The sequence below is a fragment of the Protopterus annectens genome, chromosome 4.part1 (genome assembly GCF_019279795.1).
Source record: "Protopterus annectens isolate FY-2018-M chromosome 4.part1, PAN1.0, whole genome shotgun sequence".
Lineage (NCBI taxonomy): Eukaryota > Metazoa > Chordata > Ceratodontiformes > Protopteridae > Protopterus > Protopterus annectens.
Window position 1 is genome coordinate 292,278,850 of NC_056734.1, and position 288,358 is coordinate 292,567,207.

A 288,358-nucleotide genomic window follows, 5' to 3' on the forward strand; every position below is an offset into this window, starting at 1 on the left:
TACTCATCCTGTATGAAAACCATTATGTCACTGGATATCAGTACCCAATAGGCCTCACTCTCTCTCCAACTGTTAGCCCTTCCTCCTTTCACCAGTCTTACAGTACAGTGTCCAGCCCTGCACCTTGCTCTCGCTATCAACCTGCCAATCCCAGAAGCTTTAGTTCCAGATTAAAACATTATTATAAACTCATAAATAAACTCTTGAAGTGCATTACTAGGCTTAGAACTAATCTAGCACTTGGTTGTGACATCCACCCCAACCCTGGCCCATCCACTTCAGTCAAACCTATTCCCTCTAATTGTAATCCAAGTTATAAACCTACAATTGATAGGTCAGCTGACTCTTTACTGGCCTGTCACCTTAACACTAGAAGTATTAATAGCAAGGTACATGAACTCCATGCACTCCTAGCTGTCCACTCCCCTGATATTCTCTGTTTATCTGAAACCTAGCTAAAACCTAGCATTACAGACAATGAAGTGCTACTACCTGGATATAACATATACAGGCTTGACTGTGCTTCAAAGTAAGGGGGTGGGGTAGCAGTTCTATATAAATCTGCATTGAATGTCACCATTGAATCTACACAACCACCTCAAACTAACAACTCTGAAATTCTTGCCACCAAACTACAAATTAACAAAAATAAATGTATCTGTATCATCTGTATGTACATTCCCCCAGGTAATAATGTAGCCACACTCGAAGATACCCTTCACTGGCTAACATGTCACTACCCCCAAGAAACCATACTACTCGGAGACCTCAACATAGACTGGAATACTTGTTCCTCAGACTCCCCAACAACCCATATCAACCTGCATGCATTCTCACAAGTCATCACAACCCCTACCAGGATAGGTAAACCAAACCATAAAGAAAGCATACTTGATTCGATACTTATAAATAGTCATCCCCAAATGTACACATCTGGGACCCTCACTGATGACCTAAGTGATTGCCTACCCACCTATATTATTAAGCACAAAGCCATCAACCCCCAACAACCCTTGCTTAGATTGGTAAGAAACAGTAAAATCTTTAACCCCACCAAATTCCAACAAGAACTAAACCCATGTAATTGATCAGTTTTAAGACACCTCCCCTTAGATGAAGCAGCCGGGTACTTTAACAACAAATTCATAGAAATCCTTGATACTCATGCTCCCATACGTTCAATAAGAACTAAGGCAAAAACTGCACCTTGGCTATCCAAAAAGTCCAAACAAAAAAAATCACCCTCAGAAATAAGGTATGGGCATTATGGTGATCTACTAAAGACCCCCAAGACCACATCAAATATAGGCAACTTAGGAGCATTACTAAAAAATCCATTCTTCTAGATAAAAAAATTACTACCATAATCTACAGGAAATAAATCATAACAAGCCTCAGAAAATCTGGGCAGGTATAAATAGGCTATTACATTCTGGACAAACTTCCACACCAGTCCCCTTAGCCTCCATTGATAAACCTCCTGAGAAAGTCTCTGACAGTTTTAACCATTTCTTTACTGAGACCATTCAAGCCCTAGCAAGTCAACTACCTCCCATCCCCCACTGTCATGAAATCAACACCCCCAGTAACCAACCTGCACTCAGACTCCAACCAGTTGCCACCTCCCTCATCCGTACCCTAATTAAAAAACTGAAACCAACTACTCTCTCCACTGGCCAACTGCCTGCCGAGTATCTACAAAAAGCAGCTGATGCGATTGCTTACCCAATCTCAATACTAATAAATTGAACAATAGTAGAAGCTAGAATCCGTTCTATTTGGAAAATAGCCTATGTAATCCCATTTCACAAAGGAGGTAGCTCTACTGAACTATCCAACTATAGGCCAATAGCAATATTATCCCCACTTGCAAAAATCATGGAAAAATGTATCCATAGACAATTGATACATCACCTAACTCAGAATAACCTCATGGCAGACTCCCATTATGGCTTCCGACCACACCACAGTTCTACCACAGCCCTTCTAGCCTTCTCTAATAATATAAACCACAATCGCAATAACAATAACTTAACCTCAGCCCTCTTCTTGGACCTCTCCAAGGCATTTGATATGGTGGATCACCAACTACTAATCCATACCCTGAAAACGTTCTGCCTAGATAATACAGTCATCCAATGGTTCCAATCCTATCTGAAAATAGACAACAGACTGTTCTGTGGCAAAATAAGCTTTCTAATCTACTACCCAGCACACTAGATGTACCTCAGGGATCCATACTAGGGCCCCTACTTTTCTCCATCTTCATTAATGACTTGTATTCTGCTATCCCTACAGTCAGCTGTGCAATATGGTGACGACTCCACCCTGATTTGCTCGGTCACTTCTCCAAGCGAACTGTGCTCAGCCACACAAACCACCTTTAGCAATATTGAAAACCAGCTTTCTGGATGTTGTCTGATCCTGAATCCAAAAAAAAAAAAACAAACTACTCCTATTCTCACCAACCCACAGGTCTACTGCATTCACTTTTACCATTAAATCTAACAATGGCCCAATAATCTCTCCAGACTCCTCTACAAAACTGCAAGGTGTAATAATCGATAATAATCTCAAATTCGACCTACATGTTAATCAAACTATAAAGACCATCAATAAAAACTAGGCCCTCTGTACAGGATAAAAGCCTTTTTAACTCCTCTTGCTAGAGCTGCCATAGCTCGCTCTCAACTTCTTTCAACTCTACTGTATGCATCCCCGATACTCATCAGCCTAAACAAATCTGTCCTCAACAAACTCTCCATCTGCTATAACCATATTGCCAGATTCGCCACCATCCTGCCTTATAGGACTCACCATTGTATTGACCTAAACCAGCTTGGGTGGCTAGAACTACCCAGCATGATTCAGTATAACCTCATGATAACTGCCCATAAGATACTTTACAATCCAGATCATACTCCTGCTCTTAAAAATATCATTACCCCCTATCACAATCACTGGCCACTTTGGTCCTCTAATAAATTACTAGTCCAGTCTATCAAAACTAAAAACTCTGCCGGTGACTCTCTCTTCGCAAACTCTGTTAGCAAAACCTGGAACTCTCTACCAACAGAAATTACTTTGCTCAACTCCCTGAGTCAATTCAAGACTAGACTTAAACAACATTTGACGTTAAACTGGCTATGTCAATGTAGCAAGCCCGACTATGAGGCTAAAATAGTTAGTTGAGCTTATCTGTTGCACTATCCTGACCTTTACCTTGTCTAACACTAATGTGTTTTGGCATGTAACCACTGTAAATATTTTATCTGTATATAACTGTATGACTTAAAAACAATATGCTTCCTGACTTGAACCACTTAATGAAGACCTACACTTTGAATTACATTACCCCAGAACTACTTTTATCTGCCTAGATATGCAACCTCTGCATAAATTGTTAATCATAAACCTTTTGCTTGCTTATATATGTCAGTTACTGTACAGACTGCATTTTTTATCTAATTTGGTTACCTTGGAGCTTTTCTCCCTGGGCATCCGCTGAAAATGGACATGTATCCAGTCGGACTATCCCGGTCAACAAATGTAACATAAATAAATAAATAAAAATAAATAAAATAATGCCTGGAGTAACAAACAGTCCCAGGAGGATTCACTCTGCGGAGCCATGTTACAAGAGGTAACAGAGAAACCCTGAGTGACTGCATAAAATGACTCCTATAGTACAGTGTACTATTGGAACTGACATGAAAGAAATGAAGTGTTCAAAATAAACTTATTGCCAGGACAATAGTGTATGAAAGTAACATACCCCCCTTTACAAGTTAATCACTTCAGGGATTGCTATTCATTTTTGCACATCTGTATTGATAAGCATGAGTTATGATAACAACTGACAAGTATTCACTGAACTTTACCTTATATAATTGGTAAGCTAGATTCATTCGTCAAAAGAAAGTTACAATTTTATCACTTAGTTGACGACTCTAGCTAAAGGCGGATGTTGTAACATGCTGTAAAAATGCAAAAAAAATGACTTTCCTGCCAGTAATATTGTATACCAAACTCCAACTGCATCACCTCACAAACACTAGAAATGGTGACTTTATTGAACCTTTAGCCAGACAATTTTACTAACGTTTGAAAACATTAACCTTGATAAAATTAAATGGACACTGCCATCAGTCCCTAAATTAATTAATTAATTAATCAGTGCCCCTAAAAGGTAAGATGAAGAAGATAATGGAACAAGCAAAAATCTGTCACAAAAGGAAATACATCTAAAGGTTTTGTTTACCATTTCTATAATTAAGTAGCTAAAGTCTAGTAAAAAATGGAGAAACATTTTTGTTGTAAGGAATAAACCCTAAAAAAAAACTGAATGCACAAATGTATTTTGGAGATGATTTCTGATGTTTTGTAAAAAAACTCAGCTAGATCCCACATAACTAGATGTACATATTTGTAGACTCCAGGTAAAGACTGTGAGAAAAGCAATAGCTGGGATTCAGAAAAAATCACTTACATGGCAGCCTAAAGGCAAAATAGCTAAACTGAAATAGTTTAGAGCAGCTGACAGCTGATTAACAATGTAGCAGCATCGATGATGTACAATGTAGTTAGACTAATATGGGAATTTGCAGGACAATAGTTCCACATGGCTAGTAATGATCATTACTTTGTAATACAAGCCACATGACCTATGAGCTCAGTAGTGTGCACGAAGCATGCTTACAACAATGTGGGGAATGATCTGATAATATGAACACAACGGGGAGCTCTGATAAAGGTTTCATAGCAAATTCCTTCATATTTTGTTTCTATATATTAGAAAATCATATCAAAGTCCTTTATATTTTGTTTCTGTAAATTAGAAGGAATTGGATTTATTGGTCAGTCCAATAATGTGAAGACTAAGTAGAGGAAAAAAAAGGTCAAGGGAAGGGATGATGTGAATGGGATAGATAAACAATAGTATTTTTTGCGGGATGGAGGTCCATTGTCAAGTTTTTCAAGAAGCGCAGTGGGAGAAAATTGCAAGGGGATGGTGTGGGCAGAAAATATTCACTGTTGTTTTGCATTTTAATGTTTTTTATCTCACACTTCTAGGACTCTCAGTTACAAGTCTTGAAACACAATACTGGTTTTCAGTTTCACCTGATGTACCTTTAGTTTTGTATTACGGTCCCTGGTTATTTGCTGAAGCGACAGTTCCACATAATCTGCATACAGCAGCTTTGCTGTTCTGACCCATCCAGCCTATTCGCTGATGTAGTCAATCACCAGTATGGACAGGATTGGGCTAATAAATATCTGCTCTAGCTACAAACACCTATATGAGTCTCAAATGTGTTAATACTTATGTAACTGCATCTTTGTAAACAGCTTGTACTAATTCCAATAATGCTGTGGAGACTTTGTTTCATTACCAAACAGTTCAAATCCGCTTTCTTGGGGCCTTGTCATATGCTTTATCTGGATTCAATTTATTATCTAGAAATACCGAAATCTCGAATTACAGTATCTAGAAACTATAAAACTGAAAATGCAAAATACCCAAACCCCAAAAGAGCGAAATTCAAAATTGTGACTTTTAAATACAGCCTCCACCACACAAACACACACACATACACCTTCCTCCCTACACTACAACAAATAAACAAAACACACACAAACACTACAACACAAATACATGAACCTACCCTACATATAAGCAGGGGGCAAGCTCCCCTGCACCCCCACATGTGGGTGGCTGTGCCCCCACACTACTTATATATACTAACTCCAAGGTTGCACTAAAAAGACAAAGCACTCTACATTCCTCTCGCAAAAACACATATCACATACGTACAAACACCACCATTCTCAACACTTGCATACACACTCTTACCTACATACCTACATACCGTAACCTACACCAACAACTTCCCAACACACTGACATACACTAAAATCCCTACCCAAAACCCTTAACAAATAAACACTTACCTGAATCTCCAGCTATCCATTAACACAGCACACCATCACAACCACTGATTCAACATTTCCAGATTCGGTTATGTGGATTTTCGTGCAATTGGGCTTTCAATATTTTAGTCTTGAGATACTGAAATTCAAGATTTCAGTATTTTGAGAATGTGGAGTGGACCCACTTTATCCACATCTATGAATTCACAGTTAGACTCTTTCCTCACTTCCAGTTTCTTCTGCATTATCTGTCCCAGTGCACAGATCAAATCAGTTGCACTGCATCCTGTTCAGAATACAAACTGCTCATCTTCCTTCTTAGTTTGTGCTACTTGGCGTATTTGAATATTAATCACCTGTCCCCAATGGGTAACTATTTGAAATTAATGGCCAAAAGATCAGACTTGTATATACCAAGTGCAAGATACCATTTCTCAGAATATTCCTTTTTCTCCAAAGTATGGCAGTCCCAGAGTTGGTATACATAAGTTCGGGGATGCGGGGTGCTTGCTCACTCCACCTGCAAAAAGAAGTTTTAAGAACTATTTTTGAGATTTGCTCTTCTCCTGTGTTTGGGGTCTTTTTTTTTTTTTTTTTTGGCTTTCTAGCACTCAGCATTTCGAATAACGATGTTTCAATACATGCACAAACATTAATATCAATCACTGAGACGATTAACTTATGAAGCTGGAGGGGGGTAAATTTCTTTCATACACTATACGTTGTCCTGGCAATAAGCTGGTTTTGAACAGTTCATTTCATTGTGTTCTTGCACTGTGACAAGAGTTTGTTGCTCTGTATTAACTGACCACAGTTGCAAATATTCCTACTGTTCTTCTTCAATGGTATGAGAATTCTTACACTAGATTCAACTGTGATCCCTCTATCTCTCTCTCTATATATATCCCCCCCCCACATGCTTTGATGGATACCCACAGATGCCATCACTTCCCAATGCACCCAACATCTTGACTGTATCTGATGAGCATGCTGTGCTCCTGACATCAATAAAGTACAAAAACAGGGAGACCATATTCCAGTTCTTGGATGAGAACTAGTGCCATTGGTCTTCTAACTTATAAGGTGGGAGAATTTATTGGTAAGTTTTAGCTTATGTCATATGTTCTATGGCTATTATTCAATGAGAGCATAAAACAAAAAATGGCAATAAATGGCAAATTATGTTAGACAAAGGTTTTATTAAGCATCTTTCGTCTGAGCTACTACTCAAACTTCATCAGATATAATAAAACTCAAAGAAGCCTCATTTTAAATAGCTCACTCAATTGCCACATGACTACTGTCATATGACTGATCTCCAAAAAAAAATTCAACATTTAAAAATTCAGTAATACCATAAAAAATATAAAAAAATATTTAAAAATAGATTGTAAACATACACTACATTTACACACAGAGTAATAACAAGCTTACAAAATAACTAATTTCCCATAAAGTATAAAATAGTCTATCTCTCAAGACTTTTCAACTGTAGCAACCAAGTTATTGAACACATATCGTTTATACCAGGAAATCCATGAGCATTAAGGTGCAACTGCCAAAATAATTCAAGTTTTTCCAGTTTAAAGCTATGAGGTCCCCCTCTCAGATTACAAGTCACTTGGTCAAGCACCCTAAATTTAAACAAATGTCTTGGATTGTCAAAAATGTGTTTAGCCAATGCGTTATCTAACTTTTTTTCTCATAATGCTGTAGAAATGTTTATACACTCATCCCTAATCCTTTATAAAATGCAGTACAGCACTGGCACTTAGCTAAGTAAACCACCATTTTTGAATTACAATTACATTTCCGTGTGGTATTAAACTTAATATTATTAATACTGAATGTTTTTCCTATGTCCATGTGTGTACAATAATTGCAACCTTCACACTTGAACATTCCTGGGTTTCTGATCCATTGGTTCAAATGCAACCCTCTTCTAAACACAAATTTTGGATATTTATCTATTTTCTTTTTAATTGTGGGATCCTCCATAAGCAATCCCCAGTTTTTTGATATAATTTGCTTTAAATGGTTAGCATTCATTGAATACGATGTAATAAAGCTAACACTAAAACTGATGTTAGATGTATGTACCAGGCTGGACACCATGTAGTGTAATCCTTATTGTAGGTAGCTGGGTTAATGATCCTACTACCATTGATAATTTCATAATATAGTTTAAAATCTGTCAATCCAAGACCTTCTTGCTCCTTAGGAATGTAAGCTTAGTGTAACTAATCCTAACAGATTTAGGGGACCATATAAATTTCAAAATGAATGAGAGAATATTTTTAAAGAATTTGTTGTGCAGGGTAATATTTGTTGCATTGAAAATATATAAAAATCTAGGAAGTATGTTCATTTTTATGATTGCTGTTAGGAATTGCTAGGAATGGAAGTTTAAGTTTAAGTTTGGCCCATCTGTTTAAGTGGTTTTGTACGATATGGAAGTTTTTGCATTATATAGACAGGGATGTGATGGTAGGTTTTCTGTTTGATAAATAAGAATAAGGGTTCATGAAATAGTTGAATAATAACAGAGACAGAGGACATCCTTGCTTAGCACTGTTTGATGATATCTGGTTTATATTTGTAATAATAGTGTATGCATTAGAGTACAGAGTTTATGCATCAATAGTAAAGTGTATAGTTTTTTTTGGCCAGGGAGGAGCAAAAAAATAGCACATAATGTAAGGGTGTGGTCTATTGTATGTTGTGCATATATAAAAAACCAGATTGTTCAGGTGAAACAATACCGTGAAATGACTTTTAAGTATTGGCAAGAGAATTGGCCAAGAGATTCATATTCATGATATAAATAGAGAGAAGTCAATATATTCCAGGGGGTTTCAATCAAGCATATGTTGGGGGATATAGGGATTCAGAGATGCATTAAGGTGGATGTCTTAATTCCACTTGGGTAATATGATTTAAACAGCTGAAGCAGAACTTTGGAAATTTTAGGTGTGAAAGATTTATAGAATTTATAGGCATCTAGAGGAGAGAGGAAATGAGATGTCAAAGTTACTAAATATTGAAGAGATTAGGAAGAAGTCCAGCCTAGACCAACATTTATAACAGTTGGAGAAAACTAAATAAGAAATTTAATTGCTATGTTTGATTTGTTTCTTAGAAAGAGCTACCCTCATGTCCATTTCACAAATTCACCTATGAATATAGTAGTATTAGTGGCCCAATAGTACATTTAAATTCATTTTCCTCACAAACAAGTTTCTTCATTTTGGTATTTTTAAATTTAGAAATTAATTGATCTATACTTGTAAAGATCCTATTATAGTCAAAGTGGTATCTATGAAAGTCAGGATCTGTTTTAATGCATAGGTCCAGTTCATTTAGTTCAAAGGCCAAGTCATCTGCCATGATTTGATAATGATGAATCATGGTGTCCAATAGTTCAAAACCTTGTTAACTAACTAATGAGTGGTGAGGGATGTTAAATGTGGAAGCAGGACTAGGTGGATTGGTTATAGAAGACACAGGTGGTTCACTTGAAACCTCATTAGTGGAAGATACAAACAACAAAATAAATTATCCCAGCACGAATCATCAGAATGGAACCAGCCATCGCAAAAAGAACAAGAAATGAAGGTAACTACTGACATTCAAACTCCTTCTAGCTTAGAAGGCTTTTTTAACGTGGATGAGTACAGTTCCTTACTGGACTTCAAGGAAGTAGTTAATCGCAATGTTGGTGTAGTGTTTTCTAGTCCTGCTCCTAACTTGAATGTTAATTTTGTTGACTGTTTGAATACCAGTTTGTTCAGTATAGCTCGGAATTTAAATGTTGATATTAATTTAACTAATTTGCCTAACTTTGTTGTTAACTTGAACGTTAATGCTGCTGTCAATTTGAATAATAACTTGAATGTGGTTTAGTGCATTACAATTCAGAATTCAGAGGCTGACTTTAATGTTTTTGATTACTCTAATTTTGTTGTTGATACAGCTTTGGTTGTCTTGTCCAAGGGTCTGACTTTCGTTCGTTCACATAGGGCTGACATAGCAAGTACACTAGCTGATTTGAAATTGTTTGTGAGGAAAATGAATTTAAATGTACTATTGGGCCAATCAGTTATTACTACTAATCTGTATAGGCTAGCCAGCACTTACAATCCACCACTGCATCCTTTACTTAATATATTCGAAAGAATTTGTGAAATGGACATGAGGGTAGCTCTGTCTAAGAAACAGCAAATCAAATATAGCAATATAAATGAATTTCAGTTGGAATTGTTGAATAACTTGAGAAATTCAGCAGTGCGGATCATGAAGCTGGACAAGGGAGGGGGTCTGGTGTTGATGGATCCAGATGATTATGTTAATAGGATGAAAGCAATCTTGGTGCCCCCTAACTATGAATTAGCCTCCTTAAATGAAGTCAATAATGCATATCAAAGAATAAGGGGATAGTTCAATGATTTGTTCATAGAAGCGAGAATAAATACTGGCTTACTGAATTACTTAAGCAAGTCTGCACCTTTGGTACCCACCATTTTTGGAATACTAAAGGTGCATAAAAATTTGGATTACCAAACCCTTAGGGCTATAGTAGATGGCAGGAACTCGATCACATATGCCGCAGCAAAACTAGTGGGTGAAATCCTTAAGAAATATGTAGCAGTGGAAGAACATATATGTTAGGACTCGTGGAGTTTTTTTACATAGTATTGGCATATTACACTTTGAACAAGATTACATTTTTTTAACAATAGATGTGAAGAACCTTTACACATCTGTCAATCACAATATTGGTATTGAATGGGTGGCTGCCTTATTAAAAAGGAAGGGTGTTACAGAGGGAGACATATACTTGGTCACTGAACTATTGGAAATAATACTGACAGATAATTTTATACTCTATGAGGGTGAATATTTTTTACAGAAAAATGGGATAGCCATGGGCTTCCCCTGCGGCAGTAGTTTTTCAAACCTCGTAATGGCACAGTGGGAACATGAATTTATTTTTCATAATAAAATATTCTCAGATAGAATACATTTTTTTACGCGTTACATGGATGATGTATTCAACATTTTTAATGGAGTTGAAGGTCTAGTTGAAGAATTTATGACATATATAAATGGCACAAAATCTTTTTTGGTGTTTACTCCCGTCTTTGAAAATGTCAGAATGTTTTATTTAGACACTGATTTAAGAAAGGATAACATTTTGTAAAAATATTTAGCAAAGATACACAGAAAACATACATATTCAAATAGTCTATTGCATTTCTCTAGCTCACATCCATTACATCAAAAAGGCTTGGTTGTCAAAGGAAAACTTGTTAGCATGGCTAAAATGACTACTTTAGATTCGGATTTTATTGAAGAAATATGATTTATGAGAAATATGTTTTTAAGACGAGGGTACCACTCACATTTGTTAGAATGCTTAATTGACGAAGTTTGCCATAAAAGAATATAGGTGAATATAAACCTGTTTTGGCCTTGGACATGGATCAAAATGCAACTTTTGTGTGGAATACTGAAAATCATGAAAATGGGGGTCTGGTACATACATCTAACATCAGTTTTAGTGTTAGCTTTATTACATCGTATTCAATGAATGCTAACCATTTAAAGCAAATTATATAAAAAAACTGGGGATTGCTTATGGAGGATCCCACAATTAGAAATAAAGTAGATGAATATCCAAAATTTGTGTTTAGAAGAGGGTTGAATATGAAAAGCTTTTTTTGAAGGTAGGTTGAACCAATGGATCAGAAACCCAGGAATGTTTAAATGTGAAGGTTGCAATTATTGTAAACACATGGACATAGGAAAAACATTCAGTGTTAATAATATTAAGTTTAACACCACATGGAAATTTAATTGTAATTCAAAAATGGTGGCTTGCTTGGCTAAGTGCCAGTGCTGTACCTTATTTTATATAGGATTAGGGATGAGTGCATGAACACTTATACAGCATTATGAGAAAAAAGTTAGATAATGCATTGGCTAAACACATTTTTGACAATCCCACACATTTGTTTAAATTTAGGGTGATTGACCAAGTGACTTGTAATCCGAGAGGGGGACCTCACAGCTTAAAACTGGAAAAACTTGAATTATTTTGGCAGTTACGCCTTACTGCTCATGGATTTTCTGCTATAAACGATATGTGTTCAATAACTTGGTTGCTAAAGTTGAAAAGTCTTAAGAGATAGACTATTTTATACTTTTTGTGAAAATGAGTTATTGTGTAAGCTTGTTATTAATCCATGTGTAAATACAGTGTATGTTTACAATCTATTTTTAAATATTTTTTGTATATTTTTAAATGGTATTACTGAATTTTTAAATGTTTATTTTTTTTTTGGGAGATTAGTCATATGACAGTAGTCATGTGGTGTTTGAATGGGCTATTTAAAAAGAGGCTTCTTTGAGTTTTGTTATAGCTGATGAAGTTTGAGTAGTAGCTCAGACGAAAAGCGCTTAATAAAAACTTTGTCTAGCATAATTTGCCATTTATTGCCATTTTTTTGTTTTATACTAGTTGATTTTGTGTGGTTTTGTTCAAATTTAATGAGAGCATAAAAGGAGAGTGTTTACTAAATAAGGATACCTAAATATATTTTTCCTTATTAATCAAGAAAAATGACGTTAAAATTTAGTAAGTAAGTGAGAAGCTCTATAATTTGTTTTCATCTTAGTAAGTTGAATTATCTTGAGTTTATGAGTGTTAATTTGCAACATATCTGCACTAAGTCAGTTCCATAATAATGGGAAGTACACTTGAATGTATTTTCCAGTAAGGAGGCCTGCTTATATGAGATGCGCTAGTAGAATATCAGCTTCATAATTTAGTCATAGGTAGGTTAGGGGGCACTTTAATAGTAAACAATGAAAAGAAAAGGGTCTAAGAACAGAGCTTTGTGGCATTTTTATGAAACAGCCAAGAGTATGAACTATGTTGGCCCAAGGAGCCTATGAAACTTCCATTGCTAAGCTAGATTTGGGGCAATAAACGTAAGGTATCAGGGAAACCAAAGAATTCTTGCTTTTGTAGAACTAATTTCTAATTTATATTGTTAAGGGATTTTTCTGTGATCTAGAAATACAGCCCTAGTAAACAGATCTTGTTCCATGTTGCACCCTATTTGTTTATTGATCTGATTTTTTTATTTATGTATTTATTTATGTATTTATTTGTTTTTGCTGACAAGGATTGCCCCCCCCCCCCGGGGAAGAAAAACTTTCAATGAAGGCCTAGGGATAAATATTCCAAATAATGAGAATAAAAATGCAGACAATAATGTTCTGATACATAAAGTTCTAAAAAAACAGTGCAAAAAAAAAAAAAAAAAAAAAAAAAACAGAGACAACACACAATAATGGTATTGTATGTAAGGTTCTAATGAAAAAACACATTAAGAATAAAAACATCATTGAGAGATGGACAAATACATAGAATTCCAATGTAGCATGATATTAATATAAAGATATTTGACAGTGGTATTCAGTTTATACAGCTCTGGCATGTATATCTGAATAAAATAAATCTGAGCAGTACTAATGATTAAGTACAACTTCATCACTTACCAGAATGCTAACTACCTGCCATATGTAAAAGTATATACTTTCTCACATATTTATACATTCTTATTCTGATGATGATGATGATTTATGGAGATATTAAAACAAACCCAAGTATAAGATGGTGCCAAGACATACAAAGTTACCAGTAAAATGTATTTATGTACAACATCATTTGTGTTTAATATTTCAGAAGATATTAATAGTGATTTCTCTTATATTTAACACAGTTTAAAATGCACATATCTTATTATTCCATTGATTAGAATCATTTTACTTTGGGGTAAGAACATTTCCAGTCCTCTGGAAGGTAGCCATTTAGAACAGTGTGAAATTGTGCCTGTACTGTTTTATTCAGTATATTATGAATCATGGTTTAATTTGATATAAAGTATGTATCATGAGATATCACTACTTATGACCAGTGATACTCGTTATAATGCACTCATGTAGTTATGTAGAAAGAAATGTGCATGTTTTAAGAGACTTACTCATGAAATGATACAGGTAGTTGTCACACAGTGCCATTAATTACACAAAGATTCAGATTTTTAAGCTACTACTAGACCAAGCTTGTAAAACAGGCACATAATTATACTGCTGAGGTGTCATAGTAGAGGTACTATGGACAGGAATCATACAGATGCTATTAACAGACAGTCTGGTGAGAGTTGGATTTAGGGGAGCTGGTGACATGGGCACTGCCCCCTTTTGGCATGCCTCTGCTCAACCAAAGCCATTTTGTAATTATGTAAGCTCTATACGTTTTCCTTGCAACCCATAGCAAATATTTGTTTGTTTATTTATTGCATTTGATTACCTGGTTGATCTGGCTGGGTAGAAAAGTGACCCCTTTTTCTCAGAGCCCTGGGGAGAAAAGCTCTACAAAACACAATTACAAATAAGTGCACATGTACAGTTAAACAGTACATTTCAAATACATCATTACACAAGGAGAAAGACATCCTAAAGCACTTTAAATAAGTTCAAGGTGCAAGTAGAGGAAAAACATGTTGACTTATGTCAGGTAACACAACTTTTACTTAGAAATTTAAGGTACAGTTACAGAGAAATGTATCACTAATAACAAAAAGTATCAAATTACAACAGCTGGTAGGAAAGATATTGAGAGTGTACACATATTACAGATATGAAGAGGTAAGAAGGAAGTGATAAAGAGTTTGTAGTTTTTGATATGATGAGAGAGAGAGAGAGAGAGACATGGAGAGTGGAGTAAGGAAAAATAAAGATATGGAGTATGGTAAAGAGCATCAGACCCATGTAGAACAACCAGGAAAGGTAGATAGTTTGTATCAGGAAGACCCAGCTGTGAGAGTAAGTATAATTTAGCATTAGTTAGCTGAGGATGGAGCAGGGACATAGCCACTTGCTTTTAAGGTAGAGTTTAAGATAGTCTCTGAAGGATTTGCTTTTATTCAGTTGTTTGATTTCAAAAGGCAAAAATGTTCCAAAGTTTTGAGACATGAGAAGAGTAAAGGCGGTTGGCAGCATGATTATTGGACTTGGTCATTACTCAAAGAAGCTTGTCAGTGGAGTAAAGAGCTCTACTGGGAGAATATAGCTGCAGGGCATTATTTAGGCTAAGGCATTGTGTTGTTATTTAGGCTAGGGCAGTGTGTTATTTTTTAGGCTATAGCAGGGTGCTGTTATTTAGGCTAGGGCAGGGTGCTGTTATTTAGGCTAGGGCAGTGTGCTGTTATTTAGGCTAGGGCAGTGTATTGTTATTTAGGTTAGGGCAGTGTGTTGTTATTTAGACTAGGGCAGTGTGTTGTTATTTAGGTTAGGGCAGTGTGTTGTTATTAGGCTAGGGCAGGGTGCTGTTATTTAGGCTAGGGCAGGGTGCTGTTATTTAGGCTAGGGCAGTGTGTTGTTATTTAGGCTAGGGCAGGGTGCTGTTATTTAGGCTAGGGCAGTGCAGTGTGTTGTTATTTAGGCTAGGGCAGTGTGCTGTTATTTAGGCTAGGGAAGTGTATTGTTATTTAGGTTAGGGTAGTGTGTTGTTATTTAGGCTAGGGCAGTGTGCTTCTTATCAAGGCTAGGGCAGTGTGTTGCTATTTAGGCTAGGGTAGTGTGCTGTTATTTAGGCTAGGGCTGTGTGTTGTTATTTAGGGTAGAGTAGTATGTTGGGTTGTGATTAAGTCATGAGCTATGACAAGTCAGAATAAGGTTAAGTGGCGAGGAAACTCTAGCCATGAAAGTTACTTAAGTGTCAAGCAGTGATGGGTTTATAAGATTTGTTGGTGATGAATTTTGCCGTTGCAGAATTGTACTAATAAGCTGGTTTGGGCTGGTGAATCTAAGTTAGTCAGAATGGAAGTTGCATATAGAAAGGTACGGAGAAGGAACAAGTAGTAAGGGAATGTGCAGCTTTATATAGGGTTCCAAGTTTTTGGTAAGTTTTCTTAACTACATCATTAATACATATATTACATTTCAGGTTTTCATCAATGGTTACCCCTAATAGTTTAGTAAATGATACAAGTTCAGTGTTTGTATTGTTTGAGGAGGTGACAGAGAATTGGGTTTTGTCAGGAGTATTGTGCCTAGAGATGAAAAGCATTAGCTTGTTTTTTGTGAAGTTTACAAAGTGTTGAGAAATATTGACTGTCTAGACAAGAAAAAAGTAAAATCATCAGCTTAAGCATGGATCCATTATTTAGCTGTATAAGTTAAGCAATATCTCCTTGCAAGAGTACAGAAAACATATCCTTTCTACAAAAACAAGCATTGACTGTTTTCATGTAACTATAAAAGTGATTATGGCTGTTTAAATGAATACCACAATTCCATTAAGGTATCAGTTGCACCTATTTTATAACAACAAGCAGACCTACTAACATACTATGCTATGGAGAGCTTCTTGTTTGCACTGCCCTTGATATGACTTTGAGCTTGACATTGATTTTTGTGATTATTTTGAAAGCTGTTAGCAGATCTCATTCTTACTCCATAGTATCTGTGCTGTGAGTAATAAATCTTTTCCCTCCTGAAACTGATTGTTGCATATTTTAACAACTTGTACATCAGTTTTTGGGGGCTATATGCAAAGGAACTGTAATAATCATGCTAATTCTTGGACAATATTGTTTAAGACAGAGTATACGCAAGAGAAAAGTAGAGATATTAAGTTTCTACTGTGATCATGCTTGAAATTTTGCACCCAGTTTTGACAGAATATCTTCCAAAGCAGTTAGCATTAATTGTGACAATATGCAGCATATTCACAATGAGATCTAGTTGCTGACAGATAATAATATATTAAAAAACAAGGAATGAAAGAATTTATATTTCTAACCAAGAACACAAAAGAGAAAAGATTGTGTGGTTTGGCACCTGCTGCACATGGCATTTAGTTAATAGCATGACATCTGGCACAGGGGAGTTGTTATGACAAAAATGGGGGGGGGGGGGGCAGGATACTCCATGTGAAGTAAGTACAGATTTCAAATGATGGTTTCTTGGACTAGCATCAGCAGTTAGTCATGAAATGGAAACTCACATGTTTTAAAATGTCAAGAAATAAAGAAAGAATGCAAAGAATGTGATAGACAAAAGCGAATGCTGTTACCAAAGAGCCGCAGCAGGACAAATATGAGTTTGAAAGCCCCATGAGCATTCGTGTTGCATCTAATTTGGATGATGATATACTCATATGCTTTTAACACAATCCATTGATCCCAGATCCATCTGGTGCTTTCTATAAACTAAAAATGAAAAAAATATGACATTTGAAGGTTAGGCTTGCAATTTTTTGTATAGGTAACATAACAAGAGATACAGTAACTAGTTGATGTTTTCTGCTGTCATCATTAACACTGGTGACATTCAGTTCATAACCCTTTTTCATAAACAAAAGATTGAATCTTTAATACAAATTTGCTGACATCAAGGACATCTTCACTTTCAAATGTCTGCTATTGTTCATAATGTATCAGGATTAATACTTGCCTTTCTTGTTTATTAAGTCTGCAGTCTATGCTTTGTACATCTTAGATTTTTTTTCTTACTCTTGTCACCGAACATAAAAGCAGGACAGAGGACATACCAAACATTTAATGTACGATTTATTTTTTAATTTAGATTGCTTGAAGGGAATGGAAGAGACCTTGGTATTTAAGTCATTAACGTCAGCATAAGATGACAGCCATCTAATTCTTGATAAAATACCAGTTTGTGACTCTACCAGGATGTGCACAAAGTGAATATTAAAATTCAAATTATCCATACTTCTCAGTACAACTAGGCAGTCAGTGATTACAGTTCAGTATTGTAAACGTGTAATGGACAATAGTTTTCTTTTTATTATAAACTCAAAAAGTCTACAAATGCTTCCCATTCCAGTAATACATATATACAGGCAGTATATGTGCCTGAAAATGAAGCTGGGCTTAAAATGGCTAATACAGTTGCACATTAGATTAATGATATATGTAGCTAGTGTATCTTTTCATGAATGAGTATGCCCTGTTTTATTTTCACCTCAATAAATTAACAGCTGTTAACTTTCTTTTTCCTTTAATGAAAATATATACTTGTCTAAATGGCTGAATCTAAATCTATACTGTTAAAGGCCTGAACAGTCATTACTTTACTAGGTGTCGACTGGCAAGGACATATAGGAATCTAAAATTTAGAGTACCCCACTTGAGTCAAATGCTTCTTTTTCAGGAGAATATAAACATGTTGTTTGCAGCTGTGGAAGTGCTCAAGGAAGTGGTTTCCAGATTAATACTGTTTCTCTCACTCACTCTCTGTCTCTGTCTGTCGCTATTTCCCACATACATTCTCACTCTGTTTCTCCTTAGGAGAAAAGCTTTTTGTCTTTTCAACTGATATTGAAGACCAGGAAAAAAAAAATAGCTGTACCAGTGCATTTCACTTTGAGCTTTTTTATGAGAGACAGTATATCATTTTATCATGATTCCCACCTAGAAAACAGCAAATATGTACCAGTTCTCAAGAGGCTTTAAACTGAACCAAAATTTAATGCTGCTGTTATTTATTTAATTTGTTATTCTTTTTTTAAATTTGTTGCTATACTGAATTCATAACAGCTATTAATTTGTTGCAGACATATACATTCCTACGTGGCTCAGTTATTTTAGCCGAAAAGGTATGCTGTTTAATTTTTTTGTCTTTTTATTTAATTACACTATAGATACACATATATACTGAATGCTATCTGGATATAATACACACATTCGTCTATGTTCATAAAGAGATACACGCATTATATAATTAATGTACTTCAAAAAAGACATCACCAGTCTAATGCAGAATACTGTGGTTCAGAAACATGAGGTCACAAACTGGATGGCTGAGATGTCAATCATGTTCTTAACTACAGGATGCTTTAATCATTCAGGTAAGTGAGCCACAGTGTACCAAAGCCATGCAGAACAATGAGCAGAGGAACATAGCAGGGAGTACATTTATATACAATGCAGCATTAACAATAATGGCATTCCAAGGGTACATGAAGTGTTTCTAACCATGCACATACTGTGTTGACAAAACATTGAGACAATCAGCATGCTGTATGCAACAACATTGCAATTAGTAAGGATCACTTAGCTCAGTGATGACTTATGATATAAAAGCAAGTTATATGCAATGTATCTGTGGTAAGTTAAGCCAGTCTCATGCACAGTGATGCGGATGCATTGTATCATACTACAATGTACAGGTATTACAAGGAACAATGCGGCTACTGTTTACATATAGCACAGTAGACAAGTAATGTACTTTGTGAAAATGTGTGAGATACTGCAATAAATGAAACTGAAGCTGGTCACTGCATAACTGGATAATGCAGCTATGTTAGTCAGTGATCATATGTAGAAATGTATATATCAGAAAAGCAACATATATGGTCAAAGGTGTCCACACAGAGTATGCTAATGCTTACTATATATATATATATATACATAAATATATATATATGCTTACACATATACACACACACACACACACACACACACACACATATATATATATATATATATATATATATATATATATATATATATATATGCATACACATATCAACATATTGGTTCACTGAGAAAGAGACATGCTTGCCAGACTGATCAAACAAGCATTACTTCAAAAGTCATAATGTTGTGTGATAGAAACTTTGGCTAATAGTATTTTTCACAATACATGCACGGTTGTACCTTTGCTGTCTTGCAGTCCTTTGCAAACACTGAAAATGGGTCAGACGTCATGTGCAAGGAATTTTAAGATTCATGTTTCTAACTTTGGAATCACAGTATAGTAAGCCAATGTCGCAAGCAGGTAGAAACCTGTATAGCCCAGAAATATTTTACAAACAAAAAGTACAGAGCTTGTTAACAATAATGGCATTCCAAGGGTACATGAAGTGTTTCTAACCATGCACATACTGTGTTGACAAAACATTGAGACAATCAGCATGCTGTATGCAAGAACATTGTAATTAGTAAGGATCACTTAGCTCAGTGATGACTTATGATATAACAGCAAGTTATATGCAATGTATCTGTGGTAAGTTAAGCCAGTCTCATGCACAGTGATGCAGATACATTGTATCATACTACAATGTACAGGTATTACAAGGAACAATGCGGCTACTGTTTACATATAGCACAGTAGACAAGTAATGTACTTTGTGAAAATGTGTGAGATACTGCAATAAATGAAACTGAAGCAGGTCACTGCATAACTGGATAATGCAGCTATGTTAGTCAGTGATCATATGTAGAAATGTATATATCAGAAAAGCAACATATATGGTCAAAGGTGTCCACACAGAGTATGCTAATGCTTACTATATATATATATATATATATATATATATATATATATATATATATATATATATAAATATATATATATGCTTACACATACACACACACACACACACACACACACACACACACACACACACACATATATATATATATATATATATATATATATATATATATATGCATACACATATCAACATATTGGTTCACTGAGAAAGAGACATGCTTGCCAGACTGATCAAACAAGCATTACTTCAAAAGTCATAATGTTGTGTGATAGAAACTTTGGCTAATAGTATTTTTCACAATACATGCACGGTTGTACCTTTGCTGTCTTGCAGTCCTTTGCAAACACTGAAAATGGGTCAGACGTCATGTGCAAGGAATTTTAAGATTCATGTTTCTAACTTTGGAATCACAGTATAGTAAGCCAATGTCGCAAGCAGGTAGAAACCTGTATAGCCCAGAAATATTTTACAAACAAAAAGTACAGAGCTTGTAAACTTAAATACTTGATAAGTCATCACTGTATTACCACATGCCAGATTCGGTGAAAGCTGAATGTTATCAAGCAGCTACAAGGCAGCAGAGTCACAAGGTGCCCCTTGCCTAGTAGTGGATGATGCAATGGCTTCCTCATCATTTACTGCTGCTGTTTCATTACCAAGTTGAAAATGTGTGGTATGATACATTCATGTTGAGAAGGAAAGAAGTAAGCAAGGGCAAATCAACCTATGTGTCTCTTGACACATTAGATATTGCTCAATAGAAACAAAAAAGGGGGGCTGAATGGAGAGATGATAAAATCAGCAAAAGGAGAGAAGTATTGCTGGAACTGAATTCATCCTCAAATCGTGGTGAGTACCTTCATGAGGTAGATCCTGTTTTTTCAGAAAATCTCACCAAGACAACACTGATATATAGACTATGTTTTATATAGCATATATCGTGGACAGAAATAGGTTACAAAAATAAAGAAGACAGCTGGATGCGTGAGTCCCAGGATAAAAAAGTGCCCAATCCTGGTAGGCAGACTGGTATAAGGACTGGAAAAAATGGCAGTGTAGAATCCTCAACACATGGAAATATTCCTACAATGGGGCTAGGCCATGCCCAGGGGGAGGATGCCCCCCCCCCCTGTTGTACAAGGAAGTAGCAGTCCACAAAAATCACAAAAAAATGATAGGCCAAAAAAAGAGCCATAGAGATGATAGAGTGGACTATTGAGAAAAAAAGACATTATGTATTGTTACTATTATGCAAAATGCCCAGAATTTCTAGACAAAAGATATACAAGAAGATTGAGTGAAATTAGAGCAAAGAAAAATATTTCCACACGAAAAACTGTTAGAAGCTTCAAATACAAATTTGTGTTCATTTATACAACAGATACATAAAAACACTATATAGACCAAGACATCTTGTACCATTTGGAAAAAAGAAGTAACTGAGGAAGTGTGAAAGTTTAAAGAACAAAATGTAGAGACATTTGAAGGTTATAAAGAAGAAATATGGACATTGGAAAGAAAGAGAGATCTGATATTGTGCAATATTTATGCAAAGGAGAAAGCCAAATTAATCAACACAAAAAATGCAGCCCCAAAGATATTCAAAGAGAAATATAAGCAAAGGGATCTAGATATGGGAACTTTCACAATAAAACATATAAGATCACAAAGACGGAATGCAGAACAGAAGACTAGTCAAGTAGACGTTAAAAACATAGAAGCTGAAGTTATGGAATATTTGAGAAGTGAAGGATTCAGTGTAGAAAGTCCAACACAGGTCATATCACAACATAATGGAACAACTAGTCCCCACAGTAAGGAGAAACAAGAAGAGCAGGAGACATCTGAAGAAGAAATATGAACATCGGAAAGAGGTTTAATATTGTGCAATATATATGCAAAGGAGAAAGTAAAACTAATCAATAAAAAAAGAGCACCACCAAAGATATTTGAAGAGAAATGCAAGCAAAGACATCCGGATATAAACAATTTTACAATATAAAAAATAAGAAAACAAAGAGGAAATGTAGAAAAGAGGATTCATAATGGAGAAGTTAAAGAAACATAAACTGAGTTTATGGAGTACCTGCAAAGTAAAGGGTTTAGAGTAGTAAATTTAGCTCATTTAACAATACAGCAGGATAGAGCAACAGACACCTAAATTAATGAGAAACCAGTGCAGCAGGAAGCATTTAATCAGTTGCCATATGAAGATACTTTGGAACCTCCCATAGGAAACCAATACAAAGGTTCAGTTGGAGCTATACAGCAAGGGAAAGAGCTGGAAACTGTGGCAACTCTGACACAGTCAGTGTCGTGGAGTGATAGGCAAGTGAGTTCCCATATGACAGAGCCATATGACACAGATGACACAAGGTGAAACTGAAGAGATTGTGGCACAGGAAGAAGCTCTAGAGCTTTTTATAGAATGCCCACAGGAAATGTTGAACAAAGAATGTGCCCTCAGTTTAGAAGCAAATGATCTAAGAGAAGAGTTGCTTGATTTAATAGAGATGGATAGACATATTAAGATCAAGAAAAGAAATAGACCACAGAAGGTCAATAAAATCTAAAATGTTAGAAGTTGATAAAACAAATAAACACAGTAATTAGGACTGTCCATAGGGATTCAAGCGATATAACAGAAGTAAATAGGATACATTACTGTGCAACCAAATTACTAACAGATAAAATCTTACCACAAGAACACAAGGTAGTAAGGGAAAGAAGGGGAGAAACTGAATGCCATTATGGAAGTATTGAATAGAGAAAACTATAACGCAATTAAAACAAGATGTGTCACTGTTAGAAGAGTATAGAAGAGGGACCAGATCAACAAAAATACTCAGAAAAATAGATGTGATAAAAGCAGTGCACAGTATTAAAATGGATCAGGATTTGTCATGCATTATAGCAAATAATAAATGAAAACAATAAGCACAGGCAGAAAAACTTAAAAGATACATAGATAAATATAAAGGAAAAGTACAGAATAAGCAATCTATTTTGTTTTGTAGAGAATTGGGAAACAAGGTAAAATGAATTGAAAGACCACCAAAAAAGAAGAAATAGATAGATTTTGGAGAAATATTTATGAAGTTCCTGTGGAACATAACAAAGATGCTAAATGGATAGATGAAGTAAAATAAAGAATAAGAAGTTCAAATGTATAGGATATGGACTGAAATGAAGTAACGGCCAGACAGATTGAAACAAGGTTAAGAAAAGCATCTAAATGGAAGAACCCCAGGCCCAGACACAGTACCTAACTTCTGGCTAAAAGTATTAGCATCTTTGCACAAAGATTTAGCCATGAATAAGATCTATTTATATGTGCAAGCTATCTTATAACTATAGACCAATAATGTGCATACTGACAACATATAAACTATACACTGGAATCAACACAGACAGACTTTATAGTCATTCAGAAGAAAATTCAATTATGCCAACAGAGCAAAAGGGTAATAAAAGAAAGTCATATGGAATAAAGGATCATTTGTTGTTAAATAAAGCCATAGTGGAGAACTGTAAGAAAGGGAAGAATCTAAGAATGGCATGGATAGACTACAAAAAAAGCATTTGCCAGTATCCCAAATTCATTGATAAAAAGTGCTTAAAAATATATGACACACCCTACACTGATAAGCTACATCGCAGTGACTATCAAACAGTGTCAACCCCACCTTGCAATTAAGCCATGATAAAGCACAAATTATTATTCCAGGAATAAAAATCCAAAGGGAAATATTTCAGGGTGACTCTCTGCTACTGCTACTCTTTCACCTTGTCCATTAAGCTGTCTGCTTAACAGATGAGGTCATGGCTATAATTTGGCTCCCAGAAAGCAAAAAAAAGTGTAAAGACTTCTCGTCTTTTCTTTCTGGATGGTTTAAAACTGTCTAGCTCATCAGATGAGGAACTGAAAGCACAACTGCAAGTAGTCAAAAGTTTTTCAAATGATATAAGAATGTCATTTGGTATTGATAAATGTGCATAAGCAACCTTTAAAGCAGTAAAGCTGTGGCACCAAGAAAACATCAGTTTGCGACAAGAATGTGATATAAAAGAACTTGAGCAAGAGTGAGTGTATAAATATTTAGGAAGTGAAGAATGATCAACAATAAAACATGAAAAAATGTGAATAAAACTCAGTGAGGAATATTTTAGAAGACTTACATTAATCCTGAAACAGTGTTGACATCTAGAAATAAAGGTTCAAGCTATAAACCAGTTTGCTCTTCCTAGCCCAACTTACAGTTTTGGAGTGATTGACTGGTCCCAAAAGGTGTTGGATAGATTACACAGGAAAACAAGAACAATCTTTCATGCTCATCAAATGATTTATAAAAATCAGTGCATACCAAGATTATATATTCTCTGTTCTGAGGGAGCTATGGGCCTCCTTAAAAAATGATTAGATGTATAGATCTGCAATTGTGTAACTGCATACATATCTACTGACCTCACAAGACCCAAACATAGTGAAAGTTTTGAAACATGAGAAGAATAAATCTAAGATGACTTCCATTCTTAGTCTAACAGAAGCATATTGGCATCAAGCAGGAATGGAAATCAGACCAGAAGTAGATAAAATTCAGGCAACAACTGAATGTGCCAAAAAACAAAAGAAAGAATATAAGGTGAAGGATCAGATGGGAAGGTAAGAAATGCAGAAAATGTGTAAATATAGTTGCAAGTATAGAAAACTCCTGGAACAAACTCATGTTGATCAGCATCAAATTTAGGAATGGTTAAGGAGAGGTGATTTCAAACCAAAGGATGAAAGGCTAATATTGGTGGCCCAAGACAGTGGACTATGTACTCTTTGGTTTACAAAGTCCATTGAACATGTGGGAGAAACAGACAAATGTAAGTTTTGTAAAACAGAACTGGAAATAGTTGCACACCTTGCTGCTGGTTGTGACATACTAATCGCGGAAGGACTGTACATTACAATATTGAAATAGTTGAAAAAATTGGAAATGTGAGCCACAAAGCATCACAGAAAATGATGAAGTCTAAATCACATGGGATCACCCATTACTAACAGTTCAAAAGATAGATATGAGAAAACCAGATATAGTGGTCTATGAACAGAAGACAGAAGTAGCATTGATCAGTGAAATCGGGATACCCAGTGACTACAGTATCTTGTGTACAGAGAGACACAAAATCATAAAATGTCAGGATTTGCTGGTAGAACTGAGAGCAATGTGGAAGAAAAATAACCAGACAGTTCCAATAGTAGTAGGAGCAATGAGTCTTATAAAAAAAGAATCTACAATCATATTTAGATATTTAGATTGCTCTACATTGTGAAAAGGGCAAAATCCACGTTATGGCCAAATGACTTGTTTCCATGTGTGGAAATGGACATTCGTGATTTTAAGACTTTGATATTTAGAGATCAACCTTTAGGTATTCGACTACCTAAGGTTTCGATCTCCTGATATAGACCTGTCCTAGGAAGTTAAAGGTATTTATTTGTATTATGTAACTGCTAAACCACACTTGTGGAAATTGTTCTGCAAATATGTGCATTGTATCTCATACATGTAAACTACCACAATTATGTGAACAGACTATCTTCTTTGTATATATTATCAACATATTTATTATTATATATTGTTTGCATTATACTGTATCATCATGTTAAGTATTTCACCTGGGTTATTCCTGTAATTTGTAATCAGTGCACTGCCTCATTAAACAAATATATAATAAATGAAAACTGTTTAGCTTGACATATATAATGTAATTTTCAAGTCCCCTTATATTTTCTTGAATGCATCTTCTTAGTGTATGCTTAATACTTCACTGCTTTCTGCTTATAACTGGAGTTATGTCAATTTCCTTTTCTCATGAGCCTTTGCTACCTTCATCACCTTAACCACTCATTTGATAGCCTACTTATAATATGTCCTTTTTCCCCTCCCCACTCCTTCCTTTCCATAGCTTGAACAACTATCTTTTACTTTGTTTTAATCACTATCCTAAATATGTGTAGATATATTGGCATTATCTTCTTTTTCCTTTTTTATCTTTTTTGCCAGATTCTTGTTCACTAACTTGGGATCTTGGTTGGTAACCCAATAGTTTGTACACTTTGATGATTTTTTGCCATACTCCTCCCTTTCTTTTGAATCTGTCAGTCTTTTTCTGATATGAAAATAGCTCAGGACAAATGTGGTAAACTGCACCAGCTACAAGGTTTTAATTGGGTATGATTGGCTGATGCCCATGGGAAGATATTACAGTACTAACATTCAGAAATTAATGGTCATACCATTTGTGTGGTCATAGCTAAAGTGTTGACAAGCATTATGTGTAGTATTCTAACTGTAATAAGCTGCATGTTGCAGTTGCAAATGTTTTTTTTTTGTTCCTCAAATTAGAGTTGAGGGAGGTTACAGATCATGCAACAGCAGTGAGTACTGAATAGGGTAGCTATGGCTCTGCTTTGTTATTCTTAATTTATTGTCCCAGAAAAATACATTTCTGTTGTCTTTGATTTTGTTTCTTATCATTCCACCCCACTGTATACTATTTAATTATTTAGTAATTGTTGGCTAATGGGCCTTTACCCAACAAGCTCCCTCCAGCTTGTTTAGGAAACATACTATGTAAATTTGGTTGCCAGAAGTGCTTTTCCTACCATGTAATGGAAGTGTTTCTTTTTCCTGTGTTTGTTTTTGTTTTGGGGATAATATGTTATTTAGCACATATTTCAAATATTTATGTTACTTACCTAGAAAATTGCAAGAATAACAGACTTTGCATGAGCAACCATTTTCTGAAGGACACAAAGTCTGAAGCTCAAATGCATGATATTATTTAGTGGCTAGATTCTACAACAATTTGGTAGAAGGCCTCAACTTTTACTAGAAGCAAACCAAAATACTTCTGAACTTCTTTGCTAAAGAATTCTGGACAAAATCCAAAATAATAAGAAGATAAATTCCCCAAAAGGGACAACTTTTAAATAGTATTTGATTTTCTCTGTAAAGCTGATAAATCTGGTAGATATAGTATATACTTTCAGGAATGACTCAGGAACACTGTCAGAGTGACTTGGTCAAAGTCACACAGTAGGCAAAAAGAGGTGTAATTGTTTAAACTCCGCACATTTGACCACACAAAACAGTGCATTAACAGCTCAAAGCTTTGGATGCCAGACAACTCCAAATCACAGTTGCTGCATGGGTATGCACTTTCTGAACCATAAGAACTATGAAACTGTAATGACTGGCAATATTGACTGACTGTAATCTTCAGTGAATTATCAGGAAAAGAAATAATGAAGGCATTGCATTTGGTCCAGTGTATTAACACTCCAAGATCATTATGAGCTGCATTCTATAGTCAAGGGTAGTGGGTGTCATTTTCAATTTCCCTACTCTGTGACTGAGTGCCAGTTGCTTTACCAGACAGGCTCCTAGATTAATGAATATAGTTAAAAAAAGATAGGGCATAATCATGAGGCAGAAATGGATAGTGGTGTCCGTGATGCAATAGGTAGCATACTTGCCTTTGGTACAGAAGACTGTTGATTCTGTTCTCACACCATCCAGATAGATTGTTGACATTGCTGTGTAGAATAAGGGGAGTACTGCTCTCCTGAGTGGGTCATCCTTTGGATAACATGCTAAACTGATGTCCTTTATGCCTGAGTTGGTGATGGCTCAGGTGGATGTAAAAGATTCCATGGCACCTATTAAACAGAATATGGGGTCCTTTATTTATATGAAAAAGAGCAGTTATTTGCAAATTATTTACATACTTAAAAATATTTTCAGATATACAGATATATAGATATACAAATCAGTTCACACATATTCATAATTTCCTTTAGAATCATACTACATTTTCAAACCTATTATACTCCAACTCCTTTTTCCATAACCACCATCTGAATTTATTTAATACTGTTGTTAAAATCCATTTACCATTAAACATAAGTTATTTTTCTTTCATTCCATACAACCCATATAACATAAAATAACATTTTATTTATTCTTTTAACTTGTTCTTTACTTGCATTCTAATACCCATATTTAATCATATCCATGTTTATTTTATCCATTTCTTTTATATCTTCAAGAAAATCTTCTTTACATGGTTTTATCCATAACATTTTTACTGTTTTACATTTCAAAAACTCATGTTCTATAGCTTTTTCTTCTTGACAATGTACACATATTGCATAACTTTTCTTTTTATATGGCATATTTCCTTTTACTGGCAATTTATCTACTACCAGTCTCCATAAAAAATCTTGACATTCTACTTTCTGATTACAGCACTTGCTTCTTATTTTTATAGCTTGAATTTTTCATCTGATAGATTTTTCCATGAATTTAAATAGTAATGTTTTATCATTACATTGTTATACAATACTTTTCTATCATTTTCTATGTCATCCATTTTTTTTTTATTTTTCACAATTTTTTTTTCTTGGTAACATTTTATTTCTTCATTGATACACTCTTTTTCTCTTTTATTCTTTTGTACCATACCCCAACATTTATCATATTTATATTTATCCAATATTACTACCAACCCTCACCTTTTTCATTTATCTACTTTAACACCTTGTACAAATGTAATAAAGTAGCATATTAATTACTACCACTGGATTAATTACCCCTAAACCTCCTTCTCTATTTATATGCAAAACTCCTTTTGTACTTGGTATAGTCAAGAACTCCATATAAATGAAAAAATATCTGTAATTATTCATTTTCAAATACTGTAAGCAAAATAAATAAACTTGTTACGTATGCTATTTTACCCATCAGTACTGAGTTTATCAAATGAGTCTTTTTTCTGAATGATAATTTAAATGTTCTCCAGAAAAGTCAGATTTTCTTCTTCTATTGCTTTTTTTCCCATTAAATTCAACTTACATCTTTATTCCAAATTGTATACCCAACAGAGAAGCTTCATTCATTATAAAATATATACCCACTATCTTTACTACTTCATCTAAACCTTTATTTTTCTCTTTGTTTAAAACCATCCATATCACCTGTAGGCACACATTCATGCAAATTATTACTTCTTTTCCCAAATTTTGTTTTTGCAATTATTATAAGGTCATCTGCATATGTTAACAGAACTGGAATTCTTAACCCTTTAGGTGTTATGTACTCCACCTCCTTCATTTTGCAATTTTTCCACATTCATAACTAATGCAATAGGTATACAACTCATTGGACATCCCTGTCTTATACCACTCTTCATATGTACCTTTTGGCTTAACCATTTACAAGTGTTTTTACTTTATTATTACTATACGCTAACATAAATAATTTCCTAACTTTCTCGCTTATATTATAATCTTTCATTGTTACCATAAGATTTGGGCGGCCACTGTGGTGCAGCAGTTAGCATTGCTGCCTCACAGCAAAAGGTTCTCCGGTTCAATTCTTGACTGTGGTGCCTTCTGTGCGGAGTCTACATGTCCTTCCTGTGGTCACGTGGGTTTCCTCTGGGTGCTCTGGTTTCCTCCCAAAGACATGCTGTAGGTGGATTGGGCACTCTAAATTGGCCCTAGGCATGAGTGTGTGCATGTGTGTGCCTTCTGTGGAAGGTTGGGTGCCGGGCTGGCAACTCGACACTGTAAAACTCCACTGCCAGTCATGAGCAGACAGGTGATCTGCTGTGGCAACCCCTAACCAGGAAAAGAAGAAGAAGATTGTTACCATAAGATTTCATGTCCAGTTGTATCAAATGCCTTATTAAGGTCTCCTATCATGGTTTTCACATCTTCTTTTCAATTCATAGTATCATCCACAACTTCTCTATCATTAATAATTTTTGGCAACCCTTGCTTTTTATATTACATATACTATCTTCCATAATATCTTTCATTTTAGTTTCAGATCTCTTTTGTATTATTTTCATTAAAATCTTATAATTTTTATTCAATACTATTAGTCTCCAGTTTTAACTGTCTTCTATCTTCCTTCTTCCATATGAATTTAAGTATTTCACTACATAAATAAATTCTTTATACCTAAGACTTTCATTTAACCATTCATTCGAAATCTTTATTTATTTATTTATTGCCAGTCTGTTAGATTTTTATACATTGCATACCCTATTCTATCTGGTCATACAGCTGTATCTATATTCATTTGTCATAATACTATATCTAGCTCATTTAAGGACACCACCATTTCCAACTCTTTGCTCTCTTTTTCTATTAACTTTTTTTTACTTTTCATGTTTTTTTTACAACCTACTGTTTTTCTATATACATTTCTTGTACATATTGTACTACAATATTCATAATCTTTTCCTGAGTTCTGTTTCTCCTTTTATATTTTTTATTTCTCTCATTACACTACCATCTTCCTGTACTAATTTACTTAAGTGACTCGATACATTTTTCTTTTTCCCTTGTAAAAATGTCTTCACTTATATAACAATTCTTGTATTGTTTTTTTTTATTTCTTTCTTGTAATTCTTTTTCCTTTGTCAAGGTACTTGCTATCATTATGTTCTAAATCTTCCAATACATCATTATTTGTTCCTTTATATTTTCTTTCTCTACTTTATTCACATCATATTGCCACTGTAAAAAAACATACTTTATATTTTTCTTAAATATCTTCTATCATTCTGGCCAATTTTTATAAAATGTTCCCATAGTAATATGATCTTCCATAACTATATTATTAATCTCTTTCCTTCAACATCCATGCTTTCTTCTTCATCCTTTTTATTCTTTTGCCTATTTTTATATACTCATTGTTTTCCTTTATCTCTAGCCATATTACACGATGATCAGAAAATCCTGTTTTAAATACCTCTCCTTCCCCTATAACTAAACCTTCTGATACTGTAAAATAATCTATTTCAGTTCTATACATATTTATTTGTAAGTCCATTCATTTTTTTGCAGAGTTTTAACTTACCACATCTTAAAACTTCTAACATTTTCTTATATCCTTTCCTTTCCTTTTATGCTTGCCTCTTAAATCACAATCAACATCTCCACTTATTATACTATTCATATTTATCACTAAATAGTCTAAAATCTGATGGAATAACCTTTCCCTTTTTACAATTAGTATAAATATAATGTTATAATTCTATATATGTGTGTTTCTGTTTGAATCTAGAATGGTTAATCTTCCCATTTTTGCTAAAGTTGTATCTAATATCTTTACTGTATTTCTACAGAGTATTGCTATTCCAGAATATCTCTCGTTTCCCAAATTCCACATTATATTTCCTCCCCATAGTTTGTCTGTTTGTAATCTTTCATTTGTTAAAAATGTTGCATCTTCTAATATAATTACATCTACATCACATGTATTATACCACTCCAAAATTCCTATTAGTTTTGCCGTATTCTTAATGCTATTCACATTTACAGAAAACACTCTAAAATTTTCATTGTTCCCTTTCCTTAGATTCATGGTGTTATGTGCTCATAGCTAATTACTAGGCAGCTTTCTTAATAGGCCATTCTAAGTCTAGACAACTTCCCCCCAAAGGTGAAAATTAAACATTGTACCTTGAGTTTGTGAGTCAAATATCTTAATCATTATACTAACCCCAACCATTAGCTGTGTGTATTCTTTTTCATCCATTTCCTTTTTTTTCTTTAGTACTCATCTCTTTAAATTTTCTTTTTCTGTCTTTTACACTTTTTCCAATAGAATTTCTTTTTTTACTTTTACTATGTCCCAGTTTGTGCCTTCTTCATCACTTATTTCAGAATCCTCTTCTATGACTCATCTAATTTTTCTTCTCTTTGTTAATTTTCTTCTTTTTCTTTTTCCTTACTCTAATTTTCATTTTTGCAATGCATCCATTAATGTCCAATTTTGTTACATTTATAATATTGCAAGTCACATTTTTTTGTGTCATTTCCAATTTTCTACAAATAAAACAATTTATTTTGTCACCATTATTATCAAATGTCATTTTTTTCCCACAAAACAAAACAAAAAAGCATGTTTTGGGTTGTTCCCAGTATTTTATGGCACCCTATTCTCCTCCACATTTATCATGCTTGGTATATGTATAATTCTTTTCCCTTTCTATTTTTAATACAATATTACAATCCAAGACAACAGAACATAAAACCCTTTTGTCATAAACTTTTGCAATGTCCAGTACTTCTTTACATAAAGTTTTCAAATGTCCTTTCAAAGTTTCTCTTTCTACCTTTGTTCAAAATTGTACATGCATTTTCTTTTTTGTTTCCCTGTTGAAGTATTTTATCACATAAAGATTGCATGGGTCACAGTCTCTTTATTTCATGTTCTCCAAGAAAACCTTCCATTGAAAAACAGTCTCAAATATGATGTTAGAAAATGTCTGTCATAAGAATAAATGCCCTTACCCTGTGCTCTTTTATACCCAAAGGAGCTATTAAATTGTCCCATTGTCTTTTTTTACTTTGGATGTTTACCATGTACTTCTGTTTTTCATTGTCTTCTGCCTTCTTTTCTGCTATGCCACTTTTGCCTTCTTTTACTTTCACTTTCACTGCATGTTTTCTTTTCTTTTCAATCTCAATACTATTGTTCAGGATGGTCTCTCCACCTTTCTTTGATGGGCAGCTGTGGTGGTGGTGCAGCTGTTAGCATTGCTGCCTCATATCAAGACGCTCACCAGTTCGATCCCCTGCTGGGGGTGCCTTCTGTGCGGAGTCTGCATGTCCTTCCTGTGGTCACGTGGGTTTGCTCCGGTTTCCTCCCACATCCCAAAGATATGCTGTAGGTGGATTGGACACTCTAAATTGGCCCAAGATGTGTGTGTGCATGCATGTGGCTTCTGTGGCAGGTTGAGCACTAGGATAGCAACTCAACACCATAAAACTCCACTGCCAATCATGAGCAGACAGGTGATCCACTGTGGTGACCCCTAACCGGGAAAAGCTGAAAGAAGAAGAAGTCTCTCCACCTTTCTTTTGTATTTTTTGCCTAGTGTCCCCAGGAAACATATTCTTCATTTTCTGGATCACTCTACATCACCATTTCTTTAAATATATCATCACACAACCCTCCCAAATGGAGGTTTGTAATTATAAATCCATCATTTGCTGACAAATCTCCATCTAACAGATTTCTTAGAAACATCACCTCAGAATCCTGCACACATTCTCCAGTCTTGATATTTGCTTTGTCCTCCATTTCTCTCACTAATCCATCATCTCTTTCTTCCTCTGCCTTCCTGTTTCTTGGAGCTCCTGTGCACCTGGAGTAAAATCAGGTAGTGCTCCTGCAAAACGTGTCCCACTCATGATGCTGATAAGTAAGGGAAGTTCCTTGATGTCTTGGTCAAATTTCCTGTAGTAGTATAAATGCCACCTTGGATCTCCCATGAAAGGAGGCTACTAGTCTAGTGGAACAAACCAGATCAACAAAAAAGTAAAAATCAAATGTGCCAAAAAATGACAGAGCATAAGACAAAATTCAGGCAAATGTATTTTATGAATTAATAATAATTATGAAACTGTAATGAGTGGCATTATTGATGACTATAGTTCACAGTGGTTTTCCAGAGTTCAAATTTATATTGTAAGTTGGAGTGTCTGCGAAGGGAAGGTAACACACAAACAGACAAAACTGTGCAATCCATAGCATCATCAATTTCATCTTGCACACATCAGCTTACAATTGCTCCAGAACTTTACAAAAATATACCATCGAAAATACCAAGGATAAAATACTATGGAAACCTTAAACAGTTTCCAAAAATATCAAAAAGATAACTGCAAAAAGATTTGGACTTGTTCTACAAAGCACTGTTGTGAAAAAAGATACATAAAATACCATGTACCTTGAAACTCTGGGAGGTTTTCTCCTCATTGACTGTACATGTGAGAAAGTGAGGGATACTTCTTCTTTGCGTTTCAAAAATAGACCTGTTAAGGGCCAATCAGTAATGGGGGAGATGATGAGAGTGATTTTTTTGTTTTTATTTGTTTAGTAACATTTATGAGGACCTGTAGCCAGCACTGGGCATTAGACAGCTGCCTGGTCACCTTGAGATGGACAAGACCCCACATACACACACAGTCTTTCTCTCGCACCCACATATACATATGCACACATGCATGCATACAGCAGGAAGATACTCTATATTACAAAATGTTAATATCCGGCAATGAAAATACACTGATGAGAAGTGCAGCCACGATATATTAATGGTAGAAAAGATGGAAAAACATATGTGGTGTGCATCATATATACAAGACAAAACCACTGCATTGTGTAAAATCTATTTGTTGTACCCTCTTTTTCTCTACTGTCATCTCCTATCCCAACCATTGCCAGTCATATACCTTCTTGCAAAGTAATGGAATTAGAAAGTGGTAGAGAACCCTGTGTGTTTCTAACTATGGTAGTCAAAGTTCTGCCTGTAACAGTGGTTTTTCAGCCCCTTAGCCTGAAGTGGGGAATTAGCGAATGCTAATTAGGAGCAGCTATAGAATCCCTGACTGACACTAATGGCTAAGGGCTGACACAGATACATAACTTGTGCCAGAGCAATGCACTAAAACTAAATGACAATAAATGCATAATAGTATACTAAAGGAAGTCATCCAGCACTGCTAACTATCATAATGACAACACACCTGTAAGCATTACCCAGTAGTCTCAGACTTAGGGACCCACATAGACAGTTATCTCATTTTTGGGCATCATGTGTCTGCAGTAGTATGGGAATTGTTCTATGTTGTACATGTTATAAATAAAGATTATGGCATCTAGATCCAAGGAGGCCATTGTTCCACTGCATTTCACATTCAGCAGACCTATCAATGAGTACACTGCCCCCTTTATCATGCACCTAATCAGGCTCATCCAACAACTGGAATGTCCACAGAGGTTCCTCACTAAAAGAATACAGTACATAAGTAACATGTCCTATGCAGTCTGCTTTTAAGCCCTATCCCTGCTTTATGTCTCCTACAGGCTGTTGAAGAAAGATCTATGCCTAGTATACAAGGCACTGTCATATCCCACCCTGATGGATCTCCTTCATAGCCACAAAACAAACAGCATCAGAATTACCTATTCTAAAGACTTAAGCCTTGCCTGTGATATGCATAGGACCTGCTGGAGAGACAGATATGCATCCCAGAGACTACCCCTTCTCTGGAACTGGTCCCGCATTCATGTGAAGCAGAGTTACCCCAACCCAATTCAAGTGTAACTTGGACAATTTGATTGGGTACAGGAAATTCAGCCCTAGTTTGGGACCTATGGCTCTAATGGACACAGGCAGCTTATAACTGGTTCATCTTCCATCCCCCTACTTGTAAATGTTTCATCTTCCATGTCTCTGCTTACACTTTTCCAGGGTAACAGAACTTGACAAAGATTAGGGATGCAAGGCTAGGCTTAAAAAGAACCTAGTGGTTGTTGGTCAAATACACACCTATAAACCTATGACCCTGTTTATAGGCTTCCTCTGTTCATTAGACTCATAGGTGGTAGACCTGTGGTGATTTTCCAGTTTCCCATACACTGGTCTAGGTTTCTCTTGAATAGAGTTAGGGATAGCTCTGCTTCACATGGATAGAAAGCCTGTGCCAGAGATGAGGAATTCTCTGAGACACATACTTGCCCCTCCAACATGTCGTTTTTATGTCACAAGCAAAGATTAAATCCCTACATTAAGTAATTTTGATGCAGTTCATTTTGCTTTTATGTAAAAGGACCATCAGAGTGGGATTGAAGGATGTCATGTATGTCAGGCATAGATCACCTGTCAACAGGCTGCAGGAAACAGTATAGAGATAGGACATTGAAGTGATTTGCATAGAACATGGGGTTTACACCCTGAATTCTTTTTGTAAAGAACCTCTCTAGAAGTTCCAGTTGTTGCATGTGCCTTGTCAGGTTAATATCAAAGGGGGTGTTTTACCCAATAATGGGCCTAATCATGGTGAGCAGAGTGGACAGTGACTTCCTTGGACCTAGATGCTATGCTCTTTCTTATAAGCTGAGCAACCTTGAATGATTTCCTTATTACCGTAGACATATGTTGTACAAAAGCCACATTACTATCTACATACTTACCCACATTCATGACTGTTGGTTCCACTTTTAGGGGTGTGTTATAAATGAGGTAATTTTCTTGGGTGGATAACTTCCAAAAGGGTATACAATTATGCATTTCTTGGCATTGAATTTTAAGCCATAGGCTTTGGCACCAGTCATTTGTCTGTGATAGTCATTTCTGTAGGATGATAGTGTCTTGGGCAGATTCTATAACTGCTGCTAGATTGCAGTCATCTACAAGCTTGATCATCCAGAGGCCCTTGACATTGGCCTTGACTTCAAGAAGTGTATGCCAAAAAGATACAATTCCAGCACAGAGCCCTAAGGTACTCTCGGAGGGACCAATATATTTGTGGAGGTAGTCTCCACAATCCTAACTTCTGGGGTCCTATCTGAGTGCCAGCCGGCTATCTAGCACATAATAGAGGTGTTTATGCCTATATCCACAAATTTGTTTACAAGACCAAGGGGGAGTATTGAGTCAAATGCCTTAGCCAGATCAAAGTAGAGAGAGTGCACCATTTTGCCCTCATTCATTGCCTTTTCAACCTTGTTAATGAAGTCCTCCAGGATGAGTAGGTATGATCTGCCCTTGATGAAATCAAGCTGGGATTCATTGTTTAAAGAATTTCTTAATAATTTGCATGGTACTTCTTTCCATTGATTTACATATGAGACTAGTCATACTTTATGGGTCTGTAGTTTCTGGGGTCTGTTGATGACCTGCCATTGTGCAAAAGGATGACCATTGCAGTTCTCCATTTGTGTAGCACAAGCAGTCTGAAAACTATGTTTAAACAGTGACTCCAGTAGTCCCAATGGGTCATATAGCAGGCTGTTAAAGAAGTATTCTAGAATATTATTGGGGTTCATCAATGCAGCACTTCTGAACATATAGAGTGCATCTAAAATGTGTTGCCTAGTGATAGTTGCAGGTTTGTGTGATCGTATTTACTGTGGTGGGGGTGTTGGCGAAAGAAGGTAATAAAACTGAAGATGAATGTGTTGTTCATCAGATTTAGATGGCTTTATTTACAATAAATTCTGCACACTGCTGTGTGCAGCCTTTGAAGTTTCAGAAAGAGCTAAAAAAATAAATAAAAATAATTGGTTGCCCTTTGCTTGGGAGGCCACCTCAAATTTGATTGTAGTTGATTTAATTTTCCCTCTTAATGGTTTGCTTAGATTGCTGAGAGTGTTTGTACCATACTGGGCATAGCACTTCCTAATCTAGGCTATGACATTTTTCTTTGGTTGTACAACCCATTTATGTTTGGATTCCACTGGAGTGGTTTGTTTTTTGTGTTAGTTGTGGGATTATTATTTTTAGGCATAGATTTCTCTCTACATTGTTGTATAGTGTTTCTGTGAACAATTTTGCATATGCAGCTGTGTTCTAAGTGTTTGGTTGGAAGGAGCTTGAAATTTTAAGAGTGTATCACTTAGTAGTAGGAGGCTTGCCTTAGAATAGTTCTTAAATGTTTTAGGATTGCCAGGGTCACCAAATTAATTTTTATTTTGGAGACAGCTTTGTTGTATGACTTTGGGGAGACAGCATTCTCCCACGTTTGTGTGTATCAGGTCAAGTATTTCAGCAATCGTAGTGGGTATATGGACTATGTGGTCCTAACTGTTTGCGTTCCCCATGTCTAGGAATCTTTAGGATTGTAAGTTTGGGGTCATGTAAGTATCTCCGTTTATAGAGGGGTAGTTGAATTCACCCATGAATATGACTGAATGTTGAGGAACTCCAGTAAGTCCAAGAATGAGTTTTAGATTCCTTTGATCATAGAGGATGACTTATAGCTTGCAAGGATATGGTATGATATTGGACTTTGCCTATGGAAATCTGGACAAGGAAAAGCTCAAGCACATACTCCTGTTTCAATAGTTTTGAGCTGAGTTAGTTGTTGATATAGACTGAGTTACCTCCACTTTGGACCCTACTTATGCAGTAACCGAGCTGAATGTATGTGGAAGGCATTATAGCCTTACACTTCTGGGGTATTCTCCACTGCTTTAAACCATGTCTCAGTAACCTCATAAATATTCACATTTTCTAGGCTGAGGAGAGCCTGGGAAAAGTGGAGTTCCTTGTTTATGCTCCTGGCATTGAGTAATAACAACTTTAGATTACCTTGGGTTGGTTTTGCTATGTCAGAAAGTTTGTCAGTTTGGCAATGTCTGAAAAAGGCACTATGGGGAGGACATTGTTTAAGCCAATATTCAAAAGTCTAGAGAAGATAAGTGATGGCTATCCTTGGCAAAGCAATGTGGTCTGTTAATTGTATCCTGCCATTCTGACAAATAGTGTATCCTATTAAAATGACACCAGAAACTAAGCCAGTTATTGAAGTCAGTAATCTTTTGTTCATATTGTGGCATCATCCGTGGTGAAAGTAGAGTGATGGCTCAATGTTAGGCACATGCCAGCCTGGGACACACATGTATCTCTTCATATAGTCTAGGGAGCCATGTTTCAAGTCATTTACACCCATATGGACTATTACTGAATCAGAGTGGTACTTGTGGTCTAATGATTTGAGTGTATGGGTGATTTGGCAGAACCTGGATCCTGACAAACAACTGACCATGTTATTTGTTCCTTATTCAGCCTAGTCAAGGGGACATTTATGTTTCACAATGGAATCTCCTAAGATTAAAATATTTGTTAGTATGTTGGCTTGTCTTATGGGCTTTGTAGCTGAGGTTCCAAAGGTTGTGTATGTAAATGCTGTGTTGGGTTCATTTTTATAAAATGTTGGGTTGAGTGTTGTTTTGTTTGAGTGCTTCTGCGGCTGCTGAGTATTCTTTTTGTATGAAGACTATTTATTCAAAGCCCTAATGGTATTATGAACAAGATATATAACAAGTTATGGATTGCATTTATAATTGTTTTTAATTGTTTTAAGTACAAAATCATTGGTTTCTTTGAATGTATGTAGCTCAATCTCATTGGTTTTTGTTAATTGAATTGTATATATATATATATATATATATATATATATATATATATATATATATATATATATACTACCAACGATAGTATACACTGGCCATCTGATGAAGTCTTGATGGACGAGACGAAAACGCATTTGTATGAATGAAGGCATTCATGTTTTTATTGTTTTAAATGTTTGTATTGTGTGGATTCATTAAAAATTTGTGGACATACCTTGACTGAGTTTCCGCTCTGGTTTCGGCACTTATTTTTTGGATGTATGAAGACTATCTTGCTTGTCTGTGGGGTTTAGGAAAGTTGCTTTTAATTCTGTCAGCATATATTGGTCTATACACTGGGTCAGCAATATATGTGGTGGGTATAATGCTTAAATTACTGACCATCTGATTGTTATTCTGAATGCTTTTGTGAGAGAGCCTTGGCTCCAGTGACACTGTGTAATTGCATCTCTCAAAGTGCATATCCATCTCTCTAAAGATTAGTTGTCTCACAATGAACATGACACAATTCCTACCTTGTCTCAGGATTCCCATATCTACCATGTGACAGTGGGAACATTAGGAAAGTTGCCATCCATGATGTCAGCTCTTTTTTAGGTGAACTACAAAGGAATGGTACAGCAGGCTAACCTGTTTGCTGGGAGGATAGAAACTAAAACTAGGCTATGCATGACTGAATTTGTGCAGTAGTGCTCCTCAGTGCACACACAAGTTGCTCTTTGTGCAACTGACTACTGGGTACATTTTCAGGGGAATTGTTATAGGGAAAATTTGGTTTCTAAGTACCTGTGTATATACAAGGCATTGTTAAACACCATTGCTTGAAGAGCAGCAGAATTCATAGTCTCAAAGAAAAGTGACTAAACCAAACAAAAAGCCCTCTAGACAATGAAAATATCTCATTTTAAGCCTCCCATTGTGATTACCAACTCGGACTGACCAGACAACCATTCTGCTCCCACTAGAATTGCAGTCCCAGTCTTCATTATGTAAAAACACACTTAAGTTAGTCAAAAGTGAAAAGATACCAGAAACAAATCAATGGCTAGCTACAAGCAATTATTAGGTGATTCTAAGGCAGACAAGCCATCAGTGAGGAACACATACTTTAAGGAGATTTCCAAGAACATCAGCAGTAGCTAGACCAATGAAAAGAAAATCATTTACAGTGATGAAAACAGAAAACCACAGTAAAGTAATTTGAAAATGCAGGATCAAACTTCAAAAATAACTTACAAAAGTGCATCCTGTTTCTTTAAATTATTTATCAGAGTCTGGATGGTACCAGATGCAAGTAAAATACTCTGAGAACACAGGTAAATTGGACCTGCAAGCATAAGAGCAGCACAGAAAACTAGTTTTTATTTAGTGGAGAATATTAGTAATGTCATAAGTCAGTATGTCCAAAAGCTTTGCTAGAAACAGTAAATTTACAAAAAAAAAAAATGGTGCATGAAGAGCATTTTTACCTGCTTAGTATGCAAGGTATAGTAATGTTGTGGACTACAGCTCTGTTAAGATTTCATCTTATCAGAAGTAAAAACCTTAAAATGTCATCAAAAATGTATCTTCTTTTAGCATGTGACTAAAATTGTCATGCAGGAAGCTGCTAAAGTGGTGGGGGTCAAATTGCATTAAGTTGCATTGAAATCGCTAATGGTAAAATTGCAGTGATTGGTGCAGTTTCTAACAATATTGTTACCTCTTGAAAGTTTTATAATAACATTTTGAATGGAGGCTAAGAGCTGCCCTTTTTTATAAGGGGACTGAAAGCATATGTTAATATGTCTTTATTGTCACAGTCTGATGTCTGTTCATTATCCTCTGTTTCTTATTGAAATGTTATATCTAACTTCTATGTGTATGTTCAATATAGTATTTGTCCAACATACATCTTTACTGAGTTGTTACTACTACATCAGAGATAGAAAATGCCTTGGTTTGAAGCAACTAAAGTGGTGGTGTCAAATTAAGTACTGAACTGGACTAAAATCCCTGACAGTGGAATGGCAGTCTTTTAAACATTTTACAGCTAAGCTACCCTGGTGTTATTACCAGAATGTTTCATAAATAAATCTAAAAGGAACATTGAAGTATGGCCTTTTATGCATAGTGTGGCATACAGAATGCTAATCCTGAAGAACATGCAGCTCATTTTGGGGTTGTGACTGCCAATATGTAAAAAGAGTGTGCTTCCATGATACTTAGTAGGAAGCAGGTGCCTCTTGCACAAGTGTTTGCTTAATGCCCATTGAGCATACCTCTCAACCTGGAAACATTAAAAATCTGGACAAGGCCCATGAAAATAGATACAAATCTGTACGCTGATTAATATAAAATGCGCATACATAATTATGTATCCCCACCCACTCCAATGGAATTGTGGGATACCAACTTTCCAATGCAAACTGAAGAAGAAACAACCAAAATATGGCACCAGAGTTCCCCTGCAGCCATTCGTCCCATTACCTGGCTATTTCACCCAATTTACCATAAACACTAATGTGTGCGTACTGCTTTACTAATACAATGATTATTTGGATTTATCTTTACAATTTACAGCCCAATGCACAAACACCAACAGACATCTGCTAAACAAAGCAACACTGTCTCACAATGAAAATAGACTTGGCATTAAAACTTCTCTGCCCTTGAAACTCTCATTCATTGAAACAGCATTGAAGCCCACACCACATCCAAAGAAAATGCATCTGGCCAGTGGTGGATAAAGATTACCTTTGGGCTCCTATTTTCAAATCATTGGCCCCTTGCACACAAAACAAGAAACATACATGTTTTCTTTGATACACCTTCCTGACTTTATTAAATTATATTCCTTGTATAATACAGCACACTTGTTAGACAGAGCACATTTTACATTTATTGTTTGAACATTTTTCCAATAGGCTGTAGGCAATGAAACAAAATGCATGAACCAATAATGACAAAACTGCCTAATTCAGAACATTTCCATCATAAACATCTACTTCCAGTGTCTACACCCACACTATAAATAGAATGACAGTAGTGTAAGCCATAGGCAATCTTGCACAGCTTCTTGCATTTATTTTTAATTTAATTTTATTTTTTTTGGGGGGGGGGGGGTACAAAAGGCCAAAAACCAGGGATACATTTTAAACATTGCTTGTATAATTTTGGAAAGTTTGTTAGAATAAAATGCTGTGTTACCACCATGCATTTCACTTGCAAGTCTCAAACCCAAAACCCTGTACACTACAGTCAAAGCAACATATCACTATGCCAAATCAGCAGTTTCCTGCAGGATAGGAAGACTGAAACTTAAATGGCTATAATTTAGTGAATTCAGTTCTCACTTCTACCATAGCTGTCAACCTGGACAAAGCCAATAACTGGGTTAATACAAATTAAGATCTCACTTCTCACCATAGCTCTCAACTCTTAGCACAAAAAAAAAAAACTGGACAAAGCCAATAATGATACATAAAAAAAAGGATACATTTAAAATACTGATGTTATAAACTTAAAATTGCTAGAATAAAAGGTTTGTTTGTACATTTATTTATCTGAAGAATATGAAGTCTGAAATCAAATGCCTGTCATTATTTAATGAATTCAGTCTTGCAGTGAGTGACTTCTGAAGGAAGAGAGGGGTCACTACAAGCATGGGTACTACAAACACTTTGAATTTAATGTCTGTTAGTGGGGATTTTATTACAGTGCAGGAGCACTGAAAAAAAGTTATCAGCCCAAACTCTTCTTGCGCATTATCAGCTAAAAAAGAAGCTGTTTTACATTGTGACAAGGGGCTTGGGAACTGGAAAAGACTGTTGCCCAAACTCTTCTTGCGCATTATCAGCTAAAAAAGAAGCTGTTTTACATTGTGACAAGGGGCTTGGGAACTGGAAAAGACTATTGCTCCTGACTACCACTCTTGGTTCCTGGATGGTAAACTGATGAGTTAATTTTTCTTAAATATTAGAATAGCTACCAAATAAATACAAGGGGTCATATGCCCTTACTGTCACACTCAGACATTTTGTATTATCCATGGCTTCCATTGTTTGACTGGTATTTAATTGCTGTTTAGTATTCTAGCTCCACTGGCAATGAAGGAAAAAGATTTGACTGTCACAGAGAAGACCTGAGATTGATTAGCAGCTCAGGCATCTGTTGGCACTGGCATGGGTAGGATAGTCATGCCAGTCCTTAAAAGGAAGTAAACTAGAGCCATCTTATGCAGCAACAAATTGGACGAAGCATGGCACAGTGATCCCAGCAATATGGGTCACTTCTCTCCCCAACTTGAAGAAGAGTTAGGACATATCAAAAATAGCACGCCTTACCAGGATGGTAGTAAAGGCACATAACCCCTTCATGGCTCCCTGAAGGAAGGGTTTCCTGGAAAGCTATCACATCATTCTAGGAATATTCAGTTCAAGGAAATGCATAAGCAAAGTTCATTTGGGAAGAAAAGAAAAACTTCTGCTTGTTATGTCCAATACAGTAATGGACTGAGTTTTCACTGCATCAGAAGTAAAAGTAAAATATCATGAGACTCTAGAAAAATGCACATGTATAACATATATATAAATATCTATCTATCTATACAGATAAGATAATCTAATCTAATCTTCAGTATATTGACATAATGTTGAGCAAAAAATTGACCCAGCAAGATTAACACTGCAATGCGCATCAAACAAAACAAGTTTTTTTTTTTTTTTATGGGGACAAGCTCCATGCACTCCCTGTATGGAGAACTCTGCCCACACCTTCCCTAATTAAATACACTATTTCCAAGACTGCCATATGTCCTACATCTGATATTATGTTATTTTTCATGCAGTGTTGATCAGCATTCCAGCCAACTTATTGAAACCCTCAGGAAACCTGTTGACCAATGCAAAATTCGAGCAGTATACTAACTGGACCCATACAAACACACACACACGCATACACACACACACACATATATATATATATATATATATATATATATATATATATATATATATATATATATATATATATATATATATATATATATATATATATATATATATATATATATATCAGGGTCTACCTGATATTGCCCAAATCCCACTTTATTGAACTTTAGACAGATAATATGCCTTTACCAAACACTTAGTTTAACGAACACCAGGATCACTGCAGGTTTACTCTGAGAAACCTTACCATGGTTGAGATGTGGTGGTCTAAGTTAAAGTCACAGACAACCTGTGATTTTAGGACCCTTACCACTTCATGGGTACTTCGGGTGTTGTTGATTTGATAGTGTGAAGGGATACTGTGCCAAAGGGAATGATGATTAATTTCTTTGTAATCAGTTTGAGACCGTGACTAATACACCAGTCATTGGTCTGCGTGAGACCCTCCTGGAATATACTGACATCATTTGGGGATTCAATGATTGCACCTAGTTTGCAGTCATCTGCAAACTTGGTCACCCACAACTCTTTAGTTTTGACCTGAACTTCTGAGAAGTATATACCAAACAGTAGGAGGCCCAGCACTGACCCCTGTAGCACCCCACTGGTAACAGGTCTGTTGGCTGACATGAAGTCACCTCTTTGATAGTGTGAATCTGGTTTGTGAGCCAGTCGGCAACCCATCTTACAACAAATGGGTTTACATTCAGTTTGTTAAGTTTATCAGTAATGCCTGAATGTAGGATTGTATTGAAAGCCTTTGCCAAGTCGAGGTATGCTGTGTGCACAGATTTGCCCTCATCAATGGCCTTGGTCACACTTTCAAAGTAATCCACAACATTTAACAGGCAGGATCTGTCCCTAATGAAGCCAATTTTGGTAGCATTCAGGGTTTGGAGGCCACCTATGTCTTTATTTAGGAGGTCCATAATGATACATTCCAAGGCCTTACAGATGAGGCTGGTCAGGCTTATGGGTCTGTGATTCCCCATGTCTGTTGCTAGGCCACCTTTGTAGAGGGGAATAACTGTAGCTGTTCTCCATTCTGCAGGAACAAAGCCTGTGGTTAGGCTATGATTGAAAAGGTACTTAATGTTGATGCCTAGTTCATGTTTTAGCCTGTTTAGAAGGCAGCCTGGATTGTCATCTGGTCCCATACAGGCTGTACTTTTTGCCTTGGACAGGGCTTTGAGGACCTACTCATCAGATATGTAGGATGAAGGGGAAGTTTGGAGGAGGGTATCTTGTAAATTAGGAGGGGATAAGGTAGTGCAATTTTCAACAAAACCTTTCTGGTAACAGGTTCGATTTCTAGGTAGGGTCAGTGTGTGTGATATCATTGGCCACTAGTTCTGCACATGCTTGGGTCCTACCCTTTATGGTTATCCTTGGCAGCCCTTGCAAGATTTTTCTCAAAGGAATTGTGGGAACAATACATACAAGGGAGGAATGGGGTCTAAAAGGTGGCAGGACGTAAATGAGTTATGTAATGTTTGAGTGAGAAAGATTGAGTGATTATAAGTGATGTATAATGTTTTAACCTGGGAGTGTGTTAGTATGGTTTGTGATGTAAAATGCATGCAAGTAGGATTGTGTTGGTGTGGTTTGTTTTCATTTATATAAATGTATTGTTGCCTATGCAGTAAGTGATGGTTTAATAAAGATGTTTCTTGTTTAAAAAAAAAGGCATCATAGGTTCATAGGTTCATAGGTGTGTACTAGGCTAATGGCCCTGGAGCCTTTAGAAACCTAGCCCAAAGGACTACCCTGACATCGTACCCCCCGACATTAGTTCCCAGTGCCTCTGTCGAATAGAGCCACTGGAGTGATCCCCGGGGTGAATTTTCTATTTCCCATCCACTCATCAAGATTTCTCTTGAAGAGGGCCAGTGAGGTGCTCTGTTTGACATGTATGGGAAGTCTATTCCATAGCAAGGGCATTCTGTGAGTTATGAACCTGTCCCTCCAGCATGTTCTGTTGATTGTGGTAACGAGGTTGAGGTCACTGGAGTGTGTGTTGTGGAGGAATTGGGAGTTCTTTAGATATAGCATTTCTAACAGAGCTAGATCAGACATGGCTTTGTATGTCAAGCAGAGATTGCCTTTAAGTAGACGATATGAGACAGAGAATAGTTGGAGTTTTTTGAGTCTGTCCATATAGGTTTAAGGTCTAGGATCCTCTTTGTGAGGTACTTTTGTGGCCTCTCCAGTTGTTGCAGGTGTCTAGTGAGGTACATGCCAAATGGGGCATTGTACTCAATGTTTGGCCTAATGATGGAAGAGTAGAGGGAGACAATGACCTCTTTCTTCCTGGATGCAAAACCCTTAGCAATGAGATGTGCCACATAGAAGGACTTTCTTACTACAGTGGCAATGTGGTGGTCAAAATAGAGGCTGCTGTCAACTTGTGTTCCCATATCTCTTATAGCACCTTCTGTGTTCAGTGGACTACCATCGATGGGGTAATTCATGGGAACCGGGTTTTTCTCAAAGGGGATGATGACACATTTTTTGCCATTGAGCTTAAGGCCATGGTTCTGACACCAGTCGTTGGTCTCAGTGAGGCCTTTCTGTAGGATGTCAACATCACTTGGGGAGTTAATAATAGCTCCGAACTTGCAATCGTCTGCAAACTTTGTCAGCCAGAGACCCTTTGTGTTGGCCTGGACTTCAGAAAAGTAGATACCAAACAGGAGAGGACCCAGGACTGAACCCTGTAGGACTCCAGTCATGAGTAGTCGGCAGTCTGACTTGGAGTCCGCTAATTCAACACTAAGGGTTCTATCTGTGAACCAGTTGCAACCTGTCTAGTGATATAGGGGTTGATGCCTAGCTTTGTGAGTTTTTCTATGATTCCTGAATGGGTAATGGTATCAAACGCCTTGGCCAGATCAAGGTAGTCTGTATGAACTACCTTGCCTTCATCCACAGCTCTGGTGACTGACTCAGAGAAGTCAACCAAGTTGAGCAGGCATGATCTACCCTTCACAAAAAAAAAACTGTGTGGGATCCAGAGTTTGGAGATTCCCTATATTCTTGATTATTAGATCCATGATGGTGCATTCCATTGCTTTGCATATCAGACTCATCAGGCTAATGGGACAATAGTTCTCAGGGTCCTTTGTAGAGAGGGATGACTGTAGCAGTGTGCCATTTGGTAGGGACAAAGCCTGAGGTGAAGCTGTGATTAAACAGGGCACACAGGTGAGGTGCCAGTTCACTCTGTAGTTCATGTAGAACACAGCCAGGGATACTGTCAGGTCCCATGGAAACTGTATTCTTGGCCTTGGACAGTGCTGTTTTCACCTGTGCAGCAGTAATACTGGGTGCCTGGCAATCTACTGGTATTGTGATTGGTCCTTTGGGGTGCGGGGGGGTTGGCACTGAATCTGTCAGCCAGTATATTGGCAATGTCTGTTGGCTCGGTATAGGAGGTACCATTGTGCAGTAGCTCAGAGCAAATCTGGGTATTGCCATGGAGATTCTTTATATAACCATAGAAGGCCTTGTGGTTGTCTTTACTATCTGCTGCAATTCTGTTTTCATAGCTAGCTTTAGAGAATTTGATGAGGGATCTCAACTTTTTGTTAAGCTGATAAGGGAGTTTTTTCAGTCTTGGGACTTCACCTTATTCCACATCAGTTTCCTCCTTCTGTTGTAGAGTTTGTTTATGGCAGGGGACCACCAGATTGGCTTCCTTTTTTTGAAGGAGAGCATCTTGGTTCTATTGGGTATGGTGAGATCCATGCATTTGTGTACGTGTTTGTACAGTGCATTGGTGTATGACTCAGCAGTCATGCAACTATTCTCCATTTGCATGGGTGCTATGAAGTTAGCCACCTCTGTTTTTAGGAGCCCAAATATAGCTTTGGAGAAGTTTACCTTTGCGGGGGATGGGGGGCTAGGAGAGATGTGGATTTCCAGGGTGATTAGTTTGTGGTCGGATCTAACCAGCAAAGAGTTAACTATTGGTATAGAGCAATGGTTACCCATGTTAGTAATGACCAGGTCAAGGATGTTGCTACCTCTAGTGAGGGTAAGAATGAGCTGGTCCAGGGCATTTGAATTAATGAATTTCAGGAAATGTTGGGCAAGTGTATTGGTACATGAGTAGTTTACCTAGTTAATGGAGGGGTAGTTGAAGTCGCCCAGGATGAGAGTGTTAGGTTGGACCCTAATATTCTCTAATCTGCTTAGGAACGTGGAGTGTGAGTCTTGTGACATTGTTGGGGACCTATAGCAGGCTACGATCTGAATCGCTGTCTTACCCAATGTTAGCTGCACTTGAAGTATCTCTGATGCGTTATGTTGGGCTACCTGTCTGGAGGTGTGTGCATCCTTTATGAATATGGAAACAATTAAATAATTTACATAGTTCTGCTTAGGTTATATGATATATAGCAATATACGTGAAGTATAATGTTTGTCATGTTACTATAATTTGATTATTTTTATATGAATGCAAATTTGCCTATGTCACAAGTGATAATTCAATAAAGGTGTTTGAAAAAAAAAAGAAGCTGTTGGAGGCATTGACAAGCTGAGGAGAGTGCTTTTCCATTGTTGGAGCCTTGGCTTTTTTTCTTGGACAGCAACTTTTTGTGTTTATTGTAGAGACTGTTGATGCTGGAAGTCCATCATGGCAGCTTTTTTTAACTTGCAGCTCTGACTTTGATTCTTTCCAATACAGCCAAGTTTATACACTTATGCAAGTGATTGTACAGGGCTTTCGTGGAAGCTTTGTTGTAGTTACCACTTCCAGCTTGGGGTGAGGCTTGGAATGCATTTATGCCTTCACCTAGGATGGCATAGTTTGCATTGGTGAAGTTTTTTAGTCTGATTTCACCCTCATTGAGTTCTGCTGTTAGTGTCAGTTTGAAGGTGATGGATTTGTGGTCAGTATTAATTAATGAGGGTCTAACAGTTGCAGCAATGCACCTGTTTGACATGCTGGTGAGGACCAGATCTACAATGTCTGTTCCTCTTCTCAGGGTATGGACAATTTGTTCCAGGCTATTTGAATTCACAAAATCAAGGAACTTTTGTGCTAGTGAGTTTGGGCTAGCGTAGGTTTCCCAGTTGATGGTAGGATAATTGAAATCCCCCATAACCAGTTTGTTCAGTAAAATTTGGATTGGCTTCAGTTTGGTTAAGTAAGATTCATGGGAGTTGTGATTCATGGAGGGGAATCTATAATGGGCTAATACTTGAATGGGTTTTTACCAGCCATAAGCTGGACTTGGAGTAACTCCATGGAGTTGTCCAGTCTAACTAGAAGGGAGGTGAATTTATCTCTACTATAGATTGAAACACTACCTCCTTTGGTTTTCACACATTCATTCTGCTGTTTAAAGGTGTGGAAGGCATTGTAGCCTTGCAGGGCTGGGGTACTCTCAGAGGCCTTAAACCAGGATTCTGTGACTGCACGGACATCTACATCTTCTACTGATATAAGTGTTCACAGGGAGTGCAGTTTTTGGTTTAAGCAGTGCAGATCACAAATTTATTAAAATGGCATTACATCAGAGTATCCCTATGTATGCAGAGATAGATAGATAGATAAATAGAGAGATAGATAGATAGATAGATAGATAGATAGATAGATAGATAGATAGACAGACAGACAGAAATTTATATATTTACTAAATAAAAAGGCATAGCAACAAGGGCTATGTGAAGATTTTTATGGGATACCTTTAGAAAGGTATTATCTAGGTTCATCAGCTTTCTTTTTTTTCAATATAAAGAAAAAATTGTATTCATTATGTTGACATCCCCCCCACTTTCTGAGTGACGTCCAGCTGACCATCAGTTTCTTGGCTGCACCATTTTACCTTGAACATACCTGATACTCTTCTCCTAGGTTGGGACCACATCAGTGGTGGGTTGGAAAGAGAAAGTATAACAGAGGAACCAGCAGTAGGACATATGCTGTCCTACATACCAGGGTATGTTCTTTTCTATACCCAAACTGATCGGTGCTCCTAATGTCATGCTCATCATCACACATAACATCAGGTGGCTCTAGTCCCCCTTTCAATGCCAACATGCAAATGCCAATCTGCCACAGGATTAGGGCACCATCCCCATCAATCAGGATGACTAATATCACAGGTAGAATTTTTTTTTCTTAAGCAATTGTTGATGTAATTAAGAAATTTACAGATGACATGTAAGTTACTGTACATAGTCAAAATATTAAGTTCTTTCCCTTCAGGCTTGACACAATGAGATTATAAAAGGCATATCTGGAAAATCTTTCCAACATATTTCGAATCAACATTCCCCTACATTAGTAATTCTTAATATTATTTATTTTATTTATAGAAATTTGTTTAGTGTTAAAAAGCTTTGCAGTATCAAGACAAAATAATGGATGATTTTCAGAAAGTACAGTGCTTATGGAGAGGGTGAAGGTGAGAGACCCCACAGACAATCACTTATAATGTCCGTATCAAAACAAAGCATGCCGTGGAAAGATAAATGCATGTATGCTGGGTTTAGACTGGGAAGATAGAGTGTGCATGAGTCTTTGTAGGGCTAGAGTAAGATATATGGCTGGTGATATATTTTTGCCTGCATCCACTCACCCTGTTACCACAGTTATTGTACAAGCCTTCATTTGCACGGTAGCAATTTGACCAATCAGGGCCATCATTTTCCCTCCCACCCTATCAGAGTTCAGTGTAAGCAGCTCATTCACATTCATCTACCAAGCTCTTCCAGTATCAAATCAATATTCAAACTCAGTTTATCAGGTCCATAGTCTGGTCTTCATCTTTCCATGTTACACAGTATTTTAGGTAATATTGACTACACAGGCATAAGCACACATATCAGTCATTTCTATGAAATGACTTACTGGAGAAAGTAGAGCTGAAATACATCTGAGGGTGATAGCATGAGTAAAACTTTGATAATGCACTAAAGACAGAAGGATATAATTAATGGAATGAACATACACAGAAGGATAGTGAGCAGTGTGATCACTAATGGCACAATAGAATGAACACAGACAGAAGCAGCATGATCAGTAACGGCACAATGGAATGAGCACACACAGAAGGATAGTGAGCAGTGTGTTCACTAACGACACAATGTAATGAGCACACATAGAAGGATAGTGAGCAGTGTGATCACTAATGGCATAATGGAATGAACACACGCAGAAGGATAGTGAGCAGCGTGATCACTAATGGCACAATGAAATGAACACACACACACAGAAGGATAGTGAGCAGCATGATCACTAATGGCACAATGGAATGAACACACACACAGAAGGAGAGTGAACAGTGTGATCACTAATGGCACAAATCTTGTTTGTCTTTAAAATCAACATTCCAGGAAGAATTGTATATTTTTGCTGATGCCACAATGTAACACAAAATGATTAATACAGAAGATGATGCTGAAATTATGACAAAGTAATTACAAAATTGGTGGATTAGTCTAAAACATGGCAATTAAATTCAGTGCAAAAATGCAAAAGAATGCAGCTAGAAAACAAAGTTCTATTAAAGAAATTCAAGACTGAGTAAGAAAGAAAGAAAAAAATATCAGGGGAAAGGGATATGAAGTTAATCATATCAGATGATGTAATGGTAAGCAAGCAATATGAGACATTAGGAAATAAGGCCAATGGTATACTGGGATACATAGCAAAAAACATCAAAACAAGTCACTCAGAAACACACCACTTTTAAAAGTTTTGAGTGTATTTCTTTTGGCTTAACATTTCTAAAGACGTATGATAAACAAAGCTGAGTGCAGCCAATCAGAAATGATATAGTGTGTATTGAGACATTCAAGATGTTTACAAGCACATAACATGTAGTGTAGCAAGAAGGGAACACAAACATGTGCACAATACAGAGGATTATGATTGGGTTTCCATTCAGAAACAATTAAATGCCAGAGAAATGTTTAATTATTGAATCCATTCAACAAACAGTTACAATCAGAGACCTGATCATCATTCTGTGTTACATCTCCCATGTAATAAGATTCACAGAAGCCAAATGGTAACAATACAAAATGTGTCACAGCTCTGAAAGTGGTAATAATGCACATAGTACTGTCACACAGACAGTGGGCCAACACAAAATCTCAATAGTTAATGAATAGCTTTAAAATCTGTTAGACCATCCATGTCATCACATTTGTTTTTTTCTTTTTGAATGGCAGCATAAAGATTAAAGTGACTTTCAGATTTTCAAGCATCCAGAATGCTTCTAATAATGTGAACGTTTCTATGTGTGATGCAGCTTGAGACCTCATCATAATTACTGTCAAAGGTGCTTAGGAAAGTTCCTTATGTACCTTTCTGAGTTCATATGGAGCTGTGTTTATGCTCTAAATCAGTAAAAAAAGATTATCATGTTAAACACATGCCCAGTGCAAAACCTAATCTTACCAATGCTTTAACTTTTGTTCAGCACCCATAAATGCTCCTAAGACTGGGTCTCTTGCTAGAGAATAAAGGACATTGCCAGCTGGCAAACAACAGTATAGGTAAAAGGGACTGTCCCTTTAAAAACTGTTAGAACTTCACTGTGTCACACCTAGAAAATGTCACAGGATAAAGTGTTTAAATAAACTCTTTTAAAGCCATTAGTCACACATTAGGGTATTTCATTATTGTCTGACGTCTATTTGTTAGCGCTAAATGCTTTAGCAGCTTTCACATTTTTTGAAAGCTGGTAAAAACTTTGCACTCCTAAACTTTTTTTCTGTAATTAGTAATACATCTAGCAGATAAAGCTGCAATCAATACAGAGGGTCTCAGCAATCAAAAGCCTTTATTATGTGTTCTCGACAAGGATGGTAGGATTCATCTCTTGAGCTTTGGTCTTGAGAATGTATAGGAGAAGAAACCTTGCCTCTGTCTCTGTCAGCATCTTCTGACAAAATTTCCTTGGGATTTTCTTTAACGACATTGCCTTTGTTAGGGAATTGTAGGCATCATGATTATCAACTTGCAATAATTGTCTGGCCACGGTAAGTAACTTGTCTTTTCTAGTGGATATTATGGATGTGTTCAAATGAATGATATTGGACCTTCAGTTTTTAATTTGTATTTAATTTGTTGATATCTACAGTTGATTGCTCTCAGAGGCACTTTTAAATCCATCCATCCACAACCTTTTTTCCCATTTTTGCACATGAGGTTGGGGTGTCACTTCTACAGTGACAATCATCTAAAGCCATTGTTGATATCTGACCTTCTGTTTGTAATTTGTATGCAACTCCCATTAGAGGACTGATTCAGCAATTATAGTTTATCCCTATAAAGAGGTGTATTTCCCTGGATACTCAGAGATGCATATCTCAGACTGACTCCCTGACCAAGGTCAGTTTCTTGGCATCCATATCTCAGATGCATAAGTTGTTTATGACCACAGACCCAGTCATAATTGTCTGTGTCTTATTTTCTAATATTTGAGTCTAGTCTGGCTGTTGGTACAGAGGGTTAAGGCTATGAGCTGTTAATGAGTTGCTTTCTATGGTGTCTGTTTGATTCCCTTAGCCTCCATTTTCTAACCTTTTGGATCTGATAAAAATCATTTAATCAAACAGTGCTCCCAAGTTGAGTCTGAAAAAGGGGTCTATATTATAATCGCAAAAGTTTAATAGCTCGAATGCATAAACATCGAACTGTATGCATCGAACTAGTAAACGATCGAACACATATAAAAATATTTTTAGGACAAAAAAAAGCCGCTCTGCACCCCCCACACCCCAGCTACTTAAATATACCAAACTCTGAGATCATGCTACAGTGTAGGAAAGGGAAATCTTCCCTTTCCGCACCATACCCCATTAAAGTGCGATCTCGGAGTAGGAATATTTAAGTAGTGGGGGGTTTGGGGGTGCAGGGGAGCTTGCACCCTGCCTAAACACCCTCTACTTGTTTTTTTTTAATATAGACTCTCTTTAAAAGCTGTAACTCATCAATCACTGCCACACAAAAGGCTTCCAGGAGCAAAGTGAACCACTACACAACTCACAGCTGTACATTATTTTTAGGGATGCCCTGACTGTATTTATTTACTTATTTATTTAGCAGGAACTTTTTCAGCCAATAAGAAATAGTTGCCATTAATTTCTGAGTAATATTTAAAAAGTGTGAACCTTCACTTTAGATGATTGTCACTGTTGAAGTGACACCCCAACCTCATGTGCAAAAATGGGAAAAAAGGTTGTGGATGGAGGGATTTAAAAGTGCCTCTGAGAGCAATCAACTGTCCAAGATTATTTCTGGCTATCTCCATTTTTTTTTTGGTAGGGTGTGTGTGTGTGTGTGTGTGTGTGTGTGTGTGTGTGTGTGTGTGTGTGTGTGTGTGTGTGTGTGTGTGTGTGTGTGTGTGTGTGTGTGAACTGGTAATACTGTTGTGCAGCTAAAATTCCCCATCAATTATCATGAACTATGGTCAGGTCTCTGATTATAAACATTTGTTGTTTGCCCTCATTGCACTTAATGAGCTTTCCTCCCGAGGTGAATTTCTTCTATTTTTTGATCTCCGTTGAAACGTTCGATGTTTGAAAACTTCGCTCATATGATGTCGATCATATGAGATTTGAAGTTTTCAGACTTCGAACTTTTAATATAGACCCTTTAAAGCTGCTAACTCACTTCTAATGAAATTCTGTTATAATTACTGTCAGAGTGGTAACATAAACTTAACTTAGTTATATCAGTGAAGTTGATGTGTAAGAATCTTGCTATGACCAGCTTATTATAGCAAGGTTCTTATAAATATATATATATATATATATATATATATATATATATATATATATATGAACCTTGCTGTGACAAGATTCTTTTTTGTCTCAGTTTCAGATGGTTATTAGCTGACCTCAATTATCACAAACAGTTTAGATGCCTCATTAATATCCAAACAGTCAGATTGACTTCCATCATGAAGGCACTTTGTCCTGAATGTGCAAAGAAACAGTTTAAGGAACACACAAGGAAGTGTTTCTGACAGAAACCATTTTCACATCACAAACTCAGTGCACCAAGACTCAGCTTATTGAACCTTACTCCCCCTATTTGTCCAAGGTAAGTATGACTTCTAATCTAGTTTATAATTAAGGGGTGTGATGTGTATGAAGCCTTACTCACAATGGGGATGTCATAGGACAAAGCCACTCTCATCAAATATTGAATTTGACTGTTTTTCACAAGATGAATGTTGACTAGTTAAGCCTTGATGAGTTGATCTTGAACCCATTTCAGAGAAAGTGTGTCAGATGTGTGAAAAGGCTTTCTTAAAGGACTTGTACAAGTGAAAGCAGCTTTGCCATTTAGGAATGCACGGGCCATTGAAAAAGGCAATCTGTATGTGTCGGACAAGTAATGTCTTCAGCTTGTCTTGTATGAAGGCAAAAGCATGGGTAGACTTGGTTGACCAAATGGTCATTATTTGCTACTACAGTCTGTGATTCTGTATTAGTCCAGAATGATACTATATTTCAAGTGAAGGGGACACAATTCAAAACTGCAAGGTAGATGGGGAGATAAGAAGACAGATTATTTTCAATAAAGAGAGGCAGGAAACTGAAAGACATTTCCTGATGCTGTAGTATTTTCCAGCTGGTCTGAGCTGTTTTAAGCAAGTTACCAATGGCTAGAGGTAGTGTGGTAGGCAATAATTCACAACTACTTTGGTAATATAAACAAAATATTATTTACTTTTCTAGTCTTTACTTTACTATACTAGTCAATTACTATTGTATGTAAGATACATCTGGTTTATGAGCTGAACTCTCTGTAATCAGTATATATGTGTCAGCTACTAACAGCAGCTTACAAAAGTAGTAGAATGATACATGCTAAGAACAACACAGCAGGGATGTTGCATAGCATAATGGGTTTATAGTAAAACACTACCATGTTGCATGTGTAGTGACTTGCATTGTTACTGAATAACTGCACTTCCTTTGACCAAGGTAATTTGTTTGTGCCAAAAAAACAAACTTTGGGAGGGTGGCCTAATGGTTAAGGTGTTTGTCTTACAAAAACAAAGTGCAGGGTTTGAGTCTCACAAGGGATAATTGATTAGGCTTAAAATGGCTTGCAAGGGCAGTTAGCTTAGTAATAATCTATGAACCTAAGCATTTTGTATGCTTGGAGAAAAAAATGATAACAGCCCAGATAATCATTTTAAATAAGTAAGGTAACAGAGGCAATAAAGGTTAGAGTGTGTCTGGTTAAGGGAAGGCAACAAGAATGTAGTAGACATGTTCAGCTGGGAAAAGATAATATAGGCATTACCTGGGAAGAGAGAGTTTGAAAGTAGTGTGTCACAGAGTAGGGTAAAGGCAGAAAATGGTGGTCATAAAAAGAAGATAAGTAAAAGGAGAAGAAGCTAGAGACATGCAGCTTCTGGCAGCAGTGGCATATACTGAATAGGAGGGACATGCTGAAGTCAATTAAACCAACACCACAAGGTGATCAGAAAGTGCACACAGAGGGTTGCTCAGCCAGATGTAAGGGTCAGGGAATAAAAAGGAAGCATTATAGCACAGTGTAAGGTAAAAAGAGAAAATGGTCAAAGTAGGCATGAAGAAGAAGACAAGAAAGGGAGACAAATGTAGAAAGCAGTAACAAATGTCAAAGACAAGATAGAATAACAACTGGCTATACTGGGACCAAAAGCAGACACAGAAAGAAGGGAGGAAATGGACAGGGAGGGACACTCATTAACAGACAGTGACAACTTAAGAAAGGGATAGAAGAGTCTCATGGCCTTACAGAACTAATATAAGTGGAGTGGGAAAATGATTAGAAAGAACACAAGGAGGATGGAAACTGGCACAAAGAGTGAGAGGGTCAGAAGAAAGACATCTAGATAGAGATAGGTTGAAGATTGGAGGGTTGGGAAATAGGGCAAAAATGAAAAAAAGGATGGAAGAGTGTGAGATTAGAAAAGGAACATGTATGACATGGCACTTGGTCACTAAGGGGAATTAGAGTTTGGCCAAGGAGATATGGAAGAACTGATTAAAGTGCTAAAACCTGTTAAGACTTGGGAGTAGATGATCAAGGTAGAAATCATTGTTGTATGTCAGATGAGCTGGGGACACAGGTCTGGAAATGGATTCTCAGGAACAAAGGATTTTTCAGTTGTCTAGAGTGGTAAGCTGAGGAAATCTGTATAACCATGTGCTTGGAGTGGGATGCCTTGATGGGGACCAGGATCATTCATAGCTTGTAACAACTTCATGTCAATTGGACCATAAATGGCTGCATATGTGGACTTTTTAATCAAGGAGTACAAAAAAATCTTCATGGTCATCATTTTCTATTGTTGAGATGTAAGTTTGAACAGAATAGCATGTGAGTCTAAAAAAGCTATATTTGCCCAGACCTTTCTAAGATACAGGGAAGCTTCTCTGTTCATCAGTGAGAGTGGTGAGCTTTGGAACAGCCTATCTGTCACTGGAGGAGTAGTTTCAGCTCAGAAACTGCAGTTTTATTGGCCATTTTGGGCAACTTCTATCCCTTTCATCTTCCTGTTTAAAAGCCTATGTTTGTGCAGTTTTGTGCATCGAGCAGCTCCATTTAACTAGGGTTAAACTATTCTCGGCGCCATAAAATTTGCTCTTCAATTTTTCCCTTAGAACTAACCAGTTTTTTAGTTTTAGCACTTGAGTCTGCTTCTTCAAGCTCAGCAGTTACCCAGAGCTTGTTGTAAGCACTAAATAGCTACAAATTACGACAGCACTTAACCTTTCCCATTATCTAGAGGAAAACAGCTTTTGTACTTACTTTCCTCACTTGTGTAGAGGAAAACAGCTCTTGTACTTTCTTCATTTGTCTAGAGGAAAATATTTTTTTATTCAGGCATGTCTAAGGGTCAGTTCCTGGTGCTTTCTCCTGTCCACCTGATAAATCTGGGCATCTTGGGGCAATTACCTCATGTGCACAGACAACCCTCTCCTCCTACCACCCAACACTACAAACTGTGAGATGCTCTTATCTAGCCAAACTGGAGGCAAAGCTCTCTCCAACCAGGACTGAACTCATCAGTCAAGAGGAGAAGGTTAACACTTGCATCACACCACGCTCATCACATAGTCTCACTAAACCTACACCACCAAAACCCACACATAGAAACACAAAAACATTTGCGGAGGCTCTCAATAATAATCTGCCCAAGCAACAGAGACCTCCAAAGCAGAAATGCAGGCAACCTCCACCCCTCGGCACAACCCAAAAGACATAACCGACAAACTCAGTGTGTCACTCAACCACAGCCCATAAGGCAAAACAACATACCAAACACATTAGTCACAGGTGACTCTATAGTCAGGCACACTGATGTTCCACTCACCAGACTAAACAAGGAGAAGGTTACTGTTAGCTGCCTATCGGGTGCCAGGATCAAACACATAACCCATGCACTCAGGTCACTCCACAACAAGTATAAATATGACTGTTATTGTCCATGTTGGTGTGAATGACTTGAGATGTATCTCCCTGGACTACATGAAAAGAGACATGGAAAAGCTATCCGATCTTGTAATCAAGGCAGGTATGACCCTAGCCCTGAGTAGCATCCTACCTTCACCCAGAATGATACCGCAGTACAAGGACAAAATGATTGACTTCAACAATTGGCTAAGCTTCTGGTGTCATTCTAAGGGGATCCAGTATCTGTCTTCCTGGGACAACATGGTTGACAGGCCATGATGCTTTGCCAGACATGGCCTGCACCTGTCGCTCCTGGGATTCAGGATACCGGCTAAGGCTCTTGCAACCCCATAGTGCCTTTTTTAGGCAAGGTTCAAATGATAAACCCACCACAGTAGCAGGTACAGGCAAGCAAAAAACGAGGGTAATGCTACTAAGTGCTAGAATTCTAAACCTCAAAATGCACTCAGTTGAGGCACTCCTTAAAATGGAGAACATCAATATCTGTGCAGTGACTGAGACCTGGTTCAAGGCTCCAGAGACCACCCCTGCATTACCAGGCTATAACTCACACAGTACCTTTCAGCCATCTAACCTGGACCAGAACACCACAGGCAGAGGTGTGTCCATATTCATTAAGGATATCCACACCTCCAGGCTAATTGCCCAACATAATACATCTGAAATTATCCAAGTGTAACTAACTCTGGGCAAAACTGCAATGCAAATTGTAGCTTGCTATAGATCCCCCACTATGTCCCAGGATTCCCACTCCTCTTTCCTTGATATACTGGAAAATATTAGGGTTCAGCCAAACACCCTAATAATGGGAGATTTCAACTACCCCACCATTAACTGGGAAAACTACTCATGTACCAACTCCTTTGCTCAACGTTTTCTAGAATTAATAAATTCCATTACCCTGGATCAACTTATCCACACCCCCACCAGGGGCAACAATATCCTAGACCTAGTCATTACCAGCATGAATGACCGGTGTTCCACACCTGAAGTCAACTCCTCATTGGTCAGATCCAACCATAAACTAATCAGCATAGATATCCACATCCCGACCCCACCCCCCCATTAAGGAAACCACTGTAAAAAATTTCTCCAAAGCCAGCTTTATGCTTCTTAAGACAGAAGTGGAAAACTTCATGACAGCCATGCAGATGGACAATACAGTTATGACTGATGAATCCTACATAAATGCACTCTATAAGCACTTACACAAGTGGATGGATTGTGCTATCCCCAACAGAACCAAGACATTATCCTCCAAAAAAAAGGAAGCCAATCTGGTGGTCCCCTGCTATAAACAAACTCTACAACAGAAGGAAGAAACTGTTCCAAAAGAGAGTAAAAACCAATGAGTGGTGGAGCTCCCTGGTCAGCCTCAATAAGAAGCTGAGATTCCTCATCAAATCCTCCAAAGCTAGCTACAAAAACAAGATTGCCACTGATTCCAAGGACAACCACAAAGCATTCTATAACTATGTCAAGAATCTCAGTGGTAACAACCAGATCTGCTCTGAGTTACAGCACAATGGCACAAAAATCACAGAACCAACTGATATCGCTAACATCCTGGCTGATAGGTTCAGTGCTAACTTTACCCCCCTCTCAACCCCTAAAGGGCCCATATCTATACTGGAAGAATGCAGAGCCCCTGCAATCATAACTGTGCTGTTAAAAACTGCACTCTCCAGAGCCAAGAATGCAGCATCCATGGGACTGGAGAACATCCCAGACTGCGTTCTACATGAACTTCAGAATGAACTGGCCCCCCACCTAAGCACCATGTTCAATCATAGCCTCATGTCAAGCTTTGTACCCACTGAATGGCGCACAGCTGTGAGTGCTGCAAATGGTGATGTATGAATTAAGGGTGAGCATTACAGATGTCAAGGAAAGTTGAGTAACAAAAAGGATTGGGACACAGAAGAACTCAGGTAAGAAATGTTTAGGAATGAGAGAGAGGGTGTGACTGGAGTTGGCCTAGTGATCTGTTCAAAGGATGTCATTAAATTAAATATTAGAAAAAGGGAAAAACACCCCTACATGTAGTTAATAAGGAGTAGCAGTATTTGGAGACTAGTATAAGTAGTAAGGTAGGGGTCCCTATCAGTTCATTGAAAAATCAGTTAATTGAACTGCATTTTCAATACAATTACATCGAACATGACATTCATTGAACTGTTCATACTGAGACTGTGGTACAGTGAGGATCAAGAAATGTGCCCTTTCCCCATTGTAGTGTGATCTCAGAGTTGTCACTTATAATTAGCAGAGGGTTTGGGGAGCACAACCCCCCCTCATGAGTGGAATTCAATGACTGGCATTTGAGATGAAATACTGTTCACTGACAGTTCGATGAAGTGATATAGATGCATAAGGTAGTAATGGTGGAGTTGCTGTATCAATACAATCTAACAGATCTCAGGAATGTGCAGAAGACAAAGGAATGAAGGGGACAATAAAGGAGCAAGTGGGAAATGAGTTATAATCTTAGGGCATCTGGATCTGCTATGAACAGACAAACCTTTTATGCTTATTCACAGAGAAGATGTAGAGTTCACTGAAGTTCAGGACCATGAAGGCTCTAGAAAAGCAGTACAGTTATGCAGTAAAAAGGGTAGCATTTTTGTTGTAGTCTTAAAGAAATTCTAGTGTGTCAGAGATGTACAGGTGATGGCACATGTGGCCAACAATTGCATGCCACTGTGTTGTTAGGACTGGTGGGAGGCAGTGTAAGAACACAATAGAAAAAAAGACTGCGTGGGACTTCACTTACTGTACCTATTTCTTGATGGAGTAAGACCACCAGACAAAATTAACATTTTCAGAGAAAATTAAGGTGCAATCTATAGTTAAGTGGCATGCTCAGAGAAATACAATAGGAAAGTGAAGGTGTAAGGAATCAAACCCTGTACCATGAGCACAGGAAGCAGCTCATTAATAGCTTAGAGCTCTACTGATTTGCACTAAACACCAGAATAAGTGATTTAAGGTGAGGTGATAAAGATGAGCTGGGAAGGGGCCAAATATATATTTTTGCACAAAGAATAAACTAAGGGTCAATACATGGTACAGGAATGACACAATGAAGGAGTGGTATACAATTGTAAAGCCTAATGTGGCTTTACTGGAAAGAATGTTTGGCATTTAGAACAAAACAAAAGGATACAAGAGGTGGAAGGCAGAGCTGAGGAAGTAGAGGAGACACAGTTTAATGAGGCAAGTGATGGAATGAAACAACAGAGGTGAAACCAGTAAAGCAGCCTGAAAGGGAGTTGAAGAAGTTGTTATGATAGAGGTAAAAGAAAAGGGAAATAAATTATCTCAGGCTTAGAAAAGACTGGAGAGAGAGAGAGAGGACAGTAGACTAGGAAAATACAATGTTAGAGTAACACTTTCTGGCAGTCTTTTTTAATGAAAGAAAGAGGAGGGTACATTGCTGAGAGGGAGATATGTCAGAATTGGAAGAGCAGTGGACTGATAGAGAGGTAAAAGGCTGACAGGGAATTGTCTTCCATAAAGGAGGGTAAAGCACAAGGACCAGAAAGACTGTTTCCAGAGTATTTAGGAATATGGGCAGTGGTCTGGCTGATGTTCTGATGGAAATTTCCAACAGAAGTATAGAATCATATATAGGAGGGTAGAACCACTGCAGGAATGTTGTATCTTCTGTGCGGCAAACAAGAAGGCCTTGTTTCAGCCCTTCACAGGTGAATGTTAGCAATACTGATGAGCTGGATAGCAAACTACAGACAGAGGATTTGTAGTGCTGGAGGCCAACGGTTGGTGTGATGAAAATAAGAGTATGTTAGGAGAAAATGAAGTAACTATTGGAATGCCAGAGTGATTGTTATTGTGTTTGGTATCCTTGAAACTGCTCATGTCAGACATATTTCAGGACTAGAGCACTGAGTATCATCTTCTCTGATGACAAAAGTTAGATGCAGCTGTGCAGCACAGAGGATAAGTCCAGGGACTTATACATAAATGCTTTTCTTGCACTTACAGGTCAGCATGGAAAAAAGATGAAGGCGACTGTTGAAGGTTTCCCTTACAGACAAGTTTTATTATTTGAAAGCATTTAAACATGTGAGCTCTGAATTTGTAGGTGTCCTGGATCTCAAAAATGATCAGCTACAGAATCATGAAGCTGCTAAGGTGATAACAAGACTAAACCTGCATCTGCATAGTCCTAAGTATGTTTAGCATCTGACATGAAGAGTAACATAACAGAAAAAAATAAGCCTAGTCTGACTGCCTTTAACAATCCTAGTCATCAAAGATTTCAGTAAAAAAAACAATGCTTAAGGAAAGCATATCACAGAGCAATCCTAAGATAAGGATTTGCTGGAATTGAAAATAAACTGCATTTTAGCATTGGAAAATTGCCTCTAGTATACAGTTAATTTTCATTTTATGTTAGCAGTAGGGTCATACAGAAACATTTCTTTACATTAGATATTCCATTCAACAATACATTTTAGGTTTCATCTGAAAAAAGTATATATATATATATGTATATATACATATATATATATATATATATATATATATATATATATATATATATATATATATATATATGTATATATATATAGAGAGCTCAAAAATGATGAGCTATATGTGTGTGTGTGTGTGTGTGTGTGTGTGTGTGTGTGTGTGTGTGTGTGTGTGTGTGTGTGTGTGTGTGTGTCTGTATATAATACTGCATCAGTAAGTAGTGGCATAAATATAAAGTTTCCCATATGTTGAAAGATTAATTGAAGAGAAACATTTACTTACCATAGTTCCAATTAGCTCATTTTTATGAAGGATCAAATTAGCTCACTGTGAATAAATAAAAGCTTCGCTTCACCAGGGATGGCTACAAGGTATAAATCAAAGAAATTACTTTCAGAAATATAGGTTACTTTTCTGGTGCATGATCCAGTTCAGTTTATCATATTAGCAAAATGTCTGATTTATCTGTTATTACATTCTAATAAAGGTAAATGTGATATTATCTGTGCTGTTACAATAATTTTGGCTACCTTAAGATACATTTGTTCATGTATTATACAAGAGTGTAGCACTGGTAGGATATCCTTCTGGTATTGACCAAGGATTTCAGTCACATACAAAGGGCCAATATCAGTAAATCAGCAAACTTCAATTTTAAATCTGACATACAACATACTATAATTGTCATAATTCTGACATACAACATACTTTAAGGATCATAACTCTGACATACAACATACTATAAGGATCATGTCTAAGCTGTTTGCTTGTGGTGCACAAAATATCATTGCTGATGCACATCCTCTTCCATATACTCTTCTTTAAAATACTGGCAAGATTATATACAAATATCCTTGTACTTAGTAACAAATCATGCATACATAAAATCATCTTGCAAGATGATGGCAATGACAGTATATATGAAGTATTTGTAACTTTTTTGATTTCACCCAAAAAATTAAAAAAAAAATGATATAGTCATAAGGATGCATATGATTACCATGGCTGGCTCATAAATAGATAATGTGACAGGTAGGCAATGGACATTACTTACAAATATGACTGTACTTCTTTGGGCTGTATTCATGTGTCCTTTTGATTGCCTTATTCCACATATAAACTGTAGCCCTGCATTTGTTAATAAGTTAAACTTTAAGTAATTTTTTAACTCAGATATTTAATATTGTATTTTATTGTGAAATAGATCAGCTGCCAAAGGTTATACATGATTTTCATGTGTTCACTTATGTAGAGGCATGAGAAATACATGTAAAATGTTTGCTGTGGTTCAGTTCACAATTTGGTAGACAGGAATTTTATAGGAAACACCCATCAAATCTTTTGATCTCCATTTTAGACCTGGAGTGAGGAGTGTGTGTGTGTGTGTGTGTGTGTGTGTGTGTGTGTGTGTGTGTGTGTGTGTGTGTGTGTGTGTGTGTGTGTGTGTGTGTGTGTAAAGGGGTAGAGAAAGACAGAGATACTATGTTACATTTAACCTTTTCTGTGATTTGTCATGGATGTAACTTCTGTAAAGAAATTATTAATATTATGTTTATAAAGGTATTTCTGAAAATGAATCCACTCAATTGGAAAATTAATGCTGTACCTCTGGTTGGCTGACTTTCTAGTCACACGTGTACTTCTCTTGTTCTCTTATAACTCAGCAATGGTGCTCAGCATACAAGTATCATTGAGGTCTTGCTTTAATATATGCTACTTTCTCTTTGGTAATTTTTCCCACATGATGCACCAAATGTTGGTTCACCATGAAATTTAAATATGCTCCTGGATAACAATTTTAATTGACCTGCTTAGAGTTTTAATAATGTTTTACGAATAGTTAATAGTTCAGATTTCTAGGTCTGTATTTTCAGTGCTAATTTCATATTCTGACATTTGACCATCCATATAAATCAGTAATGACCATCTCTTGTGTGACCAATATAATTTTTATGGATATATTTGTCTTCATCTTTATTCTCAGGTTTCTGTAGGTATTTACTTGTTCTTCCATCCTAGATTATTGACTAAGTGCCATACTCATTTGGAAATGAGTGATCAGCACTCTTATGTGACCGGACTGCAATGTGTACCAAATGAGTTTTTTCCTGGAAGACTGATGTTGAGGTATCCCAGTGATTTTTCCTTTCACCAATATGCAGAAATCTTAGAATTAATTTATATGTAACAGAGTTGTGAGGATCCATAATGCTCAGTGTTTGAATCTGACTAGATGGTTTATGTTTTAAATACTTCACTTCAGTTGATTTTGAATTTGCCTGTGCAGTTAGAATGCTTTTGCTACTATTAGCATTCAAATCATTTCTGTGAAATAGTCGAATGGTCATGTTATAGAGTCAATTACAATAAAAAAGGTAAGCTACAAACAAAACTATCTTCAGTTTAAATTCCATTTACTATTTACTGTTTTGGCAGACAAGAATACAGATGCACTATTTAATGACAAATTAACTGGTATGATGACATTTTTAGCTTATGAAATGTATTTGCAATTTTAATTCATATTTAAATTTTTACTGAGACTTCTATCATAAAAACTATTTAGCTAAAGAAACACTGTTAGCTCTATATTTTATAGAACGCAGTTTCATCTATCAACCTTCAAATAATATCCTATAAAGTGGAAGACCTTTTATTTTATATTTTTAATATGTTTATTGTTTATATTTTAATATGTTTCCTTAGTTTATTTGTATTATTTTAATGTTTACTTCCTTTGTCATTTTCTTTCATAACAATATTTGCATGCTTCCTTATTATGAATGTAGGAATTGTTTAATGTTTCATAAATTAGGCAATGAGATTTTATTCTCTCAGATTTTAAATATTTTGTAGTTTTAGTTTTTTGTTAATATTTTACCAAAATATGATTCCTTCTTTCCTCAAAATGTTTTTTTCAAATACATTTAAATGAATTCCATAGTATTTATACATAACATCTTAAATAACTATGTACACTGTTTACATTAGCCTGACACTATAACAGATCTTAATGTATACAGTTACTTTATAAGTATGTCCAATCCATTATCAGAGTGTCTGATCAAGTGTTGTATAGTGTCAATCAACTATAAGACTTTTCCCCAAGGGTTGTGGATAAGTGACTTTGGATAAATTCTTAGTTCTTTAATTTTAATTTCCAATAGTGCTGTGGTCTTTAGTAGGCTGTAGAAGACTTCCAAAGTTGGTATTGTATTTGTATTCCATCTTCTTGTTATATACTTCTTTATAATTGCAAGTATAGTCCATACTCGATACATGTTTGACCTATTCAAATGCGGACCTTCATTTACATTTAATAAACAAGAGCTTTACTTAAATAAAATGATTCATTAAATAAAGCTTGTAGAAAGTTATTAATACCATTACAAAATGGCTTAATTTTAACACAATCAAAGAAAATGTGGTTCCAATTTGCATTGTGTACTCGCTCACATCTCCAACATATTCCTTTTATGGAAAAAATAATTTTACTGATTCTGCCTGGGGTTAAGAATGTTCTGTGCAAGCATTTCCAATTAAAAACTTTCCAGTATTATGTAAAGGATGTATATTTTATCGATAATAAGATACTTGTTTTAATATCGTCAGTTAACTGTATTGACTGTCCTTTTGTTATATATTTCCAATATGAGGTTATGTGTGTTGTTTTATAGTTTATCAATATTTTGTAAAATTTTGAAATACTGTTTCCCATGTCAAAGTCATTATACATGATTTCATATATGTATTTTGCAAATTTAGGTATTTTTTTAAATGAAGAATTGTTAATTATTCTGCTTAAATCTTGCAAATATGACAGAATACTCTGTAAAGTTAGCCAGTCCTGTTGTGGAATTTTGTATGTTGTTTTTATTACTTGCATATCTAAAACTTTTAGTTATTTGATACATTGGAGCCAACAAAGAAATCCTTTCTGTTCCCAGGAGTTAATAATTTCTCTATATATTTTATGTGGAAAGTTCTTTGTGACTATAAATGGAGTTAAAAGATCAAACCAGATTTTTAAATCTATATTTGCATTAATAATTTTCCTAAATGAGTCAATGAAATAATTAGTTTTAGTGGGTTCCTATCACGTAGTCGAACAATTACAATTTCGAATGACATATGGTCGAGACCATATGTTCAAATTTGTAAATGTTCGAGTGTGTGAATGGAAATCTCCATAAGTGGAGGTTTCCATTCACTTCAACGTGGTGCAATCTCGGAGTTGGTATATTTAAGTAGCGGGGGTGTGGGGTGTGCAGGGGAGGCTTGCATACAACATTTTTTTTTTTATTTGTCCGTTGTGATTTTATTTTTGTATAGTTAGTCAAAGTTCTGCAACTTCGGAAATATGTGTTCTTATATATGTCAGTCGAAGTTACGGCACTTCGACTACATGATATAGATCTAGTTTTAGTGGGCTTACTTATGTTATATTGCATACTAATACAAGATATGTGCCATGGCAAACTGTTTTTATCTGTTATTTGAAATATTTTTTTAAATCAAATTTATTTATTGATATTACAGTTAGTAATTCTTTCCCATTTGCAAAGTAATTTGGACTTATCCAAGCTGAGATTGTTTTAGATATTGATGCTTTTATATATGTTTCTATAGCAGGAATGTTTAATCCTCCCTGTTTCCATGGTCTGGTATGATGTATTAAAGCTATTCTGTTTCTTTTGGGAAACCATAAACATTTTATTAGGCATGAATTTATTTCTTTACGTATATTCCTTTCTGGTAACAGTTGTATTGCCAGGACTATATATAGGATCTTGGGCAGTAAAACTATTTTTATTAACCATAGTCTATCTTCAAATGTTAATATTATTTTGTTCCATTTTTCCACAGAGATTTTAATTGTATTGATTATATTATTGTAGTTTTTTGAGACTAATTCATTATTATCCTTGCATAACTCATTTCCTATATATTTTAAGGTAGATTCTTGTTTCCCTATGATGTGATCCCCCTTAGACTGAAGTTCTTTATTTTTATTTAAAAATAAAAATTTTGATTTTGATTTATTGAAATGGAGTCCTGAAGTCATGTGAAATTTGTCAATTAATATATCTAATTCTTCTAATGTCTTTCTTGTATTAGGCAATGTTAGTAATATGTCATCATCAAATAGCATTACTTTAGAATTGTATTGTTCATAAACATATATTCCTTTGATTTTTATATTGTTACAAATTGAATCTGCCAATATTTCAATAGCCAGAGCAAAGAGAATTGGTGACATGGGACATCCTTGTTAAGTGCCTTTTGTTATATGTATAGATTCAGAGGTAAAGGGACCTAACTTGACATACGCTAAATTATTTGTATATATATATATATATATATATATATATATATATATATATATATATATATATATATATATATATATATATATATATATTCTTTAGGAGATGAACAAAGGATGCAAGGATGCAGAAAATTCAAATAACATTAGGATTTTGAATAAATAGTTCCAATTTAGGGAATTAAAGGCTTTCTCTATATCTAAGCCAATTATGACTGTTTCTTTATTTTATTTATTAACATAATCTATAAGGGAAATTATCCTTTTAATATTGTCATGTGTGTGTCTATGATATATAAATCCAGTTTGATCATTATTTATTGTTTGAATAGTGGTGTTTTCATTCTGTTAGCTAGTATTGTTATAAATATCATATAGTCATTATTTAATAATGCTATAGGTCTATATGAGGTACAAAGGTTTGGGGATTTGTTTTCTTTTAGGATTGGAGTGATTAAGGAATATCTCCAAGGGGGTGGTATTAAAGCTTGTGACTGAATTTCTAATAGTGTTTTATGGAAGAGGAATAGTTTCTTTGAAGGAAAACATTTATATATTTCCATAATTATGCCATCTATACCTGGAGCTTTATTATTTTTGCCCTCTTTTATTGCATATGTAATTTCTTTGTAGGATATGGATGCTTGCAGATCTAATTTGAATTTTTTTTTTTTTATATTAGAACATTTTTCAACTAGATTTAATTGATCAATATGTATATTTTCTTTTTGGAAATGTTCCATATAGTGATTTCTATAGGCATCAAGAATGTCACCTAAATCCAAGATATTTTCCCCTTTCTTTTCATGGAAGATACTTTTAATGTCATTAGCTTTTGATTGTATTTTGATTCTTGTGGATAAATTATATTGATATTTGGGAGAAGTGGCCAAGGTATTAATTTTTAGTTTTTCAAAAGCTAAGCTAGTTTTATGTGCTAGAATTTCATTGTATTTATTGTTTAATATTTCTACTTTCTTATTCATGAACAAATTATTTAGTTTTTTTTCAGCTTTTACTGGCAAAAGTTTGGATTGCAGATCTAATAATTCAGAATCCCATTCTCTGATTTTTGTTATACCAAGTTAAGGTTTTACCATATATGTAAGCTTTTAATGAGTCCCATATAATTATTTTATTTATCTCTGTGGTGTAATTAATATCTAAGAAGAACAGTAATTGAGATAATAACCATGGTTTGAACTCTTTAATTTTAGTTATATATGCTGGAATTCAGGAGTTAAAGATTAATGGTTTGTACCCATTTTAAAGTTTTAGTATCAATGAATTGTGGTATGAGGGTCTACTTTATACCCTTGAAACCCAAAAAACCTGAATCCAAATTGTGCAACACATAAAGAGCGAACCACAGATATGTCAAACATACTAAAGTGCGAAAATGTAAACCTCAAACTCTCATAGTCGGCCAACCCACCACCTGTAACACACTACCTACCCAAACACAATAAAAAAAACATACATAGACTAACCAAATCCCTACTTCTAACCCTAAATTAAAGTACCAAAATCCTATTGCTAACCCTACACTAATCCCACATACACAACTGTCTATGCACTATCCTTAACCCTTTCCTAATCCTAAGGTCCATAATTACCGCACACTTACTCTACGGAGCTATACCCAAACAAACTAAATATTCCACACACATACACTTAACAAAACCCTACACTAAATCATACATACATTACCTACAAAAAACCTTACATACACTACCTACCTATGCACTTACTTTAACCCCTCCCTAACCCTATGGGCCGTTACTATCACACACTTACCTTATGGAGCTATACTGCAGATGGGCCAGCTATGCGATTTTGACATTTCCCCTTTCGTGGTTTCGTTCGTTCAACATATTTGCGGTTCGCTCTTTCCATGTCACGTGATACAGATTCGGGTTTTACTGCTTTCAAGAGCTTAAAGTAGACTGGTCTGAAAATGGGCAGGGAATGATTGAGAAATTAATGATTTTAGAGTGTAAGTCATGGGCAGCAAATATTTTATCTATTCTAGTTTGGGCACCAAATCTGTGATCTTGATGGGAAAACAACAAAGCTTTATCTTCTTTAAATTTGAAAGTATCTACAAGATGAAATGATTCTACCCACTTGTTTAAAGCTTTTGATACAGCAGATGTACACAGCTGTCTTTTATTTGTAGTTTCAGAAATGTCAGATATACAGTTAAAATCTCCTCCTAATATTAAGTTGCCTTTAAAATTATTGGAAATGAAATCCAAGTGTTTTTTAACAGTTCCTGTTCCAATGCCTGGGAACCAGTATAGATCGGCTAAGGTCCATATTCTGTTATTATATTTAACTATTACTAATGCCATAAGACCTTCTTTATCTTCATACTTATAAATGATTTCTGGGTTAATCCACACTGCCATGGAATGAAAATCATTCCTAATTGTCATATGTTTTGGTGTTCATACTAAAAATGTTTTTGTGAAATAACAAATTTAAATTAATAAATGTTAACAAAACTAAGATCCACACTAGCCATGGAATGAAAATCATTCCTAATCTGATGGATAAACCAATGACCATCAGATTATCACTCATACCTTGACAATCCAGAGCATCTGAGCTCCATAAATTAAATTACCATATGGAGTATATTTGTAATATGAATAAGAAATATTTATATTATTTTGAACAGATGTACTATTGTAGATTAGACAAAATTCTAATACAATATAAATGTTTACTTATTGTATAAGTAATTAATATTTGCATGAAAGTTAGATGACAAACAATTTAATCCTAGTAAAGTAGGATGTATCATATATAAGACCTTAGTAAAAGATTATAGTACACAGTTATTTAACATATTCACCCTTACTGATGAAGTCTTTCAAAACTTATTACTTAATATAAATAGATGGTAACAATATTTATGCCTAATGTTTATAATAAAATGTATTTTACTGGATATATCAGAAGTTATATTTCATTGTTTGCCAGCATTTAAGTAATCACTTTGTGTGTTGTTAACTTACTTAAAGTATCAAGTTTGTTTTATGTGAACATTGAAGAAAGTTAGTGCATTTTAATTATCAGTGCATCCCTCTTCCCCCCCATTTCATACACATAAGGATTTTCATATCTTCATTTCTTATTATAAAATGAGTGAAATTATAGGTCACAAACAACAAATTCACTTATTGTGATTAATGATTACAAGTTCCCTTTCCATATTCATAAATTGCCATTCTATGGCATATACTGAAAGTTTTTAGATTTAAATGGCAGCATTCTATTTCGTATAACCAGCAAATGTTAAATTGAGTGATTATTGTCAATTTAATACTATTTGTTCAGAATGTGATTGTTACATTCTGTGACATTCCTACTTCAGGCTTCTATTGTTTCCCTTGAACAACTTTGTCAGTTTGATGTCATGTATAAAGCATTAGTTACCTTGGTAACAGCTTAAGTATTATGTATGGTCAAGATGGGTTACAAAACCACAATTCAAGTTAAAGCAAATATATGACTTGTTATGCACATTTACTTATATGAGAAAATCATCATGTTTCCCCTTGATGTTCAATATAATGTATGCCATTTATGACAATTTAAAACAGTAGTGTTATTATACACAAGCCCATGTTATTAAACTGAGTGTATATTGTCAATTTAATACTATTTGTTCAGAATATTTGTTACATTCTATGACATTTCAAGTATAGGCTTCATTTGTTTCTCTTGAGCAACTTTGTCAGTTTGACGTCATGTATAAAACATTAGTTACCTTGGTAACCACTTAAGTATTATATATGGTCAAGATGGGTTACAAAAACTACAATTCAAGTTAAAGCAATTACATGACTTGTTATGCATATTTACTTATATAAGAAAATCATCATGCTTCCCCTTAATGTTCAGCGTAGTATATGTCATTTATGACAAGTTAAGACAGTAGTGTTATTATACACAAGCTCATGTTATTACATCCTGTCTTTAATATCTAAATTCAGCAGAATAATTCATCTTATATGATAATTATATATTTTATGTCTGGATTTACTAAAATCATACATTACATAGCTATTGTGTGTGTTTCTTGCTTAGTTATTTGAGAAACCATGAGGGAGTGTAATTCTTATTCTTATTATTAGCTCATTCCAAGCATGTTTATACAGTCCATAGAGTTTAAATTATGAGACCATTCTAGTTTCTTATTTGTTATAAGTATATTTCCATCCTTACATACACACATATCAGTACTTCAAGCATGGGCAACAATGCCCATCCAGTTTTGCCAGAATACAATTAAAAATGTTTAGTTTTAGAAGTTCTGGAAGAAAATATCAGGGGGGGGTGACATTAGAAATAGAACAGAAGAGACTGAGGAAAAATGGATTCTGCAACTAAATGCAGACAAACCCCCAGGGATTAAGGAAACTGTTTCTTTGAAACAATTTTTAGAGGCAAGAGCATTAAAGCACTGATTCCCTTCTACATGGTTCTATAGGCATTCACATTTGAACTTGCATACTGATTTTAACAGTTTTATGTCTATTTATGTTTTTTTCCCAACTATTTTTAGGTTAATTGTGTGATATAAATATTTATTTGTCTTAACTGATTGGTTACTTTGAAAGTATATATATCAAGGAAGGTATGGGATGTTTTACTAAGTCTGATGAAGCGACCTGGAAGGTCGTGAAAGCACTCAATTTGTCCTTGCAATAAAGAATTTTCAGTCTACTGTGGCAGCTCTACTTTTTATACATACTACTGGCTCTGAGGTGAAGACCGAGCTATTCATCTGATACCTGTGTTTTTGTCTTTCTCTTTGTACTTTTTGTGAACATCAGGACCAGAACATGGCAGAAGGGTATGAAATCAAACTGAATTAGAATCCAAATGGGAATACCAACACTCAAAATACAATGGACCATTTTAGTAGAATTCTATGCATGAAGGTAAACCCACTGGTTGAGAGACCAGTTTTCTCTGATGAATATTTTGTTGATGTGGATGATGGGGCACAAGTCCTCTTAAAAGACAAATTTAGAGCCCTTGAAAACAAGTTAATAAGTATAATAGGCTCCAATGGCAGAGATTCCATTTGGAAGCCTGTTTAATATATAAAATTGTTCCCAGACGTCTGAGAGTTCTAACTATGCTAACTTATGGTAATGCTCTCCCTGACCTCCTGAAGAAATGGCAGCAGCTTAATTTCCAGTTAAGCTATGACTGCATGAACTTACTAATAGACTATTTTTTACCTGAAAAAAGGGAACTTGCAAATGAACTGAAGGCTCTGAAGACTGATCTATGCACTAACTTTACAAATAGCATTATTGGTGACAAGCTAGATACTCTCTTTGAAAGCATATCCAGCTATGAGAAAAGATTACAGAATACAACGCTGAAAAAGCTTCAAAGGAATATAAATGATTTTCAGTCCAGTGCTGTTTTTTCATGGCTCAAACCTTTTACTACAGTAACAGACCAGCCTGTAAACCCAGCCCCTTTTGTGATAGACAACACACAACCATTAACGAGAAGACAAATAACTGAAGAGGGAGTGACTGCAGCTACTAACACTGAGGAAACACAGAGTTTACCAGTGACTTCTGCTGAGCAGCAGTCAGCAGTAAAACCAAAGGATATAAATACAAGAAGCAGCAAGAAGAATGATAACAGAAACCTGCAACAACTGGAAAGGCCACACATCTGCAACAACTGGAAAGACCGCAGAAATACCTCAAAAGAATCACAGGCCTAAAGCAGATGCCCTACGCTGACCACCTTAAAAAACTCCAGCTATACTCTGTTGCATATCGTCTACTCAGAGGCGATCTCTGCTTAACATACAAGGCCATGTCAAACCCAGTGCTGTTGGACATGCTACACTTAAAGAAATCCCAATCCCTCAGAGTCACATGCTCCAGGGATCTAAACCTTGTCATCACAATAAACAAAACATGCTGGAGGGATAGGTTCCTGACCCAGAGACTCCCCAGACTCTGGAATAGATTGCCCATACATGTCAAGCAGAGTGTCTCTTTGGCCCTCTTCAAAAGGAACCTTGATGATTGGATGGGAGAAAGGAACTTCACCCTGGGGATCACGTCAGTCAACCTGCTAGACAGGGGTCCAGGGAAGTAAATAGTGTGGGAAGAAATAGCCAGGGAATTGTTATGGCTAGGCTTGTATAGGCCCTAGGGCTGATAGCCTAGTACCAACTTATGAACCTATGAACCTATCTAATAAGAATCCCCCTTTTCCCATGCAACAGAAGGGAATAGCAGGAACTGAAATGATACCCTTCACACTAATAAATGCTCTACTGATAAAAAGCAGATCAAGGAGCAGAGGAAGGAAGGGCCGAGTTAGCCAGATATCAAACACAGAAGCAACATGGAACACAATGGTAACCCGCAGCAAGAACACAAAAGCCTGGTAATAAATCTTTCATCTTTAACACTAACTGATGACATATGTTACTTTTGAATAAAGGGCTGTCATTTATTCCAGCCCAGAGAACTGTGTTAGTTGATATTCTTAAAGAACTTAAGTTATTTGGTCGCAACTTAACTTTAAAAACTATGTTTAAATGACAGGTGACTGATAATGTGAATATTTAAAAAAAAACAGTACCTTTGTACCTAAATTACATCCTATGGTAGAAGCTGATGTGTCAGTATGTGAGAAGCAAATAAGGGAAGCATTTAATTCAGACAGAAGAGCTGTCTTTTATAACGAGTAAAGCAGAATCTGATGCTCTATATGACCTGTGGGAAATGCATTCAGTGGAAATTAGACCTGCAGATAAAGGAGGGGGGAATTGTAGTTATGCACAGGGAATTTTACATCTAGCAAATGATGAAACTACTGAATGACCATGAAACCTATACCTGTATCTCAGTAAATATAGTAAAATGTATTATAGACAGGATTGCTGTTGTGTTGTTTGACTTGCTGACTACAAATTTGATAACAGAGGATTTATTTAAGTATTTTAATGTAGAAACTCTCAGCATTCCAGTTATATATGACTTTCCCAAGTGCCCACCTATGAGACCCATAGTGTCTAGTAGAGGTTGGGCAACCGAAGCCATGTCAATATATGTAGAGAATAACCTTCATCCACTCCTTGAAAAGCGTGAATCAGTATTGAAAGACACAAAATCTTTTCTCCAAATATATAGAAAGACAATTTCGATAAATAAAGAGTATCTGCTTGTAATCTTAGATATTACATCACTTTTCACAGTGATTCCAAATCAGTGGGGAATAGAGAACATTAGGAGCTTGCTATGTTCTAAATGTGTTTTCTCTAATGATAAAGTGAATCTGTTATGCAGTCTGCTTGAAATAATTTTGGACAATAATGGTTTTGTCTTTAAAGAAGATTTTTACCTACAAAAGGCTGCCATAGCTATGGGGACGGCTTGTGCAAACAGCTATGCCAACCTAACTCTAGTCCAATGGGAAGAAATATTTCTACTACAGGGAAATTAATTTAGTAAATATATCCTGTGGTATGCACATATTGTGGATGACATGTTTTCTCTATGGGAAAACCCAATAGAGATGCTAGATAGATTCTTAGAGTACCTACACACAACAACACAATTTTTAAAATTTACCTGTAAGTATTCAAATGAGCAGATAGAATTACTTTATGCCCTAGTGAAAAAATAAGAAATGTGGCAGATGGCTACTAGCCTGTATAGAAAGCCAAGTAGAAATAATTCCATATTACATAAAAATAGCATGCATCCAAGTCATATTAGCAAAAATTTTATGAAAGGGCTGTTCCTGAGAGCCCCAAGATTACATAGTAAAAATGCTTAAAAACAGCATGCATCCAAGTCATGTTAGCAAAAACATTATGAAAGGGCTGTTCCTGAGGGGTCAATATCATGTCATAGAAAACTCATTTCATTGAAATTTAATTCATTGACACATATTCACTGAAAGCTCATTTCACTGAAAACCCAATTCACTGAAAACTCATTTCACTGAAAACCCATTTCACTGAAACTCATTTCGTTGAAAGGTATATAAGGCCTATTACCCACTGTTGTGTGATCCTGGAGTTGTATATAAAGTAAGGGGGGTGTAGGGAGCACAGCCCCCCACATTCGGTGGGTGTGGGGGCAAAGCCCCCCACATAAATTGGTTATATGTTGTCACCTGGAAGAAATTTTTTATTACACTTGTAAGTATCCATCTATATGCTTTAAAATATTTACAATATGTGGGGGGGATATGTCCCCCACACCCCGCAATGTGGGGGACTGTGCCCCCCACACCCCACCTTACTTTATATACTAACTCCAGGATCATACAACAGTGGGGAAAAGGCCATATATATCTTTCAATTAAATGATTTTCAGTGAAATGAGCTTTCAGTGAATTGGGTTTTCAGTGAAGTGAGCTTTCTGTGAATATGTGTCAGTGAATTAAGCTTCAGTGAAATGAGTTTTCAATTAAATGATATAGACGCGTTCCTGAGAGCCTCAAGATTACATAGTAAAAATGATGAGTTGGTGAGGTCTATGGAAGTGTTACAAGGGGAACTGCTTGACAGAGGATATAACCAGATAGAAATAGACACCACCATAGAAGGAGTACATCAAGAATGTCAACAGAACAAACTACAAGAGACAACTCTGAAACCGACTCCAGGGATGAGAAAATCAGGCTCCCCATTTCATATGCAAGCGATGTCAGTCAATTTTGTGATATATTTAGGAAGAACTGGAACATATTGTTAGCCATTAAAAAACTTGAAGGCATCATAGACTCTGGACCTTACTTCTCATTTACAAACAAAAAATTGCATAAATGGCAGCTATGTTATAAAACCCAAACACATAAGTCACTGAACATATCAGATAGGATAGGAACATATATGTGCAGGAACTGCAGAGCTTGTAAGTACATTTTCTCATGCAGCACTTTTGTACATCCACAGCAAAAGTTTAGAATTGAATTGAATTTATAGTCAGATTGCAGGACTAGAAATATAGTCTATCTTAGTTTTTGCGAATATAGTAACTTTTTATGTGGGCAAGACTAATAAAATGCTCAAAGAATGCATTTTAGAACATATGAGGGACATAGTAAACAAAAAGGAGAGTAGTGCCCTAGCTAAACATGTAGAAGCTGAAGGGATGCACCATGTTTTTAAATTTTTAGTTTTAGAAGTTCTGGATGAAAATATCATTGGGTTTGACAGAAATAGAACAGAAGAGGCTGAGCAAAAATGGATTCTTCACAAAAAGAATAAATCCATGAACTTGCAAGCTAGTAATGCAAACTTTTTATTCCATAAAGCGTTTTTCATCTGGCTGGATAGCTAGACTTCTTCAGATGCAATTAAATATTCAAAACACAGTATATAACATGAACATCAGTCAGCTGATTTGCCCTGCTAATTAGAACAGCTGATCAACGCCAACCAATGTGTATCCATACCCTCACAGCCTAAGCCAAAATGCCTTAAACACACATACCATGAATTATATCTACTTCTAAATAAATTAATTAAAACCTACTAACATATTTATTAATTTAAATCATAATTTATATGTCTATAAATATTCTAAAAATGTATAAAATACTTAATATACTATATGAAAAATATAGAAGTCAGAAACCATACCTATAAATGAGTTTCTGACTTTAATTATGTACATACTCCAAAAACCATGTAATTTAAACAAACTAAAACAGTTAAACTAATGAGGCAAAACTCATACACTGCTCCTACTGGGACAACTCTATTTAGTAAAATAATATAATATAATATGCATAACATGTAAAATTCATAAAATGTTTGCTATGTAGAATAATATACATTTCTGCCCTAAAAGGTTTTTAAAAAACTGCTTTAAAAATATATAGCTGTGATTATCTTAAAATACTTTTCAGTTTTAAAATACATTTGATAGAATACATCTCATTAAGACCTGGATAGAGACATGCAAACGTACGTAGTTGCCAAAACAATTCCATTTTTTCAAGTAACAAATGCACTGGGCCACCTCTAGCATCTGAGGTTACACATTCTATAGCTCTAAACATAAAACCATGATTAGGAAAAGAGTGAGTGTGTCTAGCTAAGGCATTGTCTAGTTTTTTATTTCTAATGCTATATAAATGTTCATATACTCTGTCCCTCAACCTTCTATCAGTCTTTCCGATTTAGAAGGCAGTGCAGCTGTGACACTTAGCAAGATAGACTACTCCTTTTGTATTACAATCAAATTTATGTTTAGCAGTATATCTAACCCATCTGATAGAGAGGTTTGCCCCTACCTCTATGTATCTACAATATGGGCACATATGACATTTATACATGCCCCCATGTTTTGTACTAAAATTAATAAGTTTATGAGTTTCTAATAGATTCTTCAAATTCCTACCTTTCTTAAAGACTACCTTAGGAAAATCATGTAGTTCTTTAACAGTAGGTAGGTCTGTTTTTATAAATTCCCAATTCTTTCGTATTATGTTTACAAAATCATAGCTATCCATATAAAATGTGAGAATAAGACTACATGGGTCCAGAGGTTTTCTAGGTAGCTCATCGAATAAAGTGCCCTCTTGGGCAATAACACTATCTAAACCTATGTTAGAAGGTTTAGGTGCTAAAATAGGTCTATAAGTACCTAAAATTCTCTTTTTTATTACTTCTTGGCTTATTTCATCCAGTAATACATCTGGATAGCCCCTCTTTTTAAACATTTCTACTAGTTTGTTACATTCCTCCAAAAAGTCCTGTTCATCTGAGACCATTTGGGCTACCCTTACTAATTGTCCTTTTACTACGGAACGTTTTTGAAATGATGGGTGGCAGCTTCTATAATGAAGGAATGTGTTGGAATAAGTTTCCTTTCTAAATATACTTGCTTTCCAACATTTGTTTATCCTGTCTTTTCTTAAATCTATATTGAGGTAAGATATTCTATCACTGTTAAAACACTGTGTACATTTTAAAAAAATCAGTAGTGTTATTCAACTGATTAATCAAGGACAAGGCTTCATTTTTGTTTCCTTTGAATCAAATAAATATATCATCCAGGAAGCGAGTATAAAAACTAATCTGTTCCATAATGTGGGTCACTCCAAAAATGTGTTTCTGTTCCCAAAATGCCATAACTAGGTTGGCAAAACTGCTACCACAGGGGGAGCCCATAGCAACTCCTAGCTTTTGTAAAAAGTATCTGTTATTGAAAGTAATAAAGTTGTTGGACAAAACAATGTCCAACAACTCATCTATTAGTTTTACTTCACTTTGGGGGGGGGGCCCATCCTGTGTAGTAGTAAGCCTACCCATTCTATACCTTCATTGTGTGGGATGGAAGAATATAAGTCCCTCACATCAATTGTAAGGAAACTAAAATCATCCCTGTATTCTGAGTTGTTCAAGTTGGCCAAAAAGGTCCAGGGAACCTTACAATTTTTACTTTGTTGCGTTACATATTTTTTAAGCATATGGCCAATAAATTTTGAGCAAGCATAAGTAATGCTGGCTCTAGCATCCAATAATGGTCTCATAGGGGGGGGTAAGTGATAGACTTGTGAATCTCTGGAACTCCAAAGATAGTAAGTATTCTTGGTGCTGGTGTGTCAAGAAAATTAGCAATTCCTACATCTATCCTTGCTTCAATAAACAACTCATCAAAAATAGAATGAATTCAAGCATTAGCTATGTTTAGCTCATTTTTAGATACTTCAGTGTATGTTTCACTTGCTAAAATATCTTCCATTTTCTTAATATATTCATTCAAGTCTATATAACTAACCCACCCCCTTTGTCTGGTTTCATTGTTCTCACTCTGGCTTGCTGAAGCACAGATAAAGCTTCCTTTTTTTCTCTAGTTATGTTGAATTTCAAAGTACAACCTTTTTTTATAGTTATTTTTGTTTGAAGTTACCTGGTTAAAAAATCTAATATACATACTTTTTCAAACAAAGCTATAGTAGGTTGTAATTGTGGGCAGAAAGTGCTAGATACATAAAATGGTGTTACTGTGTGTTGCCCCTCCCCAAACAAAACTTTAAAATTAGGTTTTCTTGTAAACAGTTTAAAATCTGTAATTAATTCTGCTATGTTAGTTTTTACTGTGGGGACAAAAGTAAGTCATTTTGCTAGCAAATCAGCCAGCACCAAATCCACTTTAAATTCAGAATAATTAAAAATATTAAAGTCACCTTGCATGTTACACACTACTGTGTGTTTTAATCCATTTAGTTCTGAAGTCTGACTTTCCAGTCCTTCACTCTCTATTGTTTCTGATGTGAACTGTAATACACTTTCGGGGCTCCCTGCCTCAGGTTGTAGCCTGAGACAGGATGCTGAAAATTTTCTCCATTGTTTGGACCATGCTGTTGGCCCACAAAGTTAGTCCTCCTCCTATAAGCTCCTCCGTTGTTCGTGTTATTATTGCTAGTGTTATTATTAGAAGCATTGCTTTTCTTTTTAGTGGATACATACATCCAACCTTCTTCACTCCGATCCGATCCCTGAACAGGTAGAGCCGTTTGGTTCATACCAACTGCTGCAGTAACTTCCTGAATGCCCAAATTTTTCTGTATACCAGATTGTGACATTGGTGGTGCAGGGTAGGCAAAACCTTTTGCATACGCTTCTCTGTCCTGGTTTAATTTTTTAAGCTTTGTGCTTTTTAGCTTCTCTATATGCTGGTCAATACTCGTGAATGACCTTTCATAGTCGTATTTGTATCTATGAAAGTCACCATCCTTCTTAATTTCTTCATCTATAACAGAAGCTTCATGTAGTGAACCATCCACCATGATTTGGTAATGATTACAAATTAAACCTAAAAGATCAATTCCATGGTTGTTAAACATTTTAATCAAGTCTTTGTGAATGTCTGAACTGCCTGTACTGCCAGTGGGGTATTGCCAAACACGAAGACCCTTAAGTACTATAACCTCACTGGCACATTCTTTAAAATAGGCAAGTTCTAACTGAAATTTTTTATATTTAAGCAATTTTTCATCCAACTGCTTTAGTTTGTCAGTGATATTCTCTGTTCGCATGTTTTCTGCGGCCGAATCACCCAAAGTTCCACTAGTAGAAGTTTGCTGTAATGACGGTAACCGTTCTAACCAGGAGTTCAAACTAGTGGGTGGGGATTCCATAAGTCGCAACGGTTCTTGTACTAAAATGTTATCACAGTGAATATCATTAAAATTCCCTGAAGGTGTAGCATGAATAGTCAAATTTAGAAGAGGGTCCACATTTACTGTAAGCAATTGGCTAAGTGAATTGGGCTGTGAGGCAGGTGTACTTCCAGGTAGTGGTAATGGTGGCTTCTCAGATAACGAGTCGACTCTAGCAGTTAAAACATCTATCTGCTTAGACAGCTTCAAGACTAGAGAAGTCAAAGTTGTAATTTCCTCCACTGCTGGTGCAGTAGGCAAAACATTTGCAGACTCATCCATTTCAAAGACAAACCAGGAAAAAACAGCAGCAACAGACCGACTAATGCTCCACAAAAAGAATAAATCCACGAACCTGCAAGCTAGTAATGCAAACTTTTTATTCCATAAAGCGCTTTTCGTCTGGCTGGATAGCTAGAATTTTAGGTACTTATAGACCTATTCTATCAGTGCATCCCTCTTCCGCCCATTTCCTACACATACGGATTTTCATATCTGTCATTTCTTATTATAAAATGAGTGAAATTATAGGTTAAAAACAACAAATTCACTTATTGTGATTAATGATTACAATTTCCCTTTCCATATTCATAAATTGTCATGTTATGGCATATACTGAAAGTTTTTAGATTTAAATGGCAACATTCTATTTTGTATAATCAGCAAAGGTTAAACTGAGTGCTTATTGTCAATTTAATACTATTTGTTCAAAATGTGATTGTTACATTCTGTGACATTCCTAGTTCGGACTTCTATTTTTTCCCTTGAAAAACTTTGTCAGTTTGATGTCATGTATAAAACATTAACTACCTTGGTAACAGCTTAAGTATTATGTATGGTCAAGATGGGTTACAAAACCACAATTCAAGTTAAAGCAAATATATGACTTGTTATGCACATTTACTTATATGAGAAAATCATCATGTTTCCCCTTGATGTTCAATATAGTGTTTGTCATTTATGACAAGTTAAAAAGTACAGTTGTGTACACATCATAAATGTAGATGTTTGAGTGTATTCACTGTTGCAGTCATCTGACTGCAACAGTGAAACACAAAGAACATCAGTAGTGTTATACACAAGCCCATGTTATTAAACTGAGTGTCTATTGTCAATTTAATACTATTTGTTCAGAATATGATTGTTACATTCAGTGACATTTCAAGTTTAGCCTTCTATTGTTTCTCTTGAACAACTTTGTCAGTTTGATGTCATGTATAAAACATTAGTTACCTTGGTAACTACTTAAGTATTATATATAGTCAAGATGGGTTACAAAAACTCCAGTTCAAGTTAAAGCAATTACATGACTTGCTATGCATATTTACTTATATAAGAAAATCATCATGCTTCCCCTTGATGTTCATTGTAGTCTATGTCATTTCATGACAAGTTAAGACAGTAGTGTTATTATACACAAGCCCATGTTATTACATCCTGTCTTTAATATCTAAATTCAGCAGACTGCTTCATCTTATATGATGATTATATATTCTATGCCTAATTTTACTAAAATCATACAGTGCATAACTATTGTGTATGTTTTTTGCTTAGTTATTTGACAGACCACAAGCTGTAATGCTTATTCTTATTATTAGCTCTTTCCAAGCATATTTATACAGCCCATAGACTTTAAATTATGCGACCCTTTTAGTTTCTTATTTGTTATATTTCCATCCTTACATACACACATATCAGTACTTCAAGCATGGGCAACAATGTCCATCCAGTTTTGCCAGAATACCATCCACTAGTTCATGTGGTATGTTTCCAGGATTTTCTTAATATGTTCAAACCAGTATTTATCCTGTTCTATTTTACCAGCCTGTTCCATGCAGTGGCCAGTCTGCCAGTGAACCACTCAACACACCTTCCATTCCAACTGATATTTCCATGAAGGAAATCTGATTACTCTCTCTAGCACTTCCTGGTAAGCCCAAACACCACTAGAATCAGCTATTCCCATATGCCCAACATGTCCGAGCAAGCTCACCTCCCAGACCACTGCAAAGGATACTGCATAAGATCAAGTGCTCTTAGTCTTTCACAATAACTCTGACTGTTATGTAAGTCCTTAATGTGTCTGGATCAAAATACATTTTAAATATAAAATTGTGCTTATTATTTATTTATTTATTTATTTATCAAGAATCAACTTAATGAGCTAAATGAAGTGTTGGGGGACCATCAATATGTGTACATGTGGTTTAAAACAGTCCTTTTATTATTTATATATATATATATATATATATATATATATATATAGATATATATATATTTATATATTTATTTAAACCAAAAAGTTCATTGCCAAGAATCATCACTTCACTGCAACTTCAAGCCTATATTCCCTCCCTTTCATTGAGGCAGAAGCCAGGAAAAGAACAGAGAGCAAACAGATTAAAAAAATATATATACCTCCCAACAAGCCACCACAAAAAGAGATAACACCAGCCTTCCCAACTCTCACTCAGTAGATGTATAAACAAACTATTCTGCCAAAATATCCCAAATCACAGTTTTATTCACCCCCTTCCCCTGGATCCAGGCTAAAACACCAAATATCTCTTCCTAATACACAAGCATCAGTAAACTTCAATCACAAGCTGCATCCCACAGCTTCCCAGAGATGAAAACGGCAACATACAACAGCTGCCAGACACAGCTGCATCCACACACACACCATGTCAGGATTGATCAAACAACACTCTTAGCTGTGATACCTGCCATAATTGATATTAACTATATTTAGACAGAATAATTATGACATTTGCACTAAGAGCTTGCTACTATTATTTAACCAGGATATACATACCATTTATAAATCATACCTTAACTGAAGAAGGCATTAGTCTCCATGACAGCATTTTTTGTCAAAACACTCTACTGTTACTGCTATTATATATGATGTGAATTTGTTACATTTGAGTCTGAACTCTGATGAATGGTACCTTGCTGAATTAGTTAATTAATTATAAGGAATATCAATGAAAATGAACAAGATAAGTTTTCATTGAGTTCAACTAGGGGGATAAAAACTTCTATGTTTGTATTATATGTTGCTTTATTTGGCTTATATATATAATGTAAATAGTAACCCATCTTGATCTACCTTTGTGAAGCATTATTGGACTCAATTGAACATTCTTAATAAATCATTACTGTGTCTCAGTTGTTTAAGAAACCCTTCTTTTTTGAATAAAAACAGATGACAAGTGATGTACCATAGTTGATATTTTGAGAGATGTAGTTGTAAGAGTTATCTTTTTTGGGACAGCTATCTTGGAATTAGTTTTTTGTTTCTTCTTTCTAGCATCAGTCCAAGGATTTGTTTCTTTTATTCTTTTAAGAGTAGGGGCCATCCATTCCATTTCTTCTGAGATAGACACTACGTTGTTGTTTTTGATGAATATAGTAGCTTCTTCTAAGTCATTAAAGGTTCTCATCTCATTGGCAAAAGGTATTTTTATCTTGGCTAGAAAGGCCAGCTATGCTTTAATGTTGTTTTGTTTCAACAGTTTTATTATTGGCCAGACTTTTTTCCTTTGTTCTAGTATTCTGGAAGAATAATCATTGTCAAACCTTATCAGGCTTTGATTGCATTTTAAGGGTGATTTTCTCCAAGCAGATTTTAATATTAGTTCCTTGTCCAGAAATAAAAGAACTTTTATAACTATGGATCTAGGTGGAGTATTTGTTGAGTTAGAAACAGGTTTCCTCAATGTTCTATGTGCCCTTTCACTTCCAAATAAAAGTCCCTCTTTCAAGTCTAAAAATTCAGGAATCCAGGTTGTTAAGAATGAAACAATGTCTTCTCCTTCAGTGTTTTCAGGCAGACCAAAGATCCTTATGTTGTTTCTCCTTTCCCTGTTTTCTAAGTCATTTATTTTGTTAAGCAGCCATGTATTCTGTTTAAGCAATAATTCTTTTTGGAATTCTTCCTCTTTGAGTCTTCCTTCAATGTCATTTAGAGAAGTCTCTATATTTGTTATTTTTGTATGGTGTTGCTGTAATAGTTCCTTAAGAGTGTCAGTCTGTTTTTGATAATTTAATTTGAGGTTTTCTAAGTCATTTTTAAAGCCATCCATCTTCAAAGATAGTTCCTGTAAGGTAGATGTCATCAATTGCAGTTCTTTTTTCAAAGCAGCATCTGGATGACAATTCCTTGAGTTGTTCATATTCAGTGACTCAATATATCTCCAAGTTACTTGACAGGAAAATTTTTGTATATTTCCACCAAAATTGATATTTATATAGTTTAGTAGTTTATCTATAAATTTCTGATGTTTTAAACTTGAAAATAATAAAATTTTCCTATATTATTATATTAGTATATAAAGCTCTCAAAATTCACTGCTCTCAGTTGGCCATCTAGGCTCCGCCCCATGTTCTTTTTCTTATGCAAAACGGATACCACAATGGAAGTTTGTATGCGCCTAATTTTCAAACATTCTACAGGATATTTGTTCTTTCATTCAACCTGATTCTTTAGGCTCATCCATAGATTACTAAATTTGGTTTCTGTATCACCTCTCCACATTTTCTTTAACAGATGTTAACTTTACACTTTTTCAGTTATTTCCCATTTGATAATGACTGAATGTCCAGGTCTAGATGTTCCTCTACCTTTCTTGAGGAAAAATAATACAAAAATTGGAGCTTGTATAGGCAATGCCTGGTACCTGTCAAGGAATTCTTTTTCTATTTATATGTGTTTAATGTATTTATATGGACTTTCTTCAGCTTAAAACAACCCTAGAATTTATAAATTCAAAGTCAAGATAACGTTTGCTGATGACTTAATTATGTATATCACATGCCCCAGAACATGTTTCATACATTTTAAATCTTGCAAATATGCTTGGTAATATAAATTATATATAAAAAATGTATTTTAATTTATATGAATAGACACTTCCCCATCTTAATCCCATAGTTTTTTTTTCTGATAAATTTGTTGATTCCTGTTAATATATATAGGGTCAACATTTCACAGAGTTTAAACACATTACGAAAATACTTTATTCCAATGCAAGATCATTTATAATTCATTCCATTTCTATATGAAAGGTATGTATGTATATTTGTTCTGGTGTCCATATTGCAATCTTGTATATGATTATTTCTTAGAATTAATTTTAAATGGTTTACTCACATGACAAATTGATATATCAAAAAAATTATGAAAACTAAATATATATTGCATATATATATATATATATATATATATATATATATATATATATATATACTACCTCACTATAATAGTTCTAAAATTACTCTGTATATTCACCTATTTGCAAAAATAAGAGAAGACGTATTTGGTCTGAAATAATTGCCTATTATCATGAAACATTCCTCTTACATCTATTTCCTTTGCTTCGGATAAAAAAGCTATCTAAGTGAAAGATATATGCTGCTTCAAAACATATTGCTTTGTTGTTAGAAAAGTTTACTTGTGTTCTTGATTTAAGGCTTGGTCCTTCACAGTCTCTGTGAATCATATCCACTTTGTTAAATAATGAAATTACTAACATGAACACTTTTCATCTTTTAAGATCTTTAATTGTTTCAAAGCAGATCCACATTCAATATTCTCTGGGCATTTTGGTACTTCTTTTTGTAATTACTTTATACAGAGGTTTTTTTTTTTAATCACAGCTCATACATTCCACCAAAAATTAGCTTTCTTTGCTACTTCTTTCCATATTTTTTTAGTTTGAACTCTATCTGAATCTAATATCTTCTATTTCTTATATTCTGTTGCTAATATTTTTAATGACAAGTATTTCAGTTGTTATTCATTCATAATAATTTTATTGCCCTTAGTAAATGTTAGCCAGCCTGGATAATACAAATAATCCAAAATCTCTAACATGTAGTTCTATTTTCATCTGTAATAGTCAAGTTTTATATTGCTACTATATGAATTAAGATTCCCTTTTAATCACATTTTAAGTACTTCAAAGAATTTTGGTTCTAGTATGAAATGTCAACTTCCTGAAAGGCAACAAGCTGAAAAGAGGGAAAAATGCACATACTACACAATTTTAGCTTTTTCTTTTTTTTTTTTGTTTTTTATTTTCAGAAGGAGACAAGCCCCACTGCACCTTCTATATTCAACAAGCCCCTACACCTCCAAACATATTTATACCAACTGCATGGTCACACCCATTCGAAGAAGGGAGATAGTTTACAAAACATGTGAACATTGGCAGTGCACATTTAGAAACTGCACATTTCCTGTGGGGGGAAAAGTGACGAGCATTTATTCATTTTAAATTACTTATGTTCTTACTATAAATCAACTTTGAACACCAGTCTGCTGGCTACATAGGTTCATAGGTTCATAGGTAGATACTAGGCTATCTGCCCGAAGGCATTTATACGTCTATACAGAATGCGTTGGCTTTCGCCGCCCCCTTAGATTAGTTCCCTGTACCTTTGTCCAGCAGAAGCACTGAAGTGATCCCCGGGGTAAACATTCTGTTTCCCATCCACTTGTCAAGGTTTCTCTTGAAGAGTGCTAGTGAGGAGCTCTGCCTAATGTTGATTGGAATCTTGTTCCAAAGCATGGGAAGTCTCTGGTACAGGAATCTATCCCTCCAGCACATCCTATTTATTGTTTGGTGAGGTTTAAATCCCTAGAGTGTGTGGCTTGAGGGGATAAGGTTTTCTTTAGGTGGAGCATGTCCATCAATTCTAGGTTGGACATTGCCTTGTATGTCAAGCAGAGATCACCTCTGAGCAGGCATTATGCAACCTAGTACAAATGGAGTTTCTTCAGTTGAGCTGCATAGGCCATCTGTTTGAGGCCAGTAATCCTCTTTGTGAGGTACTTATGTGGTCCTTCCAGCTGTTGAAGCTGTCTTGTAAGGTACATCCCAAATGGGGCATTGTACTCTATGATGGATCTGATGAATGATGAGGAAAGGGGCACAATGACCTATTTTGATCTGGATGCAAACCCTTTTCTGATTAGGTGGGCCACATAGAAGGATTTTCTAACCACTTTGGCAATGTGATTATCAAAGGAGAGATTACTATCTACTTGGGTCCCCAGATCCCTTATTATGTTTTCCGTATTTAGGGGACTACCACCTATGTGGAAGTTTGTGGATACTTTGTTATTTCCAAAGGTAATGCCTATGCACTTTTTGGCATTTAGCTTGAGGCCATGATTTTGACACCAGGTATCCGTCTCAGTGAGACCCTTTTGGAGGATGTCTGTGTCAGCTGGTGAGTCAATTATAGCCCCTAGTTTGCAGTCATCTGTGAACTTGGTCAGCCATAGTCCTCATGTGCTTGTCTGTACCTCTGAGGAGTATATGCCGAACAGGAGGGGACCTAGGACTGAGCCCTGGGGAACGCCACTTTTAACTGGTTTAGAGTCAGACATAGCTCCTGCAACTCTCACCATATGGGTTCTGTCCATGAGCCCATTGGCAACCCATCTTGTGATATAGGGGTTTATGTTCAGGCTGGTGAGCTTGTCTATAATACCAGAATGGGGAATGGTGTTGAAGGCCTTTGCGAGGTCTAGGTAGGCTGTGTGTACAACCTTTCCCTCATCTATAGCCTTGGTAACTGTCTCAAAGAAGTCTGCTAAGTTTAGGAGGCATGATCTGCCCTTAACAAAGCTGAACTGGGTAGGGTCCCGTGTTTGGAGGTTCCCAATGTCTCTGTTAATGAGTTCATCGGTTCGTAGGTTCATAGATTAGTACTAGGCTAACTGCCATTGTGGGCCATTTTATAAGCTTAGCCAATTGCACCCTGTGAGAATCAAACCCTGTACCTTGTCTGTTGTGGCTCCACCTTTGTGGAGCAGAATAACCATTGCTGTGCACCACTCTATGGGTACGTAACCTGTGAAGAGGTTGAGTTTGAACAGTGTCTTTAGGTGAGGGGTTAGTTCATCTTTGAGCTCCTGTTGGACGCAGCCTAGGACACTGTCCGGTCCCATTGATGCTGTGTTTTTGGCTTTAGAGAGGGCTATTTTAACCTGAGTGTCTGTGATTTCAGGGGCTCTACATTCTTCTGGTATGGTTATGGGCCCTTTTGGGGGTGAGAGGAGGGTGAATTCTGCACTGAACCTGTCTGCCAGGATGTTGGCAATATCAGTTGGTTCAGTGTATTTTGTGCCATTCTGCACTAACTCCGAGCAGATCTGAGTATTGCCACTTAGATTCTTGACATAGATAAATAATGCCCTGTGGTTATCTTTGGAGTCCTTGGCAAGTTTTCTTTCAAAGCTCGCCTTGGATGATTTTATGAGGGATCGTAGTTTCTTGCTGATACTGATCAGGGATGTCTTCTGTTCTTGGGATTTTACTTTTTTCTGTACTAGTTTCCTCCTTCTATTGTATAGCAGACTGGTTTCCTTTTCTTAGAGGAGTGAATCTTAGTTTTGCTTGGGATAGCAAAATCCATGCATTCTTGTAGGTACCCATAGAATGCATTAGTAAAGGATTTTGCAGCTTGGACAGCATTATCCTTTAGCATGGGGGCTTTGAAACTTTCCACCTCCATCTTAAGTAACTGGAAGTTTGCTTTTGAAAAGTTTTTCACTGTGGTTTCCATTTCCGGGGGGTGGGGTCAGAATGTGGATAACAAAAGTGATTTGTTTATGGTCAGATCTAACCAGCGAGGGGTTGACCTCCTGTGTGGAACACCGGTCACCCATGTTGGTGATGACCAGGTTTAACATGTTGTCACCTCTGGTGGGAGTGTTGACCAGTTGTTCCAGGGCATTTGAGTTTATAAATTCTAGGAAATGTTGGGCAAGGGAGTTAGTACTTGAGTAGTTCTCCCAGTTAATGTTTGGGTAGTTGAAATCATCCAATATTAGGGTGTTTGTTAGGACCTTTATATTACCCAGTGTTTCCAGAAATGCAGAATGTGGGTCCTGGGACATGGTGGGTGATCTGTAGCAAGCTACAATTTGAATTGCAGTTTTGCCCATTGTTAGTTGCACGTGGATAATCTCTGAAGCATCCTGCTGTTCCACTAACCTGGAGGTGTGGACATCCTTGATGAATATGGATACTCCCCCGCCTTTTGTATTTCAGTCCGGGTTCTGTGGCCAAAATGTATGGTATGAGTTGTAGCCTGGTAGTGCTGGGGTGCTCTCTGGAGCCTTAAACCAGGTTTCTGTTACTGCACATATATTGATTTTCTCCATACTGAAGAGTGCCTTGAGTGCGTGCATTTTGAGGTTTAGACTTCTGGCATTGAGTAGTATTACCCTCAGAATTTTTTTACTTGTGCTATTTACAGTGTTGGGTTTGTCTTTTGAGCCCTGCCTAAAAAAGGCACTATGAGGGTGGCAAGAGCCTTTGCCAGTATTCGAAAGCCTAAGGGTGACAGGTGCAAGCCGTCTCTAGTGAAGCAGCGTGGCTTGTTGAGCATGTCATCCCAGGCAAGAAGACACTGGATCCCCTTTGAATGACACCAGAAACTTAGCCAATTGTTGAAATTGATAATTTTTTCTTTATACCGTGGTATCATTCTTGGTGAGGGCAGGATGCTACTCAGAGTCAGGGTCATACCGGCCTGGGCTATGTTATCAGAGAGCTCTTCCATGTATTTTTTCATGTAGTCAAGGGAGATACGTCTCAGGTCATTCACACCAACATGGACAATGACAGAGTCGTATGTGTACTTTTCTGGAGTGACCTGAGTGCTTGTGTTATGTGGTGGATCCTAGCACCCGACAGGCAGCTAACAATAACCTTCTCCTTATTTAGCCTAGTGAGTGGGACGTCAGTGTGTCTGACTATAGAGTCACCTATTACTAGTGTGTTGGGTATGTTATTTTGCCTTGAGGGCTGTGATTGCATGGCACACTGGTTTTGTGAAGTATGTGTTTCATGGTTTGTGTTGGGGGGTGGAGGTTGCTTGGATGTCTGCTTTGGAGGCATTTGTTGCTTTTGCAGATTTTTATTTCGAGCCTCTGAGTATGTTTTCATGTATTTACATGTGTTTTTTGCCGGTGCTGGTTTAATAGGTCTATGTGAGACTGGTGGTGTAATGCCAGTATTTCCCTTCTCCTTTTGACTGTCTGATCCAGTGTTGGGTTAGAAAACTTAGCCTCCAGTTTGGCTGTATAACTGCATCTCTCACATGTATTAGTGTTTGGTGGTAGGAGGAGAGGGTTGTCTGTGTACATGAGGCAGTTGTAACATTGCCTCAAAATGCCCAGATTCACTAGTTGGACTGGAGAGTACACCTGAAACTGCCCTTTGGACATGCCTCGATAGGTTCAGTAAACTGTTTTACTGAATGGCTGATAAGGTCGAATAGAGGGCCTTGTCCTTCTGTAGTGCTAGGGTTTATAAGTGCTTGCTATGAGTTTTGAGCAAGTGCTGGGCTGAGAAATGAATGGCTTGAGTGCTTAAGTTGAAAGTTCATCTAGTTCCAAGGGAAAATTTGAAGCGGAGGCTTTGTGGAGTTGGGAATAGTTACACCCTAGCTAACCGGTGCTGCCCGGCACGCAAAACCGGGCAAATGCATTTTTTATAGCAGGGAAATGAAAGAGAAATTAGTCCAAAATGGCCAATGAACTACTACTTTCTGGGCTGAAACCACTCCTCCAGGGATAGATAGACTGCTCACAGCTCCCCTCTCTCACAGGTGAACAGAGAAACTTCCTTCTATCCAAGTAAAATATGGGCAAACACAGAGATTTGTAACACAACCCTGAATTCAGCACTAACCTGAAAACTGGACTATACTAGCTTAGAAAGGCTGGAAACAAGGATATATATACATTTTTTTTCAGAAAATAAAGCAGATACAATAAAAAAAACATTTTACATGCACATAAAAAGATGCTTATTGTTATATATCTCAGTTCAGAGTTGTAGTCAATGCCCCTAGTAATAAAGTAGGAAGAAACACAAATACAGTAAAAGCAGATGGATAAAGTGCAATTTTAATATATATATATATATATATATATATATATATATATATATATATATATATATATATATATAAACAATAGCAATAGAAAACAAACAATCTGATTTAAACAAATTACCCAATTAACCAGAAAAAAATCAAAACTGAGCCCTGTTCCAGCATTCTTCAATCAGACAAGTTATAACTGCACACTCCCGCTACTAGGGTGCAGGGGAACCTTCTCCAAAAAAGATGGCCTGGATCAGTGCTCAGGTTATACAAACAAAGCTAGATTCAGCAGGCCTGAATCTGGTCCTATGCTACAGCAACAAGGCGCACCAATTTCAGAAAGAAACAGTTCGAATAAGCAGGCACAATAAGCCTGTGACCAGAAATTCTCAGCTCAGAAGGGCAGAATCCAGCCTCTCCTCCCACAAGAGTTGATCACAAACCTTCTTAATGCAAAATAACTGGCCTGTATCCCAAGTGCTTAAACCAGAACTATTACACTTTTAGAATAGCAGACACTGAGCTTTCAATCAGCAATTCCCAGCTTAGAAGAATGTAAGCTACCTGTCATTCAGTGGACCGTAAGGTCAAATAACCTCTTCTTTGTGATGCTATCCAATCATTTGACCAAAGAAAACATCCAAATGCATTTCTATACTTAAATGGGACAGATATAGGGTGGGATTCAGTAATCCTCCTTGTAAGACTAACTGAGTCTTACTCGGAAATGGCAGCCTAAGAGTATGACGTCAGCACGCCATGCATATTCATGAGGGCGCGCTGACTCAACTCCAAGGCTAACACGGAGTGTGTAGGAGTGCAGGGTGCATGTCAGACTGCCAAGCAGTCCAAATATCCATGCCCCTGCAACTGTCTAAATCTGTAAATGTCAGCAGATATGAGCGAGTCCTCTCAAATGTGTATACCCCCAACACTACACTCCCCCACATTCAAAACCCCTGTACAAATGAAATAAAATGTAAAACAATTATTTTTTTTTTATCATTCCCGATATAGCTGCCCGTATTTGTGCATGTGTACGCGGGTGTGCCCATTGCTTAGCTACAGTTAGCAGTTTAGACATCGAAGAGGATAATAAACCACTTATATGCAAATTAAGCCAAATAGCAATAGCGTAGTTGTAGAGCCTTCGCACAAAGAGGAGGCATTCCCGGTTCGAGTCCCACTACTCTCCTTTCTATTTTCTGTAGGAAATCTGTGCATAAAAATAATTCCTGACATTTACCTTTTAAATTTTATTAAAATGCATTGAAATGGCCTATGTAGTAGTGAACAATATTTTAAATATATATAAGAAGGTGAAATGGTCATGTATACTAATGAATGCATAAGTAACCTATCTTAAGCAATGTGAAGCTCTGCTAAGCAATGTTTACCAGTATTAAGCACATTTAAGAATAATTGCCCATAGCTAAGCACTGCTTTAACTAGCGCAATGGCTTTGTGCGTAGCTGCGCATCATGCCAACTAGCGCAAACAAAACATGTTTGCGCGGAGCTGCGCACTGCACTAACTAGTGCAACATCGGGCAACGTCGGGCAATGTAGAGCAACGTAGAGCAACATTGGGCAAAGTTGAGCAAAGTCAGCTAAATACAGCCACACCTCCTAGCTGGTCAGGCCAGTAGTAAAATAAAAAGCAATGACAGGCCTCAAACCTGGGATACTGTGCACCATAATCACAGTACTGAACCACTAAGCCATGACAGCTTTTGCTTTTCAGGTACTGTCAACATACATATACATATTAATCAAAGTTTACTCAGTGCTAAGCAGGTGTGCACTCAGCTGAGATATTTCAAAACCAGCCAATCACAAATAAGTGCGGGAAATGAGGCATATTTAAGCTCCACAGGTGGGAATAATCACCATAACTGGTTGTAGCTCCCATTTGCAGTCAGAATGGCCGGTGCTGGAGAGGGCTCTTGTTTTCAAGAGCACCGGTGGGGCATTGAGGAGTCAAAACTGATGGTTTGGCTCCTCGTCCATCATCATGATGCAAGATGCCTGCAGGGCCAGTTAAAAAAGGCACTGAGTACAAAGCGGAAGCCTGGGACCGTTTAGCACATGATCTCACCAGTGCCACAGGTGTCCCTCGGAATGGTGAGCAGGTCAAACACCACCATGCAGACCTGAAGAGACGGAAGCAGGCCAACTGAACCAATGTATACAGGAGGCCCGTGGAAATGAAAATGCCCCACTACTGAGTAGGTAGCCATGGAATGGAGTATGTAAGAATTGCTATTGCAGTCTATATAATGGACAGGTATGCTCAATATCCCTTCATTTACTTCACAGCTGCAGGTGTCCATGCTGTGAATCAGCAAGCCTATGCAGACAGGCTGCTAAGGCTGTGCCACCAGGAAGGTTAGTAATTATTCTGCATGTATTGCTATATAAAATAAGTGAGAGAGCCTGAAAAAAAGTGTTGTAGCCCAATAATAAAGGCATAATAAGCCCTGAATAATTCCAATGCATGTACTGTTATATAAAATAAGTGAGAGAGCCTGAAAATGAGTGTTGTAACCCATTAATAAAGGTATAATACGTCTTGAATAAGTCCTCTGCATGCACTGTAATATCAAATAAATGGGAGAGCCTCTAGAAAAGTGTGTAATGTAATTAATAAAGGTATAATTCCTGGAGTGTGTCTGTGTCACTTACTTTGAAATGTTGTTGTACTCTTGCATTATATAAATAGTACTGTTGTATTAAGCGTTGTCAACTCACACTTGGCCAGGCCCATATAAAGTGGATGAAGGGAGTGCCAGTAGCTGTGAAGCATATATACAGTCCTCAACTGTTGGTTAATGGCTGGCATGCATAGGTAAATCTGGCACACGGGTAGCTTGTTAATGTGTTCCCCAGAAATGTCAGTGTGCTGCTAGAAATGTAGGGGGCTGTAGAAATATAACTGATAATGTCACCTGAACACATCCAGATATGTAGATATATAAATATAAATAAAATATATAAATACGTAACAGTAACATCTGCATCCTGCACAGTTTGTATGTCAGATACAGGTCAGGTATATAAGGAACTAGCCAAATCCATAACACCACTTAATGCACGTTGCTGAGTGTAATAATATATGTAGGGGATATACACCTGCAGTCAGTAGGAATGCAGTGTAAACTATAAGTACATATACGATGTTAATGGAAATATCATTTACACCCTACTGTATGTGCATAAACAATGCAATTCCACACTTCAATGGGTATGTCTAATCTCAAAACATTTGTTGGGGCATATGTCCTATTGTTTTATCAATATCTGCATTTACTTTGATGCATGTGCCCTGTTCAAACACTACAATCTTGGTGGCCTGTTGCCACCAATAAATCCTGCATGCTATTGGAATTCCACTGTTGTTCTATATATGCATGTGTTATGCTTGCTATTCAACAGTTGGAACTCTGGTGTGTTGGGTAAATGGGAATATTACTGCATGCTGTTACAACTAATTTGGAATGCTGTTGGCTGTTACCAACCCATATCATCATTAAATTCTACTAAACATAGAACGTATGGGAAGGCCGGTCCCAGCGGACCCACCTGTCCCACCTTAGCTGGCGATGGCACCTGACACCAGCAGGTCCGGTGCCCAGCCCGGGACCTCCTCCTCTGTTGGCTCTGTGCCACCTTTGGGTGGAAGCACTGCAGGGGATGGGGCTCATCCCCCCATGCAAGCATGGCCAGAGGAGGGCCACCTATCACCCTCTGAATGGTCCGGGCTGTGATGCATAGGGAAATCCAGCGTTCAGTCATTGATCCTCTACGCCAGCTCGAGGCGAGAGTGACACAACTCATGGGTGAGCCTGCCCCTCCTACGCAGCCCCCAGCACAGCCACCCTCTGGGCTGTGAAGGTGCAGTGGTGACTGCCCATGGGTGAGGATCTCAGTTGCATTGTTGCCATCTGTGGGCTCATGGGCTTTGCGATTTCCAAACATCCTTCCCCGTCAATGGTGTTCACCCACCTCATGTGTCATATTCCACCCCTGTATCCATCTTGGTTGTCTTGTCTGTGTACCTCCCCAACCTACCTCCCCAAATATACCTACTTCCCCTACACCACATTCCACTCTCACCTGAAAAAAAAATGGGCAGTCTGCTCCAACAAAAAAATTACTCCCCATACATAGCTGCCCATGTTGCACACATGTCTGAAATTTAATTGGCAGTACAACATACGTTGTTGTCCTCACCCCTCTCTCAGGGGTGGAAGAAATGGGCAGCTATGGACCTTCCCTACACCCATCCTGCACATCCCTATCTGTTTTCCCTACTGTCTTACCCTTTTTGTGCCCCTTTTTCACCACTTTCCTATCTCCCCATTTTCTTTTCTTTCAAAAAAAATTAGCGCGGGGTTTAGCGGGAGTAAGCACTTTTAAGCAGTAGTTAGCGGGTTTGCACGAGTGTGCGCATGTGTGTGCTTAGCTAAGTATTGCTAAGCATCATGCAAACCCACGCAAACCTGCTTACAACTGCTTAAAAGTGCCTTAGTCAACCTGCATGTGAGGGCCCTTGTTTTGCTCATCAGCAAAATAAAACACCACTGTCAGTCTCGAACCCCGGACCTTGGACACACTAAACTGCATGAAGTACCACTAAGCCACAGTAGATATATAACAGGTTGTTGCTGAAATATATATAGAATGCATCAGAATGAGTGAATGTAAAGGAAAGATAGGAATGCCATAACACAAAACCTGTTCTGTGGAACTTTACCAGCAGTTGTCGTGGAATCGCATTACATGACTGTGATAACAGAACCAGCCATTCTAGCAGTAAATAATGGTACAGCAGCACTTTACAACCCCCACACAGTATCATCGCAGGACAATCCCCACTCAAACATACAAAATGCCTGTGTGTCCAGAGTCCAGCAAGGATGTAGATAGGCATACTCAGTACTGGAATTGTTCAGTTTTCATGAGCATCCTGTGATAATGTCAACAAAATAAAAAGCACAAACTGCGCAGAAGTGAGTACATTAATTTCCACAGTATAGCAGTTCCCAAACAGTTCATGTGCCAAATAAAAACATCTCAATAACTACGTATGTATGGCAGCTAATTGTATAAGTAGAAAAGAAACTACATACTCCCATGTATCTTGTGTTAGCATTTGTAGAGGTGAGTACAATTCTACACTGTCAACTGTGTACTGGAAGTGGCAACATTCAGGTCTGAGTACAACATTCAAATCACTGGCTACACCCCTAGCAACAGTTAGAAGAAGTATACCAACCTTCTGACTTACGGTGTCCACAGCAATCAAGCATGGTTCCCACTTTGGAAATCTGAAAGGGCTTTGCCTACCTGACTTAGCAATTTATAGCACTGGGTTGCTATGACAGTGAGTACTGCAAGTACCACACAGCAGGCTGCATGCAATTGCCAAATGGTGGCCACCAATTGGTACAGAGGCCATCACATGCACATGTGCAGATACCTATAAAAGCAGGCTGTACTTGCTGTCCACACATGCAATCATTTCATTGCAGGTACAGAGGGAGAGTGAGAGACACGCACGCACGCAGAGGCAGACAACAGCTGCAGCAGAAAAAAGAAAAAGATCCAAAGAAAATATATTGAAAGAAAAAATCATATATTGAAAAAAAAAGATAACAAAAAGAATATATTGAAAACAAAATAATATGCTGAAAATAAAAAAAATTATATTGCAAAAAAAATATATTGAAAAAAAATATATTGAAAAAAATATACTGAAAAAGAAAAAATATATTGAAATAAAAATATATTGAAAAAAAATACATACTGAAATAAAAAATATATTGAAAAAAATATTTAAAATTAAATAATATTTTGAAAAGAAAACGTATATCGAAAAACAAATATACCTTGAAAATTAATTCAAGATATACAACAGCAAATACGAACACATACAAAGGAAAGGTATGTAACAGCTATGTTTTTACTGGCATGTAGTAGATGTTTATGAAGAGTACTCTAGATAGTTTGAATCATCCATATGTGGCAGCAGTACGTATCAATGCACAGATGCCCTGCATAACTACTGGCATGGAGAAATGAGTGTGTAGCTGTGTGCAGTGGGATGTGACTGTGACATATGTAGTTCAGCATTAAATGTCAAACATCTGCTCCATGTTATCTGTGTTCTGTATAGTAGTGTGTACAATGTCTGTTTGGGTGAGTAGCCCATACGGTTATGTAAACATGGATGTGACAGAGTAACAAATGCATGATAACCATATTAACGTGTAGCTTAGTATTGGCAACAGCTGTACCAGGCTAGCATGCTAACCTAGCATTTGCAGCTATATATACACCCTCTAATATTACTGTGTGCTCACATGTGACACCTGTTCATATTGCAGCAAGGCCCAACAGGTCAGCTGTGAGGTACATGAACTTACAACAGTGTGTACCTTGTGTGTGTATGGCACACACATACGGAGAGATCTGTCTGTGTCAGATACATTAGCATCTGTGCATGTGTATAGAGCAAGGGACATACTGCAACTGTTTTTGAAGGGTGGAAATATATATGTTGTTGAAGGTTGTTATGTGCATATTTCTATGTAGGTTGTAGTGTGTGGCAAACAAGACAACATACAGTGCTGGTATATGACATGTGGTGGTTAAACGTTGTGGGTATGATTCGTCAGATCTGCAGTGTTGCAGCCAGTGAGGCCTGCTAAAGCTACATGGGCTGAGAACACCTTCAATGCATTCCGCACAACACTGTGCAATATTATGACATAACTGTATACCTCACAACCTTTGCATAATTGATATCCCCACCATGAAAGGTGGACTGTATATATGCCTATATGTATCTCTATATGTACACCAATGGATGTTTATATGTATGTGTGTATATCCATATATATCTATATATATATATATATATATATATATATATATATACACACATATATATATATATATATATATATCTATATATATATATATATATATATATAGAGAGAGAGAGAGAGAGACTGGGTCATATTTACTGCAACAGATGCCTGTGACAATGCCATGGACTCATGCTCAATGTTGACACTGCATTGGCATCCCTTCCTTCTTGCCAAATCTCTACCCATTAACTACCACATAGGTGGTAGTCTACTTAGCACTGAAGGTGTGACAAGAGACCATGGGACACAGGTGGACAGTAGTCTCTCCTCTGATGATCACAGTGCCACACTAGTCATGCCATCTGTCTACGTGGCACACGTCATCACAAAAGGTGTGTCATCCAGGGGAAATATAGTTCAGTGTTCCCCTCTACTCATCACACATAAAGCCTGTTATAGAGTACAATGCCCCATGTGGTATGTACCTCACAAGACATCTACATCAACTGGAAATGACACAGACATACCTCACAAAGAGTAATACTGACCTCAGACAGATGCCCTATGCAGACCATCTCACAAACCCACAACTAGACTGTGTCGCATACCGCCTACCCAGAGGTGACCTCTGCCTAACATACTAAGCTATGTCAAACCCAGAGCTGTTGGACATGCACCACGTAAATAGATCACAATCTCTACGAGCTACACGCTCTAGAGACCCAAACCTTTTGACCACAATAAACAGCACATGCTGGAGAGATAGATTCCTATCTCAGAGACATCCCATACTCCGGAAGAAACCAACTATCCACAGCAAACAAAGCTCCTAATAAGCAGTCATCATAAATAATCCTGAAGATTGTATGGGAGGCAGTGAATACACCCAGGCAATCACGTCTGTGTCTCTGCTTGACAGGGCCATGTGAAATGTAATTACCTGTGTGTCAAAGGCCAGGGTAGTGTATGGCTAGACTTCGATAGGCCCTAGGGCCAATAGCCTCTTACCTACCTATGAAGTGATACACACCCACATGTACTTGTTGCAATAATTGCTATGTGAGGTTGACTGAGTGTGGTGGTGAATGTGTTGGTGAATGTGTCAGAGTTCGGTATATGTGTGATAGCTTAGTGGGAAACTGTTTCTGTCATGGTATTGTGTCCTAGCTATGATCCCAGCAAAAGATGTGTATGCAATTTTTAGGCAGAAAAAGCAGCATGCCATACGGTCTGACATAGTCCCTTGTTGTCGACTGGGGTGCCCATTGTAGGCTAAAGCAGTACATGTATGCTTATTGAGTCTTACTGCTGGTGAATCCAACTTCTGTATGAACTGTAGTACTACCTGAAGCTGTATGCCTAAACAGCACAGTATGGTGTACATCCACATTTATTGGAACCACTGTTTCGTGTGTTCCCTGCGGTCCTCACAGATTACATACCTCAGGCATAAGGTCTCGTAACTACTGACACACAGTACTGTAAAGTACACAGGTAAAGGTCACCTGGGTTGCCATACCTATGTGTCTGGTATGTATGTCAGATGTGTGTGTGGATATGCCTGTACCATGGCCTCAGTCATATATGTGTTACAGGATATAACGGCATAGCTAGCAACATGTATAGAATAGTACAGCAGTATGCCACCTATATTAACGAATGTGCACATATGTTAGGCAGGGGTCTGCCATAAACAACTAGTGTGGTATACTGGTAATACTGTCACTGGACTTTACAATCATTGCAATGGATTACATATTTCATGATGCGTTAGCATGATATATACCCCCTGTGGCTAGGTGGTGCATTGTGTCTCATACAGTGTGCCATGTACTGTTGTATAGTCTTACATACTGTTTTAACTTTGTTGCTGTGCAAAACATGGTTTAGGTTCATAGGTTTGTACTAGGCTATCTGCCCTAGGGCATTTGTAAGCCTAGCCAGAGTGTGTTTGGCTTTTGCCACCCATTTAAATTAATTTTACTATGCCCTTTTCCGAGGTTTAGTTTACTGTGCCTCTGTCTAACAGTGACACAGAAGTGATACCTGGGGTAAATCTATGATCTCCCATCCACTCATCCAGATTCCTCTTGAAGAGAGTCAGTGATGAACTCTGCCTAAACTGGACTGGGATTTTATTCCAGAGTGAAGGGAGCCTCTGGGTTATGAATCTGTCCCTCCAGCATGTCCTATTTATTTCTGTGCTGAGGTTCAAGTCCCTCGAGCGCGTAGCTTGATGGGATTTGGATTTTCTAAGGTGCAGCATGTCCATTAATTCCGGGTTGGACATGGCTTTATATGTCAGGCACAGATTGCCTCTAAGCAGGCGGTAAGCAACCAAGTAGAGCTGGAGTTTCTTCAACCGGGCAGCATATGGCATCTGTTTGAGCCCTTTGGTCCTCTTGGTGAGGTATTTTTGGGGTATTTCTAGTTGCTGCAGGTGTCTGGTAAGGTACATCCCAAAAGGGGCATTGTACTCAATTATGGGCCTGATGAGGGATGAGTTAAGAGGCACAATGACCTCCCCTGATCTAGATGTGAATCCCTTCATGATTAGGTGGGCTATATAGAATGTTTTTCTAACCACTTTGGCCATGTGGTTGTCAAATGATAGATTACTATCAACTTGGGTCCCCAGGTCCCTAATTATTTCTTCCGTACTTAATGGATTACCACCTATGTGGTAATTTGTGGGCACTTTGTTTTTGCCAAAGGGGATGACTATACACTTTTTGGCGTTTAGCTTGAGGCCATGGCACTGGCACCAATTGTCTGTTTCTATGAGACCCTTTTGGAGGATGCTTGTGTCAGCTGGAGAGTTGATTATGGTGCCCAGTTTGCAGTCATCTGCAAACTTAGTCAGCCACAGTCCTTCCATGTTGGCCTGTACCTCCGAGAAATATATACCGAACAAGAGAGGTCCCAGGACTGAGCCTTGTGTGATGCCACTCATAACTGGTTTGGAGTCTGACATGGCTCCAGCAATTCTAACCATGTGGGTTCTGTCCTTGAGCCAGTTTGCAACCCATCTAGTGACATAGGGGTTTATATTTAAGCTGGATAGCTTATCTATGATGCCCGAGTGGGGTATTGTATCGAAGGCTTTTGCGAGGTCCAGGTAGGCTGTGTGGATCACCTTCCCTTCGTCAATGGCCTTGGTGACTGTTTCAAAGAAATCAACCAGGTTTAAGAGGCAGGATCTGCCCTTAACAAAGCCAAACTGGGTAGGATCCAGTGTCTGTAGGTCCCCAATATCTTTATTTATGAGTTCCATGATGATCCTTTCCATAGCTTAGTAGACCAAGCTAGTCAGGCTTATGGGGCGATAGTTTCCAGGATCCATTGAGGCTCCACCTTTGTGGAGAGGGACCACTGTTGCTGTACACCACTCTTTGGGTACATATCCTGTAGTAAGGCTGAGATTGAACAGTAGCTTTAAGTTTGGGTTCAGTTCATCTTGGAGTTCATGTAGGACGCAGCCTGGGACACCGTCTGGTCCCATTGATGCTGTGTTTTTTGCTTTGGAGAGGGCGTTTTTTACCTGAGCATTTGAGATGTCAGGAGGGCAGCACTCTGCTGGAATAGATATTTGCTCTTTTGGTGGGGAGGGGGAGAGAAGTTTGTGCTGAACCTGCCGGCTAGGATGTTGGCAATGTCTGTGGGTTCAGTGTATTTTTTGTTATTTTGGACTAATTCTGAGCATATCTGGGAATTTCCACCCAGGTTCCTAATATAACTAAAGAAAGCTTTGTGATTATCTTTAGTGTCCTGTGCAATTTTTCTCTCGAAGTTGGCCTTCGATGATTTTATGAGTACCCATAGTTTTTTGCTAATACTGATCAGAGGTGCCTTCCCTTTTTGGGATTTTGCTCTATCATGTAGTAACTTCCTTCTTCTATTGTATAGTTTGTTTATGGCTGGGGTCCACCAGACAGGATACCTGTCTCTGGGGGATTGGGTCTTAGTTTTATTTGGGATCGCATGATCCATGCATTCCTGAAGGTGTTCATAGACTGCGTTTATAAAGGATTTTGCGGTCTGGGCCGTATTATCCACAGGCCCGGGAGCTTTGAAGGATTCCACCTCTGTTTTGAGTAGTGTGAAGTTTGCTTTAGAGAAGTTTTTCACTGTGGTTTTCTGGGCAGGGGGTGGGGACGGGATGTGGATATCCAGTGAGATTAATTTATGGTCTGATCTTACCAGTGAGGGATACACTTCTGGTCTGGAGCATAGAGTCCCCATGTTGGTGATGATCAGGTCCAGTATGTTTTCCCCTCTTGTAGGAGTGGTCACCAGTTGTTCCATAGCATTTGAGTTTATAAATTCTAGGAACCTTTGGGCTAGGGTGTTGGAGCTAGAGTAATGCTCCCAGTCTATGTTTGGGTAGTTGAAGTCGCCCAATATAATGGTGTTTGGAGAGACCTTCATATTTTCCAGTGTTCTCAGGAAGGCCAAGTGGGGTTCCTGGGTTTGGAAAGGTGGTCTGTAGCAGGCTATAAACTGGGAGGCAGTTTTACCCACTGTTAGTTGCACATGGATAGTCTCAGATGCTTCGTGCTGTGCCACCAACCTGGAGGTGTGTGAATCTTTGACAAATATTGATACTCCCCCTCCTTTTGTGGTTCAGTCTGAATTTTGGGGTCAAAAAGCATGGTATGAGGTATGGATTGATATATAGAGTGTGCCAGAGTGTGCCAGGCACTGTCAGGCAGTTGTGGGTTGAGAACTGATATGTGGTATTGAAAGTGTGTATCTTCTGACAGTCAATAGGTTGTTATATGTGGCAGTTAATTGATATCTGTACTTTAGAATGTGACTTGCTCACACATATTGTTTCATTGTCTTCCAGGGTCATGTCCCACCATCGTAATCCTGCATATACCACGGCGGAGGAAGAACATATCACAGCCAGCCTGGTGCAGCACTATGCTCTGCTGTTCTCCAGAACCAGCCAGGACCAGCATGAGTGGACTGCACTGTGGCAAGATGTTGACCGTAGGATAAATGAAATAGGCATGCATAACCGGACTTATGAGCAGGTACGACATCACTGCATGGATTTACTTAGACATGTCCGGCAGCATGCATCTGATATCCGCAGACAACAGCTTGCCACAGGTGGGGTGGTAGCCATCCATCCCCCCCTCACCAGAGTGGAGGAGCTGCTCCTGAGCCAGGTGGCTCCCGGCCAACAACAACCACAACAAGTAACATGTGTCATCATGGTGGCCGGAGCCACCCAGCAAGTTGACATGGAACATGCAGGTAACATGGCATAGCTGTAGACTACTGTTACCTCTATTGGTTGAGCAAGCTTATATGAGATGTGCCTAGTGTTGTGCAATACTAATAATTCGGAATATAATCTGTAGGCCTGTGACTGTCAACCGTTGTACTACTGTAAGACTGCAAACACACAGTAGAAAATGCCACAGTTGTTGCCACTGACAAAGTGTCTCATGTCCTTGTAGGTCCCTCTGGTGTGACAGCAAGGCAGCAGATCCATGCTAGTGAGTGTGTTCTACCTTTAATATTGCTAATTAAATGTGCATGACATAGGTGAGGTGTAGGCAATGTACACGTAGCTGCCTAAAACACATACAATACACAGTACATCCCACACAGTTGTGGCAACACTGTAGTGGACATTGGATAGGCAGAGTCAATACACATGCACACAACATACACAACTTTGTCATACGCAGTACACATTAACATGCTACACATGGCATATTCAAACACCCGTTGTAAGGTCACACTACAATATCCCAAACGTCATCCACACAGCACACATAATATACCTGAGGGGTAGATGCCTTACATGTGGCTGTGCGACACTCTTCAACACATAACACATTCATGTTAGGCAATGCCCCCTTTTGTGCACCTTACAAACCCATGTAACAACTGGCTGTGAAATGATGAATGTAGCCATGGTACTGAAGTTCCGGTACAGAATGGTATGTGTCAGTCTGGCAGACATTGGTAGCCTTGAGTGACCACATGATGCTGAATGATGATGGCTCATGGTAGTACACCACATCCTGTTACAGTGACCACAGTACTACACATAGCATTACCTGCTATGCACCTCAATGTTGTGTGTGTGCAAACATAAGCACCTATACACAATATGCATAGCAATCACCATTTGTACAAAGTGACACATATACGTCTTGTAATGCTATTGAATGCATAGGTCACATGACACACACTGTGTCTGTGTGATGTTTAATGTTGCAGTTGTGTTGTAGCATGCCATGTCATGTCTGGCACTGGCATGTCCACAATATGTCCTACAGTCACCATAACCACTGTACAGTGGCTATGTTGAGCAATGGTATTCCATCAGGTACACATGCACCACTCATCCTGTGTGTATACATAGCTTGCATGTGCTAAACCCGTGTCCACAATTATCTGTTAAAGACACAAATGCTCTAATCAGAAATGGATATCTATGTGACACACAGATACACATCCAGCCATGGTATGTATACCTATAAGAGATGGTGCACAGGACATTGCAGAGCTTTTAATACATGCACAGCAATGTCGTGTCCATGTACACAGTGCATTCCAGGGTGAGGCCAATCACTGAACAACAACACACATGCATCAAAGATATGTATAGTGTTATTGGCAAGGGCTGTCAACACCCGCACTGCATGCTGTTGGGAAACACACGTCCTGCATGCTGACACGTGTGATATAACTGTTTGCTTTGTGATACTGTACCCCACCATCATCCTCTATTGAGTATGTTCTGGATTGCTGGTGGTGGTGTGTGTGTGTGTGTGTGTGTGTGTGTGTGTGTGTGTGTGTGTGTGTGTGTCTGTTTTAGTGAGGAGTGCATTTGTGTGCATGTGGCATGTGTGCATGTGTTCATGCGTGCATGTGTGCCGACATCATGTACAGGTCGTAAAGTGTGTTTCCTGTCTTCCTCTCACAAGTGCTGACTTTGGGCTGGTTCACTGCAGCAGGGAAACTGATGTCACTGAGCAAAATAGTGATACTGATGATAGGTGTGATGAGGTACAGGCATGTTTGCCAGGGTCTGTCGTTGGGCCACCAATCGACAGTACACAAGTGTCCACCCCATCCATGCACACAGTCATACTGCCAATACATCCATTGCCAATGTCCTTAGCTGAGGGACAGTGTACAGTTGGCATTGGCCAGGACAGTGTGGTATCCATGGCACATGCATCCCGACACAGCAGCCATACCCAGATGTCTGGAAGGGTACCACATAGGCAGATGCCCAGGGGTTCTCATTAGAGCACTGCTGCTCATCATGCCACTGGCAGATGTGCCACAGGTCTTACAACCTCACGCATGTTCCAGGCTGTCATGGAGGCACAGGCACGTATGGAACGGTACACCGGACAGGGACTAAGGGCACAGAGGGCACATAACACTGCTGTCATTGACAGTATCCGTGACCTAGCAGGTGCCATCTGTAATTACACCGAGGTCACTGATAGACATTGGGGAAAGACATTAGATATCCTCCGCAATGTCATGTCCACGTGTCAGGACAGTGTGGGACAGTTGAGTCATCGACGTGGATGTATGCCAGCAACATTAGCAGCTGGCAGCCACCACAGATGTCCATCAAGTCACAGCCGCTCCCGTAGTGCCAGTACCAGCCCCAGCAATGTTGGGGGTCGGCTGTCCATAGAATGTCCTAGAAGACCACATGCACGTGGCTCTGGACAGTCCCAGCAGGGACCTGGGTCCAGTGTACATCCATCTACCTCTGGGGATAGTACACAGTCTGGCTTAGTACCTGATAGTGTCAGTAGCACCCCTGCCAGGCACAGGCACCGTATCCATGGCCAGAGATGGTGATCTGTAAAGTTTGGCAGGTACAGTCTGTGGCTGTCCCACAAATACCCGTATATGGTGGCCACATGGTGGAACTGTGTGCATGCAGATACACACACACATAAACCACACACCTAAGGCTAACACATACCCGCACACATTACATCAACATTGTCCCATAGCAGTGCTCTTGCCCCTCACACACACACACACATACATGTTGATTGGATGGCTCACTGTAGGCCTCTGGAAAACCAACAACACACCCTGTGCATATGATGAAACCTCTGCCACCTCCTGTCATCTGTAACATTGATGCAGGAACAGGCTACCATGGTGCTGATGCACAGGGTGACTTTATAGCAGTATAGCAATGTTAGCATGTCATCAGCAGTAGAGTGTAATGATGTGTTTGAAGGTGTAGCTGAGCAGACATGATGCATTAAAGCTATGATTGTCAATGTAGTATTGTTTACACCAGGGTTAGTTCCAATAGTGTATTGTCCACCCATGTGCCACTTGGCTGATGTGTGTAGTATTGGCAGCATGTGTTAGAGAGTGGACAGTATGTGTGGGATATGTGTAGCACAGATTTGCAGGTGTGCATTTGTGAACATGGTGGAGGTTCACTGTCTGCATGTACGTGCATAGTGGACACATGGGCAGGGTGACATGCCCTGTATTACACAGTGTTAACACTCCATAGTTTCTATTGGTGGCCGGTATGCATTGTACTACACACATTTCGGAACCTGATGACACATGTGTGTATGACATGGTCTGACACTGTGCTGTGGGTGATACTGTTACTATCTGTCATTGTTTTGCATTCTGGTAGTATAGATAACTTTAACAGCCTGACCATAACCAATTGTTAGATGCTGTCTTGACAACTGACACACAGATGTAGGACACACAGCAACATTTGGATCCTTCAGGTACTATACTATGCCAGTAACCAGTGGTATTCACCTACACCCATTACTGAGACCACTCCTGTTTGGCATATAGCTCTCTTAGGTACAAGCAATCACAGTAGGGATATGTCCGTCCATGTCTAGTAATGCATACTGTGGCCTATAATGCATTCTCCAGATGATACACACATCCTCCACAAGGGTATCATACAGACAGATGCCTGTTGTCAAACCCATGCTGTAAAGCTATAAGCCAAACTAAGCATAGTCATCCACCTTTAGAGAACATATTATCCCCACAGTACCACATAGGTAGTAGCCACCAAGATGATGAACAGGTACTGATGTGTACATGCAACCAAGTGTTGTGTCATCTCTCCTTTGATAATCACATTTCCAAAGGTATTTTGAAATCCCTCAGTGGATCACATAAGCAATAAGGGGTCTGCATGCATATCCACAAAGGGTGTTGTACACCTGTAATGAATAGTCATCATTGACAAACTTTGCTGCATTTGAACAGGTCTGACATATACCACGGCCATAAACCCTCACTCAGACATTTCAATGGAAACTGTAATGAGTGTGTGTGACATGGATGACCTAGGCCAGGGATCACTGCAGTGGCTGGCCTTGTCACAAGCATACAGATGTGACCTAAGGTCTGGGAAGCAGCAGCACAGTCTGGCAAAGATGACAGCTGTGTTCTTGGAGAAAGCAGGATTCCCACACATGCAATAAATGAGGTAACATGTACGTATATGTATTTGCCACACAGCTAGCTCACATGTGCAATGCATACTGATATGTCATACAGTAGTAAAAGCAAAACCCACAACACATTGACCAACAGTGTCACACACACATACAGCATGCACTCATCAAATGCAGGATTCAAACCCCTACCTAACTACTTCATGATACTAGAGAACACACATTAACACAACACACTATACACATTACTGGCAGTTATTTTTTCCACAGGTATATTTGTAGGATGGTGACATCATCAGACTTGACAAAGATTTGTTTACCACTTTTAAGGTGTTTTACTACTCTCCTAAAAGGTTGCTCCTTCCCAAGGAGACCACACACAGTTGTCAAGTGCAGGATTCAAACCACTACCTAACTATTTCATGACACTTGAGGAGTACATATTAACACAACGTGCTATACACATTAGCGGGAGTTCTTGTTTCCACAAGTATATTTGTAGGATGGTGACAACATCAGACTTGACAAAGATTAGTTTACCACTTTTAAGGTGTTTTACTACTCTCTTAAAAGGTTGCTCTTTCCCCAGGAGACCACACACACATTTGTTAAGTGCAGGATTCAAACTCCTGCTGATTTACTTTATGATATTACAGGAGTATGCATTAACACGAGGCGCTATACACATTACTGGGAGATCTTTTTCCCTCAGGTATATTTGTAGGATGGTGACATCATCAGACTTGACAAAGATTAGTTTACCACTTTTAAGGTGTTTTACTACTCTTCTAAAAGGTTGCTTCTTCCCAAGGAGACCACACAGTTGTCAGGCGCAGGATTCAAACCCCTACCTAACTACTTCATGATACTAGAAAAATATACATTAACACAACGTGCTATAGACATGACTGGGAGCTCTTTTTTCCACAAGTATATTTGTAGGATGGTGACATCATTAGACTTAACAAAGATTAGTTTACCACTTTTAAGGTGTTTTACTACTCTCCTAAAAGGTTGCTCCTTCCCCAGGAGACCAGACACAAACACACACACACACTTGTCAAGTGCAGGATTCAGCCCCCTACTGAATTACCTTATGATACTACAGGAGTATGCATTTACACGCCATGCTATACACATTACTGTGTGTAATCCTTTCCACAAGTATATTTGTAGGATGGAGACATCATCAGACTATACAAAGTGAGTTACATTAGGTGACATTAGGTGGGCTACATTGAAGGAATGTCTAAACACTTTGGCCATGTGATCATCAAAGGGGAGTTTGCTATCTACCTGTGTCCCCAAGGCCATAAAGACTTTCTCCGTACATACTGGATTACCACCTATGAGGTAATTTGTGTGCACTTTGTTTTACCCAAAGGGGATGACTATGCATTCTTTGCCATTCAGCTTGAGGGCATTGTTTTGACACCAGGTATCTGTCTCTGTAAGACAATTCTGGAGGATGTCTGTGTCAGCCGTACAGTCGATTATGGACCACAGTTACCATTCATCTGCAAACCTGTTCAGCCATACACCTCCCGTGCTTGCCTGTACCGCTGAGCAGTCTCTACTGAACAGATGGGGTCCCAGGACCAAGACCTGTGGGATGCCATTTGTGACTGGTTTAGAGGTGGACATGGCACCCACAACTCTGAACATGTGTGTTTGATCTGTGAGCCACTTGGCCAACCATCCTGTGACATAGCTGTTAATGTTTAAGCTGGTATGCTTGTCCATGATGACAGAGTGAGGAATGGTGTAGAAAGTCCTTTGTGAGGTCCAGGTGGGCTGTGTGGACTACTTTCACCTCCATCTATGTCCTTGGTAACTGTTTGAAATAAGTCAACTAGGTTTGGGTGCCAGGATCTACACAAGGCAAAGTTGTGTAGAGTCCAGTGTCTGGAGGTCTCCAATGTCTCAGTTTATGGGTTCCATGACAATTTGCTCAATAGCTCTGTAGACCAGGCTGAGTAGACATATTGGGTAATGGTTTCCAGGTTCTGTTGTGGCACCCCCTTTGTGGAGCTGGATGACTGTTAGTGTATGCCATTCCTTGGGTACATAGCCTGTGGTACGCTTGAGTCTGGACAGTGAATGTAGGTGAGGGTGTAGTTCCTTATGGGCCTAGTATAAGACGCAGCCTGGGACACCATCCAGTCACATTGATGCTGTGTTCTTAGCTTTGGTGAGGGCTGTCTTTATCTGCATGTCCATGACGTCTGGGGCTCTGCATCCTTCTGTGATGGACACAGGTCCTTTTGGGGGTGATGGGGGGGAGTTTACACTGAACTTGTCCCCCTGGATGTGGGCAATGAAAGTTGATTTGGTGTATTTCTTTCCTTTTTTCAGTAGCTGACAGCATATTTGGAAGTTGACACCTACATGTCTGGTATAGCTACCAAAGGCTTTGTGGTTGTTATTCTTACATTCCTTGGCTATTTGTCTTTAGAAAATGTCCTTGGATTATTTTATGAGCGATCATTGTTTCTTCCTGATAATGATCAGTGATGCCTTTCCTTTAGTGAAGCTGGATCTATCATGTCTTCGTTTCCTCCTTCTGTTGTCTAGCTTATTTATGGCGAACAACCACCTGATTGTTTTCCTATTTTTGGAGGAGTGCATCTTGGTTTTCTTTGTGATGTCTCATTCCATGCATCCCTGTAGATGCTCATAGGATGCACTTGTAAATGATTCTGCAGATTGTATACCATTATCCTATAGCAAGAGGTCTTCGGAACGTTCCACTTTGGTCTTGGGAAGTGTGCAGTTTGCTTTTGCAAATGTCTTCACAGTGGTTTCATTGACTGGGTGGGGGGCAGGATGTGGATGTCCAGTGTGATTACTTAATGATCTGATATTACTAGCGAGGGGTTTATCTCTCTTGTGGAACACTGGTACCCCATATTGGTGATGATCATGTCCAGTATATTGTTACCTCTAGTGGGCATGGTGACCAGCTGTTTCAGGGTGTTAGAGTTTTTAAACTCTAGGAAACATTGGGCAAAGGACGTTGTACATGAGAAATTCCACCACTCAGTGTTTGGGTAGTTGTAATCTCCTCATATAATGGTGTTTGATAGGACCTTTATATTTGCCACTGTTCTCCGGAATACTGAGTGAGGTTCCTGAGACAAGGTATGTGATCTGTAGCAGGCTACAATCTGATGGGCAGCTTTGCCCAATGTTAGTTGCACTTGCATGGTCTCCAAGGCCTCATGCTGTGCCACTAACCTGAGGGTGTGGGTATCCATAAGATAAATGGGTACACCCCTTCCTTTTATATTTCACTCATGGTTTTGGGTCCAAAGGTCAGAGGGATTGTGAGTGTTTTACGTGGAGCATATCCACCAGCTCTGTGTTTGACATAGCTTTGTATGTTAGGCAGTGAACACCTCTGAGTAGGCGATATGCAAGGGAGTACGGATGGAGCATTTTGCGATGGTCTGTGTATGGCATGTATTTCAGGCCACTAATTCTCTTTGTGATGTATTGCTGCTGGCTTTCCAGTTGTTGTAGTTGTCTTGTGAGGTACATAGTGACAGTGGCGTTGTACTCTATTATAGTTCTAGTGAGTGAGTAGAGGGGAACAATGTCCTCTTCTATTCTGCATGAGACACATTTTGTGATGAGGTGTGCCACATAGGAGGGTTTCCTGACTATTGTTGGAATGTGATTATCACAGTTGTATCCACTGTCCACCTGTGACCCAGGGTCTCTTGGCACACTTTCAGAGTGAAGTATACTACCACCTATGTTGTAGTTCTTGGCTACAGAGTTTTTAACAAAGAGGATGACAATGCACCTTTTGGCATTGAGCTAGAGCCCATGGCTTTGACAACAGCCATCTGTCTCAGTGAGGCCCTTTTGTAGGATGTCCACATCTTTAGTGTTTATAATTATGGCTCCTAGTTTGCAGTCCTCTGGAAACTTCAGTAGCCACAGACCTTCCATGTTAATGTTTACTTCAGGGAAGTAGATACTACACATCCTGGGAAGTTATCTAGTCCCATGGCTGCTGTGATACTGGCTTTGGAGAGTGTTTTTTACCTGTGCAGCCGTGATGACAGCAACTTTGCAGTCTTCCATTATAGAGATGTGCTCTTTCATGGGTGAGAGGGGGGTAAAGTTAACACTGATCATCTCTGCCAGGATGTTGGCAATATCAGTTGGCTCTGTACATTTAGTGCCATTGAGCTGTAACTCAGAACAGATCTGAGTGTAACCATGATATGGACCTATCTGTTGGGCAGAGATCTCCTGAGTAGACAGTATGCAACAGTGTACAGATTGGGTTACATTCAGTCTTGTTGCATGGGGCAACTATTTGAGGCCAGTAATCCTCTTGTTAAGGTACTTCATTGGTCTTTCTAGCTGCTGAACGTGCCTAGTCAGATTAATCACAAGTGTGTTGTGGTACTCTCTGACAGGTCTGATGACTGCTGAGTAGTGGGAACCTCCTTTGACCTACATGCACAGACCTTGGCAGTTTGTGTGAACACATAGCATGATTTTCCAACCACTTTGTGAATATGTTTCTGGAAGTAGAGATGACTATCCACATTTGTCCATAGCTCCCTTATTATCACATCCGTATTTAGCCTAAGTGTGTGAGCATGCCCAGTATGACCTTTCAGTATGTTGCTGCCTGACATTTGCTTCATTTCTTTAAGTGTGTGAGCATGCCCAGTATGATCTTTCAGTGTGATGCTGAATGAAATCTACTACATTTGTCGGAGTATGTGAGCACACCCGGTATAGAAATTTATACTATATGTGTATGGTAAATCAAGTTGTATTTTTACAGCAGGGCTCACCTTTGTGTCATAGATCAACAGGGATCATGCTGTGCCTGCAGGGCTTCCATGAGACACTTTGCATAGACTTATCAACATTTCTACATACAGGGGGGACAGCTATTCTTTGTACATTTCTACCCGGGGGCACACCTGATTGTTACTGTGGGTGTACATAGGATGTGGGTTTCACCTGACACTTATACACATTTGCTATGCCTGCAATGCTATGTACAGGACACCATTTCAGTCTGTACTGTTGTCTATCATACTGGCTTGAGGCATACTACTGTACTACAGATCTTAGCATCCAATGTCACGTATATTAGCTTGCAACTTCATAGCCTACACAACTCACATCACACCGCCTGGCCTGATGTTCTCTGTCTGCATAGGCGTGTGGGGGAAGTTACCCATTTGCCTCTTTAGGGGCATGATACAGCGTTTCTTTGTATTTGCTTTAGTGTACAATTGTCCTGCTGTGTCTGTGCCACTGAAATGCAATGCTATCATGGATTAGTGGTTCGGTACTGTGACTATAGTGCACAGCATCCTGTGTTCTAGCCCTGTCGCTGCTTTTTATTTTCATGCTGGGCAGACCAGACTGCTTAAGGAGCAGTAAAGCAGATATGAACATGTTTAACTGACTTTGCTCAACTTTGCCCGACCTTGCCCAACATTGCACAAACAATTTTGTTTATATATACTAGCTATTGGTAAAAGCTGCTTAGCACTGCTTTATATTGCTTAAAACATGGCAATCATGCCTCAGGTGGTGCTGCAGGGCTGCCTATGTTGGACGCACATACTGCACTCCCTATATATGTTTGGAAACAGTTAGTGTCAAGTTAGGCTTCCCTTTTATTTTATGTGCAGTCAGAGAGAGGTATCATTTCCAGCGTTCCTACTGAGCCAGTGTATGTGTTATGTGTTGCCTCTTTGCCAAGGCCAAGGCATACTGGGCACACCTCCTTCTGCCTACTGGGGCAGGCTCAGGTTGTTCCTCCTCCGAGTCACGCTGTGCCTGTGCAGGCCTTGGCAATGGTGGGGGGCTGTTTGGCCCTGCCCCATGCTGTTCCTGCTGCAGCTGTTTTCGCAGGATCATATTGTGTAGCATGGCACATACCATGATAATTTGGGTACATGTAGTTGGTGAGTACTGCAAGGCTCCAGCAGATGTGTCCAGGCACCAGAACCATGACTTGAGCATCCCAAACACACGCTCGATTACATTTCATGTTTGTGCGTGTGCCTCATTATGGAGTTCTTGTTAGGTGTGTGTGCATTTCTGATGGGTGTTATCAACCAAGACTCCAGTGTGTATCCAGCATCCCCCACTAGGTGACCATCAGGGATGCCCCCATTGGAAAATGTCTGGTAGAGCTGCGACAGATGCAAGATATGGGAATCGTGGTAGCTTCCAGGGCAGCCAGCACACACATTCAGTATTTTGCCCTGGGCATCACACATGACCTGGCAGTTGATGAAGTGGAAGCCCTTGTGGTTGATGTAGGCCCTACCCCGCTCACCAGCTGGTGCTTTGATGTGTATGCGCATGCAGTCAATTGTACTCACTACCTCAGGGTATTCCACTATTTGATGGAAGAGTAACATATTGCTGGCCAATACCTCATGGAAATTGGGGAAATATACATGATCACTGACATGTGCTGACACGGCATTCAGGAACCGGTGCAGTACCCTGGATTCTGATGCCTGTGAAATCCCCATCATATCACCAGTTGGTCTCTGGAAGGTACTTGCTGCTAGTATTCTTAGGCCAACACATACCTTGGTTTCCACTGGGATAGTTTCCCCTCTGTTGGTTCTGTGTGTGAGGCGTGGCCTGCACAGCTCAACAATTTGCTGCAGGAGCTCTCTGTCCATTCTATAGTGCTCCACTATCTCCAGTTCATGTAGCCCTGTACACTCTTCTCCATCTCCTCACTGTGGGTTGCTCAGCAGCATTCGCAATGGCACCACCCTCAGCATCTTGCGCATGTAGCCTTATAACAGCAATGGCAGCCCCTAACATTTTTTTGTCTCAGTTAAGCTTTTTAAGTTTTCACTTCTCTTTGTAGACTGCAGTGTTGCAGTTTTTCTGAGAAAAACATGGGGGAATGTTGTTTGCAGAGTTTTAAGTGCTGGGCCGGGCTGGGCTAGTGTACTGCCTGTGTAATTGGCTGATTCTGATTGATTTCACCAGGCAGCTCTGCTAGTTCTCCATGGTTAACTTCCTACTACTTTTTTTCCCTTTCTGTTTCCACAGGGGGCAGTGCTGCGCAAACAAGCGCAAACACGTGCACACGAGTGCACACGTGCGCACACAGGCTTAGATGGGTGCACATGCATGCACACAGTCTTACACAAGCTTACACAGGCTTACGTGGGTGCACATTCATGTATACAGGCTTAGACAGCCTTACACAGGCTTACACAGGTGCACACATGCGCACACAGGCTTAGACGGGTTTACACGCGTGCGCACCCATACACACATACACAGTGTAAGCAGCTTTGCAAGAAACTTTAGTGATAGCCACGGAGTACACCTTCAGTTTCTGGGTTTCAGTTTAGACAACTGTAGACACGCCTCTTCCAGTCCTGAGTAACTCACAGCAAACACATGCCACTCTGCTCCAATAAGCTTACAGTCTTTTTGATACATACCCCCTCATGATGTCACCGATCTTCTACTCTGTTACTCCCCTAATCCTACTTTTACACTCTAGGGACATGGTTTATATGGCAGGAAAAATTGGGATTCACTATCCTTATACTCATTTGCATAGGATTGCCTACTAATGCTTGGTTACATCTCTCAGACTGGGCTTCCCCCCTTAGCAACCACTACTCAGTAGCCATGTTGTCTTCAGCATGCCATTCACTTGCATGGCAGATTAATATTTTGAATAAAATCCCTATTTGTGGCTTTTATTTTTTTGTTTTTCTGGTTTTTAGTGCGCTGCACGTTTGCGCGGTGGTGCGCTACGCTTAAACATCGGAGATCGAGGAAAAAAAATATTTTTTATAATTTTGCAACAGATAAAAATGCCAATGGCCATATATTTGGCCATTGGCATGCTTCCTCAACTGGGTGCATCCTTCATTTGGAGCTGTCATAGCTCCGTTTTGCTATTTGCAGAATGGTACTCAGTTGCCAACCGAGTACATTTCTGCAAATAACACTACTCTTACTCGGACAGGTTAGTGTTTCCTGGATTGCAAATTTACCTCATTTGCATAGCTTTCAGCAGCAAATTAGGTAATTTGCATAAACTAACATTGTCCATGTAAGGGTCATTTTAGGAGCTCTCTTACACGCCCCTGCTGGCTGTTCCTGGATTGCTCGGCAGACATGTTGGCTGGCTGGAGTCTTACTCTACTCTTAGACTCTGTGCAAGCCTTCGTGAATCCGGCCCATAATTTTTATAGAATGTATTTTGATACAGCTATTTCATCAACTTTTCAGCCTTTTCGCAAAATGTTTTCTTAGATTCACCAAAGGTAAACAAATGTTTTTTTTTATCTGAGGTACACAGAAGAGTAGAAGTCACTGCTGTGCTTTGTGATTTCCATTATTGTTAGCACACACTTTTCAATTATTCCTTTCATTCCATGGAAACATCAGCACATGACATCAGAGACTTGCAACATTGTTACTGCATTTAGTAGACATATTAGCAGAAGTCACTGCTTAAATTTTAGCCTTGTAGTATAGTATTAGAAATGTAAGTTGTATTATTGTTTTATTTCACTAAAGTTAGTGTTGTGGTCATCTCATCCTTACACATACTAACTGTGTATCGCGACACTGCTTTACTGCACTGACAAAAGAGAGATGTACACAGACCCACATGTACATTCACACACACAGATACACAAGATTATGCATTTCCCATGAACTTGAATGCTGCTTTTAGTAAACTTTTCCAGTCTTACCAAATGAGATCAATGCATATGGCTTTTATTGTATGCACTAGCTTCCAATATGTTTAAATATGTGGTATAGTGATTCTTGATGGATTTCTAATGTGAAGTGACTGGTTATGTAAAAAAAAAACAGACATGCACTCACACCCATGTGTCCATGACTGAAATAGTGACCCAGCCAAAGTTGGCTAACCAGGAACAACAGATGGCCACACACCAACTTTGTCAGTGAATTTACGATGTGTAAACACCGAAATATTATCCCTCTCTGACCAGAATGATGAAGTTACTCTGTAAAATGCAGGTACTGTGGAATACACTACAACATCTTATGCAGGGTATCCATCCTAAAAGTCTACATCTGTAGGTTATTAAGGAGGGTACTTTACATACATGAAATGATGAAAGTAGTTTGTGCTTCATTCTGCAACAGTGACCTCATACCCAGCTATGACTTCTAGATATAGACGCAGACACACCTCACTGGATATATAAGAACTACTGCTGAGCAGGGATGAGCACAGATGACACTTGCTTACTACAAATGTTTGTGCAGTTATGCTTTGTTGCCCACATTTGTAGTATAATATTACCATTTGCTCTCCCTAAAGCTCAGCTGCACTTACCGTGCAGCCATGTTTTGGTGGTCTAATCCTAAACTTACTTGCTGGGGATGTGAGATACAGTCACAATTGCATTTAGTAAACTGCACTTACTGGGGAGTTATTCATTTATTTATTTATTTATTTTGCCAACAGGGTTGCATATAATCAGCAGGATTTGTCCCAGGTATATGCGCATATACCTGGTCATCATGCTTTAACAATAAGTAATGCTATCACATTCTGAAGACTGAAATATCTATATATTTTAAGAATGTAAATATTAATGATTTGTGGCTCAAGCTGTATGTGAGATGCGGCAGTGATAGATTGGCCAACCAGTGTAAAGTAATTAGGAAAGCATCACAGGTGAGAAGTCATGACAGCTACATGTAATCAGTTATCTCTATGAAAATAGCCATCAGGTTGTCCTTAAAGCTAAATATTTAGATCACGGAATATTGGATGTGTGCCTTTTAGAGACTTGCAGTACTGCAGCAGTTTATATGTACCCACCGTTATTTGTGTTTGATTTTTGGCATTGCAAGCAAATTACTATGAAATCCAGTTGGGGTTACAGAAACTATACCAACAATAAATAATAGCATACAGACTGATTGTTCTTGAAGAGAATAAAAATACTTCATGGAGTATATATGAAATGTTTATTGCATCTAAATGGCTGAAAGAGAAGAGAATGGCATTTTAATTTGACACTGTATTGTACCACTTGAGTAATTATGACATATTTACTTCCAGTTAATTAGCTGAATTAATATGGTGCCTGACCTAATTAATAGCCATAATAAAACATAATTTGAGAAAAGGTAAATGGTCACAGGAAAAGTAACTGTATTTTGAAGGAAGGCTAACTAGGATAGATAAAAGTCAATCCTGCATTTCAGTTTTGTCTGGCCATGTATTTCAATGATTACCTTTCATTCATTTCTTTGCCCTCTTTATTTGACAAACTATCCTTTAGTGAAGTCTGAAGACATTGCTATAATTAGACAAGTTAATCTTATTTGCTTATGATATTGTATTCCTCTCTGAAGAGGAAACTCGCATCTTCACTAGTAAGAAATGTTTTCAGTTGTCATATCAAATGTTTATATAGTCTGATATGCTGCTTGCTATGATTTCTGTTTCAACATTAACAAATTCAATTTGCATGGTAGCAGGAGATGGACTCTACCTTTTGTAAATATAGTACACTGATGCACACCTAGACAATTTACAAAAAAAAGGTGTGCACACATAAAGCAAATCATAAACGGATGCATTTTCAGATGCATGTTACTACTTGGTGGTAGATTTGCAGTTTAGGAATTGTGTACCAATTACATGAATCAGTGGTGGTATACCATAACAACACAAAGCACATACATGGCAGTATATGGGTGTATTATGCCATCCTAACACACTGTGTACAACACTACACACAAGAAGATGAACTTTTTTGGCTTGTCCTATATCTCATAGGAACAGGTTTCCTCTTTTATCCTCCTGTATTGCTGTGTGGTTATCAAGCCAAACAGTGTGGCTTCTTATGCTAATGACAGCTAACAGCTGTAGTGGTGAGTACATAGTGCCATCAGGCCATGTGCCTGAGTACATGTGGCCAGATACACTTCCTACTTGTGTGGCTTCTTATGCTAATGACCGCTAACAGCTGCAGTGGTGGGTACATAGTGTCATTAGGCCATGTACCTGAGGACATGTGGCCAGATACACTTCTTACTTGATGTGGAGATGTGAGCACAGGAGAGTGTGGACTGTCTACAGCACCAGCTGGTGTGGAAGCAGGCCAACAGGCGCACATTGTAGGTAGCCCCAAAATAATATCAGTGAAGGTGTTTTGGTTTCACTTGAGTTTAACCTGTCACCATCTTTGCTAATACACTACATGACAACAGGCATGTTCTGGACATAGCCTAAAATAAGGGCATAGAAAGATAAAGCACTGACTGACTTGGGTGACATGAGTTTGATTAACTGCATGAAAACATGATGGTGCAGGCAGGCAGGCATGATATATGTGTCCATCCTGGTGATGGTGAGGACATTCACTTAGACACACCTGTTTTATCCATGGTGAGGGACACAAACAAGTGGGGTATATTTCACTTATATGGACAAGGCTGTGGATGAGTCATTGCAGAGGTAGGCTGATATATCATTAAGTCCATTGCATGTCCTTCCTTGTAATAGTAAACGTGCCTACAGGAGGTGAAGGATTGCCCTTATTATCTGCCTAATGACATGAATGTTCACACATGTGCCTACCACAAGGACCTCCATCTAACAGAGACACCATAAAAGTAGGAAGCTCAGCACTCCATACATACTGACCAGTTACCTGGACACACACTAAAGCTGTGTACTAATATCCTCATTATAATACTTGCCAATAAGTATAGGAAAACAACTTTGAACTGTCATATGCGGTTGGCATCAGCAAGCTACTTGTGCACTGTGTATGCAGGACATATAATGTAGCACAGAAGGTGAAGTAGGTAGGTTATCAAAACCCATCACAGAAAATCAAGGATAGTTGTACAACATGGCACCAGAAAAGTGCCATTGTAGCCTATGACCACCATATTGCAAAAGGGCTGCAATGAAATGTGAAACTTGCCAAGACTATGGCTGCTGCTAGAGGAGATGTGCCCAGATGCACTTCCTACTAGATGTGACTTTACATACAAACATATATATTATTTGTAAATATGTATATAGGGTGAATATACACACACACACACACACATGCACACAGTAAACTTGCCATGCTGACGTGAAGCACACTTCTCACCCCAAGTGCATGACCTAATTCATATGATAGCCTGCTGCCTGTGTAGAACACTGGGCATCAAAATCATATGTACACATGTACACAGTAGAGAATAATTACTGCACTACTAATAGCATTTATTTATATTTATTTGCAATATATTGTCCTGGATATGCTCTGGGTTTCACATAATCTCTCCAACTCCCTCCTCTGTATGTCATTTCATTTGTGAGAACATTTTTTGTCATATGGGGATTTCCATAGCTGTCAAATGACACTTGATATTTGCTGTTGTATTTTGAACCGAATATGCCTCTGGGAGATTAATATTTCAACAGAAAATGGCATAAACAAAGAACATGGAACATAGGAGCACACCAGGCAGGCAATCACTTGGACCATACTATGTCCAGCCATATATGCCTTTAAGCAGCCAATTTAAAAGATCTTACCACACTTTCCAAACATTGAAGAGTGCCCAACTTCTAAATCAAACAGGGCCATGGATGTATTATGCCATCCTAACACACTGTGTACAACACTACATAAAAGAAGATGAACTTTTTTGGCTTGTCCTACATCTCATAGGAGCAGGTTTCCTAGCAGAACCTAATTCCCCAAGCAAGGTGTGTCTTATAGAATTTGTGGCACCTATCCTGTGCCAAGTAACACAACTAACATAAGTAAAGCCAGTGGGACATCCAACTGTATTGAAGAACCTTGCAGAACCTAAGTCCCCAAGCCAGCTGTGTCTTACAGAATTTGTGGCACCTATCCTGTGGCAAATAACACCACTAACATAAGTAAAGCCAGTGGGACATCCAACTGTATTAAAGAACCTTGCAGAACCTAAGTGAATGTCTCATAATACAAAAGGCATTAGTAGGTTGTATTTTTACTGAAACCTTAATGCACTGAATATAAATACATGAGCCAGCAGCAGGGATTTCTGCCCCCCCCCACCATGTAGAAACATTCTGATTTCTACCCTTCAAGTCTCTATAAACATTCTACTCAAACTGTAATTCTAGCCCTTCCAGTCTCTAAAGAAACATTTATCCATCTTTTTTGGTATGTGATATATCCTCACTACCCTTCTAGTCTGTCTCTGACTCAGCAATAGTTGACTCACTCTCTCTCAGCCCTCAGACAAAGTATTTCTTAGGGCATCCAACTGGTAAAAAAAGGACTTTCACGCCTTTAAGAAATAATAAAAGAAATGCATTGGTAAGAAAAGAAAGACTAACATTATAGATTTGACTTCTGAACCACTAATAGTTTATTCTTGAATTGCACATACCTTGATTGGCTTATCCCGCTCCATTTGTCCTATGGGCTCACTCCGCTCCTCTACCATTCCCCCAATTCCCACCCACCCCTACATACTCTAAATTTATAGGTAATCTCCTTTACTAAGACCCTCCCTTTATCCACCCATTATCCAATAATTACATCCATCAGCACTATCTACACAAGCCCTTCAACTTCCCATCACTCCAGCCCACCTACCAGTTCAATATCCACACCTTTATCTCCTACTCACACAACTCACACCCTTACCAAGTTTAAATACCTCCTCTAACTCCACAACCTCACTTCCACTATGTCTCATTAACCCCAGTCTCATCTCCACTATACCCTTCTGAGATTAACCTCCCTATTCACCTGCCTCTCTTTAGCCACCATCAGCACCTCTTATCTCTTCACAATCAGTCACTGTATCCACCCCAAATCCCCCACCGTAACCCACAACATTACTATCACCCCCACTCATGCAAGCATCTACCCAACCATATACACCCAACCCCCCATATACCATGCCCCTCTCATGTACCACTTCTATCCATCCAAAAAGCAACCAAGTCTACAATTTCACTACCTAGTCATCCAATACCTAAAAACTATCACTTAAAATAACTATCCAGCTACTACCAGGAGGAGATATTCGCCCCATGCCCAGGCCAGCAACATCTGCTAATAAGCCATGCACCCATCAATATCCAGCTAAGCACAAACCCACCGACTTACTGATACTAAATATGAATACCCGCAGTATCATGAATAAAATAGAAGACATTCATGCTGCCATCTCCTTACATAACCCTGATATTATTCTCATCACAGAGACATGGCTTAAACCACATATTAAAGATAATTCCATCACCCCCACCTGGGTATAACATTCTCATGGCAGACCAGCTACATAAAAGAGGCAATGCTTAGCTGTACTTCACAGAACCAACCTACAACTCCAACTCCTCCAAAAAGATTCCCCCAGCATCAACAATGCAGAGACTCTATTTGCAAAGCTCTCCCTTAACCAACATAAGCACCTAAACCTACTGGGTATCTATATACCCCTGGGTAACAACCTAACCACCCTAGAATCCATACTTCACTGGGCCTCATACTCCTTCCCTCAAGAAACTATCATGCTAGGTGATGTAAACATTGACTGGAACTCCATCCATTCTCCCATCCCCACCCACCCCATTAACCTATATAACTTCACCCAACTTATAGATACTCCCACACGCATTGATAAGGCCACAAAATGAGAATCTATACTTGATTGGATTCTCACAAATCAACCAAATACTGCCCATCAATATGGCACCCTACAAAATTCTCTAAGTGACCACAGTCCCACTTTTATCCTCAGGCACAGACTTAAAATAATTAACTCTCCCTCCCTTCTACAAACCCGCTGTAACAAAAATTTTCCTAGAGACCACTTCATAAGAGCCTTGCAACATTGCAACGTGTCTCCCATCAAAACCCTTTTATTAGACAAAACAGGTGATTACTTTAATTCCACATTCCTAAATATCCTCAACCAACTAACCCCCTTAAAAAACAGGATACATGGCAAACCCACCCCTTGGCTCTAGAAAACCACAAAAGCACTACTTAGAGCCAGGGATAAAGCCTGGAAAACCTAACACCACAAAAGATCACCCGCAGCTAGCAAACATTTCATGAACTCCGAAACAAAGTAAAAAAGCAGGTTAAGCTCGATAAACAAAATTACTGTATCAGTCAACAAAACAAATACAGTACCAAACCACAAAAAGTCTGGGTAAAAATAAATAACATCCTACAGCCCAGAAGAACCTCCACTCTCGCACCCAATATAACAGGTACAGACCTGGACATAGCCTCCAGCTTTAATAACTATTTCACCTCATCAGTACTCAAACTCTTAAACAACATCACATCTTCCAACACTCCACAACCACCTACAGTCCAAATCAATACCATACATTTCACACTTAATTCTGTTCCTACCTCTACTATCCAAAAACTCCTAGCCAAACTCAAACCAACCACCCTTGTAGCCAATAACCTTCCTGCTGAATACCTCCAAATTGCATCCACAGCTATAGCCTATCCCATTTCACTTCTAATAAATAGATCCATCACCGAACACACTGTTCCACTCCTGTGGAAAACCTCATATATCACATCACTCCACAAAGGTGGCCCCACCCTAGACCTTTCCAACTATCGACCAATTGCAATTCTCTCACCCCTCTCTAAGAACCTAGAAAGATGTCATCACCAGTTCCTCTCCTGTCTCCTCACCAACAACCTTCTCTCCTCAACCCAACATGGATTTTGCACATCCCACAGCACCACCACTGCCCTACTCAAATTCACCAATACTACAAACTCCCACAGCAATCTAGGTAAATTTGTCTCAGCTACCTTCCTAGATTTCTCCAAGGCATTCGACACAATCTCACATGATACATGACTGTCTCGTCTCTCTGACCTCAACCTTAACAACCCCACTCTCCTCTGGTTTAAAAGCTATTTAGATAACCACCAACAATCCATCAAATGGCATAACTCTCTATCCCCCCACTCCCAACCTCCTTAGGTGTGCCACAAGGATCAATCCTAGGACTCCTTTTTTTTAATTTCTTCATAAACCATCTCCACTCAGCTACCTCTAAAGCCAACATACTCCAATACGCTGAAGACACAACTCTCATATGCTCTGCATCCAACATCCAACTTCTCCAACAAAAAGCCCAAAAAACCTTCTCTGAATTAGAGAACTGACTTAACAACTTACAACTCATACTAAATCCCAAGAAAACACAACTAATGCTATTCCACTCTACTAAAATGAGCAGCCTTACCTTCTCTATACTCTCCACCAGCAAAACCCAAATCACCCCTGTCACTGAGGCTAAACTCCTAGGAGTTACCACTGACCACCAACTCAAATTCACAAGGAACATATCAACAGCCATCACTAAAGTCAACAAAAAGCTAGGTTTCCTCTATTGCTAAAAGTTATCTAACCACCGAATCTCGAATTGCAATAGCCAGGACCCACCTCCTATCTACTTTACGTTATGCATCCCCATTTCTAACTAATCATTACAAAACTGGCCTTAATAAACTTTCCATCTGTTACAACAAAATTGCTAGATTTGCTACCAGTGTCATATCACGATCCCACCACTGCCTTTCCCTTTAAGCCTTGCACTGGCTTGAATTTCTGAACCTATTAAGGTACCATCAACTCAGCCTAGCTCATCTAGTTCTATACTATCCTGAGAAAAACCCCGACCTGATTGGCATGCTGAACTTCTACAATTCAAATAGACAACTTTGGTCCTCCAACAAAGCTTTAATCGAAACCATCACATGCAAAAACAACTCCAGGGAATCACTATTTGCCCATGAAATTGCAAAAATATGGAACAACCTTCCCCCTGAGCTCAGACTACAAAACTCCACACTCTCCTTCAAAAGCCTACTTAAAACATACCTCTTCACAAACCATCTAGGCAACTGTAATTGACCCCTTGAATCCTCATCCACTTAGTATTTCTACACCCCATTTGTCCTGGACCAACACCATCTAATTATACCTATCCATGTGTGAGCAATAACCTATATATGAGTGTATGTACGTGTGTGTGTGTATGTGTGTGTGTGTGTGTGTGTGTGTGTGTATGTGTGTGTGTGTGTGTGTGTGTGTGTGTGTGTGTGTGTGTGTGTGTGTGTGTGTGTGTGTGTGTGTATATATATATATATATATATATATATATAGATATATATATATATATATATATATATATAATGTATATGTATGTGTATGTATATGTATGTATTCTCTTACAAGTATATTTGCTTGAATGTATATATGGAAAACTTAAAAAATGTATATACTCTTATTCAGTTGTGAAATATCTTGCAATGCTCTACCAGGTTCTTATCTACTCTCATATATTTTGTACACTTATATTTTCAACCAAAATGAGGAATATCCTGCTATTGTATACTAACAGCTGTAAAGTCTACAATCTGTATGTTACTACTCTGTAATGTCTCTTTTGTAAATTGTTTTTCTCTCTGTAAACTTATGGAGTTTTTCTCCCCAAGACTCCACTGAAAACTGACACTTGTTTTCCAGGGAGACTATCCTGGCAAACAAATATTAAATAAAGAAATTAATTAATTAAATAATTTACAAATCCTAACAGACAGTTAAATTATAGAGTTTCCATAAGTAAAGCAGGAAGCAATAAGGGAAACGAAAATTATCTTGAGTTAGCAGGAAATATGAGCAAGTAAATATGGGAAAGAGCATATGTCCAACTTGAAAACAACTTTCCAGGGTCACATTTAAAAAAATTCACAGGAGAAGCTTAAATCACTGCTGAATGAATGTACATATAAATGCCAAGTAAAAATGAATGTCTGAAGCCATCTTTACACATTGGAGACAAATGTTGGTTGTTACTAGCTGCTTAATGGTTTTCTTTCATGGAAACAATACAGTTGGAAGAAATAACATTTTGAATCTAACATTTCTTTCTTTTAGTCATCCATGCAGAGGCATTTTGGTGCACTCTGATCTCACCTCCTTAGAAAAATCAGACGTAGTAGTTAAACATTCACTTTTAATTAATTGGGTTCTTTTTTTCTGCAGCTTGGAGAGCATTGAAGGAATCTGGGACAATTAACAGTATCAAATAAACTGGTTTAGGAACATTGTCCTTTGGCTGTGGGGGACAATATGTGCACTAATCTGTTAACCACATTAGTAAACAATGCCATAGAAGGGCATCCATAAATGTTACAAATATCTTACACAGCTTTTTTTAGCCTTTCCTGGGCAATATCTTTTTTTTTTCAAAACAGGTTTATTGTTTTAACATATAAGAGAAATATCATAACAATTTTATACAAGTAATTAAAAATAGGTATTATTATAATATTCAACAAAACAACTAAAGTATTTACAAAGACATCCACTACAATCAGATCAATTAATTAAACTGAAATACCATGCTATTGAAATTAAAATTTTTTTAACAAATTTTGTAAATTATCCCATACAATAAAATAAGATGTTTTTCTATTTGTTCTAGTCCTAATTGTGTTTATTTCCATATGGCACACTATATTCATAACATTTTTAAATTCATTGAACGAAGGAGGTGTATCTGAAATCCAATTTCTAGTTATTATTTTCCTAGCCACTGCTAGAATAGACCATAACAAGGGAAGCTTAACCTTTTTAACACTTTGAGGTGCAGGTGTGTTGAATAATATAAGAGATTTAGAAATAATGAAATTATCTGTAAAAAGAGCCTGCAAAAATTCATTAATTGACTTCCAGTATTCTTTCAATTTTATACAGTCATAAAACATATGAGCCCAGTCAGCATTAATTTCTACATTACATCTCTTACATAGATTATCTTTATTATTTATTTTATTCATCATCAAAGGTGTATAAAAGATCTATGTAAAAATTTCCATGTATAAAGTCTCCAGACAATGGAAGACGTAGTTCTATAGGCAGATTCCAATATATATTGTTTATCTTGTTGATTTGGTGGGTCCCCATTAATAGAAGTGAAATAATTCCAGTATGAATCTACACTGTAAAAAGTTTCTTGTCTGATAACTTTATGTATGTATGAAAGTTTACCTTTATCAGAAACTTTATGTTGTAAATTTAATATCAAGTAATCAATCAGTGTTGGAATAGATTCTTTAACAGTTATAGACATTAAATCTATTTTATTAATGAGATGTTGTCTAAAGGTCTGAACCTCTAACCAGCAAGTTTCTCTTAGATCAAATTCTTGTTTTAAGAAATCTAGATTTTTAACTTTATTATCAGATATCAACTGATACCAGTACTTTAGATCATTATCTATAGCTAAATGAGTTCCTTCATAAGTAGATGACAAAAGCATACCCTGAGTATACATTATAGGAAATACAATAAAATTCCATTCCCTATACTTAGGGTGCATGAATATAAAGTTATGATAACTAATAATAATATTTAATGGGTAACAAACCATATGTTTAGGTGTAATAGGTGAAGTACAAAATTCCTTTAGTAACCATAACATGGAGTTATTTACAATCATATTTTTATGTGTTAAGGAGATTTTCATGAAGTGTATACTAATTAGCTCCCAATAATCTTTCCATTTTGTGACATATGACTGATCTATTAATAAAGTAATAACTTTTACAATAGAAGAGATAGTATATAAATTAAAGTCTGGAAAAGAAATACCCCTTGAGACCAGCTATTAGTATGTTTCTTTAATGCAATCCTAGGTCTATTAGGTGCCCATAAGAAATTTAACATTAGTGTGTTCAGTTTCTTGATAATTATTTTTGTAGGTGGAAGTATTATTGATTGTATTAAGTATAAAATATTGGGGAATATTATCATTTTAATAATTGTAAGTCTCTCCTCCATAGTAAAAACATATTATTCCAGGTATTAAAAGATTTTGTATATTAAGAAAACAGGTATTATAATTATTATATATAATAGATTTAATATCTTTAGATAGTATTATACCTAAATAAGTTATCTGACCTGAATTGGGTACATATTTAGTAAAATCACTAATGAGAATATTTTTTCGTGTATATATAGGTAGTATTTTAGTTTTTCTTCATTGAATATTAAACCAGAAATACTTTTAAAATTCATCATGTTATCAAATAGAGACTGTATAGAAGAATTAGATCCTGCTGATGTAATTAGAACATCATCTGCAAAAGTTGAATTTTGGATGTTGTATTTTCATCTATTTCAAAACCCTCTATGTCAGTACTGTTTCTGATCAAATTAGCCCAAGGCTCCATTACTAAAGTGAATAATAGTGGAGAAAGTGGACATCCTTGTTTTGTACCTTTAAGAATGGGTATTTTTGTGAAACATATGTTCCTACCTTAATATAAGCCAACGTTCCTTTGTATAAATGTTCAATTAGATTTACAAATGCATCCGAGAAGTTTGTGCACTTCATTAAGGTAAACAGATAGTCCCAACTTACTGAATCAAATGCTGAACTTATATCAAGACTAATAAGTGTTAAATCTTTCTTTTGCCTATTTGCAAAATCTATTAATGTTAAAGTTCTTCTTATATTATCAAAAGTATTTCTATTTACAATGAAGCCTGTCTGATCTATATCTATAATGCCGGGAATGATTGTCTTCAATCTATCAGCAAAGATATTCATAAACATTTTATAATCAACATTAAGTAATGAGATGGGCCGATATGAAGAACATCTAGTTGGATCTTTATTAGGTTTTAAAACTGGCGAAATAAATGTATATTGCCAAGATGGGGGGTTATTAACTCAGTTTGGGCCAAAATAAAAACCTTATGCATTAATGAATATGCATTTTTAGAAAGGATTTTATATATCTCTGGTATAATACCATCATTACCCGGTGCTTTGTTTGATTTAAGCTTATTTATTTGTGTAATAACTTCTGTATATGAAATACTCTTGTCCAATAGTTTAATCTGTTGTTTATTAAGCTTTTTATTCATATTTGTGGTTATAAACTCCTTTATTTTATCTTTAGGTTCCATGTTAATATTATTATGGTTAATTTTGTGAAAGTGATTTCTAAATTCATCTAGTATTTCTGGTATACTAGAAACATTCTTCTTTTCCTTAGAGAAAAGATTTCTTTGATATGGTTTTGTTTATTCAACCTTTTTGTTTTATTTTTAAGTCTATGTAAGTATTTGGGGCTTATTGAATAAGACAACAACTTGTATTTCTCTAAAGTTATTTTAACTTTATGAGTTAAAATTTCTTTGTATTTCTCATTTAGTTTGTTTATTTCTTCAATATCTTTCTTGTCCATAATATTTTCTTTATTATTATGTTTATAAGAGTCTAATTTACTTTGAATATCTAACAATTCCTTATCCCAAGATTTCCTTTTATTATTATACCATCTGATAATTTGTCCATATAGATATGATTTTAAGGCATCCCAAACATAAACAATGGAGAATTCAGGAGTGTTATTTATGTCTAAAAAATGTTTTACTTCTGAAAGTATATATTCTTTATAGTCTTATAAATCAGTTAAGTATGCTGGCATTCTCTTGATCTCAACATTTTGCGTATTTTTTATCATGAATTCAAAAACAATTGAATTATGATCAGATATAGGACATGAAATGATTTTGGAATTAATTAAATCTGTTACCATCGGTTAGAAATAAAGACCCTATCTATTTTTGAATAAGTTTTGTATCTGTTAGAAAAAAAGGTGTATGGTAATGATTTTGAATCTATCTGATTATTAATATCATTCAAATGATAAGAATTAGCAAAATCCTTTAAATGTTTTGCATTAGATGTAATTCTTCTCTTTCCTATAGTGGTAGTATCACTTTCATGTAGTATACAATTAAAGTCACCAGCTAAAATAATATATCCTATAGAGAATGATATGATCTTATCAAGATGATGCTTCACTGTATTAATACCAATTCCAGGTATCCAATATACATTAATTAAAGTGTAAGTCTTCCCATTAATTTGTATTGTAACCATACAAAACATTCCTTTGTCATCCTGATAAGACTTAATGGTTTTAGGAATGGGCATACTTTTATTCCATAAAATAGCCACTCCTCTTGTTTTCTGAGTGTGCTCTGAACTAACCAATACTGTATATTTGTTTGTAGCTAGTTTATCAATATCTTTTTTCAAGAGATGGGTTTCTTGTAGGAAGACTAAGTTGGCCTTATGTAAATTAATGTATCTTATTAGGCTTGCCCTTTTACATGGATTATTCAATCCATTAATGTTTAAAGAAATTCCTTTTAAAGATGTCATTTGGCATTTTTAAAACTTAAGAATCTTATGATCAAAATAACAAATAACAAGATAAGTAATGTTACATCTCCTCCTTTAGGTGTACCTTTAAATATAGCTGTATTTATTGAATCTCTTATGGGATTTCGTATAGGATTCAATTTTGTTTGTAGTGACAATGAATGTACAAAATATATTGTGGATGTCAAAACTATATACAAATAACAATGAACAAGTCAAAATAATGTAAGGATTAAACCTTGCATCCAGTCTGGAGTTATAAACTCCAACTTAGAGTAGTATTTACCACTCAAGTTAACCCCCTACCCTAAGCAGCAGTACGTCAGCTACCACCTTATCAATTTAATACTAGTTATATTTAACTGAAGTTAACAGTTTTCAATTCAATTATCTAGCAAGACAAGACTACACATTTGGTAAAACAGCATCATATAAACTAAAATAAACCTTTTTTTTTTTTTTAAAAAAACTGTTCATACTACTATATACATCCATGTAATATAAAACACTTGTATTCAAATAGCATTCAAATAATCTTGATGTTAGAAATCAAGAGGAGATAAAAATAAGTTCTAACATTCATTTAAATCAAAAACTTTGGCTAATATGATTCAGACATTACATATATTAGGATGCATCTATTTTCTGTCATGTAAATACAATTAACAGCTTCCAAAAAAAACCTTAAATTGCTTGTATATGAGCATTTACTCAAACTCATTATTGCCAATAGAATAAAATATTGTATTCATAGAAATTGTTAAAAATCATACTTCATAGTTAAGCAGATTCTCAGAAACATTTATATACATATCTACATACACACACATACACACACACACACACACACACACACATATGTATATATATATATATATATATATATATATATATATATATATATATATACATACATACATACACACATATACATATATATATATATATATATATTGATATATATATATATATATATATATATATATATATATACATTCACACACGCATACACACACACACATACACACACACACACACACACACACACATACACACATACACACACACAAACACACACACACACACACACACACACACACACACACACACACACACATACACACAAACACACACACACATACACACACACACATACACACACACACACACACACACACACATATATATATATATATATATATATATCTGATCTCACTGAGTTGTATCTTTACTGAGCACCATCTTACATTGCTGTCCCTTCAATAAATCTGTCTGCTTTATACAAAATAATGCACAGCAAACACATTTTAGTAACCAGATTTTACAAACATGCTATACTACTGCTTTAAAATATATCACATGACAATTTCTTCCAGTATAGAGTTATAAAATTATTTATGCTTGTCAATCAGATGAATTAAATGAGTTATAGTAATGTATATGTTTGGGACATAGGTTTTTAACACATATTATTAATCTGCTATTCCTGTATCTGTGATGTGTCAGTGTGATATCTAGGTCAAAGGTGAGACCAGCTGCTTTCAGCTTCTCTGTGAGAATTCTGAGAGTTGAAGCTTTTGAAGTAGCTCATGGACACTGTGCATGAGACAGCCCACATCCCAGATTGTCTCTCTTAACATTTTGGTGGGAAACTTATTAAAACTAGTGACAAACATTCATTTAGCAGTGTAAATGCATCTAAACATGACAAAACCTTCACAATGCATTCTACAGGTTATTACAGACTCTATGTAAATGAAATCAAGCCCAAAATTATTAATAAGTAACAAAACTCAACATTTTGTCCCAACTCAACTCCTATGCGAATCTTATTATTTACTGTGTCTATATGATCAAAAATATTTCTATATATTAATAAAGAAAAGAAAAAGAGAGTAGAAAGTAAAAGGGTGTAAGGCAGAAATAAAAAAAATGTAAGAGAAAGCTATAAGAAGTATATACAATAGAATATTACTTACTATTTATATTAATAGAGTTAAAAATAAAACATATTATTTACTATTATTTAGTTCTAATTATTATTAGTTAAAGCATGACAGATTATTTACAAACAAGCATAAGCAGTGTAATCAAGAAAGTATAATTAGGTAGTGTCATTCCTGTATCTGTGATGTGTCAGTGTGATATCTAGGTCAAAGGTGAGACTAGCTGCTTTCAGCTTCTTTGTGAGAATTCTGAGAGTTGAAGCTTTTGAAGTAGCTCATGGACACTGTGCATGAGACAGCCCACATCCCAGACTGTCTCTCTTAACATTTTGGCGGGAAACTTATTAAAAACTAGTGACAAACATTCATTTAGCAGTGTAAATGCATCTAAACATGACAAAACCTTCACAATGCATTCTACAGGTTATTACAGACTCTATGTAAGTGAAATCAAGCCCAAAATTATTAATAAGTAACAAAACTCAACATTTTTGTCCCAACTCAACTCCTATGCAAATCTTATTATTTACTGTGTCTATATGATCAAAAGCATTTCTATATATTAATAAAGAAAAGAAAAGAGAGTAGAAAGTAAAAGGGTGTAAGGCAGAAATAAAAAAAAAATATAAGAGAAAGCTATAAGAAGTATATACAATAGAATATTACTTACTGTTTATATTAATAGAGTTAAAAATAAAACATATTATTTACTATTATTTAGTTCTAATTATTATTAGTTAAAGCATGACAGATTATTTACAAACAAGCATAAGCAGTGTAATCAAGAAAGCATAATTAGGAATAGCATTTGAAGAACATATAAACTTTTTACAAGGAATAAATATGTTATTATTCTATTAATCATAATTTCATTACTCTTCTCTCCCTGCCCTCCCCCACCCTTTACCCACTACATAATCTAAATAGAATGTCATTGTTTAAGCAAAGAAAAGAAGAAAAAGATAAAGGAAACAAAATGTATCAAATTACTGACCTTATTTTTCCTCTTCAGAAAGAGAAACAAGTTAAATCACAGCTTGCCATTAAATCTCCAGATATTTTGACTAGTTATGAAACAAAACATTTCTTTGCACACAGAGAATAACTTTGATTAAATCTTTTTCAAAATATTTGTTGCTTCTTGGAAATGCAGGAACTATATTTAAAAAGATTAATAATAAAATAAAATGATGAGAGAGAAAAAAAAACATAGTACAAATCATTTGTTTTTTTAGTCTCTTCTTCTTCTCTGAAGTCTTCCACGAAGTTTCAGTTGCCAGTCTCTTTAACGAAGGACTAGCCCATTCCATTTCTTCTATTTTTTCCCAAATCTTATTTTTTTTGATAAACAGTAAAGCAGAGTCTAAGTCATTGAAAATTTTAGGACCATCAGGAAGGAAGATTTTAAGCTTGGCAGGAAACAGAAGGTATGTTTTAAACTGTGCTTTTTTAAGCTCCCTTATTAGTGGCAGAAAAACTTTTCTTTTAGCTAATACCATGGAAGAATAGTCATTGTCAAAACCCTGGGCAATATCTTGAGAGCCTCCAGATTATAGTGTTATCTCATCTGTGGTATCCTGCCAAGTCATTTATGCCATTACTAAAGGAATGAGCAGGACCTCTCATAAATGAGTATTGTATTACAAGGTATTGTAAACTTCTTCCAAGTAAGATATTCTCTACTCAGTTTCAGTGGAAATGCAATATTTTTAACATTGGTCACAACTGTTTGCAGTGATTGCATGTGTGAGAACACAGCACAAATTTCTTTCTTAATTATATCTGAGATGGTTTGAGAAAGCAAAGAAGGTGTTAAGGATTCTCCTTCAGTATCTTGGCTTAAGTTATCTAGGCTAGTACTGGGAGAAGAACATTTACACTCTGGGGGAAATTCAATAAAGCCTGCACTTTTTTTGTGTGTGTAGCCATCGCTGTGCAATGCCTGCACAGGCATGAGCATTTTTAGACAGTAAGCTCTGCTTAGGGGAGCACATGCTCCTGCTACCATAGAAACTTCCATGGCATGCAAATGGCCTCATAGGCATGTGTGTCGCATGCAAATGAGGCAGGTAGAGCCATCCAACATGCAGAAAGGCTTCTGTTCTGACTTTCTGTCAGTGTCTGTAGTATATGTGGAAAAATTCCACGTATAGAAGTCTAGACAGATAAAAGGGGGTGTAAAAGTGTAGAAATGTGGACATAAATCCCGTGAAAATGTAAGACCACATACACATATGAGCAAAATTGCTAGTCTGTGTGTGAGAAAGATTAAAGAGAATAAGTTAAATTAATAATTTTTCAATACTCTCAGCATGTTTGCACTGTGTGCCGCAGTGCGCAAACAAACTTTATAGGAAAAAAAATAGGAAAAAAAAAGAGAAGTTTATAGTATGTGACAGACACGTATTATAGGAGCTTGCATGGGCTCCTTACAGTGGTGCATTGCTGCTGTTGCTAAGGTGATAAGGCTATAAAGCATGTTGTTTCTAGGCTGTCAACATGGATAAGTATGCAAATAAGGTAGGTTACTGAATACCAGATAGGAGTAATCATGTCCGCATATCCCGTTCGTGTAGGGTCTTACACCATGTTGATGTTTACACAGGATGTGGCTGACATCAGGGGTGTGGGTCTCCTCACTTCTAAGCTTCTTTAAGCTTAGGTGCATGTGTTTGCACAGCTCACCACCTGGCCAAGCATGTTCTCAGAACTGGATACATTCAATTAAACATTCTGACCTTTGTATAAGCTATGCTGTGTGGCATGGTTTTGTGCAAAGCATCACACACTAAAAATAGGGCCATTAAATGATGTTTGTTTATATTGTAGGCAGGTGTTAGTTAACCAGTCCCACAGTCTGCACCTACAGCAGAGCTGTATAAAGTATGCATACACCCTACATTCTGATTTTGCCCAAATACTCTGGACCATTGGAGTACAGACTTGGGGAATTTTAACTGAGATAATGCTAGGGGCTGCTGAAGGTCTGCTACATCTGTATGTACTAGATGCTGAAGTCAATGCTGCAGGTGCTGCTGACAATAGGCCTAGGCAGAGAAGAAGAGTGTTCAGGCCCAGGGTAACCTTCCAGAAATTACATGAGCTGGAGATGGTAGAGCGCTACAGGGTGGACAGAGACATATTACAAGAAGTCGCTGAGCTCTGCCACACTCAATTCAGACCCAGAGCCAACAGAAGGGAACCCATCCCAGTGGAAACAAAGGTATTTGTAGCCCTTAGGATACTAGCTGCAGATACTTTCCAAAAAACAACTAGGGACATGATGGGGGTCTCACAGTCATTTGCATCTAGGATACTTCACCAGTTCCTGCATGCCATGCTACTGCATGTCAATGAGCATGTATTTTTCCTCTCACCACTGAGGTGAGGGCCAGCAACATGCAACACTTTGACCATGTAGCACCCTATGCTAAAGTACTGGGTGTTGTAGATTACACTTGTGCACATCAAGGTGCCACCTAGTAAAGAGGCTAGACTCTACGTCAGTCACAAGGGATACCGCTCCATCAACTTCCAGGTCATGTGCAATGCCCAGGGGTGACAAGATAATTTGCAAAGAGATGAAAAATTAATTCTTAATGAGTTAAAGAAAGATAAAAATACTAGGTTTATGAAACCAGACAAAGGTGGTGGTGTTGTGATCATGCCAAAAAAAACTGATTGTTTGTAAAATGTTTGAAATTTTAAATGACACCTCCACATATGAAAGAGTGTCCCAAAATGAGGTCATCAGGGTGTACTCCAAGATAGACTTGGGATTATATGACACCTTTACACAAGGGGCTATAGATAGTGAAGAGATGGATTTCTTAACAGTTGATACACCTACTATACCAGTGATTTTTGGAATACCGAAAATTCACAAAAAAACAGACTAACCCTCCGTTCAGACCAATAGTAGCTGCAAGGTCAAAAACTGAGCTCCTGACTGCTTATATAGATAGGCATTCTGAAACAGTACTGAATAGAGCCCCTCACATTTTAAAAATGACTTATGGTGTCATTTGGAAAGGTTAAGGAAAATAAACAACCTGGAAGAATATATCTTTGTTACAATTGAGGTTAATTTATTTTCCGTCATATCCCACGATATTGGCTTAGAATATTTCCATAGTAGTCTGACCAGCCTTTGTGATTTGAGCAATAGTAAAATTAGCTTGTTGGTTGAATGTATGTACCTAGTATTGAACAATAATTTCATTCATTTTGAGGAGGATTTTTTCCGTCAGGTTGCAGGAGTGGCAATAGGGGCCAAATGTGCCCAGATATTTGCCAATTTGGTACTGCTTGAGTGGGAGAAATGGTTTGTCTTTTTGTCCCCTTTTATGAACAGAATAAGGTTATATCTAAGGTTTTTGGATGACATACTCATTTTATGGTTATGTGAGTCTGAAGAAATAAAAGCATTTATGGACTACTTGAATAGTACCACCACATTTCTGTCTTTTACCTATAGGTATGATGAAAAACAGATTTTTTGGACATCTTTCTTAGAAAGAGTGGTGAGAATGGAGAGATTTTAGCTTCTACCTTTTATAGAAAAGAAACTTATTCCAACATGCGTTTGCATTACTATAGTTGCCATCCTCCTCACCAGAAAAGTGTCGTAAAAGGGCAAATGGTCAGACTAAGCAGAATGGTAATTAAGATGATGATTTTAAAGGAGAAATGTATAAACTAATAGGGATGTTTAAAAATAGGGGTTACCCGGTTAAAATGTTGTTGAAAATTAGATGTGAAGTGGTAGAGAAAAGGCCTACTATTTTTGCTCCAGTACTTAGGAGCGAGGTGAGCTTATTTCACGATACATCTGAGGGCCCTTTCGATAGTCATGTGATGGTTGTGCAATATAATAAGGATGCACCTCAACTAGTAGACATGATATTAAAAACTTGGGACTGGAGTTTTGACACCACATGGAAAGACAAACTGGCATTAAAACCTAAAATAGGTTACAGTAGGGGACAGAATTTAAAAGACGTATTTGAGTCCTATGAGAAAATAAGAAATATTATGGATCCAAAATGTTTCAATGTGGAGCTTGCAATTTTTGTAAATTAACGACAGCCCCTATGTCTCAATTGAGGGTTATGACCAAACCTGGTGATGTCCAGTGTGCTGTAATTGTAACACCACGAATGTGGTTTATGTGGCAACATGTACAACATGCACCAGATTTTATATGGGGAAAACTATTAGGAGACTGAGGGAGAGGATCGCTGAACATGTGAGGGACATTAAAAATAAAAAGACATGTAGTGCCTTATGTGTACATAGTACTTTATGTAAAAGCTTCAGAAGATTTTTATTTTATATTATTGATAAAGTTGACTATAATGAAAGGGATGGGAATGCTAATTTGGAAGTCGTAGCTAGAGAAAGAAAGTGGCAATTCAGACTTTATGCAAAGCATGAGCCTGGCTTAAACAATGGGATTTCAATAGCACCAATACTTAGGCAGAGAGCCATGGTGGTTTAATGATGTATATTTTAATTAAATTGTTTACATTTATTCATGTTTGCAGCTTAATTTTAATTCCACTCTTTTGATATATGTAATTTAAACAAACATTTTATGTTTTTAGCAGTTTCTATATCCTAACAGTTAATGTATTTATTGACACGGTGCTTGATTGTTGGTGTTTAAGATATAAAAGGAAGTGCTTTTATTACATTGTTGACTCTGAAGAAGCCCATGTAAGAACAGGGTGAAAGTGCTTAGTCAATCATTTTTGTATGGTTCATTAAAGTGCAACACTTGGTTTTACAACTGTTGGGATACTAGCTATGCCACGGAACCATAGATGATGACACCTATCAGAATTGCATATACACCAACAGAAGAACATCATAATGAGGCACACACACAAACTAGGAACATCATAGAGCATGTGTTTGGGCTTCTGAAGTCATGGTTCCGGTGCCTCAATATATGTGGTGGAGCCCTGCAGTACTCTCCAGCCACATGTGCACATAGGTTCACAGTATATGCTATGCTACACACTCTGATCCTGTGGAAACAGCTGCAGCAGGATCAGCAAAGGGGAGGGATACACAGCCCCTCACCAGTGCCTAGGTCACCACAGCCACAGTCACAGGAGGACTCTGAGGAAGAACCCCCTGCTGATGTCCCTGTAGGCAAATGCACTTATCAGTACACCCTGGCTTTGGCTAAGAGACAACACATAGCATTCAGTGACAACCTAGAGACCTAGGGACTGATACATTACTCCTACTCACATACATATATCAAACTTGATGGAAGGCAACTCACACAACCAGTACCTATCCATGTATTGGCTGAGTACTGCTTGCATCAGGCATTTTTTTGATATCTGGTGTGGTGGTTTGAGCAGTTTTTATTTCCATAATTTTTTGTTTGTGTGATTTGGCCCTACATTTGCCTGCCTACCTGGTGATTTTACTTTGTACTGCTTGCATCAGACGGATAGTTCTGTCAACTGTTGCATTTGCAAGGTAAGTAACCTACACAGTACTTGTAAGGATTAATATGATATGACATGGTATGGTATGTATGGATCTGCTACATTCATGCACGTAAGTATAGTGGGCTATTTGGACAAAAGTAACATTCACATTGGACTACAGATTCCCAGTCCACTATCATGTGTCCTTTAATAGTCACTAGGTCTCATGCATGGTATATTCACTACATCAGTCAAGGGAGATGTTAAAAAGAGGGATTACATGATAGTTGGACTACTATGTATCCCAGCAGAACATGCAGTGTTGCTCCCCCACCCCCAGCACATCCGAACATACAGTGTTGTTCCCCCACCCCCAAGACAGAAGTGTTCCCATATAATTGCTGTAACAGCAACTCATCAATGATTATCAGCAGTCCAGGCAATCTCAGGGCAATAGCATAAAAATTGATCTCTGGGACACAAATCCATCCAGCCAACATGTCTTGTTGATGTCACAGACCATGCTGAGGCTGCTCGTGTGGGTTACTCGAGTGGAGCTTGACTTGCAGATATGCAACATTCCCATCAAGTTGATCACGGACCCCAACTTGATGGAGCTGCTGCATATCCGCAAGTCAAGCTCCACTTGAGCAACCCACATGCGTGGCCTTAGTATGGTCTGTGACATCAACAAGACTTGTGGCAGGATAGATTTGTGACCCAGAGACTCCCCCATCTATGGAAGAGGCTCCCTCTCCACATCAAGCAGAGTACCTCTTTACCCCTTTTTAAGTGCAACCTGGAAACTGGATGGGAAACAGAAAATATACCCTTGGAATGCAACCCGTATCCCTGCTGGACAGGGGCATCAGGTGCTGATTTGTCTAAACATGGGCTAAACTCTTGGCTAGACTTATAAGGGGCTCAGGGCCAATAGCCTTGTAACCTTCTATGATCATGCATTGTTTCTCAGTGCAAGAATAACAATGTACATATTAATGCTGTTGATTGTGTGATGCATGACTACTCTTTGTCTGGCAGCTTGTGTGGCTCACTGGACAAGGGAAGTTAGCATGGGTGATGGCGGTTGATGGTTGTAATCTGAAGCATCCACATCTTTTGGATGTGAAGTAGTTTCATGTTGGTTTTTTGACAGACTGTCAGTCTGTGTGTGGTATAACATTAATAAGCTCTGTCACATATTAATTACATCAGACAGCTGAAGAATGCATGCAGAATTTCATTGAAGTGCAGCACTGTAGACAGAAGGACAGATGTCATTGTCTGTAGCACAAAATCCCATACTGGAGTAGAGGTGGGTGTGGCCTGGAGTCAGTTTAAAACTACTGACAATCTCACTGAGCATGTTCATACACTTATTTACACAGAGAGCATTTCTATCGCCCCTTGCCCAAAATGACCTGTTATGTATAGATATGTTTATACATACATATATGTATACATATCTGTCACCCTCTCTCTCTCTCTCTCTCCCAGAGATAGTCTTTCTATCTCTATGAATATACCTATATATAGCTATATAAAAAACATACATCTCAGGTCTCTCCCCATATATCTGAATAACACATAATATATATACATCGTACACACACACACACACACACACACACACACACACACACACACACACACACACACACACACAGACACACATACACACGCACACACACACTCGGCCACATTTACACTCCTGGTCAACAAATGTAAATAAATAAATAAAATAAATAAATAAATATATACATCCCTGTTATATACATAAATATGTGTGTGGATGCCTGTATTGTCCTACATACCCTGATAAGGGTGAGTAATGCTTCACTATCACACATCTATAATGTTGTTCAATTGATCCAAAGTAAGGGCTCAACAATACATAATGCACTTGTCTACAGACCCCTGTGCCTGCTGGATGTCACCAGACATACAGCAACAGGTGGGCAGATAGTGAAATGTATAATGTTGTCTACGCACACATAGACAGGGCACATTGTTCTTGCCCACAGGCATGTCCGTCCAAATACAAACAGCTACATATGGCCAAATTGATAACTATAGTCACATAACTAGAATAAATAACACTTATCTGACTGCTAAGCTACCAGGTGTAGATAACAGTATGAAGCAATTTCACTCTGCACGCAACAGATGCTGTTCAACACAAGCCAAGTTTGTGTAATTCACAAGCAGTTTGCCTGCAGTCACGTGTAAAAGCGTGTGATAAGTGCTGTGATCTGTAGTGTGTAAGAGTAGTTTGGTAGGGGCTCTAATCTCACTGTAGGCCACTTGGGTTTTGTGTGTGTGTGTGTGTGTGTGTGTGTGTGTGTGTGTGTGTGTGTGTGTGTGTGTGCGTGTATCCCTGTGCAAAACATCTGAGAATCCCTCAGTGACTATGAAACCGCAATACTTCTGAATTTTTGGCCCTGTAAGTTGCTACCAGTGTCCAAACCACCCTCTTCTACAAGGTCTGCTGATGTCATCACCCTTCAGACTACCAACTGCCATTGTGATGTCAGACTTAAGCCATGGTGCATGTGATAAGTACTGTGCTCTATAGTGTATAAGAGTAGCTAGGTAGATATTCTAATCTCACTCCAGGCCAGTCAATGTGTGTATCTCTGTATGACATAAATATGATCACCTCAGTATTCTAGAAAAGGGTAGGGTTTTGAAGTACTTTTGCTGTAGCAGGTGATGTGGGCTTCCAAATGCCTGATTACAGCTAGGCCTGCTGATGTCATCAAGCATGAGATAGTAATAGCATACTTGAGGTGTAGCACAGGCATCACATATTGTGATTTGTAGTGTGTACCACTAGATAATTACATGTTCTAATATACATGCAGCCAACTTGCAGTGTGTTTGTGTTGTGCTGTGTCCTGTAAACCATAAGTGGAAGTGGTTCTATCCTCAGTGTAGCCAAGTTTGTGTTTGTGGCTGATACAGCATTTTACATCAGCTTAAAGAATCATAGGATCTTTGAACTTTAGTAGCTTAATGGCCCTACAGCCCTAACAATCCTAGCCAAGTTTATACCCTTATTTTTATGATCACCATATATTGTCCCTGTCTACAAGGGACACAGTCAGAAACCCTGTGGTGAAATGATGGTCACCCAGCCAATCATACAGATGGCATCTGAAGAGGTCCACTGAGTTGCTCTGTTTGCCATTATGAAGGATTCTGTTCCAAAGGTTTGTTAAAGTCTGCTAGACAGATCTTTCCCACCAGCATGTATAACTAATGTCACATGCCAGATCAATGTCCTTACAATGAGTAATCTATGTACCATTCCACCTACAGATATGCAGCATATCCAATCAAGCAGGGTCAAACATTGCCCTGTATGCAAGGCTGAGATCACCTCTGAGTAGTCTATATGCCGCAGGCTACAATGACTATTGATGTCAGGTGAAGCCCATTGGACAGATACTGAAGATGTGAAGTTTCCTTGTGATGGACCATTGTGTTGTGTACAATTGCCAGTAGTGCTTGGAATGGTACATTACCAAATAGCCATTGCACTCACATATTGGCATGCTGAGGGAAGACTACATGGAGGTTATGAGTATTCATTTTCGGGTGACTGTACCCTCAGTTATGACATATGATTCCTATCTTACCACTGGGGAGACATGGTGATCGCAGGTACATTAGGTGTAGACCTGTGTGGCCAAACATGTGCTCCCTGAGTATGTATATCATATGTTGCGACTGATGTGCTACTTTACAGGTAAATAGGTGTTACTGATGGAAATTATACTACATATATATCTGCATGGAGTTTATGGCCAGTAGTATGTCAGAAGGCATTTGTTCATCAATACCCTCTTGTAGGATATTGACATAACTCACAGAGCCTATGACCACTCATTTTGTAGGCATCAGTCAACACTGTCAGCCACAGAGAGTCAGTATTCACTTGTAACATGGTGAAATGGATCCCAAGCAGTACAGGAACCAGGACTGAGCCCTGTTGAACACTGATGCTTACAGAGCAGCTATTGCAGGTGGGTTTTCCTGTTTTGAGTTTGTGTGCCATAAATGAGCCACTTAAGTGACCCCTATAATGATATGACCATGGATGCCTATGTGGGTGCTTTCGTCAATGATGCCCGAGTGGGAGATAGTCACACAGGGGGATGTATGGCCTGATGTCCCCTCAACCAGGTCCTTGGTGACTGCCTCGGACATGTCCACCATGTTTAACAGCCACAATCTCCTTGTCAGACATCTGGATTGTGTACAGTCAACTGTTTATAAATCATATATGTTTACTAATGAGCTCCATGATGATTTGCCCCATGGGTGTACAGATATGGCTACTCAGGTAAATACATCTATAGATCCTGTGGTTGGTGGAAGGACCAACTCTGTGCAGGGGGATAACAATTGCTGTTGTCCAGTCAGCTGGGATGCAGCCAGTGGTTACAGTATGACTGCAAGGAGTTCCCAATGGTGTTAGTAAACCTTGGCGGATCCCATGTAGGATGCCGCATAGGATGTTAGCATTTCCAATAGTTGCTGTATGTACCCATAGAGAGGACAGTTATGACCTGCTCTGTAGATATGGAAGGTATGGGGCAGGTTGTAGGAATGTCATGTGGCACATGTGGTGGGGAGAAGGAAGTGAAGCTGATGCAGAACCTGTGGGACAACAGGTTGGCTATGGGTACAGACCCAGTATATGTGGTATCATTATGTACAAGTTCACCAAAAATCTGAGCCTGTCCTCTGAGGTTACACATGCAACTACACTGTGAGTTGTGGTTTTGTTTTGTGGGGGAGACTGATTTTGTCACATACTGTTTCTGAACAATGTCACACAAACACTGTGTACTTGTTTTAGCTGAGGTGATTGTGCTTCCATTTTAGAAGGCACACTTATGCCAGCTGTCACACAGCAATGCCCATCTCTTATTGCACAGCCTCCTAATGGCAGTTGTCCACCATGCTGGTTTGCTTTGCCGTGAGGGGCTCATGTTCCTCCTGTCAGGTAGCATAGAGTCTATGCAGTTGTACTTTTGCTTACATAATGCATGGTGTAGAGCTCTGCATACTTGGCCATCCCATCTGAGGAAGGGTGCAGCATGCTATGTAAATCATCTCATAGGGGGTAAAACATTGCTTTGTTGAAGTATAATTTTGTATTTTCTGCAAGGGTAGTTAGGTTTGATAGTTTTAATGAGACTGATCTGTGTTAAGATCTTACCAGGAGGACCTTACAGTGGTGGGCTACAGTGGTCACCCATATCGAGAGATACAGGAAGCACAACACCGCCTCTCCTTGTGGAGATGTCACACCAATGGTCCAGAGCATTGTAGTTAAGGATGAGGATCAACCTATGGGCAAGTGGGCTTTAGCATGACTAACCAGCAAAGTTTGTGGTTCCTTAATGTCACCCCAAACCATGGTGTACTGATATATCTTGATACACCTACATACATGCAAATAAGTACAATGGATGTCTGTATTCATGGAGCTGATCCTGTAGCTCGCAATGGTGTGATTACATGGCCTTCCAGTGGTGAATAGTACCTTGCAGTGTCTCTGGGAAAGCATAGTGTTTCATTAAATCTGGATATGCATCTATCTTTAATATATATGTATACACCACCTGAATTACCTTGCACACTGTCAGTTTGAGGTCTGAACATGTGGAAGGATGTGTAGTCTGGTATGGCTGTGGTGCTGTCCACAGCCATGAACCAGGTGTCTTTGACTGCACAAATGTCTACATATTCCTGGGTGGGGACACCTTCCACCGAATGGTGTTTAGTGTTGCCATTCCCAGCATGTATCAGCATAACCATGATGTATGAAGATGGTGTTCTCATTGGAAAATATTCTGTCCAAATAGTGCCTATAAGATGCACTGGGGGGGGGGAGTCAGCAGCCTTGGCCAGTACTCAAAATCCTATGAGGTGAGAGATGAAGACCATCTCTGGCAAAGCATTGATGTCTGTTGAGCAAGTCATCCCAGGCAGACATGTAGTGGATCCCCTTACAATGACACCACACTAAGGCAATTATTGAACTCCCTCATGTTCTGTGTGTACTGAGCCATCATCCTAGGTGAGGGTCAAATGCAGCTGAATGCTATTGGCATACCCGCGAGAGACAGAGTGTGTAAGTTCAGTCATGTGTCTGCATACAGTCCGGTGATGTATATCCCTAGTCATACACTCCTGCAGAAAATATGATGTTATCATTGTTACCTGATATTCCTTGAGTTGCAGCAATGTGTGGTCTGGTGTTTTGTGTCAACCCACACAGAGCTAACTGTAATGTTTCCCATATGTAGCCTGGTGACGAGGACATCAGTGTGTCTCAAGATGTACTCACCTATGAATAATAGGTCTGCTTTTGTGTTGTGCCTCAGGTGTGTGACTGGTGAGACAGTGTTGAATGCACTATTATGTGTACTGTGGTCTCCAGAGGTAGGATTTTCTGAGGTGTCTGTTGTTTGGGAATGTGTCTAAAAAGGAGCTGCAGGCATGCAGGTGTGTGTGTTGTGGGTGTGAGTGGTGCATGATGTGAGAAATGGTGATTGCCATATGCACTGACTGCTATTTGAGACACCATGGAATCAAGGTTTGAAGTACAGTCACATCTGTCACATGTTGTGTTTGGGTCTATATTATATATTCGAAGTTTCAAAACTTCGAACCTCATATGTCTGACAACATATGAGCGAAATTTGAAACATTGAAAATATAATAAAAAAATAAAAAAAAAAATCTTACCTTACTCTGAGCAGGAGGCAAGCCCCCCTGCACCCCTCATATACCCCCTACTTAAATATACCAACTCCAAGATCGCACTTCAGTGCAGAAAAGGGAAATTCTCCCATTCTGCCCCACACGGAACCATTGCTTTTCACCTTCAAACTTTTTAAAGTTTGATCATATGGTGTTGACCATATGACATTCGAATTTTAAAATGCTTGAATAATTAATAAGGACCTGTTGTGTTTGTGTGGTATAAGAGTAGAGGAGTGGGTGCACTTTCTTCATGTCATCAGCAGTCATTGATTGTGCCATTAGCAATACAGTCATGTTTGTGTCTATGTCACAACACGCCATCATTAGGCAGTGTCATGACAGATGGTGAAATGTAACCTGTCACTTTTATGTAGGTCCCCTAAGGTAACACAGCACCTGACAGTGTATCATACAATGCTTTGCTAACCATGTGGATCATGGATTGACGATAATCCAGTCATTAGCATGGTACCAATACCATACCTAAAAATGTGACATTCTGCAAGTCCTGCAAGTTAGGGTCATGCTGCCACACCCTTGTGGTTGACAGCCTGAAACAGTGTTTGCAGGCACACCTTGCAGTGAAGATGTAGATGTCCATGCATGCACAGAGGACTTGTTCAACTTTGCTGACATTATGTTGGCCTTGCAAGCATTCATGCCTGTCAAGCAACCACCCAGCAAACTGGTTGTTGTGTGACATGATGTGAGAACACAGACATTTGTTCCAGGGACATAACTATACAATATGACATACCTAACACATGAGGCAGGTGGACACACTTTGGGTAAAGGTGGTCAGTCCTCTGCAGTAGGTCTCACAGACATGTCATGCTGATATCCACCATTGCTCTGTGGAAGGGCAGGATGCATGAAGTGCTGTGAAAGTGCCATCTAAAATGGTTCACAACTGCTGTGCTGCTGGTTTCAGCAAGACTGGACATCTATGTCACTGAGCGTTCCACATTATATTGTGAGACTACAGCTTTGCTCCTAATCACCATCTGGTCAGTTCCCTAGTGATGTACCTCCAACCCTGGTACAAAAGGCATGCTACATGCAAAAGCCAACTGATTGCTCAGGCTGCTTGTCAAGGTATCTACCTGTACGAGGGTATGTGAAGCCTAGAGAGCCTTTCATGATATGGGACAACCATGTGGATGAGGAAACTGGCTGTGACCTGCTACATATCATGAGCTTTGTATTAACATTTTGCGTGCAATGACAGAAAAAAGTATTGGAGCATGGTATCCCATGACAGAGTGGTTGTGGTGAAACCAGTAGTAGTAGTAGACAGGCACCAGCAATTCAGGGGACTCCCCTGCTTTCTGCATTCTTCACAAGGTAATATTTTCCTTGCAGTGTACACCACTTGAGTAGTGTCCAACTGCAGAATAACTGTGTAAACCCTCCCACCTCACCTTCACAGGGTATACATAGTATGCTTCCCTCCATTGTTTGTCTGTGCTCTGTACAGACACCTTGGATGACCCTTTTCTTGGAACATGATTCAAGCAACTGCAATACTTAGTTGCACAGATGATAACTAGCATGCAGTGCCAAGCAGTTTCCCCAGATCTTAGTCATCTTATATGTAAAGCCATGAAAGGAGTTAGCATAGATGTGATCAGTAAGAATGTTGTACACATACTGACACTGGACCAAACACAGTTTGTTTTGCTGAAGGGCAAATCATGCCTACCTATCCTAACTGGTTCTCATTGAGTTTTACAGTATGCAATGGATGACGGGAATATGACTCTCCACCTACCTTGGCCTGACAAGGTGTTTGACAATATTAGGCTAGAAGGCCTTGCTGGAAACTGTGTAAATTAATTACAGAGTAGTATGTCAGCTGGTGAATAGCCAAATGTGTCAGTCATAATCAGGGAAGATAGCATTGGGTAGACGACGTATGCTACAATGAAGTTAGTCAACAGTGGACTTCCCTAAGACATCATTAATAGAGTACCTCTTGTAGCCATTCCCTTCTCTGCAGTTACGGCAACTGTCAGTGACCTCTGACTGACTACATTAGCAGGGGATTGCATATTAAGAGCTGTCACTGAATCCCACACAAAACTGACAGTTATCCAGGGTGGCCTGAGACGCATTCAGTTGTTGTCAGAGCCACTGACAAATAGTAAATGCCAAGGACCACACAATGCTATCCATTTGGATGTCATCTACCCCTGGAAAATAGTCCACACACCGTACACAGATGAACCAATACCCATGGACATATGGACACAGAAAGTAATGGAACCTTTGACTTTCACTTGTCAATAAGATGTGAGGATCCATTCAATTTTGTACACTATATACAGAAAAGATATGGCATGTAAATCCCAGACTGTCATTGTCATACTGTAGTTGACACTCATCACACCTATCACTGATTGCAATGGCAACTTTGCTATGTCACAACACAAGCAAATCTTACAACAACTGTAGCAGCCACACAGGTTCCATGGTAAACCAATACACATTGCAGAAAACATATCTAATGCAGTCTGTGTCAAGAGTGTAAATGTGTAGTCTGTCTGGTGGGGATGCATATGACTGCCATACAGGGAGGTGTCAGATCCCAATGTGTACCTCGTGCTTATCCAAGGCAGAACTAGCACATGTATCACCTGTTATACACACCTACACCATCACTGTGATATAAATAGTACATGCTGAAGAGACAGGTATATAACACAGACACTAAACCCTATATGTAACAGGCTCCCCATGCAAATGAAGCATACATCTGCTGTAACACACATGTGCAAGTTGCACAATGGGATGCAGAACGAGACAATCCTAACTTGTGTAGGACAAATGTCAGTAATGGACATGGGAAATGTGTACATGGGTCATCTCCATCAGATGGAAATGTGTTAGGTCCAGAAATCCTAGTGACACTTATCAAGGGTATCAGACCATGTTAAAGATGAAGGCTGTATGAGTAGGCTGCATGATGCCGTTGTCCTTGATAGCCTGTTATACACACATGACCCTATGGAGCCATGCATGCACCTATACTGCTCTACCTTGCTGGACACATATGTCTTCTGTGCTGATGTTCCATCCTGTGCTATGACATCTATGGGTTTATTGCTGCAGTGTATCCATAGGTGTCCCCTACAGACTCCTGAAACTGAACCATAAACTGGGCCATGACACACCATTTATTGTTTAAGTATACAGCCATTACATCATACAGCATAAAGTACACAAAATTATGTGGCTTACTCATTAAAATGTCAGCATACATATCTGTCAGTGACCAGTACAAAGCAAATTTCCCTGCATATATTATAGTGATGTGCCACAGGTATCATCACTTGCATAGGATGTTGTGTGGGGGGGCAGGAGGCCTAGGCTTACCCAATAGGTTGAAAGCATGTGTGTGAGTCAGGAAGGGAAGCAGGCAAGATGGACCATGGAAATGTGCCATGTGCATCTGTAGGTGACCTAATTTTGACAGTGGTGTGTGTGTGTGTGTGTGTGTGTGTGTGTGTGTGTGTGTGTGTGTGTGTGTGTGTGTGTGTGTGTGTGTGCAGTCAAGCTCAGTGCTAGCCCTACATGTGTTTGTTAGACAGCTGAGAACTGTGCATGGTAGAGCTGACAGTTCACAATCTCAACCCTCGAGCATGGGAACTTGCTCTGCCAAGAGTTGCACTGACACCTCCGTGGCCAAGATCAGAAGCGGTGCTAGTACCTGATGGTGACTATTGTCTTCTGGGACAATGTACACCATGGGAATGCCCAGGATCATGAGCCCATGGCCTGCTACATCTTGGTGTGGACAGCACCCCCCCCCCAGAGTACTGTATGTACTGCCACTACAGGAGTCTGCTTGATCATGGCCACATGGACTCTCAGGAGATGTAGTTGCTGACCTACGTCCACGGGTCCGATGCTTGACTCCAACCAGATGTTCCATCACAGACAATGTGTGTTCCAAGACAGATATTCTACAATCTGTCTCAGACCACCTTCTTTCCACTGCATCAGTGATCCAATCCAGGGTATCACCAATGCAGTGGAGGCATTCACAGATGTTGGACTGTGCTGCATCCATAACCCTGAGCATTCATCTGGAGTTCCTTTCAGAATGTGCCTGTACCTCTCTTGACAGCCCGAAACATACGCTGAGTGACCTGTGATGAGACAACTGTGACAGGTGGTGGAAGGACAGCAGGCTCCCTATGAGCACCCCTATCAATCTTCCTGTGTGTAACCTCCCCAGAGTTCTGGCTATGCCAGTGTATGCACTCACTGAAGCCATAGTTGCAAACTTTCCTGTTCAATGTCCCCACCCTCTGACTGTCCAAAATCTGTAGCCTCTGGGGATTGGGTTTGTGCAGGCATGCTGATTGTGTTTGTTGATAATGAGTAATAGTAGAATCCACAAACAAATCCAAAAACACAAGGAAAATCCTCAGTAGTCGACACAGGAACACCAGGTAAATGGACAAGTAGTTAAACAAATTTATTGAAGCGCTTTTCGGCTCTCACTACGACAGCCTTCCTCAGAATAAAAACATTGTACAACACTTCTCTTTTTATACAAGAAAAGGCGCAAAAATTAAACAATAATTCAATTAATTAATATCAATAAACCTAAAACCTTCAACATCTTCTTAAAGACATATAAACCAAAAGGGTGTACCTATCAACTAAAAAATACAGAAACTACAAAAACTACAAAAACTGATGCACTATAACCTAAACCCAGTTGTATAGTAAAATCTATCAAAGAACTTCAACCTATATTTAAAACTCAATAATATCAATACAATATTATATATATGAATACAAATATAAAGGCTACTTTTTTATTATATGTATGTTATGAAACCTAAATGCTGTAAGTTATGAATATTAAACTTCAATGTAATAGCCAAATGTATAAACACCTGTCATATATAATTAATTGTTTACCAATCAAACTTCCATTAACATGTATATATACTTAACCAAATTCAAAAGTTGAATATTAATGCCCAATGAGAATCAATAAATGTTTTATATGTATGTAAATAAAATAAATTTCAATAAATTCCAAAAAATTCAAAAATCAGAAAGCTCTGAATTTTGATATTAGTTTATTCACCAGTTCATTTATAATTTACATAATATAAATTCAAAAATGTAGTCTTTGTAGTTTCTGTATTTTGTAGTTGATAGGTACACCCTTTTGGTTTATATGTCTTTAAGAAGATGTTGAAGGTTTTAGGTTTATTGATCTTAATTAATTGAATTATTGTTTAATTTTTGCGCCTTTTCTTGTATAAAAAGAGAAGTGTTGTACAATGTTTTTATTCTGAGGAAGGCTGTCGTAGTGAGAGCCGAAAAGCGCTTCAATAAATTTGTTTAACTACTTGTCCATTTACCTGGTGTTCCTGTGTCGACTACTGTGGATTTTCTTTGTTGATAATGAGGGCAGAAGAGGGATGTAAATCTCTGGGATAGATTCAGCCCGTGAAACCCCCACCTGTGCCTCACTTTGGCCACCATCATCAGAGTTTGAAGAGGCACTGACATCGGGTTATGTAGGGGACAGAGACCAACTCACCTGGTCACCTGTGTTAAGAAAGGGAAAAGCAGTACATTAATACCTACACTGTTAGGCTCTGCAGTATTATGTTGCAATATATGTAAAGCTGTATACACTGTTATCACTATTAAAGACCTGCTTAATCCCCAAAGTCATATAGTAGGACATGAGGGCATTACTTTTCCCACAAACATCTGTAGTTACTTGTAAATAAAAGCTCACTGCAATCTCATCAGCAATAATGATGTACACTATTGGCATTTATGAAAACTCTGCACAGTTGTTACATATGGCAATCTGCAATGTCCTGACAATACTGTCACATCTATCAATGTTGTCACAGGTATAACTCTAAAATGTGTACAGTCAGAAAATATCTGTACAGTTGGCAGTCATGCCAACAGTACAGCAATCCAGCCAGCAGGCCTGGGATGACATTTTAAGGAATGCAATGCAGTAAATCTGCATCTTTAACAAAACAGGGTTGTGCTTACCAGGACCAGGACCACAGCCTTGTCCGATTCCTGAGGGACCTGTGAAAAGTTGAGAAAGTGGTAATGTAAACACCACTGCATGTTGCACTATAAGAGGGTAATACATCCATATAGCTCACATTTACAGTAGTTACTTTGTTAGTTGATATGTTGGTCACAATCTGAAGAGTCAAACTAATTTAAACTCTCCTCCTCCAAAGAACAAACACCTGATACCCATGTAATTGTATCTACATCCTGACACACTGAATGCTATAGTATTCCAGTGCTGATCAAATGAAGCCTACCTGGATGTTCCTCTGCTGTGGAAACTGTGACACTCACATCCATGATATATGGGGTGATGGATGCCTGGGAGCTGTTATGTGTTCCTAGGTTTGCTAGGAGTTCCTCTGTGGCTGAGAGTGGTTGTTCTTCTGCAGGCCCTCCATCATTGACACCATAATCCCTGGCCACATCATCTGCTCTTCTGTGTGCAGCATTAATCATATCCATGGCACAGTGTTGAACCTGCTCATATGTCCTGTTCTGGTGACCTATGGCATTCACATCGTGGACAAGGTCATTATCACAATGCTGCCCATTGTTCCCTGTTGTGCCTACCCCAGGTCCGTAGGAGTTCATGGTGTTGACAGAGGCCTTCCAGGATGATATAATTCTCAGCATCCCTAAAAGGGGCACGTCATGTTTCCTGAAAGACAACAAAATGGGAACACATGTCAGGGTCACATATGTGGAAGTACATTTTGTAGAGATGCAGCAAGAACAGAATGGCTGGCATTATCCACTACTTGAACACACCTGTCATATTCCACAGTGTGTAAACATAGTAACCATGTGAATGCAACTCAGATACTAGCAATAGTCAGCTATTCCTGTGGGTGTAATGATAGATACTGCTGTAAGATCACACACCCAACACAGGAGTCCATTGTAATGTGTCCCCTGGGACAACCCTCCCCCCAGATAATATGTCAAAACAATAGTACTAAACAAATAGTGTGGTATTACAACCACTATATAGGGACATTCCCATGAGACCAGTGTGCCACATTGACAAAAAACATTTCACTCTTGATGTACTGTACATCCTCTGTAGGTGTAACAATTCTGGAAATCAAGGATATGTCCTCATTACAGTTATCAGAAAGGCTTAATACTGTAATCCCCATTCCCCCATGTATTTTCACACATATGCATCATTTTGTAAACAAAAAGGTTACATACCCGATAGAGTACAATACCTCTCCAATGATATGTGCAGATATATAAAGTCTTTGGCAACATGGTTACTTTCTGAAGAAAGTTACATACAGACTGGTTCCCCTAGCCAGCTGTTTGTCTTTTTAACATGGTTCCCATTGCCAGTTGATTGGCTCTTAACCAATCTGTGATTCTGAACTGCTAATTGCAGCCAACTCAGCTATTTTTGCAGTATAATCAGCCAATGACATGCACCCACTGAACAAGATATAAGGCTTTCATGTAGATTATAAGCCCTTTCTGATATGTTGTGCTGAACAATACTGGGGCCAAGAGACTACATCATTGGAGAGGGTATGTGTGTAGTAGCTACTTTTACATACAGACATGTGCGCTATAGGCTGCAGCTGATGCTGTAGGCAATAGGTATAGGCAGAGAGTGTGAATACTTTGGAGGAAAAGAAGCTGTAAGAGTAAGTGTGGGAGCTGAGTCACCCTTGTTGTAGAAGCAGGGCCAGAGTGAGGGTACCCATTCCACTGCAAATAAAGGCATGTGTTTAAGGTAAGTATGTTAGGCAATGGTATCACTAACAGAGTACTAGTCAACATCCTTGCTGTGTCTTTGAGCAACATAGGGGTAAATTTTGCATAAAGTCAACAATTTGGCAACTGCCAGGAACCATGTGTTACATTATGGTAGTCATTTGGAACGTGTGTGCTGGCAGTCCTTGTTACTAGCAGGACCTCCATAGGTGTATGTTAGTTGTACAGCTGTGCTAATCTGAAATATCATTATGAAATGATTGTGTGCTGCAGTCTGATATTAGTGGGCCTCATTTGCATTACCTGAATTAAAATCCTCTGTGAATGCATATTAATGCATGACCTGACACTTTATGCACTTATAGTGTTGCTGTGGGGATATGTCAAGTATTTTCCTATCTGCAGGGCTGTGACTTCCAAAAGTGAAAAGCAGACATGTCATTTGAAATGCATTGTGTGGATAAAGAGTGCATGACTCGGTCATTCATTGCTGGCTTCACAATAATGTAATATAAATGCTGCACACCACTCTATTTGAACCCAGGACTATATGTGGCAAAAGTTACTGTTTGCAAAGCATTTAACAGACTGAGCTACTGAGTCTCTGCTGCAACATGTGTATTTGTGAAAGTATAAGTGCACATAAACAGTCTGTGACATACCTCCATTATGTCCATTATTATGTGCCTGGCTTTATAGGGATGCATTTCTCCTTCAGAGTCCAAGTTAAACATGTATATTGTCATTAATGTTGTAGCAGGTGTACTTGTACATGCTGCTGTTAAATGTGCCCATTTACCCGTTATTATAGACATATGTTACATCCAGTAGTGTTTGCCTGGCTTTCTAGTGGTGTGCTCCTGTACCAGACTAGAAATTGCACTCCCAGTTTTTCCAATCCTATTTCAGCAAGTTTTCATGATGCAGCATGATGTGCAGCTCTGCTTACATACACTTAATTATGGTAACTAGCAATTACTATGTTTTGCTTAAACCATTTTAATTAACAGCTATGTGGCATGGCAGGTTAATGCAGTGGTCTGCAGGTGTGATGGTCTTCGGCTCAAAAATAGGGGTGCGTGTTTATTTTGTACATATTTATTATCAATTAAAACATATATTAATATAGCTCCATTTAGCAGAGCCCAGTGATGTTACTGGGGTGCAAGCAGGGGGAAAAACATAGTGAAAGGCAGGTAGGTATGTGCAGGAAGAGTGTAGGGAAGAACCATAGCTATCCATTTCTTGTACAGCAACAATTGTGCACCTTGACAGAATTTGTAGAAGAATTTAGACTGTAACCCTCAGACAGAGGTGTGAGGACAACATAACTGCATTGTCAAGCCAATTGGATCACATTACATGTATCCAGTGGACATGTGTGAAATGGAGAGCTATGTATGGGATGATATTTGTTTTTGAGACAAGTGCCCATTTTTTTTTAAGGTGAGAGTGAAATGTTGGGGAAGGGACATAGGCACATGTGAGGGAGGTAAGTTGGAAAGGTGAAAAAGCTTTTGCAAATAGACAAGACAGCAGACAGGGGTGGTGTGTGACATAAGAGGGGGGTGAACACCTTGGATGGGGAGGTTGTTGTGGAATCCCAGTTTCAAGTACCTCCACAAGGTAGCAGCATGACTTAAGTCCCTGCCCATGGGAATATCACTACTGATCCTTCCCTCCTTCTGGGGTGGCAGTGGTGGATGCTGGGCTCTGGGGCAAGCCTGTCCCACCAGGGTGTCCAGCATGCTCTCCATATGGTGCAGATGGCATCCAAAACCATGATACACAATTCTGTGCACCAAACCTAGCAGTTCATGACAGGTGACAACACCCCCTCCACCACTGTTCCCAGAGGGAGGATGAGCACCGTCTTGGAGGGGCAGAGCTACCTGACACCACAGGCAGTTCAGGAGTAGCAGAGGGGGCACCACCAGGCTGGGTCCAAGATGTGCTTGGCCCAGGTGCCATGGCCGGAGGAGCTAAGGTAGGTGGATCACCTGGGACCGGCCTAGGTTGCCATACTGTAGTAAATTAGATATAAAGATAATTTAGGGTTAGTAATAAGCAAACCAATGTTAGTATTAACATAATGCAATGTATTGATTAATCCAAATGCATATTAAGGTATATTGTGTGGAACACAACATTAAATAACATGACAGTAAGTATGTTAACAGCAAACCAGAATGACATAACCCATAATGCCAACAAACCGTTTAACAGAATATATTAATATTAAATCATAATAATTAAAAACATTAATAAATTAAAGAAGATAAAGGGTGGGGAGAGAGAGAAAAACTTACTATTAGTGAAGTTGCAGATGATATTAATACACAGATTGTAATACACAGATTGCTAAGACATACTTCTACAAGTGTGCAGAGTCAGTTGTGAGTACAGTGACTCAAATTCTTGTATAGAAGATGTAGCATGTAACATACCTCTCAAGCTGCTAGTGTGGGTCAAGCACTAACAAATGCAGATGCACATAATGTGCACATACATAACTACCAAGGTGTTCTGTAAATGGATTTGCGCATACAGTGAATTCCAGGTAATGATTTATCTGCTAATCATGGACCAGACAGATTGGGCAGTTGTCATTACATTACAAAAAAATCACAACACTTGAGAGGTATGTTTGTGAACATTAAGTAGACTAGACAGACATCATGTCTTAGCTGGCAGGCATGGGAGTAGAACCCAAAAGCTGTGACTGCAGGGGAAATGTGCACATTATGTAATAATTGACTGCTGCGACATTAGAACAGGCATGCAATGAATACAGCACTTATTTCAACATAATCTTATGAAACCACAGTCCTGCTTTACACTTTATTGTTATTCCTCCTTAGAATCTGTGAAGTACACACATGATATCTGCCCAGAATGTGAGCTAACTTACCCATATACATTGTTCCTGGACTGTGAGGAATAGATAACATTATGTGACTGAGAGTGGGCTGCAGGCAGCCCTGAACCATTCTGTGGGTTGTGTAATACATTTATCAGGCAACTACTTTTGCCTTCTTTACTTATTTCAGTTTTACAGTTGACTGCAGCAATGTTAGAACAGACATGCAGCAAATACAGTCCCAGTGCACTTATTACAGCACATTAGTTATTAAACTACTATCCTACTTTGCACCTTATTGCTTACTGTTATTGGTATTGTTTATTTATTATTGCACTACAGTTATTAGAAAATATCTGTAGTTACCACTCTCACAGCACATACTAGCCAGATGCCTGGCATGAGACTGGACATTGCGAGTCCATTCAGCTGCAACTGTTGGAAGAGAAGCACACCATTATGCACACCAGTTTTGCAAAGATTCAGCTTTTACTTTATTAAAGTAATAAGTAATATCTATACAGATCTGTAGGGCATGCCCAGCCCTAGCCTCTTGGACCCAGGTGTCCAAGGTTTCCCTCTTCCTAAGCTTCAGGTCATCATAGTGGTGATGACACTGCTCACCAGTGCGGGGGATACAAGTAGCACTGGTAAGATCCCTGGCCAACTGATACCAGGCTTTAGATTTACATTCTGAGCCCTAATAATCACCCTGCAACAGACAGGATTCATAGTTCTGGACCAGGAGTCCAACAAACACTCTGGACTCCTGCACACTCTGCCTCTGCAACCAAAAGCATTCTCCCACACCAACACCACCAGGCATATCGACAAGTTAATAAGACTCCAACGAATGCTGCAGAATTTCCACCTGGTGCCCTTAATATAGGCTGTTCTCCCCTTGCATGTCATACTGCAACATGTTGATTAGTATCACGCAAATCAGCTTAGCTGAGATGAGCATCACATAAACTCACACAACCGTGTTTTAGTGAAGCTTAGCAATGCGCAAACAGGAGTAGCTGTAACATTTGTTTAAACAGTGCTTAGCACCGCACAGCTTTTATAAATGTAACAAATATGTTTTTATATTAAAATGCCCTTTAGGTCAGCTGACACATTTCCACAGCAATAAATGTATAAAAAAGCTATGACTGCTGTGGACTCAAACCAGGACCTACAAACTTTCCAGTCCATGACTCTACTTATTCAGCTACTTGGATAGTATGAAAACCAGTACACCTTCACATATACTATTAAGCTACCTGTTAGCATTGCTAAGCACCATGCCACACCCTACAAATGGCCATTCATAAAATAAAAACATGATAAACAACAACACATAATTGAATACATCTGGTTTCTATTTTTAGATGTCTGGGAAATGTCACCTGTGCATGTATAAGTGCAGCTCGGCATTGCTACACTCCATGCCATGCAAATAAGCATTCAAATAAAACAAAATAAGTAATTAATTACATCCAGTTTCTAATTTTAGATGTCTGGCAGGTATCAGCTGTGTATGTGTAAGCACAGCTCAGCATGACTGTGCTCTGTGCCATGCTGCACAAGCAGACATTAAAGGAAAAAAATAACAAATAAATTCACTTCACACATATTTCTAGAACACCAAAAGACATGCTGTAGGTGTATTGGACACTCTAAATTGGCCCTAGGCATGAGTGTGTGCATGTGTGTGCCTTCCATGGAAGGTTGGGTGCCGGGCTGGCAACTCGACACCATAAAACTCTACTGCCAATCATGAGCAGACAGGTGATCCACTGTGGCGACCCCTAACCGGGAAAAGCTGAAAGAAGAAGAAGAAGAAGAAAATTACAGGTATGTACATTTATCCTGTGCATAACATCTGTCTGAGAATTCCCTGGACAATCCACAACCATGGGACATTACACTGCTGCCTACGCGGATTCAATATCCATGATACTGTGATCTCCCTTGGCAGAGTGCCATGATTACTATGCATGGCATGCTACCAATGGGGAACCGTGGCCGTGTACACTGGTACATTCCATGTAGGCTGTACATGGAGCCTACACAGATTTTATTGAATCCTGGAGTTATGTAATTTCAGAAATGAGAAAAGAGTTTCTCTTCAGTTAAACTATCCTACAAGGAATGACCTGTAGATGCATTTGAATCAGTAATTGCATCATCATCATTAATATTCTTATTCAGGTGTGAAAACTCATGTTGAAATAAGCAAACTAACATCTTTTCCCTTTGTTGTTTCAGCAGATGAAGTTACATGCTTTACTTTCACCATTTAAGAGCTAATATTACAAATGTCAGCTATTTTTATGGTGATCCAAACTTAAAATACAAGGTAGGATGTTAGCTTTATCAAAATAAATCCTTTTTTTAGAAACAATGTAGGGTATGCAAGGGCTATTGTGTGATATTTCAGCAGGGAACATTAACTCAACAGATTGCAGAGTCATGCTGAAAAGAATGTTAGACAAAAGAAACATTAAATAGATCTGCTTAGTAAACCACAAAAGTACGGGATGGGTAAGGCCAATCTATAACCAAATGGGATAAGTTATTTTGAGCACAAAACAGGAAATTGGCTAGGATTAAAATGGCACACAAGGGCAGCCAGTCTAGTACTTACATATGGACTTAGGAGATACACTCTGAAAAATTGGGAACTATGCCTTTTGTTAAGGTAATCTAACCTCACAGGATGGCAGCTAATTGGAGCTCAACAGGGAAAACACAATCAAATTCAAATTATCTTAGAACTTCTCACATCAAATGTTTCTGCAGGCTGTGCAGGTGGACTTAAAAATTATGTGCTTAAGTTGCTGAGTATCACTGAGTGAAACATTTGGGATGTTGTTCACTAGAACTGGAGTTTGGTCTGCTAGTGGGATAAAGGAAAAGCCTGAATTCTGAACAAGAGCTTTGCAAGATCATATGCTTCTCATTGAAGAGAGTGTGTGTGTGTGTGTGTGTGTGTGTGTGTGTGTGTGTGTGTGTGTGTGTGTGTGTCTATGTATGTGTGTGTGCGTGTGTGTAAAGGTGAGCCTGCTGATTTAATTTTGAAGATAACTTCTTGGAGTATTAAAATTACCTCAAATTATGGATTTTCGGCCTATGAATGAAATGTTAGGAGACCAAGGGTCTAATGCAATCAGGAGGAATGCTAACTGAAGACAGATTAGTAAATTCCTTTTGACTGGATTTAAACTGTGAGCTGCAACCCTTTATGCTTTTAGTTTAATAGTGAATCAAATTTAGAGGTGCCATGTCAGTTTAGAATGCTATCATCAGAAATATATTTTGTTCATGAAACTGGGCAATATTAAGCACAGGTCTACGAGCCTTAACTTTGTATGTGGGCAATCTATTTGTAGGCCTTGTTACAGTCACAATCAATATTAATAACATTTAAATCTATTTGTGTGTGATTTGATACTTTAATGGGCCTGTGTGAGTATATGTGTGTGTGTGTGTGTGTGTGTGTGTGTGTGTGTGTGTGTGTGTGTGTGTGTGTGTGTGTGTTTGTGTGTATTATATATATATATATATATATATTTATATATATGTGTGTGTGTGTGTGTGTGTGTGTGTGTGTGTGTGTGTGTGTGTATTATATATATATATATATATATATATATTTATATATATGTGTGTGTGTGTGTGTGTGTGTGTGTGTGTGTGTGTGTGTGTGTGTGTGTGTGTGTGTGTGTGTGTGTGAGTGATTTGGGAGAGCTTGTGTATGGTGTGATAGCATAGTACCATCTACAATGCCAAAGCAGTGTGTCACTACATATGCTTATAGGAAAACTCATAATGGCCCTGAATTGCCAGTGTACAAAGGCAAGAGTGTACTTGATGTCCGTGTGTAAGGTCTACCAGCATCTAATTCCTTAATGAGATGTCTTTGCAAGACAGAGCTGCTTTACAGGTAGCTAAGGTGAGTCTGCATAGGTTGTCAAATTATGGCCTTGATTTCTTTATTCTTCTGTCATCTCAGTGCACTGCTGCTCATGTAGTGACCTTTATTGGCTAGTTAGAGATTCACATAACTACAAAATATATAGGTATGTAGCTTAGATCTTGTATGTTTAAATTATTGGACAGCAAGTCATGCTGCTGAACTTAGCTGTTAACTTTGCAACAGGATGATAATTGCTGTTTAACTTGACACAATGCATGACAGTTTGTTTATTCATGTACTTCCACCTGGGAATTATCATTTGCAACCAACATTTTCAAGCAGCATTGCAGAACACGAAAACAGAAAACCTACTGACTTGTGGCTAGGTTAGGTTGTTCAACTGTCGATCACATTAATTGCTTCTGCAAAGCTGCATGTTGTTACTTTTGGCTCAAGAACTGTGTTTCACTTCATGATATTTAAGGAAAATAAGTAACTTAGGGTTATCCACATCCCTATTCTGGGTGATGGAACGAAGGGGCATACTAACTTCAAAATAACAAATGCCAGTAATGTCAAATCTGTTACTCCTTAAGTAGGTGCTTTGCCTTCAAGAATTACTTGCATACCTTTTATTGAGATCAGACATAAAGCATTTTCTGTTTTGATATTTACTCTGACAGTCAGCTTTTATCCTGTTTCTCTCTTAAGATTCCCTTTGATCATTTAACCAAATATTTTATGCTTTGTGTAGCAGCAGACAGGAACACGTACAATTAGATCTCCAGTTTAACAGAAATTATTTCATTCTAGACTAATAATCCAACACTTTTATTACTAATTTTTAAAGAAAAACTGAAGCAATGATAACATCTAACAAATGAAAGACTTGGTCACAAGACAATATAATGCATTTGCATTTAGGTAGCTTAGTTGCTGTATCTTCATCCTGGTAGAGATGGTGCATACTGACCATTTCTTAACATTTGAAAAAAAAGGTTCTTCATTGCTTTTCTCTGACCAGGTAGCTGTACTGTTGCCAATGTATGTAAAAGTAGAAAAGTCAAATTTGCTCTGTGCCTAGTATTACCTCCAGAACCAGATCCAACACTAGGCACCCTAGGCAGTTGTCTAGGCCCTGTGCTGACTTGGGGGTGGGGTGGGGTGGCTTGTCTTCCCTAAATAAAATCACCAGTAAATAAAAAAGTAAAATCTGACTTCCATCACCGCACAGCACCAGCATTAGGACTTTACAGGAGACACAGCATGCCAACTTCTGTCCCTGCACTGCACCAACATTAAGTCCTTGCAGAAGGCACAGCATGCTGACTTCTGTTACCACACTGCACTAGCAGTAGGACATTCAAGCTCCATTAGAAAACCATGAGAGATTGAAGACATTTACTTAGCAATAGGCTTGGAGCAAACAGAGCCAGATCAGCATAAGAAGTGTGTACAGAAAGTAACAAAGCCCGATAGGTAATGCATGTGTGTGTGTATGCGTGTGTCTGCATGTGTATTTCTGTGCAGTCAAGTAACTTCGCTCAGAGTCAAACCATGATTTTAATTATTGGGTAACAAGTGACTTAAACCTCCTCACCAACTGCCACGTCTCCTTTTAATTTTATTTATGTATTTATTTATTTTTGTTTTTGCTTCTGTTTAGTTTTTACATCACTGAAGATTGTAGTCTGTCAATTTCAGTCATAGATTTTCATAGCTCTGTTCAGTGTCAGTGGTGCAACAGGTAGCTTAATTGTATTTTCAGTTTCAAAGAATGTGAATTTCCAGGGCAGATATGTTTAGTGCTACTCTAGCTAAATGCGTTTTCATTGTGAGACTGTATTGTTTTGTTTAGCAAATTGCTATCAGTGTTTGTGTTATAAAGTTTGAATAAAATTTTTAAATTAAATCCAAATATCTGTAATCATTGTAGAACTAAAGAAGGGCAGTGGTGCAGTGGTTAGCATTGCCACCTCACAGCAAAAGGCTCTCTGGTTCGATCCTCGACTGGGGTTCCTTCTCTGCAGAGTCTGCATGTCTTCCCTGTGGTCGTGTGGGTTTCCACCAGGTGGTCTGGTTTCCTCCCACATCCCAAAGGCATGCTGTAGGTGGATTGGTCACTCTAAATTGACCCCAGGCATGAGTGTGTGTGTGTGTGTGTGTGTGTGTGTGTGTGTGTGTGTGTGTGTGTGTGTGTGTTTGTGTGTTTGTGCCTTCTGTGGAAAGTTGGGTACTGGGCTGGCAATTTGACACCATAAAAGCTCCACTGCCAGTCATGGGCAGACAGGTGAACCACTGTGGCAACCCCTAACAATGAAAAGCCGAAAGAAGAAGAAGAAGATAGTAAAACTAAAGAAGAAAATAGTATGTACACTGACAGGTCCGAGCAGAGTTTATGATAACTGGGGAGAGATGGACAAGTAATGGGACACTAAAATAGATCTGGGTGGGGGTGGGGATGGGGGGCTGATTCATTACCCTACCTAGGGCCCCATTTGACCATGACCTGGCTCTGATATTCACACCACCAGGCTAGTTGGCCAACACAATGTGTCTGAAATTCTCCAAGTGCAACTAACACTAGGTAAGACTGCAATCCAAATTGTAGCTTGCTACAGATCCCCCACCATACCCCAAGATTCTCACTACACCTTTCTAAACATACTGGAAAATATTAAGATAGAACCAAACACCCTAATACTGGGTGATTTTAACTACCCTGCCATTAACTGGGAAAACTACTCATGTCCCAACACCTTTGCGCAACGGTTCTTGGAATTCATAAATTCCAATGCCCTGGATCAACTAATCCATAGTCCCACCAGGGCTCCAATATCCTAGACCTGGTCATTACCAACATGGGAAATCAATGCTCCATACCTATGGTCACCCCCTCATTAGTCAGGTCTGACCATAAGCTAATCACCCTTAACTTCCACATCCCACCCCCACCCCCCAGTAAAGAAACCACCATAAAAAACTTCTCCAAAGCCAACTTCATGCTACTCAAGTCAGAAGTGACAAACTTCATAACACCCATGCAGACGGGAACTGAAAGTTCAACTACTGAATCCTACACTAAGGCACTGTACGAGCACATCCACTCATGCATGAATCGTGCCATCCCAAACAGAACCAAAATGCTCTCATCCAAAAAAAGGAAGCCAATCTGGTGGTCCCCTGCCATGAACAAACTTTACAACAAAAGGAAGAAACTTTTGCAGAAAAGAGGAAAATCCCAGGATGCAAAAAACTCCCTTACTAGCCTCAGTAAGAAACTGAGATGCCTCATAAAATCCTCCTAAGCTAGTTACAAAAATAAAATTGCCAAAGATTCCAAAGACAACCACAAAGCATTCTATAACTATGTCAAGAATCTAAATGGCAATGCTCAGATCTGCTCTGAGCTAAAACAGAATGGCATTAAATATACTGATCCAAAGGATATTGCCAATATCCTGGCAGATCGATTCAGTGCCAACTTCACCCCTCTCTCACCCCCTAAATGGCCCATCTCAATACCGGAATATTGCCAAATTCCAGTAATAACGGCCACACAGGTACAAAACGCACTCTCTAAAGCCAGGAATACAGCATCCATGGGACCAGATGACATCCCGGGCTGTGTACTACATGAACTACAATATGAACTGGCACCTCACCTAAGTGTCATGTTTAATCATAGCCTCACCTCAGGTTTCATGCCCAATGAGTGGCGCAGAGCTACAGTTATCCCAATCCACAAGGGGGGATCCACCTTGGATCCCGGAAACTACCGTCCCATCAGTCTGACAAGCCTTATCTGCAAGGCCATGGAGCGTATTATCATGGAACTTATAAACAAAGACATTGGCAACCTTCAAACACTGGACCCCACCCAGTTTGGGTTTGTGAAGGGCCGATCTTGTCTCCTGAACCTGATTGACTTCTTTGAATCAGTCTCCAGAGACATGGACAAGGGTAAGGTAGTCCACACAGCCTATCTAGACCTTGCCAAGGCCTTTGACACCATCCCCCACTCTGGAATCATAGATAAACTTACTAAGTTGGGCATTAATCCCTATGTCACCCAATGGATTGCTAAATGGCTTACTGATAGAACCCACACTGTAAAAGTAGCCGACTCCAAATCCAGCTCCAGACAAGTGACAAGTGGAGTACCTCAGGGTTCAGTCCTGGGGCCGCTCTTGTTTGGCATCTACTTCTCTGAAGTACAGGTCAACACTAAGGGACTCTGGCTAACAAAGTTTGCAGATGACTGCAAACTGGGAGCCATTATTGAATCCCCAAATGATGCGGATACTCTACAAAAGGGCCTTACAGAAACAGATGCTTGGTGCCAGAGCCATGGGCTCAAGCTCAATGCCAAGAAATGTATTGTTATCCCCTTTGGGAAAAAACATGTATCCATGAATTACCATATAGGTGGCAGTACACTAAACACAGAAAGTGTGATAAGAGACTTAGGGACACAGGTGGACAGTGGTCTCACCTTCGATAACCACATCGCCACAACAGTCAGGAAATCCTTCTATGTGGCACACCTCATCACTAAGGGCTTTTCATCCAGAAAAAAGGAGGGCATTGTCCCACTGTACTCATCCCTCATTAGACCCATTATAGAATACAACGCCCCATTTGGTTTGTACCTCTCAAGACATCTGCAACAACTGGAAAGGCCTCAGAAATGCCTCACTAAAAGAATCACAGGCCTAAAGCAGATGCCCTATGCTGACCGCCTTAAAAAACTCCAGCTATACTCTGTCGCATATCGTCTACTCAGAGGCGATCTCTGCTTAACATACAAGGCCATGTCAAACCCAGAGCTGTTGGACATGCTACACTTAAAGAAATCCCAATCCCTCAGAGCTACACGCTCCAGGGATCTAAACCTTGTCATCACAATAAACAAAACATGCTGGAGGGATAGGTTCCTGACCCAGAGACTCCCCAGACTCTGGAATAGATTGCCCATACATGTCAAGCAGAGTGCCTCTTTGGACCTCTTCAAGAGGAACCTTGACGATTGGATGGGAGAAAGGAAATTCACCACAGGGATCATGTCAGTCGCCCTGCTAGACAGGGGTCCAGGAAAGTAAATAATATGGGAAGAAATAGCCAGGGAATTGTTATGGCTAGGCTTGTATAGGCCCTAGGGCTGATAGCCTAGTACCAACCTATGAACCTATGAATACCTCTGCTCCACTATGTGAAGAAGTTGATCATTTAACATACATAAAAATACATTGGCTACACTCTATGCTCCCCAGCCAAAACTATCAAAGAATAGGTTAAAAGGTGCCCTGCTGCTTAGGTGCATACGTCCCTTTATACCTGACATCTTTACTGGGTTGATAGACCTATGAGAATTAGACTACAGCTTCTCACTTCTTTAGCTTAGTTCAGAGCAATAGAAAACAGTTCTGTCAATCTCTATATTTTCAGCTGTTTCACTTTATGCATTCCTAAGTCTTATCTGTAATCATCATTTTGACAGACTGTTCCAACTCATTCTGCCACATTGCACATTTGACAGGCATTGCATTCTGACATTTCCTAACAAGACCTGTGTTTGTGTCAACTAACTTAGAAAAGATGCAGCTGTAGTGAGGTTTTGTGTGTGTGTGTGTGTGTGTGTGTGTGTGTGTGTGTGTGTGTGTGTGTGTGTGTGTGTGTGTGTGTGTGTGTGTGTGTGTGCCTGTGTGCATGTGCGCGTGTATGTATGTTTGTGTGTGTGTCTGTGTGTGTGTCTGTATGTGTGTGGAGAGGACATTTCAAATGTCTTTTGAAAACAATTACTAGAATGCACAAAGCTTCTCAAATAAACTATATTGCTGCTACTATGTGTCTAGAATAGCATTTTTACTAGGGTCATATAGAGTCTGTTAACTGTATCAGATTGAATGGTTCATATCTTAAAATTATCCATAAGTAGATCTTGTTGATGAGGATCATTTTATTTTGGCTTATATTAGGCTTCTGTGCTCCCTTTTTTCTGAAGTCTAGAAACATTTTCCATCAGTCTGAAGTTAAAGACAGTTATTTCTTTGAACTGATCAGATACAAATTTATAGTTTAGATTGTAGTATTTTTTTTTTCTGAATTTATCAATTCACTTCTTGTAGATCAAGAATTAACTGAGCATGGAGTTGGGAAAAGAAAGTGGGTAAAATTAGAAATAAATTCATCAGCTAAGGTATAGGCAAGGGCTTATGTAAGATTCTACTATATTCAGTCAAATCAATCAAAATGTGAAAGAACTTCACTGATTTTTCTGTATCAAGAAATGTAAATAAAAATGTTTAGAAATACAAAAAAAAAATATTTTTTTGCAAGGGTGCAAGTCCTCCTGCACATGTCATATGAGTGCTTGCTGTTTTTACAAATCATGAGTAAAACAAATAGAAGAAAAGATAGAACTTAACAAACCTTCCCTCATCAGAGAGAAAGTATGGCCTTCTTTGTTAGAGTGAAAAAATCAGTGCGTATGAGCTACTGTATATATAATATTGTATGTTATTTCTAACCTTCCTAACATAAAGAAAGAAAGCCTTGAGATTGACTTGAAGTGGTACTAGCTACATTTAGTCCAAAGTTGGATTTGCAATTCTTTATAACTTATTCACTAGTTTTGCCAACCTGTTCAGATCCTCTTAATACTGAGAATGTGGAGACTTGTAGATTTCTGCAAGCATTTCTCTTTTCTTGTAGAGGTTGTTTATGTTAGTATTTCAACACATAAGTTTAGTTTTAAGCTTGACACTATTCTTATGGTAGATGAGAATGGATGGATCAATACAAATTTTTAAAAAGTGATACCAGAAACCGTATCAAGCTAGACTCATATTAATGTGGCTTTTGTCAAGAGGAGATTCTCCCTTCACAGTTTAGATAACTTATTCAAGAAGTTCACACAGGCTACAGACAACAGCTATTATCCCCACACAGCTTATTTAGATTTGGTCAAACTATTCAGTACTACACTCCATGCTTTCTTCATTAAAAAGCTAAAGACCTTAAAGGTCAATGCATACATGGTGAGATGGATAGCCAACTGGCTGAAAGAATGAATCCACATAGTTAACTTGGCAGATGACTCCTTAGAAAGTTGGATGGTAAGTAAATGGTGGTGTGCCCCAGGACTCTACTAAGGACCCATCATTTTCAGCATCAATGTCTCTGATCTCCTGACTAGGAGTCAGGAATTTTGATTAACTGAGTTTGCAGATTACTTCAAATTGGGTGTTATTGTTAAATCTTCCTCTAATATCCATTCTTTACAACAGGAACTAACACTTGTAAGTAGGTGATATAAAAAAAAAAAATGGCTAAAATTAAATGTGTAAAAATGTGCTGTTGTCACATTTGCTAAGTAACTCTCTTGGTTAGTGTACAGTGTCCCACTCCTACATAATGATGTAGTCAGAAATCTTTGAAACTAGGCTGATAATTCTGTATCTTTCAGTCTCTATTCTGCTACAGTACTCAGAGTATCCTTCTATGCAGCACAACTAATATAAGGATTTCTCATTACTCTGTCTGCCAACCTAATTAACTGGTTCTTGTGTACAATGCCCCCATTCAGGATGTTCCTTTCTAGATATACTAAATCAGTTTAACATTGCTGAGCTACCAGGAAAGGTTTGAAGTGTGATCCCCGTACTAAGCTTCTTATATGATCTTGTAAGGTACTCTATGCTTTCAATTCATTACCATTAGAACCTGATTATCCTTGATCTCCTATACCTTTGCGAGTCAACTAGCTCTGCCAGTATCTTAACTTGAGACTGAAATGTTCACCAGTACATATGTAAAGCCTGCTGGAGAGACAAATGTATTGCTCAGCACTTACTCCACCTCTACGTCAGACATCTTTTGTACAATAAATAATTGCATGTTAACAACATTCAGATCAAACCTGGATGTTTGGATGGGTACTCATAAATTTACTACAGTACTGACTTGCTTTGTCTTCTTGAGAGGGGTGTACAGCATGAGGATGTATATTAGTAGATTGCAAATGGTCATGTGATTCAATTGCATTGTATTTCCTTTCTCTGTGGTCCTATGAAAATGATGTGTAGTTCTGGTCTAAAATACCATGGTTGAGGTCAATAGGGAGGTCTACCATTTGCAATTGTCATAGAGGTCAGTTGCTAATATAGATTTGGTTCTGGAGCTAAAGGTGCACTCAGCTGAATTCTTTATAGCAGCTCATCTAGGTTTAATGGAGGAGGCACCAGCAAGATGGGCAGCTTTAACCAGGGAAGAAGTGACATCCTGGGTAGTGCCATTTGAGGAAATGTTTACAACAGCAGGATTTAATACACCGATACTCATAGCTATGAGTCTCACAATAGCGAGATCACACGAACAGAGAAGGTGGACTTGCATATATTAATTTAGAGATTACTGTTTCTCAGAGTATTCACTTTTCTTGGATATATGGCAATCTCTGCATTGTTTTATATGGTCAGATAGTGTAGGGGCTTGCTACCCACATTGGGCAGTGCAGAGGGGCCTTGCGCCCCTAAAACAACTTTAAAGAACAGTGATGTTTCATAGTCACTCTTTTCTTTAGCTTCATATTTTTTCATAATTCCATGTATTTTACTTAGACGTCTTTGAATTACAATAAGAAAAGATATCCTTAAATATATGGTTAGATTTACGTTTAGATTAAGGGGTAGGGTTAAATATTATGTTTTTATGCATTTTCAGATATTTTTTTTTATTCCAGTTTTCTTAACTGCTTGATTCAATTATGCTTTATTCATTTTGTTTGTTTTCAAACAAGTATCCTAGAAGAAACATTTAATGGGATAAAAAAATTAATTCATTATAATGTATGTAATATCACCTAAATGTTTTATTATTATTGCAACTTGTTGCAAAATGCTGTAAGATATGAACTTTAGTCACATTCTATTATTCTTTTACTGAATTTATGGTGCCCTTCTGTTGCTCATGAAATACATTCTAATGAATTAACATATTTGTTTAACAAATCAAGAATATATGCATAAATACATAAACAGTTTCTTCTTGCAAAGCCACTACATAACAAACATTGAGTAAACATCAGGTAAATCTTGGCATTGGGTTTAGAAAAGTTGGTAGATTCATGCCTGTTAGCCAAATTTGTCAGGGTCTCATGCCTGGTGCTTACAACTAATGTCAGTTATGAAAAGAGTTGCCAAGATTCAAATTACTGTTGCTTTTTCATTCTCAACTTCTGCAGTTTGTGCTGTATGTGAACAAACCTTTCATTCCCATGCTGCCCAGTTCTGTGACAACTGATTTCATATTTTTCTTAAAAAAAAATCAAATAAAAAGTAATCATTTTTAATGAATGCATTGAAGCATGCTGAAAACTGACTTTCAATTTCTCTGAGTGAAAATGCAATACGATACTCAATTTGGATTGTTTAATACTGGAAATTACTGCAGGTTATGGAATTTAACACTTTAATCCAATAGTGCCCTTAATTATAATTTTATTTCTTCTTCTTATATTTACTGCTTGTAACACTTGAATTTTCTAAATTAACTCTTTTGTACTAAGAATCTTTTATAAAATGTTGCATATATGCAAATGGTCTAGGAGTTATAATGGAAGAGATGAAGCTCTGTCTAGGGCCAAACTGACCTGTGTTCAACTGTTGGATTTGGAGCTGGAGGAGCCCCGTGTGGGTATGGTGGTAGTAATCAATGGCCTTGCTGAGTTGCCCAGACAAGGACAGAGGGTGGATTCTGCCTATGAAAGGACACACTCCCAGTAATAGGGATGGTACCATAACTGCATGGTAGATTACCTTTAGTATATTGGCATAGTGGAGTGGTAGAACTAACATTGTGTGGCGATCTATGCAACCACAGTAGCTGTGCTCAATTAGGGTATGCAAAAATCCCCTGGCTTAATGGGCAGTGTATGTGACCTTTTCAGCTGTTGCACTCCATTTTCCCTTTCTAACCTGCCAGGAGTGTGGTCCATGTCCTTGCAAACAGTCGCCAGAGCATTCAGTGTTAAAATGGTCTGTCTCAGCAGATCATGTTCAGCTAGATGCCACTCAAAAAAGGTGCAAAAATTATAATGGAATTAAAATAATGCAAGAAAAGTACATATAACAATGTGGGGTATAATACCTTGGTCCTCAGCCCATGCTCTGTACATAAATTAGATCTGCTGTGGAATACCACCCTAAATCCACTTGGGATTTGCAGATGACATTTTACTGAGAATAACTATCACAGTCAAAAAGGATTATTTTGCAAGTAACTATTCATATGCACTTTTACTTATATAGTTTCTCACATATGAAATGTTAAATCTAAATAATGAATAATCCATCTATCCAGCCATAAGAATTTTACCTTCTCTTTTATACAAAAATAGAGATCAGGTACAATATATTTTCAAGTCTATGCTATATCCTAAGATGCCTTGCTTTCTTTTTTCTGTACTATCAGATTCTGTCATCCCCTTTCTTCATAACATACATTTTCTTTTTATATCCCTATTTACTCCATCTACTGCTGCTTAAATTTCAGCTCATCTCCGGATCCCCCATAAACACCTTGTGGGTCCTTCTGCTGTTCTTTATCATATGGTCCCAGATATGACCCTTCACTGGTTGGGCCTCTAGCTTCTTGTAGTGAAGAACTTTATAAAACCTGAAGAGTGAGGAACCTTATGCAGTGCTGCATGTTGGGTGGAGACAGCAGTTACTCATGCAGTACTTACTCATAGATTTATAGTTAAGTACTAGGCTAGCTGCCCCGGTGGACCATTTTAAGTCTAACCAATTTCCCTTTTGGTGCTTGAATTAACCAATCCCATTTGGCGTGAGATTCTCCTTACCCATCTCATGGTCAGTAAATATATATCTCCCCTAGTAAGAATAACTGGTATCATACCATAAATAATTTGATGGGACCCATGCATGGAATAAAGCATATAGGTGTTGCCTTTGTCCACTACTAGTGCAGATGGCAGTCCTGGGGTACATTTTCTGATTCCCATTCATAGTTCCAAGTTGTGTTTGAATTTGAACAGAGATGTGCCTTGTTTTGTGTGGATAGGTAGTTTGTTCCAGAGCCGCATTATCCTTGATGAGATATATGTGCCCCTCCAAATAATTCTGTTGATGCTGCAGATGCTCAATTTCCCTGACCTAGGGAGTGATGTATATGATATCAAAAATTCGTGACACTCTTCCACCCACCTTAGGGATTTGGCTTTCTAGACTCTTGGTCTCAATGACAGATTACACTAACAAAGATTCTTCTTTACCCACACAGCATAGCAGTGTAGGTTGTATCCAATTCATCTTCTCTCCCCCTTGCTGATCACAATCTGAGACTGACCCTGAACTCTTGCAGTTGGTAGCATAGATAGATGCTCTTCCTCTGTGCAATCAGGTCAAACCATCTTCCTATCTTATTCATGAACAATATGGTTTCATGAATTCTCATCTTCTGTGCATTAATAATCAGTGTGCTAGTATGGTTTCTTCCCATACGGCCTTAAACTCCACCCTTCACTTATTAATTCTCTCCTCTGTGGCCCATGAGTAGCAAATATGTTTACTCATCTGTGAATATTCTTGAAATTTGACCAACATAATCAACTGTGTGTTTTATATAATCCGGAAGTAATCACAAGCAAAATATCCACAAGTATACACTTTTGTCCTTTTTTGTAGTCGTGTATTTTTATGAGATGTGGGTAACTAGCAATGTAAAAACAGATCAAAGCTCCATGCCAGTAACATTTTCTTACCCATAGTATGCCTATTTCTTGTTTAGCCATGGAGCACAGACCAGTAGCTCAATGACAGTAACATCCCATTAACCATAATAACAAATTTCTTAACTCCCCATAGTGCATGATGCTGCTATTTCCATCCCAATGGTTGTAAACCCAGTGGAAAGACAATGGGCTTTTATTGATGCAGACATGGAACACACAATAATAAGTGCACTGTTGTTCAGGTCTACATTCGTCTACAACACAGGTTGGTACTCATAATCCAGCAGTTCATATGTGTGCAAGGCCAAATGCTGAAGAGCACTGCTGCTTCTTCATGCAAATGTAGCTGGTGCTGACTACACGAAAGTGAAGGGCTAGACAGACATACCCATAAGCCTTTGGGCTGTCTGTAACTTTGTAAAATGTGTAAACAGTATTGTGGTTCTATGTGAATGTAACAGTTTGAGAGTAAAGTGATGATTACTTTTTTGGTATTTTCAGAACTGGGAGATGAGTGCAGGGACCATGTAGATTGTTTGCTCTCAGTTAAGAAAAGCAGTGCACATCGTAAGTATGTAGAAGTGAATTTAAAAAAGATGTAAGATGATCTTTAAGTGCCCTTATATGGATATCTTGACTTAGTCTTTCTAAGGTTGGAAAGGGCTAGAAAGGACAGCTCGAAACAGGGAAGGGAGAAGACAAGGTGAACACATAAGGAAGACATCATGATGGCTGTGCTGGAAGAGGTGGAGGCAGAGGAGGGGTACTATGTTTTGGCAGGGGATAGATCTCCCCATTAACCAATGTTTTATTAAAGATGGGAATTGGGGAAAGAGTAAAGGAAGAGGGTGTAGGATAGCAACTTAGGGAAGAGTTAAGGAATGGATGTAACATAAAAGACGGTGAAGACAGACAGCAACACTATAATGGGCTGAAATTGGTGGGGATGCAAACATACAGATGGCAGTGAAATACAGAAGGGAAAGGGTGAGCAGGTGACAGAATAGGTCTCATCCCAGTCCAGAAGACCTTAAATATTCCCATTATCTGATGCACCTACATTGGGGGTTAGTAGTCTCTGGTGGCTCAATAGATGGAGCTGACTGGTCCAGCAAGTCTGTAACCTACTTGAGGACATATTGCATGGGTTGAAGGTGTCTCTCCACTTCCTGCTCAATTGCCTCCTCTACCAGGACCTGAAGCTCACTTCACTTATAGTTTTCCAGGATACATTGCACCATGGTACCCACAGAATAAGAGCCAAAGCCTTAACCTTCAGAAGACATTCACAGGCAGTCAGAGTGACATGGAGATCAGTCCCTGACATGGGAGGCACACGGCTGGGTTAACCTCAGGATAAGAGGAGATAAATACATGTATAAATAAATTAATTAATAAATACATTAATTAATCAAATAATTAATTCATTTATTCATAGAGAGAGAAGACAAAATGCAGAAAAGACAGACTAATTAATATTGCAATATTTTATTGACATTGCATATTGAACATATGCTAATCAGGTTTACTGCATGAATTTCTGCTGTGAATTACATCGTTGTGTAATGTTTCCAAATGGCATTACTATTAACTTTAGTGAAATGGTTACTTATAGGAAGTTTGAAAGGTAAACACCTTAACCATTATGCCAACTTCCCTCTGTGGTTATTTAATTATAAATGCAGCTATTTTCTGTTTACAATTTATACTTTAAAACAGGCCAGTAAAATTCTAACACATTCCTTCCATTTTGACTAGGGAATGGAAAAGATAACACATAGCTTACTTTTTACACCTTTATAATGAAATGGTTCAAATGCCTTCTGCCAACATTTTAATCTTCCTGTGGGCCTGATCCTTATTGTGACTTAGCTATCGAAATAGGAAGAAACAGAATACATACTTGTTTACCTATACTATACATGTGTGCATAGCTGTAGAATACATATTTTTCTACCAGTTTTTTTCAAGTACATCTGATAAAATGGATGCTTAGACCATGCTTTAATAATGCAAATTGGTAACAGTAATGAATGCTCTGCTTATACCCTGACAATCTTTAATTTCATTTGCTAATTTCTTGCATACAACAAATCGTCACAAGATGTACTCTGTTTACAGTGAGAGAAACCAGTGTCTGAGCAGGGTGTATGTGTGTGCGTGTCAGAACTTGTCAGAGATTTGGGTTGCATGGCTAGGCTTATAAAGGCTCTTGTGATCATTAGCATAGTAAACATCTATGGACCTATAGGGAGGGGTATTGCTGAATTGCTCTTAATGACAAGGTTGCAGTTTCTTAAAGTATGGTAACTTTAACAAGAACCTATACTTGGCCACTATAACCTTGCATTATGATGTGCACTACTTACTTGTATTGTCCTGAGTTAATACTGTTTAAATTACATGGAAGGCATACAATTCCTAGTTAGGGGTAAAATGAACTGAGCGCTACAGCATGCATGAAGTTGTATGCAGGTCAAACACTTGCTGCTTTATCCCCAACCACCATTCTTCATATGTTGTGGTGGCTATTTCTGGTCAGCTATTTTGTACATACATTAACTATTCTGGAAATAAGTTGCATATTTTGAAAGGCATACATTTTGTATATCAATGAAACAGTAAGACCTTATTTCTTCCTAGAAATAACCACTGGAAATGAATTCAGCATTTACTCACTGTGAATGCATACTTTTAAAAGTTATGCATTTCCTGCAATTTCACACTATCTATATGCACATGAATTTCAGTGTAGTTAGTCATACATATATTGACCTATGTTGACTTTAATCAATTATACTTGCACACACACAAGATTTTCATACATATTCAAAAATATGGCCTGAGTTCTTACCGTGGGATAGCATCCACAGCCCTCCTTGACATGGGCAGTCATTAATAAATAGAAGTCTGGGTGTTGACTAGAGTATCTATGGTATTACATTGGGATGAAACAGCTAGGCTTGAAATGATCTCAGGGTCGATAGCCTAGTAACCTCCTATGATGTCAGGGTCGATAGCCTAGTAAACTTCTATGATCCTATGTTCCTATGATTTTGATTGCATTACCCTTTTCACATTACAGGAAAAAATAAAAAAGCTTACTATTAAACTCTGGCCTTCTTTCTTGCATCTGAGCTATCCACAAGGCCAAGTGGTCTCCCCCTTCTGCCTCTGCAGGTCATCACACCTGTGCCAACACTGCTGCTCAGAATGGGGATCCCTCTCAAGGATGACAGGTTCTCCCAAATTCCTGTTAGATATCAGTTTTCATTCACTCTCTGTAAACCACATCCTGGTGAAGCTTCTGTAGCTATAGCTCCTGTAGCAGGTAGAAAAGGATCTTGGTCTCTTTCTCAGACCTGCTTGCAGCCTGGGCTTAAGCTTTCTCAGATACCATCTTGGAAATTACCAGTGAAATAATGCAGTATGTATGTGCAGGTCAGGGGATAAAGGGAGTGAACCTCACCCTCTAAGGTGTGACATCAGCAGGCCCAACAACCTTCGCAGCCATAAAGGGGCAGTATCTATGGAACTTATATCTGTGTCATGGTCAGTTTACTAACTGGGCTGAACAAGTGAAATGGACTTCCACAGTTTTTAGTCAGTGCAACTGCATCTTAAGTTATGCAAACTGAAAAGTTTCAAGTTTAATATCTGCAGATGTATATGAAATGTGGAGATTTAATGCACGTGTATCTATTCCAAAGGCTGTTACTGATTTCTTTGAGTAAAGTAAGAAATTATGACAACACAGCCTTAAGTTTGATAATGTAATCTGTGTTTGAATGATCCAATCATTTCTGATATTTAAGCAGTTCATTTGTAAACTTTATTTTTTTAATGTGTGTCCACTTTCAAGTAAGTGATTTGTATTACACTGCTACTAATTGTTAAAATACCACATACATATTCATACATATTTAAAAATATGGAATACTTTACTGTGCTTGAGATCTAATAATGTGTGCCTGCCTGCTCTCAGCACCCTTAAGTGCAGCTTGTCAAAGGGAAGCCAATGTCACTTTACGTCTATTGAAAATGATACACACTTGTGCTATGTTGTAATGCCAATACCTATGCTCAGTTAAGCTTCTTTTGCATAGGATCTTCCTAAGTCAGCATTAATTTATGCCAATAGTCTGAATTCTGCCATATTAAACTGCACTGAGCCATGTGTTTTGCTGACAGTCTATGGAGAGCGCAAACAAATTAATAGGAATTAGTAAAAAAGAGTAATACATACAAACTATTAAAAAATCACCAAGACTGGTGCAATTCACGAAGATCAATTTATCAGAAGCTTATCTTTACCAGTAAGGTATGACAATATCACTTTTTTTTTACAATGTAAAAAAAACTGGTGTAGTAATCAAGTGAAAGGTGACATTTCTGACATCCATGTTCAATTTATTTTGGTATTTTCTGGCCTTTATAAGGGATACTGAGTAGTAGGTCAGCAGCATAAAATGAAATAACATGGATTTGGTAACTACAAATACAATTAATCATTGTAAATGGTAATTGAGGAAAATTAAAATAAAACTCAGCACTATATTACAATATGTACTACTAAACAGCCTCAGTATGGGTGTCATTTATGAGTCAGGTTTAACTGTAGCCCTCAGTTAATTCTTTTAGGTCACAATGTGCTGCAGCAGCAGGGATCAAGACAGTGGAGAAACAACTTCACACCTGAAGAGAACCACATCCTAACGGATGCTCTCAGGACATATGACAAATATATGATTGGGAAAGGGGGACCAAAGCAGGCGGCTAAAGCAAAGGCATGGAATCAAGTAGTGACCGACATGAAGGGAGTGGAACCAAGCATTAGCAGAGTGCAGAAAAGGAGCAAATGTCCTGCTGCAATGTACACGGACAAAAGCTAGGCACAATGCAATTTGCCACAGCAGCAGCGACAGAGGCCTTTCCACAATCAGGCCATTAATACCTGATGAGGAACACCCTCTTTCAGTAAGCAGTGATGGATATAATACAAATGATAATGCTGTATGAATCATCAGACGACATATGGACACCAGTATTTTCAGCTAATCCAGTAGGCACAGTGTAACAGACAGTAAGGATAATGGATTGTTATTGGAAATACTTGATGTCATATACTGCCCAAGATAGCTGCAAATATATATATAGATAGATAGATATATAGATATTTTATTTATTTATTTTATTTTACATTTGTTGACCGGGCTAGTCTGGCTGGATACATGTCCATTTTCAGCAGAGGCCCGAGGAGAAAAGCTCCACTATATACTAGTAAAAACATTCAAACAGGACAATAAAAGAAACAAAAGAAACAAAAATTATAAGAATGTAAAGAACAAATTCAATGTAGTGTAGTTACATTTACAGTAGCACGTTAAGATAGGTAAACAAAACAAAGGAGAAACACAGAAGGGATCCATGATCCCATATTCTTTCATAACGACTATAAGAATCAAAAATATTTACAATATTAAGAATTATGATAAACAATTAGTGCCTGGGCACTAGTTCTAGGAAACAGAAATTCATCATGAAAGAGTGTATTTTATATATATATATGTATATATATGTGTGTGTGTGTGTATATATACATATATATATATATATATATATATATATATATATATATATATAGATACATATAGATATTAAATATATATATATATATATATATATATATATATATATATATATATATATATATATATATATATATATATATATATATATATATATATATATATATATATATATATATATATATATATATATATATATATATATATATATATGGTTTATTACCCATTAAATTTTCCATCACCAGATGCCCCATATATGTCAGGCATACAAGAAATTTCATGCTGCTTGCATGCCATGTGTCAGCATCATCTGTTTATACAAAATAATAATTATTTTTTTTAACCAGTGGTGAAAACCATATTATCACGTATTCCTTGACAGATTTCTCACCAGAACCAAACACTCCCACTGTGCCATGACAACATACGCAATGTTAGAGCATGATGGCTGTTGACAATGATGCCATTAATCTCACATTCAAGACACAGCCTGAAGATAGTGGCACACAGTTGCACAGTGTAGTGACAGGGCCCCCCCACCCCCACCCCACAACAGGTACATAACTTCATAAACAGTTAAACAGGCTCACCCAATCAGCATTGCAACCTGAAGGGGGGAGAATATCACCAGTCTGTTATGAGCAAGATGAGCACATTCAGGAAGACACTTCCATTTTAGAGTTAACAGTTCCCACAGTAAGGCATGCAAAGGTAGGCATGGTGAAGACACGTATCACAGCTAGATCTGGAGACATTCAAAACCTTGACTACCCAGCAGCAGATGTGTCATAACATTGTTCAGGCTCAAGCCACTGCCACAGAGTGTCAGGTAGAGATAAAGTACTACAGGGTATACATGAAGAATTTCATCAGTACTGGGAATGGTGTAGGCTAGGGGACATTGCCATGATGATCTTTACACACAGTACAGTGGCACACACAAGATCTATGTTCACCTCCATGTGCACACTAGTAAAGACTTACCAGACTCACATAGGAAACAAAGCTGGACATGGATGACAGAGTGTCCATACACATAGGGACCCAGGAGGATGCATACCATGTGACTTTTAAGGTAGGGCTATAACAAATACAGGTGGCATAACACAAAAGAAGGTGGGTGAGAATCATCAGCCTTCCAAAACACGTGGCAGAGCCTCACAGTTGAGGCTCAGTGCCACAGCTCAGATCAGTGTGTAGGATTTCCCTTGAGTTCAGTGGATCACAGCATCAAGCTCTCATGCCATCGCCTGCACATGATCACTAAGACCATCACCTACACTATCATTAGAGACATTGTGTATGACACCTTAGGTGTATGAATGCATTACAAAATCCATGGATAAAAATCAGACACGGATATAAATACACAACTACTTATAACATGAGTAAAACTGAGTATACTATGTAGAAGGAAAAAAAAAACTGATGCATGTGGATTTTGATTTGGTTCCTCAAACTATTACTTCAAATGGTATTCTGCCTGCTCTACAGGTGAAAATGTACAAGTACGTCCATGTATTTTCTTCTGTGAAAAACCCTGCCAGGCAAACTAGCACAGTTGCTACTTCACCCTCAAGACCGCACAAATTATGACTATTTACTAGTTCTGATGACACAAAGGACTGGTGTAGATGAAAGGACTATCTATCTCACTGTTGTGCAGTATCACCATACAACAACGGACAATACTACAGATACCAATTTATCTGGTGCATGCAGCAATTGCACATTCCTTTATGTTATTACTTGTAATGCAGCCAGAAAAAGTAACAGAAAATGAACATTCTTGCTCCACCCTGCTGTCACACAGCATAGCAGACAGCTAAAACTGCAGGTATCAAGTTTCATCTATGTGATTATTATTGTAACAGTACAACTACCAAAATGTCATGGCCCATATTATGAATACCACCCACAGTTTTCAATCCTGGAACAGTGTTATACTTTAGAAAATGACAAATCACCCAACAAAAGCCAAAAGAAACATTTATGATCTAAAGTAATGAAATATTGCAATGGACAGCAGCATTTCTGCCTGAATAAGTATAACATTTGCAGAGATTAGTACAGTGGGTCCTTAAAAATCATGAACTATTTATTTATTTTGTATGTCTGAATATCTATCCATCTATCCATCTATCCATCTGGGTCCATATCAGATTATCAAAGTTTCAAAACTTCGAAAGCCATATGGTCGGGACCATATGATCAAAGCTTTGAACCTTCTAACGTTTTGAATGGAAATCACTGTACAGCATGGAATGGGAAATTTATCCTTTTTTGCAATGTAGTACAATCTTGGAGTTGGTATGTTTAATTAGCAGGGGGTTTCAGTGGTGCAGGGGGGCTTGCACCCCCTGCAAAAGCATTAAAAACAGAATTTCTATCTTTTTTTGAAGTTCTGAAACTTTGCTCATATGGTCTCGGCCATATGAATTTTGAAATTTTGGAATTTCGATAATCTGACATAGATCCATCTATTTATATATTGCCCTGTAGCCATTCAAGCAGTGCACCAAGCAAAAAAAATGGAATATTGAGAAAATAAAACCACATGTACTCAAACTAGACAGTGACCAGTGTCTGGAGCTAAAACGTAGATCCTGATGATATTAGTCAGAGATCCTACCACTGATCCACCAAGATTGCCACCTCCTTAAACTAGTATCCTTACTAAATTATGTAACCTTATCATATTATACATATTACTTACTATTTACAGAAAAATGCAATAAGGAAATTAATGTGTGTGTGTGTGTGTGTGTGTGTGGGGGGTTGTGTGTGTGTGTGTGTGTGTGTGTGTGTGTGTGTGTGTGTGTGTGTGTGTGTGTGTGTGTGTGTGTGTGTGTGTGTGTGAGTTCATTGAAATGTAAAGATAACTATCAAGAAGCTGAAGTGATTCTATAAATTATTTTTTTTATTACTTTGTAGATTTATTATTTGGCTGCAAGCCCTTTCAGTGAAATTGGCTTTCTGCCATTTTATACACTTTTAAGTTTGATAAAACATTTTGATTTTAACACAATTTATGAATTGCCTAAAGATTTAAGTCTTGTTATATTTAGTTTTGATTATTTCTACAAATCAATTTCTTTTTAATTTTGTATTTACTGTCATCATTGCATCCGACCTTATTTCTTATTAAATTAAATTCATCGGTGTATTGGGTCATTTGTACAGATGTGACAAAGCTCTATGCATATTTCTTGCTCACATCCTTTGCAAACACAATTTTTTTAAAGAACTATCTTTAAGCTAATTATCTCTAGGACACTTGTCCTTCACTTAGTTCAATTCTGTGTTATAAATATTATGGTTAGAGCACAATGCACATTCAAGGTCTTTCTTAAGAATGACTAACATAACACTGCAATGCTAACAGCATTAAGTACAGTGTCAATCAGATCATCATTTTGTTTGTTTTCTTATTTGATCCAGTATCATTCGGTGGTATTGTCTTCAGTAGATAATTTGTCATTCTGTTTGAAATATGAAACATCTTACAAAAGTGAAATAGATTCTCTGAGCATTTATAGGCCGCCCCAGATAACATCAGGCTTTGCATGCCAGCTTTAGTAGAAACAGCCAATCCACAGGGGATTTCATTTCTAGGGTAACGAAAGTGTTTGCCTAAAGCAATGTATAATAAAAAAATAATAATAATAACAACGTCACTTCAGCTTGAAACTGAAACACTGAGAATGCAAATAGGATTCCTGTCACTGATGGTAACTGGATTAGCATTATACTTTTGCACCACCTGTAACACAACTCCCTCATGGGAATGTCTTAGTGTCTAACATCCATTGCCTATTAATGGGGGTAACAAGAAAACACCTTTCCCTTGGAGTGTAATAGTCTTGGTTGACAACCCAAACAGATATACATTTAATACATGTAGACACTGAAATCAAAATAGGGCATAACTAGAGAACAGTATATTGTTTCATTGATTAAATCTGAGAGTTACAATTTAGGGATAGTAATATTAAGAGATACTTATTTAAATGTGTGCAATTCAAGGTGTCTAATATTCATTAGTCAAACTTAACACATACTACACACATGCAGACACACACACACACACACACACACACACACACACACACACACACACACACACACACACACACACACACACACACACACACACAAACAAATAAATATAGAAGCACTGAATATTTTTGACAATACAGCAGGTCAATATCTGTTTAGTTGACAAAATATGGTTAACTAAGCTGATGGTCATCGGGTGTGTGAGATCATACAATTCCCGGGGTTGAGGGATATGCCCTTTCCCCAAAACTGTCCAGTCTCTGTATTAGTATATATATTTAACAGTTAGTTTCTGTTTTTGCTTTTTATTTCTGAAGTTTTATTTTGCATGTACTGAGGATAATTGTCAGTGTATACTTTGTAGCTTGTTGACATTTGTGTCATCGATGTTTAGTGCTGAATGTTGTGATAACTAACATTTTGGTGTTTCTCCATATGCATCTATATACAATCTTCTGTTTTGTGTGTGTGTGTGTGTGTGTGTGTGTGTGTGTGTGTGTGTGTGTGTGCGTGTGTGTGCGTGTGTGTGTGTGTGTGTGTGTGTGTGTGTGTGTGTGTGTGTGTGTGTGTGTGTGTGTGTGTGTGTGTGTGTGTACAAATATATATTCATGTACAAGTCATTTGAGTGAATCAGAAATCATTGATAAAATACCTTTATACAACGACCCCCCATTAATATTCTAAAACTTGCACGCTGATTGGTCAGTGTGCACGTTGTAAATCAGAGTTATACTAATGGAAAAAGGTCCGGTCGCCCGGACGTTTTCCATTAGTATAACTCTTTTTTTAAAGCAACAGAGAACTCAAGATCTCCGTTGCTTTTAACACACTGCCTCGCTATGTTAAATGAGTTTAACATAGCAAGACAGCTTTAAAAAAAGTAACGGAGATCTTCCTATCTCTGTTGCTTTTTTTAAAGGTGTCTCGCTATGTTAAATGGGTTTAACATAGCGAGACAGCTTTTAAAAAAAGCAAAGGAGATTCTCTGTTGCTTTTTTTAAAGATGTCTCGCTATTTTAAACTCCTTTAACATAGCGAGACACTTTGTAAAAAGCAAAGGAGATCTTGCTTTGTCCGTTGCTTTTTTCAGAACTGTCTCACTATGTTAAATTTAACATAGCGAGACAGCTTTTAAAAAAGCAACCAAGATTCTCTGTTGCTTTTTTAAAGCTGTCTCGTTATGTTAAACTCCTTTAACATAGCGAGACAGTTTGTAAAAATCAACTGAGTTCTTGCTTTCTCCATTGCTTTTGACCACAGCTCTGATGTACTGCGTAAGCTTACGCATGCGCAGTGCATCAGAACTGCCGCAGAATACCAGACAGCTGTAGAATTGCAGCAAGGAGGCATTATACAATGCCATTATTTAAGAAAAGTAATTATTTTTTTCTTAAATAATGTCATTGTATAACAGCAATAACCCACTTCTGGGTGTGGGTAATGCTGAATTTACCCACGGTTGTCTTTGTTTGGCCACTCGGGCTTCGCCCTTATGATCAAACCACACAAACCGTGGGTAAATCCAGCATTATCCACACCCAGGCATGGGTTATTGCTATAGAAACACACATTTTACTGAAAACTCATTTGTTTGAATCACAATTCATAAAAGAGTGCAGAAGGATATAGAAAATAACTGTGGTTTACGAAATTGCAATCATTGGAATTAGAAGGTAAATTAGTGAAGAGCAATATTTGCATCTTGCCAGTATCTACTGTCATGTACTCCTTTACATTTAGATGTTTGTGTTTGTGCATTAGTAGTGATTCACTGTGTGAAGTGTTTTCTTTTTTCTCTGTAGTTGTGTGACTGTTGAGTTAGTATATTTAAATAAGAAGGGTGTGAAGGCAAAGCCCCAGCATAGGGGTGCCATGGGGGCATGCTACTTGAAAACAACATTTTTAGAGGTGTATATGCCATATATGACATTTTCTATTAAATGTAATTCAAGCATAGTTTTCAATGAAATGTGCTTTCAAGCAGTTTTGCTAGTGATATGCTGTTCCATGAAAGGGCTATTTTGATCAACTGATATATACTGAAATATACATGCCTATATTTCCATCCATCCATCTATCCATCCATACATCCATCCACAACCCTTTTATACTATTTTTGCACATGGGGTCAGCGTGTCACTTCAACAGTGACAGTCATGTAGAGCCAAGGTTTTTACCTCCTTGTGGCTAGCTTTGCAGTAGATAATATTTGCACTTAATTGATAAAAATCAATGTTTTTCACACAAAACATCGAGAAATAATGTCGACCATTCCTGAGATTGACAGCACAGATTATCAAATCCTAGTACATTGAAAATTGAAATAAATTTCCTTTTCTTTTAGTAATGCATGCCAGCATTAGCCCCCCATCCCTAACCCTGCTCATAACATTAACTGTGCACCTTACCTTAAAAAAAAAACCTTTACTGTAACTCTAACATTGCTAAGGTAGCTCAGACACTCAAAAGGCATAAACAAAATACAGCCATCTACATAACACTAAATCTGTCCACTTACAAACCCTTACCCTAAAACATAAACACTCACATGTACACTAGATCTGTACCTTTAACCCTAAACCACCCCCAGCATATGAACTGTAAATGTCTGCTTACCTAATCAGAACTCTAACTGTAAAACACAAAGACTTAAGCAGAAACTTCCAGTCCTGCCATAAAAAAAGTCAAGTATGTATATATATATATATATATATATATATATATATATATATATATATCAACTGCACTGATGATGCCATGAGGCGAAACCTTGATTTGTTGGGTGTGACAAAACATGTCTGCCATTAAAAGCACAGAATGGCACTATCCTGAGTGCTGTGTTTTTTTTTATTTTCAGTTATTTTAGCTTATGTGGGCTAAATCCCGGTGCTGGAGATTTGTGCAGTTTGTATTTATTATCCGAGCACCACAGTACATCGCGCATGAAGTCTGGATTGAGGAGAATATATCTATATCTATATATATATATATATATATATATATATATATATATATATATATATATATATATATATATATATATATATATATATATATAAACATGAGTCCCCTTCAGTAGATCGAACGTGTATAACTTTGAACCACATATGGCCGATTCCATATGTTTGAACTTGTAAAAGTCCAATCTGACTGACTGGAGATTTCCGGACAGATCGGAAAGGGAAGATTTCCCATTTCCGCAATGTAGTGTGATCTAGGAGTTGGTATATTCAAGTAAGGGAGGTGTGGGGGGTACAGGGGGCTTTGCCCCCCTACTATAGATGTTTAGTTTTGTGTTTTTTGGTTTTATGTGGTTTTACGTCAGTGTTTGAACTTTTACGAGTTCGAACATATGGTTTTGGCCATATGTGGTTTGAACTAGTAAAAGTTCGATCTACTGAAGTAGATCCATATAGATATCTATATATATATATAGATATATATATATGTATATATATATATAGATATATATACATATATATATATATATATATATATATATATATATATATATATATATATATATATATATATATATATATATATATATATATATATATATATATATATATATATATATATATATATATATATATATATATATATATATATATATATATATATATATATATATATATATATATATATATATATATATATCTATATCTATATATACATATATAAATATATAGGTCTACTACGTTAGACCGACGGTCCACAACACCGACACCCACAACACCGACACCACAAGAATGAAACCTCAAAAATATGAACGCTCACATGCCTGACAAACCAAAATACCGACAGTTAACAAAACAAAACCTTCACTGTTCCACACAACACACACACAACACAAGCACACCAACAACCTAAAAACCTGCACTATACCTTACAGACAACTATCTATGCAGTAACCTTAACCCAAACCCTAACCCTAAGGTCCGTCACTATCGCACACGTAACTTACCCGCACCCTAATCCTAACTCACTTAATCCGCCCCTAACCCTCAAGTCCCTCACTATCGCACACTTACATTACCCGTACCCTAACCATAACTCACTTAATCTGCCCCTAACCCTCAAGTCCCTCACTATCACACACTTACCTTACCCGCACCATAACCTGAAGTCTCTCACTATCGCACACTTACCTTACACGCACCCTAATGCTAAATCCCTCACTATCGCACACACACCTTACATGCACCCTAACCCTAAATCCCTCACTATCGCACACTTATCTAGTCGTGCTCACACGTTTCCCGTGTCAGTGTTTTCGCTGTCGGGATTCCGAGTTGTCGGTTACCTGCTCTGTTGGTCTTCTGGCATCGGTGATGTCAGTGTCGATCTTCCGAGCTTTCGTTCTAACGTAGAGAACCCAGATATATTTATGCATAGATATATAGATAGATACATAGATAGAATATATATATATATATAAATATAAAACAAGAAGCTTCCGACTCTCCACGTTAAAAAACTTTTACTTTTTATTTATAAAAACAGACAAAAGGTAAGCGCTTTCGCGTATGCTACCATACGCTTCATCAGACAATTTAATGTAAAAAATAGCTGCAGATTTATAGGGAATAACCGTAGCTGTGCGCAATTCTATGGGCACGTTGCCTGTGGAGAGGCTGAGTTTGAACAGCGTGTTTAGGTGGGGGGTTTGTTCGTTCTGTGGTTCATGCAAGACACAGCCTTGGATGCCATCTGGTCCAATTGATGCTGTATTTTTGGCTTTTGAAAGGACTGTTTTCACCTGTGCGTCTGTGATTTCTGGGACACTACACTTTTCCGGTATTGTTGTGGGCCCTTTTGAGGGTCAGAAGGGGGTGAAGTTTGCACTGAATCTATCTACCAGGATGTTGGCAATATCAGTAGGTTTAGTATATTTTGTGCTATTTTGCACTAGTTCAGTGCATATCTGCAAGTTGCCATTTAGATTCTTAACATAGCTAAAGAAGGCTTTGTGATTGTCTTTTGAATCCTTGACAATTTATCTTTTGAAGTTAGCCTTGGATGATTTTATATATATATATATATATATATATATATATATATATATATATATATATATATATATATATATAAAGACTCAGAACTTGTACACAAACAATTCAGATACTGCGTTATAAAATGCCAAGATATAGTTAAAGCATTAGAACATTGAGTTTGACTTTATTATAATTTTGCCAGAAACAAAATATTATATTTTCGGGGAGTTTGTTGGTATGATCCTTCTTGTTATTCTCAAAACAGGACAGTCATACTTTTTAACTGACTCACTCTTCTGTCAAAGTTCAGCCACTGATGTTATCTAGACCACAGAATTGTATGATGAAGAAGTTTCTCTTTACCCCTATGGTTAATCTTTGAGTTATTCTGATTAGCGAAGGGTTTGGGCATGGAGGAGGGCACTGTTTTAATAATAATAATAATAATAATAGTAGTAATAATAATAATAATAATACGTATTATTATTATCAAACATCAAAGTAAACTTTATTGTCATTTAGAAATACACACATTTAGTCTAAATGAAATTTCATGCATTATCTCAATTATTGAGATTACAAAGGAAAATGAAGCAACACATGCAAGTAGGGGAATAAACATACCTATCAAATACAGTACTACTCCCAATACATGGAAGAAAGAGCAGTGCCATTTACCAACACTCATATACAAAATGAATACCCTTCCCTGAGTTAAACTAACTACCTTATTTAAAGTAATACTAAACACATTACAGATTGAACAATGCCCAAGTTATTTTTCTAATATTGCACTTGAGTTGGTTAAATTATACTGACTATGGATATAATAAATAAATATTGCACTTACTTGGAATATATGTAAGTATATATTGCAGAAATAAAAAATTAACTTAATATGTGTCCAGGCCCCTGGGACTAGTTCCCAAGTTCAGAAGTCTAATCACTGTAGGGTAGAAACTGTTACTGAATGCTGTATTCCTGCAGTGGCTGGTGCGATATCTCCTGACTGATGCCAGATTATTAAACAGTCTGTGCGCGTGATACCTGTTATCCTGTATTATTTTGGTGGCCTTTTGGATGTTTCTTGCAGAATAAAGATGTTGTATCAATAGAAGACTGGAACCTGTTACTCTCACCACTCTTTGTAGCACTTTCCTTTCTGTAACTGTGCAGCCTGAAAACCACACTGTGAAGTTGCAGGTGAGGATGCTCTCTATTGCACCTCTATAGAAGGTGAAGAAAATATGAGGAGGAAGTTTAGCTTTTTTCAGCCTTCTTAAAAAGTGCAGGCATTGGTGTGCTTTCTTGAGCACTTGGCTGGTGTTTCCCGACCAAGGGATATCCTCTGATATGTGTACACCCAGGAATCTCATACTCTTAACCCTTAAGGTTATTATTGTTATCATTTTTATTATTGTTATTATTAATGTGTTTATTTGTTTTTAATATAAATCTTTAAAGTCAGCAATATACAGTACATTGTGTACTTTGCAGGTCTGATGATTCCCATTTAGACATTGATATTCCGTAGTGGGGTGTTCATCCTTAGAGCTGTACTAGTCTGAATATCAGATATTTGGTATTTTCTAGTCAATGGACTATTTGGTTGTCATTTGGTCTTTTTATGGATACCCTTTTTAAAACTCCCTTTTTCCTATGTGGTTCTATTCATCTATCAAACAAGTGGATTTGTTGAATGTTTTTCAAGTCAGGAAAAGTAAGATGAGGTTTAGAATGGCAGATGGATACAATTAGTCTAAACAGGTATTAGAGCAGAGCCCAATGCATATTCCATGTCATTGCAAAATATGAATTGTAAATAGGCAGTCGGGTGCACTTTGCAAGTGCAGAATTTAATACTGCAACATGTTCATAGGGTCATAGGTGCTTACTAGGCTATTGATTGTGAGGATCTTAAAAAGCCTAGCCATACATTCCCATGAAACTTTTAGCCCTTATGTTTTAAGTATGGATCACCAAAAGAAAAGTAACTTGTTGCCCCTATCCATGAGGGACAAGGTTGTTAAACTAAGGAAGAATTTGCTGTTACTCATCCATTCTTCCCAATTACATTTAAATAATATAAGAGAAGTACTTTGCTTTATGTTGAGAGAAAGACAACTCCAAAGAAGTGGTGTTCTCTGTAATTCATATCTATCCATCCAACACACTATATTTATGGTGCAAGAAAAAGTTAGATGTCTTGACTGGGTGTTTATGACCCACTGGACAATATACAGCAGGTCTGAGAGGATAGGGTGTGTTGAGGGTCGGCACCTAAGCAAAGATTGATTCTCAGTAACCTTTATGACAACAAGAAGATTGGCAAAACTTTGAGATGGTCTAAATACTTTTTATGATTTAGGGCCTTGATTTTCCTATTAAGAAAGCATTGCGAGTGTTGGAGTTGTATCAAATATTTAGACAGGTGAACACTAAAGGGGGATTATACTCAATGATTAACCAGATGAGTGCAGAATACAGTGGAATGATCACATCCCTGGGCCTGAATACCATGCCTTTAGTAATAAGTTGAGTTATGAAAAGCACTTTCTTACAGTAACAGATATGTGGTGATCAAAGAACAGTTCATTGTCTGCGTAGGTTCCCAGGTTCCTTACTACTACTGGATCAGTTTTCAGGAATGTTTTGTCTATGTGATAGTCAGAAGGGACTTGTTGGCTGAAGAATACGTTTACACATTTCTTGGCATTCAATTTTATTCCATTGTTTTGATGCCAGCTATTTGTTTAGACAAACTTAGTCAATCATAAACTCTTAACAGTATATTTGTCTTCTGAGAAGTAAATGCCAAAGAGGAGTGGCCCAGATACTGAATCCAGGGGCACAGCACCAGTGACAGGTCTTTTGGAGGAGGTAGAACAGCCCACCCTAATTTCTGGGCTCCTTTCATTAGCCAGTTTGCTCTCCAATGATTTACATAAGTATTGATATTTTGCTGAGATCGCTTATCTGACTCGTCCTGTTTCAGGATGCCCATTAATCAAACATGTATGTTATCCAGCCCTGTAGAAGAAGTGCTCTTATCCTTGGATAGAGCTGCAGATGTGGGTATGAGATCTATGAATGTAGGAGGGGATGGGGGGGGGTAAAGTAAGAATTAAACTTACAGGCTGAAATGTACTGGACCCCCTACAAATGACACAAGAATCTAGATCAAATATTGATGTCAATAACTTTTTGTTCCTATTATGACTTCATTCTTAGTGAAGGTAACATTTCTTTCTCATGTTGAGGTTCATTCCTGCTTCAGACACATATTCAGAGAGCTCCATCTTGTCTGTCTTCATGTAGTCCAGAGAGGTAAGTCTCAAGTTATCCATACCCACATGTACTATGACTGTGTTATATATGCACCTGTGGTACAAGGACTTCAATGCATGCATGATGTGGTGAATCCTGGCACCTAATAGGCAACTGACAGTCACGCTCTCTTTGCATAGCCTGGTGAGTGATGCATCAGTGTGTCTCACATTAGAGTCACCCATGACTACAGTGTAGGATTGTGTGGGAATTTGCCTTATGGACTTTTGAATTATGCTTCATGGTGGGTGCTTCTTATGCTGTGTGTTTGTGAAGTTGCTTATTGTGGTTGTTTCTTAGGTTATATTTAGCTGTCATTAATGTTTTAGTTAGGTTATTTTTAAGAGCATCATTATATTAGGTCAATGTACTTGGTTTGATCTGTGTGTGATGGCTTTAGTGCCATGTTATGTGATACTGACAACTTGCTTGAAATTTGTAATCTCTTCATGTGAGAGTTTTGTCTCCAGCAGCATTAAATACCTGCATCCCCCTCACACTGATAAAGGTGATAGGTGGCTGTCAGAAAACATTAGACCATTTTTGCATTGTCACAGGTAGCGCATTCCAGCAAAGCATTCTACGGAGATGGTTGGAAAGTGCATATCCATGGTGCCAGGTGCATACTAATGTAGGCTGAAGAGGGAGAGACTATTTGTCTGGTATTGGTGATAGTGCATGCAGCTAGGAATCAATGACACTTAGCTCCTTCTCTTACCAGATGCAGAAGAGTAGCACTAATCCCAAGCTGTTTTTTAAGATGCAGTATTAACCCAGATGTTGTTCTGTTCATAAATAAATAAATTAGCATAATGTCATGGCCCATAGTGGTGAACCAGATGTTGCCTCTTTGCTTGCACAGCCGTGTGCCATAAATGAGGCTGCCACATGGGATCTCTTGATACTGCTGTCAGCTGGCCACTATCATTGTCATCAGTGGTTGAAGGAAGAATAACAAGAGCTGCACTGCCAGCATGGGTCAGCTGAACACCAATCCCATGCATAAACATGTTGTGCAAAATGCAGCACATGGTAGACATACTGCATATAGTAACAGTGTGATATTGAAGTGGTACTCCAGACTCATTCAGGTAATTGTAATGAGCACTCAGCAGGCCAAATGCTGACTCGATGAAAGTCTATCCTGGGACAGGGCTGTGTAAATGTGTTCCTCAGCAGCTCCCTTATGGTTACACACTAGTGTCATCAGCCAGGGTTAAAGTGGGTAACAACAGCTAAGCTGTACAAAGGCCCTGAAGAGGTTCTCACAAAAAAATGCAACCAGATAACTCAGTGAAGTCCCATATATCCTGAACAGCAAGAATCAATGCAACTCCACTCCTTTTATCAACAGAGATAAAGAAGTAGCATTAATCCTAAGATGGCTCCTAAGAAGCAATGCTTAGACATTCTTGTGATTAGCAGTCTCAAAGAAGTCTAGACAATTATGTCCTTCTGCTCATTCTCTCTCTCTCTCGCTGTCTCTCCAGGAACAAAACAGAAGCACTATTCCCAGGCTGATTCTTGAGGATCTATCCATAGGCTCTCTGGTGGTTGTTAGTCTAGTCCTAGATGTTACAGATTTTAAAAGTAACATGTAAAAGTGATTAATATTCTTAATATTGCAGTGTACATTAAGTGGGTTGGCTGATATGAAATACAGACTGACCCAAACTTTAAAAATCTAAAGGGAAGACCTTCCCAGTTAGACCTGTCAGTGGCCAGTAGAATGAGCAGATGGGATAAGATAAAACAAGAAGGAGCTTCCAAAGTCAAATTTATAGTAAGGATGGGCAGCTGAAAAGTGATCAAGTTTAAAATCACAAGAGAGTCTAAGTAGATAGTAAAAATCTAATGCAGTCACCCATCCACAGTAGTCTCATAACACTTCCAGCTAAATAAGAATGCAGCTAAATAAGGATTCCTATTTCTCATCTCCTCCACCCTCCTCCCCAACTTTGCTAGAGTTAATTCCTCTTCATGCAGTGAATGGTATCTGACCCTAGCAAAAAAAACTTTATAACTGAAAAAAGGAACATTTAAGTAAAACAAACTATAATGTAATGAGCAGGAAAAAAAAAAAAAACAGAAGTATCCAAACCTTAAATAAAGAAATCCAGTTTAGAATCCGTTGCAGTCACATTCCAGCATTTGTCTGACAATAATTTCAGCTAAATAAGAAGGTTAGTAGAATAACACAACAATGTTAGTTAATGAAATAGCATAAAACATCTTCAAAGGAGAACACATGAAGCGGGAAACAGAGAAGAAAATGAATAGAAATTCCTTATTGTGTCCATTTTATGAATTATCTTTATGAAAGTTACTAAAATAATTTAGTGATTTAGGAGGCAGTTTTGTTTCAGTATCTGATGCTATGTTCCTCCTTAGTCTCTTTTATTAGGACACCAAATATATATTTGTCCATGCTCCAATAGGTACTGGCAGTAAATTAGACAAATGTTATCCTTTTGTCTGGTTATGAACTTTTATTTTATAAGTAAAGTTAGCTTTTTGCTAGTACCCATCAAGATCCTGGTTGAAATTTCTGAAATAGTATAATTAAGTTAAGGCACATCATTTTGTGCTTAACTCTAGCCTTCCAGTCAGATTCTTTAGGGAATACCAAGCAGTGAAGGGTGCAAACCTGAACTGGTAAAACAAAACATTCTTGTTTTAGCCATATAAAAAAAAGCATCTCTCTCTTTTCTCCCTGCTGAGTGGCTAACATTTCAGCTTAGGTGAATGAAACCAAACTGAAATTTTGTTAAATAACAGAGCTATTCTTTTTAATTAATCTGATTATGTCAAGTTTAGAACAAGACAGAATGTGTATACCTAAGATGTGTAATGAGGTTTTAAAAAAATATTTTGTTCAGTAGCAGGTTAAGTTTTTAAGTATGGTGTCTGTTTATGGAACCAAAAATGATTCCTCATTATCTGCCATTATGACTGACTATGTTAATTTAGTAATTTGAAGATAGGCATATCTAAGTCATCTTTCCACATAGATTAATAGATGTGGAAGCATTTAATATTATAAGTGAAGTGGTATATTAAAATAAAGCAGTAATTCATGATACATCAAAATTTCTGTTTAACCCAATTCACTGGGAAGATCTTTCTCTTGAAGTGTACAATTGCAGACATGCTTTAGTCAGGGTCTTCAGCAGGGGGTATGCTGCTGAGCATCATGTATTTTACTGAATGCAGTTTGAAAAATGTTTGTTGGTCAAGGGCCATTGTGCTGACATCGAGTTGCGTCAAAGCATAGTGAATTTTTCACTGGGTTATAAGGTATTGGGACTTTAATCACCTGAAGGGAATATGAGGAAGGTTGTCTGGACAGAAAATTATCTTGTTGTCACGATGACTGCTTTCTTTCCTAGGAAATGTACTGATATTGATTTTAACTGCATGGCTAAGGCAAAGTCATGTTTAGGGAGGTGACTTTAATGTTTCTTAATATAACACTGTACTGTTGCCATTAAATGTTTCACTGTATTTAAAAGCTTAATAGAAGTATATTCTGACTACACAAACATGGCAACTGTGGTTTCTCTCAGCCAGAAGACATAATTTGTTATTAATTTATTTAATTTATCCATTTGGCTTCTTCATGAATTGAAACTGTGTATATGTGCCATCATTGACTTTTGGATAAAACAATCTAGCATGGACCAGGGGATTTTTTAACTGGTTAGAAAATTATTCTGCAGAGCCATATCACACAAAAATATGTAGAGTTATTACATTGTATGCCAAAGATGCAAGCAAATAAAAAAGAAATGTGTTGACAAATGGCAGAGCACTTTAACAATTAAAAGTAAATAAAAAGGTAAACACTTTCGTAGAAATTATTCTACTTCATCAGACCATATATCAAACTGACAAAACAAGCAATATATACGTCAAGAAACCAATCACATTTAAAAATAAGATCACATGATACAATAAATAATTACAGTCACATGACAGAGCAAAATAATCACAATCCTGGCTTCCTACACTTTAATCTAGGCCTTAATGAGACCTTATCATTACCCCCCCCCCATTCTCAGCTTGCAAATTCAGTATCCAGAATAATTCTTTATCTTCTTGATATTTCTAATGTCACCTAAATGACCATTCTCTTTAACAAATTATATCACTCTGAATTTAAAATGATGGTCTCCTGAAGTATCCATTACATGTTTGGCTAAAGAGCTAATAGAAATAGCTTGGCTGATGTCCCTAACATGTTCTCTAATCTTTTCCATCAACGTTCTATTGGTCTTTCCCACATAAAATTTATTACACATTGGACACTGGAGCTAAATATACTAACTACTTAGACCTACAGGTGGCTCTCACATTAAACTTACAGAGCCTGTGTGTAATGGGATGTATGAAAACATTACTGCTGTCAATCAAAGAGCAAAAATTACAACTACTACAGGGCATCATACATGCTAAAGATATCCCATCTACTTCACAGTTTTTTGACTCCTTTAACTTTTTGTATGCAATTTTTGGATTCTATATTCTGTCAACCAGTGAGTTAGTAAAATAATATACTGAAGCTCCATATTCAATCTGAGGTCTTACCAAAACTTTAAATAAAGGGATAAGTGCTTTAAAATCTCAACTAGCTACTATACATAAAATATTTTTAACTTCAGTGTAACCTCTTCTTATAACCTCTCCTTGGTATTGCTCAAAAGATAACATCCCATCAATTTTCACACCTACATCATTAATAAATCTTTATTATCTCCAACTTTTTGTATATTTGAATTTTGTATGGCATATAGATATCCTATATTGCAAGATTCAAAAATGAATAACCTTAGCTTTCTTAATATTTCATACTGCTTGACTGTGACTATCTCATTACCTATCCAAATATAACTGCAATATCTCCTAATTATCTAATGATGTTATAATAGCTCTTATTTTTGAATCATATTGATTCACTCAAATTTTATCAGACTGAGAAAAAAATGACATAAAATTAATAAATAATATAGGACCCAACAGTGACCCCTGAGGGACCCGGATAGTAATCTCAAATTAGAGAAATCATCTTCAGTCTTTACCCTACATTATCTACCATGAAGCCAATTACCACTCATCTAATCGAATAATCATTCAACATTTTATTTATTATTGATTTAATGATATGCATATGCTGAACCATATAGAAAGCTTTAGCCATATCAAAGTATGTCACATCTCCAAATAATCTACCATCCAAGGCATTGCAAACAGTTATAAAAACCCAATAGGTTTGTAACACATGATCTGTCTTGCTTGGTAAATTGTGTACTTTATATACTTTTATGCTGAGAGTGATATTACATTCCCACCATCCAGTCCATACATGTTTTAGTCTTTCTCATTTTTAATACATCCCACTCTTTCAACCACACCCTGTATAAAATGCCATTAAATCATTTTCTTCCATTGCATCTGATCAAAACTGCAAAAAATACTACTGCTTAAAATTTAGGCTGCAAGCACAAAATTACTCGAAGGATAGACATTTTGTTTTATTGTACGTTCTGATATGAAATCCTGCTTCGTGAAAATGACTCCAAAATTTTATTGCACCAACACTTTATTCACAAGAATTGATAAAGACCCTACCATACTAAGGCATAATTACATTGGTCTTAATTGATTTTTCCCCACAGCCCTCAGTGTTATTCTTCTTTCCTGCAGACACAGCTGCATCTAGGTAAGTATTAGGCTAGCTGCCCTTGTGGACCATTTTGGGCCTACCTAATTTCCCTTACTGGGGATCAAACCCCATACCTCTTGACTGCGAGGTAAATATTTAACCATTACGCCAACTCCCAACCAACATATTCCTACAGTCATTTCCTGGTTGCCCTTTGCATATCTTCACTGTTTCTTCACCCAGTTCACTTTCATCAGCCCTTACTTCAACAATGAGAACAATTTGTAAATCAACATTAACTGCATCACCCATATAATTTCCTTGTGCCTTTGAATCTAAAATAGACTTGAAACTCCAGGCTCATATTGATTATTTAACTACAATGTTGATAATACCACAAAACATCATAAATATAACTAATAAATCATACAGTAAAGTGAGTACAAGAGCACACAGCATAAGACATCGCACAGAATAAAAAAAAATAGTCTTTCACCCCCATCTTCACACTGAAGAATAGGTATCTGCCCCCACTCCTCAGATCATTAAATATACCGCAGTGGAGAGTGCATACATTTGGACAAATTGAAATGTTAAAAAAAAAAAATCACCTCTTCTCTTTTCTCAAAATTACACAGCTTCTGAAAGGCATTATAGTACACGCAATAACACAATTCAAAGCACTAAGATACTAGCAGCAAATGGTCATTATCACACATAATGGAGTCCATCTATTAACCCATAGACCACACTGTGAGTGACCCATTCATTGAAGAAAACCCTTTGAAAGGCCAAGAAAATCTAATGGCACTGAGATCAAGCCACAGCTTGTTTCCTCTGTGAACACACAAAAGTACATGTCAGCAGGACAGTCTTATGTTACACAGACCTTACCAAATACCTAGCTTTCTGAGTTTACAAATGTCACACATGCTATTTAAAAGTAAAACAATACAAGTTATGAAAGAGCAGTCTGACAGATGAAGATGCTAAGCTCCTGATCTAATGAAAGTCACTATCACCAAAAGAAAATATTTTAATATCAATTCATGTTTGATTAATAGAGTTGAAACATTCTTGGCAGTCTTGCAAACTTAAACATTTTTATACATTTTTACCCAAGCTTGGAAAAGATAGCACTAATTTGAGAAGACATCACATTTCTCGTAACCCTTGCCACACTATAACTGAAATATTTTCTTATAACTTAAAAAGGCATCAAAAATAAAATGATGGCTGCCTCAACTGGGTTTACTAATATCCAAGCATTGGTCATATGTACAACTCACACAGAACCAAATGTAGGCGCTGTACATAAAATTATGAAAAAAGCCAATCAAGGACAAAGTCCATTGAAAGTTTTTTTTTTTTTTTTTGTTGTTACATGTTGTAGAAAAGCATTCCATGCCAGCCTCTATGCATACCAAGTACAATTTATGTGGAAGGGGCTTCACCAAGTTCCAGCACTACACATTTGAAATTAAACAAATAATCATGTAAAAGTTCTCCTTAGAAGAAAACAAAGCAATCAACAAAAATATGGTATTTAACCTCAGAAAAGCAACTTGTGGCAAAAATTCATTTCAGTGGGCTGTGAAAATGCTGTGAAAGAATTTTCCCTCTATAGCAAGCAAACGTGCCTTTCTCAGAAGATGAAAACATCTACAAATACCCATTCCTCCAAAATGGCAAGTAAATACAATAATACACTTAAACTTGAACCAAGCAAAATCATCTGTTATAAAATCTGAAAAACACAATATTTACCAACAAATTTTAATTAAGAAAAAGACACGCACACACACACACACACACACACACACACACACACACACACACACACACACACACACACACACACACACACACACACACACACACACACAATGCTAGCCGTACAACTGGCACAGGGTTAGAGCGCCTATGACTCTGATATCCCGGCATCATATAGCAATTTATGAAGCTAAGAGGTTAGCCATAGGTAAATTTACATGGCTGATGGACAACTCAATTGGATTGGCTGTCCTGCTGTAAGGAGAAAAGCAGTTGGTTTAGGCAGGATTGAAAAAGTAGAAGAATCACTGGCACATGCTGATAGTCATTATGTCCAAAGGGGGAAAGTCTAAAAAAATCAGCATTCAATTAATAGTATTTATTCTGTATTTCAAAATGAAGATATTAAAGTAACTTAATACAGTTGGATGAACTTTCTCTCTCTCTCTCTCTTACTCTCTCTCTCTGTTTCTCTGACTTCATTTCATCTTGCAGGTATGCTTGCCAACTGGAAAGAACTATTCCCCTATTGTAAATATGTACTGGGTAAGTTAAGCTGCCTCTCTGCTGTGGAAAAAAAAACTCAACAATTTTTTTTTTTGAAAAAGGTTTAATTTCAAAAATCACAGATGTTCTTCTAGACCTTGTCCTGTTCGATTCTCAGCTAGAGCATCTTCTGCGTGGAGACATGCGTGAATGGGTGTACCTTTGTTGAAGGTTGTGCGTCAGAGCTGGCAACTTGGCACGTAAAAATCTACTGCCAATCATTAGCGGACCGGAGTTCCGCTGTGGTGACCCCTAACCAAGAAAAGCCAAAAGATACAACAACAGATGTTCTTCTTTAAACAAAGAGAAGAACTATAGCCACCCTATCGTCCTTTACAGATAGCAATTCTTTGATAACATTCCAAGCTTGGGCCTGATTGAACACAGGCATCATAGAGTCTGTAATAAGGGAAATGGGCTAAGCACAAGCTTTGTTTAAAGTATCTGTAAATCATTAGGCTAAGCAGACTTTTTTTTTTTTTTTTAATATTTTTATTCATTTCCAAAAACAAGAAAACATGAATGCAGGTTATTTATGACAATGAAGTATTTACAAATTATTTAAAAAGGTAGGCTAAAACCTCTAAACAGATATCAAACATTAAAACCAAAATAAAGTATTTACAAGGGTGTCTATTGTTGACATATAATTGACTTTCTATACAATTGTTTCCTGATTATAATCTGCTGCAGTCATTATTCTCCAGTATTTCAGTTACTTTTTGCCATGCTACATATAATGATGTAGTTCTTTCAGTTCTTCCTTTAATAGTGTTCATTTCCAATTGCGATACTGCTGACACCATATTCATGAATTGCTTAAAAGTTGGAGAAGCTTTGGATTTCCAGTTTGATGTAATGTTCTTCCTTGCAATAGCTAGGAGAGTCCATAAGATTACATATTTTGTTCTTGGCACACAGTCGGGTACAGGTGCATTAAACAAAATAATAGATTTGGAAATCTGGAATTTATCATTGAATACCATTTGCAGAAAATAATTTATTTTATCCCAATATGGTTTAATGAAATGGCGTTCGTAGAACATATGTTGCCAGTCTGCTTTTATTGATAAATCACATCTCCAGCAGCCAATATTTTTCTGAAACATAAATTCCATTTTATGAGGGGTTACATAAGATCTGTGTATGAATTGCCATGTAAAAAGTCTCCAATGTAATGAAAGTGATGTCTGCTTTGGAGAGAGAAGAATTAGTTTTTTATCTCTGTCATTTGGCACATGTCCATTAACTGATCTATAATAATTCCATATTTTGTCATTATTATGCATTTTTATTTTTTTGTTTGGTTTATAAATAGATGATAAGTATCCCTTTCCAGTAATGGGTTGATTCGTTAGTAATATTATATGTTCTATAAGGTTAGGAACATTTTGTCTTATTGATGGTTGCATTATTTCTTGTTTGCTTAATATATACTGTCTTAATTCTTGTACATGTAACCACGAACTATCCTCCATATTTAATTTCTGTTTAATCTGGTCTATTGTCAGAGGTTTTCCAGAGTTTAGCAATTGATGCCAATATATTAATCCCTTTTTTTTAAGCATGTTGACTACTTCCATATTAAATGTTATTATATTACCTTGTGTGTACACTACTGGATATAAAAGAAATGACCATGCTTTAATATCAGGATTGCTATTAATAAGATTTTGGAAAATTTTTAATGTATAAGTAATGTATTTGGAACTTATATTTTTATTCTTATGTATCATTATATATTCCTTCATCAGCCATAGAAAATTGTTTGGTATGAAATCTGTATACTTATTTGCTACTACAAATCCTGATTTTAACCAGATTCTCTCATGAACTAGCTTCCATTTTGATGTATATTTTGTATTTAGCCATAATGATATTGTTTTAATAATGGATGAATGCAAATATATTTCTATGTCTGGTAAACCTATGCCACCTATATCCCAATCATCTAGATGATACTTCATAGCTATCCTTGGTTTTTTTGGATACCATAGGAATCTTACCATTAAATCATTTAATTGTTTTAGGTGCGATTTAGCTGGTGGCAAAGAACAAGCTTGTATGACATAAAGAATTTTTGGAAATATGATAATTTTAATTATATAAAGCCTTTCTTCCATTGAAAAGAAGAATTTATTCCATCTTTGTATTAGATTTTTAATATTATTTAAGGTCAAGCAGACTTTTTTGAGGTCAACAGCTCAGAGTACAGCAACTACATGAGTATTACAATCTCATTTGTTCTTTAGAGATCTCTGAATAGACCATCTGAAATCTACATCATTTTTCAAAATTGTTGAGACGTTATCACTTGCAGTACATAATGTGCTAAGTGCACTGTGACAATACCAGAATCTACACTGTGAGTCAAATAGGAGGCCATAGATTTTAATGTGGTCTTTTAGATTATTGTATTTTAGTTTGTGAAGACTTCTTGTGATAAGTCAAGCATTACATATTGATAAAGAATCCCACAGGATAGTGAGTTTACTTCTGTACATGGCATGAAGAAGTATAAACATTAGACAGGACTATATACATGATAAAGGAGAGACTAAATAAACAAATAATGGCTTGTGGACTATTTGAGCAGCTATGCACAGAAATAAAGGGTGAATATTGCATTTGTTCGTATTTACTGTTTTAGTTCAACTTTTCAGAGTTTGATTGTCAAGGTGTGAATGGTCATGACTCAGTGACCTTAGAATGTCTGTGAATCTTTGAACAAGACTTTGATGAATTTTGGGAGGAACGTGATTAGTAAAACTGATTGTTAGCAAGCTAAAATGTTGTTGTTGCTTGTTAAGAGACGGAGGCTGATTGTTGGCATGTTTGGGTCATTAAGTTGGGTTGACAAAGTAGAACTAATAATAGTTATATTTTTATTGTGACCTGGGGTTACAATGCATGCAATTCATATAATGATTCCCCCGAGAGCTCTTCAGTCTGTCTTATGAAATTTTACTACTAGCCAAGTTCCCTGTGTTGTATTGGCAATTTTTGATTTCCCTTTTTTTAATACAGATAGCATTGTTAACATTTTCCAAAATTGCCACACTAATACTTTATCATTTTTCTATTTATCAACTTACTTGTCTCTAAGAACAACAGCTTTCTTGCCAATACATCAGCATAAATTGTTGCAGCTGTGCTTTTCCAACATTCTTCCAAGATACAACTTTCAATGAATTTTTGCCTTATTTTTCCACTTCATTTTATTGTTACCTTAAAGGATTTTTCAAATCTGATAAACATTAGTTCCAAATTACCACAGTTGAAACAACTCATTTTATCATCCTGATCCTATCTAGTATGCTCCAGCTAAAGGGAATCTTCTTTACTTAACTTAGCCCACTGAACCAAGTCAAAAACAATTTTGTATGTTGGGGCATGTTGCATCGACTGCCAAACCTGTTGTATAACATAATTAGCTTGTTGTGTGTTCTTGTTCCATTAGGAGTTTCTAATTTGGTTCTGTATTTTAACATGTTCATCTTGACCATTTGGAGTGAGAAACTGCTTATTAAAAATGAATAACTTGTGAAATGATATCATTACCTGCTTGAGTATTTATTTTAAACTTTTGTCTTGTAATTATGTCCATGTTTTTTTCCTCAGTTTTCTGAATGTTTTTGTTACTTGTACCTTGATGATGCATTATTATTATTAAACCTGTATGTAACTGGATAAAATGTATCTTCTTTTAGTCTTGCATTTTATTAGATTTACCCAAATATCCTCCCTCCCATACTTTATCTGTGAGGGCTTCTTTGAGCTTTGTTTCCTTTCTACACATTACTTTTGGATTGGACAGTTTTAACTGCATTTGACCATACTACCACTTTCAAAGAAAGCAAAGATGAGAAATTTAATTAATTTGATTCTGTATATGTTATTGTAAAGTGCATTTACTGCTTAGTTAATATTTTTATATTGTCAGAGATTTGTTTATTTATGACACATTTTTATAGCAGGATCTTTTACTTTGGTTCTGGGTGTTCTGATTGTTCCAGGCTTAATTCAGGGCTATCATTCTGAATGACAGTGGCTTTTAACTGTAGCTTTTTAATTGCGCTACACTAAATGACCTACTATTCTACTTGGTTAGGCTACTTTGCAGTGAATTTCATTACTTCTATATAGATTTGGCATTGCAATACACACCAAAGAAATAGCAGAAGGGTTGCTTTTAAATTTAATCTAAATGCATCTGCGTGTTCTTTAAGTGCATTTACAGTTAATGTGTTAATACTGTTTATTGTGCTAGAGTTTTGTTCATTTTGGACATGTCTTTTTTTCCCTAGTGATAGAATGAAACTTAATTTAAATTGATTCTTAGTATTCTGTTTTGTCCTGTCTTAAGATGCAGGTTTGTTTTTGTTTGTTTCCTTGCTAAATATAAGGAAGGCAAAAAAATTTAATGTTTTTAGCACAATATGTTGATAATAAACTTAAATGGTTTAATGAACATTTAATGTCCCATGACTAGGGCGTGATTATAAATTACAGACAATTGTGTAGACTTAGGTTTGGTTCTGAAGATGTCAATTCAATATGATAAAAACACTTAACCAAATGTGCATTTTAATTTAAAAAATAAAAATATTTTTTAAGTTTGGTCCTTTAGTACATTTTGATGTTTTTCTGTTGATCTAGATATTTGGAAAGGATAACTGGATATGAGAAATGGTTTAGTAGCTGGTGTTATTCTAAGGACCTCCTTGTCTGTCAGCTTGGGATGAGATGGGTGACAGCCCGACTTGCTTCATCAAATCTAGACTATGAATTTCATTCCACAGATTCCACAAACTGGACAAAACACTTACTGCCCCGTAGTTCCCATTTTAATCAATATCCACCTTTTGGACATTTTAATATTAAAACAAACAAAAAAAAAACTTGCAATAAGTTCCAATCTAGACCACATCAAGGATGTTCTCCTATGTGACAGAAGTCATAGCAATACATTAACTGCTCTTGAAGCTATCCTGCAATGTGGAAACAACCATACCTGTGTTACTGTGTTATACAATAGACTTGCTTTCAAGGTCAATATGCAGGAAACTAATATAGATCACCTTCATTGTCTTTTGAGGACCAAGAAGGATTTAATAAACTATCCATCAACAAAAACATATTTATGATGGGTGACCTAACTATCCTTTCATTAACAGAATCACTGATATCACAAAGATTGGGAATGCGCAAAGTTTCCTAGCCTTAGTAATTGATAATTCCTTGTACAGATATTTAACCAGCTCAGCAGGGAGCAAAGCCTTCCTGACCTTATACTCACCCATGTCTTACCTACTTTCATTAGTCATAGAGCATTCATCTTACTTTTCATATCTAATCACAAACCACTAAACCTGATATTACTCTAAATAGACTTACTAACAATGACATGCTAGCTGTTATAATTTGCTCAGCTGCTGATAAGCCAAACAAATCTATTCAAAATTGTCTTAAATTAAATACAAACAAGTGCATCTCTGTCATATTTGGTAAACAAATCTCAGCAACAACTTATAATATAGATAGCACCCCAGTACAGACTGATATCCATGTCAGTTTAGAGATCTAAGCACCACCATAGTCAAATTTATATCCTTTGACTAACATATATTATTCAGGAAATCCTTATATCTAACCAAATTAATAAATGCATGTATCTCATCCAGTTCAAATTAAGTAATAATTAATCTACCTAGATCATACCAGTTACAGACTATAATGTTTGATTTAGTACATATGTTCTATATGAAACATTTGTTGGCTAGTACAGAGGATTAAGGCCTTAGGTGTTAATGAGGTGCTTCTTATAGTCAAGGGTTCATGGTTTGATTCCTTCCACCTCCATTTGACTAATACATAACTTTGAGAAAGTTACTTTACAAGACAGTGCTTCTGGTACAGTTGTGTCTAGAGCACTTATTTGTTTAAATATACAAATAACAAATGTACACATCCTATAGTTCAATATAGCTAGTAAAGACCCAAAAGTTCCTCTCTAAAAAGATTACCAGATTGAAACAAATCTCAGCTACCAACATGGATCTGATCCTTTATCCCTGTTCTCTGCCTATTATAGACTCTTGTAAGTTGAATAATGTCTCATATTACATGGTGAGGACTCCGCTTTCCTAGATTGCTCTCTATCACCTCAGCAACACAAATAGCTCAAGTAACACTCTAAAGACTCAAACCACCTTCAGCAAATCAATAAGACACAATGAAAGGATGATTTTTTTTTTACTCAAGGCTTCTCTCATCTTTGCAATAATCTTTGATTCAAATAAAAAACAGCGATGCCACTACGGATAAACTTCAGCTACACAAAAACAAAAATAAATTACAAAAAATGTAGCTCAGAAAAAAGGCAGCATAAAGCAGTAAAATATAATTTAATGGGTTAGCGCTTTCACATCAAAAAAGATGCTTAATCAGACCATATTCACATCTTATATCACTTCCTATATATAGGAAATAAATTAATCAATCAATCAATTATGAAAACAATAAATCAATTAAAGACTATATAAAAGTAAAACACATATATTACACAGTTAATATAAATATACAATTATTAGATACATGACATATGCATAAAACAAGCCTTTAAATGCAAAGCATGAATATAGATAGTAACCCTACACTATTTAGTAGTGAGGAATATAAAGCATTGTATGAATTAATGAATGATGCCTCCATAACTATTCGACCAGCTGACAAGGGTGGTGGGATAGCTATCTTTGATACCAAAAAGTATGTTGATGCTATGCTTAATATGTTAAATGATACAGATGTTTATAGGAAAATAACACTAACAGATATTGATTTATTCTGTAGCTATGTATATAAGTCATTGAATGATTGCTATTTAAGTCATTTGATTTCTAAGCAACTGTTAGAATATCTTGTGGTTGCCCATCCAGTTATACCTATAATTAACCTAAATTGCATAAGAATGAACATCATCCACTGTTAAGACCGATAGTAGCAGGGCAAGGATGGTTAACCCAACCATTATCGATCTATGTGGAAAAGAATTTGAAGCCTATAAGAGATAAATCAAAAAACATCATACTCGATACTAAACAATTTGCTAGTGATCTTTATAATTGTGTTACAGGTCATGCTCAAGAACTTACCCACAGTTAACTTGTTACATTAGACGTGAATTCTCTATTTACGGTAATACTCCATTCTTTTGGTATTGATGCAGTTAAAAGCTATTTACTAGATAGCCAAGTTTATGATGTGAATAAGATAGATTTTTTATGCATGTTATTAGAATTAATCTTAGAAAACAATGTTTTTTTTTTGTTTCAAGATTATTATTTACAATTATTTGGCGTAGCTATGGGCACTCCGTGTGCCAATAGCTACGCCAGTATGGTATTAGCTTATTGGGAAGAAAAGTTTATTCTGAGCAATAATGAGTTCACTAGTGATATTTTTCTATACAAACGTTTTTGTAGATGACTTGATAGTCATCTGGACAGGGTCTTTCGAATGGTTACAACAACTTTTGCTGTTTATGAATAGTACAACTAACCTTTTGAAGTTCATGTATTCTATTTCACGCAGTCAAGTAGATTTTCAAGATGTTACAGTAAAAAAAGGGTGGTGGTGCTGCGGTAGCATTGTCGCCTTACAGCAAGACGTTGTCTCGTTCGATTCTCAGCTAGAGCGTCTACTGTGGAGATATGCATGAATGGGCGTACCTTTGTTGAAGGTTGTGCATTAGGGCCGGCAACTCAGCACGTAAAAATCAACTGCCAATCATTAGCAGACCGAAGTTCCGCTGTGGCGACCCCTAACTGGGAAAAGCCGAAAGACACAACAACAACAACAACAGTAAAAAAAGATAATTATGGATATTGTAGCACAGAGTTATATAAAAAACCATGCCGTAGAAACAACATTCTATATAGGGATAGTATGCATCCTTCCCATATATATAAAAACATAATCAAAGGTCAAGGCATGAGCATTTTGAGGTTAGACAAAGAAGATGAAAAGTTTCATGAAGACATTAAAGTTTTTAAAAATTAATTATTTGAACGAAAATATACTAGAAAGGAAGTCAACACAGGCATTGATTAAGTAAGAATTTTAAGACAGACTAGAGCTAGACCGTTTGTCTAGTCAAGTTTCAACTCAACAAAATAAGCCAGATAAGAGGTATAATGGGGGGTATAGTATTTAGATTGCAGTATTCCAGTAATATTGAACAGGTATGTCAAATTATTTCTATGAATTGGTTTATATTGCAGTCAGACCAGGATATAAGGAGTGTAATAAGAGAGAAACCTCAATTTGGCCACAAAAATAAAATAAATCTTAAAAGGCTGCTATGCCATACTAATAACAGATCTACTATTACAACATTCAATAATAAGCTTACACAATGTGGTAACTGCAGTGTTTGTAAGGTCATATCTTCTAAAAATACATTTATACACACTAGGACTAACAAAACGTATATTTTTAAAGCTGAAGCTGGTTGTATCACTAGAAATTTGATTTACCTTGCTGTATGTAATGTAACTTCTATAGAATTTAAGGAGTTGAATTGGCAGTTAAGATTGAACGCATCTAAGCCCCCGGGTTTAAATGAAGCCATTAGTATTACCAGTCTCCTCAAATTAAGAAGGGCAAAGTTATAATTAAAATTATGTATTAAGAATTTCAGTATATAACTTTTGCACACCAACTTGGCAATGATCTAAACATCAAAAACAACTGATACAATTTAACAGGTTTAACAAGAACCTGTAAGTATTTTGTTAGGTTGGTTTTCATTGTGACAACATTTTGTCATTTCTCAAATGGTATGTTTAAATGATAGTGAAGCAGTGAATTTTCAGCTTTGGTCTTTCATTGCTAACTGGTTAAGTCACTTTGTTGCATAAGATTATTTTAAACGGTACCCATTTGGAAGTTGGTTATTGTTCACTCACACCATTTAAAGTATAAAGTACTTTTTTATTTACAACTTAGAAAGTATTTTTAATTGTTAAATATATATTTTTAATTATTTAATGTCCATATATTTCAGCATTTTGCGAGTATTTTATATTCAATTTTACGTGCAATGTATTTACTTGTTTAATAAGTTAATAATTTACAATATTTACTCATTAATTATTTTTATATAATATGTACATCAAGTACAACAAGAATTAATTCATATATATTTAATTATATTTTGGTTATGTACTATCATGAACCTTTATGCAGTCCTGTAAGTGTATTGAATTACTATTTTTATGAAGTGAAATTAACGGAAATGCATAAAATATTTTGCAATTTGTATGATTTGGTAATGCAATATAATACGTACTTAACATTGCCCTTTTATGCACCTCGACACTTTAATATTCATATATTTTCATTCAATTCAATTGTATACATAAATTATTTATTCATTTAATAAGTTTAACATTTTATAATATTTATTTATTAATTATTAAGCTATATTTACATTAAGTACATTAATAATTAATTTTATAGGTACATATTTTCATTATATTTTGGTCATATACCACTTTGTAGACCTGTAAATGCATCGGAATACACTTTTTGTTTAATGAAGTGAAAACAACGGAAACGTGCAAGATACCTTGTAACCTGAAGGATTTGGTGATGCATTGTAATACGTACTCAGCATAGTTTTTTCAAGCACCCTGGCACTTTATTATTCATACATTTTTATTATTTTTTGTTTTTAAACGTTGTATAAATTATCAGTAGTTATTTTTATAAAGTAAATGTGGAACAATCATGGAAACCGTGATGCACACAACATTTAAATAATTTATTTATACATTTAACTTAACATAGGGAATTTTTAAATGCAGATTTCACTGGTTTGTTTTTAGATTTTAGAGCATAAATTTATTAACTGAACAACAAAAAACGCAACACATTTTAACACATGGTTTGTTGTTTTTTCTTTCAAAGAAAGTTTATTGCACGGATTATATCCGAGCATTGAAAATCATCTGTAACTGGATGTTGCTTTAAATGAGATTAGCAAAATGTGGTATATTGCATTTGAATGGGTACAATCCAATTTCTTAAATTACTTTAATTGTATAATTGATATTGATGCCTGCTTATAAGCATACAGCCTTTCATTGGTGGTTCATCTTGAAAAAGCCCGTCACAGCTACGGGTGAAAGCGCTTGATTTACTTTGGTTTCTACTGGTTTTTATTGTGTTTCCAACTTGTATGTCTGTTCGTGCAACTTTTACTGCTGTGGTAACGTAATAAAGGAATTTGTTCTACAACTGAGACAAATTTGTTCCAGTCAAGAAGAGTTTATTGGACTTCAATGCTTCTGCATATTTTTCTTTGCTGGTTGGGACTCAGTTCATGTTTATTTGTGTTTGGTGCTTGCTATGGCAGAAAGCACTGAGGTTTCCGACTTTCCAGGGACACCGCTCATACTTAGCGATGCAGCAGATGATCTCCCAGTTACCAGGTCTGAATTTCGGCAGGTTATACAGCTGCTCACACAGCTTTCTAACTCAATCAAAGACAGTAATGTTAATTCCGGCGGCAGAATTGCTGCAAACCAGGAACAGGAATTTGGCGCGAACAGAACTGATATGCCCTGTCTACGTGAACCACCATTCTCCGGTGTTTCGGAGCAGCAGCCCAGTATTTCACACAGAAACGATTTCTTATCTCAGCAACAAATGGGTTTACCTATAACGGAGAACACGCAGAAATCCTTCAATTTCGATGTTTGGTCCAACAAACAGTTTGCTTTTTCAGCAGGTACTGTTCATAATAATGTCCCAATTGGTAATAAGATTGACTCAGATTTTTCGGTGTTTAGTGATAAATTGTACTCCTTTAAAGCAGCGAAACTTGAAATTGATTATTTGCAGGAGTGCATTAGAGTAAAGAGGGTACCTAGAGGCCTTCGGATAAACAGATTTCCGTACAATGCAGTTGCAGGCTCAGAACTTCACAAAGACATTTCTGAGTTATTTGACAATACGGGACTTGACATGCTACACTTGATGGTTAAAGATTATGAAAAGAAAGCGGACATTCTGTTAGAAGAACTAAACATGCTTAATGGCTCCATTAACACTGATATTTCCTTTTCCAGAATTAAAAAGGACTATAATAATGTTTTTTATGAAGTTGATCAGTACTGTCTTAAAATTATGGAAAGAAAAGTTAAAAAATTGGAGAGGGATTTGAATGATTACAAGAATGGGATAGCTCAATGTTATACAACTAGACCAAATTGGTCTACTAGGTACATGACTAAAAATGGGGGGTCAACATCTTTTCAAAATCAAAATGAAGGCATCCCATCGGTTGAAACCTTAAGATGTAGTGAACAGCTTGTTCAAAAGCACACCATTAATAATAACATTAATAACAACACCCCTAAAAATGATGACAATCAGGTTTTTCAATTTCCCCAATGCAGGCAAGGGGACAGAACACAGTTCCAGAACCAGCAAGCGTGGGGGAAACAGCGCAGATGATGGTGTATTCAAATGATAATATTTTAGTTCAAACACATTGTTCTCCATGTTCAGTTGAAACCAAAAACAACTTCACCATCTACAACTTTACAGAGAATTTAGTTCAAGATACACACTTTGACTTGTTCACAAAGGGTTTTCATTTTGTTCCCTCCAAATGTATTGATACTACAAAAACCATTCTAGAACTCAAACTGTTTACAAGACAGTTAAATTTGGATATTTTTTTCAAGGGCAAAAACTTTTCAAGAGACTTAGTTAGTAGGTCAAGTACTTTTAATCCACCCCCACACCCCGTTATAAAAATTTTTGAAGATCTGGTGGAAGCTGAAATAAGAAATCTGCCCAAAAAGAGTATCAAATCACAGAACCTATCCCAGAATTGCCATGTTCTTATCAAGCAACTTAGGGATGAGCAGATACGTGTAATGAAACCGGATAAAGGGGGTGGTGTGGTTTTAATGTACAAGAATGAATATGAAGAAGTTATTCACAACATACTTCAGGACACGGAACAATACAGTACTCTTTCATTAAATGAGTTGAATATTGCATATGCTAGGATTAAACATCTTTTATATGATATGTTGTTACAAGGTGTTATTAATGAAAAACTCTACAATTTTTTAATAGTAAATAAACCCCTCACACCAGTAATCTTTGGGATTCCCAAGGTCCACAAAGGGTTAGAGCCATTAAAATTTAGACCCATTGTAGCGGGTGCAGGCAGCATCACAGAACCCTTGGGCAAGTTTGTTGATTCAACACTCAAAAAGACCATAGCATCAATGGAACATATTTGTAAAGACTCTTGGGAATTCCTGAAAAATATTAAGAAAGAATACTTTTTCAAAACAGATTTTTTAGTCACAATTGATGTAATAGAGCTATTTCCTAGCATTCCACATGATATTGGCATACAGTGGTTTAATGAAATTTTAACTAAATTTTCGAATTTTAGTAACAACACCATTAACTTATTATCAGATTTCATGGACATTATTTTAAGTAACAATTTTATTTATTTCAATGGGGAGTTTTTTTAAACAAAACAAAGGGGTTGCCATGGGTTCACCATGTGCTTCAGCATACGCAAACACTGTCCTTTTTCACTGGGAAAACGAGTTTGTATTTATATCACAATGGAAGAACAACATCCTACACTACCAGAGGTACCTGGACGACATTTGCATTTTATGGGAAGGTAGCAGGCTAGATCTTGAAGCATTTTTGAGTTACATTAATGAGACTACGAATTTTTTGAAATTCACATCCAATGTTAGTGAGAATTTGATGAATTACTTAGATGTGGTATTATTTAAAAATACTGAATTACAAATATTTGAGTCCTCGATTTTTAGAAAACCCACCTTCTCTAACACATATCTACATTTTAGTAGTGCTCACCCCTTCTCTCAAAAGAAGGGTATTTTGAAAGGTCAATTCATTAGAGCTTCTAGAATGTGTAACACTGACAAGATGTTTTTTGACGAAGCTCAAATTTTGACAAAGTTATTTTTGGAGAGGGGTTATCCTTCAACATTAATAGAAGAAATGTACTATGAAGTACTACAGAAAAGAATTGACCTGTACAGTCCCTTGTTAGGTACAGGAATAGAAGCAGTTTCCAAATCAAACTTGTTACCTGACGTTAAAAAGAATAGCCCCACTTCCCAAACTGTTTTTAGTTGCACTTTTAACAACGACACTAACAAAATAAAGAACTCAGTCAACAAATACTGGTCTATCTTAACCACAAATGAAGATACAAAGAAGTGGATACCTGAAAGACCTATATTTGTAAATGCAAGAAACACTAACTTGAAAAATATGTTTGAGAGACATTTACCACCACAATCTGTGAACAAACGTGGCACAACTGGTACTTACAAGTGTAATTGTTGTAAACAATGTCCACACATTATGGACACTAATGTTTATTACATTAAGTCTAGGAAATTCACTTTAAAATCAACAGGATATTGTAACTGTGGCTCCAAGGGTATTATTTATTTAGGGGGTTGCCAAGAATGTGAGAGTTTTTATGTAGGTAAATCAGAGAGAACGTTGCGTAAAAGGATTTACGAACATCTTTATGATATCCGAAAAAAGAAAGAGACAAACGCATTCTTTAAACATCTCACTAGTTGCCCCAAGATGACATTAAAATTTTTGGTCATTGAACAAGTTTCTCCAAACCCTAGAGGAGGAGACTGGGAAACTTCTATAGAATTTAGGGAGTTGAATTGGCAGTTAAGATTGAATGCATCTAAGCCCCCGGGTTTAAATGAAGCCATTAGTATTACCAGTCTCCTCAAATTAAGAAGGGCAAAGTTATAATTAAGATTATGTATTAAGAATTTCAACATATAACTTTTGCACACCAACTTGGCAATGATCTAAACATCAAAAACAACTGATACAATTTAACAGGTTTAATAAGAACCTGTAAGTATTTTGTTAGGTTGGTTTTCATTGTGACAACATTTTGTCATTTTTTAAGTGATATGGTCAAATGATAGTGAAGTGGTGAATTTCCAGCCTTGGTCTTTCATTATTAACTGGTTAAGTAACTTTGTTGCATAAGATTATTTCAAACTTAACCCACTTGGAAGTTGGTCATTGTTCACTCACACCATTTAAAGTATAAAGTACTTTTTATTTATAACTGAGAAAGTATTTTTAACTGTCAAATATATATTTTTAATTATTTAATGTCCACACATTTCAGTATTTTGCAAGTATTTTATATTCAATTCTACTTATAATTTATTTACTTGTTTAATAAGTTAATAATTTACAATATTTATTCATAATTTATTTTTATATATTATTTACATCAATCTATAACAAGAATTAATTCATATATATTTAATCATATTTTGGTTATGCATTATCATGAACCTTTATGCAGTCCTGTAAGTGTATTGAATTACTATTTTTATGAAGTGAAATTAACGGAAATGCATAAAATATTTTGCAATTTGTATGATTTGGTAATGCAATATAATACGTACTTAACATTGCCCTTTTATGCACCTCGGCACTTTAATATTCATATATTTTTACTCAATTCAATTGTACACATAAATTATTTATTTATTTAATAAGTTTAACATTTTATAATATTTATTCATCAATTATTATTATGCAACATTGACATTAAGTACATTAATAATTAATTTTATATGTACATATTTTCACTATATTTTGGTTATATATCATTTTGTAGACCTGTAAATGTATTGGAATACACTTTTTTCAATGAAGTGAAAACAACGGAAACGTACAAGACACTTTGTAACCTGAGGGATTTGTTGATGCATTGTAATACGTACTCAGCATAACTCTTTCAAGCACCCTGGCACTTTAATATTCATACATTTTTATTATTTTTTGTTTTATTCAAACGTTGTATCAATTGTCAGTAGTTATTTCTACAAAGCAAATGTTGAATAATCATGGAAACCGCGATGCACGCAAACATTTAAATAATTTATTCATACATTTAACTTAATATTAAGAATTTTTAAATGCAGATTTCACTGGTTTGTTTTAGACTTTAGAGCATAATTTCATCAACTGAACAACAAAAAACGCAACACATTTTAATACATGGTTTGTTGTTTTTTCTTTCAAAGAAAGTCTACTGCACGGATTAATTCCATGCACTGAAAATCATTTGTAACTGGATGTTGCTTTAAATGAGATTTGCAAAATGTAGTATATTCCATTTGAATTGTTACAATCCAATTTCTTAAATTACTTTAATTGTATAATTGATATTGATGCTTGCTTATAAGCACATAGCCGTTCACTGGTGGTTCATCTTGAAAAAGCCTGTCACAGCTACGGGTGAAAGCGCTTGATTTACTTTGGTTTCTACTTGGATTTTTATTGTGTTTCCAACTTGTATGTCTGTTCGTGCAACTTTTACTGCTGTGGTAACGTAATAAAGGAATTTGTTCTATAACTGAGACGAATTTGTTCCAGTCAAGAAGAGTTTATTGGACTTCAGTGCTTCTGCATATTTTTCTTTGCTGGTTGGGACTCAGTTCGTGTTTATTAACATTCAATAATAAGTTGACACAATGTGGTAACTGCAGTGTTTGTAAGGTCATATCTTCTAAAAATACATTTATACACACTAGGACTAACAAAATGTATATTTTTAAAGCTGAAGCTGGTTGTATCACTAGAAATTTGATTTACCTTGCTGTATGTAATGTCTGTAACTCTTTGTATATTGGTATGACTAATCAATCTCTAAGAGAATGAATAAGGGAACAAATGAATAAGGGAACATTTAATAGCAATGCATAATAGTGACACAGAGAGAAGTGCACTAGCAAAACATACAAGGTTGTTTAATGATATTCATGATTTTAGTTTTAAAGTAATAGGAATTTGTATACAGTTAAGTCCTAGGTTAGGTGATGTGAAGAATTTGACTGAACAAGAGTTGAAGTGGATTTTAGAATTGCAAGCAGACCGCCCACCTGGACTTAATGATAGGGCTTCTGTTAAGCCTTATCTGAAAGCTAGGGCTTTAAAATAGTGTAGTATTACAATCTATATTCATGATTTGCATTTAAAGGCTTGTATTATGTATATTTTATGTATCTAATAATTATATATTTATATTAACTATGTAATATATGTGTTTTACTTTTATATATTTTTAATTGATTTATTGGTTTCATAAATGATTGATTGTTTGATTTATTTCCTATATATAGGAAGTGATGTAAGATGTGAATATGGTCTGATGAAGCATCTTTTTTGATGTGAAAGCGCTAACCCATTAATTTATATTTTACTGCTTTATGCTGCCTTGTTTCTGAGCTACATTTTTTAAAATTTAAAATAATCTTTGGTTACACAAAATACACCATGATACCTATGATTCCTTCTAAGAAAACCTTGATCACTGGATTGAGAAGAGAATCCATCCCAGTCATGTTCCTTTCAAGGGTAGGAGTTGCCCTATGAGGGTGGATATTGGCAACATGCTTATGATCCATTGACTAGTCCTGTTTTGTAACTCTAAGCATCTGTGAATATACACTACAATCTATTGTATTTCTATTGCTATAATTTAATTCCAAACATTCTCCAAAATGCTGTAATACAATAACACTTTTGTTAGGACTTCATCACTATTTTCCTACATCGGTATACAATTCACAAACAAATAATCTAACCATAGACATAAAAACAAAATCTAAGATGTACTTCTTCCTTCTTAAAAAGCTATCTCTAGTTCTTCCCTGATCTTTAAAACAAACACTTTAATGATTTATATACATGAGCAAGTGACAGTGGCAAATTTATCTACTAATCCTACTGTTGTTTACATTGTCTGTCATTATTTATTAATAAATTTGCTCATTAGTTTATGTATATAACTTTTAAACAAATCAAGAACTTGACAGCAAAGATTCTAATTTTAAGAACTGCAAACCTGAATTCTCAGTGATTGTGTGAATAATGACTGTTTCATCTATTTTTATTTTCCAGTTTAATTAAATAACAAAAAAAATGACCAGCAACCTGTACTTATTAGGTATGTATACATCTTGATTGTCCTTTTTAAACCAGTTTATGGGAGATCATATCTTAGTATTAGCCAGTACTTTTGCAAAAAATTGAATGCCTGTATTTAACAATGAATTTAGCTTATAGTTTGCTGACTCTTGAACATTTTGCACACTTTTTTATATTATGTTTAAAGACTGTAGAATTATTATTATTAAAATGTTTTGTAATACTTTGGAGCTTTTCACCCCAGGCCTCCTCTGAAAATGGGTTCTTACGCAATCTGACTTTCCCGATAATCAAATATTAGTAGATAAATAAAAATAAATGAGAAGTATTATTCTAGTCATTTCAGTTGAATTCAAAATTCAGCTAATACATCACCACTTATAGCATATGAGGTGGGAGAAGATTTTTTATTAAATGCAAATATGCTGCACTTATTTTCATTTAGCCTGGCTGGGAGGGTGGCCTAAAGGTTAATGTGTTTGCCTTACAAACACAAAGTGCAGGATTTGAGTCTCACAAGGGATAATTGGCTAGGCTTAAAATGGCTCGCAAGGGCAGTTAGCTTAGTACTAATCTATGAACCATTTTCAGTTCCTCCTGACATGTTCATATTCCAGCTCATGCTTAAAATGTTTAGAACTGGGGAATGAGTAGATAACAGTTTCGGTTTACAGTCGTTAGCAAACTTGGTCAACTCACTTCTGGGATATTAGACAGGAGACTTTCTTCCTGAGTTTCCAGAGAAAAATGGCTTTTCCTGACCAGTTAGACTATTCCAGTCAACAAAGTAAATAAATACATGCATATGTACATACATACATGGAAGAATATAATGCTAAATAGGAGAAGACCAAACACTGATCTCTGTGGTATTCCACCAGTTAAAATTTTATATTCGTAGATGGCACCACCAACTTTTAAAATTTGGTGTATGTTGGAAAACTAATTTGCAATCCAACAAACAGTCTAGGTGTTAACATTAAGTTTGTCTTGGTTTTCAATAATGCTGGCATGAAGGATACTGTCAAAAGCCTTGCCAGATCAATGTAAGCAGTGCACACAGAGTGATAACTGTCAACAGTCTCTCTAACCTCTTCATAGAAGTTTAATAAATTCAGGAGCTAGGACCTGGCTTTCACTGACCATTTTGAAAGTGTTTAAATCAGTTAAATTGCTTAAATATGCATTAGTTAGTTCTGCCATGATATGTTCCATGGCTTTACATATAAGGCTGAATTACTAGGGTCTGTGGAGAGGCCACATTTGTGTAAGGAATTCACAGTGGCTTTTCTCAGACATGAGCTCTGTGGATAGTGTGAGGATAAACTAAGGAGTAGCTCAGATACTTCATACTTGACAGTGATAAGAATAAAGCCTGTTATGTTATCTGACCACAAAGACATATTATTTATAGTCTTTGACAGGAACTGGAAAATTTGTTCCAATTTGTTTCTGGGGAAACCAAATTTTTCAGCTATATTGATGGCAAAATTGTGGTTATATGGGTTAAGGTTATCACTAAATTCGCATGCAAATATATTGGCTGTATTCTTTGGATCAGAATGCATGATATTATTATAGGTGAGGTCATTGCATTTTTGGACACTATTCCTTAAATTTCTGACATAATGGATATTTCATTTATTTATTAAATTATTACACATAAAACCAACTAAATGTATATATGAATTAACAGATTCATAGCATATTATTTTTGTTTGAACTCATTAAGACACACCAAAACACAATTACTCCACAAATTTCATATGAAAGAGATTTTTTTGGTATCCCTTATCTAAGTATGCTAGCTTTGAGAAAGCAGTCACATGAGGAAGAAGTCAGCTTCATGAGCTGCATTCTTGCTGAACTGAGTCAAAAATAAGCTATGGTATTACACATAAAAAAACACAGCACACACACACACACACACACACACACACACACACACACACACACACACACATACACACGCGCGTGCACACACACACACACACACACACACACACACACACACACACACACACACACACACACATACACATAAACACACACACACACACACACACACACACACACACACACACACACACACACACACACACACACACACACACACACACACACACAGACACACACACACACACACACACACACACACACACAAGCCCCCCTGCACCCCCAACTCCCCGCTAAGATCCACTATGTTGAAGTAAAGGGAAGAATTCCCTATGGGGATCTCTGTTCACACTTGCGAGGTTTTAAATATTTGACCATTTGGTGTCGCCCATATGGTGTTCGAATATTTAAAACTTTGTTCTTATAATATAGACCCACTCAAGCACGCATGCACACACACACACACACACACACACACACACACACACACACACACACACACACACACACACACACACACACACACACACGCACACACACACACACAAGCCCCCCTGCACCCCCAACTCCCCGCTAAGATCCACTATGTTGAAGTAAAGGGAAGAATTCCCTACGGGGATCTCTGTTCACACTTGCGAGGTTTTAAATATTTGACCATTTGGTGTCGCCCATATGGTGTTCGAATATTTAAAACTTTGTTCTTATAATATAGACCCACTCAAGCACGCATGCACACACACACACACACACACACACACACACACACACACACACACACACACACACACACACACACACACACACACATTCACACTCACACATGCACACATGCACACATACACACATAAACACACACACAGACACACACACACACACACACACACACACACACACACACACACACACATACACACACACACACACACACGAATACTTGGTGTAGCCAGTCAAGCATGATTGATAATACTACACAATTATTTGTATATTAGACAACATACAATGTTTTTAAAATTGAAATGTAACAATTTACAATCCATGAAAACACTGGCACATGCATGAGATCAGTATTCTGAGGCAGGGAAACAAAGGACCGAGAGTTTCACACCATTTTATATAATGTGTTTTATAAAAACAAAAATAAAAACAATGGCCTGAGACTGCAGACCTGAATTTCACAAATAAAAGGGAAAATTAATAGAACAATCAGAGTGACAGTACATGCACCATGGATTACTAATTCTAGCGATTGATGGATTATTATGTGTTATTATTTACATTATTTACCCAGTTGTATTATTTAGATACTAGCAATTAAAAAAAAGCTTAAAGAGATGGAAACATTTACAAAGGTGCATGCAGACTACACAAAGCTGATGAAGGCAGAAGAAAGTACATTGACGCTTAAAAAGTAAAACAAAAGAGGAATGCTGATCTTTGTATCCAGAATAAAGATTCTCCATAAACCAACTACTTGCAAACAAATCTCCTAAAAATGATGACATGGATCACAGAAAAGGCAGGATCATCACAATGAGATTCATTTACGCAAGCTGCTGATGCTGTATTTGTCAAGACTGTGTATCCTCATGGATGAAGTTATGGAGCAAGCCACCGATTGTATTGCATGGAAGTGCTAATCTTTTGATTAAATTAATTATATATCACTTGAGCGTTTTATATTCTCTGCCTGCACTGCAGCATTTTTATTGTTTTGGTTCCTTAGCTTTTTGTTTTTGGTTCATGGTCATCTGATTGTAGTAATATAACCAATCACCAGTCCTCAGTAATAAGGGCATGTGGTGTATGGTTATCGAATGAACATAAAGAGGAGGCAGTTAATCATTGCTGTGGACTAAGCCATTACACATAAAGTGGAGGCATTCTGTAAAAGTGAAGAGAAACGAGTGCTCTTTTTGTGGTTCCTCTATTCTGTAAAAGTGAGCCTGAGCCTGACCATGAATGGTGACGGAATGTGCACATGCCGATTAATTTAGTGAGTTAAGCCATATTCTTGGAAGATATTTACACATATATATATATATATATATATATATATATATATATATATATATGTGTGTGTGTGTGTGTGTGTGTGTGTGTGTGTGTGTGTGTGTGTCTGTGTCACTAAGTATACTAGAAGTAAATGAAAACAAGATGGCAATAAGGCTTGCATCTTTAAGGGAAGCTGTAGAACAATATACAGAGAATTGTTTGTGAAGAACTGAATTAGTCAAACTATCCATGTATCGAAAGTGTACAGATAACAAAAGATATTTTTTTTGTTATGGTGAAGAACCTTTTAAAGAAATGTCATAATTTATGATTGTAGGTCAGTCGACCTATGGGGAGCATGTAAGGATTCATTGGGTTGGATTTTGCTGAGACTCAGATGTGCAAGCACTGTTCAATGAAATCTGTCTTATCAGAACTTAAGAGTCATACTTTAACATGGGTTTCAAAAGGAAGAAAAAACACTGTCCTTGTTTCTAGCATCATCAAGATCGGTTTTGAAGTATTGGTCTCAGTGACTGTGGACTCAATGAAACCTGGCTAAACAATACACACTTTGTCTCATGTGATTTGCTGTGAAATCAACTTTGTATTTTAAAACCTACAAATGTAACATACTGTTAGACTGTAAAACATTAAAAGTAGAATTTAAGTCCAAGACCTTGAAAATGCAGAAATATTTTACTTCCATCACTGCAACCAGAAAGATAAAGACACCCTGGCCTAGTTACTGTTGAGCTAAAGTACTGTGCAGCGAACTGTGAGTTTGATGCAGAGTATGATGAGACAGTAAGTGGCATTAGTGACAAACTAATGAACATTTCCAGAAAAAAAGTACTTTCTGAACTGAATTTAACATTTCTGAGGCAATTCACATTTGGATTAAGAACAGATATTGCATTTAGAAATAGACAATAGTTGAAAAGCATGGGATTACAGAATGCTGCAGTGCCCAATGTAGAAATGCAGGAAAATCCAACAAAAAGTAAATATGCTTGTGTTTTTTTTTACTTTTGCCTCCCTCACAGCTATCAGATGATTTCAGTACCTCTCTTTCATCACCAAGTATGCTTATCCCTACCACTTCTCTCAGAGTTTATCTGACTATGTTCAGGACCAGTGATAAAATGGAGGCATCTATTGACAGTATGTTAATGCTTAAGGATTTTTCTCTATTTTCTTCCTCTGCAGCACTAGACCACAAATACCCTCCTACTGGAGTGTGATGTGAGTATTAGTTTTGAACTGCTCCACAGTTCTGCAAGGCCTGATGTCAACAGGATACGTTGCTGTGTCTCTCATGCAGCACTTTGGGGTTGTTTCCTCATTCTGAACCTTCATTCATTCTCCCTAGGATGGTTACACCCAGCCTTCCTGTCTGTGCTGTTATGCTCCTTTGTCATTGCTTGAACTTGGGTCTTTTGTCAATTGTCTGGCCTTATTCCCTGTATGCCTCTGGCACAGGCTTAAAATGTTTTATTATCAATGCAAAAGTTAAAATAATCTCCCACAATTTTGTAAGTATAAGGAATGGAAGAGCCACAGTGTAGAAAAGTGGGGCACATAGAGCTTATTCACAATAAAGGATAATTTGAAGACAGGAGTGGTAATGGAAGGTATTATGGTAAAAATGCTAAAGATAGGTAAAAAACAGAGAAAGTATGTGAAGATACTACTAAAAAGACAACCTTTTCAGTAAGTAATTAGGCAGGAAGTTAGTTGTTAATGCCTGTCTTTGTCTTAAATGAAAAAAGTAAACAGATAGATGCAGTAATTATTATAACAATGTTCTATAACTGTACCTTAAAACATGCAGATACTTTCTGTTTTAGCTGAAATAATGTCTGCAATATGTTATGAAAAGCAAAAAGCATATTTGCTTTTAGTTATTGTATTAGATAATGGATCACAGCTGAAACAATCAGAGGAGCTTAATGCAGCAAACTGCTATCAACTGGCAGCAAATTAAGTTTTTGAAACAGTGTGTTGTATGAAAGCCAGATCAGAGGAAGAAGTGTCTGCAATACATTCTGATGTGTTTTGTGATTAAATAAACAACCTGCATGATTTAAAGTTGACAATTAATTGAATCTGAATATATTACTTAACATTTGCAAAAGTAGACCTTTCTCATTTGCCAATAAAGAGTAGATAAAGAGAAATTTTTGAATGAGAAGTCATTATTAGTCCACTAAAGATTAATAAATGGACAGCTTTTTTTATTCCTGTTATAAAAATAATGTTGTATGTATCTTTGTAGATATAAAACAAGTTTGAATAAGGCTGCAAGTATTGTACAAAGCTTCTACTTACAGAGAAAATGTGCAGAGCATTTTTGGGTGATTAATGTCTGTCTTCTAAGATAGTCTAAGCAACTGTTTAGGATCAAGAATTACTTAAGTCTAAAAATATATGATGTTTGTTGTACATGGAAATTTGTGCATAATAGACTGCCAATTGGAATGTGTTTTAGTACTGTATAGTGTTCAAAGGAAAAAAGTGATAAATAGAAAAGCTGATCAGATGGGTCTATATTATATGAATGAAAGTTCATATAATCGAATGCTGCAAACAGCAAAAATGCCGGGCTTTGAACCTTTTATTGTGGGTGACTGCCCCCCCCTACACCCCCAGCTAATTATATTTACCAACTCCGAGATCGCACTACAGTGAGGAAAGAGCAAATTGCCCGATCTTCACTGTACCACAATCTCACAAAAAACACATTAACGGCATTTTTGTGTATACAGCCCTTCGATATTTTGGAAGTTTGTTCTTCTAATAGGAACCCGATCAGTCACAGAGTCCTTTTGCAGGGGTTGCACAGGAGAAATGTGTGATTGATTGATTAACACCGTTTGCAAACAGTGTGAATCTATATAAGGACTTTTTTGTGATCTAGGTCTAACAGCACATCATCCTATACTTCTGCACCAAACTGCAAACTAAATATAATGCATAAATAAGTAAAATTATTTAAGGAATTAATAAATGTTTAATGCAAAAATTGCAATAATATAAAATAAATAATGAAAAATATGGTACTGTCTATAATTTAGGTGTATATTTGGATGATTTCCTCATTAGTTGAAGGATGTCTTGAGTATGTCATTAACTTATATAAGGTGCTGCAAAGGTTGCAAGTCTATATGATGTGAGTTAAAATGTCAGAACATGAATGTGGCTTGTTGCATAATGAATGCCATATCCTGGAATGGGAAAAGGTGCACACTACCACAGAGAAGATGAAAACCTTTAATGAGATATCCCTCCTAATTCTTTTGTAAAACAGTTGCAGACATTTCTTGGTGTTATTAATTATATAAATGTTATGCTTCCTCAAAGTACAATGTTAATATCATTGTATACAACCTGAAAAGGTAACCTGACAATAGAAATGACTTGAGCAAAATGCTTTCAAAAAAATGTAAGTAAATACCAACTTGTGATGAAGGACTGGTACGTTATAATCAAGAGTTACAGTGTCACTTGTTGGTAATGTCTCTGATCTATGATCCAGCATGTCATGATTTCAGGGATAAAAGACAAACTAAACATATAAAATTATACAATGGAGGATGATAGCTTTGAAAAATATGTTCACTGATTGGACAGATCTGTCATTGGGCCCGTGATAAATAGATCATTCTCAGAGGAATAATGCAGAAATAACTCCAGCCCCAAGACAAACTGCTCCAACACAAAATGCATTAACTTTAGCTACAGAAAGAGTGACCACTACCATATTCTGCAGCTATAGATGCTAAGCAGCTGATATTACAAAAAAAAAAAAAAACACTCCCACATACGACAGTACTTTTCCAGTGTGCAAAATAAGATATAACATTTTAAAAATGTATCTAAAAGAAGGACTGTCAGGGTATTAGCAGTAAGAAAGTATAATGGCATAAATAAACGGATGTGTACACACTCCTTGCTCTCTTCAGTGCATTAAATGGAAATAATGTGTCTAAAAGAAGGACTGTCAGGATATTAGCAGTAAGAAAGTATAATGACATAAATAAACGGATGTGTACACACTCCTTGCTCCCTTCACTGCATTAAATGGAAATAGTGTGCAGGCATTGGCATGTACAGTACATCACTCATTCATCAACTAGATGAGTGAAGAGATGCAATAGAAAGCAAGTACTTTCATACAATAACAATATAAAGAACTTACGTAATAGTAATAACTGATGGCTATGTGTGAATAATGTAGATTTACACACAGTTGGGTATGCTTGATCACTGGGGCTTTGCCCTCATGATGAAACACTATCTGTGGGTAAACCCGCCACACCATAAATCCACAGGTGAGATTTTGCTAATTGGATTATTTCTACTGTTTAGGTAAAGTTTTTGTAAATCAAGAAAAAAACATTTATTTGCATTTTTTTCAGAGTAGAAATAAATCTCACCTGTACTTCAGGGAAGCATAATTCAAACTGACTGCCAGCATAAGGCATTATTAAAATTATACAGTGAGAATAACAGTTTACTTCCAGTGGGCCAGATTCCAAAAGACTTGCTCTCTGTGTAAGTGACTTACTTCTGTGTAAAGCATATCTTTAAACAGGCTTACACTTGGGGCCAGATTCTAAAAGGCATGCTGTTAGTATAAGTTGTCACTTCCACTGACAGCAAGTCTTTTGGAATCAGGCAGAATGAGTACTAGATGGATAAATATTCATCTCATCTGTTTGAACTCAATGCGTTTGTACTTTCTTCTGAATGTTCTCCTTAGAAAATTATTGCCAGCTCCATTTCTATTTGTACTGCAGCAGAGATATCACTGTGTGTGGTCCCTTCTCTTTTCCCTGTGCTTGTATGACTATGATATCAGTGTATACATATAATCATGTGAATGCATGTCCCCAGGTGTGTCTCCAGCTGCAGAGTTATAGAAGTGACTGATCACCTCAAAATGGAGATTTAAAAATGTTTACTCACATGAAGAGTTCAACATATTTTCATCAGTTTGAGCCTTCACTGAGTTGTAATCCACTGACATGTAAGAGAACCAAATAGATGTTCACTGAATTCTGTTACCTGAATTTCTTGGTAAAGTTACAGAAGACCAATGCCAAGGTTCACTGTGGAGAACCAAATAAGGGTCCAGACCAAGACGTAATAGTTCCAACAATTTAATAAAGCGAAAAACGCTTTATTAAATTGTTGGAACTATTACGTCTTGGTCTGGACCCTTATTTGGTTCTCCACAGCGAACCTTGGCTTTGGTTTTAGTTTTTGGTTGTTCGCTCTCATCTCCTTGTGTGGTTAAAGTTACAGAAGAAATTGGAGATTACATATATTAATGCTCAGAATGTGAAACATTTTTCAGGAAATTCCTGCTAAAGTTTGAATGATAGCACAGGAAACTAGAACTAGCCAGAAACTACCAGAACTACTTGTTATTGAAGGATGGCTTAGAGATATTCTATAAAAGTCAACCTGGCTATACCATGTCTTATTGATCCATAGTGCCTTGAAAATCACTTGCTCACTCTAACTAGACTGCAAACAAGGATTATTCAAGACTGTGATGCACTCTTTTGAGGAGTTTCTCTTTTCCCTAATGTTATCTATTTAGTTGCACATATAATTTCTAGGAATGTTTTTTTTTTATCTGTATCATTGTAACAAATGTCACCGATGCATTTTAATCACTTACGATCACTAGAGTAATTTCTGAGCAATCAGATTTCATTATCTCATACCAGCAGTAGATATCCTGGTATTATACAGCTGACATTTCTAGGAAAAGGGTTTATCTGGTGGCAGTACCTTGATAAGGATATTAGAATTATATGAAAAGAATAGGTTGTGCCAAAAAAACAGAAAATGTTAAGACAAATCCTGTGATTCAATAAACTCCATGTAGACTTCATGTGAAGCCTTTATGGAGTTTACATGTGTGCATAGACATGCGTGGTGAGCAACAATGCTCATTGCATATTAATGCTGCACACTGCATTTAAATGTAAATAAGTGAGGTTTCATGGCTGACAACAGCATTGGCGGGCAGGAAACTGTGTAAGCAAATATGGATAGCAATCCTGTTTAAAGCAGAGCACAGAAGGTCAGCTGCTTTACATGGAATGCCACGATGATCACCAGAGCTTAACAGATAGCTCTCAATCTCTTAGTGAAAGACATCTGATTCTGCACAAACACACTTGTACAACTTTTATGACATGAGCACACTTTATGAGGGCAATTATATATAATGTTCTGGTACCGTAACATCTGCTGAAAGTGTTAGGAGGGACACTGCTATATCGGTATGCGACATTTTGATCACAACAGACTAGCTGACTGGTGCGCATGGCATATATCTATATCTATATGTATATATATATATATATATATATATATATATATATATATATATATATATATATATATATAAATATATGTGGCAAAATCCACACTGTCACAAATGTTACCCATGCCATTAATGTTATCAAACATCTATGTATGTACGGTGTGCAGCACCAGAACAGGTAGCACACATGCATCTGGTATAAGAACTTGATGGAGGTTCCGCACCATCAGACAGTAATGTTCATGCCACAAAAAGAATACCTAGGTAAGATGTGTGACAGCTCACTGTGACAAAAGTGGTGCACTTCAGTTACACATCACTGGAAGATGTATAAGGAGGTACATGAAGAAGGGTGCATTGTACTCAGTTATTGGTGTTATGAAAACTGTGAACTATGGAGGTATTATGGCCTTTGATGTGGCTGTCCTTCCATACTCAGTAATTGTGTTGCTTACAAGGGAGTAGCCAGTACTGCGACCATATGCTGATGTGCATTCCACTTACCATCTACTCCAGGACATAGGTCACATACCTATTGGTCTGATTACAGGGTTTGATGTTCATATTATACTTGGGTTGTGTGTGCTTGTTTTCCTGATGTAAAAAGCCCCCCCCCAATGTTTTCTTGTTGTTGCAGGTGTTGTCATGGCTGTGGCTGCAGTCTTTGGTGTGTTTTGATACTGTCTGCATTATACTAATATCACAGTTGGAATCAATGATTTTCCACAATCTTTAGTCCTTCTGGCAGCTGTTTGGACACAGGATGTGTATGTCATGTGTGACGTCCGTCACTTAAATAATGGACAAGAAAAGGCCTAGCAGACAGCCCTGATGTATGGACTTGATCACTGGATCTGAGATATAGATCACTTCACACATGTCAACATATTTAAATGCCATGCATGTGATACACTGGTCTATCTACTTGGTGATATAAATGTATAGGGCCACAACTGACAGTGCTGAGTGAATACCTCAGTGTGGATTTCTGTCTCACACACACACACACACACACACACACACACACACACACACACACACACACACACACACACACACACACACCAGTTGACTGCAGCGAGAATAGAAACTCACCTAAGTACACAGACTACAGAACTTGGTATTTTATGCAAGACCATGACAGACGTCTGACTTTTACAAGACTGCAGGTCATCTTTGAGTGGATGAAATCAGCAGGAATTGCTGGAGAGAAGATGTTGGCAGGCTTGCATGAAATGGATGCCTAGGCCATGAAATTGATGTGTAGGCATGTGCAAGGATCAGTATGTTGTCAATCCATGGGATTGCAGCTGTAACTGTAGGATACACACTTCTGTTCATCTGACTAGACACACACACAGTTGAATGCAGTGAGAACAGAACCCCTACCCAAGTACACAGACTACAGAACTCCGTACTTTACGCAAGCACCATGGTACAAGTCTGACTTTTGCAAGACTGCAGGTCAACTTATAGTGGATGCTATCAGCAGGCATGTTGGAGAGAAGATGTTGATAGGCCTGCATGAAATGGATGTGTAGGCAACTGCAAGTATCAAAATACTGTCAATCCATGGGATTGCAGTGGTAACTGTAGGATGCATACTGCTGCTCTTCTGGCTAGCCCCCCCCCCCACACACACACACATACATACACACACTTGACTGCAATGAGAACAGAAACCCTACCTATTTAAGTACACAGACTACAGAACTCAGTACTTTGCAAAAGAGCCATGGCACAAATTTGACTTTTACAAGACTGCAGGTCAACTTATAGTGGATAACATCAGCAGGGCATGTTAGAGAGAAGATGTTGTGAGGCCTGCATAGGTTCATAGGGGGATATTAGCCTAATGGCCCTAGGGCATTTACAAGCCTAGCCATGTAACAACACAAGTACCCTTATTGAGCATATTCAGATGGTCGTTGTTAGTAGAGCAATTTTGTGATCAGCACCAAATGGCCCTGTCCGTGAGGGACATAAGTGCAACCCCAGGGGTGAATTTACAATCACCCGTACAGTTGTCAAGGTTGCCCTTGCATAGGGTCATTGATGAACATTGCTTCGCATGGCTATTACAGAGAAGTGGCAATTGCTGGTAGATAGATCTGTCTCCCCAGCATGTTCTTTTTATGTAATAGGCTAGGTTGAGATCCCTGGACAAGTTATTCTTGACCCATTTGATTTGCAGATGTCCAGCATTTCCAGAACAGCAGATTCTGAGACTGCTCTGTAGGCCGGGCATAGGTCATCTCTCAGCAGCCTGCATGATACTGAGTCAGTGACAAATCTGTCATTCTTCCATTTATGTCATGTTTTGGAGGCCCTGGATTCTCCTGGTCACAAACTTCTGTGTGTTCTCCAGTTGCTCCATGTATCTGATGAGGTACAGGCAAAAGAGAGCATTGTACTCAGTTAGTGGTCTGATAAGGATAGAGTACAACAGAGCTATGACCTCCCTGGTCTTGGATGTATTGACCTTATTTATGAGACGTGCAATGTAGAATGTGTGTCTCATCACTATGGACACAGTGATTGAAGTGTAGATTGCCATCTACAATGTTTCCAAGTCTCAAAACAGTGTGTGAGCTTAAAGGGGTGATATGTATATCATAATTAGCAGGGGTACTTAATTGCCAAAGGGGGCAATAAGGCATTTTTGCTGTAAGGTTCAGTCCATGTGCTTGGCACCAGTCATTTATCTGTATCAGCCCCTTCTGTGTATGTTAACATTGTTGGGGAACTTTATATGACGATATCCAGTTGACAGTCACCTGCAAACTTGGTAAGCCACAGGCCATCTACCTTTGCCTGGACTTCAGAGAAATAGTTTTCAAACAGTTGAAGGGCCAGCACAGATCCTTTTAGTATTCCACTGGTAAGTGGTCTAGTTGTGGAGGGTCCAGTCTCCAACTTTGACAGTGTGTGTTCTGTTGGTGAGGCAGTTGGCTATCCATCTAGTAATGTATGCGTTAATCTGCATATGGGAGATTTTCTCTATGATACCTGAATGGGGGATAGTGTCAAAGGCCTTGGTTAACTCAACATAGGTAATATGTCCTATTATCCCTCATCCAGGTCTTTGGGGTCAGTATGAAAGAAGTCCACTAGATTTCATAAGCAAGATCTACCCTTGACAAAACCAAAATGGTTCAGGTCAAGTGTGTTGAGGGTCACCTATGTCCATGTGGATAAGGTCCGTGCTGATTCATTCCATAACCTTGTAGATATGGATTTTTAGGCTTATGGGTCAATAGTTCTATTTCTGCATGTTAACAGATCCATGTGCATTGCATATCACATATTTGATGTTAATTTCTGTAGTGTAGGTGGCATATGTGTGAAAATGTACTGAGACACTGGGGTTGTAGTGCTTGGGAAAGGCAGCACATGGCTGTAGTCTGTGACATTTTGTTCGATAGAGCCTTCAGTTTGTTATGTTTCCACATGTAATTTCATATCATTGACAGGAATTGGACAGTTAATAGCCATAATACATAATGATATTTATTTTTCCATAGTGCAGCATGCTGTGGATTTGTGCCATGGTTGGCAAAGTGTTTGTGCATGCGAGATATATATTTCCATTACTTTCACTGTTTGTGTGTAGTTAAGCAGTGCACAAACCTGAGCTGCATTGCTAAAGTCCGAGAGTTACTACTGAGGCTGTGAAACACACCTGCTGCTTAACTTACTCTGTGGTGGCAGGTGTGAATGCACTGACACATTTCTTTTTGAGCTGAGATGATACTGCATTCAAATCCAGGTGTATCTAATGATTTTAAATACTTTTAACTAAACTGTGGTAATGCACTGGCATTTAATTATTTATAGTACATGTGTTCCTGTGTGCTAGCATAGTGGAACAGGTTAAGTAGCATTGATGTAACCACGGCATTGTACCACTGCTCACATTTACTTGGCATCAGTGTGAGATGTGAAACTCTGTGCAAACACCGAGGCCAAAAAATGAAGGGATCCATTGCTTTTTCCTGCTACTTATGTGTATTGTGTGTAATTCTATTTTTTGATCAGATTTTGGATGTTAAAATGGGGTAGAGAGGAAAGTGGTGAAATGGGGAGTAAGCAGGGGGAAGAACAAAGGGAAAGCAATACAGGAATGTGCAGGAGGGAGGTAGAAAGGAACCATAGTTATCTATTTCTTCAGCAGTAAAAACTGATTATATGTGCAGAATATTAGCTGAATTTGAACTGTCACCTCCAGACAAAGGGGTAACAACAATGTAATAATTTTATGTAGCCAATTGGAACAAATCAAATGTGTCAAAAAGATGTGTGTTAAGTGGAGAGCTATGTATGGGACATGTTTTTTTTTGTGGGACAGGTGACCATTTTCTTTAATTCAGTAAGACTGGACTGCTGGGTAAGGGATGTAGGTATGTCTAATCCAGGTAGGTTGGGTAGATGAGGAAGCAAACACAAACAAGACAAGATCCAGGGATGGTAAGGGACAGAAAAGGTTGGAGATCATCATGACTGGGGGGGACTAGCAAGGCTTATGCCCATCAAGCTTGGAGATAGTGAGAATTGAGTCATCACCCACTAGACTGTCATCACTGCAGCTGGAGTGCTTTATGCCTTCTCCTCCTACAGACCATGAGGGAGACTAGCCTCTCTATCTGGCATAGGTGTACACCAATGATGCAGTGCATGATCCTACACACAACACTGGCATCTCCTCATGGGTGATGAAATCAACTCCAACACTCCTTTCAGAGGGTACCACTGCACCAGCTTCTGAGGCAGTACTAACTGAGGGCAGAGATAGTGCAGGGGCAGCAGAGGCAGTGCTGCCAGGTTGGCTTCTATACTTAATGGGCATCAGTGCTGGAACCAGTGGAGCAGGGGCAAGTTGATCCACTGTGCCTAGCTTACCTCGCTGTGTTGTGTAGCATTTATTGATATGGTACACATGAATGACATGGAGGCATTTTGCCAACACATAATAGAAAATAAGAAAAGAGAGATAAGGGTTGGGGTAAGAGGAAAAAAGAGATAAAGTTAGTACCATCATATGTGACATACAATACATTAATACAACTATAGAACTCTTTTGTCTGAAGCATTATATTTAAGTATACATCCTAACAAATGCACACTACACGACAGACTGCTGAAAGTAATCATTGAAATGTGCAAATAGTGCACATATGCATGTTGCAATTATACAGATTACAGTTTACAGCAGGAAATCTGTGCCATTGGTATGGAATTTTTAATTTAATGTAAATATTATTGAAGAAATAACAGTAATTTATAGTTGTAAATCAAGGTATTTGAACCCACAACCTCTGACTACAGTTTAATATTGGACTCCTACACTACAACTGGTTTGTGCTATAGACTAATTCAAGCATATTTTCTTTTACAGTTGGGATAGGCATGTTGCATTTGATACAACTCTATAAAAGACCAAAAAAGCTATCTTTAACTTTCAAAGCTACAATAACACTTCTCTTCTGCTGCATATATACCACTTGCCTCCCTCAGGCTCTCCAGTCAATAAACATGATTGAACTCACATTTGGTGGCAGCTGGGGAAAGAACAGAAAAGTACAAAAGAGCATTACACATACCAGTCTTGCCTATATTTAGCTTTCTAAGTCTTACAAGTACTCTCTTATTGTCATACTTACACAAATGTGGGATGCCCACAGTCTCAAACTCAAGCAACCAACAGTTTAGAGCATACATTTTTATGCCTGCATAGGTCATTGAAATGAAGCCTACATTGCTGTCCAATGAGTGGGATACCAGTGGCACTCGATCCAGCCTGGCACAAACTATTCCATACCTCAGACTTATACTGGGAGCCAGAATAGTACCCCATGCAGAAGCCTTTGGCTGTGGTGTTTTACCAGGAGTCCAGTAAATATCCTGGAATCCTGGACACTCCATCCCAGTGCCCTAAACTTGCCACCTTCCTCTCTAACACCAGCCATGTCTACTAGCTGGACTAGAGCAATAGAAGCTGATGCTTTCCTGGCAATTCCAGTTATCATGTTTACTGGTAGTGTGCAAACACAAGCAATAATGCCAACTAAATGTGTGGGATGTTAAGTGAACAGTAGCAGTGCCAAGCAGGGAGGAATTAAATAATTGAAAGTGGAATGTTACTCTGGCAATTGGCCTTAGTATGAGGGGTTTCTACTGATGTACAGTAGCCTGGACATATATATTGGAAATTTGAAGGTAACTATCAGGTGAGTTAATTTTGCAGACATGCACTGGAGGCATAAATGTAATGACTTGAAACATTTGTTTTTGCCTTTATACAATGAAGAAAATTGGATTTTCACACTGTGGGATTCAAACCTAGGCAGAAGGAACAAAACATTTTATTCCACAGCACTTGATTTTCCATACTTGCCATAGAAGAAATGCTGCTCAGACATAGTCTGGAATCATGCATAAATACGGGTGATAGGCTGAGCTGTTACACATATATGTGTGTGACCTGACAAGGTTATTGGATATAGATCCAGTTGTGTATGTGTCTTATGTAATTGTGAAGCCCATGCATGTCCAGATAATAGAATTATATTTACAGAAATATAATAGACAGTATACCCTCAGACATACATCTGAAAACACAATACTGATGTCTCATCCCACATACATATAACTCATATCAGCTCCACTATCTAAAGTGTTATAAGTGAGCGTGAATATAATGGGAAGTGGAGCAACAGTAATAGTGTATGGAACATCCTGTATTAGAACTCAGGACCACTTGCATGGCAGTTCTACACTTACACCTGCTGCCACAAGAATGTTAAAATAGCACTTGTCTATTTTTCAGTTCATGGCTACTGTCTCAACAGTAAAAATATGTTGCACACCCTGTTCTAGAACCCAGGACCATCTGTACTCCAACCCTACACTTACACCTGCTTCCACAGGACTATTCAGATAACATTTTCTAATTTCCTAATCATTCTTAAGGTCTCTGCTTTAACTGCTACTCAATGCCACTTAGTGGCTTTGCATGGTGCTCAAGCCCAACAGAATTAATTGAATGCACCCAGTTACAAGTACTGGGTGTCTGAATCTTGTCCACAAGTGTTAAATGGCTGCAGCTGCTGGGGAACCTTGCTAACAACCTAACAATGCCGCTAAGTGCAGGTGTGAGATTTAACACAGAAATTGCATGCAATGGATTGTTTTTAACTTTTGCTCTTTTACCGACTATCTGTTTGCAGATGTTCTGTTTGGTTCCTGGGTGGGCCACTAGTCCTGTTTGCACACTGCCATGCTTTGTGCAAACAAGAAAAATACAGCCAGACCTTATTCATTTTCTCCATGTCCCATGTTTGCACTAAGCGGTGCATCACTCAAACAGCACCTGTCCAAGAAAGAGAAAAGTAGCTGAAAAGAGGAAAAGCAATCTATGAAAAACACACTACAAAATTTTAGTACACATAAAATATTTCTACATAGGTCTGGATTTGAACTCTCACTCCAATGAACCTTCAGAATACAGCAAGGGTGCCTTATCCCTTTTTGCCACACAAACACCTTTGCTGCTGAGTTTTCATTCTCCCTACCAGTAATCATTCACAGTTGCAATCCATTAGAAACAAACACTGGGAGATTGCCTGCACTATGTTTACATCTGCTGCACAGAGTCAAGTATTTGGGATTAAGCAATTCTAATGAGTTCACACTTCATTTGCATCTTCACCTTGCTGCCAGCCATGAATCTACACCATAAAAGGCAACCATGTAGCTGCAGAAATTGAAGGTGAGGAAACCTGTTTATGTGGAGAACACAGAAATTAGGCTATTACTTTGGGATATATATGCACAGTGGATTACTGAAATTGAGAAGGCATGCTTGCATTCTGTCAGCTGCATACTACATATGTTGAAATATAATTAAGAAAAATCAGTTTAATAGAGTTATATATTTTTTTGATTACATTGGTTATTACACTTGTATCTGTATGCATTAGTTAGAAGTATACTGATGACATAGGCATGTTTGTAGTTTGTCATATTTCACGGGTATACATGACTGGCAATAGTTTAACATGGAGTGTTCTGTGTTAAATCTGTAGGCATGTTTCAGACACAGTTCATTTGATGGCACTTTTAGCATTTCAAAGATGGTTTGTTTTGCAAAATGTTTCAATTTCCTGTTCTTTTGGGGGTATGGGAGCAATGCTACATTTCTACTATGACACACACAAGGATATATTGCTTTTGTTACTCTACATTATCTTGCATCCAGCCTGTTGTTCATATTTCAAATTTCTAGACTGCTTTATGTTTCTCCAGTGGGTAATATTGAAATGCTACCCTTTCTGTTTTTCTGGGAACAGTTATTTTGTAGTTATGTGACACTTATGTATACTATCCTTCTGCTGTCTTTTAGTGCATCTAGGACTATGACATGCAGGCATCTCAATCCTTGAAAACCACCTTTCAATGACCCTGAGAATCGGGTCATTGTTGGAGCTATTAGACAACATGGTGCCTTCCTGCTTGAGAGGGGATGTGGGATATGTTAGGCAGAATGCAAATTTGGCAGCAGATCTTTGCAGACGTTAATGCATTGGGTGGCCACAGCAGGAAATATGACCTTTTGCACCATAGGGCCATTAACATGATCTCATCTATCTCATCTGCATGGAGGAGATCAGCTGCAGTGGCCCATGATTGGATGGGTACCGGGAGGTCTGCGACATAGCCACTACTAACAGCAAATGAAGAGTTCCTGTCCACTGTCAGGGATCCAAAAAGTTCACAAGAAAGTGCAGAACAGCATGTCCTTGACATTGGTGCTACTGTTTTAGGGACTTTAATCATGCCTCAGAGGAGCTTCCAGGTAGGCATTTGTATCCCAATTGTTAAATGCCATTGTATAATAAAAATGTTAAAATCAATACTTTAGTTCTGTTTCACAATAATTTTTTTGGGGGGGGGAATTGAAGACTGCTGCAGTTAACAACACATTCTGATTGATCACACATGAGCTTAGGCTGGGCTTCTCATCCAAGTTCTTGTTGAAAGTATAGTTAATGGAGATAAAAAAGGGAAAAAAGCATTACCTCTGTGTTACTGTTAATTGTGATGATGTCCTTACCCTTTGCTTAACTTCTTCAAGAACCATCTGGCATACTGAACATACCATCATCTGCATATGGAATGCCAAATATTTTTATGTCAGTACTGATAAACAATTCAAAGAAATATTTTTGTACGTGATGTTGGTATCAGGACTGTTGTGTGCATTGCTGTACTGTGTAACAGTGGCACCACTGTTATTTTGTTAACATATATTGGCTATAGTAGTGTGGATATTAATTGTTTCTGTGTTTGTTGCTTGTTATCATAGGTAATCCTGACAGTGGAAGTGTGGGAATTCTATTGCTGGATGTCAGAGTATCTGCAGACTTTGATGATAATGGTGGCCAAACAGAGGCACAATCGAGGGGTGCAGAGGTTGAATCTGACACTGATATTGACATACAGCCATCCCCTGAAATTCCATTCAGACAAAGCCAGTAGGCCTATGCCTGTGCATTCCAGTGAGCCCTCAGATATTGGACAGGTGGAGGGCAAGATAATCAATCAGGGAAGTGTGGTTACTGCAGCTTCAGTGCCTGTTGACTCTGGCCATAGCCAAAGTGTGGCTGAGTTGCCATGCAGGAGGGTTGTTAGGGGTGTTAGGAGGAGGCCTGCCATCCATCCTCCACCTGATACAGATATCTCTTCCCTTACCGCTCATATGTTTAGCGCCATCATGCAGGCACAGGCACATACTCATAGATGCTCCAGAGAAATGCTTAGGGTTGTAGATGTGACACAGGCTGACATGCATGACTACCTCCACCATGTTGCTGATTCAATGGATAGGATGAATGCCATATTGGAACAAGCAGTGTTTGTGATGGAACATCTGCTGGGAGGCGTCAGCATGCTCATGGACAAAGGTCAGCCACATCATCTGCTGTTAGCCAACATGGCAATGCCCAATCACGCTCTCATAGTGACAGAAATTCCACTGCTTCATTAGTGGGTGAGCCGTCCACACCCAGACATGGCAGGCCATGGGGTCATGGTGCTGGGGGCACTCATGAGGGGAGCTCATCCAGCAGACATCAGTCACATTCAGATAGCAGTAGTGCATCTGACCATGGGCAAAGATGTGCCAGTGCAACACCTGCCTGAGACAGTTCTCGTGGTCAGTGATGACAGCAATGAACTGCCACCTCTGCCATGCATGTCTCACTCCTGTCCAACAAACCAAGATGTAGAGCTAGCAAAGAGCTTGGCTGTGTTCATGCAGACACTCACGCACCGATTTCACGTGGAAGACCCAAAGAGATGCACACACAATAGTTGCATGGTTCAGCCCTGTAGCTTAAAACTAATTTTGTCTCATTCGCCATTTGTTCCTTTATCAAATGTCTGCCTGCTTCTCTTTCTTAATCACACACACTCACTAACCTTTTGTTTCAGCCTAAGCTTCCTGCCCCCCCCACAAGACCCTGTGCAAGGGATGATAACTGTGCCATATCCCTGTTTTGTATCTTTTGAATTCAGGGATACATAAGCTTTGCATCTAATGCTCAGGGTGCATAGCTAATGTAGTGCTTAGTATATTTACATTTGTGATGTTGAACTGGTAATTGTACCCTTCACTTGTATTGGTCTTAGAAAAATTACACAGTTGATGGCATCAAAATGTTTCCATCTTTATTATTAATGATCTTGTGAGGGTTGTGAAGTCTGAAACTGCAGTGTGTATCAATACTTTCTAACATCTCTCTTTATAGATTTTACAGTATAAACGTACAATGCTAAACTGAGGCCATGCAGAGACCAGAGGTATGACTGTGTGAATCGTTGATGCCTGAGGCCTACTACTTAGTAATGGACACATATAAGTCAAATAAGTCCCTGCTGTCACACGTTAAGGTAATTTCTGTACAAATCTCTCACCTATTACTTCTTACACTACCAAGTAAAAACATGCAAGAATATGTCAGCCATTCATATTACACAATACACTCCAGGCTCAACACTTACCATGTAAATCCAGCAGTTGCAACAGTTTTAGTTCAGGGCTGACTTTGTCTGACACAGGCAGTACACAGCCAGTGCATGTGGAGGTTAATGTTGTGAGAGTTGCCTGACATTAATGTTATTATATGTATATGCATTGGAAAACGGTTTTAGGCCCTTAGGTGGTGAGTGAGTGTGCTATGCATTGTCTCTTAGCAAATGCAAAAACATAATGAGCGCATCTACGTCTGCCTACACCCTCAGCGACTGCTGGTTCCCCCTCTGACTCCTCACCAGTGTGTAGCTGTGATGACCTTGGCATTGGTGGTGGGATGTGTGCTTCTTCCCCTTGTTGATCCTGCTGAAGCAGTTTTCTTAGGATGATGCTGTATAGCATGGCACATACTGTGAATATTTCAGTACATGCCTGTGGATTGTACTGCAGGGCTCCACTGGATGTATCTAGACACTGGAACTGTGACTTTAGTAGCCTAAATACATGGTCTATGATATTTCTGGTTTGATCGTGTGCCTTATTATGGTGTTCTTCAGCAGGTGTGTGTGCATTTTTGAAGGGTGTCATCAGCCACAGTTCCAGTGCATAACCTGCATCCCCAGTAAATGACCCTGTGGAATATTCTCCCCTAGTGAACATCTGATACAGTTGGGAGGTGTGCAAGATATGTGAGTTGGGGTAATTGCTTGGGTTGCCAGCATACACATTCAAGATGATTCCCTTAGCATTACATATGACTTGGCAGTTAATAGAGTGGAAGCTCCCTCTCTATTAATGTAGAGCCTTCCCTGTTTTTCTGGTGATGCCTTAATTTCTACATATGTGCAATCTATGGCACCCAGTACTTCAGAGTAGAGTGCTACAAGGTAGTATTCCTCCATATTTCTGGCCCTGTCCTCAGGAGTATGGGGAAAGTATATGTGGTCACTAGCATGTTAGAGCATAGTATTCCTGAACTGATGTAGGATCCTGGATGCTTATGCCTGTGACACCCCGAGCATGTCCCCTGTTGGTCTCTGAAAGGCACCTGTAGCTAGGATTTTAAGTGCTACACATCCCTTTCTCTCCACTGGGATGTGTTCCCCTCAGTTTGCCCTGGTTTGATTAGAGGACAACAGAGGTTGCAGAGTTCCTGCAGTGTGTCTCTATCTACCCTGTAGCGCTCTACAATTTCCACATCATGTAGACTGTGATAAGTCACCTGGGGTCTGAAAACACTTCTCCTTCTTGGGCTCGGTCCATTAGCAACAGCAGCAGCAGCACAGACTTCAGCCTGTTGCACATACACATGATTTAAAGCAACAGCAGCCCCTAACATTGTTTCTGTGTAGACTCCTTTCCGTTGCTGTATTCCAATAGGTTTTGGATTCAGGGCCAAAACCTTCACTGAGTGTATGCAATTGCTTTAAAGTTTGTTGAATAGCTTCTCCATCTTGTATTGGTTGATTAGCATACAATTCAGCTGCTTATGCTGTAATTTGCATGCTAGGGTGTTTACCTTGTTTGTGCGGCTCTGCATGTCTGTATGTACCATGTAGAGCTGTTTACTGAATGTGATGAGCAAACGGACCATGCAGGCTTTATTGAATCAAGCTGAAACACAATTACACATATAAAAATTCCTGAATGAATATAAATAAAGATGATTTTATAACATATTTTAGGAATACAGTTTTGCATTGGATTTATATTCCATCTGGAAAAAAGTATTTTCCATTAGAGAAATCAAGTATCAAGCAGTTATTAGTCAGTTAAGAAAACTAAATGCTGCTTGACTGTACTCAATTTTTAAAAGAATTTTGTCAGTTTTGCTAAAGTTTTGCAACAGTCCATTCTCCTACTATACAGGGCATTTAGCAAGCAATGGATTATCTGAAAGATTTATACTGACCATTAGATCTGATATGAAAAAGTTTAATACTTCATTAGAAAATGAAAATAAAGGATTACTTTTCTGTTAGTATGTAGAATAAAGCACATTTGCATTATTAGAAAATCTTCTGCAAAACTGTTCCTGAATAGACATATCAGAAAAAGACTTACCCCGGGATTCACTAATCCTCTGTGTAAGACTAAATAAGTCTTACACGGAAACTGCAGCCTAAGAGGAAGACATCAGCGCGCCATGTATATTTATGAGGGTGCGCTGACTCAACTCTAAAGCTAACACGGAGCATGCACGAGTGCAGGGGGTGTGTCAGACTGCCGAGCAGTCCAAACATCCATGCCCCTGCAAGTCCCTCAATCGTCAAATGTCAACTGACATGAGCGAGTCCGCTCAAATGTGTACATACCCAACACTACACTCCCCCACATTCTAAATCCCTGTACAATTATAAAATGTAAAACTCTTATTTTTTTTATTATTCCCAAAATAGCTGCCCGTATTTGCGCATGTTTGCGTGGGTTTGCCCATTGCTTAGCTACAGTTAGCAGTTTAGACATCGAAGAGGATAATAAGAAACTTATATGCAAATTAAGCCAAATAACAATAGCATAGTGGTAGAGCCTTCGCACAAAGAGGAGGCATTCTCGGTTCGAGTCCCTCCACTCCCCTTTCTATTTTCTGTAGAAAATCTGTATAGAAAAATAATTCCTGACATTTATCTTTTAAATTTTAGTAAAAAGCATTGAAATGGCCTATGTAGTAGTGAACGATATTTTATATATATATATATATATAAGAAGGTGAATTGATTATGTATACTGATGAATGCATAAGTAATGTATCTTAAGCAATGTGAAGCACTGCTAAGCAAAGTTTACCAGTATGAAGCACATTTAAGTATAATTGCTCATAGCTTAGCACTGCTTTAACTAGCGCAATGGCTTTGCGCGTAGCTGCGCATCGTGCTAATTAGCACAAACAAAACATGTTTGCGCGTAGCTGCACACTGCCCTAACTAGAGCAATGTCGGGCAACATTGAGCAACGTTGAGCAACGTCGAGCAACGTAGAGCAACGTTGGGCAAAGTTGAGCAAAGTTGGCTAAACACAGCCACACCTCCTAGCCAGTCTGGCCAGTAGTAAAATAAAAAGCAATGACAGGCCTCGAACCCGGGATACTGTGCACCATAATCACAGTACTGAACCACTAAGCCATGACAGCTTTTGATATTCATGCATTGTCAACACACACACATACATATTAATGAAAGTTTACCCAGTGCTAAGCAGGTATGCTTTCAGCTGAGATTATGAAAACCGGCCAACCACAAATAAGTGCTGGAAATGAGACATATTTAAGCTCCATAGGCGGGAATACTTGCCATAACTGGTTGTAGCTCCCATCTGCAGGCAGCATGGCTGGTGTTGGTGAGGGTTCTCGCTTTCGAGCGCAACAGTGGGGCATTGAGGAGTCAAAAGTGATGGTTTGCCTCCTCATCCATAATCATGATGCCAGACTCCTGCAGGGCCAGTTCCAGGCCACTGAATACAAAGCGGAAGCCTGGAACTGTCTCGCACATGATCTCACCAGTGCCACAGGCATCCCTCGGACTGGTGAGCAGGTCAGACACCACTACTCAGACCTGAAGAGATGCAAGGAGGACTGACTGAACCAGTGGATACAGGAGGCTCATGGGATGCAAAATGCCCCACTACTGAGTAGGTAGCCATGGAATGAAGTATGTAAGAATTGCTATTGTAGTTGATATTATGGATAGGTATATGTCTCAATATCACTTCATTTACTTCACAGCTGCAGGTGTCCATGCTGCGAATCAGCAAGCCTATGCAGATAGGCTAAGGCTGCGCCACCAGGCAGGTTAGTAATTATTCTGCATGTATTGTTATATAAAATAAGTGAGAGAACCTGAAAAAAAGTGTTGTAGCCCAATAATAATAAAGGTATAATAAGTCTTGAATAACTTCTCTGCATGTACTGTCATGTAAAATAATTGAGAGAGCCTAAAAAAGAGTGTTGTAACCCATTAATAAAGGTATAATAAGTCCTGAATAATTTCTCTGCATGTACTGTTATATAAAATAAGTGAGAGAGCCTGAAAAAGAGTGTTGTAACCCATTAATAAAGGTATAATACGTCTTAAATAAGTCTTCTGCATGCACTGTAATATCAAATAAATGAGAGAGCCTCTAGAAAAGTGTGTAATGTAATTAATAAAGGTATAATTCCTGGAGTGTGTCCATGTCACTTTCTTCGAAATGTTGTTGTACTCTTGCATTATAGAAATAGTACTGCTGTATTAAGCGCTGTCAACCCACACTTGGGTAGGCCCATATAAAGTGGATGAAGGGAGTGCCATTAGATGTTAAGCATATATACAGTCCTCAACTGTTGGTTCATGGCTGGCATGTACAGGGAAATCTGGCACATGAGTAGCTTGTTATTGTGTTCCCCAGAAATGTCAGTGTGCTGCTAGAAATGTAGGGGGCTGTTAAAATATAACTGATAATGTCACCTGAACACATCCAGATATGTAGATATATAAATATAAATAAAATATATAAATACATAGCAGTAACATCTGCATCCTGGACAGTTTGTATGTCAGATACAGGTCAGGTATATAAGGAACTAGCAAAACCCATTTCAAAATTTAACGGACATTACCTAGTATAATAATACATGTAGGGGATGTATACCTGCAGTCAATAGGAATGTAGTGTAAACTATAAGTACATATAAGTTGTTAATGGAGGTATCTTTTTACACCCTACTGTATGTGCATAAACAATGCAATTCCACACCTCAATGGGTATGTCTAATCTCAAAACATTTGTTGGGACATATGTGCTATTGGTTTATAAATATCTGCATTTACTTTGATGCATGTGCCCTGTTCAAATACCACAATCTTGGTGGCCTGTTTCCACCAATCAATCCTGCATGCTGTTGGAATGTCCACTGTTGTTCTATATATGCATGTGTTATGCTTGCTGTTCAACTGTTGGAACTCTGGTGTGTTGGGTTAATGGGAATACTACTGCATGCTGTTACAACTAATTTGGAATGCTGTTAGCTGTTACCAGCCCATATTGTCATTAAATCCTCCTAAACATAGAACGTATGGGAAGGCCTGTCCCAGCAGACCCACCTGTCCCACCTCAGCTGGCGATGGCACCTGGCACCAGCAGGTCAGGTGCCTAGCCCGGGACCTCCTCCTCTGTTGGCCCTGTGCCACCTTCAGGTGGAAGCACTGCAGGGGATGGGGCTCGTCCCCCCTGTGCAAGCGTGGCCGGAGGAGGGCCACCTATCACCCTCCGAAAGGTCTGGGCTGTGATGCGTAGGGAGATCGAGTGTTCAGTCGCTGATCCTCTATGCCAGCTTGAGGCACATGTGGCGCGACTCACGGGTGAGCCTGCCCCTCCTACGCAGCCCCCAGCACAGCCACCCTCTGGGCTGTGAAGGTGCAGTGGTGACTGCCCATGGGTGGGGATCTCAGTTCCACTGTTGCCATCTGTGGGCTCATGGGCTTGCAATTTCCAAACATCCTTCCCCGTCAATGGTGTTCACCCACCACGTGTCATATTCTGCCCCTGTATGTGTCTTGTTTGTCTTGTCTGTTTACCTCCCTAACCTACCTCCCCAAATATACCTACTTCCCCTACCCCACTTTCCACTCTCACCTGAAAAAAAAAAAGGGCAATCTGCTCCCAAAAAAAAAGTACGCCCCATACATAGCTGCCCATTTTGCACACATGTCCGCTGGACACATAAACTGATATTTAATTGGCAGCACAACATACTTTGTTGTCTTCACCCCTCTCTCAGGGGTGGAAGGTTTCAAATTTCCCTCCAAATTTCTAGCATATGCACAGCTGTTGCTGTTAAAGAAATGGGCAGCTATGGACCTTCCCTACACCCGTCCTGCATATCCTGAGCTGTTTTCTCTACTGTCTTTCCGTCTTTGTGCCCCTTTTTCACCACTTTCCTATCTCCCCATTTTTTTTTTCTTTCAAAGAAATGAACATGGGGGTTAGCGGGAGTAAGCACTTTTAAGCAGTAGTTAGCGGGTTTGCCCGAGTGTGCGCTTGTGTGCGCTTAGCTAAGTATTGCTAAGCATCACTCAAACACGCGCAAACCTGCTTACAACTGCTTAAAATTGCCTTAGTCATCCTGCATGTGAGGGCCCTTGTTCTGCTCAGCAGCAAAATAAAACACCTTTGTCAGTCTCGAAACCCCAGACCTTGGACACACTAGACTGCATGAAGTTCCACTAAGCCACAGTAGATACACAGCAGGTTGTTGCTGAAATGGATATATCATGCATCAGAATGAGTGAATGTAAAGGAACGATAGGAATACCATAACACAAAACCTGTTCTGTGGAACTTTACCAGCAGTCGTTGTGGAATTGAATTACATGACTGTGATAACAGAACCAGCCATTCTAGCAGTAAATAATGTTACAGCAGCACTTTACAACCCCCACACAGTATCATAGCAGGACAATCCCTACCCAAACATACAAAATACCTGTATGTTCAGGGTCCAGCAAGGATGTAGGTAGGCATACTCAGTACTAGAATTGTCCAGATTTCTTGAGCATCCTCTGCTAATGTCAACAATAAAAAAGCACAAACTGTGCAGAAGTGAGTACATTAATATTCACAGTATAGCAGTTCACAAACAGTTCATGTGCCAAATGAATACATCTCAATAACTACATATGTATGGCAGCTAATTGTATAAGTAGAAAAGAAACTACATACTACCATGTATCTTGTGTTAGCATTTGTAGGGGTGAGTACAATTCTACACTGACAACTGTGTACTGGAAGTGACAACATTCAGGTCTGAGTACAACATTCAAATCACTGGCTACACCCCTAGCTTCAGATATAAGAAGTATACCAACCTTCTGACTTACACAACAGTGTCCACAGCAAACAAGCATGGGCCCCACTTTGGAAAGCTGAAAGGGCTACGCCTACCTGACTTAGCAATTTATAGCATTGGGTTGCTATGACAGTGAGTACTGCAATTACCACACAGCAGGCTGCATGCAATTACCAAATGGTGGCCACCAATTGGTGCAGAGGCCATCACATGCACATGTGCAGATACCTATAAAAGCAGGCTGTACCTGCTGTCCACACATGCAATCATTTCATTGCAGCTATGGAGAGAGAGAGTGAGAGAGAGAGACATACAGACAGACAGACAGACACTGACATCTACATCAACAGCAACAGAAAAAAAAAAGATATTAAAAAAAAAAACACACGGAACTGAAAAATACAAACACATACAAAGGAAAGATATGTAACAGATATGTATTTACTGGCATGTAGTAGATGTTTTTGAAGAGTACTCTACATACTTTGAATCATCCATATGTTGCAGCAGTACGTATCTATGCACAGATGCCCTGCATAACTACTGCCATGGACAAATCAGTGTGCAGCTGTGTGCAGTGGGATATAACTGTGACATATGTATCTCAGCATTAAATGTCAAACATCTGATCCATGTTATCTGTGTTCTGTACAGTAGTGTGTACAATTGCTGTTTGGGGGAGTAGCGCATACAGCTATATAAACATGGATGTGACAGAGTAACAAATGCATGATAGTCATATTAACATGTAGCTTAGCATTGGCAACTGCTGTACCAGGCTACTATGCTAATCTATTATTTGCAGCTATATATACACCCTCTAATATTACTGTGTTGCTCACATGTGACACCTGTTCATGTTGCAGCAAGGCCCAACAGGTCAGCCGTGAGGTCCACGGACTTACAACAGTGTGGACCTTGTGTGTGTATGGCACACACATACAGAGAGATCTGTCTGTGTCAGATATATTAGCATCTGTACATGTGCATAGGGCAAGGGACATACTGCAACTGTTTGTGAAGGGTGGACATATATATGTTGGTGAAGGTTGTTATGTGCATATTTCTATGTAGGTTGTAGTGTGTGGCAAACAAGACAGCATACAGTGCTGGTATATGACATGTGGTGGTTAAACGCTGTGTGTATGATTTGTCAGGTTTGCAGTGTTGCAGCCAGTGAGGCCTGCTAAAGCTAGATGGGCTGAGAACACCTTCAATGCATTCCGCACAACACTGTGCAATATTATTACATAACTGTATACCTCACAACCTTCGCATAATTGATATTCCTACCATGAAAGGTGGACTGTATATGTATATATATATATATATATATATATATATATATATATATATATATATATATATATATATATATATATATACATAGAGAGAGAGACAGGGTCATATTTACTGCGACAGATGACTGGTGGCAAAGCCATGGACTCAAGCTCAATGTTGAAACTGCATTGGCATCCCTTCTGGCAAAAACTCTGTACCCATGAACTACCACATAGGTGGTAGTCTACATAACACCGAAAGTGTGATAAGAGACCATAGGACACAGGTGGACAGTAGTCTCCCCTTTGATAATCACAGTGCCACACTAGTCATGTAATCTGTCTACGTGGCACACCTCATCACAAAAGGTGTGTCATCCAGGGAAATATAGGTCAGTGTTCCCCTCTACTCATCACACACAAAACCCATTATAGAGTACAATGCCCCATGTGGTATGTACCTCACAAGGCATCTACAGCAACTGGAAAGGCCACAGACATACCTCACAAAGAGTAATACCAGCCTCAAACAGATGCCGTATGCAGACCGTCTCACAAAACCACAGCTAGACTGTGTCACATACTGCCTACCCAGAGGTAACCTCTGCCTAACATACAAAGCTATGTCAAACCCAGAGCTGTTGGACATGCTCCACATAAACAGATCACAATCCCTATGAGCTACACACTCTAGGGACCTAAACCTTGTCACCTCAATAAACAGAACATGCTGGAGGGATAGATTCCTATCTCAGAGACATCCCATACTCTGGAACAAACCACCTATCAATAGCAAACAAAGCTCCTCAATAGCAGTCATCATAAATAACCCTGATGATTGGATGGGAGATAGGAAATACACCCCGGGAATCACCTCTGTGGCTCTGCTTGATAGGGGCACGTGAAATTAAATTACATGTGTGTCAAAGGCCAGGGTAGCATATGGCTAGGCTTCTATAGGCCCTAGGGCCAATAGCCTATTACCTACCTATGAACCGATACACACCCACATGTACTTGTTGCAATAATTGCTATGTGAGGTTGACTGAGTGTGATGGTGAATGTGTTGGTGAATGTGTCAAAGTTCTGTATATGTGTGATTGCTTAGTGGGAAACTGTTTCTGTCATGATATTTTGTGTCCTAGCTGTGATCCCAGCAAAAGATGTGTATGCTATTGCTAGGCAGAAAAAGCAGTATTACATACAGTCTGAAGACTGGGTGTCCCATTGTAGGCTAAAGCAGTACATGTATGCTTATTGAGTGGTACTGCTGGTGAATCCAACTCCTGTATGAGCTGTAGTACTAGCTGAAGCTGTAGGCCTAAACAGCACAGTATGGTGTATGTCCACATTGCTTGGAACCACTGTTTTGTGTGTTCCCTGTAGTCCTCACAGATTACATACCTCAGGCATAAGGTTTTGTAAGTACTGACACACAGTACTGTATGGTACACAGGAAAAGCTCATCTGGGTTGCGATACCTTTGTGTCTTGTATGTATGTCTGATGTGTATGTGGGTATGCCTGTACCATGCCCTCGGTCATATGTGTGTTACAGGATATAAGTGTGTATCTAGCAACATGTATAATCTAGTACAGCAGTATGCCACCTATATTAACGAATGTGCACATATGTTAGGCAGGGGTTTGCCATCAACGACTAGTGTGGTATACTGGTAATACTGTAATTGGACTTTACAATCATTGCAATGGATGACATATTTTTTATGCATTAGCTTGATATATACCTCCTGTGGCTAGGTGGTGCATTGTGTCGCACACAGTGTGCCATGTACTGTTGTATAGTCTTACATACTGGTTTCTCTTTGTTGCTATGCAGAACATGGTTTGCTATATAGAGCGTGCCAGGCACTGTCAGGCAGTTGTTGTTTGAGCACTGATATGTGGTATTGAAAGTGAGTATCCTCTGATAGCCAATAGGTTGCTATATATATGGCAGTTAATTGATATCTGTACTTTAGAATGTTAAGTGTGCCACATGACTTGCTCACACATATTGTTTCATTGTCTTCCAGGGTCATGGCCCACTATCGTAACCCTACCTATAGCCTAGCAGAGGAAGAACAAATAACAACCAGCCTGGTTCAGCACTACACCCTGCTGTTCTCAAGAACCAGCCAGGACCAGCATGAGCGGACTGCACTTTGACAAGATGTTGTCCGTAGGGTAAATGACATAGACATGCATGACCGGACATATGAGCAGGTACGCCATCACTGCAGTGATTTACTTAGACATGCCCGGCAGCATGCGTCTGATGTCCGTAGACAACAGCTTACCACAGGTGGTGGGGTAGCCATCCATCCCCCCTCATCAAAGTGGAGGAACTGCTCCTGAGCCTGGTGGCTCCTGGCCAACAGCAACAAACATGTATCATCATAGAAGCCAGAGCCACCCAGCAAGTTGACACAGGTAGCATGGCATACCTGTAGACTACTGTTATCTCTATTGGTAGATCATGCATATGTGAGATGTGTACTGTGTAGTTAGAAAATGTGGTGCCTAGTGTTGTGCAATACTGATAATTTGGAATATAATCTGTAAGCCTGTGACTGTCAACCATTGTACTACTGTAAGATTGCAAACCCACAGTAGCAATGCCACAGTTGTTGCCACTGACAAACTGTCTCATATCCTTGTAGGTCCCTCTGGTGTGACAGCAAGGCAGCAGACCCATGCTGGTGAGTGGGTTCTACATTTAATATTGCAAATTAAATGTGCATGTCATAGGTGAGGTGTAGGCCATGTACATGTAACACACCTACGCATATTGCATGCTGTGCATGTCTGCTGTGAGACTATGCACAGCTCAGTAATGTGAGTAGCTGCCTCAAACCCTTGCAATACACAGAGCATCCCACACAATTGTGGCAACACTGTAGTGGACATTGGATAGGCAGAGTTGATACACATGCACACAACATACACAACTTTGTCATACGCAGTACACGTTAACATGCTACACATAGCATATTCAGACTCCCGCTGTAAGGTCACACTCCAGTATCCCAAATGTCATCCACACAGCACACATAATATACCTGAGGGGTAGAGGCCTATCATGGGGCTGTGCGACACTCTTCAACAAATAACACATTCATGTTAGGCAATGCTTCCTATTGGGCACCTTATAAACCCATGTAACAACTGGCTGTGAAATAGTGAATGTAGCCATGGTACTGCAGTTCAGGTACAGCATGCTAGGTGCTGGTCTGGCACACATTAGTAGCCTTGAGTGACCACATGATGCTGCATGATGATGGCTCATGGTACTACACCCCATCCAGTTACAGTAAGCACAGCACTACACATAGCATTCATTGGTATGCACTTCAGTGTTGTGTGTGTGCAAACATATGCAACTATACACAATATGCACAGCAATCACCATTTGAACAAAGTGGCACATATATGTCTTGTAATGCTATTGAGTGTATAGGTCACATGACACACATTGGGTATGTGTGATGTTTAATGTTGCAGTTGTGTTGTAGCATGCCATGTCATGGCTGGCACTGGCCTGTCCACAATATGTCCTACACTCACCATAAACCACTGTACAACGGCTATGTTGAGCAGTGTTATTCCATCAGGTATACATGCACCACTCATCCTGTGTGTATATATAGAATGCATGTGCTAAACCTGTGTCCACAATTATCAGCTAAAAACAAAAAATGCTCTAATCAGAAATGGATATCTGTGTGACACACAGATACACATCCAGCCATGGTATGTATACCTGTGAGTGATGGTGCACAGGACATTGCAGAGCTTTTAATACTTGCACAGCAATGTTGTGTCCATGTACACATTGTGTTCCAGGGTGAGGCCAATCACTGAACAACAACACACATGCATCAAAGCCATGTATACTGTTATTAGCAAGGGCAGTCTACACTCGCACTGCATGCTGTTGAGCAACACACGTCCTGCATGCTGACACGTGTGATATGACTGTTTGGCTTGTGATACTGTACCCCACCATCAGCCGCTATTGAGTATGTTCTGGATTGCTGGTGGTGTGTGTGTGTGTGTGTGTGTGTGTGTGTGTGTGTGTGTGTGTGTGTGTGTGTGTGTGTGTGTGTGTGTCTGCTTTAATGAGGAGTGTATTTGTGTGCATGTGTGCATGTGTGCATGTGTTCATGTGTGCATGTGTGCATGTGTTCAGACATCATGTACAGGTCGTACAGTGTGTTTCCTGTCTTCTTCTCACAGGTGCTGAGTTTGGGCTGGTTCACTGCAGCAGGGAACCTGATGTCACTGAGCCAAATAGTGATAATGAGGATAGGTGTGTTGAGGCACAGGCATGTTTGCCAGGGTCTGTCGTTGGGCCACCAGTCAACAGTACACAAGTGTCCACCCCATCCATGCACACAGTCATACTGCCAATACATCCATCACCAATGCCCTTAGCTGAGGGACAGAGTACAGTCGGCATTGGCCAGGACAGTGTGGTATCTATGGCACATGCATTCCGACACAGCAGCCATACCCAGATGTCTGGAAGGGTACCACATAGGCAGATGTCCAGGAGTTCTCATCGGAGCACTGCTGCTCATCATGCCCCTGGCAGACATGCCACAGGTCTTACAATCTCACGCATGTTCCAGGCTGTCATGGAGGCACAGAAACATATGCAATGGTACACCAGACAGGGACTAAGGGCACAGAGGGCACATAACACTGCTGTAATTGACAGTATCAGTGACCTAGCAGGTGCCATCTGTAATTACACTGAGGTCACTGATAGACGTTAGGGTGAGACATTAGATGTCCTCCGCAGTGTCATGTCCATGTGTCAGGACAGTGCAGGATGGTTGGGACGTTGATGTGGAAGTATGCCAGCAACATCAGCAGCTGGCAGTCACCGCAGATGTCTTTCAAGTCACAGCTACTCCCATAGAGCCAGTACCAGCCCCAGCAATGTTGGGAGTGGGATGTCCATAGACCGTCCAAGAAGACCATGTGCACGTGACTCTGGACAGTCCCAGCAGGGACCTGAGTCCAGTGTACATCCGTCAACCTCTGAGGATAGTACCCAGTCTGGCTTAGTACCTGATACTATCAGTAGCACCCCTGCCAGGCACAGGTACCGTATCCATGGCCAGAGATGGTGATCTGTAAAGCCTGGCAGGTACAGTCTGTGGCTGTCCCACAAATACCCGTATATGGCAGCCACATGGTGGAACTGTGTGCATGCAGACACACACACACATAAACCAGACACCTAGGCCTAACACCCGCACACATTACATCTACATTGGCCCATAGCAGTACTCTTGGCCCTCACACGCACACACACATACATGTCGATTGTATGGCTCAATGTAGGCCTCTGGCAAACCAACAACACACCCTGTGCATATCATGAAACCTGTGCCACCTCCTGTCATCTGTAACATTGATGCAGGAACAGGCTACCATGGTGCTGATGCACAGGGTGACTTTATAGCACTATAGCAATGTTAGCATGTTGTCAGCAGTAGAGTGTAAAGATATCCTTGAAGGTGTAGCTGAGCAGGTATGATGCATTAAAGCTCCGACTGTCAATGTAGTATTGTTTACACCAGTGTTGGTTCCAATAGTGTATTGTCCGCCCACGTGCCACTTAGCTGATGTGTGTAGTATTGGCAGCAAGTGTTAGAGAGTGGACAGTACGTGTGGGATGTGTGTAGCACAGATTTGCAGGTGTACATTTGTGAAAATGGTGGAGGTGCACTGTCTGCATGTACATGCATAGTGGACACATGGGCAGGGTGACATGTCCTGTATTACACAGTAACACTCCATAGTTTCTATTGGTGGCCAGTATGCATTGTACTACACACATTTTGGAACTTGAGTACACATGTGTGTATGACATGGTTTGACACTGTGCTGTGGGTGATACAGTTACTATCTGTCATTGTTTTGCATTTTGGTAGTATACATAACCTCAACAGCCTGACCATAACCAATCATTAGATTATGTCTTGACAACTGACACACAGATGTAAGACACACAGTAACATTTGGATCCTTCAGGTACTATACTATGCCATGTCATTGAAAGATACAAAATTGATTATATCATATAAAAAAGGTAAAAGTATTCAGGATTTCCTAGTACATAGTATCTACAAAAAACCTTATACTAGTAGTATAAATAATGTGAAAGTTGTAGGCACTTTCCCTTGTGGAAAATGCTCTATCTGCAAACATATAGTGACAGAGGTAGTTAAAATAAATGAAAAAAATTTTACTACAAGAGCTAAATATTCATGCATGAGTAAGGGTGTTATTTATGCTATATTTTGTGACTGTAAAAAATACTACATTGGGGAAACTAAGAAAATGCTAGCAGAAAGAATTAAAGTACATGTTAGGGATGTAAAAATAACAAAGTTAATAGTCCCATTGCTGAGCATTTTAATGCTATACATAATGGCAATATAAATGATATAAAAGTTTCAATATTGGAACATGTTCCCCTTTTTTACAATAATTTAAATGGGCAAAAAAACATATTAAGACAAAAGGAATCTATCCTGATTATGAAGTATGGGACCTTGCAACCATATGGTATGAATAAAGAATGTAACTGGCAAAGTCTAATTTAAAACTGTGGCTTTAAATATATTTTTTATTATAAATGTGACTTGATTATATAATTGTATAATTGATTGATTGTTTTATTTTGTATATATATTGTCAAGTGTTTTATGAATTATATTGTCTTACTCTGCAAAGGCTGTTGGCCGAGGCGCTAGAGAAAGGATTTGTTACAGCTGAATAAATTTTATCTTTTTGGAAGGTAGAGCTGGGACTCACTGTTGGTTTGTGTTGTTGCTTATACATGCTGATTTTTCCTGTTGTTGCATTATGACAAGTGAGTCCATGTGCTCCTTTCCGCGAATTTTTAGAGAGACTGGTATGGAAATGTTCAACGAATGGAGAGAATACTGGCCGTTCTAATATTCCATCTAGTGATACTGATACACCGACTGTTAAGAATATAATACCAGAATTCCCAAAAAAGAACTACCGTTAACCCGTTTGCTATGGTAGGCAAAAAGAACATTATTTCTGATAATCCGGATGCTCAAGACCTGTGCTCTAAACTTGAAAGACTGATTTTTAAAGAAACATCAACTTTCTGCAATATTGGTAGCCTAGAAAGGTATATCGAACTTGATATTACACCTAGGGTCTGAGGTCTATTAACAACCCTACACCTTTTGATCTCACTAATGAAACAGAGCTTAAATTTCACAAACGATGGATTGCAGCTGCACATCGGTGCAGCATAGAGTGGGTATCAATTCTGATTGAAAGGGACAATATGAAAAAGACAAACTTGTTGTGGAGACAAAACAAGTTTGTGAACAGTTGGTTAATATTACCTCGAATTCGACTCTAGAAAATTTCCTTTTAGGCATCAATATGAAACTAATGAATTATGAAAAAGATCTAGTGGAAAGAAAGAAATCAAAGCTAACAAGAGACATACGGGATTACGAACACAAGGAGGCGTTCGTGTTCCTAACCATCAAAGAAGCGAAAAAGAGTGTCTCCTTTCAAAAGGGAACCCTTCAGAACAGTTCACAAATAAGAATTTCCTGTCTGGCGAGCGGGCATCATCATGGGAAGATGATGAAAGGGATAATTTTCCCGAACTACCAGGGCAGCCAATTCGGAAGCATTTGAAAGACTTACACGGAACCTAACGGACATTATGTCAACACCAGGAAAAGGGGTTGGAACAGCTCAGAGCCATAGAGACTCGGGCGACGGACAGTATAAGAAAGGTAGATGGACATAACATACATAGTAGCTATGTGATTAATTTGTCGAGTTACAAACTAGACAATATTGAATTATCAATTTTAGAAAAGGGTCTTAAATTTGTACCCACTTGTGTACCCAAGAAACATGAACTTAAAATTGAATTATTCCAGTTATGTCGGAAAATGCATTTAAGGGAATACTTTTTTAGGTTAAATAATACCACTGTCGTTGATGGTGATTATAAGGCTACTTCCATACTTGATAGTGATCTGGAAAGTGATGAAAGCTTTATTCGTGTATATCGGACGAAGAGGGGAAAGTAATGCTTATGATTTATTAGATACACAAATGCTTAAAGGTACAAGTTACTTTCTCCGCCATGCAAAAATTCCAATATATTAAAATTTGAATCATTATTAAATATAATGTTAGATAAAGAATTGGAAGGATTTGTTAACAAAAAGCATGTCTATAATTTGACCAAAACGGAATGGGAAAGATTACAGCGGCTAAGCAAGAATAATAGCATAGTTTTCAAGCCGGCAGATAAAGGGGGAAAACTTGTTATATTAAATTCCTGCGATTACTATAGCATGTGCATGCAACATCTTGACAACAAAATGTGTACTGTGAAACAAATATAAATCTTTTAAGAAAGGCAGAAAAAAACTTTGATGCTTTGTTACAAAAAGGTGTTAGGCTACATTATTTGACTAAAACAGATGTAGATCGAAAAATAAGCACTAAAAATAATAAAGTTGCAAGGTTTTTTTGTCTACCTAAGATTCATAAAACTTGAACCGACCACGAATTGACCTATTGTTTCAGCCTTTGGCTACTTTACCTATAATCTTTGTACTTTGTTGCATGAAATATTGATGAAACAAGTCTTGCTGTTACCTTCATATATACAAGACTCATATGATTTCCTTCAAAAGATTAAGGATATATATTGGTGTGAGGGCATGTACTTCATTACTGTAGATGTAGTGAGTCTCTACACTAATATTTCACATATTTTGGGTTTAGAAGCTATAAAATTCTTCCTTGGTGATAGTCCCAAAACTTATTACATTTTGGAATTAGTTGAATTCTGTCTAATGAATAACTTTTTTGAATTTAATGGCATTCTTTACAAACAGTTAACAGGTACTGCTATGGGGGCTGCCTTCGCGCCAGCCTATGCAAACCTGTTCATGGGAATGTTTGAAAATGAATTTCTTTATAGATTACCATTTTTTAAGAATAATGTTTTGAAGTATTTCAGATTTATTGATGACCTTATTTTTATTTGTAAAGGTAATTTTGATGCATCTGTAGGCTTTATTGAAGCATTGAATAATAATAAATTTGGTATTAGTTTTAGTGATGTACAACGAGGATGTCAAGTACATTTTCTAGATATCTATCTTAAGGGTATCAATGGCTCTTCAATACATACTGGCATCTACAGAAAGTTCGATGTGATCAGCTGGAAAATGTGGGGTAGTAGTTGTCATCCTCCCCATACTCTGGCATCTATTCCTTATGGAGAATTCTTAAGAATAAAGAGATTAAATTCTGATATTGAATTGGCCTATAATGAGGCGCTTAAAGCAGCTGAGATATTTAATGCTAGAGGATACAACCCAGTAAATATAGAGAATAGTTTTTGTAGAGTATTTAGAAACAATAAATCTGATAGTAGACTTAATAACATCTATAAATATAATAGTCACAAAACTGATAAATCTACTCAGGAAAAGATGTTTTTTGTTACTAAATATACTAATTTTTCCTTAATTATTAATAAATTAATTATGAATTATTGGAATTTTATTAAAAGAGATATTTTTTCATTGAAAGATACAAAATTGATTATATCATATAAAAAAGGTAAAAGTATTCAGGATTTCCTAGTACATAGTATCTACAAAAAACCTTATACTAGTAGTATAAATAATGTGAAAGTTGTAGGCACTTTCCCTTGTGGAAAATGCTCTATCTGCAAACATATAGTGACAGAGGTAGTTAAAATAAATGAAAAAAATTTTACTACAAGAGCTAAATATTCATGAATGAGTAAGGGTGTTATTTATGCTATATTTTGTGATTGTAAAAAATACTACATTGGGGAAACTAAGAGAATGCTAGCAGAAAGAATTAAAGAACATGTTAGGGATGTTAAAAATAACAAAGTTAATAGTCCCATTGCTGAGCATTTTAATGCTATACATAATGGCAATATAAATGATATAAAAGTTTCAATATTGGAACATGTTCCCCTTTTTTACAATAATTTAGATGGGCAAAAAAACATATTAAGACAAAAGGAATCTATCCTGATTATGAAGTATGGGACCTTGCAACCATATGGTATGAATAAAGAATGTAACTGGCAAAGTCTAATTTAAAACTGTGGCTTTAAATATATTTTTTATTATAAATGTGATTTGATTATATAATTGTATAATTGATTGATTGTTTTATTTTGTATATATATTGTCAAGTGTTTTATGAATTACATTGTCTTACTCTGCAAAGGCTGTTGGCCGAGGCGCTAGAGAAAGGATTTGTTACAGCTGAATAAATTTTATCTTTTTGGAAGGTAGAGCTGGGACTCACTGTTGGTTTGTGTTGTTGCTTATATATGCTGATTTTTCCTGTTGTTGCATTATGACAAGTGAGTCCATGTGCTCCTTTCCATAATTTTTAGAGAGACTGGTATGGAAATGTTCAACCGGAATGGAGAGAATACTGGCCGTTCTAATATTCCATCTAGTGATACTGATACACCGACTGTTAAGAATATAATACCAGAATTCCCGAAAAAGAACTACCGTTAACCCGTTTGCTATGGTAGGCAAAAAGAACATTATTTCTGATAATCCGGATGCTCAAGACCTGTGCTCTAAACTTGAAAGACTGATTTTTAAAGAAACATCAACTTTCTGCAATATTGGTAGCCTAGAAAGGTATATCGAACTTGATATTACACCTAGGGGTCTGAGGTCTATTAACAACCCGTCTACACCTTTTGATCTCACTAATGAAACAGAGCTTAAATTTCACGAACGATGGATTGCAGCTGCACATCGGTGCAGCATAGAGTGGGTATCAATTCTGATTGAAAGGGACAATATGAAAAAGACAAACTTGTTGTGGAGACAAAACAAGTTTGTGAACAGTTGGTTAATATTACCTCGAATTCGACTCTAGAAAATTTCCTTTTAGGCATCAATATGAAACTAATGAATTATGAAAAAGATCTAGTGGAAAGAAAGAAATCAAAGCTAACAAGAGACATACGGGATTACGAACACAAGAGGGCGTTCGTGTTCCCTAACCATCAAAGAAGCCGAAAAAAGAGTGTCTCCTTTCAAAAGGGAAATCCGGCTTCAGAACAGTTCACAAATAAGAATTTCCTGTCTGGCGAGAGCGGGGCATCATCATGGGAAGATGATGAAAGGGATAATTTTCCCGAACTACCAGGGGCAGCCAATTCGGAAGCATTTCGAAAGACTTACACGGAACCTAACGGACATTATGTCAACACCAGGAAAAGGGGTTGGAACAGCTCAGAACGCCATAGAGACTCGGGCGACGGACAGTATAAGAAAGGTAGATGGACATAACATACATAGTAGCTATGTGATTAATTTGTCGAGTTACAAACTAGACAATATTGAATTATCAATTTTAGAAAAGGGTCTTAAATTTGTACCCACTTGTGTACCCAAGAAACATGAACTTAAAATTGAATTATTCCAGTTATGTCGGAAAATGCATTTAAGGGAATACTTTTTTAGGTTAAATAATACCACTGTCGTTGATGGTGATTATAAGGCTACTTCCATACTTGATAGTGATCTGGAAAGTGATGAAAGCTTTTATTCATGTATATCGGACGAAGAGGGGGAAAGTAATGCTTATGATTTATTAGATACACAAATGCTTAAAGGTACAAGTTACTTTCTCCCGCCATGCAAAAATTCCAATATATTAAAATTTGAATCATTATTAAATATAATGTTAGATAAAGAATTGGAAGGATTTGTTAACAAAAAGCATGTCTATAATTTGACCAAAACGGAATGGGAAAGATTACAGCGGCTAAGCAAGAATAATAGCATAGTTTTCAAGCCGGCAGATAAAGGGGGAAAACTTGTTATATTAAATTCCTGCGATTACTATAGCATGTGCATGCAACATCTTGACAACAAAAATGTGTACTGTGAAACAAATATAAATCTTTTAAGAAAGGCAGAAAAAAACTTTGATGCTTTGTTACAAAAAGGTGTTAGGCTACATTATTTGACTAAAACAGATGTAGATCGAAAAATAAGCACTAAAAATAATAAAGTTGCAAGGTTTTTTTGTCTACCTAAGATTCATAAAAACTTGAACCGACCACCGGGTCGGCCTATTGTTTCAGCCTTTGGCTACTTTACCTATAATCTTTGTACTTTGTTGCATGAAATATTGATGAAACAAGTCTTGCTGTTACCTTCATATATACAAGACTCATATGATTTCCTTCAAAAGATTAAGGATATATATTGGTGTGAGGGCATGTACTTCATTACTGTAGATGTAGTGAGTCTCTACACTAATATTTCACATATTTTGGGTTTAGAAGCTATAAAATTCTTCCTTGGTGATAGTCCCAAAACTTATTACATTTTGGAATTAGTTGAATTCTGTCTAATGAATAACTTTTTTGAATTTAATGGCATTCTTTACAAACAGTTAACAGGTACTGCTATGGGGGCTGCCTTGGCCAGCCTATGCAAACCTGTTCATGGGAATGTTTGAAAATGAATTTCTTTATAGATTACCATTTTTTAAGAATAATGTTTTGAAGTATTTCAGATTTATTGATGACCTTATTTTTATTTGTAAAGGTAATTTTGATGCATCTGTAGGCTTTATTGAAGCATTGAATAATAATAAATTTGGTATTAGTTTTAGTGATGTACAACGAGGATGTCAAGTACATTTTCTAGATATCTATCTTAAGGGTATCAATGGCTCTTCAATACATACTGGCATCTACAGAAAGTTCGATGTGATCAGCTGGAAAATGTGGGGTAGTAGTTGTCATCCTCCCCATACTCTGGCATCTATTCCTTATGGAGAATTCTTAAGAATAAAGAGATTAAATTCTGATATTGAATTGGCCTATAATGAGGCGCTTAAAGCAGCTGAGATATTTAATGCTAGAGGATACAACCCAGTAAATATAGAGAATAGTTTTGTAGAGTATTTAGAAACAATAAATGTGATAGTAGACTTAATAACATCTATAAATATAATAGTCACAAAACTGATAAATCTACTCAGGAAAAGATGTTTTTTGTAACTAAATATACTAATTTCTCCTTAATTATTAATAAATTAATTATGAATTATTGGAATTTTATTAAAAGAGATATTTTTTCATTGAAAGATACAAAATTGATTATATCATATAAAAAAGGTAAAAGTATTCAGGATTTCCTAGTACATAGTATCTACAAAAAACCTTATACTAGTAGTATAAATAATGTGAAAGTTGTAGGCACTTTCCCTTGTGGAAAATGCTCTATCTGCAAACATATAGTGACAGAGGTAGTTAAAATAAATGAAAAAAATTTTACTACAAGAGCTAAATATTCATGAATGAGTAAGGGTGTTATTTATGCTATATTTTGTGACTGTAAAAAATACTACATTGGGGAAACTAAGAGAATGCTAGCAGAAAGAATTAAAGAACATGTTAGGGATGTAAAAAATAACAAAGTTAATAGTCCCATTGCTGAGCATTTTAATGCTATACATAATGGCAATATAAATGATATAAAAGTTTCAATATTGGAACATGTTCCCCTTTATTACAATAATTTAGATGGGCAAAAAAATACACTAAGACAAAAGGAATCTATCTTGATTATGAAGTATGGGACCTTGCAACCATATGGTATGAATAAAGAATGTAACTGGCAAAGTCTAATTTAAAACTGTGGCTTTAAATATATTTTTTATTATAAATGTGACTTGATTATATAATTGTATAATTGATTGATTGTTTTATTTTGTATATATATTGTCAAGTGTTTTATGAATTATATTGTCTTACTCTGCAAAGGCTGTTGGCCGAGGCGCTAGAGAAAGGATTTGTTACAGCTGAATAAATTTTATCTTTTTGGAAGGTAGAGCTGGGACTCACTGTTGGTTTGTGTTGTTGCTTATACATGCTGATTTTTCCTGTTGTTGCATTATGACAAGTGAGTCCATGTGCTCCTTTCCGCGAATTTTTAGAGAGACTGGTATGGAAATGTTCAACCGGAATGGAGAGAATACTGGCCGTTCTAATATTCCATCTAGTGATACTGATACACCGACTGTTAAGAATATAATACCAGAATTCCCGAAAAAGAACTACCGTTAACCCGTTTGCTATGGTAGGCAAAAAGAACATTATTTCTGATAATCCGGATGCTCAAGACCTGTGCTCTAAACTTGAAAGACTGATTTTTAAAGAAACATCAACTTTCTGCAATATTGGTAGCCTAGAAAGGTATATCGAACTTGATATTACACCTAGGGGTCTGAGGTCTATTAACAACCCGTCTACACCTTTTGATCTCACTAATGAAACAGAGCTTAAATTTCACGAACGATGGATTGCAGCTGCACATCGGTGCAGCATAGAGTGGGTATCAATTCTGATTGAAAGGGACAATATGAAAAAAGACAAACTTGTTGTGGAGACAAAACAAGTTTGTGAACAGTTGGTTAATATTACCTCGAATTCGACTCTAGAAAATTTCCTTTTAGGCATCAATATGAAACTAATGAATTATGAAAAAGATCTAGTGGAAAGAAAGAAATCAAAGCTAACAAGAGACATACGGGATTACGAACACAAGAGGGCGTTCGTGTTCCCTAACCATCAAAGAAGCCGAAAAAAGAGTGTCTCCTTTCAAAAGGGAAATCCGGCTTCAGAACAGTTCACAAATAAGAATTTCCTGTCTGGCGAGAGCGGGGCATCATCATGGGAAGATGATGAAAGGGATAATTTTCCCGAACTACCAGGGGCAGCCAATTCGGAAGCATTTCGAAAGACTTACACGGAACCTAACGGACATTATGTCAACACCAGGAAAAGGGGTTGGAACAGCTCAGAACGCCATAGAGACTCGGGCGACGGACAGTATAAGAAAGGTAGATGGACATAACATACATAGTAGCTATGTGATTAATTTGTCGAGTTACAAACTAGACAATATTGAATTATCAATTTTAGAAAAGGGTCTTAAATTTGTACCCACTTGTGTACCCAAGAAACATGAACTTAAAATTGAATTATTCCAGTTATGTCGGAAAATGCATTTAAGGGAATACTTTTTTAGGTTAAATAATACCACTGTCGTTGATGGTGATTATAAGGCTACTTCCATACTTGATAGTGATCTGGAAAGTGATGAAAGCTTTTATTCGTGTATATCGGACGAAGAGGGGGAAAGTAATGCTTATGATTTATTAGATACACAAATGCTTAAAGGTACAAGTTACTTTCTCCCGCCATGCAAAAATTCCAATATATTAAAATTTGAATCATTATTAAATATAATGTTAGATAAAGAATTGGAAGGATTTGTTAACAAAAAGCATGTCTATAATTTGACCAAAACGGAATGGGAAAGATTACAGCGGCTAAGCAAGAATAATAGCATAGTTTTCAAGCCGGCAGATAAAGGGGGAAAACTTGTTATATTAAATTCCTGCGATTACTATAGCATGTGCATGCAACATCTTGACAACAAAAATGTGTACTGTGAAACAAATATAAATCTTTTAAGAAAGGCAGAAAAAAACTTTGATGCTTTGTTACAAAAAGGTGTTAGGCTACATTATTTGACTAAAACAGATGTAGATCGAAAAATAAGCACTAAAAATAATAAAGTTGCAAGGTTTTTTTGTCTACCTAAGATTCATAAAAACTTGAACCGACCACCGGGTCGGCCTATTGTTTCAGCCTTTGGCTACTTTACCTATAATCTTTGTACTTTGTTGCATGAAATATTGATGAAACAAGTCTTGCTGTTACCTTCATATATACAAGACTCATTAGATTTCCTTCAAAAGATTAAGGATATATATTGGTGTGAGGGCATGTACTTCATTACTGTAGATGTAGTGAGTCTCTACACTAATATTTCACATATTTTGGTTTAGAAGCTATAAAATTCTTCCTTGGTGATAGTCCCAAAACTTATTACATTTTGGAATTAGTTGAATTCTGTCTAATGAATAACTTTTTTGAATTTAATGGCATTCTTTACAAACAGTTAACAGGTACTGCTATGGGGGCTGCCTTCGCGCCAGCCTATGCAAACCTGTTCATGGGAATGTTTGAAAATGAATTTCTTTATAGATTACCATTTTTTAAGAATAATGTTTTGAAGTATTTCAGATTTATTGATGACCTTATTTTTATTTGTAAAGGTAATTTTGATGCATCTGTAGGCTTTATTGAAGCATTGAATAATAATAAATTTGGTATTAGTTTTAGTGATGTACAACGAGGATGTCAAGTACATTTTCTAGATATCTATCTTAAGGGTATCAATGGCTCTTCAATACATACTGGCATCTACAGAAAGTTCGATGTGATCAGCTGGAAAATGTGGGGTAGTAGTTGTCATCCTCCCCATACTCTGGCATCTATTCCTTATGGAGAATTCTTAAGAATAAAGAGATTAAATTCTGATATTGAATTGGCCTATAATGAGGTGCTTAAAGCAGCTGAGATATTTAATGCTAGAGGATACAACCCAGTAAATATAGAGAATAGTTTTTGTAGAGTATTTAGAAACAATAAATCTGATAGTAGACTTAATAACATCTATAAATATAATAGTCACAAAACTGATAAATCTACTCAGGAAAAGATGTTTTTTGTTACTAAATATACTAATTTTTCCTTAATTATTAATAAATTAATTATGAATTATTGGAATTTTATTAAAAGAGATATTTTTTCATTGAAAGATACAAAATTGATTATATCATATAAAAAAGGTAAAAGTATTCAGGATTTCCTAGTACATAGTATCTACAAAAAACCTTATACTAGTAGTATAAATAATGTGAAAGTTGTAGGCACTTTCCCTTGTGGAAAATGCTCTATCTGCAAACATATAGTGACAGAGGTAGTTAAAATAAATGAAAAAAATTTTACTACAAGAGCTAAATATTCATGCATGAGTAAGGGTGTTATTTATGCTATATTTTGTGACTGTAAAAAATACTACATTGGGGAAACTAAGAGAATGCTAGCAGAAAGAATTAAAGAACATGTTAGGGATGTAAAAAATAACAAAGTTAATAGTCCCATTGCTGAGCATTTTAATGCTATACATAATGGCAATATAAATGATATAAAAGTTTCAATATTGGAACATGTTCCCCTTTATTACAATAATTTAGATGGGCAAAAAATACACTAAGACAAAAGGAATCTATCTTGATTATGAAGTATGGGACCTTGCAACCATATGGTATGAATAAAGAATGTAACTGGCAAAGTCTAATTTAAAACTGTGGCTTTAAATATATTTTTTATTATAAATGTGACTTGATTATATAATTGTATAATTGATTGATTGTTTTATTTTGTATATATATTGTCAAGTGTTTTATGAATTATATTGTCTTACTCTGCAAAGGCTGTTGGCCGAGGCGCTAGAGAAAGGATTTGTTACAGCTGAATAAATTTTATCTTTTTGGAAGGTAGAGCTGGGACTCACTGTTGGTTTGTGTTGTTGCTTATACATGCTGATTTTTCCTGTTGTTGCATTATGTCAATGTAGTATTGTTTACACCAGTGTTGGTTCCAATAGTGTATTGTCCGCCCACGTGCCACTTAGCTGATGTGCGTAGTATTGGCAGCATGTGTTAGAGAGTGGACAGTACGTGTGGGATGTGTGTAGCACAGATTTGCAGGTGTACATTTGTGAAAATGGTGGAGGTGCACTGTCTGCATGTACATGCATAGTGGACACATGGGCAGGGTGACATGTCCTGTATTACACAGTAACACTCCATAATTTCTATTGGTGGCCAGTATGCATTGTACTACACACATTTTGGAACTTGAGTACACATGTGTGTATGACATGGTTTGACACTGTGCTGTGGGTGATACAGTTACTATCTGTCATTGTTTTGCATTCTGGTAGTATACATAACCTCAACAGCCTGACCATAACCAATCATTAGATTATGTCTTGACAACTGACACACAGATGTAAGACACACAGTAACATTTGGATCCTTCAGGTACTATACTATGCCAGTAACCAGTGGCATTCACCTGCACCCATTCCTGAGACCACTTCTGCTTGGCATATAGCTCTCTTAGGTACAAGCAATCATAGTATATGTCCGTCCACATCTGGTAATGCATACTGTGGCCTATAATGCATTCTCCAGATGACACACACATTCTCAACAAGGGTATCATACAGACAGATACCTGTTGTCAAACCCATGCTGTAAAGCTATAAGCCAACCAAAGCATAGTCATCCACCTTTACAAAACATAGTATCCCCACAGTACCACATAGGTAGTAGCCACCAACATGTTGAATAGGTACCAATGTGTACATGCAGCCAAGTGTTACGTCATCTCTCCTGGTAATCACATTTCCAAAGGTATTTTGAATTCCCTTGGTGGATCACATAAGCAATAAGGGGTCTGCATGCATATCCACAAAGGTTGTTGTACACCTATAATGAATAGCCATCATTGACAGACTTTGCTGCATTTGAACAGGTCTGAAATATACCTCAGCCATAAACCCTCACTCACACAATTCAATAGAAACCGTAATGAGTGTGTGTGACACAGATGACCTAGGCCAGGGATCACTGCAGTGGCTGGCCTTGTCACAAGCATACAGATGTGACCTAAGGTCTGGAAAGCACCAGCACACTCTGGCAAAGATGACAGATGTGTTCATGAGAAAGCAGAGTTCCCACCCATGAAATAATTGAGGTCACATGTACGTATATGTATTTGCCACACAGCTACCTGACATGTGCAATGCACATACTGTTGTCATACTGATATGTCATACAGTAGTAAAAGCAAAACCCACAACACATTGACCAACAGTGTCACACACATATAGCACACACACACACACTCACTAAGTGCAGGATTCAAGCTCCTACCTAACTACTTTATGATAATAGAGCAGTACACATTAACACGACGTGCAATACACATTACTGGACGTGTTCCTTTCCACAGGTATACTTGTAGGATGGTGACATCATCAGACTTGACAAAGATAAGTATACCACTTTTAAGGTGTTTTAGTACTCTCCAAAAAGGCTGCTCCTCTCCAAAGAGATCACACACAAACACACTGTTGTCAAGTGCAGGATTCAAACCCCTCCCTAACTACTTCTTGACACTAGAGGAGTATGCATTAACACAACGCGCTATACACATTACTGGGAGGTCTCTTTTCCACAGGTATATTTGTAGGATGGTGACATCATCAGACTTGACAAAGATAAGTATACCACTTTTAAGGTGTTTTACTACTCTCCAAAAAGGCTGCTCCTCTCCAAAGAGATCACACACAAACACACTGTTGTCAAGTGCAGGATTCAAACCTCTCCCTAACTACTTCTTGACACTAGAGGAGTATGCATTAACACAACGCGCTATACACATTACTGGGAGGTCTCTTTTCCACAGGTATATTTGTAGGATGGTGACATCATCAGACTTGACAAAGATAAGTATAACACTTTTAAGGTGTTTTACTACTCTCCAAAAAGGTTGCTCCTCTCCAAGGAGATCACACATAAACACGCACACTTGTCCAATGCAGGATTCAAACCCCTACCTAACTACTTTATGATATTACAGGATTACACATTTACACAATGCGCTATACGCATTACAATGCGCTCTCCTTTCCACAGGTATATTTGTAGGATGGTGACATCATCAGACTAGACAAAGTGGGTTACATTAGGTGACATTAGGTGGGCTACATAGAAGGAATGTCTAAACACTTTGGCCATGTGATCATCAAAGGAGAGTTTACTATCTACCTGTGTCCCCAGGGCCATAATGACTTTCTCCGTACATACTAGATTATCACCTATGTGGTAATTTGTGTGCACTTTGTTTTATCCAATGGGGATGAGTATGCATTCTTCGGCATTCTGCTTGAGGGCATTGTTTTGACACCAGGTATCTGTCTCTGTAAGACCCTTTTGGAGGACATCTGTGTCAGCCATAGAGTCGATTATGGACCACAGTTAGCAGTCATCTGCAAACCTGTTTAGCCATACTCCTCCCATGCTTGCCTGTACCTCTGAGCAGTATCTACTGAACAGGTGGGGTCCCAGGATCAAGACCTGTGGGATGCCATTTGTGACTGGTTTAGAGTCGGACATGGCACCTGCAACTCTGAACATGTGTGTTTGATCTGTGAGTCACTTGGCCACCCATCCTGTGACATAGCTGTTAATGTTCAAGCTGGTAAGCTTGTCCATGATGACAGAGTGGGGAATGGTGTAAAAAGTCCTTAGTGAGGTCCAGGTGGGCTGTGTGGACTACTTTCACCTCCATCTATGTCCTTGGTAACTGTTTCAAATAAGTCAACTAGGTTTAGGAGGCAGGATCGGCCTTTAACAAGGCCAAGTTGGGTAGAGTCCAGTGTCTGGAGGTCCTCAATGTCTCTGTTTATGGGTTCCATGGCAATTTGCTCCATAGCTTTGCAGACCAGGCTGAGTAGACATATAGGGCAATGGTTTCCAGGTTCTGTTGTGGCATCCCCTTTGTGGAGCTGGATGAATGTTGGTGTATGCCATTCTTTGGGTACATAGCCTGTGGTACAACTGAGTCTGGACAGTGAATGTAGGTGAGGGTGTAGTTCCATTGATGCTGTGTTCTTAGCTTTGGAGAGGGCTGTCTTTACCTGCATGTCCATGAAGTCTGGGGCTCTGCATTCTTCTGGGATGGACACAGGCCCTTTTGGGGGTGATGGGAGGAGTTTGCACTGAACTTGTCCCCCAGGATGTGGGCAATGTAAGTTGGTTCAGTGTATTTCTTGCCATTTTTCAGTAGCTGACAGCATATTTGGAAGTTGCAACCTACATGTTTGGTACAGCTAACGAATAGTTTGTTCTATCATGTGTTCGTTTCCTCCTTCTGTTGTCTAGCTTATTTATGGGCGACGACCACCAGATTGGTTTGTTATTTTTGGAGCAGTGCATCTTGGTTTTATTTGGGATGTCTCGATCCATGCATCCCTGTAGATGCTCATAGGATGCCCTTGTAAATGATTCGGCAGATTGTATACCATTATCCTATAGCAAGGGGCCTTTGGAACTTTCCACTTTGGTCTTGGGAAGTGTGGAGTTTGCTTTTGAAAATGTCTTCACAGTAGTTTCACTGACTGGGGGGGGGGGGGTGGATGTCCAGTGTGATCACTTTATGATCTGATATTACCAGCGAGGGGTTTATCTCTGTTGTGGAACACTGGTACCCCATGTTGGTGATGATCAGGTCCAGTATGTTGTCACCTCTAGTGGGCATGGTGACCAGCTGTTCCAGGGTGTTAGAGTTTTTAAACTCTAGGAAACATTGGGCAAAAGACGTTGTATACGAGTAATTCTCCCACTCAATGTTTGTGTAGTTGTAATCTCCTCATATAATGGTGTTTGATAGGACCTTTATATTTTCCACTGTTCTCAGGAATACTGAGTGAGGTTCCTGAGACAAGGTAGGTGATCTGTAGCAGGCTACAATCTGATAAGCAGCTTTACCTAATGTTAGTTGCACTTGCATGGTCTCCAAGGCCTCATGCTGTGCCACTAACCTGAAGGTATGGGTATCCATAAGGTAAATGGATACACCCCTTCCTTTTGTATTTCACTCGTGGTTTTGGGTTCAAAGATCAGAGTGAGTGTTTTACATGGAGCATGTCCAACAGCTCTGTGTTTGACATAGCTTTGTATGTTAGGCAGAGATCACCTCTGAGTAGGCGATATGCAAGGGAGTATGGCTGGAGCATTTTGAGATGGTCTGTGTATGGCATGTATTTCAGGCTGCTAATGCTCTTTGTGAGGTATTGCTGCAGGCTTTCCAGTTGTTGTAGTTGTTTTGTGAGGTACATAGCAAAAGGGGCGTTGTACTATATTATGGTTCTAGTGAGTGATGAGTAGAGGGGAACAATGTCCTCTTCTATTCTGCATGAGACAACTTTTGTGATGAGGTGTGCCACATAGGAGGATTTCCTGATGACAGTGGGGATGTGATTATCACAGTTGTGTCCACTGTCCACCTATGACCCAAGGTCTCTTGTCACACTTTCAGTGTCAAGTATACTACCGCCTATGTTGTAGTTCATGGCTACAGAGTTTTTAACAAAGGGGATGACAATGCACTTTTTGGCATTGAGCTTGAGCCCATGGCTTTGACAACAGCCATTTGTCTCAGTGAGGCCCTTTTGTAGACTGTCCACATCTTTAGTGTTTACATTTATGGCTCCTAGTTTGCAGTCATCTGGAAGCTTCAGTAGCCACAGACCTTCCAAGTTAAAGTTTACTTCAGGGAAGTAGATACTAAACAGGACAAGACCCAGGACTGGACCCTGTGGTACTGCATTCATCACTGGTCCAAAGTCATACTTGGAGTCTGCTACTTTCAAAGTGTGTGTTCTGTCAGTAAGCCAGTTGACAACCCATCTTGCGACATAGCAATTTATACCTAGTTTAGTGTGTTTATCTATATTTTCAGAGTGTGGGGTGGTGTTGTAAGCCGTGGCAGGCTCTACATAGGCTGTGCGAACCACCTTACCCTTGTCTACAGTTCTGGTGACTGCTTCAATGTCATCTATCAGGTTTAGGAGACATGATCTGCATTTTTTAAACCCAACATGGTTGTGGTCCAGGGTTTGGGGATTACCAATGTATTTTTTTATAAGTTGCATGATGATACATTACATGGCCTTGAAGAGCAGGCTCATCAGGCTCATGGGGTGCTAGTTCCTGGGGTCTGTGGTGTCTCCACCCTTGTGTAGTGGGATAACCATTGCTGTGCACCATTCAGCAGGCAGAAAGCCTGAGGTGAGGCTATGAAGGAACATGGCACGTCAGTGTGGTGCCTGTTCGCTCTGTGGTTTGTGTAGAACACCGCCTGGGAAGTTATCTGGTCCCATGGCTGCTGTGATACTGGCTTTGGAGAGTGTTTTTTACCTGTGCAGCCGTGATGATAGCAACTTTGCAGTCTTCCATTATAGAGATGTGCTCTTTCATGGGTGAGAGGGGGGTAAAGTTAACACTGATCCTATCTGCCAGGATGTTGGCAATATCAGTTGGGTCTGTATAGTTAGTGCCATTGAGCTGTAACTCAGAACAGATCTGAGTGTTGCCATGACATGGACCTGTCTGTTGGGCAGAGATCTCCTGAGTAGACAGTATGCAACAGAGTACAGATTGGGTTACATTCAGTTTTGTTGCATGGGCAACTGTTTGAGGCAAGTAATCCTCTTGTTGAGGTACTTCAGTGGTCTTTCTAGCTGCTGAAGGTGCCTAGTCAGATTCATCGCAATTGTGTTGTGGTACTCTCTGATGGGTCTGATGACTGATGAGTAGAGGGAACCTCCTTTGACCTACATGCACAGACCTTGGCAGTTTGTGGGAACACATAACATGATTTTCTGACCACTTTGTGAATGTGTTTCTGGAAGTAGAGATGACTATCCACATTTGTCCATAGATCCCTTATTATCACCTTTGTATTTAGCCTGTGTGTGAGCATGCCCAGTATGACATTTCAGTGTTATGCTGAATGAAATCCACTACATTTGTTGAAGTGTGTGAGCATGCCCGGTATAGACATTTATACTATATGTGTGTAGAAAATCAAGTTGTATTTTTACAGCAGGGCTCACCTTTGTGTCATAAATCAACAGGGATCATGCTGTGCTTGCAGGGCTTCCATGAGACACTTTGCATAGATTTATCAACATTTCTACATACAGAGGGGGCAGCTATTCTTTGTACATTTCTACCTGGGGGAACACCTGATTGTTACTGTGGGTGTACATAGGATGAGGGTTTCACCTGACACTTATACACATTTGCTAGGCCTGCACTGCTATGTAAGGTACACCATTTCAGTCTGTACTGTTGCCTATCATACTGGCTTGAGGCATACTACTGTACTACAGATCTTAGCATCCAATGTCACGTATATTAGATTGCGACTTCATAGCCTACCAAACCCACATCACACCACATGGCCTGCTGTTCTCTGTCTGCATAGGCCTGTGGGGGAGGTTACCCATATGCCTCTTTAGGGGCATGATACAGCATTTCTTTGTGTTTGCATTAGTGTACAATTGTCCTGCTGTGTCTGTGCCAGTGAAATGCTGTCATGGCTTAGTGGTTCAGTACTGTGACTATAGTGCACAGTATCCTGGGTTTTAGTCCTGTCACTACTTTTCATTTTCATGATGGGCAGACCAGACTGCTTAAGGAACAGTAAAGCAAATATGAGCATGTTTACCTGACTTTGCTCAACTTTGCCCGACCTTGCCCGACCTTGCCCAACATTGCTCAACGTTGCCAGACGTAGTTAGCATGGGCAATTTTGTTTACATATACTAATTAGTGGTAAAAGCTGCTTAGCTCTGCTTTATATTGCTTAAAACATGGCAATCATGCCTCAGGTGGTGCCGCAGGGCTGCCTATGTCGGATGCACATAGTACACTCCCTATACACGTTTGAAAACAGGTAGTGTCAAGTTAGGCATCCCTTTTATTTTATGTGCGAGTCAGAGAGAAGTATCTTTCCAGGGTTCCTACTGAGCCAGTGTATGTGCTATGCGTTGCCTCTTTGCCAAGGCCAAGGCATACTGGGCACGCCTCCTTCTGCCTACTGTGGCAGGCTCAGGTTGTTCCTCCACCGAGTCACGCTGTGTCTGTGCAGGCCTTGGCAATGATGGGGGGCTGTTTGGCCCTGCCCCATGCTGTTCCTGCTGCAGCTGTTTTTGCAGGATCATATTGTGTAGCATGGCACATACCATGACAATTTGGGTACATGTAGTTGGTGAGTACTGCAAGGCTCCACCAGATGTGTCCAGGCACCGGAACCATGACTTGAGCATCCCAAACACATGCTCGATTACATTTCATGTTTGTGCGTGTGTCTCATTATGGAGTTCTTGTTCAGGTGTGTGTGCATTTCTGATGGGTGTCATCAGCCACAGCTCCAGTGCGTATCCAGCATCCCTCACTAGGTGACCGTCATGAATGTCCCCATTGGCAAATGTCTGGTACAGCTGCATCAGATGCCAGATATGGGAATCATGGTAGCTTCCAGGGCAGCCAGCACGCACATTCAGTATTATGCCCTGGGCATCATATATGACCTGGCAGTTGATGGAGTGGAAGCCCTTGCGGTTGATGTAGGCCTACCCCGCTCACCGGCTGGTGCTTTGATGTTTATGTGCGTGCAGGCAATTGCACCCAATACCTCAGGGTATTCCACTATTTGCTGGAAGGGAATCATATTGCTGGCCAATGCCTCATGGGATTTGGGGAAATATACATGATCACCGACATGTGCTGACATGGCATTCAGGAACTGGTGCAGTACCCTGGATGCTGATGCCTGTGAAATCCCCATCATATCACCAGTTGGTCTCTGGAAGGTACCTGTTGCTAGTATTCTTAGGCCAACACATACCTTGGTTTCCAGTGGGATGGGTTCCCCTCTGTTGGTTCTGTGTTTGAGGCGTGGCCTGCACAGCTCAAGAATTTGCTGCAGGAGGTCTCTGTCCACTCTATAGTGCTCCACTATCTCCAGCTCATGTAGCCCCTGGTAGGTTACCCTGGGTCTGTACACTCTTCTCCCGTCTCCTCACTGTGGGTTGCTCAGCAGCATTCACATTGGCACCACCCTCAGCATCTTGCATATGTTGCCTTATAATAGCAATGCCGGCCCCTAACATTTTTTGTCTGAGTTAAGCTTTTTAAGTTTTCACTCTCTTTGTATACTGCAGTGTTTCTGAGAAAAACATGGGGGAATGTTGTTTGCAGAGTTTTAAGTGCTGTGCTGGGCTGGGCTAGTGTACTGCCTGTGTAATTGGCAGATTCTGATTGATTTCACCTGGCAGCTCTGCTAGTTCTCCTTGGTTAACTTCCTACTACTTCTTTTCCTTCCTTTTCCCTTTCTGTTTCCACAGGGGGCAGCGACGTGCAAACAAGCGCAAACACGCGCACACGAGTGCACACGTGTGCACACAGGCTTAGGCAGGTGCACATCCGCGCACACAGGCTTAGACAGCCTTATACAGGCTTACACGGGTGCACACACGTGCACACAGGCTTAGACGGGTTTACAGGCGTGCACACGCTTGCACACAGTGTAAGCACCTTTGCAAGAAATTTTTGTGATATCCATGGCGTACACCTTCGGTTTCTGGGTTTCAGTTAAGACAACTGCAGACACACCTCTTCCAATCCTTAGTAACTCACAGCAAACACATGCCACTCTGCTCCAATAAGCTTACAGTCTTTCATACATACCCCCTCATGATGTCACCTATCTTCTACTCTACTACTCCCCTACTCCTACACTTACATTCTAGGGACATGGCTAACATGCCAGGGAAAATTGGGATTCACTATCCTTATCCTCATTTGCATAGGATTGCCTACTAATGCTTGGTTACATCTCTCAAACTGAGCTTCCCCCCTTAGCAACCACTACTCAGTAGCCATGTTGTCTTCAGCCTGCCATTCACCTGCATGGCAGAAGAATATTTTTAATAAGAATGCCTATTTTTGGCTTTTTTTATTTTCTGTTTTTTACAGCGCCACATGTTTGCATGGCGCTGCGCTATTTTTGAATATCGGAGATCGGGGAAAAAATTGATTTTTATTAATTTGCAACAGATAAAAATGCCAATGGCCTTATATTTGGCCATTGGCATGCTTCCTCAACTGGATGCATCCTTTATTTGGAGCTGTCATAGCTCCGTTTTGCTATTTGCAGAATGGTACTCCGTTACCAACGAAGTACATTTCTGCAAATAACTCTTCTCTTACTCGGACAGGTTAGTGTTTCCTGGATCGCAAATTTACCACATTTGCATAGCTTTCAGCAGCAAATGAGGTAATTTGCATAACATAACACTGTCCATGCAAGAGTAGTTTTAGGAGCTCTCATGCACGCCCCTGCCGGCTGTTGCTGGATCGCTCGGCAGACATATTGGCTGTCTGCCGGCTTACTCTACTCTTAGACTCCATGCAAGCCTTCGTGAATCCAGACCTTAATCTAATAAACCTGTAATCTGAACTGTTTAAATTAAATAGTGTTTGCAAAAGCTCCTGCAAGACAAACAATTCTTTAGGCTGGTCAGTTACTGAAACAGATTCAGTATATCACCAAGATATCACTATGGGTGGATTCCTGCTATTATTAAGGAAAAAATGGATTCAGGTTCAAGAATAAGTAACAAATTCAGGAATATCATCGCAGAGATATTGTGAACAATAAAGGCAAATTTCTTTGGTTGAGGGTGGAAAAAATCTTCTGAAAATGAAATACTTTATTGAGCAGTATTAATATCAATATGGTAGCTGTAGACGATGAGTCTGCTTCTAGTTCTTACTGCACCTGAGAGACTCTCAAACAAATGACCACGTCAGAAATTCTTAAGAGGGATAGCAAACCACCTCAACATGTTACCTTAAACAAGTTATTTACAAATGAAATGTGGTGTGTACCATCTCTGAGCTTTCTACTTTAACACCCAAAAACAATGAAATACAACATTATTATAGTAATGTGACTATGTCTGTAATTAATCTAAAAGGATAGGGGAGGATAATGTGATATGTCAAACCACTGCATCAAAAGAGCAGAACAACCATAAAAGCAAGGCTGCTCATGAATATAAAAGATGACTCCACACATGATTAGGTATTGCCATTACCTCAAGTTAATGACTTTACAAAGAACAATGATTCACACTAAGCTGTCTTAGAATTAACCTAATTACCCACCTTAATATCCAATCTAGTCATGTCTTAAATGTACAATCACCTTATCCTTTATGTTGTAATCTAATAACTGTGCTACAATTTTCACCTACTCTCTCAATTCCATATTGCAACTGAGGCATATCTATATAGTTTATGATAATCTATGCAATTGTAGGTGTTGTGTAATACATGTATTGCATTGTATATTGTATACTGTTGCATATTGCATATTGTATTGCATATTGAATATTGTATACTGTATAGCTGGTTGTGGAGCTTTTCTCCCCAGGCCTCCACTGAAAATGGGCTTACTGTGGCCCAGTGGACCATCCTAGTAAACAAATACAAATAAATAAATAAATAGAGCTCTAAGCTTAGTATTAAACTGCATTCAAGCTGTATACTTGCCCTTAAGGAGTGTGTGTTTCTTCTGAGCATATTTCAATAATTATGACTTAAAGGAAGAAGAAGCATATAGCAAATTTCCTATCTGATAAATTTAGCTTCAAGTTTTTACTCTTATCACCCCCCCCCAAGAAATACCATCTACCATTTCTCCCTGAATTATTAATAAAGAACAGGTCTTCGCCACATTCTCCAAAGCTAAATACGCTGTATTGATGGGTACTGTTAATAGTCCAGGATACCTCCTACATAGCTCAAAACATGACCTGTCAGGCCCATTAGAGCCTCAACCACAGCCTCCAGACAGGTTTTGTCCCTCGCTAATGGAGAACTGTAACTGTCATCCATCTACCCATAGGTGGATTATTAGACCCGGGGAACTACAAACTCGTAAGTTTGACTAGTCGTATATATGAGGCCATGGAAAGAATTATCATGGACCTGATAAACAAAGACATAGGAAATTCTCAAACTCCATCCCAGTTCAGCTTTATCAAGTGCTATTCATGCCTCCTAAACCTGGAAGACTTCTTCAAGTGGGTCATTAAGCCATGACTGACGGCAAACTGGTCCATACTGCTTATCTTGACCTGACAAAGGCATTTGGCACAATAACTCATTCTGGTATTATAGACAAACTCACAAATGTATGCATGATTCTCTGTGTCACCCATTGGATAGGCATATAACTCACAGATAGGACACATGAAGTTAGGTTGGGGGACTCCACCTCCACCAAGAGGTGAGTTACTAGTGGTGCACCACAGGGCTTGGTACTGGGACTGCTCCTGTCTGGAATACACTTCTTTGAAGTAAAGGCAAATGCAGAGGGCCATTGACTGACCAAATTTTCTGAAAGCTGGGTGCAATCACTGAATCCTTCAAAGATATAGTTATCCTCCAGGAGGGTCACACAGACAAATAACTGGTACCAGAACCATGTGCTAAATTTCTGTGCAAAAAATGCATAATTATATCATTTGGGAAGAAGACCACCCCTGCAAATTACAACATTGATAACATTCCTGTAAAAGATGACCCAGTGGTAAGGGATTTTGGAACTCAGGTTGACAATAGACTTTGGTCACCATTTGTCTAGGGTGGTGAGAAAATCCTTCTATGTCGCAGAACTTATAAGTAAAGGCATGGAAATCTAAGGAGATCATAATCCAGCTATAGTCAGTCTTCATTACATCAATAATTGATTACAATGCACCTTTCAGCATGTATCTGACCAGGCATTTGCAAAAGATGGATTGACCACAAAGGAGCCTTACTAAAAGAATACAAGTTATAAATAACTTCCCCTGCAGACCACCTCTGAGCCCTGTCTCTGTACTTGGTTTCCTGCAGTCTACTGAGGGACGATCTATGGCTAACCTACAAGGGTTCTCTGATCCAGCCATTCTCGATCTGCTACACATTTGTAAAACAAGCAGCACTAGAATTACCCAAGCTAAGGATCTAAATGGTGTCTGTGACATAAACAAAACAGGTTGTAGGGACAGATATGCATCTCAAAGATTACCCCTTCTCTGGACTAACACCCTTTCATGTGAAGCAGAGCTCTTCCCCAAGTCTATTCAAATGCAAATTGGGGAAATGAATGGGATACTTAAAGTCACCACTGGCTTGTTTACTATCCCTTTTAGACAGGGGCAGCTTGCAGATGAAATTCATCATCCCTGGTTTGGCACCTATGTCTCTAATGGACACAGGTAACCTGTAAATGGTCAATCTCCCAACCCCCTTCTTACACTTATCAAGGGTATCAGAACTTGTCAGAGATTTGGGATGCATGGCTAGGCTTAAAAAGGCCCTTGTTGTCATTAGCCAAGTAAACACCTATGAACCTATAAGACACAGGCATATACCAAAGCCCCTTGCCCTTGGGCATTGATAACTGGGCAAACTGGACACAAATGGTTAGGCATAAAAAGGGTTTATAGCCATTACCCTAATATCTACTATGATCCTATGATCCTATATTAACTTCAAAAAGATTTTGCAAGGGCAAAAGTGACAAGTATTCTGTCCAACAACAGTAGGTTTGGGAAAATTGTAATTCTTAGGAGTAGAGCTAAATTAATTTGCAATCCAATATAAATTTGTTTATTTTGTATGTGTTTATCTATGCCTCTATGTATGCATTTATTTATGTTTGCATTTAGGCACTGGAACAGACTTTAGGTGGTTGTTTGACTGTGTAGCAACTGCTGACATTGGAACCCTGTCTATCCCATTTTCTCCTAGCAGCCACCAGGGCAAATCTCAGATGTGTACCTTCACTGGGTTGTTCCCGTTTCTATAGAGAAGCATGAACTTTTCAGCCTCTGCAAGCTTAGAATGACCTGTGACCAATGAGAGGAGCAGACAAGCAAAGGGCAGTCATTCTGTACAAGACTGTGAAGATGTACGGCTACAGCTATGTTTTCTCACTGCATGCTAAGCGAGTCATATAGTGGGGGCATAACATAGCAATACTTCTAGTCAGTGTGTTCCACCTCTCTAGTAACATACAGTTAGATGTCTAACTCCAGTTTTTGGAATTGCTGCCACCCATGTGAGTAACTCAGAGTCTCCAACAGGAATTTGATGTATTGGCCACACTACAACATGTTTCCATACCATCTCCCAAGAAGGAAGTGAGTAGACATATGCCAAAATAACTCAACATTTATCACTCTCCTGGCACCGGACCCTCCAGTGCGCAGTTTGCTAAACAAGCCCAGGTCACCTAGATCACAATCAGGACTTCATCCTTCTGCACAACACAACCAACATAGTCAACCCGCCAAGGAAAAGATTAAAAAGACAGAATCATCTGCTTGACCAGGTAAAAGCAACAAGGCACAATATAATAGAACGTCATGTTCTCTGTTTTACTTATAGGGTAATAAGGTCAGACATTTGCATTTAGTCTGGATAAGTAATACATTAGGAAGTGATATTAGCAAGTAACATTGGATGAGTCTCTTTACTTGTAATGGATTACTATTTTATAGAGAACTACAGTGAAATTTAAATTGTGACTGGGTCAACAGCTGCCTGCTGCAGTTTAACACTGATTTTTTTTTCTTTAACGCATATTAAGCGAGAGTTTAAGGCATGAAAAGACTCAGAACTCTAACAATGTTTGCCCTTTTATAGTTAGTAGCGTGGCTGCCTAGCTATTTGTGTAGTGAGCAGGGGAATAATAGACAAGAACAGTTAGCATGGTTAGCATTAATATCCAAGTCACACATTTTCACCATAAGATGATTTAGATATAGCTGGTGTGAAATGGGATTCATGACAAATTGTCTGATAGACTGAACAAAGAACACACAAGTTAATTATGCATCAGGTAATGACTTAACCATAAGTCTGATTTGTGCTTGCAGATCAATATTTAAACGATACTGACGCTATTCAGCAGTGGAATATTTCTATGGCAGCATTGTCCAGAACAGGGTATATGTCAAGTGACTGACAGACATTTTCATTACATCCAGTTTCATCAGCTGCAAAACATTAAATAGGAATCTCATGAACTGTGCAGAATGCTCTAAAACAAAGCACTTTTGTGGGGGACAAAGCCCTCTTGCACCTCCCACAGTTCTACAACTTTGTTTATTAACTCTGAGATCACACAAAAAAAAAATGAGGCAGTAGATGCCAAGCTAGGGAAAGTTACTGGGAAATTATTTAGTAATGAGGCATTCAAGCAATTTCAAGGAGGATCATAGGGCTTTACAGAGAGGATTGGTATTACCTAGAGTACATAGGCCACTAGTGTTGTTCTGGATATGCTGACTACAAAAATGTGAGTCCTTGGTGCCAGATAGTTTCAGTAAAACAGACATGTTGGAGTTTGATGGTACGGTTAGCTAGTAGGGTAGAATTTCTGACCTAAAAGGTATAGGGGAGTAGGCAAAATGGGGGTCATAGGTTAAGCAAAGTATTACTTATGTGCATGCTAACACAAAGTCCATCAATGTGTCTACCACAAGGATGCAGTACTGCCTGGTGCACAATGGCACACCAAAAGTAAGAGTCAGACACCAAAGAACAAATTGTAGACACCGTTTGAAAAGCTGTACTGCTGCTGTGTGTTGCCCTGGTTCTATACCAGGCAAAGCAGCAGGCTGAAGGCCTGCGAGCTAGTATTGGCAATGTGAGCTTCAAGGTGTAATCAGATCATGCACTATGTTTAGCAAGCTGGTCCAGAAGTATTGAACAGTATCTAGGCCATTCAGTAAATAGTGAAAGTGGGCTTATTGCAGGGAAACAAAGATAAATGTTAATGCTCAGGATGGATTCATTCCACAAACATTTAATGTTGGGCAACAGAAGGAGGAAATAATTACAAAGTGGAGAATGCATCATGTAGCTACTGCAAATGCAAATTTTAGCTGAGAATGCAGTAAATGAATAGGTTAGCATATTGTGGTATTACCTGCAACTATGAATGTCTTAGTTGGCGATGTTATCTGCAGAACATGTTGTAATTCTAAAATATAAACCAACTCCTTGTTGATTCAGTATATATACAGTATAATGACTTCTTAACAGATATGGTTATTACTCCTGCATGGGACTCATAAAGTAATGCTGTTTCTGAAATATATAATAAAGGTCTACACCATAGCCTCCCCACAGGAAATTTTGTTCCTACATTTACACATAGCATAAAGCATATTAAGTGTCCTAGTAAGGGAAATTATCCATTCTTAAATGGTACTTCATATCAAACAAATATTTTGATTGCTTATTTTCCTAGATTGTTCACATATAGCTAGGCTTAAGTATGCCCATAAGCTCTGTTTTAATGCTCAACTGCTTACAGCCATTTTGTACAAGTGTGTCAGTATGCTCTGTTAGTTAGGACTCTTGCTATACCACGTGCCTGTTCAGATTACAGCTTCTGATGTTAATATGACAAAGATAAATTGTTCTCTTATTTAAATCTGCATTGTTTATAAGAAAGGATATAATATAAAAATTAAATCAGAAAAAGGTGCCATATAGATTTAATCTTAAGGAAGACCAAATAGCATGCTGAATTTTAAAATATACTTTGGTTCAAATGGCGCTGAAACTCTGATGCAATTTACTGCTGAATATCAGAGTAATCTAGCTGTAGCAGATAAAAGGGAATCACATACATTCAGCTGATAGCTTGTTTCCCTGGACAGTCTTCGCTGAAAATAAGCTCCGCTTTTGCATCATCACTTCTGTCCTAGTACAACGCTGCTTTCAATAGATTTTCAGCAGGCAGTATCTTGTTAGTATGGATTTGTTTCTGAATGAATGCATATTAGACATCTGGTGGCTGTGTAAAGTTCAGCTATGAAAATACCATCAGCAGGACTTGAATATTGACATACAATTAGCATGCCTAGGCACTGACTCTGTCTCTTGGATACAACTTTGCACTATTTAATCACAAAACAATAGCATTTCTTAAAGCAAACATACCTTTATGATCTTTCACTAGTTTAAACACACATGCACAAATGCCCCCCCCCCACACACTTTTAAAAGTTAGTTTTCCTATTGCAATAAGCTGAGTAATTGATAAAGATAAACGAAAGTTGTTAACTTGTTTGTTCACAGAGTGTTGTCTAAATGTAAAGACCAAAGTCAGCTCTGGTTTGCAGCTGTGTTCTCAGATATTGATTAAATCATATTTCAAAATGAACCTCTCTTACAATACAATAACAATTTTTTCCTTCAGGACTTGTTGATTCCTGTTCTCTGTAGCATGTGATTGTTGGCATAAGTTGTTAGTTTTATAAATCATTCCTGCCTTTCCTTAGTGGTTACATGCTTTACCACACTAGTGGACACAATCTTTTCACTGCAGAATGCATTTTCAAAACTAGTGCTGATTATATCATGTTCAGTGTGTTCTACTGAAATGTTCAAAAGGCTTGTTCAAGAAAGACTAGACGTTGCACTGAGAGCTTTTTACATCAAAGCACAGTTCATAGATAAAGAATATGCAGATATTGGCATCAATAATTAAAAAATAACAAGGTTATAAAGCATGCTAAATATTACTTCTTGCCTCTGAAACAGGTTGCTAGAGAAAACATGGAATGCCAAGGATGGTAGATAAATCAATCATGAAACACACTTGATTTTACTGGTTGAATTTATACCTTTGGATAAATATGTGTCATTGAGTTAGTTTGTTTTCCCCTCACATTTGACACCATGATAATATGGAAACCATGGTCCAGAATCCAAAAGCTATTTGCAGACAGCACAGCATGCCAAAGATATACTTCAGCACACCATCTGTATACATGATTTCAGAAGACACACTGCAAGCAGTCTGAGTACTTAACTATTCAGAGTAGGATAATTACACATTCCATGCACACCCGTCAGATTCCAAAACACATTTTGAGCACCCAATGTGACAAATTGCAATCTCGACTCTGTTTCTAAAATCCTCTGCATCTACCATACCACAATATAAGAAATGGAAGTGATTACCATGGAATATAATGGAATCCATAATAATACTGACCAAAAAGCAATGCTTCCTGCAAAGAACAAACTGCAATAGGCTGCAGTACTGCAAGCCATGGAGAAGGATGTGGTTGCGCATCCTCAAAAGCAGCCAGCTAGAGTGAAGACAAGGCTGAAACTAAGCCAACTGTCAGGTCAACAAATCACTGACAGGTGCTGCCTAGACAGACAGCTGGTGCAGGCTGTGTGCAATATGTGTGCCCCACACATGTCTGTGCAGACTTTGTGAGGCAACCCCATCCCTCTTGAAACAAAAGTGTGTCTTAGTCTGGGTGTACTGGCATTTTGGACATTCCAAAGTCAAATGGGTAAAGCTATAAGAGTGTCACACCCTGTCAAAATTCCTGGCAATAATGTGCAACAAAATAGATGAGTATATACACTTTCCATTTACCCCCATGGAGCAGAGAACTATTATGTACCAGTTTTATAACCTTGCAAATTCCCATAATACTTGGTGCAATGGACTGCTCCCACATCCCTATCAATACCCCAGTTCCTCCAGAAATAGACAGATACATCAACAGAAAGAGGTGGCCATCCATAAACTGCCAGTTCATGTGTGCAGTACATGGCAACATAACAAAAATCATGGCAGTATACCCTGGAAATATCTAAGATACTGCATTATTCTGGGACAGTGGTCTGAGGGCTGCATTACAGCAAGGCAAAACACCAGAAGGAATACTACTGATACTCACATGATGTATGGCACACCTGTTGGCCAGATGTCCTTGTGTAGGAAAAATAGCAACATTAATTTCATGCAACACAGGTCTGCTACACATTGCTGCAAAGTATGAGCATGTTGTGGTACCATATCTGGTCTATCTGTAAGTGTACTTCCATGGATTGTACCTTCCAAGGAAGTCACTGTAATTTATAAGGTAAGAAAAATATAATTGTAAGAGTAAACAGCACTGACATGACATGAGGCCGAGACAATAACAGCTAATATTCACTGTTACAGTATATGGAGACACTCACTTGTCATTTCCTCCTGCTATTGTGCAGAAGTAGGTTGATGAGTGAAAATGAATGCAGACAACATTATATCTGTTGGTTGCACTGTTAAGTCTGTACTGCAGTTGTATGTCTACATGCCATTACAATTAAGCTGATCGTCATCACCTTGTGTGGACCCATGTGCATGATTCATTTGTGCTGCAGCAACACAAAAATGGCAATACATGAATGTGCATGCAACAGCAGTATGTGATGATTTACTCTATATGCATCACTCTTATGCAAAGTGACACAACACATGTGGCCTGGAAAACCTGCTTCTGTCCTAACCCCAGGTATCCACTTGCTGTGTGCAACGATACAAGAAACTGTGTGATTTCCTCAGGGGGTGGCATCCCTTGATCTCTCATTCTGGCATAGCCTGTTGGCTTCATGGAAGATCATATCAGAGCAGCATCAGTGACAGGCATCATGGGATCAACACAGCATTAATCATGTTGGTGAGGTTAGTCCAGAATTTATTCCTCCATAGTGTGTTTCCTGCCCATTCAAGAAGTCTCTGTCCATGTTGCTGCAGAGCAACTATTATAATCTTGTTTTACTGTGGGGAGAAATTGTCACCCCTAGGTCTGTTTGCCATCTGAAAGACAGTTATATGCATGTGTTTAGATTCATGTGGGGTCCCACATATGGAGTTGACCGTGTGTACAGCTTATGCCTCTGTAAATACTATGCAATCCTGCACAATGTAAAATTCTAAGAAGTAGTCTCTGTACCATATAGTACTGTAACATATAAAACCATAAAACAGCATAACACTTGGAACAGCAACATAATTTGTGATATCTGTAGAGGCTGTCTGTGGGATTTGAGCCCCTCAGAGTGGATAACTGAGCAATGGAGGTCCAAACACATTCTGCTGTAATGCAGTTGCAGCCTAAAAAGCAACCGGTGTAAAACAACCTGTCATATGACACTTTATACATGATTAGCTTATATCAACAGAATGCTTAATGAGCAGTGAATGCCATCCACATTAGCAGACACTATCTGTAAATGATCAATTGAACAACTTACGGAAAGCCCAGAAAGCCTCAGGATCCGTAATCAGGCCACAGGCAATATGGATCCTTTTTGTATTGAGTCAGTAGTTCTAATACTTATTTTAAGAATTCTCAATGAATAAATATCCATAACAGACATACAAATACATACCACATAGCAGCATATAGATAATACTGGAATCTGTAGTTTTCCATATATACACCACGGAGTGTATGGAGTCACCCACAAAATATACAGAAAATCTATCTTTATGTACTGTTCAGTTGTGCTATTTACATCTGTCTGTACAACTACATATGGGAAAGCACTGCATGTTATTGATGCAGATGTCACCACCTGTATGCATGCAGGTTAAGTCTCACACCCCATCAGTAAGTCACAAACATTTTTTTAAGGCAGACATTTTCCATAACTGCATCAGTCTAAAGAGATACACACTTGATAAGGAGTAATGTTAACATAGGTCTATAAGGAGCCACATATTTCCCAGAAGAGCAATGTTAGGAGGTGCCAAATTATCTTTGCAGCTACTCATGAGTCAGGTATAACTGAAAGTAAGACCATGTATGTGCATATATCTTTTACGTACCATTTGTGTCATACATAATCAATGAGGTTCATTAAAATTCAAGGTTTTGGAATCCTGTTTGTGCATGTCTGCATAAGTTCTCGAAATTCAATGCATTAACAAATAGTGTGTCATAATAGGAAGGAGCTCTGTGCAAGTACCCAATAGGTATCGTTAAACAGGACCATGTACTGCACGAACCTATCTTCCAATGATCTGATAACATGACATAAGCATCACTTTTAAGTATTGATTTTGATACATTTACATATCAGACCATTGCTACAGTATCTGTAAACTGAGTGAGACCTCAGTGAGCAATTTTCTGAATTGTGTTTTTCTGCATTCAACATTTTCAAGATGGCTACTTCCAGAAGGCATCAAACTATCTCGGCACCTCATTGGACTGAGGAGGAAACCATCCAGATGATGAATGTCTGTGGTGGTGTGGAGCATTGCATGAGAGTTAGACCATGGAACTTCATGATGATTGACATTTGCAGCAGAATTGCAAGCGAGTATTGACAATGTATGGAGGTCTACTGGAATGGAGTGCAGATTTGCCACTGCTATAATGACCTGCATCAGAGGGACACAGAGGAGCTTCATTGGAGGGTCACTGAGGTGCATCAACAGCTGATGGATGCTTACAGTAAGTCTCACAATCCTACGTATACCTGAACATTCCTATGGAGTTCAAAGATATAGCTGTGTCACAGATGTATCAGATGCATGACTTTTAAAATCATTAAGTAGCACTTCTGACAATTAGCTCATCTGGATAATTAAGAAGACATGGTGGCTGTTCTCTGTATAAGTATGTGTTGTATTTTCATGGAGTTTACTTATTCAATAATGTTTATAATGTACATAATATTACATATTGTAGATGTATACCTGTTTTCCAACATAAAATGACATCATTTTACACATCCACTATAGTCATGTGTCACTGAAACCTATAGCACCTGGGCCACTGATTACAACACATTTCTAAGTTACCCATAATACTTTGAAATTATTGCCCGTATACATGTGTATTCGTGAATAATAAATCAGAAATAACTTTGTTAGCCCATTCCTCTTAAGAAAGTGAAAATTCTTATTACAGTCCTGTTGTTTAACACAAGAGGAATGCATGTCCAACTGGCTACACATATCTTTTCAGTTGTAATAGTTGATGATAACTGGTATTTGTGTGAATCATGATGGCCTATAGTGTTTATGTGTCTGATGTTTCTGTACTCATCCATTATCCACAGAAATATGGATACACACACACACACACACACACACACACACACACACACACACACACACACACACACACACACACACACACACACACACAGTACTAGTTTGTCCAGAAAAAAACTGTGCTGGCTGATAGCTCAGCCTGTAAGGGAACAGGCCAGCATGCATAAATATTGGTAGGGTGTGGGTTAAACTCCATATAGGTGAACTCTCTCATTATATTCTAATCATTGTGTCTTTCACACATTGTCAAAATTGACGCTTTACATATCTGCTGATTAATATTGAGTTATTTTGAGCATGATTACAAATAACTTGATTCTTTGTCAGGTTTCTACAAATATCACTGTAATCTATAATGCTCTGCCAACAGCTCCTCTTTTCTTACAGTGTTATGTGCAAAGTTTGGAACAGACTGTTATATTTCTGCCAAAAAGTTTTGTGGCATTTGTTAACATTTGCAAAATTAATTTCATGTATAATTGTGTCATTCTGTATTAAACTGACTTCAACATCCTTCTCATACTTATATTTAGAGGGAGTCAGATGGTCAGACATACAGCTGGAATGCAGAGCAGGGAGAATCACTGATATCATGTATGAATTTGATTTATGATGTGTACTTTGCCATTGACTATCTGTACATGTTTTATGTCCTCCCACATGAAATACATTATTGTGTCGCTGATGTGCAGCACATTGTAGTTGTCTGTTAACAACAGCTATGTGATACATGATAGTGTTCCACTCTTTGAGGAATGATACTTTTCTTTTTGGGTTTTCAGTTGTGACCACTGTGCTGACATGTATTCATTCTTGCAACTTATTTTCCTAAATACACATCACATTGCCCTTTTTGTAAAGCCTAAGCTGTAATCCGTATTAGTACCCCATCCCAGCACATTCATAACTCCAGGTATTTTCACTGCATTCCCACCATGAACTCTTAGGCAAGATGGATTAACTAGGTGGGCGGGTGTCAGAGGTAAGAGTATAGATGCAGTTTAGAGTTGCAGGTCTAAATCTCAAGTCCTCCAATCTGCATTCAGTTCTATTCCAAGATGCAAAGGAATGTGTGTGTAACATTCCAAAATGTGTATGGTGGTTCTCTGTTTTTCTTCAAGAGAAAAAAATTTGAGAACCTGATCTGAGCAATGTATATCATGGTTATTTGAGAAATACATCACTCAGACTTTTCGTTTTGCAGGTGATGAGGACAGGACTTAGAACCATGTCTCTTGACTAGATGCACAGGCTGAAGGAGTAGTAGGGTAAGACAGGTATGCTGATTACTTTGCCTGTTTTTGTAAATAAAATATATCTGATCCTAGTTATAGGTCTGTATTTTTGACATTACCATGTATATTTCTTATTATGCAGGAATATCAGCCATGCATCAGTATGGTAAGTGCAATACTCACACAATACCTGTAATTACAAGTCTGATTTAACTAAGAATATGTTTAGATATCATTGTTTTCTGAACATAGGTTTTGAAATGTAGGCCACAACCTAAATGACAGTTAGTTTCACATCCAAGTTTATAGTTCTTTGTCTGCTTTTTCTAATGCATGTGTTTGCATACTTCTATATTTGGATGTGGTTCTCAGTGATTGATCGGATGTGCATAGCCTGCCTAGTCCCATACTGAGTTGGTATCTGCTGTGTCACTGTTCACACTACTGTTGGCAGACTGTGTGGCATGCCCTTCAGTACAACATGGGTATCACATCTGTCTCCAATACCTTTAATGGATTTGTAAAAGCATACTTGCATTCTGTGTTTGGAGATAGTTGTGCACATAGGCATTTCATTGCACCATTTCATAATCAGCAACTAGCATCCAGATGTTTGCATTTCACAGGTGAGCGATTGCGAATAAAAGTATGAAGGTCATGCATAAGTTTGTAGACAGACAATAGTGTTTGCACAACATATACTATATTCTTATGTGTTGCAGGCAATCACTGTGTTTATAACTGAACATTATTACTCTTGTTGTGTTGTATGCCTTAAATGGATGTGATGTCAGCCATTGACCATGCTGTCTAACTCAGCTGTTTGTCATATGACTTTTATATTTTCCATGGGATTGTCAGCTCACTCTGTCTTCATTATAAACAATGTTATTTGGTGCCTGTTCATAATGCTCATTACATTCACAGACAAATTCACTCACAAGCATAACTGTTCAGGTCACACATGCAAAGGAAAAACATGGAATACTGATATTCTGTCAAAGTCAGCTGGACGATTTACTGAGGCATACATCAGTATTAAACAGTGCAGTATACAATACTACTGTTATGCTGTAATTTTCCCAATATTGTCAAATTTTATTTTTATGTGACTGGTGCATGAGACAGTACCAGGGCATGCTTCACTTCAAATTTCAGGATATGTTAAGTGTGCTGGCTTTGCATATGCTTGTCATATGTAATGCTCACCAATAAACAACTGTTCAGGTCATGACATTAATTTCCACTGGTAAGTTAGTTATGCATGTCATGGCATGGCCTCGATTAAGGTGCTCACGTTGTGTGATGGATACACTGTCTCTAACATGTTCTGGTATTGAAAACATCCAGAAGTATAGATAATGGGACATACAGAAGGTGTTGTGTGCATGAAGAGTCATCTGCTAGCAGCAAGACTGTTAATTATAATTGTGCTACTTAATGTTTGCGCTATTTCATCTGGAATTGTGTTTTAAATTACACCTGCAAAGTATATTAATATACTTTTTTCTCATATTCTAATATGCAGAACTCACATGACAAAGGGATGTTACATAATGTCTGTTAGATTGCAGATGTGCACATCAGTTTCAGTTTACTGTCAGCTATGGTTTTCACAGGAATGTGCGGCCTGATAGACATTTGTTTTTCATTATTATGGTTTTGAATACTAACATGTGGTACAGTTGACTATGGTCATAACTTATTGTACGGTTTCATGATGATTGTTTTCTCCCTGGTCATTGTGTCGCAGTGGGTATGTTATGCAGACAGGTAGTATCAGGTATGCATATGTAATTTTGGTCCTGTGTTGTGATTCATCCTGACAGAGCATAGGATCCATGGATGATTACCTATCAGACATAAGCGCCAAACACATTCCAGGCCACTGCCAGAGTCCTCAGATGATGACAAGCATGACAGACATGAGGATGATGACAAGAAAGCTGGACCTGCACAAGCCATCATACCTGCTGCACCCTAGAAAAGGCCATGCCAGGAACAACAGTGAGGCAATTATCTGGAGCAGATCCAGGAGGTGGTTACTGATGGTTTTCGTACACAGGTGAGGGACATAATGTGGAATTTCTTTCAGGACATGGCACAAGCTACACATGACTCATTCAGGGAGACAGCCTGAGAGGTTATTCATGATGTTGATCCCCAATAGGGTGGTCCATCAGCTCTGTAAATACTGCCTGTGTGATCCACTTGTGTTATACTGCCATCATGGTATTTGCCATATGAGTGATTGGACTGTATCTGTACACTTGTGCATGCATACTATTTTGCTGCCATGCTTATGTTTTACAGGTCCAAACATACCATGCAGATACTACGTGACATTTAACATTATGTTGCAAGCTGTGCATGACACACATTAGCATGTTAGACCTTCCTTTAACATTCAGCTGTACAAGAATTTTGACAGTTAACATGCAGCTGCTGCTGCAGCAACTCTTCTTTAAACATGTGTGTTACTGACAAGAATTTGCAAACATGTTGCCCATAGTCCAGCACTACCACAGTGGTATTTGTAAGATATGTGTATTAAAACCAACAAATGAATGAACTCTGCAAATGCTGTGTAACTATATTTAATGACAATCACAAAGCTTTGGGATAAAAATCCTTCTTCAGTGCTAAAACCATTTTAAAATGTAAGTATCAAATAAATAGTACTTTCAAATAATGTAACCATACCTCTCAACCTCTTAGAGCAAGAAATCTGGACAAAGCCATAAATAAAAGTATGACAAAGACCGAAAAATAGAGATATTTTTAAAATATTCCTCTTAAAAACTTAGAAAGTTGATAGAATAACAGGTTTTACATTAGCATGGATTTTCTGAAAGGTAGGAAGTCTGAAATTCAAATGTCTGTCATTATTTTCTAACTTCAGTCTTTAATGATTTGCCACAAATTTGCTACAAAAACACAATTTTATGAAAAATGGACCAAAAATTTGAGGCAAAAACTTGGATATTCTATGGAAATCTGAACAAGTTCTATGAAGCTCTGAAAATGTGTCAGTTAGTCATGAGAGACAGGTGAGCACCATTCCAAAGGGACAGGCAATGGCCTCTGTTGCCTTCAGCTGATTGAAAGGGAGTTGGGTTCAAATCCCCGAATCCAGGGCTGCGGAGATGGATGCCTCACAGCGTCCAGTGCAGTGATGCGACAATCCTGGAGAAGCTGGCTTGTCCCCTGTGGGAGTTTTCTTTTCTTTGTAAAGGGCAGGGTGCCCTGGAATGGGTTTGCCCTGAGCAAAGGGCCTGCACCCTGCAAAGTGTCACGGTTCCAGCAGTGTCAGGTGAGCTCTCACCAGGCCTTGAAAATCCATGGGACAGGGTGTAAGTCTTGCCCTGGGACCTACCCATATCCACAGTAGGTCTCCAAGG